This window comes from Camelus dromedarius, chromosome 1 (assembly GCF_036321535.1).
Source record: "Camelus dromedarius isolate mCamDro1 chromosome 1, mCamDro1.pat, whole genome shotgun sequence".
In the NCBI taxonomy this organism is placed as follows: Eukaryota; Metazoa; Chordata; class Mammalia; order Artiodactyla; family Camelidae; genus Camelus; species Camelus dromedarius.
Genome location: NC_087436.1, coordinates 37,800,310 through 38,088,667, shown reverse-complemented (window position 1 = coordinate 38,088,667; position 288,358 = coordinate 37,800,310). Strand labels below are relative to the sequence as shown.

The following is a 288,358-nucleotide window of genomic DNA, read 5'->3' as shown; positions in this document are numbered from 1 at the left end:
ATGATTTTTTAATTATTTCTTTTTTCACCAAAATCCCAGGAGATATTTGCAAGTAGAATCACGTTTGAATTGGCTTGAGTGAAATTAAATTTTGTTGTATCCGAACCTCGGCAAATGCAAAGCCACTGCGACACAAAAGTAGTTGGCCAGGAAGGGAAAGATGGACGACTGCATCTGAAAATATCCTCAGTACTTGTGCTGAATTGACAAAGTACTACACTACTATGTGAATGATGGCTGTTAAGACTATGAGGAAAAGCTTTGGAAGAAGCCTTAAGAAAGTCACACTGTCACACCGTGGGACACAGGGAGAAGAAAGGCCAAAAGTAATGAGCCTTTTTTCTAACCTCCCTTTCCCACCAATGAATACTACAAGCCTTTCCTCCCAGCTTGTTCCTCTGCTACTTAGAATGTGGCTACTTGATTTTTTTAAAAAATTAAATTTAAGCAGATACTCAGTTTTGTACTACAGTATCAAGCAAAGTATCCTGCTTAAAAACGTGTTTTGCCAACCAAAATTACTGCCTGAGTTTATCCCTTTTTAACCTACTATGCTTGAACACAGTATTAGTCTTCAAGGCACCAGCATTCGAATCTGCAGACGTGTGGTTTTTACAGCCAGGCTCTATGGAGCAGAATTTAAGCCCATTCATTTGTTCGCTGAAGTTGATTGCAAACACATTTCAAAGGAGAATCTTGGAGTTGTCTTGAGGCATTTACTTAGCCTTTTTATGCACTTTCAAAAAAATCAACACAAATATCTGCGAGGCCTGTGGGTGTGTGATTAGCTGACAGGCCCACTCCAGGCACTTGACGTTGAATACAGCCTAGTACAAAGTGCTGCTCGATGTTTGTCCAAAGCCCTGGGCTGGAGTCTCAGAAGAGTTCTTTCAAGGACTCGCTTTCAGATACTGTGAATTGTCTGCGTCTTACACAAAGTCCCAGTTGTATTTGACGTAGCAGAACACTCATTCCCCATTGAAATATCCTCCTGTCTGTGACATCATGGGCTCTTGGATTTTCTCCTGCTTCAGAGAACATTTTGCCTTAGATTTTTTTGCTAGTTCTTTTTCTTCTTCCCAACCTCTAAATGCTAGTTTTCCTCAAGGTTTACTCTTGAGCACTGTTCTCATTTCCCCTCTTGCTACTTCTCTCTCTGTCTCTCTCCCTCTGCCTCTATTTGCTGTCTGTCTCTCTTCATGTATATACGTTCCTTTCATAGGTTACCACATCCAGTCCTATGGTTTTAAATACCACTTTTATTCTCATAAATTCTAAATTTATTAATTTAGATTAATAATGTATCCATGTATAATATATAAATGTATAATAATCTAATTAATCCTAAATTAACTAATGTATTAGTTTAGAACATTTTCCCTTCAGCATTTCTAACTGCTAGCATCTTCTCGTGCTACTAAACCTTCAAATCTCAGCTTATATTGCAACATCTTCATTGTTAACAGGCCACACCGATCACAGTCACTGAATACAATTGACCTGTGGACAACATGGATTTGAACTGCATGGGTCCACTTATACTCAGATTTTTTTCAATAGTAGTTACTGCAATACTGCAGGATCAACCATTGGTTGAATCTGAATTCAGAACCATGAATATGGAGGAACAACATATATGGAGTGCAGACTATAAATTATGGATTTTGGACTGTGTAGAGGGTAAGCACCCCTTAACCCCTCTGCATTGTTCAAGGGTCAACTGTATGGCCTCTCTTTGGTTTACTCACCTTGTTTTCCCAACTCCATCACTAGTCTATAAGCTTTCCAAAGCAGTGCCATTTCTGTCTTCATTACTGGATCCTTAGCTCCTGTCACAGGCTTGACACTTAAGTAGGTCTTCTGGGAATATTTGATTAAGGGATGATAGCTATCTAACCCGGGCTCAGGAGTGTCCAACTGAGACATCTAGAGGAAGGAGCTAATCTGCTTGGAGGAAAATGAAGAATACCTAGTTGGTATGGGCATGACACAGTAAAGAGAAGATGATTCCATTATAGGCAGATGTGGCATGTGCAAACATTTGTAGCTGGGGTGTTTAGAGGGATGAAGGTACAGAAGTGTTGTGGTGGGTGGCAGGTGTGTCATTTTCAACTAGATAGTAGAATATTTCAGTGTTTCAGATTTATGTTTGGTTTAAAACATTTTAAAGGACATGCATCTGATTATTTATTATTTCTTATAATTATATGTTTGCTTAATTTTAATTTCCATTTGACAATCAGCAGCATCTTAGCCACTTCAGTTTTTAGGTTTTTCTCCTGTGAACTATTCCACGACCTGTAAACTACACCCTTAGGAACCTGCTGCTTTAAGGAATCTTGTGATCACATTGTAAAAGGAGAAAATCTTTATGAATGTGACATTTCTTATCCTTCAGATTATTATTTGAGACAAGATGTTCAGATACTTGTTTAGTTTGACTATTCTTAAATAAAGTGGAAGGCTGCTCAGTGGGGAAAATTGTACCCATCTGTAGAGATATGTTTTTCACCCTCTATCCCTGTGGTGGTTGCTGGTCTTGCTGTGACAGATCCCGGGTGCAGGGGGATAGGAAGAAGGGTGAGAGGGAGAAATGAGATACAGAGTGCTGAAAGCCACAGTAAGGATGAAGTCTTTGTATTTTTGTAACAACAGTAGCTATTAAATAATTGAAAGATATTCAAAATATATTTTTAAAATAATTATTAGCTACTATATTAGGGCTGCTCCAACAAAGTACCATGGACTGAATGGCTTTAACAACATAAATTTATTTTCCTCACAGTTCTGGAGACTAGAAGTGAAAACCAAGGTGTTGGCTGAGTTAGTTCCTTCTGGGGCTAGGGTGGGAACATCTGTTCCAGGTCTCTCTCTTTGCCTTGTAGGTGGCTGTCTTCTCCCTGTATCTCTTCATATCATCTTCCCTCTATACCATTTCCATGTCCAGTTCCCTTTTTATAAAGACACTGGTCTTACTAGATTAGGGTCCACCCTCATGACCTCATTTTAACTTGATTACTTCCATAAAGACCCCATCTCCAAATAAGGTCACACTCCGAGGCACTGGAGGTTAAGAATTCAACATATGAACTTGAGGGGACACAATTTATCCCACAGCAGGTACCATGTAGAGAGTGGATTATAGCAGAGATTTGGGTTGGAGACAAGAACAGTTACAAAAGCAGTGAGCAAAACAGGTGAGAAATGCCGTAAGTGGATCTTGGTTCTTGGACATAGCAGTATGAAAATATAAGTGGATTTGAGAGATGTTAAGGAATGCAAATTTGCAAATATTGCTTATCATTTGGGTGAATGGGTCAGGGAGAGAGTGGAGACAAGAATGTATCTATAGGCTTCCACCAGAGATCACTCTGAATGCTGATTCTAATACTGTATGAGGAATACAAGAAGAGCTGGACAATGATGACTCCTCTTTTGCATATGACGATTTTAGGTGAAGTGAGATATATCCAAGTGAAGATAACCAGGAAAATTGGGTCAGAATCTGGGCTGGAAACCACAGTGTTACATACTCAGCATGTTTATTTCCCATCTTTCTTCCCTAAAATAAGCATGTTGGCGGCATTTGGGTTGTTGAGTGTTTTCGCTGCATCTCACAAGCTGTGATATCCACCAAATCCATGCTGAACATCTGCTACGTGCCAGGCACTGTCTGGCCCATTAGAGATTTCTCAGCGCATAAACCAGAAAAAATCCCTGCCTTTGTTCCAGTGGAGGGAGACATAATTTTTTTAAATGTGTGATAAATATGTCAAATATGTAATATTTTAGCAGGTGATACATGATATTTCCAAAGATAATTAACTCAGGTTCATGGAATCAAGAGTGCCACAAGGCCTGGGAATAAGCTTGCAGTATAAAATAAGTTTGTAATGGGGTCTCAGTAAGAAGGAGAAATTTTAAGAAAGGCTTGAAAACAGTGAGGCCATCACCAAAGGTGTTTCTGAAAGAAGAGAGTTCTAGGCAAAGGGAAGACCTGGAGCATCAGTCCTAAGAGCAGTGCGTGCTGAGTGCATCCTAGGGACTAGAAAGGTGGCTGGAGAGTAGAAGGATTGGCGATTGGAGAGGTAATGGAGGGGTAGACTATGAGAGCCTCATAGACCATTGTAAGGCTTTTCTTCTGAATGAAGTGGGGGAGGCTCTGCAGGGTTTTGACAAGTGGTGACAGGATCCAGCTTGCCTCAAAAGAGATGGTGTTGGCTGCCGTGTTGAAAATAGACCACAGTGGGACAAGGGTAGATCTGTTAGAAGGTAATGTGATAGAAGATGGTGGCTTACATTAGGGCAATTGCAGTGTAGGTGATGAGAACCAGTCTTATCTGGGATATATTTTTACAAAGTAGAGTCCTTAGGATTTCCTCCCACACTGGATGTGGGGTTAAGAGAAAGGGGAGACAAGAATGATTGTAAGTCTTTTGGCCTAAGAACCTGAAGACAGGGAAACCTACGAGTGGAGTTAGTCTGGAGGGGAGATTAGGTGTTCACTTTGAGCCAGGCTGTGTATGAGATGTCTATTTGTCATTCAAGTAATTATGCTGAGGGGGCAGTTGAATAAAAGAATATATGGTATTCTGAACAGAGATCTGTTGTGGTGATTTAAAAATGGGATTTGTGAAATCCATTTGTGTTGTGATCAGAGAATGCCGTCTTTCATTTACTGACTATTTGAGATTGATTGACATTCTTGTTTTACGGTTAATATATGATTATTTTGTACATGTTGCATGTTTACGAAGAATGAATGTTCTCTAGTAGATGTTCAGCTTGATATCTTTACTAATTTTTAACCTACCTGACTTATCAAAATGTTTCATGTGTGTGTGTGTGTATTTGTGTGCATGTGTGTATGTGTGTGTATGTAGGCTAACGTAAATTTAGAATATCTAATCCTGGATAGGCCAGACCAATTGCTAGAAAAATGAGCGTACTAGTTTTCTTTTGATTTGTATTTTGTTTATCTCTTTTTACCCTTTTATTTCCCGTTCTCAGTTTTAGGCTGCTTTGAACATCTCTCATAAGCAAGATATATGAGATTTTTTTCTGTTTGGTTTCTACTCTGACTTTTACTGTATGAGTTTAATCTCTTTATAAGAGTTTTGTTTTGTGTTGGCTGTTTGTTGAATTATAACAAATATTCAGAAAACTGCACAAATCATACATATGCACTGAGTGAATTTTCACAAATTGAACACCCCTGTGAAACCACCATCAAGAAACAAAACACTATTACACCCCTAAAATTTCCCTATAGCTCTTTCCAGCCACTCTTCTCCACCCAGAATTTACGGTATCCTGAATTCTAACATGGTAGATTACCTTAGCCTGCACTTCTGAAATTATATAGTGTAGTACAGTATATATTCTTTTTTATTTGAATATTGGATACAGATGTGATAAAAACAAAACATGGCAGAATATTAGTGGTACCCCAGTGGTAAGTATTTTGGAGTTTATTGTAAAGATTTTTTAATTTTGCTGTATTCTTGAAAATTGTCATAATGATATGTTAGAAAAATACATTGTTATATTATCCTGACTTTCTAGAAAAAGGGCGGTTAAAAGTGTAGGAATTTGTCAACTTGTATAGGGACTTACTAGCTCTAGTTTCTTCAGCAGACACTAGCAGTTTGCAGTGCCCTTGGCACCTACTTCTCTATAACTGAGAAGAATAGCTCACTGGGATATTCACAGCTTGCTGAATTATTAACAAGCATCTTACATTCTTTATTCTGACTTTATATTAATTGAATCATCTTCCAATTTTTGTTTAATTTCTCAAAGAAAAGGAAATGAATTTAGTAATTTAGGCCCATGTTTGATAATTAATTATATTTTCTCATTGTAAATTAACGTTTTTCATTAGAAAACAGAGTGGTCTGAATTTGGTTTCCTGAGCAGCTCAAGACAAATTAGCCATCGAGGTGCAGGCTTCATGGCACTCAGCCAGAGGCTCGATGCCTAAGCCAGCCTCTTTGATGCCTAATAGCTAACTACGAAGTCCCAATTATGTAAACTGATGGTCTCTTTATTAATGTTGTGTACAAATAAAGAATGCTTGAAGGCCTCCATTTCCATAAAATTGCTCCAAAACTAATTGGGGTAAAAGTCTGTCTGTTAATATTTAATTTCTCTTTCAAACAGAAAGTGTAATTCCTGTATCAGCAATATAGTGCTATTACAAGCATTTTGGATACAGAAATGGCCTTGTTATAAAATGACTATTAATGGTGTTATTCATTAAAGTGGGATTCTATTATCTCTCATCCCCTCCAGTACTATACTATATTACTTTTCTTAAAAAATAATGTTCCGTTATAAAAACTTTCCCAATTTAACTTCGTACCTCAATTGGGAAAAAAAAAACAACAACAATTTTACACATTCATGGATATTGGTTGTGTGTTTCTTTGCACTTAGTAATTCCTTATTAATTAAAATATATTTTTAAAGGTTATGAATACATGATTTAGGGTACCCTGAACCTTCACCAAAAAGAAAACTTGAAAGTAAACTGCTAATTTTAAATATTTTCCCTAAAATTCTAGAGGGAGCTATTGAGATTATGTGGAGACAATGAGTATTCTTACGACTTTATTACAACTATTAAGATGCTCAACTGCAGTCAAACTGAATTAAATTGCCTTTCAATAGTCTTTTAATGGAAAAGCCACAGGGTGGCCATATCCTTGCTTTGCAAAATTATAGTTTTTTCCCTTTAGCAGAATTTAAGGATATAATGTATACCATTTTCTCTCCGGAGTACCTACATAGCAGACAGAGTGCATAATTGTAGTCTAAGAAAAACTAATACTCCTATCATTAAGGACCCGGTTTGTACTTTTGAAATTTTTCCAGTTCTGTATTCATGAAAAAGAGCAAGCAAATTAAATATACAAATAAATCAAGTAAGAATTACAGAAACGTTGTAGCAAATGAATCTGCAAGAGATAAGCAAGTGAAATGTCATAGTTAAGTGAGTGAGTGGGACAGCACAGCAGAGAAAATGAGCCCTGATCTCAAAGTCTGGGCACTACTGTGCTTCTTCAGTTTTGATAATGCACCAGTGCTTGGACGAATGTCTTAGTGTCCCTGAGCCCCATGAACTAATCATAAGATAAAATGGGGAGAGTTCATTTATGAGGATTAAATGGGCTGATATCAACAGAAATGCTGTACCCATTGAATGATGCTGTGCAAATGGCAATTCCGTTTTTTACTTAGGGATGTTTTCTCTCCTCAGCATGCCTAAGCATGTTTATCCTACGTGTGTAAGAGAAATTCTGACTGTGGCAGGGTCACAGCTTGGGTCACAGTGTGTGATGTGCATCCTCACACTCTAAATAGTGAAGACACTAGTGACTTAGGCAGTGTGATTTGAACAATGCTGCCAGGCCCCTCCTGCCCCAGAAGTATCTCGGGAAATAGCCTTACATTGCCTGGAACTGTTACTGAGTCCAGACTAGTTCTACTCGCCACACGACAGGCCAATAAATAGGGAGGCGAGGTGCTGGGGTGAGGAATAATGACTTTATTTGGAAAGCCAGCAGACCACGAAGACGGCAGACTAATGTCCTGGACAGCCATCTTCCCCAAGTCAAAATTCAGGCTCCTTTTATACTAAAAAGAGGAGGAGGTATTGTTGGCTGTTGCAAACTTCTTGGAGTCCGAATCCTTTGTTCTTGCAGCTGTCCATGTAGGTCAGGTCCTGGTGTCCCTGTAAGCCTCCAACAAGACGATTATTATTTTCTGTTCTGCAACTTTTTATCTTTATATGAATGGGAAAGTGTTATACTCTTAAAGGTCAGAGCCTGGAGAATGGGCTATCTGGTATATTTTAGGCTCTGGGCAACATTCTTTTGCAAAAGGTGCAGAACCAGCATGACTAAGCCCAGGAAACAGAGCACAGGGTTAGAGCTAAAGAAACAGATCTAAGATGGAGTCAGATTTGTTCTTTTCTACTACAATTCAAGAAGGGAATACATGCATGTGGAAGCCCGATATAGGGTGTCAAACTACAGCAAAGGTGGAGAGGGTCTCGTTTGGACCAACAGGAGTGATGGAGCCCAAGAGGGGTGAAAAGGGCATTCATGCGGAGGTGCATCCGGCATGGGGAGGCAGCAGGGTGAGAAGGGTGTCCACGTGAGCGAGGTCAGGTGGTGGCAACAGATTTGAGAGATTGTTGACATATAAGGGGATTGGTTAATAGAGCCAAGTTTCTCATTGTCTGAAAAGTCAGATATAGAAAAGGAGAAAGCTAGCACAAACCATGTAGTACTAAGTTTGGTATGATCACATGGCTTTCAATAGATAAAGATAGAGAAGTAAACATAGAGGTAAATATGTGTATGTATGAGTATGCATATCTGCCCGTCCACTGATAGAGCCTGGATATAGCAACACCCCAATGATAATGAACACAACTAGGTCCTAGATACTGACTTCTAAATCCCATTCTCCAGTAAAAGGAGCTCAAACTTTTGGAGAAAAATGCCTAATTTGAGGGCTGGAGCAGGAAACCTCAGTAAGATGAGTCTAGAAGACCTTGTTGTTTCCAGAAAGGAAATGCTCAAAGAATAATGGGGATATACCCAAAAGAAACTGGAGTCAGCATGAGTGGCCTCCCACTGACCAAATTAGGAAAAATTTAAGCATCAAAATAAGGGATAGAGTAAAACTCATTGAATAAAATAGGAAATCTTGAGTCCTTACAGATGCAAATAAATAAGTGTGTGAATAAATTGAAATTTATTCTTTTAATGTAAAGGGATATTTACACAGCTCAAAATACCTCTCCCCACAAAACACACTTTGAAAGCAGAAAAGAGTAACTTTACAGTAGAGGATCTTGGTGACACAACACAGCCTTTTTCAATTAGGACACCACATTTGAATTAAAGAACACACATTTGGGTGATTATTTTCTCAATTCTTCCAAGAATAGTTCATTCTAAAAGCATAAGAAATAAATGAATTCATTACACATGAGTGTCTTAGAGCACAGGTCAGCAAAATAGAGCCTGCAGGACCAATCCAGCCAGCTACCTTTTTTTTTTTTTTAATGTATTTATTACGAGCTAAGAATGACTTCTTACATTTTTAAATGGTTGAAAAAAGGAAAAAGAAGGTGACATTGTGATATATGAAAGTTAAGTGAAATTCAAATCTCATTGTCCATAAATAGAATTTTAATGCAACCAGAGCCATTTGTTTATGCATTATCCATGGCTTCTTTCCTGTTACAGTGGCCTAAATTATTAATACATGGCCATTGACAGAAAAAGTTTGCCAAGCCCAGCCTTAGAATATTAGGGTTTAATTCTCTCAGAGTATCTTTGGTTGAGAAAAACTGGACCAAAGTGAACATCATCAGTAATGAAACAAGTTGAACTTGTGTGTCACCAGTTAGGATCCATGAGTTAATGGATGTCAAATATTTTTTCTTCACTTACAGAGATAATCTTTTTTCAGTTTGTTCTTATGATGAATTATATTGACTGATTTTAAAATGAAACAACCTTGGTTTCCTGTGATAAACTCACTAGGGCATGATATGTTCTTTCTTTCTAATATTGTTAAAATGTATTTTCTAATATTTGATTAAGGATGATTGTGTCCGCTTAATGGGGAATATTAATCTTTAATTTTCTTGTAATTTTTTTCTGCTCTTGGTGTCTGGCTGATTTGTGACTCAGAATGTTTGGGATGTGTCTCCTCCTCTTCTGTCTTTTGGAAGTTTATACAGAATTGGTATTACCTTTTCCTTTAATATTTGGTGAATTTGCTGAGTCTTCTGAGTTGGGAGCCATCTGAACTCTGGGGCTTATCCCACCTCTTCTTTAACGTGATCTTTTCCTGTTTTGGGTAGGTTCCTCCTACATCTGTGCCTGTCAGTACTGGGTCAAACACTTGAGAGAGCCCTCTGTAAATTTTTAGAGATTCCCCTGTGGAGCTCTTTTCTTCCTGATATTTGGTTCTGCTAGTCTGATTTAGCCTCCAAAATTCAACTCTGCTTCCTCAAAGCACTGCGATCACTGGGTCTGTTTTGTTTGCCTCTCCCCACCTCTTCACATGGGCTAGAAACTCTCTCCAGGCAGTAAGCTGGAGGCAATTATAGGGCTTGTATCATTTGTTTCTCTTCTTTTGGAGATGACCGTCTGAGATGCCTAATACCCAAAGTCTGAAAAGTGTGTGTTCTTATAGTAGACTTTTCTAGCTGATTTCATGGGGGGAAAAGTGCATTGGCTTCTGCTAAATCCTCATGACCAAGAATAGAAGTCATTCAATATTGTTTTATATTTATGTACCATCTTCCAAATTACAACTGAGAAATTTACATTTACTTATATATAGTATATATTTATTTATTGAAGTATAGTCAGTTTACAATGTTGTGTCAATTTCTGGTGTACAACATAATGCTTCAGTCATGCATGAACATACATATATTCTTTTCATAGTCTTTTTCACCATAAGTTACTATAAGATACTGAATATAGTTCCCTGTGCTATACAGTATGAACTTGTTGTTTATTCTATATATATTAGTTAGTATCTGCAAATCTTGAACTCCCAATTTGTCCCATCCCACCCCATTCCCCTGCCTGTAACCATAAGTTTGTTTTCTATGTCTGTGAGTCTATTTCTGTTTTATAAATAAGTTTGTTTGTCTTCTTTTTTTTTAGATTCCACATAAAAGTGATATCATATGGTATTTTTCTTTCTCTTTCTGGCTTACTTCACTTAGAATGAATATATAAACAGCTCATACAACTTAGTAATGAAAAAACAAACAACCCAATCCAAAACTGGGCAGAACATCCAAACAAGCAATTCTCCAATGAAGACATACAAATGGCCAATAGACACATGAAAAAATGCTCAACATCGCTAATTATCAGAGAAATGCAAATGAAAACTACAATGAGGTATCACCTAACACCAGTCAGAATGGCCATCATTCAAAAGTCCACAAACGATAAATGCTGGAGAGGGTTTGGAGAAAAGGGAACTTTCCTAAACTGTTGGTGGGAATATAGTTTGGTGAAACCATCATGGAAAACAGTATGGAGATTCCTCAAAAGACTTAAAATAGACTTACCATATGATTCAGCAATCCCACTCCTGGGCATATATCCAGACGGAACTCTAATTCAAAAAGAGACATGCACTCCAATGTTCATAGCAGCATTATTTACAAACAGCCAAGACATGGAAACAACCTAAATATCCATTGACAGATGACTGGATAAAGAAGTTGTGGTATATTTATATAATGGAATACTACTCGGCCATAAAAAATAAAATAATGACATTTGCAGCAACATGGATGGGCCTGGAGAAATTTTTTAAAAATTTGTCCATAAACATTTAAAAATAACCATTGAATAAACATTTGAAGAAACCCCAAAATGTCCTACCTTTGACTGTTAGTTCAAGGTTGGACTCCAAAGAACTTCTTCCTTATTCTTTAATCAAGGAAGAGCAATTTTAAGTTTAAAAAGTTTTGAGGTTCCATGTAAAAAGGCAGATTTTGAAATTATTTAAAAGGGAAGCAACTCATTGAATTTTTTATACATTTATATGCATATATTTGTATGAAGAAAAACTATATTCCATCTTCAATGATATTCTAAAACAAAAAATAAAAATTTAATTTACCACAAATTTTGGAGTTTATAGCTTATATCACAAGAGATTAAGCAGGGGAAAAAATTAGTAGGCTCATTTCACTCATATATAAATATAATTTCTAGGTAGTGATATAATCTCTATTTCCTCTGAAAGAAACAACATTCATTTCTAAAGAAATAGACATTATATGACAAGTCCACTTTACAGTGAACTCCTTCATTGATAAGAAGTAACTTTTGTTTGAGTTTTTTCCCTCCTAACAGAAACATCTGCAATAGAACACTAAACTCACTTATATTGAAATCACTATGATCATTTCATGAATTCTTTGTTATCAGATTTATTGGATTAACAGTTGTGGTCTCATTATATAATACTCAAGGCACATACACAATCTATTGAGAGGCGTTCTATTATAATTATATTGTAGTAGTGATGCCAGGAACAACTGCTTCAGAGCATCTCCTGAATAGTGGTTTCCAATTATGTAATTTTCCCTAAATTTTGTATCATAATTAAGAGTTCAGCAATTGATAACATCATGGAAGATTTTCATTTAAAAATTAGAACAGTCTCACTCATAATGTCGTATTTGGTAACCATGCTAAGAGTGAAAAAATCTGAACTGCCTGAAAAGGAGTCACCTTTCTGTGGGCTTAACTAAGCAATATTCAGTATTAGGAAGCAGGGGCAATACTTGATATTAGGAAACATTTTTCTAAGAAAGACATATTAGGAAATAGCTACAATGTGAATGATGAAAGAGAAAATATAGAAAGACAAAAATATTTTGTTTTATTTTGATAGATGCTAATAAACAGGAACTTTCACTAAGAAAAATACCAACTTGAAAATAAATGATAAAATGCAACGGGTACTTTAGGCAAGGGAAGAAAACAAATGACTTTGCTATTAAATGCAAAGCATAAATATGAAGGTGCTGGTGGGTAATTTTTCAGGACATAGATAGTGAATATATATTATTTCATATGGTAAATCACATTTCTATTATAGCATTGAATGACATAATGAATCTCTCCTCTTCAAAATGCTAAATTTTTCAAAAACCCTTAGTGTTGCCCATCAGTCCGACCCTCAGACACAGGTAAAGAGCTTTCTGCTTTGGGCTCTAGACTTTAGAGGGTCCACATATCATAAACAAAATAAAGGAACAAACACATTTACTAAAGAACGCACGGGCACCTCTGCACTTGGGATCTGGCTCCCAGCGCCGACAAGACCTGGAACTCCAAATATCATTTCTTATTTCTGAAACTATTCAGGCCCCAGTGAAATGTCACTCATATCTTAGTCCATATGTCCTTTTAACAAAAAGTGACTACATGGGAATGCCATGAAGATTTGTGAATTGTGCATTGACTGATATCAGAAATAGGTAACACTTTTGTTTGGTTGGAGAGGATGTGGGTAATAGCAGTGCTTAGGTAAGAGGCAGGCTAATTAGTGAAAAAATTTGTTCTCCTAGACTGTATGAATACAGTCAATTCTTGAATAATGAAGTACCATTCTATAGTAATGTCAAGCATCTGTTCTTACTTTTGTGTGCATTTCAAATTGTAGTTCTGTGACTACTCATGAATTAGCAGAGAACTCACATCAGTTGCAGATGGTGGCTGAAGAACAGTTTGCAACACTCCACAAATCATATTACTCTTAAATTTAAATATTTGTGGAACTAGATGTAAAATACATGAAGCATGAAATCAATTCTTTCAGTGGCAACTAGATAAATATTGAACACTAGAATTGTGAATAGTGTGACTTTAATCAAAATATTTCATAAATTTAAATAAATTTTCAAACAAACGAATGTCAGCTTTATTTGAATCATTCTGTGTAAATTTTTTATTATTTAGATAATTTTAATTTTTAAGAGTTTAAAAGAAAAATAGTTTTTCAGAGTACATATAAATGCTTTAATATTTTACTGAAACACAATAAGTATCCAGAAAGTACACATAGTATAGTTCTGTGAATTTTAATAAACTGCATAGCCAAGTAACCAGTTTTTGGATGAAGAAAGAGAACATTGTCTGCACCTAGGAGTTGCATAATACTTTGTTCCAATCACTGCTCCCTCCTCAAGATTAACCATTGTTACATCATAACGATCCTTTCATCTTTTGCATATAATCAATAATATAATTACAGGAGTAACATTCCCTTATGTACACAAGTGCCACCAAGATTCAAGAGGGGGAGATTATATGGGACATACATGCCAGGGAGTGGAAATCATGGGGAGAATCTTAGAATTTGCCTGCTGTAGTAGACTATCCATTTTCAGATGCTATCTATCTGATAGAAATAAAGTAAGTCCCTCAAGATCACACGCATAGTGACACAAAGCTGCAGCCAGAATACAAGTATTCTAACACAAAACCCAATGATCTTTCTACTACATTAACCTAGGCTCAGCATGTTCATTGGCTTCCAAATGTCTTTCTGTTTTTCTATTTATCAGTATATTTTAAATAAGACAACTAGAACTAACAATTTTAGGAGTATGGGGATTTCCTTTAAAAAATAGTTATATAGACCTTCCACATTAGAGAACTAATATCATAACTGAAACAGAGTGTAGTTAATAACCATTATGCCTATTGAATAACAGACATTGTTAAACAAGTCTGTATTGTCAACAACTCAGAGACCCAGAAAGCCCGGGTTGGCACTTTTCTAAATGGTGTCCATCCAGTAGAGAGTAAAATAGGCTCACGTCTGCTGCTTTAGTCTGAATTCATAGGACTTTTAGTGTTTGCCCCACATTTTAAACACCAGGAGAATAAAAGCACCTCAGATGCTGTTCCTCCTCAAAAATCGTTTTCCATCAATCATGATAAATAATCCCTTTCTATTTAAACTATTATAGGACAATTATCTGGGTCATTATAGACAAGACACATGCACTGACAGGTTTGCAGTGTGGCCTGAGCAATATCTTACGCAAGGTGACATACAAAGTGCACGTCAGCTTTAAATGTATATGAAATCAGTTTTCTTTACTTTGTATTGGCACTGTCTTTGCTCCACTTAAGAAAAATAAGTGGCATATGGGAACCCAGCTCCAGCTGATGAGTACGAGGACTGGATTTTTGCTTACTGCAGAGGTTAGAATCAGAGCCTCTAAGTGGCACTTCCAGCCTCATTCTGCAAGAATCTACCCAACAGGAGACTTGAGGCATTGCCGAGACCACTGGAACCAGCTCCTGCATCCCATACGAGTTCCTGGTGTTCTACTCTGCCAGAGTAAGAAGGTAATAATTGGGGTAGGAGAGAGACAGCCAGGCCCAGAGAATTCATAACAGGTTCACTGTGCCAAGATACGAAATATGCTGAAATATCTGATGCTCTCCGAAGCAGCCTTGGAAAATCCTATTCGCTTGCCCTCATCTGGAAACCACAACTGCTTCTTATAGAATGTTCTGTGGTTGAAGCTGGCAGTGGTAAGTTTCCACACAACAGAGTAAATAAATGCAGTATTTGCTTTTTTAAAAAGTTAACGAACACTGCTGATTTCCAACTGCTGGTAGAAAAATATAATTGTCAAGATTTCCTTGGGAAAATTGTGATTCTTATATTTCATGAAGTCAGTGATACTAATCTACTAAAAGTCTTAATCAACATACCCAAAGAATCAGAGAGGGCATAAAAGGGAGAGAGAGATCTTTTTGAAAATAACTAAAGCGGAAACAGATTCACAGACATAGAAAACAAACTTATGTTTACCAGGGGTGGGAAGGGGGTTGGTGGAGGGAAAAATTAGGCGTTTCGGATTTGCAGATACAAATTACTGTATATAAAACAGATAAACAACGAAGTCCTATTGCACAGCACAGGGAACTATATTCAATACCTTGTAATAGTCTATAACGAAAAAGAATATCAAAAGGAATATATATGTGTGTGTGTGCGTGTGTGTGTGTATATCTCATTCACTGTGCTGTACAACAGAAACTGACATATTATAAACCCACTGTACTTCAATTTTTTAAAAAAAGAAAAGAAGTAAAACATTGTTGAAGCATTATGACTCTTCTTCCCATTAATTTCCAGTCTCTGCCATAACCAGAGACCTCTAGAGTTGGAAGGAATCTTAGAGATCACTTAGGCTTCCTGTGGCCCTTTATCTGAGTGGGGAAAAGAGATCCAGAGATGTACGATAATTTATTCAAATTCACAAAGCTAGGTCATGGTAAATTCAGAGCTAGGACTTGATTCTTGTGTCACCAAATCAGCATCAGGACTTAGGTACACTCTTTCTGAACCATGTCCTACCCTCAGTTCACCTGAGAACCCCACCTTCCACCCAAAATGTGTCCCTTTATGCTGAGCAGCTAAAGGACACTTGAAACTCCTTGTTTTCATCTGTGGCCCAAGCACACTTCCCTCGTAATCTGAACTCCAGTCCCCGTCTTTCACTCTCTCAGTAGATCCCAAACCCAAGGTGACATAAAATTTCTCTTTCCTTAACAAACTCTATCTTATTGAAAGCGACCATAGCCCTGCTGATTCTGAGGTCAGCAACTCCAGCATCCCAGGGAGCCTGCTAAGCATCTGCCAAGAACCCTCAAGATCTGTCAAAATTGTATCTCCTTCAGAATGAGCTCTGAGGACATCCTGGGTCATCTGAACCAATTTCTGAAAAGTTTAATTCCCTGTAAGATAACAAGTCGTCCAGATAATTTCTCTGCAGCTCTGCATTATATCTTGCCATTCATTGCTCATTGCTTCAATCACATTGTTTTTTGTTTCCATGAACTCTCTTGCTTCTTTCCCTCATTACTGTCTTATTATCTTTCTTCTTCTCTTAAAGATTCCCACCAGTTTAATATAATGAACTCCAACTTCGCTCTGCTTGGAAACCCAATTGGTCCCAGTGGAAATTCTTAACCCGAGATTTCAGGAGACCTAACAACTGTTAGAAATTTTTTGGAAAAAAAAAATGGTGTATGTGCGTATTTGCTTTTGTCTAAAGAATTAAGCCCAACTTTATATTCTCTCAAAAGACTGACAAGTAGAAAAAGATTGAGATTGATTGTTCTATGAAATTAGACCCAAACAAGGCACTCAGTTTTTGCCTCTGTGACTTTTTGTCCCTCAGAAAGTTGGTTACAGCCCTTCTGGGCCCCGCTGTCCACACACCTCCAGCACTAATCAGCCTATAGCATGGAATACATGCCTCATTTCTCTGTGGCGTGTGAAGCATCCGAAAGGAGTCTCGCTAGTTTAGCCTGAAACTATGTATTGATGATTCAGTATAGGATGATTATGACTAAAAGGGACACTCTTGACAGGACAATAAACTTTGATTGTCAAGTAAAATCAGGTGATGATCACGGACTAAACACATTCTAAAAGGAGGCACTATCTTGATTGATATGCATTATGTAAATAGTCAACACAATAGTGCTAAAATCAGAGAACAGAAATAGCTCTCAAATACACATTCACCAGAGTACAACCATAGTGCTCAATGCACAAATTTAAGATTAAGTACGGGGAAGTGGCCAGAAGGGAGGAGAGGAGACTAGGTTACTCAAAAAAGACTGAGTAGCAGCCACAGGAGTACATTGCCAAATCTAGCCAGTGAAATAAACATTTTGCTTTTCTGATCAAGTATTTCTGTTGTGTGCTGTTCTTAGGGACTGGTATGCTGGCTATATTTTATGCAGTTCTAATTAACTTTCAAAGCAATTTTCAGAAAGCAACAAACTGAGGAAAGATTGTATATAAGCTGGAAGTTTGCTTATTTATTACTTTGGTGAATGTGAAGACAGCTACTGTATTTCCCTAGTAGAAATTATTATCAGCACTGTATCATTATAATATCGAATGATACCCCAGCCAATGGGCCTCTTTTTATTTATTTCAGAGTGAAAACTAGAAAAGCATGAATAACCTGTTAATATATCCATGACTGATTAGTTACCTGATATTCAAGGAACCAGTTATGAATATCAGCCTCTGCTGTAACAAAATGTTTCTTTCAAATTTATTTCTTCCATATACAATTAGGGTCATGAATCACTTGCCTTACACAGACAAATGTCAGAAAATAAAGGTGGTTTCAATACATTATTGTTACTAGAGCAATCATTTGAACAAACACTCCAAGTTTTGAATCTTCTGGTAGGTGAGAAACTTTGTGTGTAACTTTTTAAATGAGGCTCAATGTCACCTTACAACAACGGGGGCTGTAACTGATGTCCTGGTGCTCCGGGACGCTATACCAAAGTAGCAGTTACAATGACTTTCCTCTATGTTTTCAAATGCTGAACATTGGAGACTACTATTAGAGGCAAAGTTGGGATCTCAAAGTTTTTAAGGAGACCTTGGTATTTATTTTGTGATATTTAGGGTAGAAATTTAATGTTGAGTGTTTTCATCTGACTCTCTCTGGTCAGCAAAATAAATATGCAGTTGATTTATGAAAGACTCAAAAAAAAACACCTTAAATTGGCATTACATGATTTCTTTGAACAATAAACAGATTTGAGTGCAGGCTAAATTCAGAAGGCATATTTTACACTATCTCAATGGCTACAATTCCATGGGAGGCAGAAAAAAAAAATCTATTTTGCTACTATGGACAATGTATACCCTGAGGTATTGAGTTACCAAGCAGATGAATATTTCCAGGACTTTTAGCTTTCCTGAACATCTGCTTTTCACAACCACATTTTAAGAGGGAAAATATCTAAGAGACAGAAAAAACATACAAAATCCCCAGGACAGGAAAATTTTCCTTCTCATCTCTTCCAGAAACCAGCACCAGATTCCAAATTGAAACCACTAACCACGTGAGGACATTTGCAGTGTTGTTGCTTCGCATCAGTCTTTGTGAAGTCTGGGGGTAGTGAGTGTAGTTTGGAAGACACTCTGCAGCAATCAGTTTCCAAAACAGAACAGAGGGAGGCCAAAAGGATCGGACAGATAAACTCTCCGCCTCTTCAGGAATCAAGCAGACCCTGTTCCACGTGTAAGATTTACATGGCAAGTTCTCAGTCTCTTGCTATATAAGGTGGTAAAAAGAGTTGGAGTCACCTAGGTAGAAAAATCTGCAGACACAACGCTGGCTGTTGATAGAGTGGGAGGTGCGACAGCTAGCCTGCCTTTCCATGGATGAGAAAAAAGCATGTCTTGTCTCACCGTAAAGTCAAAGGACTTGCCCCCTTTTCATAGTTACTTAACACTTTCCTGAAAAGTGAGTACATTGCCTACTTCATGTCGTGAGTGATAAGATGAAAACCCGTCCAGTGATTCCTGTAGACATGAGCTGGTCACACAGCTCTCCTCCACCGTGCAGTAAAAAAGAATCCTGCCTGAGTTAGCACTGAAAATATTTTCCCCTTGGACTTAAATACAGTTTTTAAGGCTTATTATTATTATTTTTAACATTTTTTATTGATTTATAATCATTTTACAATGTTGTGTCAAATTCCAGTGTTCAGCACAATTTTTCAGTTATTCATGGACATATACACACTCATTGTCACATTTTTTTCTCTGTGAGTTATCATAACATTTTGTGTATATGTCCCTGTGCTATACAGTGTAGTCTATTCTACAATTTTGAAATCCCAGTCTATCCCTTCCCACCCTCCACCCCCCTGGTAACCACAAGTCTGTATTCTCTGTCTGTGAGTCTATTTCTGTCCTTTATTTATGCTTTGTTTTTGTTTGTTTGTTTGTTTTTGTTTTTGTTTTTTAGATTCCACATATGAGCGATCTCATAACCCACAAACTTTTGGTCAACTCATCTTTGACAAAGGAGGCAAGAATATACGTTGGAATAAAGACAGTCTCTTCAGCAAATGGTGTTGGGAAAACTGGACAGCAGCATGTAAAACAATGAAGCTAGAACACTCCCTTACACCATATACAAAAATCAACTCAAAATGGATTAAAGACTTAAACATAAGACAAGATACAATAAACCTCCTAGAGGAAAGCATAGGCAAAACATTATCTGACATACATTTAAAAAATTTTCTCCTAGAAGAAATAAAAGCAAGAATAAACAAATGGGACCTAATGAAACTTACAAGCTTCTGCACAGCAAAGGAAACCAGAAATAAAACAAGAAGAAAACCTACAGAATGGGAGAAAATTTTTGCAAGTGAAACCGACAAAGGCTTGATCTCCAGAATATATAAGCAGCTCATATGACTCAATAAGAAAAAAATAAACAACCCAATCCAAAAATGGGCAGAAGACCTAAACAAGCAATTCTCCAAGGAAGACATACAAATGATCAAAAAGCACATGAAAAAATGCTCAATATCACTAATTATCAGAGAAATGCAAATCCAAACTACAATGAGGTATCACCTCACACCAGTCAGAATGGCCGTCATTCAAAAATCCACAAATGACAAATGCTGGAGAGGCTGTGGAGAAAGGGGAACCCTCCTACACTGCTGGTGGGAATGCAGTTTGGTGCAGCCACTATGGAAAACAGTGTGGAGATTCCTCTAAAGACTAGGAATAGACTTATCATATGACCCAGGAATCCCACTCCGGGGCTTGTATCCAGAAGGAAATCTACTTCAGGATGACACCTGCACCCCAATGTTCATAGCAGCACTATTTACAATAGCCAAAACATGGAAACAGCCTAAATGTCCATCAACAGGTGACTGGATAAAGAAGAGGTGGTATATTTATACAATGGAATACTACTCAGCCATAAAAATCGACAACATAATGCCATTTGCAGCAACATGGATGCTCCTGGAGAATGTCATTCTAAGTGAAGTAAGCCAGAAAGAGAAAGAAAAATATTATTATTATTTTTAATAGAGTCACTGGGGACTGAACCCAGGACCTCCTGCATGCTAAGCATGTGCTCTACCACTGAGCTATTTCCCTTTCCCACTTCCTTTGGATTTAAATTTCTTGAGTCACCTATTCTGAAAGATCTATCATGTTTTATATGTCCAAGAGAGTTCACTGAGCAGAAATTTAATGATTTGAGTCAATACAACCACCAATACAAAATCAGAATAACATTCCATTACATGTTGACTTCATGTTCAGTTAGGAATACAATTATTCATAAATTCTAACATTATAGTAGAAATTCAGTCATATCAGTTGTGGGATAATGACTCCCCTAAAACTCTGAAAGAATGAAGAGTCATAGAACTGCTAGAATGGTTTGGTGATCCTCAATTTTAGAGAAGAGGGAAAAGATGTTTGCCGAAAGTCTCAGGGCTTTTTCCTACATCATCAGTTTACCCTTTTCTACTGGAACATTTCCTCAGTGAATATGCAACCAAGTTCTGGGATCTTCCTATTATTTAAAAAATATAACAGCTCCCTTCCATCTCCTCTGTTTCCACTTAGCACCACCATATTCTCCTGCTACCTTCACAGCAACAACCTCTGGAGAGAGTTGTCTATCGGGGTTGTCATGACTTCATCATCTCAACATCTGTCCTCCACTCCAGCACTCACACATCACTTCCAGCCACACTGTGGAGGCTGCTCTTGTTACGTCCTCTGTGGGCTTCTTGTCATTACCCCTAGTTTTTAATACTCTTCCACGACTGATGTAAGAGCAAAATAGATATGTATTAAGAATCATTTTGTACATATTTTTCACTGCCTGCTATTTATATTATAAAAACAGTTGAAAAACACATTATCATATATCATTATATTGAACACCATTACAGACATCACAAGAATACAAAAAAATTAATTTTCTCAGTAAGTTTTCTTTCTATTTAAAAAGACAGAATAGGGAGACCTTCTGAAATATCAGGGCAATTATCGATTATATCCACAAAAGCAAAATGATAGAAACACAATTAATGTGTGTTCAGGTCAATTAGACTAAGGGACTAGAGGGAAGTACAAAGGAACTGGTACCTCAGGCAATTTTTCTGAAACAGTTTAATTTTGATCAGGACTAGAAGGAGATAGTTAAAGGGAAGAAGATAAACTCCTTTACTAAACACCTGACATTACATTCCAAACAGCATACTGTTCTCTTTCCATTCAGCTACCTCCCATATTTCCCTCAGGATTCAGCCTACACAGCTACTGCCTTGTCTGTGACCCCTTCCCTGTCTCTGAGTCTCAGACCCTCTCTAGTGCTTCACCATACGCACCGCACTGTACTCACCTCATGATGGGCCCGCCTCCCTCGCTGGACTGTGAGCTCGACTTCTCCTGTCACCCGTGGTGACACCCAAGCAGCAACTGACATCTAGCAGGTGACCAACAAATGCTCGTTGTATGACTCAACGCACACAGCAGCCCTGAGACAAAATCATTTTTGATGATCAACATCCTGATTAATGTTGCAGAGGGGAAAACCAAGAACCTTAGAAGTTAAAGAGATCCTAACTTTTAAGAAGCCGACTTTATGTCAACCCCAAGTCTTTATTTTTTATACATTTAGTTTTTGTTTTTGTTTTTTTGGTATATGTGTATGGGGGCGGTAATAAGGTTTATCTGTTTATTTCATGGAAGTGCTGGGGATTGAACTCAGGACCTCATACACGCTAAGCACACACTCTTCCACTGAGCTATACCCTTCCCTGCAAACCCAAGACTTTAAATCTGAAGCCCAAGCCTAGTTCACTCTCCCATGTTGCCTTCTCAGCAAGTATTGTTGGAAAATAGAAGATAACTAATTCCAGGGATAGAGGTGGGAATTAGTAAATGATAAGTGAGAGTCAGACATCAGATTGTTTTGTTTAAAGCACAGGGACCCTGTAGAAAAATCATGGAAACTGTTGCGTCTTATGTTTTGCCATAAGCATTCTGTTCTCTCCCTCTCTGCCCTCTTTCTGGGTGACCTTAGTAACTCCCATAAATTCTATCATCTCCTGTGTACTGATGATTCCAGACCACATCTCTCTTGTCCAGATTGCTCTTGTGAGGCACTGAACCAGACCCACCTGCCCCTAGACATCTCCCTGGATGCCCTCATAGGCCACGTAACCTGATGGGGAAGCTTAAGAGTCTCTGTGTGTTTTAAAAGATCACATTTTAAAATTAGGCCAGATCAGTGTGTTCCTGAGGAAATTATTGGGATGGATGACGCAAGTAATAGAAGTCAGTTTTGTTTGTACATAAGGAGACACTTAATATGTCACTAAAACCCCACCTTAATTTTTCCCAGCTGAATTTTCAGGAAATCTCATGTCCAGCCATGTGGTCTAATCACATCCAACTACTTGTCTTCCCTGACCATGCCCACATTTTTATGTTCCGATGTTCCTGCCATGTTGTCCACATAGATTATACACCTGCTCATTCTATCAGTCTGGGTCCACGCAGGAAAATGGAAACTACACCTGGGATTGCAGTGGAGGGATTTACTACAGAGATCAGCTCACACATGTTCTGAAGGCCTGAAAAAGCAACAGGAGGAGACTAAGGTCATCCAGAAATGAGAACTGCAGGGACAGCTCCACTAAGGCTGGGGGAACAAAAAGGTGGAGATTGAGAATATCAGCCCCAAGGAGCTTGAGGGAGAGGCTGGTAGAGCTGGTGCTCAGACCTCGGGAGGGGATCCCGCTTGCTGCTGCAGGAGCTGAGAGAAGGGGCCTGGGCTGCTGGAGCTCAGGACCCCGAGGAGCAGGTACCACGCAGCTGCTGCTAGTACCCCGACGGGACAGGACGTGATTGGTGCTCAAGTCCTTTCAGAAACAGGACGTTGGAACTCATACTTACTCAGCTTGGGTTCCAAACAGAGGTCCGTCAGAAATCAGTGCCTGATATTCAAGCTCTAAGTGGCACCGTGGTTCCCAATCCCTGGCTCTCTCCTGTGCATTCTGTTCTGTGCACCGCTGCCAAGATGCTCTCTCTAATGACACTAATCACGCAGCATACTTCCCCACATCCCTGTCACCCTTCCTTGTTGACTAACGTTTTAAATATATGCTCCTCTCTCTGGTGTGGGAGGCCCTCTACAATTGGCCCCTTTCCACTGCTTCCCTAAGGGCCTCCTATACTCTCATAGGATCTTGTTCTTGCTTAGAAAGCAGTGAATTTTCTGTCTTCAACATTTGATAGGCTGCAAGACTCAGCTTCATCTCCTCTTTGAGTTTATTTTCAAAGAGTAATATGCACGTATGCAAAAGTAACTGCAGCCTTGATTTCCAAGGGGTCACAACCAGAGTCAGTGTAGTAGCTGCTGCACGATTAAAACTTTGCATAGTTTCAATGAAAATAAGGGGCCTAATTTTAGCCAATTAAAACTTAAGTGACAAGTAAATGTGCAGCTAAGACTGAAAGAATTGAGCTCTGTCAATGCACAGGTTTACACCTTTTCTGATTTTCACCTACATGGTAGACTGGTTAGAAGGGATAATTTCTAAATTCTCAGCAATTCACTAAGATTCTGACTGAGGGCGACGTGCAGACACAGTGTAACGGGAGTTTACTGTGTGTGCCTTGTAGCATTTCCGAAAATTCTAGAGCAGCGTTTTCCTTATTTGAACTTTGAGTTGCAAAACTAGCTTTCAACAGGAAAGGAAAATTTGCTACTTACCCTTGGAAGGTGTCTCTTTTATGTGTGAAAACACTAAGGTGAAAATGTCAAATATTTCACATTTCCTTGAGCCTGTGAAATCTAAAGGGATGTGAGATTTCCTTTTATTCAGATGATTCAGATTGAAGGTACAGGACTATCTCCTGCCAATGGGTATCTGTTATCATTTTACTTTTTAAAAGGCAAATATTAAAGATCTTGTTCTTTCCTTGAAGGTATAAAATTACTGTTATTTCCCTTTATGTAGAAAAGATAAAAATTATCCTGAAACTATGAATTTGTGATTTAAAAAAAGGCAAATCTTGTATGACAGTCAATTGCTTACAGCACTTTAATTCCAATTTCTTTGTATAAGTTCAAGATCAACTTCTAAATAATGAGAACCTAGATACAAGTAATCTTTTTATTTCTTTTTTGTTGTTGTTGTTGCTTTTTTGGTGGGAGGAGGTAATTAGGTTTATTTATTTTATTTATTTATGTATTTATTTAATGGAGGTACTGGGGATTGAACCCAGGACCTCATGCATGCTAAGCATGCACTCTACCACCAAGATATACCCTTCCCCCAAGTAATCTTTTTATTTGCTAAGAATTTACCACATATCCAAATTATGCCAGTCTGTAACTTATTCAGCTTCCAGAGTAAGTCATACATTCATTTAACCCACTGTGGGTGCCCACCTGCCACCTGCTCTATGCATAATTCCTTATGCCATTTCTGGAACCCTCCCAACAATTATGGATCACAGTGACAAAACACCACTCTATTGGCTGAGGACTTGTTTGCAATGATGAGCTACACATGTGGATGAGCACTGCCACAATTTAATGCTTCAGTTCCTCCTATACCCTTGAGTAGATGTCATCTGGTCCGAATTCTGCACCCCTTTGAAGAATGCATGATAGATAACTGTCATCTGGAGAGCAGAGACACTTGACCAGCCAATTAAATATTCTGAAAACAAGGAAGTTTATGTAGGTGAGGGTAATTAGTCTGAAAAATAAACTCAGAATAAAAAAAAACCTCAGGAAGTGGAAACTAGCCAGGATCCCATGTAAAATAAATAAATAAATTTAGTTGAATTTTAAAATTTGGAAGTTTAAAAGTCACTTATATAAAAGTTTTCTTAAGTTTAAGATTGTTTTAATAATGTCTGTAAGAGCAGGGTTGACCTACTATTATTGTATTGAAACCCCTTCTCTTCAAGAAGACTCGGTTTGAAAGGAGCTCTTGACTTTCCAAGCCCTCTTTCCCCTCCTGCCAGCAGCCGTTTCACAGCAGAGTCCTTCTCTAAGTACAAGTGGAGCTTCGCCCTGGGAGCAGTCACCTCTCCTTGCCTGCAGTCACCCGTTGCACCATTAAATGTGCTGAAATATATGATTTCTGGGTTCTTCATGATAACAGGGCCATCACTTATTTATTATTTAAAAAGAAGGGCACATTTTAAATTCTACTTTTCCACATTTAGTCTTATTCCATATGGGATTATTTTAAACTTATCCTCTAACTATTCAAATAAAGCTAAATTACAAAAATGGGTGAGGAAATATATTTTCTTGATTTCCTAAACAAGATTTTTGTGCATGAGTTATAAGCCTGAGTGAAAGTTTCAGCTTATTATTTTTATATGTCCTACCATTGAGAAATTGTATCCCGTAAGAAAAATATTCCTAATGAGAATTCTTAAGGCTTTTCTTGAGTTGGAATTAGACGCTTCAGTCATGCTATAGACAAATTTGCTCTAAAAGAGCTTTTACTTTTTTTTTTAATAGCAGAACTAATTTGGAAACTTAGAACTTCAGTGCAAAACAATGCCTACGCAAATTATCAATAGTACTACCTTGTAAGTGATAATTCTAGATTTTTTATGGAAAAAAATCATTGTAAGTTTCATTGTGCCAGTCTTCTATAGTTAAAATCAAATGATGTCAAACACTTTAGATGTATTAAGTAAAAGGATTCCAAAATTACAGGCAGAGTGTAAAATACTTACCATACAGAGGAAACAGTACAACCTGAGAAGAAAAATAGACTAAAATTGGGACTACGAGAAGAAAACAGTCATTAGTCCAATTTGTAATAAGATGCAAAAGCTTTACACCTGGAAATTATAACTGTCATCAAACTAAGAATTAATCTCTTATCCAACTGAGTACAATTCCAACTGAGCACAAAAAGTGGAAAAAACAAGTTGAATGTGAGAAACAGAAACATGAAAGTACTATTTTGCATAACTATCAGACAATAACAAATTCAATCAAGGACCTGTATCTTCTCTTGTTTCAAAAGAAATAAATATTAGGAGCAGAAAGTCAGACTCTGAAAAAGATTTTCCTCCTGGTATTAATATATTTAAGGATTTTATAGCCTGGCCTCGTCAAAGAGTAAAAGAAGTGTACCTGATTTCATTGGCATTATGCTTGATTACAGCAGGAAACCAAAAGTCTTTATGCTTAGATTCAACAGCCATATTCTCACATTTTTTCAAAACTGTTAAGCAGATCTGTAAGGAAATAAGTTGGGAGACCATTTGAAAATGATTGACAATAATAACAATACCAAATACAGTATTAAGTTAGGCATAAGATCATCATTTTGGGTGTATTGTCACATTTAATTCTATCAGATCAATATCAAACATAGAAGTAGATATTATTATGACTATTTTTCAAGTAAGGAAACAAATATAAATAGCTCTTCAATTTGGGATATGGCATTTATAATTAAGATGACTTTCGAGCTACCATTGGACTTAGAAGAGCTTATTCTTTTTTTTAATTAAGGTATAGTCAGTTTACAATGTGTCAATTTCTGGTGTACAGCATAGTGATTCAGCTATATATATATATATATATATATATATATATATATATATATATATATATTTCTTTCCATATTCTTTTTCATTATAGGCTATTACAGGGTATTGAATATAATTCCCTATGCTATATAGTAGGACTTTGTTGTTTATTTATTTTATATATAGTAGTTTCTATCTGCAAATTCTAAACTCCTAATTTATCCCTCCACCCCTCCTTTTGCCCCTTGGTAACCATAAGTTTGTTTTCTATGTCTGTGAGTCTGTTTCTGTTTTCTAAATAAGTTCATTTGTGTCATTTTTTTAGATTCCACATATAAGTGAAATATGATGTCTGTCTTTCTCTTGTGGGCTCACTTCACACTTAGTATGACGATCTCCAGGTTCATCCATGTTGCTGCAAATGGCATTATTTTATTCTTTTCTATGGCTGAGTAGTATTTCATTGTATATATATATACACCACAGCTTTAGAAGATCTTATTCTGTTGTGGCTGTAGAAATTTGAATTTAAATATAATCATAGTAAGGTAATATAGAACTTTTTGATCATTAATGAGGAGGACACACTTCTGTGGTAATCACATGCAGCAAAATGTTTGTCTCTTCTTTACATAAAATGCATCTGAGAAACCACCATCAATAGCATGTCCTAGCTTTTCAATAATTATATTAGCTAGCATTTATTAAGTGCTTGACTGTTCCTGGCTCTCTTCCAAGTGCTTTACATATATTAACTCTTTTAATATACTACCACCTTATGAGGTAAATATTTATTATCTCCATTGTACTGATGGGGAAACAGAGATAAAGCCACTTGGTCACATGACTCATCAGTGGCAGAGCTGAGATTCAAATCTAGGCCTTTTGATTCCTGAGTCTGCGTTCTTAACCATCATGTAAAGCCTCTTTTTCCACTGGCACTAATTTAACCTAAAAAAATATTTCCAGAGATCCCACTACTAAAAGGGATCTGTGGTTGGCAATGGAGAACACACACACACACACAATTACGGGACTAACACTTATTCAGGCCCTTCTCTCTATGCCAGGCCCAATGCTATATTACATAGACTCACATCAGAATTTCCAAGTCACAGAGTAAGGCTATCCCTTCCAAAACTCAAATGATTCTAACAGCATCGTAGTCACAGGCTGTCACACAGCATGCTTTACATAAGCACAGTGCCTTGATCACGTCAACATCTGCTGCAGGTGGATGGGATGCCAGGTCTCCCCAACTCCACAGCTGATGATTTTTTTCCTATTTAAATTATTTGAGGAAACAAAATATAAACAAATAGAATAACAAAATATTTGAATACAGATTCAAGGCAACAGTGAAAGTTAAAAGCCATTACCTACTCTGAAAGCAAAATGGTTAACTCCCTGTACATCTGCAAAAGAAAAAAGTTATATATGTACATATACATACATACATATTTATATTGAAAAGAAGAGAAACTTGCTATTTCTTTGTTCTTCTAGACTCTAGTCCTACATTTTTCATATTTACCCTTAAACTACTTACTATTTCCTAAATATTCCATATCCTTGAAATTTATTTGGAATGCCAATACCTTCTTTGGAATATTTTCCCATCATGAAATCCTATTTATCCTTCAAGACAGTTTACCCGTCACCTCCTCAGAGAGTGCTACACCAATTTCGCTACTGTGTTAAGCTGACAGTATCATGTGGCAGTGATCATACTGTGTCGTATGCATTGCTTTCTATACTTGTCTCTTACTAGACAGGTTGTTTCTTAAAGAACAAACCACGTTCTCGCTTATTTAAAAAATTATTTATGTCAAACATATTATCTTTGGTTTATCTTCTCCTAGAATTAAGGGGTCTGTATCATATTTTAATTACTGTAGGTGTAATTTTAAGTGTTTTAAGAACATTTTTATATATACTTTAGAGAATTTTGTTCATTTGCCTATTTTTAGGTCTCTTACTGTCTGTCAATAACTATTTCAGTTCTCTGTCTTATTGATGATTTTACTGCTGTTATCTCTACGTTTAGTTCTTGAGAAAGATTTCTTTCATCCATCTGCCTTTTTATCTTATTCATCATTCAGCAATATTGATTGAGCAAGATTATGAAAACAACAGTAATGAATCAATGATCCTTGCCTTCATAAAGCTTCTATTTACATTCTCTGATTTCATGCATGGCTTTCTCCTCCAGTACCTTCTTTTATTCTATTAAGAGTACTAAATAGTTTTGTAACATTTTCTCTTGGTTCTCATATTGAAATGTTTACAGAGATAGGGGTTTGTTCTGAGTGATCAGAGAAACACTCTATTTCCTTTCTGCAAGTGAATGTGCTCAGCTCCTAGTTAGATCTGTAATGTCTACCATTTTTTCAACTGCCGTGGCTCTTCTGCCCTGATCAAAATCTGCTCCTTCCCCTTCTGCTTGACTGTCAGCCAGTAAAAAGACCAGTATCCGATGACATCAGATTCCTAGTCTAAAATCTTACAAGGCCTCTTCTTAGATCTGCTTTGTTTTAAGCACATAAAGCATTACCACCAGTCCTCCCTCTGCCTCAATTCTCATCCCCACCTCTGACCCCCACCCAAGCCTCCTGTCCAGAGTCTTGTTGCATGTAGGAAGAAAAACACGACTGTGGACCAGTGTGCGTCGAATGAAGGAAGAAGCACTCCGACTGTCTCAAGAAAGCAGAACGCACACATTCAAGGGATGCTTTTCACTCTCCCAGTTGGTATAATCTTTGTATTTCTGAGCCCGCAGGTAAACATTGAGAGAATGACAGGGTTCCTAAAGTCTTTAAGTCAAATTCTCAGTTTTCTGGAAGCATGTGCTCCTTATGGGATACACGTTACCCTGTGCAATCTACTTCCAATAAATGTGTTATTAATGAGCATTTTCAGATTCTGCCAAATGGTGGATTACTACTTCTCGGGTTTATGATGAGCATTTTGATCATTACCTATGCCTTCATATTTATTTTAATGAGAAGTTAGGAGAGACAGAACCAGAGCCTGCATGAGATATACCATTTTAAAACTGAACTCTAGCTTTTATATTTAAAGCTGAAACATTCAAATTCTCTGATTCCCAGGGTAACAGTTAAGCTTGAAAATCAAATAAGGAAGTAGCTTAAATTATGAAGCTAGACTTCGCTGTATCTGACATAGAGAACCTGTGAGGTCGAGACGTGTAGGCGTCAAGAGCTGTGAGTGATCTGTGAAGGGATATTACCTTAGTTGGAAGCCAGCCAATTAGCCTTCCACAGTTACATGAATGTGGCAGAAGACATGAGAATCCTGAGTCAAACGCAAAGGAAAGTTTATTATTCACAACAATCGTGGTAGCTAGAGTACCATCACTTCAACACCAGTTTCCTGAGCCTCCAGTCCCACAAAGCCATGTAACAAGGGCCAGATGCTTGCATCAAGGGTACATGCAGTAGATCATGCTACAGAAGAGGAACCCCAAGTTTAGGAAAACCTAATATTTTATAACAGGCTAAAAGCAAGCCTGCCCAGCCTTTTCTCCAGAAAGAGACATTACTTTTATTATACTGGATAGTAAGTATGCTTCCCATTCGCTCTGGAAGGAAATACTATAACTTCCAAGACTGCATTATACCATCATCCTTGAAAAGATAATCCAAAAAAAAAAAAAAAAGACTGTCATTGGCTGCGCTTCTAAGATCTGCAGAAATATGAGAGATCCATGGAGAATTGTCTCAACAGTAGAGAGGAAGAAAAAAATCTCACATTTCAAAGCAACTATTATGGCCCCAGTGCAGCAAGAGGTACTTTACACATATTACTTTATTAAATCTTCACATCCTATGAGGTGTGTAGAATTTCAGCTATATTAAGTCATCTGCCGAAGTCACCTATGTATAAATGATACAGTCAGAATTTGAACCTAGGTTTATCTCACACTAAATGTCTTCTACTTTAAGTTAAACCTTAATTTCAGAAAGTAGAACCTTTTAGAGAATAATACATTATCACATTTTCAATGATCAAAGTTTAAAGAAAAAAAGATTACCCAATAAGAGTTTTTTGTTCAAGATTGTAAGTTAAAAAATAAAGTTTGTAAAAAAAAAATTTGGTCATGTTTCTAGAGAGAGGATGTAGTTTGGCAGTGACTTGGCAGTCTCTCTGTCTGACTGACAAGGAGCAGCTGGAGGCGGCCTTCTCTGGAAATTACCATGAGCTCAGTACCTTGGACATCTCCACAACACGTTGTCTGTAGCTTATGCTGCTGGTGCACATTCGCATTGTTCTAGGGAATGAGTAGTTCTATTCCTTTCCATCCTTTAACCAAAAAGCAGGATATTATCACTATCATCTGAAATTATCGTTTCTATATCCTAAAGGAGGCATTTGACAATATTTCTTAAATAACTATACAACTTGAGTACAGGTAACTGTCTAGAAATATAATTAGCTTTATTTAAAATAAACAGCACTCCCTTCCCAGCAACACTTCTTAACTCATATCACTTATTTTTCTCCACAGCACTTATCACCAACATGGTACGTATTTTACTTGATAGCTTGTCTGCCTCCCACAATTAGAACATAAGCTACACAAAGGTAGACATTTCCACCCTTTTTCATCGTGCCTAGAATATCTTCTATGCCTAGAACAGGCATGTCACTGGCCACAGTGACTAGAATTTAGGTGAATGAATATGACTTAGTGGTTCCAGGGCAGTTCTTTAGATGCTATATAGAATATTTCTTATTTAATCTGCAATCACTTTCCAAATGTTATTACCCTTACCAGCTTTGGCTGGTGTACGAAGTCATGTTTCATATTTACAAGATGTTTATATTTCTGTTTTGTGGATTTCCACTAATTACAAGTGTACTGAAGCCATGAATATATCATTTAAAAATCTGATAGGATTAAAGTGGAAACACAATAAATGAGGTGGTTGTTATTTTTTAAAAAAATAATGGCATTGGGTTTTTTTGTTGTTATTGTTCTTTTATTTTTTAACATTTTTTTATTAAGTTATAGTCACTCCACAATACTGTGTCAGATTCCAGTGTAGAGCACAATCTTCCAGTCACACATGAACATACGTACATTCATTGTCACATTCTCCTTCACTGTGAGCCACCACAAGACCCAGCACATATTTCCCTGTGCTATACAGTACAATCTTGTCTATCTATTCTACATTTTGAAATCCCAGTCTGTCCCTTCCCACCCCCAATCCTGCTGGCAACCACAAGTTTGTATTCCATGTCTATGGGTCTGCCCACTTGAACAAACCGATCACTAGAAATCGAATTGAATTAGCAATAAAAAACCTCCCTACAAATAAAAGTCCAGGACCAGACGGCTCCACCAGGGAATTCTACCAAACATACAAAGAAGAACTCATTCCAGTCCTTCTCCAACTCTTCCAGAAGACTGAAAAGGAGGGAATACTCCCAAACTCATTCTATGAAGCCACCATCACCCTAATACCAAAACCAGGCAAAGACACCACCAAAAAAGAGAGTTAGAGACCAGTATCACTGATGAACATAGATGCAAAAATCCTTACCAAAATACTAGCAAATAGAATCCAACAGCACATACAAAAGATTATACATCATGACCAAATGGGGTTCATCCCAGGGACGCAAGGGTGGTTCAACATATGCAAGTCAATCAATGTAATACATCACATCAACAAGAGAAAGGACAAAAACCACATGATCATCTTAATAGATGCAGAAAAAGCTTTTGATAAAATTCAACACCCATTTATGATAAAAACTCTCACCAAAGTGGGTATAGAGGGAACATATCTCAACATCATAAAAGCTATATATGACAGACCTACAGCCAGCATAGTACTCAACGGTGGAAAACTCAAAAGCTTCCCACTAAAATCTGGGACAAGACAAGGCTGCCCACTATCACCACTCCTATTCAACATAGACTTGGAAGTCCTAGCCACAGCAATCAGGCAAGAGAGTGAAATAAAAGGGATCTAAATTGGAAAAGAAGAGGTGGTTATTGTTCTTGAATCTGTTTCAGATTCTTAAAAAATACAAATGTGAAAAAAAAAACAATTTTATAGTGCCCATCTTGTAAAACAAAACAAAACAAAACAAAACTCACAGGTAGAATAGAAGTGGGAGCCCTTGGGCTGTGTTCACATTGATTATCTGCACCCAGCTGCACTTCTCGCAGCTCCTCGTGGGACTGACCTATTTCTCTCAAGGTGCTGCTCTGCTGGTGAGAGAGGACACAGCTCTTAGACCAGGTAGCTCCGTAATGGAAATAATCACCAACAGATGGTGATAATCTGTTACCAGCCTAATGGAGATCCCTGAAGATAGGCTGGGAAGTGAAGTTTTCACTAAAGGACACTTGCTACTCAAGTACAAGGTGAATAAACAGAATATCCGGTACAGCTGGAAGGGAGGCTGCTTCTGATTAGAGAGGAGGACTGCACGGCCGCTCTAAGCTCCAGTGGCAGAAGTCACTCTACATCAATTTCTGTGTCTACTCTTGACTTTTAGCCTTGTTGACGATTCAACCACTTACCCCTCTGTTTCCTGAGCGCTGGATGTGCTTAGTGACAGCTGTTGGGTCAAAAGCACCTAACACATGTGGACACACACACCTTGGCCTGTCTGGGAGAATTCATGTTCTTCACTTATGGCTTTTAGACAGGGAGCAAGGGTCAAGACTGCTGAGGACTGATTTCCTTGCTCATCCTCATGGTGGGATGTATATAACCTGGATCTTATTAAGATATGGGAGTTTTTAAAGGGGCTTTTTATTTATGTGGTTTCATAGTTAGCCGGCTACTGCCTGTTATGGACAATAGTAAATGTCACTTAATTAGAAACACCATGAATTAAGAATGCTGGATATAAGCATGCTAGTTAAAAAGCAGGCCATGGATAAGCATCATCTGGGAACTCACTAAAAATGCAGAATTTCAGCCCCAACCCAGAAAAACTCAATTGGAACCTGCATTTTCCCCCCAAGATCTCCAGGTCACAGGTAGGCACGTTAAAATATAAGAAGTACTACCCTGATTGTGTGATATCTTCACATGGGCATTCCACATTACACAGAGAATCCTAAAAAATAAGCTGTGTACAGTACAAGGGTGAAATGAAATACGTGCCGTGATGTCGGAGTGGGTATCACTCTCACAATGAGACTGGAGGAACTTACCAGGGGTCAGTTCTGGGGAACAGAAGGCTGTGAAGGAACAACCGCAACACAGCTGTACATCTCTCATAGAGAAATGAGTCCAGCTCTTCAGCTTAGCTCTGGTCCTCATTAGCAGTTGATAATAAGTTCACAGATGAGGCCCCCTTGTAATGACCAGTGGGTGAAGAGAGTGATATTTTGACAGTGTTTGGGAAACTTTACCACGTAAGGCCAGGTGATCGAAGGATAATGCCGGTGTCTGAAGACCCCCATTAGCTCACTCTGTCTGCAGGTCACCGGTCCATCCCTTCAGGCAGCAAATTCACTCAAACCTTTAAATGAAGTCATGGAAACTCTGATAGATTTTTCTAACCACTCTGCCATTTCCTTCAGCAGCAACATGACTGTAAAGACTGGTGAGTCATACGCTGACCCAAAGCGAACAAATGGAGGTTGTGTGTGAGTGTGTGGGGGTCTGGATAGAGGGCCAGACAGCAGAGAGCCCAGTCCCAGGCCGGCAGGTTTCTACCTTCAGCCAGCTCAAGTCTTACCTACAGAAAGCATGTGAATAATTAGGTAGTTAGGCTCACCTCTGTGGTCTCTGAAAACAGTAAGAGTACAGTGCTAACCTCCACTGTAGAAAAGGTTACATAACCTTTGGTATTTAGAAATAACTTAAAACCAGACAGCAAAAAATGACATAACATGCTTCCTTCCATCCCTAATCATGGCTTTAATACTGTGGGGAAAAAAGTGCTCTGCATTCTCTATTTTCTGTACCAGAAGCACTAGAGTTCTGGGTTGATGCCTAGCCCAAATTAGATACTGGGTTTGTAAATTAAAATAGATGGAGTCATGGAAGGATCAATTGTTAATTCATTTTTTAAAAGATACTATAGAGTTGGTAGGGGCTGAGTGTTTGTGTTCTCCCAAAATTCATATGTTGCAGCCTTAACCCTGTGTGGTAGTATTTGGAGGTGGGGTCATTGGGGGGTAATCAGATTTATATGAGGTCGTGGGGGTGGGGACCCCCTGATGGCGTCAGTGTCTTTATAAGAAGAAACAGAGACCAGGGCTCTCACTCTCTCCACCATGTGAGGACACAGCATAAAGGTGGCTATTTGCGAGAGAGTTCTCACCAGGACCTACCATGCAGACACCCTGACCTCAGACTTCCAGCATCCAGTACTGTGAGAAATAGATGTTTGTTTTTCAATCCACCCAGTCCATGGTATTTCATTATGGCAGCCCAAGCTGACTAAAACAATAGTGTAAGTTAAAAAATATGTGCATTGGTGTGTACGTAATTAATCTGTTATTTATTTGCTAATTAAAGACATTGTCTTAATTGGAAAGCCAGCTTACTATTATTAGGTAGCCACTTCAGCATATTATTTCTTGAAAATACACTTTCCTTTCATTCTCTAACAAGAAGCATTATATTTAGCCAAGAGAAAGACTATATCCAAAACATCCAGACGTTTTCCACTGTTTGCCACTAGTGTTGGTGATCTCCTGGTACCTGCATTTCTGGCAATGAGGACATCGGTTGGTGTTTCTTTTGTGAAGATTCTAAAGCCCCTGTCCCCTCTCTTTTCATCACTGATAAGAGTGAATTTGTTTAAAATTTGTTTGAAATACTGAAAAAGTATAATATGTTATTGTGGCTTAGGGAGTGATGACAAAGTAAAATATTTATATATTTATAAAATGTTATGACAATACTTGATTTCTTTGCTGACTAATACTATATTTTTTTACTGATTTTCTGACTTGAATTTTCTATATTACTCTTGTACCTACACCCAGTGTGGATTTTAAGTACACAAAGGCATTACCCAAGACAAATGAGATTTGATTATCCTGATTAACACTAGGGGGCACATAATCTTGCATACATCTAGAATGATTATATCACAAGAATAATAATGACAGCCTTAGCATACACTTTACAAGTGCATCTAGGTGCGCTGTATGATGTAATCCCAACACCATTTGTGTCAGTGTGTATTTGTGTTATTGCCGTGGTGTTTTTCCTAAGTCTGGGAGAAGCTAATCTCTGCTACAAATGCTCTTATCTATTATATAATATTTTTGATATATTAATGCTATTGATATCAATAACGTTAATATATGCTACCAAGAAAGTGATTTCGTGACACTATTTGGAGATTTTTTAGAAGTGGTCTGAGCAATCCAAAAGAAGAAACCATCAAGAATAGACCATTAGGTTTTTTGTTTCCCCTCCCCAAGTTCAAAAGGAAACCTGGTAATGTATCTTTTCAAACTAATATTAAGGGAAACAAGTTTTAGAGCTTGCGTTTCTAAAGAGGAGGGGAAAATGTAACATTGACACTGCTCTACCTCTACCTAACCTTTCTTAATTTTTAAAAATTTCAACAGTGATGTGAACAAGTAGTGCAACTTCTATTTGAGATAAATGTGACTCTAGTCTGTGTGAAACATAACAGAGAAAGGGAAACAAATAAGTTCTATGTTCCTATGGTGTTCAGACTGACGCCATAAATCTAGTTGACATAATTGGTCTTGCATACTAATAGAGACCACAAAGTATTTACTGCAAAGTCATTATGTACACTTACAATTTTTACAATATTCGATATTTAATGCTGTATACTTTGAATATTATAACATTCAATGGCAAAATAAATGAGTATTTTATTTATACAGATATCCAGCAACATCTTATTTTATTTCCCTATTGTTTTTAATTATTCTCTTACGTGGGTTGGGAAAGAGTTGATTGGGAAAAAATGCTTTGGTTTAATTTCCTGAGCTTGTTTTCCATATAGTAGTAACCAGTGTATTGTGAAAAAAATAAAATAAAAAGCAAACAAACAAGCAAAACCCCTCCAAATTTAGTAGCTCATGGATTCTTTGGGGCAGCAATTTAGACGAACACATTGAGGCTGGCTTGTCTCTGCATCATGATATCTGGGGCTCAGCTGGGAAGATGTAAAGGTTGGGTGTGACTTGATGGCTAGATTCATGTGGAAGTGTCTTCACTCCCATGTCATGTGGTTAATGCTGACTGTCAACTGGGGCTCCAGTTGGACTGTGAGTCGAACATCCACACACGACCTCTCCATGTGGACTGATTTGGGTTTTGTCACAGTATGGCAGGAGAGAGAGTCCAAAGAGAACCAGGTAGCAGTTGTGTCATCTTTTACGAACTGGCCTTAAAAGTCGTGTATCATTCAAAGCACTTCACTTGTGTTAACTCATTTCATCCTAAGAACACACAGTGGCAGTGAGATGTTGCCCGGGAATGCAGCCATCTGAAAGTTTACCTGGGCAGAACACCCTAGATGGCGTCCTCACCTAGCTGGCAGTGAGTACCAGTAGTCGGCCTTGAGCTTTGCTAGGCTGAGGTCTGGAGAACCCAGCAGTGACTTTTCAAGCTTTATGGTCTTACCTCTTATATGAAAGTGTCAAGAAGACCCTGTGGGATCTTCATTCCTTTTTACAGCTGAATAATGACCCCAGAAGGATGTTCACGTCCTAATCCCTGTAAGTTGTGAATACATTATCTTATTGTGGAAAAAGGAAATTTGCAAATGTGATTAGTTAAGAATTTTGTTATAAGGAGATTACCCTGGATTATGGATGGGTGCTAAATGTAATCACAAAGGTTTTTACAAGGGAGGCAAGGGATCAAAGGTGGATAAAGAGGATGAGATGATGGAGGTTAGAGTGATGTGCTTTGAACATGGGAAAAGAGACCATGAGCCAGGGAATATGGATGACTCTAGAAGCTAGAAAAGGTGAGGAAACAGATTCTCCCCTAGAAATTACAGAGAATGCTGACCTCAGCCCAATGAAATTAGTTTTGGATATCTGACCTCCTGTGTTGTCTTAAGCCTCCAAGTTTACAGTGATTTGTCCCAGCAGTAATAGAAAATGAACACATCAATATAACTTCCAAAGTCACACAGTGTCATTTTTGCTGGATTCTATTGGTTCTGAATGAATCAGAAGCTTCCAGATTCAAGGGAAACAAACACAGACCCCACCTAGAAATGGAAGTAATGCCTTAGAATTTGCAGCTATGTTTTACACTGGAATAATTACAAATAATAATAACATTGACCATGAATGACATAGACTGTAGACTATCAATCCGATTATCATCATACCAGTAACAATTAGAAATATTAATAACATCATGAATAGCATGGACCTTAGTCCAGCAACTGATTATTCTTGAATTTAGTCTGAACATCATTTTTCTCACAGCACCTATACTTTCTGGATTAGTGGTTTTCAACTGTTTTGGAAAGAGAACACCTGTAAGTCTGGATAACCTTTATAGAAAATAAAACAGCAAGTTCCTTAACTTTCTCTAAAGCTCAGTTTTCTCAATTGTAAAATATGTATAATAATTAGTAACTCAGAGTTTTGTTGTGCAAAATGAAGACAACATTCCTAGGAGAGCCTTTGTACATACGTGATCAGATTAAAATTTCCAGAGTAGAAATTGGGGCCACCAGTGATGCATGGAAAGGAAAGATGATGTCTTCGTCTCACCTGGGGCAAACATGGCTGGGGGTTGTCATGAAATTTGTACTGATAACAGGGAGGAGTGTAGTCAGTCAGTCGAAGGAGTCAAGGTCTGAGGTTCCCATTCATTTTGCAGTCTGGTAGCCTCTAGGACACTGCTCCTCCCATCTGCATGAGGCAGCGTAGAAGTGAGCCCAGATGAAACACTCTAGCCCCTGGGTCCTTTCGTCACCTTAGCTGTGTCCTCTCAGTTTCTAGATCCATCTGGGTGGCTTTTCATCCATTTATTGTTAATACCCAGTGTTCCTTCTGGATCACATAGTATCATCTCCACTTCGTTCATCTTTTTTGCGTTTACCAGTCAGTTTTTGTCATTGTTGCTGTGGTTTTACTTCTAAAACTATGTGAGATACCTAAACATGGCCATTTAAGTTTCATCCTGATTTTTGCTCTTGTAGTTTCAGCCGATTCAACTGAACTAAACTTCTCTCACAGAAAACCAAGCTATCATTTTCTGAAAACCATTCAATGTGCCTGGAATTTAATTTAAGAAGAGAAATAATGCTCTGTAACCTTCAACAGTAGAACAGAAGAGTGTATCTGTTTCTCATCTATTGATTGTCTTCAGTTAAGCATATTAACATGTTATTCTTGGTGCTCGAGATTGCTGTAACAGCAAGATGTTACTCATTTTCTCACATAACTTGTTAGACCATTTAGGCATCCTTAATCGCACTACTCCGTCAACTTAAATCACATCAAGGAGTTGTCAGTTGAAACTTTAGGCTCAAGAGTTTACATCGGTTTCTAAACTAGCCCCAGGATCAGTGTTAGAAAATGAACTACAATTGAGAAGAAAGAGAACAGAAAATAAGTTGCTCTCAATTTTAAAACACTTAATTAAAAAATACCTAACTTGTTAAATTAAAATATTTTCTTTTGCAGGACTTCTACGTGTTAACCATTTTTGTTCGTACTTGCACTGATAACTGAAGTCACTAACACATAGTAAGTGCTTACTCTATGCCACTCATTAGCACTTTACATATAATATTGTTTATTCCTCAAAGAAATTCGTTATAAGTGACCTTCCTCAAGTCACATAGCTGAGTGGCAAAGCCTGGATTACACCCTGGATGACCATAGTCTGAGCTATAAAGCACTAGACTGTGAAGCCCATTGCCTCTGGATATAATTTCAAAAACATTTAAAATAGACTCTTACTAGTAAATAAGAACTTACTTGAGCAGAAGAGTGTTTATGTCTTAGCTATTCATTTTGAATTGAGGTCCTTAAGAAAATAGGTATAAACTTGCAGGTCACAGGCTGTGTCCAACCTGTGGATGTATTTTGTTTGGCCCAAGAAGCGCTGTAAAATCTTTAAATTGGTAGATAGTGTTTGAAAATAAGAAGAATATATATAAAATCTGGATTTCTATCTTCCTTTGAAAAATCAGAAGGTTTATCCTTAAATCTGGGAAATTATCTTTTAGAAGAATATATTGGTGTTTTATAACTACATCCAGGGAAGAGAAGGGAAAAAATGTAGAATATTTAATAATATGTTTACTCTTTTGAGATTGAAGGATGCTTATGATTGTGCCACTCTGAATTCTCCACCCCCCCAACACCCATTGATCAGAAGGCTTGATATAAATTTTTGAAGTGACCCTGTGAACTGGGATACCTAGATTCCAAATGATTAGTAACATTTGCTTTGAATCTTTTAAAAACTTTATTCATCTAATAGTTGGGCTTTTGAAAAGTACCTCTGAAAAATTAAGTACTTTTGCTTCACTTTCTGTAAATAAAAACAGTTCCATCAGGTAGCCATCTGCTACATCAGAAATCAATACATTCTGTCTAATTTGTCTTTGTTATTTCCAGGGTCAGCTTCCTTCACCTTCAATTATTGAGTCTTAGTGTGATAGACAACAGAGTCAAGTGTTACAGCCATTACCCAGAAAGTCTGTTTCTTAAGGAGGAATACAAGGCACATAATATCCTTAAATATGCCCAGCCTTCTCTAACTAAGCTAAATAGTTTAAAGTTTCTATAACATTTGAGGTTCAGGATAGCAGATTTCAACCTTTTCAAAATACAATGTATTAAATCTTAGAGCACATGTGCTATAACATCACTTTTATGACACAAAGTAAAATACTTCATATGCTTGGCAGAAGAACTGGGAATAAAATGGTACATTGAAATATTTTAATGGATTAAAAACTACCTATCTCAGCAACTCACCATACACACAGGTACATAAACAGGTACAAAAGCTCACTGTATTTTACACACACATACATGCACAACCTGGTTGTCTAAAAGATTTGCAAAGTTCAGAAGAGTACCAAGATATAAAAGGGATGGCAGGACAGGGGGGGACATTCTGAGTCAACAGGGCAGATAAGAAATCACAGAAAACTGTGTGCTTAATGATTACAGCCCAAATGGTAAATACTTTAATATATTCAGTATTATCATAACATAATTCTGCTTACATCCCAGCCCCACTGTATGAGCCTTCAGGCTATCATTCAGAACATATTGATTTCTAGTTTATACTTAATTCACACAATATTGGAAACTTGATTCCTCAAATCATAGCAAATTAGAAGCAGTGGATCACAAGTCCCTGGCTACCTTAAGAGTCAAACTGTTAGCAGAAGATTGACCCTGGGAATAAACAGAATTATTTTACATTTGAATTTAGAATAATTCTGACTGATTTTAGTATGTAATACTTAAGAATCAAAGAAAAAAATCAAAAGTTACAATTTTTCAACTGATTACTTCAAAAATATACATACTAATCCTAGAAAATTCACTAATATAATTTTTCCCAAAATGCTGAACATGTGAGACATTGGTGCATTTGATTTCATTTGTTTCTCTATGTAGTGTATTTTAGTATTCATTTATGTGGTCCAAATTGTAAAGAGCTATTTGCAACCCACATTCCAAAATATTCTGTTAAAGACAAGACATCCACTACTAGACTTTTAGAAAACAGTGATTCAGTTAGCAGTCGTCGTTTTAACATTCACACTGCTCTGTGGTGAATACTGTGAGATATGTTTCTGAGATATCTTGTTGTTATTATACAGAAATGATTACAGTTTTTAGTTGAATTGCTCTACCTCACCAAGAAGTAAAAGATAAATTAAGGACATTATTTCATTTTAAGACATGTACTGTTAATATTAACAATATTAATATTTCAAGAAAGTACTTGATAGTTAAAATGGATACTTGTACTTTTAGTAGCTAAAATTATTTGTGTTTTTTTTTTTTTGCAAGTTCTTGATTGTAGAAAATTAATAATATTTGTTAGGGAGGATGAGAGTAACAACAGCGCGTATGATGTGTTATTAGTGGTGATCAGCAGCAAATCAAAGCTAGAAGAACCTTATAAACAAGAAACAAAAAGGAGGGGGGCTCTATTCCTTAAGCTGAAAGTAAGAGCCTCTTTGCTGAATGCTTATCTTAGACCTATCATCCTCAGGCTTTTGTTTTTATAAATGTAATTATAATAAATTGGTTCTGAATATACTTATTTGACCATGATTACATTAAATGATTAATATTATTTTAAGAAAAATTGGTGACAATTAGTGAAAGTTAATATGAGGAGGAAATTTAAACAGAATACAACAGTTTTATATGCCATATATTTATTTTATAAAATATTATAAAATATGAACTTTAGCTTATATTGTTTTACTTCCATGCCTCTTTGATTTTGCCATATTTTGTTAAATCAGTGTGTGAATCACAAAATACGTCAACTCTCATTTCTCTTTATGTTTTTAAGTTGACATAATGTATGCTGATTATATGGAAAATAACTAGTAATAAAGTCTGAGATTTTTTCAATGCTATTGATTGCTGAGATTAATCCTGAACATGATCTGAAGCAGTAATTTTCACTTCCTTATCAGCAATCCTGTAAGATTCTTGGGAAGACTCTTAAATCTGCTGCCATAGTCCTAACATGAAATTAAGATACAAATAGTTATCAGTCACCATGAGGTTAATGATCACCGTGAGGATATATTGAGTAGAGATGGAATGGAGCATGATCCCACCGATGGTAAGAGACTCTGTCCTCATACTTCACAGGATGTCCTCTGTCAAGGTCTTACCAGACCCTATTTTCTTAATACATTTCTTTTATTGGGAGGAGTGCCTTTCAACACCCGCCATGGCTACTGTTTGTTTAATACCCACACCGTGCTTGGTGCTGTAGGTTTCATCTCTCACTTACACCACAGTTCTGCCAGGTAAGTGTTATTAGCTCCATTTTACAGATGAAAGGTTGTTTGCTTAATTAACTGACATCACCTCACAATTCCTAGACCTAGGAAAAAATAATGATTTATTTATTTAATAAGTCGCTGACTCAGTGTCATACATTTTATAACCCCAAGTCCCTATCCATTCATCAAAACCTATCGCCTCACAAGGTTCTTGGGAGAGAAGTCCTTCCACACGGTCTGCCGGTGATTGCCACGAACAGAGGTGTTTCCTAGAACTGAAGCAGCCATGCACTTTGTGTATAGCACTCATATGCCTCTTACATTCTTCTGCCTCATATTTTAACAGTTGGTGGTTTTCATTTTCTCCTGATCTTAAAGGGCCGTGACAGTGTATGTAATAGTCGGGGGCTGGTCAGGGAAACCGGACCACTCTAGACGGTTCAACAGGAAGTGCTTAAATAAAAGGAGATAGAGGCTTGTGAGCGCAGAGGTTGAGTGAGTGTCAGAGGGGCCACTTTTACCAAGTTCGAAACTGCTGAGACCACAGGAAAACCACCACCAATTGCCAGTAGTATCAAAGCGAACAATTCTCAGGAAGACTCCCGAACTCCAAGCACCCACCCAGGCCGCAGGACGAAGCCCACACCCTGACCGCAGCAGCCGCTTGCAGGGTCATGCCACGTCCCCTCAGCTGCTCCGCAGGCCCCCGCCAGTGCTGCTCGACGTCAGAGGCCTCCGGAGCCTGCTGGCCAGCGGGTCTGGGAATGCACTTCCTAGACTTTCACCCTTCAGTGTGAGGAGGGTTTAAAAAGATGAGGATATTAGTACCAAGGCATGATACGTGGCCCAGTGTCACTTTTTAAAAAAATTGAACAACAGAGATTTATTGCTGCAGTTCTGGAGACTAGAAGTCTGAAATCAAGGTGTTGACTGAGCTGCCTCTTTCTGAGGACTGTGACAGGGAATCCGCTCCAGGCCTCTCACCCAGCTCCTCATGGCTCGCTGGCAGTCTTTGGTGCTTGTTGGCTCGAAGCAGTACCCTAACCTCTGTCTTCATCTTCACATAGCTTTCTCCCTGTGTGCATGTTTGTGTCCAAATTTCCCCTTTTTCTAGGAGGTCAGTTTTATTGGGCTCACCCTAATGACCTCATTTTAACTTGACCACCTCTGTAAAGACCTGTCTCCAAATAAAGTCTCATTTTAGAGGGTTAGGACTTCCAAGATATGAATTTTAGGGAGGATACAGGTCAACCCATAGCAGTTATCTACTATTCTGTAACAAATTACTCTAAAATTTAGTGTCTTAAATAAATAATGTATTATCTCCCATGGTTTCTGTGAGTCAGGGGTTTGGGAGCAACGTGGCTAGACAGTTTTGGCTTGAGATCCCTCATGAGTTTGCTGTCAGATATCAGTCAGGGCTGCAGTCATCTTAAGGCTTGGCTGGGGTTGGGGGATCCACTTTCAAGGTGACTCACTCACATGGCTACTGGCAGGACGTCTCAGTTCCACTCCACCTAGACCTGTCCACAGGTTTGCTTGAGCATCTGGACAGCATGGAGTCTGACTTCCCCCAGAGCTAAGGATCCAAGAGACCAAGATGGAAGTTACAGTGCCACTTCACTGGATGTTACGTTGGCCTGGGTAGTATGGCTTCTCAGCTGGTCTCTAGAGTTCTTACAAGCATATTTGGCTCCTTGTATTGATGTGATCTCAGTGTCTTTGTCGGGGAACAAGGGCCTGAAACTTCCTAGTCTGTCATCTTGTTTCCAGTGTCACTTTTATAACCCAACTACAAAAATATTTTCAGTAAGTACTTACTAAATTGAATTTAATTTCCTTGGCAGTCCTTGCCTTAAAAACACTTAAAAAGAACTAGGGAAGAAAAATTCAGACTGGAATTAGAATATTGTAGCCAAATGAACTATATAAAATTGAATGTAAAAGAATATGTGTGGTCTGGTGGTGGTGGTAGGGGGAAACCTACCATTCTTTATATAGATGATTTCAACTTGGTGTTATTACCACTGAACACTTCCTGATGGAGCTCACGGGTAAGGGTTAAGAAACTAGAGATAATGTATTTTTTACTCAATAAAAAGAAAATTACATCAATATTATCACCTCATTAAGTCTGATTCCATGTTCAAATGTCACAGGTAACCAAAGCAAGCTCTCCCCTCGATGGCATAAATGCAGACAGTGTTCAACATTCATCTTAAATAGTAAAACTTAAGCCCAAGGATATTCCTTTATGACTTTGGACTTTGGAGAGATTCATATTTCAGCCCAAAGCAGGGCATTATTGATTGATTTACTACTGCAAAGAGATTTCCTTATTTCTCAAATCCACTAATAGAATGTTAGAATTAAAAAGCCTAACTTTTCAACTTATTATCATAAATTGTCCTAGGCAAGATTTAAGTCCATAGTCAGGTGAGTCAACTTTTTATTCCTTAGCATAATGGAATTAACAGACATGGATAATGATCATCGCTTGTAATGTCTCTAATTAAAATACAGGCGTGTGGTCTTGGATACTTTTCAGCTGTGATTCCTTGCCTTGAAAGAATTCATCAAGAAGAGGAGAAGTGAGAGAGAGAAGAAATGAGTGAAGACAGAGAAGGAGGGAGAAAGAGAGTAAAAGAGGGTGTGAAGCTAGGGAGGGATGGGACAGTAAATGAAAAAGCAAATAAGGGGGTAACGAGGAGGAAAGGAAGACGAGGCAAGATGGTGTAGGACTATCATAAAGAGTTAGTTACTCCACCAACAAAAACTGCAGGAAGTTCCAGGGAAATGTTCCCTATTATGATGTGTTGTATGTCACGTACGTCAGTAGATAGATAACTAGATAGTGGTAGAATATTAACCATTATTCTGGATCTCTCGCTCAGTGAGTCATCATTTGACATAGTGGAAGGCATTGAAACATGTTTGACTATAGGAAAAAAATACATAGAAAAATATTACCCATTTTGCTTCAGCTGTACCAGTTTTAGGTGAATGTTTCAATAAATTTGACAATAGGTCTTTTAGATACAGCTTCAGAAGTGATTATTGAAGACATATCAATATTGTAAAATAGAAGATGTTTATCATTCATGTCTTTAAATATTTTACTTCCTATCTACCTTCATAATTTGACAGAAATGAGTCAAATGTCATAACATTCGGAATAAAATGATGGAAGACATTTTCCTACCACATAACACATGTGGGATATTGTACTTACGTTAATCGGATCCATCTTCCAAATAAGCCAAATAAGTGCGTTGACACATTTGACTCACATTTGTCTTGTTAATGCATCTTTAGAAAACATGTCCAATAAGCTGTATCTAAGCATATTTTTTCCACAAGGGGATTTAGACTAAAATACAAACAACAGTAATTGTGCCAACAAGGCAAAAATTCTTAAAGTGGAAGGCGGCATGGGACCGTCCAAGAGGAGTTTACAAACCCCACTCACCCAGATAAGGGCTGGAAGTGGGTCTGTGTTCAGAGAGGAGAGAGGGGCCTGTGCTGATGAAATAAACCACAGCACTTAACGCTGTTTCGTTTAGACTGTAAATGTGGGCAGATAATGTGGGCTAGAAACATTATTTCATCTGTGGGGCATGTGGTAATTATATCCACATTAAAGCACTTCTGCTAATCACACACACACGCGCTCGGCTTTGCCGTGGATGGGGTAGAGCTGACACCCAGGGACGCCGCACAGATTTGGGTACATCAGCACATCTCTCGCTGCGTGTGTCGCCTACCTGGGGGCTGCCGCAGCTCCTCTCAAATGGCTTCTCCTTCCCCCTACTCCCTGCACAGCAGATTACAACATAAACACAGCACGAGAACAGAAGTTTATAGTTTCAGGAGAGGAAGCCAGTCTGGCCGTTTTTATCAAGGATTGTTTCCCCTGAACTTAGTCTAAATTGGGCAATCTGAGTAGTTAGCTGGCACGGCCATTGACATAAAAGCCTATGGCAGAGCAGGATTAGTGACTCAAACTCAAACAAAGGCAGGCCCTGGGTATTGGGCCACCCCACAAGGTTGTCTTAAGTAGCTACCATGTGTTACACCCATACTAAGTGTTTTAAATGTACTTTTTCTTTAAATCTTCACAATCCCCCTATGTGAATAAATAATTATCTGTACTTATACCAGCGAGAAAACTGAGACTCAAAGGATAAGTAACTTGCCTAGAATCAGGATTCAAATCCTGTACAATTCAGAACCTCGGCTGCCTCCACTGCACTCTGGGCCATATTAGGAGCCATAAGAATTGAAAAAGTAATTATGCCCCACTGTCTCTAACCACCACCATAACATGTAGCTCAGAATAAAATAATATTTTTAAAAATATCACAAGATTACAACGTAAGCCTAAATTGAAAATACTTCAATTCTAGATCTGTTTGTAAATCCTGGATAAATTCATTGACTGTGGGCTTTTCAGAGTGTTTCCACTCAGTTCCCCTGTTTGCTGGTGCCCTGAGGGAGTACCGGGCAGCCAGGTGGGGAATCTGGCATTGACTCTCCCCTGTCGCTGTCTTCAGGGAAGATGTCTTCATGTACCACTGAGAAGACAGACACTCCTGAGCCTTGTGTGTTCTCACTGGTGTTTTCGCCTTTTCTGCCTCGAGAGTCAGTGGAAGTCACATTTGGTGTGCTTATTTGAAGCTCGCCCAGATCCCTGTGGGGCTTAAAGAGATTAAGCCCTTGTGATAGCCAGATTGTTGGTATTTAATGCTCCATTACTCACCCTTCTGCGGGGGCCCAGAAAGCAGGTTGGCAGACAGCGATGCGGACGCAAGTCCAGTTGTGAGGCTCTTCAGTGCCAGATGTGTCAGAGTGACCCCTGAATGGGAAGCATGTGCTTTCCAGGAACGTGATGGGGAGAAGTCCATACGTTTGCCTTGTCTTAATGTTCTGTTTGGCCATTACAGGATCAAAGGCCAGATGATTTTCACAGGCACTGTGCCATGTGCCCTTTCTCAAACCAAATGCTGGTGAGAGATATTTTTGGTGGTACTGGGAGACACTTCTCCATGTGTCCCCTGCATTTCCACATGTCTTATAAACAGAGGCATGGGCTCCCTTTGTTCTGGAATATCTTTTCAAAGACGTTAGTTTAGCAAACAGCCCAGAAGAGAGAGATCATGCTCCCTCCTAAGGAAAGGGCAGGTTTGATTACTGTCCAGTATGTCCAGTGTAATAAAAGCAGTGTCTCCCTCTGGAGCTAAGCAGGCAGACTTCCTGCCCGTTATAAAAGATTTGGTTTCCCTAAACTCAGGATTTCTCTTTCCTAACACAACTTTGTGCACATGCAGGTGTCACCTGGCCTTCTTCACATTGTCCATCTGACACGGGGGTCAGGAACTGAGGCAAAATACTCTGGCTATTGCTATTGTTATGAGTAATAAACAATCTTTTGTTTCTGACCCAGGAGTCTTGGATCTTCTGCCAGCATCCATGAACCTGGTAGGGTAATTTGTTACCTTGTAGGTAAAGGGTAAAATTTCAGACCCTTCAGAGTTCTTGACAGATCATTTTCAGGTCTTACCATTTTATAAAGGCATATGTGTTATATGTTTGAATATGTGTATATAAGTATTTATTTACCTACCTGTATGTTTGTACGTGTAATAAAACTATATTGTTATATATAAATGTCTACCCAAAAATCTCATTTTGTAATTTTTAATGTAACAACTACATCTTCATCACTTGAAAAAAAGTGCCTTCTTTTTTAGACCTATTTATAAAGACAGAACTCAGAATCATTTTCAGTCCTTTAAAAGCTATTCTCCAGGTGCATTTATTACCGATTAGCATGGCAATAACTAGTCCCTGAGCTTCAAAGAGAAGGAAACAATGGACTTTTTTTGGTCAAAACTGCATAGCAAATAAATGCTCTTTTAAATTGTGCATTAGCAAGTCCATTATAATTTTGTCATAGGCTATTTTTGTTTATCTTAGAAAAGATGTGGTGTATTGGTGCGAGTGGTGATGATAATGAATGTGTTATAATAGTGAACATGCTGTCTCTTAGCTCCAGAAAACTCTGAAACCTCAAAAAAGGTTTTGTGGGATACAATTACGCCGTCATAGAGTGAAGACAGTGAAGGACGACGTCTACTCCCAAGCCCTAGACAGCATCTGAAGCCCCCTTAGAAGATCACTGAATACAAATTATCCATCACATTCAGCTCCAGAAAGAGAAAAGTCGTTCTCTGGAAGCACCCTCATTCAAATATTTGATAGACAAAATTTTTTGAATTCTTTATCATATTGAAGGAATATTTGTTCCCTGAATTTCACATCTGCTTCTGCTTATTTTTGTTTGTTTTTTGTTCGTTATGTTTGTTTTTTGGGTGGTGTTATTATGTTTGTTTGTTTGTTTGTTTTTAGAGGAGGTACCAGGATTGAACCTAGGACCTCATGCATGCTAAGCATGCACTCTGTCATTTGAGCTATACCTACCCCTGACATCTGCTTCTGCTTCTGCTTCTGATAAAACCAAATTTCTACTAATGGATTCCAACGTCATTGCTGACATTCACCAGTTTGTGAAATCTATCTAACACCTAAAACATCAGTTTCCTCATCTGTATAACAGGCACAAATACTGGCCATTTCCTTGCCTAAGTTGAAGGTAAAATGAGCTTTAACACATAGAAAGTGCCCAGGAGGTAGAGGTTACAGCTATTACTCACCTTCATTTTTTAACCTTTTTTAAATTGAAGTATACAGTTTACAATGTTGTGTTAGCTTCAGGTGTACAGCAGTGATTCAGTTTTATATATATATATATATATTATATATATATATATATAATATACATATATATACATGCTTTTTCAGGATACTGTCATTCCCTGTGCTGTACAGGAGGTCCTCGTTGCTCACCTTCACTTTATGGCATGCTTGCAGGTGACAGCATTGTCGTTTCTTAGTGGCGATGTTGGGGTGATGGTTTGGTCCAGTGTGTACCACATTACAATGTATCTCACTCCGTTCCTAGATCACATCCACCCGCTTTCACATTAAAACAGTCTTGGTTTTAATATTCTGTGGGTAATAGTTTTTGGTTTAGTTTTGGTTTAAAGATAGTATGAGGTTTCCCTATGGAAATGGGTTTTTCTCTCTATTTTTAGACAAATTATTAAGTTAATATGAGGACCCTCCACTAGTGAATACCTTTGTTCAGTCTGTCACTCTTGTATGGCTCCTTATAAAGCGTCTTAGGTTTCTAAGCTTTAAAAAAAGGAAAAAACATTTAATTATTGTAGTTAGGTTTACATTTTTACTGAAAAAATAGAACTTCAGAGCTATACACCTCAGGTAATTAGAATCTCACTAATCTTTATGCTTGACTACACATTTATTTTGAATATGAAAAGAGTTTATATTTGAATGTGCCCTCAGTCTCTTAAATATTTTGAATATGGGTACCAATACACCTCCATTCATTCCGAAGACACATACATATCCTACCATACTAACATATACATTATAAAATACATGAAACTATGAATCTTAGAGGAGTTTGAAATTTAAGTCTATAACTTTAATTTATTAACTATAGTTAATGACAGTGGATGTAAATCCTTATTTCAAATAATCTTGATAATTTCAAACTGCTGTGGCTGTTATCTCAGAAGATCTGATTAGATAAGGATTGTTCTTATCTATTGTTATGTGGTTGACAACGAGACAATAGAAATAGGTGTCAGCATTACTATTTCTTTGTTGGTTGTTTTTACTTGCATTGTTGGTATTATTATTAATCCGTGATTTATTTATAGAGTTTTTTAAGGCATGTGTTCATTTTGTGAGGTACAGTAATCAAAACTGGAATAACAATCCATCAATCTGGTTAAGTACATGCCTGGCAACAGGCTGAAAGCAAACGTGTGCGTGAGAACCTGAGATGAATCTCTCCACGATGTGGAAATCTCACTTCACCTGCTTTATGTGACATGTGACCTTCCCATGTATGGACTGAGTAAGGAGACTCGTGCAGTCTCTGTGTTGAAAATGAATTAGGCTTTTTCTTTTTTTTACAGTTGAGTCGTCTATCAATAGAAATTGTAATACTGTCTTGCAACTCCAGGGAGTCATGTTTCTTACGTTCGTGCATGCTCCGGAGATCTTCTATTGCATTACACAGGGATCTCTGCCTTATTAAGGTGTAGAACTTGGAAGTGTACTGTCTATGTACAAACTCCCACCTTTTTGTTTGTTTTTGGAGGAGGAGTAATTAGGTTTATTTATTTGCTCGTTTGTTTGTTTTTAATGGAGGCACTGGGGATTGAACCCAGGGCTTCATGCATGCTAGGCACACACTACCACTGACGCGCCCACCTTCTATAGAAAGAACATGCCTGAGCAATAGTTACATCATCGTTTGGGAGGAGGCTGGTCACCCTGAGGCTACAGCTTAGACTGGGAGCTGCAAGACCTACAGCTGCCGAGCCAGTGAGAGGAATGTGTACAGCATGGAATCCGACTGACACAGGCAACTCGCTTAGGCGTTTCAAGCTAACAAACAGACCTCCTAGCGATCTGGTTGACTTATGAAGTCCACCTACACTGGCAAAATGCACTGCAGATAAATTGTCATGCTCACCTTTTATCTGGGGACCGTACTGGTTACAGGAGGTGACACAACACTGCATGATGAGAAACCAGAAAAATGGATGATTTGGGGGATGTCTCGTGGTGTGGGATTTGTCCCAGAAACTCACTTTCTGAAGTGGCCCCTGAGTAGCAATTTAGAACATACATTAATTCAGTAGTAGCTGAGCAAAAGTAATCAAGATTTCCCAGGGGAATTAAGGTTCCAGATTGTTTCTCAAAGGGTTGCTTCAATTAAAGTCATCTTTTTGGTCAGCTGTGACCCATGATTAATTGGAGTGATCCAAATTCCTGCAAGCCTTGTGTCACACACTTCTTTGCTTCCCCGTCTGTTTTGTCCAAAGTGTTGACCAACAAGCCCCACTTGCTGTAGCTCATCAGAGTTAGAGTAAATGTCTCACTATGGGTTGGAAAGAAACACTGAAGACGTCAGAAATAATGACACATAAGCCAGTGGCAAACACAGTGATTTAGTAAAGAGACAAGCTGTGGAGCAGACAAAAGGGAGACCTAATTAAGTTCCATTCTCTTCAGTAGTGTGTGAAATGCAAAGATCTACTAGCTCGAACCAATTTACATGTAAATGTTGAATCTTATACCCACCAGAATCCGAAGCAGGTAGACTGCTTTACCTTTAAAAGAAACTGACAACTGATCAACCAAATAAGATTTAAAAACATTAGGGGAAATTAAAAATGGATGTATGGAGGAGAATGATGGGAATTTATTCACTGATGTGGAGCCTCTTAGAATGAAACTTCTTATTTTCATCTTTTTAAAAAAGAAAATCCCACATTATCCAGCAGATGATGCATAGAGAATTATTGTCCATCTCAGGCTTTTTGAGGTTTTCAGTCACTTAATACTCTTAACTAACTTCCATCAAACATTTCCACAGATAAAATCCTTTCTAAGCCACCTAAATCCTTGTTGGAATATATGGAAGATTTATAAAAAATGAAGATGTTATACTTTGCAGCCCTATATCAATGCTGCCAACGTGTATATCCACAGCCCCCCGGCCATCCCCACGTCCCGGGTGTGGATGACTTCATGCTATAGGGAACCTTTGCATTTTGCTAGGTGTTTGTGGTATTTTCAGAATTGGTGCTGCCCCCTTAAGATGCAGCAAATGTACTGCTCAACAATAAAACTTATTTCTCAGGAGTTCTGTGGGTTTTGTTTGAATCTGCTAGTTGTACTGAACTGGCAAAGAAATAGTGAAAATAGTTCTCAAAGACTTTTCAGTATGGGAAATAAGATAATCAAAATAATTATAGTTAATGTGCAAGTTGATAATAGTTGCTATTCTAGGGGAAATTTTATCTGGAACCACTGAGGTGTGTTAATGATTCAGACTTTCTGCAGCAGGCAGCTGGACAGATTGCAACTGACCACGGGCTTGTAGCAGGAAGACTCGGGACAAACATGTAAGTAGGTTAATTACAATGAAAAAACCAATAAATCAAATTGAATAAGGCTTTCCATCTTACTCTTCAGAAGGTTTCCCGTTATTTCGAAATGCACTGTCTTAAGTGGAAGAGAGAAATACTGTCTCCCTGCAGAGTTTTCCTGCAGGGAGATTAACCAGAGCTACTGCTCAGGACCAGCAGTAATTTCTCCTACAGCATATATTTTATAGGAAAAATAAATCTGGAAAGTCGTGGATATTTAGTTGAATTTCCCAAAATAAACCCCTGATAAATGAGTGAGATTTGAAGCATCTCACTCTCTCTTTTTACAGCCTTTGAGAAAGTTTAAAATTAAAACTGGAAGGAGTGTGCCAAGAGGTTGAGTCAGAAAGCAGCTCTTATTCAGTCCATTCAATATTTCTTTATCGAATATACATTATGGACCAGTTATTATTCTAATTGTCTGAGCCTAATTTTATCTTATATACAAATATAAATCATTTTGCATCATTTTTTTAAATTGAAGCATAGTCAGTTCCCGTGTGTCCATTTCTGGTGTGTACAGCACAATGTCCCAGTCGTGCATATACATACATATATTTGTTTTCATATTCTTTTTCTTTAAAGGTTATTACAAGATGCTGAGTACAGTTCCCTGTGCTATACAGAAATTTGTTTATCTATTTTTATGTATAGTAGTTAATATTTGCAAATCTTGGACTCCTAACTTTAGCATAGTTTTAATATATACTGAATTTTCCTGGAACACAGCTACCATTTGAAATATGATTGCATGTTTTGTTCTTTGTCCTGAAGTTTTCCAAAAGCTGCTCACCATTTCTAAAAATCAGATTGAAGATGGCAGTGCTGCTCACGGCCTTTCACTCACCCGCACAGCACCCCTGGCTCAGTCTGCATCTGTGCACCTACTCACCTGATTCCGCCTGGATATCCAATTATTCCAGCAGCATTTGGTGAAAAGACAGCCCTCTCTCCACTGAATTTCCTTTGCACCTTTATGGGAAAGCAGTTGTCCCTGTATTTGTGGGACTATTTCTGGGCTTTCTATTTTTTTTCTGTTGATCTATTTATCTAATACTTCTGTCAATACTGTCTATTTTAACTATTATAGCTTGAAATTAGATAGTGGAAGTCTACCAATTTTTAATTCTTTTTCAAGATTGTCTCAGCTATTCTTGATCATTTGCATTTCTATATGACTTTTAGAATCACCTAATTGGTTTCTCAAAAAAAATTTTTTTGTCTGGATCGTGTTGAATCTGTAGATCAATTTAGGAAAAAGTAACATTTTGACAATATTTAGTCTTATGACCCATGAGCAAAGCATATTTCTTCGTTTATTCAGGTATTTAAGCTTTTTCACAGCAATGTTTTGTAGTTTACATATCTTGCCAATTTTTATTTGGTTTATCTCAAAGTATTTTGTATTTTTGATCCTGTTTTAAATGCATTTGTTTTATTTTAATTTCTTGTTGTTCATTCCTAGTGTATGGAAATAGAATTGGTCTTTGTATAATGATCACAACCTCGCTAATCACACTTGTTAGTGAGTTGCTTTTTGTAGGTTCTGTCAGGTTTTCGACATAGATAACCATGCTATCTGTGAACAACGCTGACCAGAACCTCCAGTACAATGTCCAGTAGAAGTGATAAGAGGAGACATCAGTCTTATTGCTAACCTCAGGGGAAAGCATCTGTCTTTCACCATGAAGTATGATGCTAGCTATTGATCTTTGCTTATGAGCTATATTTGGTTGAGGAAAGTCCCCTTCTATTCTTAGTTTGCCAAGAATTTTTATCAGTTGTTGATATTGAATTTTGTCAAATGCTTTTTCTGTGTCTACTGAAACGATCATTTTTCTTTTTTACTTTGTTAACGTCGTGAATTACCTTGATTTTCAAATGTTAAGCCAACCTTGCATCCCTTGGCACCAGTCCCACCTACTGACTCAGGTTGATGCAACTTGAGAGAAGAAGCATCCACCATTTGAGGTGTGTCAGCCAAGTTGGAAGGTGAAGCAAACATTCAGAAAAAAAGTAGAAGCTATAGGAAACAGAGATGCAGTTTCAGCAGACATAGGAGAAGGGTTAGGGCAGTAGATGGGAGGGCCCTGGGGTTGGCCAAGGGTGAGTGATGTAGTCTGTATTAGGAACAAGAATGTTCAGAGCATTATAAGGATGAAAGTATGGTAGAGTATTTAGTTGTTTGGAAAGCTTACATCATGGAAATTGACTGAAAATGCATGACTTGGATGCTCTGAGAGTCCAGGAGCCCAGAGAATCATCCTTTGGAAGGTGTCAGTTGTAGCAACTGCATTCTCTGCAACACTTGACTGCTGCACATTCTACACAACCATTGATACCATGGTCTGTGTGTGTGTAGGTTCTTGGGGTGAAGCAGGTCCCAGGGACTGTGATATCTGGCACTGCCTAGGCTGGAGAGGACCACAGAGACTCAAGCCTGATATATGTGTAGAATCTGAAGTACAGAACTCCTGTTCCTGTCTCGTTTTAGCAGGACATTGTCTACATAACCTCCCACCAGTCGTTGCTAGCTTCGCTGCTGATATTCCATCCTTGAAACTCACTCAGCATCTGGGCATCCGCTCCTTGCCAGCACAATTCCATGAAGCCAAGTGTCTTGCAGTCAGTTCCTGGACTTCTGTCACTGGGCACTACCTATCTGCAATAATATTGGTGCCACTTAGGCTTCCAACTTGCACGACACGAGCAGACTAAGCATCTATTTCTAGACACTTCAACTGGTATGTTATGCCTACGGGAATCTTCTTTGTATCATACCTCTGTCCACCTCCCCTATTACAGTGGGTTGTTCTAGCCCCTTCCGTTACCACTGAAGTTAATTTTCTATATCCAATTGCATCCCAAGATAGAAATAACATTGCAAAGCATAAAGGTCTTTTGAATGATTGTATTTTGGAAATGTCTGCCACTGCTCTCTTCCATTGCTGAGTTAACACTGCATAGTTCTCTGATCAATAATAGTATTATACTCACACTTACTCATTGTTATCTCTGAATAGATGTATTTAAGTCACACTTGAAGGGTTACTATGCTAGACCAGAGTAAAATGGATCGAGTTTAACTTCCATTTTGGTCACTGCCTGGTCTTTGGTACATAAAGGTAAGCAGAGAAACAGAAGTATGATAAGCACTCATGAGTATGATCCATTTCACAATTAAATGTCCTGTCCAGGTGGGACACAATTGGTCGCTACCTGCCATAGCCCTGTAATAGGCAAACCTCCAGGGCTGACAGACCATTCTGGATTTCTTGACTTCTTCAAAGTGCAGGTTATCCCCCAAACTACCAATCACATCTGCAAACATATTTTAAAAAGTCGTGGATGAGTCTGCTGAAAGCTGTCCTTGGACGTGGGACTACAGATGCCTGTAATGGCTCCACTCCCAGGCAAGATGCGGTCCATCGTGCGAGTTGCTGTGGAACACAGTACGTTCTGTTCTCTGTGGAATCTCAGTGTTAGAAGCCAGTGACTCCTTGAGCAGCTCTTTCTCTTTACTAATTAAATGCTAAATTAAGTAAAAAAAAAATTTGACTTTAGAAATTGGAGTTTTCTGAGTGAGAAATAATTAAGGGCTTCCCCTTTTAAACCTTGCAAGGTAAATTCCCCATACCCAAATTCTCACAAGCTGTAAAATCTACTGTCACATAGCACATGGAAAGGACATTAAAAACAACTTGAGCCAACCTCCTTAGGCTGGGTCTCATGAGTTGTTTTAAAAGATAACCTTTAAATCCTTTGGTTCTCTGAAATACAGAAAGTGAAATTCATTTTGAGACTATTGTAATTTTTCCAGGTTTGAGAACCTAAGAAAATAGTTAGTTACTTAAAACTCTCTTAGGACATTTCTGTATAAAGCTTTCCAAGTGCAGGCACACGCACGCGCGCACACACACACACACACACACACACAGAGGATACACCTCCAGAGTGTAGTCTAGCTGTGGAGTCACCTTCGTAAATTTTAAATAAAATGAAAGTCTTAAACATTCACCTGAGGATACAAATTTTGGAAGACGCAGAATATATTGGTTCTTATTTTATTTTTGTGGTTCTTCTCAGCATTGTCAAGGGGACAGTATTGGTTATCTACGGCTGGATAACTTAATATCTTAAAATAGTACCAACTGTTTATATTTCTCACAATTTTGTGGTTAGTCTGAGATGGTTTCTGCTGCAGGGCTTGTGTGGGCTCAACCATGTGACCGCGGTTCGCTGATGGGCTGGCTGGGGGTTGGATTCAGCTGGGACAGTTGAGTCTCTCAGTATGTTATCTTCAACCTTCAAGAAGCCTAGACTGCTTTAATGATGGTGGTTGTGCTGCATCTGAGAGGGCAAACTCTCACGTGTAGGCAATTCCCACATGTCTGTCGCTGACCCGTGGCCAAAGCAAGCCTCACAGCCAAGCCCGGGCAGTGTTTGTGTGACGGGGTTTCATCTGTCAGCCTGGTTGGGCTGTCATACTCAGTGATTTAACCAAACGCTAACCCAGGTGTTGCTGTGAAGGTATTTGATAGATGTGATTAATGTCTATAATCAACTGACTTTAAGTAGAGGAAGTTACCCTTAATACTGTGCGTGGCTCTTACCGGCCATTTGGAGGCCTGAAGAGCAAAAACTGAGATTTCCCAGAGAATAAGAAATTCTGCCTCAAGATTGCAGCATCAGCCCCTGCCTAAGTTTCCGGCCTTGCCAGTCCCCATACCTTCAGACCCAATTCCTTAAAATAAATCCCTTAATTTGTATCCTTGTGATCTGTTTCTCTGAAGAGCGCTGACTGATCCAGTAGGGACTACACACAGGAGCAGATGCTGAGAAGCCTGATACAGCTGGGTCATTACTGTCACAATCTACTGCAGTTTGTCCTTGGCTCTGGTGTTATTTTGTGTCCTCCAATAAGCAGTTTACAAGATGGAATTAGAAAGGTGTTAGATTTTTTAGAGGAAGGATCTGCGAAAGATAGAGGTGGGGGTAGCCAGAGAAGGAAAGAAGCACCTTAAGGCTGTGATCTGGATCTGACACCTGTGAATGAGGAAGAAAGAGGGCTGAGCAGGAGGTGTCTCGGACTGCAAGGTGGTTCTAAGAAGGCTTCGTCTGGGCTCATGGGGCCGAAGTTGCCCATCAGGGGTGTCCTGGGGCTCAGGGAATGGGCCTCCATTAGCACTCATGCAGTTTGCGTGAGAAGCACCGCCCCACCGTGAAAGCAGGTGGGGACCCAAAGGGGTGGTAGCTCTCCCCACAGCAGAAGCTCTGAGTAGTGCTTTTTCATGGCTGCCACAGCCCCCCGTGATTCATGGTCCTTCCACAGTCAAAATACACTTAACTCTCTTCAAGACTCCAAAGTCCCATTCAGTCATGGCATCAGGCTTACGGTCCACCACTTCATGATCTGCATCAGGTCCAGGCACAGCTGAGGATCCCCAGATGCAGCTCTTCTTTATCCAGAGATCGGAGCAGAAGGTCGAATTATCTGTTCCCAGTCACTTAATACAGAGCAGTGAGATGGGGATGGATAACTGCGATAGATGCACCCCTTCAAAAAGATGAATGGGGTTCCGTTTCTGGGAAAAATGGAATGGGAGTGTCTCTCCAGGAAATACAGCTATCAAACCTGAAGAGAATGCATGGAGCTCAAGAAATCTGAAAAGTAAATACCAGCAAGTAGCTTGGGGAAGGTCAGAATTCAAGTCCAAACCACTCCATGGGGAGTATGCCATGTCTCCCCTCCTGGTATCCCCCAGCTAACTAAAAGTGGGCATGAGAGGGCAAATAGAGGGACTCCTGTGGGCTTGGTGCCAAAAAAGCAGGAAAAGAAACACATTAGACTCAGAGAGAGTATGGAAATGCCCCTCTTTCCCTTTCCTTCATCTTGTTCTCTCACACTCCAACCTCTAAGTTATCCCATGGTGATGGGACACAGCCAGAAACACGAGGCTGCAGGAACCGAAACCCTGAGAGAGTAGAAATGTGCCCCCTGCCCAGTGGTGCTGCCATAACAAGAGGGCGGTCCAAGCCCAACTGCTTTCTCCGCATGTCCTGCTCACTGACTGGGGATGTTGATGAAACTGCAGAAGTACACAGCAGAGCAGGGTAATATTGAGCTGGAGGACCAAAATGAGGCGCTCTAGGGAACTGGAAAGAACCAGAAGGATTATAGAGAGGGAGGGATCAGAAAAGCAACCTCATAACATTGTTTATGAACCCGTGGGCCCATCTCTAAACTGCGTGTGTAGATCTGATCCTCCTTAGCATGCCAAAGATTCTAAGAACTGAAATGAGGATATGCTGCTATCCAGGTCCAAGTCTGACCACTGCGTGGTACATGTGTGGATAGACCCGAATAGCACTGCAAAACACACTGCCAAGGATTTGAAAACTGAGTGGGAACTGGCATTGGAACTGTAGACTACAGAAGGAAGACTGGAACTTGTGAGCTAACCCCAACCAACGTGCCTCCCTGCTAAAACAGAAATATCAACATCCTCCAAAGGATTTAAACGAGACCCAAAGTCTCGTAATATTTGAAACGTCCAGGGTACAGTCCAAAATCACAAAACAAAGAACCAGGAAAATCTCAAGTCACATGGGAAAAGAAAATGAACTGATGACGAACACATACCAGCGCCAACATGACACAGATGCTGAAATCATCTTACATCAAGCAATCGAGAGCGCTCCTGGAGCCAACTGAAAAACAAGTTCGCAGCAAAGAAACAGAATATTGTATTAATTGGGGTTCTCCAGAGAAAATTATGCCCATTCTTCCCTTTCAACAAATGGGAAAACAATTGTTTTCATCTCTGGATTTGTTCCATGTCTAAAATATAATTCCTTTCTTTCTACCCTTTCTCTCTCCCCTTCTTCTTTCCTCTTTCCTTCCTTCCAAGTATGAGAGAAATGTAGACTTATTTAACTTTGATTTCAGGTAAAATATATTTTGTAACAAAATTCTCACAGATTTGTTATAGTATACCTTTGTTAAAATGTTTCCTCACTCAAAAGTATAGGATATTTTGTGGTTCTAACTGATTGTCTTATGTCTGATTAAAACATGAAATTTGGTTATGTACTGTTCGTTTCAATTTTGTATGTATATTTTAAATTCCCATATGATATGTGTGTGCATTTGCAACAGACCATCTAGGAAACAAGCTAAAAACGTTATTTATAAAAGGTGAAATAGACAAGGAATGTGGAAATAAGCTATTAGTATGTCTCTGATCATTAACTTTCTGTAACACTCATCTCAAATTCAGTGACTTGGTCCCCTCCCCAAAATATGTTTTACTTACTTCTCTGACTCTGTAAATTTTGCTCTAACTGAACACTAGTTTTAATGTACTCATTGAATATTAATATGAATATGCACCATCATATGTATGTTACATGAGTTATAAATCACTCCTTTAAAGGAGTACTGAATGCGTGAAACATTTAGAAGGTCCTATCCTTTTCCAGGTATGGATAAAATTCAGACTCAGAATTGGTGTTGTATAAGTGTAATGTGACTGACTGATTTCCAGTAAGAGGAGAAGAAGTCAGGAGATGGGGGCTTAATCTCAAGTCCGTCTGTAATATAAAAGCCTTAGGAAAGACATTTGAGATCTTAAATTGCAATAGTCTCATCTGAAATTTTAACTCCAACCTATCCATTTTCAGAAGGGCATCGTTGTACTCCTGCCTGTAGGGCATCCATTTGGAATTCCTCTCTTAATCGCTCTCTCAGGACCTGTAGTACGCAGTAAGTCACACTCCCTTCACAGAGTCAGCACCATCAGGGGTGAGCTCTGTAACTCGGAAGACTATGGAATAGTTCCTCTCAGTATGAAGCCAACTGGCTCGGCTCACATACTTAGTCTAATAACACCCCAATCAACTAAATTCATCTGCCCCAATTTCATATTTTACAGTGAGAACAGAAAGGATACAACATAATATCCTAAATATCATAATTTGGGTCTGGGAACAATACCAACTTGTCACTCTCAAAACCCAGCTGAGCGGGAAACGGGAGACTACACAAAGCAGTGCAGCAGCTGAAATAGCACGAGAAATGGACTCCACGGGGGAGGAGCAGGGAGGCTGGAAGTGACGCTTAGGAGTGTTGTCCTCGACACTGCTGTTTCTATGTTGTGTTCTGGAGAAAGCAGTGCATTTGCCAGTTCAAAGGCAAGCTACGAACAGTTATTTTACTTATGTGGTAAACCTGATTACCAAAAGTAAGGTTGGGAGAAGATTTCCTACATTTCTGTAGTAAAACTCGACTTATGAGAGTCAAAAGTAGTGGTTGGTTAATTTCCACAAAACTTAATTTTTTGGAATTTCTATTACTCTATGTAATATTGCATACAAGACGCATCAGTCTGCCAACTTAAATAAAAGTTGTAGAATCAATTAAACGTGGTACTGCTCCTCATCTCCATATTTTATACTCCTGCTTAGCATAGGAACTATACAGTTTGCTTTGATTTCATAAAAGCTAATTTCAGACCTTCTTTTGTTCATCAAAGGCAATTTCAGCTCTCCAGATGCTAATACTTTAGAAAGGGAAAAAATAAGAGTCGGAGGCCAATGCACTTCCCTTTTTACAGGTTGCTTTATCAAATATTAAAGAATGAACAAAGGAGGGATTGTTTCAACAGTTAAATCCCAATAATGGTGGTGCACTCATTCAGATTTCAGCAGTCATACCTGTGTGCATGGTATTGAAGCCCCTGGAATACTTTTTAAGGAATCCCTTTTGTTTCCAGTTGCATTATCAGCAGCTACCTTGGATCAGCAAGAACCATACAAAGGAGGGTCTTGGATTATGTCTACAACGTCAGGCTTTTACCAGATTTACACATTGGTGATGATGAATTTCACATGCTAGGTGCAAAGAGCAAATTTTTCCCTCAGACTCTGATAAAAGCCCAGTAAGCCGCCATATGAAGGCTGCCTGAGACTGGGAAAGGCAGGACAAATCCAGCATCACAGACGGAAAAGCACACAGCATTGTCAGACAGGATAAGAAAAATGTGAACTCTTACCATAGGTCGTTTATTAGAAACACATCTAAAATTTACATATAAATTTACATATACTCACAGAAAAGTCTTCAGTAGAAGAATGAGGGGAAGAAAGGTATGCCAGTCAGACAAGATGTAAAAGATATCAGACAAAATTAACTTTCAATAAAAGAGAATTATTTGATGTTCCCCAAGAAGACAAAATTTTAAAATAAGGTGTCCACTATGAGCTGGCGTTCTTTTCATTTTTATACTATTTTGCAGAGGCATATGGATTTTGTGCATGTGTGTGCTCTCTAAATGTAATTTATTCCTGGTAAGTGTACAGTGCTCCTTGTCAAAAACAGTGATATTTTATATAAGCTCCTTTACATTAGTCTAGATGATCAAGTTTCAGTGATCTCACGTCCCTTCTCAATTTTCAGCATTTGAATTATCAACATTACCCAAATTCTTAGTTTCCTTCTGCTATGTAATAGGCCAAGGTGGCACAGGAACTTGTTCTAATTGCTTAAATGTTTGCAGGATTAGGAAGTTAAATATGCCATCAAGCACGTCGGTAGCTTATTCTGTAACAAAAGCAAACATTTATGTATATGCTGTTTTACACTACCGTGCTACACATTTTTAATAAAAGGTAGAAAATAAACTTGAACGCTGGATCAGCAGCACCATTTTGTACTAGTTGTGTACTAGTTCACAGGTCTAGGAAATCTAGAATATTCTGACCTGGCCCAGACTGAAGGCTCCAGAGTTAATTTTTTATTCTGTTATGCAATAAATTAACCTGCGATGATAACATGGTTTTGAGCCCAAGGTAGTTAAGCCTATGAAAGTTCCAAACTACTAGTGCCTCAGCTGGTTAAATCATGTATCATTTCTAAATCTACTATTTGGAGACACAATGATGGTAATTTTTTTTTTTTTTGTATCAGGGAAACCTCACAGGATTGAGGCAACACCAAAGTGATGAAATGCCACTTTTAAAAAGGTAATACCTAAAACATTCACCATAACTTTTAGCATCCTTCCATTACATTTGTGAAAATCAGGATTTTTCACAAATATTTTGAATGTTTAATATACAAAGAGAGTCATTATAAACCCATATCTGAGCCTACCCGTATTATTGAATACCTTTCAAAATTCCTTAGCCCTGACTTCAAGGTAAAAGAGTGTGGCCTTTTCCCAAGATAGTACCAGAACCGTAGCCTTTCACAGCAGGAAAGAAGAGAAAGACTTCAAAGTGGGTACGTGCTCTCCAGCTTTCCTATGAGACTTTTCCTCTAGGACTGTATTTATGCTCTTAATTTCTCAAACCTAAAAAAATCAATTCTCATATTTTTGTTATTGCTAAGTGGTCCAAAAGTTGCAGGACAGAAATACTAATATATCTGAGATGCTTATAAGTAGTGGTCTTTTGGATAAAAGGTGACAGCATACAAACAGTCTTCTAAGGACCTGTTTTGGTTTCAGTGCTTTGAAAAGAAAGGGTGGTGCCCCAAGAGGTCTTTACACAGGATTTTGAAAAGTTCTGCTTGACTACTGACCTTCAGCCTGGTCAGACCCAGCGCCTCATCCTCATCAGTTTACTCCACCACATGGCCGTAGCATGGTTCCCAGGGTGATTTCCTCAGCAGCCCTGTCAGTTGTGAGCCACTGAGATTAAACAAAATGGGCATTTGGCTTCCTTTCAAGTTTCACATTCATCACATAATCGGGCCATGGAGCATCCATTTCAGAGAAGGCAGCATCCGAAGGAATGAGCAGAACGTGATTAAATATACACACTACAAAATTTTACAGCTGTCCTTTGTATTCAAATGATATTAAACACACAGTCACGTTAAACTGAAAACACTTGAGTTCTAAAAATATACTGTTGAAACAAATGACATAGTGAGAAACAAGACCAAAATCTATTGGTATGAAATACAGTCTATAACGTCAGATACAAATGCTACATTACATATAGCCATACTGAGATACCTTCTAAATTAGAATCTGGGCATTTATATATTTTAAAGTTAGCTCTAGAGTCTCAAATCTAGTATTTTTACTGAGTTTAAATATCTTTAATGAATCTTTGTTTCTTTTTAAAATAAACTGAGCATAAATATAATTCTAAATCAAGTTTTCTAATTTCAAAGAATTGTGTCATCAGATAACCTTTCTCCGTAAACCATTAGAACTAAATAACTTCCTTGAAATTACATCTTTTTTTTTTAATTTGTTTTATGAGGCGGGGGGGGGGAATTAGGTTTATTTATTTATTTATATTTGGAGGAGGTACTGGTGTTGAACCCAGGACCTCGTGCCCGCTAACCACACGCTCTACCACTTGAGCTATACCCTCCCTTGCTCCTTTCTTTTGAGTGGTCTCCAAATAAAAAAGTTCATGAATTGGGCTTCATTTTAATTTTTTTTCCTGGTTTTTGGATTCTTCTATGGTGTTTTGACAACACTGTTACATTTTATCACATCTTCTCCCCAAATAAGCTGTTCATTGTGTGTTGCTCTCCAGTATTTAATTGAAATACAGCCTTAAAAGAAGAAATGCTTCTTGCTTCAGATTCCCTTATGCATCAGTGATTATTTCAGTCACTGTTTCGATTGTTAAATTGCCAGGTTTGTTTGGATTTTTTATTCTGGATTCCTGATTATACAGGATGGGGGGTAATTCAGAAGTGTTTCAGAATCACCTACTGCCAAGATTCTGGAAAATATCTTTTGCAAAACAGAGTGTAAGTGCTCTGAGGACTCTTATCTGTACTAACATGTTCTGCGCACTCCTGTGGAATGAGAGGGTACAGGGCCAGGCTCATCATGACTAATACTGTAACACGCCTGTCGTGCTGGCACTCTGTCAGTCAACAGATACTGAGAGCTGTGCTGTTTCAAGTTTTAGTTATGTATATTTGTATATTGTTAATTTCTAAAGATAGCTAGCACAAACTCAGGAGGATCAGCTTGATAAATATTTAAGTGTATTTAATATTTTTGTGTAGATCCTATAAAAGCATTCCAGACCATGAATGTCCATATCTGTATGATGAGAGGAAATGTTTCCTAAGAATTGTCTGGAATAAGCAATATTTCAATAGATGTTTTAGTTCCTAAATACCTCTTTATTTTAAACTGACCTGTTATAGGGAGCTATTAAATAAGATCAACTTTTGGTCTGTTTCACAGAATAGCAGATTTTATCCTATTAGAGACTTTGAATACTCTTGCCTCTTATCCTTATCTGCAATGAAATAGCTTGGAAATCTTCATTTCTTTCTGGCTAAACTGGTAATAACCAGTTGCAATAACCAGCATGTACAAACACACACACACACGCAGATGCACACACACGCAGATACCCACAAGCACACACAGGGATAACGAAATAAAGGAGCCTCATAAGGGGTATGTTAATAAACTTCATTATAGAGAGATGGCCAAGAAGAAGAGCCATAGCAACTTTTTCCATTTTTATAAGACATAACACAGTAGTCTTTTGAAAGGCTACAAAGTTTTTTTTTTCCATTTGTACTGTTTCTTGATAAAAGTAGTTTTTTGGGTTTTTTTTTTTTTTTTTTTTTGGCATATTATCTACAGACTCTAAAGTTCGGCAAATAAGAACTCTGAGACCAGTGAATTACTTTTGCCTAGTTCTGCTATGCTAATCAGGTGAGAGAAATCTGGGTTTCATATCAGGAGCCCTTCTGAATGGCTTAATTCCTGTGCAGCTACCACTAGCTGTCAGCTTCGCCGTGGATATTGTCCATGTGCACCTTGAGGTAGTCATTCCTTGTAAACTTCTTATGGCAAAACTGGCATTCGGCCAGCGGGCGATTGGGATTATGGGTCATCTTGTGTCGGATCAGCATTTTCTTCAGGCTAAAAGCCAAGTCACAGACCTAGAAAAGACCCAAAGACACCAATCATATTATATTGAAAAATCCAGAGGTACACCAATTTATCATTTACACAATATACATTATGCAAATTCCTATTATCAAGTAGGTACTGACAGGCATAAGAACAAAAAGTGCTCTTGAGAGAAATGGAATCTAGCATCCAAAGTAAGAAGTAAAGAAAATACATTTATACTTCCAAGAGTTGTTTGCATTTAATGGGCGTCCTCTGCATCCCAACTGCCCTCCCTCCCCCAGCTACTGTATTTAAACATCTCTGGAGAGACAACTCCCCAGGAACAACAGCTTTCTCCCCGTAATGGGGCGTACTGACAATTTCACATTAAACCTCGTAAGCAAAATACCTTACGGTCTAGGGGGCACCTCCAGTTTTGGGCACAAGGCACGTCTTACCAGCGATCTCTTCAATTCAGTCCCATTTGTGAAGTAAAAGGTTAGCACTGCTTTGAGCATCCTACCCGGAAGTTTATTACCCACTGTTCCAATTCTTTCTTTCTGACTTAAAGATATGCCATTTAACATATTCACTTCCTGTAAATTCCTCCAGATTGCCACCTGGCTCAACAGACAGTAAACATCCCAATAATTTAAAATATTAAATTAACAAGGAAGATGTAAGGCATGAATTTTCAGTCATACAAGAAAATAAAATGAGATTCTTTTAATACCAAATTTTCAGTCAAAGTCTGGTGTTATTCACAAAAATTCCCTTCACATGAAATTCTTCAAAAGCACACCCACTATAAAATAAGGCGTACTTAAATAATGTGAAAATTCCATGAAAAGCATAACGACGACGATGGGAGAGGTAAAGGCTTGTAAAAATACTGGGAAAAAAGCTGAAGTTCTGACTGAGGGGAAGCTTGTGAAAATATAAAGGCAAATAAAAAATTCTCTCTCTCTCTTTACGAGAGGAGGGGGATTTTACATCCACAGCAACAAGAAACTCGGGAGGGCAAGGCTGGCAATTTGGTAAGGAGAGGCAGTAATCCAATAATAATGTATTCTGAGTCATCCATAGGCAGCAGCATAGTGTGATATAAAGAAAACTAGGTTTAGAGTCTGCTATGGACTGAATGCTTGTGAACGCTCAAAATTCATAAGTTAAAGCTCTACCCCTCAGTGTGATGGTATCTGAGGCGGAGCCATTGGGAGATAACTAGGGTTAGATGAGGTCAGAGGATGGAGTCCCATTCTGGGATTAACACTCTTACAGACAGGGAGACACCCAGATCTCGCTCTCTCTCCTCTGCATGCACCCACCCAGGAAGGCCAGGAGAGGACACAGCTAGTAAGAGGATCCTCCCTAAAAACCCAACTACACTGCCACCCGCGAAGGCAGAGAATCTTTGTAAGTTTTATTCACTCGTATGTCCTAAGGGGTCAGTTGGTCCCCACAGAGTAAGCACTAAATAAGTGTTTGTTGAATTAACCTACTGGGTTTGAATTGGAGTCTGTCACTTACTAAGGAAGCATAAATGAACAGATGAGGCTTTTTAGCTTTAGTTCCCTCACCTGTAAAGGGACCATAATGATAAGTACCTCCCAGAATACATACGAAGATGAAATGAGGCAATTTATGCAAATGGGTGTTATCCTGCAGACACTCAATAAATGTAAGACTCCGAAATTAGGGTAAACAGGAAAATGAAAGCACATGCTATTTAAAAAAAAAAACACACTTTAAACAAAATAACACACACCCCCAAACATTTTAAAAGGGGATCAGAATGTGCCTAAGTGTGTAAAATGCTGATGGATGTGTAATGGTGCTCAGTAGCCCTTCCTCAAAAGCGCCTTGGAGAGACAGAGATTATTAGCATTCGTATTTTCATAGCCTTTAAAAGAAACAGGAGTACCACCAGTCTGAAGTGCTCCTAGTCAAAATGTCTACATGAGATGTTCGTCCCAGAATTATTCATAAAGGTGAAGTGCTGCAAATGACTTACTTGCCCAAAGTTAATGAGTACATTCATTTTGCTATAACCAGATGAGAAAATACTTTTCAGCTGTTAGAAAAGATAATACTTCAAAAAATATTTAAAGGCAAGGGACAATGTAAAGAGAAGAAAACAGAATAAAAAGATCAATGCATAATTTAATCTACAATATTGAAATAAAGAGCACAACTGTATCTGTAGAAGTAAGTGTTTGAGGAAAACATCAAGAGATTAACATTAATATTAGCTGGTATCAGTTGAGAAATTTGAGATCGTTTTATTTCTGTCTTTATTTCCTCTGTACTTCCTATTTTTTTTCTGAAACAACAAAGAAGAAACTTTTATCATTAGAAAGCAAATGTTATTTTGCTATGAAAAAATATAGCTGGCCGAGTGAAGGTTCCACACCCTCATCTTCCATCCAGGCCTCAGTGCGCCCCCATCAGACTTTACCTTGAGGGACTTAACTCTCTCAGCTGCTGTGACAGGTCACCAGCATGGTTAGGTCACATGGCTAAATGTGATGGGGCCCCGTGAACCCTCATTTTACATGAATTTTCAGCATCGTCTGACATACCTGACCACTTCCTCCCGCCCTGCACTTAGTTTTTTCCAGAATGACTTAACGCTCCTTGTTTTTCTACTTTTCTGGCCACGTCCCCCTCCTTTCTCCTGTTCAGGCTCCTCCTCCACCCTAACCTTGAAGTTGGGATCTCAGAGCCTGTTCCTCAGCCCACTTCTCCATTCACCAGGCGTTTTCTCTCCTCTGATCTTTTTGTTACGGTTTTTATGGAGATCACGTGCAAATATCTGTCTCTGATCCAGTCATCTCCCCTGAACTGCACAGTGGAGGATCTCAGTGCCCTGTTGGACAGCTCACTGGCACCTCAAACTTAGTAAGTCTAAAACTGCGCTGGAATCTAACAAGTACAACAAGCTAGTGAATATAACAAAAAAGAAATAGACTCACAGATACAGAGAACACACCAGTGGTTACCAGTGGGGAGAGGGAAGGGGGCAGGAGCAATTTAGGGGTAGGGAAATAAAAGGTACAAATTAAGCTACAAGAATATATTGTATAGCACAGGGAATATGACCAATATTCTATAATAACTATAAATGGAATGTAACCTTTAAAAATTGTGAATCACTATATTGTACACCTGTAACTTACATGGTATTGTGTGTCAACTATAGTTCAACAACAACAAAGAAGACTTTGTTTCCCAAATCTAACTCTCAAAAAAAAAAAAAAATAGTGTCATCCTTCTGACACTTGCTCACTTGCTGCAAATTGGGCAGTCATCGATCCGAAGTCTCCCTTATCGCCACTTCACTTAATCAATCACCACTCCTTCCCCGTACATGTTTCTAGAAGACATTTAATTGCCTCTGTCTCCACTGCTGCAACCTGAGTGAAAATCACTACCTGCCTAGGCTAGATTCAATGTAAATTCCTTAATGTGGTTGAGAGACCACCAGCTTGCTCTCCAGCCTTTGCTTGCACGCCCCCCAACCCCACCAATCACTGGCTTCAGCTCCACTTGCCTTCTTTCTTCCCTAACACGCCATGCTCTTCCCCACCCACAGCCCTTGATTTGCTCAGTTCCCTGAGCCCAGAATGCTCCTTCCCCCATGGCTGACTCCTTGTAGAGTCACTTGCTCAGGGCATTCATTCTTCCCTATTTTCTCACAGTCCACTCCCCGTTTTCTCCTTTCCCAAGCAGTTAGACATTTACTCAGGTTTATTTGTTTAATTTAATTTATTTTCTTCCACCAGAACGTGAGTTCTCTGAAACAGGGGACGTGGCGTCCTGTACACTGTTTCATTGCAGTGTCTGGCACCGGGACTAGGTTTTTAAGCACTGACATCAGCTTTCACTGTGTGCCGCCAACCGCTCTTCTAAACATTAGCTTGTTCCATCCTCACCACCACCCTTTTAGGTAGATACCAGCGTGACTATCCCCATTTTACAGAAGGAAATTGACACATACACTTCCGTCTCAAGCAGGCGGCCCAGGGTCACAGAACTAGGAAGTGGTTTCCAGGATTTAGAGCCAGACAGTCTGGGTTCAGAGTCTATGCCAACCTCAAAGGGCCAACAATTATCAAAGGCTCCAACTTCAAACAGAGATATGGGAGCCGGCTACACTTTTTCCCATTTGCCTGGCTGACACCATTTTTAGGAAGTAAAAATCTCTGAAAAAATAAAGGAGGTTCTCAGACAGTTCAGCTCACCAGCGTGTTGTGGGGGAGACAGAGTGCAAGTCCGTTTACACAGTCACCGTGGGGAGTTACTGGACAAATGGAAAGGAACTGAGCAAGAGGATGAAGTCATTGCTGATGGCTCAGAATTAAGGAGTTCTAGCAGCTCCAATCGGAGATGGGAGGGGAACAACCCAACAGATTGTTGAACAAGGGCCAGAGTAGAGGATTAAATGTCAGCAGAGGGTAGCTGATGTCACGGTTGTGAAAATGACTACCTAGACATTAAAAGCTATGTTTTCATAAGCTTAAATGCAGTCATTAAGGGACTTCAAATTGATGCTTTGCATAAATCAGTCAAATGTAAGGACGTTTACAGTCATTTTAAAAACAAGGGAGAGCAAGGAGTTCTAAATAGTATCAGGAATGCTTCCTTTTCTTTCTTCCCACCCGTGATTCTTACACAAGCCTTCAACTTACTCCAACTTAGTATTAATTTACATGCCAAAAATGGGAAAATATTTTGTTCTTTCCCTAGACGGGAGGTAAAGTGATTTTGTTTTAAAATAAAGTGAAACAACATATTTAACAGAAAGTACTTGAGAGATAATGTAGAATTCAATGCAAACATCTTCAGTTAACAAATATTTATCACAGACAGTGTGTCTACCTCTTCAGTAAGGGACATGGTGACAAAGAGCATTCTGCCCGGCCCCTGGGGAGTCCACAGTCTTCAGGGCAATACTTGTAACATCATGGACATAATGCAGAGAGAGGCACAGAGGAGGGTGCAATGAGCTCTTCCTGGATGCACAGGGGCTATCACATCCTCGGGGACCGGCATTCCAGGGAGAGGGAAGACAGCGACCGAAGGTTCAGAGCAGTGAAGAGCAAGACTCAGGTGGGGAGTGAAAACAGCTCACTAGGCTGAAGACAAGACCTCATTAGAAGAATCGCTTGAACAGGAAGTTCGAAGGCTGGAGCCAAATCCTGCAGATCCTGGTAATTATAATTAGAAACTGGAAGCATGTATATTCTGCCAGTGGTAGGAATTGAAGAAGAGATGGAAGCTAATGTCTAATTTATTCAGCAAGCTAGAGAGGACCAAACTGGAGTCAGGGAGGCCAACTACTATTCCACTCCAAGCCAGAAATGATTTGTACATAAACTCAGACAGTGGCGCTTAATTCATTTATTCATTCTTTTAAAACTATTCCTTGAATGCTTCTTATATGCTAGGCAGTATTCTGGGGCCGGAAACATAGCAATAAGCAATAATGGGAACCTCTGTTGTCATGAAACTTACAGAACATGGTAAACAGCTACACAAAGCAATATGTAGTATTTCAGGTGGATGTAAGCGCCATGAAGGAGAAGACGACTACGGGGTGAGGGTTAAGGAAGTAGTGGAAATAAGAGGGGAAGGAATTTGAGCCGAGACCTGAAAGCAGCACAGGAACAGATCATAGAGATCCCTGAGCAGGGCGTTCCAGGCTGGAAACACCAATACGAAGACCTGTTCCCAGGAGTGCACTTGGGGTGTCTGAAAGAACAGTGAGGAGCCGTGTGGCCGGCGTGAGGTGGTGGTGAAGTCAGCGTGGGGCGGGCAGGAGGGTGGGTGCAGCTCATGTGCGGATTGTGCTGAAACTATGGTTTTCACTCTAAATGAAATAGTCGTCAATGGCTTGAGCAAATGAGACTAATATAATCCATATACAAGCCACACACATACATATAAGCTGACTCAGGTTCTAGACAGTGGATCACGGTGGGTGGCAAGTTTGGGACAGATTGTCAGGGTCAAAGACAGAAAGAGAGAGATCAATTACTAAGCTATTGCATTATTCCAGGAGACTAGGCCGGTGGCTGTGGAGGTGTAAGAAGTGTTCCGATTCTCAGCTTATTTATAGAACGATTCTGATTTGCTACCACACTGGATGTCAGGGGTGAGAGAAAAAGAGAAGTGAAGGTGGCAGTGGAAACTTAGAGAAGGTGATAGGTTTGAAAATTTATAGAAGCAACGAGGGTGCAGGGTTACTGGGTGATATCGCCCAGCCATAAAAAGGATTGACGTACTAATACATAAGCTACAATGCAGATTATCCTTGAAAACATGCCAAGTGACAGAAGCCGGTCACAAAATGTCACCTATGGTGTGATTCATTTATAGGAAAGATCCAGAATAGGTAAATCTGTAGAAATGAAAGCAGATCGGTGCTTGCCGGGGAGAGTGAGGAATACCAGTTTAATGGGTATGGAACTTTATTCTGGGATGATAGCAGTGTTTTTGGAATCAGAGATGATGGCTGGACAACACTGTTAATGTACTAAAGGCTACTGAATTGTTCACTTTAAAATGGGTAATTTTATGTTACATGAATTTCATTTCAATTTTTAAAAAAAATCACCCTGGCAGGGTAGAGAGCACATATATTGGAGACTGAGTGTAATAAGAAACAGTGAGGTGAGGGTCCAGGCTATGTGTGCACTGTTGGTGGGAATGGAAACCAAGAGGGAGTGATGGATTTGAGAACCATTTAGGAAGGAGACTGGAGTTGGGGTGAGAAAGGACGACTTTTATCTGGAATGAGTAGGTCAGGAGGACAAGACTTTGGAACAGACAGTTTTCAGCTGAGCAGGCTGCATTTTTGGGAAGTTTTGGAAGCATTAGACTTGGATCTTTACTCAGTAGACCAGTATAGACTGCAAATAAAGGCTGAGTTTTTTAAACATATGATAGAAGTAAGTGGGATAGAAGTAGAAAAATCATGCCTGTCATACAATTTAAAGAAAATAACATCATGACCCAGTTCATCTAAGGATAGTAATCAACAAACATATCCAGCACAAATAAAAGCTGGGAGGAGAGGATGGTAGGACAATGTCCACACACAGTTAATATTTAATTTCCATCTGTCTCCCGTCACTTATTTATGTTGTGCAATTAAATAATCCAAGTAAGTTTTGCTTCTAGGAAACACTTCCAATAAAAGTGCCAATGGATTAAATTATCAATCCATCAAATTATTAATCTGGGCTGTACCTCCATCCAGGATAGAGCTCTACATGTGTACATTTCTTACTCTACAAGTAGTTCTTTCCATAAAGAAGTTCTCTGTTGATAAAGGTATTTTTATGAGTAGACCCACTGGGAGTACATTGTTGCCTTAACCTTACCACCAAAGCTTCCTGGAAAGACAAGGAAAACATTTCATGATGGTGAGTTTCCTTTTATATGTACTGCTTACTCCATCCTTTATCCTCTGGGAAACGCCAGTGGGGCTGAGTACTCGAGTTTCCCTCAGCATTCAAAGAGAACTGTGTGCTGTGCAATCTCACACATTACAACTTCAATGTTTCTTCCTACATTGAGCTACATTAATACTTTTTAAAAACTGTTTTTATTTTAGAAAGAAGCCAAGTGTTTTTCCTAACACCTCTGCCCATTTTCTGTCAACTGGCAATCTCACACAGGAGAATGGTGACACTGTTCACTGATAAACCACTTTTCTCTAAAGCCATCAATGATCCAATTAATTTTACTGACAATGGTAGTATTTTTGTCCTTTCATAAATAAACGTGAACAACTATGTCGATAATTTCTTTTCAATTCAAATGTCATAAGCAGAAAATCTAGACAATTACTAGTCGTGCTTTTTAAACCAAGGAGTTCATGCATGTTTTAGAATTCATTATTTGGCTTTAACAAAATAAATGATATCTATGACCAGTTAAATCTCTGGTTTAACTATCATTAACCTGTCAAAGACTTGGACAGACACATGAAAGCTGCCTTGAATCACCATGCATTTATACCTGGGAAGAACAACTCAACTGCAATAAAACAGGGTACAAGCACGTCTTAAAGAAAAATTTGTCTGCTGCCAGTAAACCAGGATAAAAAACATTGCTACAACGTGGTTACATGGATTATGCAATCAAAGGGCATAAAGCGCACAAGACATTAATAGACACCAGCATGCACACGCACACACACACACACGCACTCACACATGCACACATAGATGCACAGCTACACACACACCCTACATGTACACGTGGATGCACAGACACACACGCACACAAACACACATCTCCTGTTACTGGCGGTTCCCGGAGGACACTAGGGAAAGAAAAGAGCAGCTGAACTCACATCACACTGGAAAGGCTTCTCCCCGGTATGCGTCCTCTTGTGCTCATCCAGGCCTCGCTTCTGGCTGAAGGCCTTGCTGCACTCTGAGCACTTGTACGGCTTCTCCTGCCGGCAGTGAAAAGAAACCACCATGAATTCGAGTGAATTCTGTATGTGGGAGGGTGTTTTACCTAGTTCTGCAAGGAGCCATAGTACAGTCACAGGGGTACCAGGAATTACCTGAAATTCCCAGGGGAAAACAGCAATACTCAAAATCTGTTGGACAGTCTTAAAACCACTAGGGAGTTCACAGTTCCAACAACAGGCGGCACTGCGTGTCTTTCGCTGCGTCCTGTGTGTGCCAAGTGAGATTCTGATCGCCGTGATCTGACTACTTACTGAACTGAACGGTTAGGTCTGCTTTTAGTCTCCGATGTCGTGAGGGTGTCTTGGAGCAAGACAGTGTGGGAACCCTGGTCTAGGTGATGCAAACTGTTTCCTGTCTCAACAGGATTCCTGGGAACGAAAACTTCAGAACCAAATTTTCAACAGATTTTGGTGGTAAGTTTAAGAAGTTAGAGCCCAAATGCAATATAAGTATTTTCATTTCCATTATCCAATCTTTTTTTCCTATGTAGGCTGTTCTTTTATAAAATCTAAATTACTTTTTAAAATGAGGCATTTTTTATTGTTGGTCACAGACTCTCAAGGAAAAGAAATTATCTCCATAGGAAAAGGAAAAACTGTCCAAATTCCTTAGCCATCTTTGATATCAGGAACTTACATCACCATCTTTTTAGCTTGGAATGAATTACAGACTAAATTAATTAATATTTTTCCAGTAAAACAGCTGGCCACTTACTAAATAGTGCACTGATAAAAAGATCTGTTCAAAGTAAAATTGCAATGAGATTTTTTTTTCAAGTACAGCTTCAAAAATATGTTATAGACACTTTTTTTTGATTGAGGTAGTAGGTATATGCTTTAAATTTCATGTTATATGGACAAGTTTCGTTTATACATTCTCCTTAGTATTTAAAAGACTATTATAAAAATTTCCAGACTTACTAAACGGTATGTAAATAATCAGACAGACTTACCCGTACTCACTGGCTAGCTTGAGAAACGGGACATGACCAGCCCAGGTGTCCCTCTCGATGGCCCCACCATGTCCCGACTGCAGCCCCACCCTCCCCCCCCCGGAGATGACCAGTCTCTGGACACAGGGCTTATCACTCCCTGGCTTTCTCAACATTTTTACTGTAAGAAATGGATGGATCTCTATGCAAGACATAGTGTTATTTTGCCTTTTAAAATTATGTAGGTAGTAACATACTGAATGTATTGTCAGTTCTTTTGAAACTCAGTACTTATTTCTGCTCAACATGGGCCCCCTGTCCCCACTCCCACTCTGTGAACCCCTGCAGCTCCTGCTGACTCATTCTCAGTGAGGGCAGTTTTATGTTCAATGGCCACACCACAATTTGCTTACATATATCCTCCAGGGATGGATAGCCACATTTTTCCCTGTTTTTCACTCTTACAAATAATGTTGTTCTAAACATTCCTTTACATGTAGACTTGAACACAGATGAGCATAATTCCCTACGATATTTATATGTAGAAGTGGAATTGCATCGTCAACTTTTCTGGGAATGGCCAAACACCTCTACGAAGTGAATAAAGTTTTACATGCCAATATCTAGCATATTGTTATAATTCTATCACTGTATTTTACAAATTTTGAGAGTCTCATTAGGTACACAGTGAATATGTAAGTTTGCAATTATTATTCTCCTGGCAAACAGGTCCTTTTATCAATTTGAAGTGACCTACTTTATCTGTAATAATCCATTTTACCTTAAAATTAATTTGGTACTAATGCAGCAATAAAAGCTTTTTAAAGTGAGTATTTGCTGTGGGGTGAGGAACTTGGTGAGATGTTGGTCAAAGGGTACAAATTCGCAATTGGACGATGAGTAAGTCCTGAAGATCTAATGCACAGCTTTGTGATTATCACTAACAATACTGTAGTGTATACTGAATAGTTGCTAAGACTAGATCCTAAATGTTCTCACCACAAAAAAGAATGATAGTTATATGACCTGATGGAGGTGTGGTGTTAGCTAACACTCCAGTGGTAATCATACTGCGATATATAAATGTGTCAAATCAATGCTTTGCAAACCTTCAACTTATACAATGTTATATGTCAATTATATCTGTTAAAAATAAAATAAGTGAAATAAATAAAATAAAATTAGTATTTGCCTGGTATGACCCCTCTTTCACTTTCAAACCGTCTATATCCTTAGGTATGACGAGCATCTCTTGTAAACAAATATACAACTGAATTTTTTAAACCAAACTTATATCACTATTTTTAAGATACTGCACTTTAGTTTTTAATATTTATTATCATTTAATAATTATATTGTTATAATAGAATAGAATCACCATTATAATAAATATATAATGCAATTGATACATCTATTTATTAATATGTTATTAATTGATAACATGTTTGAATATATTTCTAACATTTTATTGTGTGCATTCTTTTATCTTGCTTGTTTTCTAAGATTTTTTTCCCCTGTATTTTCTTGCATGTTTTGGATTGATCCTTTCGCCTCATATTATTATAGAAGTTAGGAAGTCTACTTCTATCCTTTCAGTGGTTTTCCTTAGGATTTTTTTTACCATGTACATCTGACACAATTTAAAGTTTGTTTTCCCTCTTTCTGATTAACATGTCCTGTAGAATGCTCCTGTCTTACATGTGATGTGTAGCAGTATTTTATTTGTATCTTGATTTCTCATGCCCAGTATGGACTCAGTATTTTATACAGTCAGTGTGGTTTAGCTTTACAGACTTCAACAATTTCTTTAATTTTCATGCTTTTTAAAATACTTGACCTTTTAAGGATCTGCTAATAGTAAATTCTGTTTTTATTTGATAGAAAATAACTGTTTCTCATTTGTTGTTGAATCAAAGTCTACAATCCCAACTAGATGTATAATAGACTTTTTCTATTTTTCATGTCTCTTAACCTTTCTTTCTCATTTCCATCTATTTGTATTGCACTGTATGTAATTTCTTTAGAATCAGTTGATCAGTTCTCTTCAGATATGAATAACTTGCTACCTAATAGGAACATCTGAGTTTTTAATTTCCATTATTGTATTTCTAATTTCTAGAACTTTCTATGTGGCTCTTTTCAATTATGCTTAATTTTTGATAAAGTCTTACTTTTTATTCATGCTGCTTTTGCACATTTAAAAATATTCTAGGCATTTATATCACTTTCTTTATCTGATAAATCATTATCTCTGTGCTTTGGAAGTCTAGTTCTCCTGTTTGTGGTTTCTCCTGTCTGCTGCGCATGCCTCTCATTTCCTTGTGTATTTCTGGAATTTGAAATCACGAGCTCCTGTTTGGTGGTCTTTATCTGTTAAAATCCTGTGACCCCCGGGTTGAGGGTAAGTCCCTCCAGACAGCATTTGTGTTTGCCTCTGCCAGGCACTCTGGGATGCTATCAATCAAAGACTATTTAAAGTTTATTTCTTGCCTGAGGGTTTTCTGGTCAGGCAAGCATTTTAAGTCTGAACTCCAAACACACTTGAAGGAAGGATTGTGGTTACAAACTCTAAGTATAACTCTTTCTCTACCCAGCAATTACTCCAAGACAGTCAAATGTCCTGAGCATCTCTGCTTGCCAAAAGTGGACTATTCTCTGATTTCATTTTGAGTATAGCCTTTCTGGGGTCCCAGAACTATGGCAGGATGTGGCTCCATCTCACCGTATAACCTGAGCCCGGAGCTTGTCTCCTTTCCCCTCACCATTAAAAATCAAGTCCTGAGTTTATGGAAACCAGCAAACACCCTACAAGGTGCTGTATCCTCAACTTGACTTCCTCACTCTGGAGTCAAGCTCCAGCTTTTTTCAATGGCTCCTGTAGACTACTGTTACTTTTTTTTTTTTTTTAAACGCATTCAGATCTTTGCTGTTTGCTTTATTTTACCATTGACAGGTGTACAAGGTCTCTTTTCTAGGATATGGAGTCTACCATATTGCCAGAAACAGAAGCAACTGTACATATTATTTTCAAGACATGAAAAATTATTTTAATTGGCTGTTCACAGTTAACAGAAAAAAAGTAACTGCATTTTCTTGGCAGTCTAAGAAATATGATGTTTATAACTTTTCCCTTCCAATCTGAATAAACATAATCTCTTTTCACATGCTGCATTATTTTTAGGATGTATTGTTTCTTCAAATATTGCCTCATTAAAAAAAAAAACTTGAAAAGGAAAATGTAGTTCTAAGTATTTAGATCAGATATTTTCTGGGAATTCCTGGGACTGTGTATTAGGCTTTTATTATATCAAAAAATTTTACTTAAACTTAAATTTTAAAAACATATAAAATATATCAATAAGATGTATAATGAGAAGGGGAAAAAAAAGAAAGCTCTTCTCTCTGCAATTTATCTTTAAAACCAGATCTTGTAAAGAAGTGAGAGGCACATCACTGTGGCAGCTGCCAGTGGCAGGTAAATGTCAGGCAGAGAACAATCTAAGACAGAACATCTTAAGAGAGTGAGAGGAAGTTTCAGGGAAGAGGAGGCAGTGAAAAGCAAGATCTGAGCATCTCTGGTTAAGAACATCCCTCTCACTCATTCCTCGGTTTCCTCTCAGGAGGTACCGTCTAGGTCAGCATCCTAGAGACGGCCCTGTGGAGACCTAGAGGTTCCCAGACAGTCTCCAGAGATGCCGGTGGGGCACGGGGCTCTGCAATTATCACCAGAGGTTGAAAAGCCCACATCTGTATCATGCATTGGCTCAGACTGAATGAATAATGTCTTACACACACACATTCACTCACTCACATATTGATATTTTTCAAATGTTCACAGATACTATCGGTGATTAATTTAATATATTCATTTATAAATGTCACTGAATTATATTACTTCCATGTACTTTCTCCTACAAAACACTAAAAGCCATCATGTGTTTATATGTGTGTGTTGGTAAGAAAGTGGGGGGTGAAATTTATAATATTAGAAAGGCTCCTTCACTTCAGAAAGCCTGAGAATCACAACTGGAAGAGGGACCCATTTGATTAAGTAGTTCTGTATTTGCCTGGACTCCCTCTTCTCTACCAAGAACCATTTGCAGCCAGGGATTCCCTGGGGCTTTTCTCCCAAGAGAAGCTCACAAAGGACCCTACAACCATTCTGCTCCGGTAAACAGCTTTTATACCGGAGAGAGAGCCAAGACGTCACAGGTCACTCATTTCAAATGGAAGAACTTCAAATGAACTGAAACAGGAAGAAATAAATGCATTTTTTTTCCTCAGAAAGGAATCTCTCATGCCCCTTGCTTACTGATTTCTTCCATTACTCCTATTTAGCCATGTTAAAGAAAGATCGCCCTTCTCATGGTAAGCACAGTCGGGCATAAGGAGTCAGCTGGGTGGTGCAGAGCATCCTTCCACAAAGACACGTGCACCTGTTCCTGTCTCTGAAAACTGAAAAAATCTTTGCTGCCTCTAGAACATTCCTGAGTAAACTTAGCCCTAACCTCATGGTCCAGAAGAATCCATGCTTGTGTGCAAGGGTGCAAGAGAACTTCAATTTCTAATCTCCACTGCCTACTCTGGCCATAAGGTTCACTGAGGATGATGGTGGTCAGGGAATTAGTGGTTGATACGGCAAGGGACCATGTGACAGAGGGCGCTTAGGAAGCCACAGCAGACTTTAACTTCTGTCAGGTGAGGCAGCGGGGTTGAGGCTGAGCCACCTACTACCCCCCCAAGAACACACTGGAAGACAGTCCACAGGCTGGCGGGCTGCAGTGTGTGAGCGTGTTTGGACACTGTTGGACTTTCAAAGGCCCCACCGCTCTCCCCTACAAAGAACACAAACACGATCATCGTTAAACTGAATCACATCTTAACCTCATTACTTCTCTTCCTCTATCTTTCCCTCCATTATGAAGTCTTTAATCGGGGCACAAAATCTGATTCAGTGAAGGATTATGGAAATTGCTTAAAACACTGTTTCAGAGTGGAATGCGTAGTATAAATGACACATTTTAACTCATTAGCTGGATTTAACTAGAGACAAAATGATTAGGTCCTTGATTAATTCTGTTTCTGAATGATTATACAGTCTAACTGACAAAGAGCCTGTCCTTTGTCATCATAACTGGGGAATCATTACGACATGGAGCCGATCTGCTTGTCAGCTACACTGCCTCATCTGTCAAAGGCAGAATTCATCAACAGTCAAGCTTTAATCAAACGGTATTTGGCAGAACTCTTTCAGAAGGTAAGATTTATAGAGCTCTATGCACTGCATCTTGTGATGTAGCTAATAAACAGTCGTATTTTTGTGCTATTAAAAGAACAGAAACTTCATATGTTATATTTTTTGCCAATATAAACTGAATTAATGAATTTCAACATCATTTGAGAGGGCTTGGTAGAAAAAAAAGTCACACTGTTTATAAATCTTGGAAGGATCTGAATGTTGAAGTTCTTTGAAACAGAAATTCATTGGAAGCCTGGTAGTTTAGTTAAGAACTGCTTTAAGGGCGGATATTTAAAAAAAAGAGAGAACTGCTTGCCAGGAGGTGAAGGAGCAGGCTCCCCACTACATAGACCACCAAAGACAAAGATGGACCATGGGCAGATTAGCTACATGATGTAAACACATACCAAGAAGATTCTCTATGATTGTTTTCACGTTAGTCCACAATCAAATAGAAACAGAAAATTTAACAAATGAGTGTGTTTCCCCTGTAGTCAGAGGTCAGTGTAAATGGTGTCAGGAAGTCATGGATGATGGTTAATAACGTCTTTCATGGCACTGGTAGCCTGACCCCGATACAATTAAGAAAGGAAGATTAGTAAGCGATTAAAAGCACACAGGCAAACCAGTGTGTATGGTGAGGACTGACTGAGCCTGCGGCACTCTGAATACACATACACAGTCTGCTTGTGTTCAACTTGTGAGTGAAACAGTGGCGCCTCAGTTATTACATCTTACATGAATATACTTGATGGACAAACCTTTCTTCAACTTGTCTTGCTCAAAGCTGTAACAAGGCCAGAGTGTCTGTGCTGTTAATGAAATAACTTCCATGTGAACAACTGGGATATCAAACACAATCTGAGAGAAGAAACTCACTAAAGAGGACACAGATGTAGAAATAAGTTCTCTCTCTCTCTTACACATACAAAATTGTGTTAGAATTAAAAGTTATTTTTTGTTACAAATTAATTTCACTTGATTATTTTTTCTAGATCCAGGCATTTTATAGCTATTAATATTTAGCCTATAGCTTTTGCCAGGTGATCATTTCCTATTTCTAAATTTAAAAGAAAATCTTAAAAACCTCATGAAGCAGAGGTTCATTAATTTCTTAAGTATGAATCATGAATTTCTTAAATGCATGGATTCCATTTTCTTAAGTTATAAATCTCTCCACTGTGAAATTTCTAAATAAACAAAAATTTTGTAAGTTTTGAGTTTCCCATTTTCTCACCTGCTACAGCAGTGGCTGACTTTCTCCTGTTGGATGTACTACAAACAGGCAGAGGTGAAATGGGCAACTTGTAACTAAAAAGGCTGCATTATACTTTTAAAGGATTTCAGGCAATGTCATTTAACCCTCAATTTTTTCCATCTGCAAAATGTCTCACTAATTTCCAAAGTGGAATATGGCGCCTTAAGTGAAAGGAAAGATCATCTGCAGTCAGCCTCCCTCCAGCCTGAACCCTGGCAAGACCCATCTGCCAAACCTTCCCCGACAAGGCACAGAGCTCCACCGCGGTGGAGCAGGGCTTCTCAGCCTCAGCATTCCTGATATTTAGGAACAAGTTATTCTTTGTTTTGGGGTGCTGCCCTGTGCACCCACTAGAAGTCAAGAGCACCCCCACCCAAGTTGGGACTACTCAAAGTACCTCTGGATGTTGCCAGATGCACCCTGAGTGGCAAAAGCGCAGAAGCACTGCACACAAGGTGGCTTCTCCAACTGTCTGCAGCGACAGGTTGTGTTTTTCCCAGTGTACTGCTGACTGAGACTTTTGTAAAATATATTTTAAGTGAATTACTAAAACCACGATCGTGCACTTACAGGGGCAGCAATGTCAAAACGCTGTAAAAGTTCTAACACTTCCTCACAATTTCTGTGCTTATCACAGACCAGAAGCAGAGAGTTGGCGGGCCAGAACTGTGTTTTTGAGCCATATTTTGAACAGCACTGGTCTAGGAAAAAAATGTCTTTGATCAAAGGATGTCCATGATTCAATTTTGTCATCATGCAAGTGAACAAATTCTGTAATATAATTATACTTAAACCTAGAATTAAATATTATTTTGATATTACACATAAAAACCCCAAGCTTTCTGGTTGGAGGTAGTGGGGAGGTTATAAATGGGGAAAGAAAAAGTGGGTGAACCTGGGTGAGGGTACATGGAGATTTATTATCCTAGCCTCTCTACTTCTGTAAGTTTGAAATTTTCCTTATAAAATGTTAAAAAAAAATTTAAATTGCTTTCACGTTATTTTAAGACTTAAAATACCACTATTCTCCTTCTGCTTCAGAGATCCTGCCTTTTTTTAAAAGGACCATTTCTGACCTCAGGAAGACGGATGGTGTAGAAATTGAGCCATCTCAGAAGTCAGAAGCACTGTCTCAGAAGTGGCTTCTCAGAGACGACCCAGTGCTCCCTTGACGGGCCCAGCTGTCGGCCACAGAAATGCAGCCAGGTGAGCAGCACACTCCAGAGGGCCAGCTCCTGGGACGCCGAGGTCCTTTACACAGAGATGTGTCCCGACTGGAGGGTTTCTTGTGCTCCTAAAGGGCGGGGCTGCCTGTGGGAGCGGGTTGGCGTCTGTACCTCGCTAGGTACCTCCCCTGACAGATGCTCCAAGAATGAAGGACAGCTGCAGGCAGCGGCCCGCAGTGGCTCTGACCACCGACCAGAGGTCAGCCTCGACGTGTGCTCCTCAGGGTGGCATAAACTGTGAAGCCCATATGGAAATTGCCCGATTTTCCCTAGGAGCCAACTAATTCTTTTAGTCACACTGGCTTTGTGACCCTAAGAGGAGAGCCTGGTCCTAGGAAACATCCAAGTCTCAGCAGAACTGCAGGCGGAATTTAGAGGAGGGTTTGCCAGGGTGGCCCCATGGGCTGCTATTACACACAGCTAAGGGGACAGCCCCACGGCCTGCAGGACAGCCCGCCTTATATCTTAACAGCCCCGTTCCTGCAAGTTCAAGTGCCACCAGCTGCACACAATCAAAATGCACCGAGTTTCCCTCTAACGAGCAGCCTCCCCTAGAAAACGTCTTTTACAGATGTTTATAGCTTTTGTGACTTTTTATTCACCGTCTTATTTTTATAGCTGGTGTGATCTTTCAACATATGACAAAACATACCTATGGCCTAGTAAACAACGCACCTAAAACTTATAACTCTTAGGGAAGCCTACAGAAAGCTGGGAGAATATTTAAAGTAGGTTTCTACACAACACATCCATAATTGGTTCTGCATTGTAGCTAATGGAAAACACACTTTCTGCAAACTAGGATAATGAACTCCACGATTCACACATAGAAAACTAAAAATAAGCGCAGTAAATGGAATATAATTTTTATATCAAAGTGTTGTATTTGCACTTTAAATAGAAACAAAGAAGCACTCAGTCTCTTTTTAATTAATCCACTCCTGAGGCCCACAGAATACTCTGCGTGAGTGTCCCGGCTGGAAGAAAGTCCTATCACTGAAGGCCTGGAGGTAACAGAAGACCTTCTCTGGCATAAAGCAAGCAAAGAATTGCCCAAAGTAGTTCAAAAACCTTGTTTTCTCGCGGCCACAGGGGTGACACAAACTGGTCCATTTGGAAGAGTAAGATAAACGGACTGAACTAAAGTTTCCCTCATATTTTCACTCTCGTGATCTCTAGCCCCGGGGATTTTATAGCTGCCTGCACATTCAAACCACCTGAGAATCTTTTGTGAAATATTGCTGCCTGGTCCCCACCCCCAGAAACTGATTTAACAGGTCTGGGCATGGCTAGATATTGGTGTTTTTTAAAAGCTCCCAAGGTGCTGCTTCTTTACCGTTTTTTTTTTTGGTTTTTTTTTTGAGGGGGTGGGGATCATGTTTATTTATTTATTTATCTTAATGGAGGTACTGGGGATGGAACCCAGGACCTTGTGCCTGCTAAGCACACTCTGCCACTGAGCTGTACACCCCCACCCCTGCCCCGCCCCAAGGCACTTCTTCTGATGTGCAACCAGGAGCGAGAACTTCTCTCAAGTACTAACTGTAATGGAAATAACCACTAGGCAGCAACAATCCCTTGGATTGCCCCTTCTCTTACCACTCCTCCTCCTTTACCCCCAGGGCACTACTGCGCACGTCAACAGACCGCTTGCTTCATGGCTGACAAAGTGCTACGAACTTTTAAGGATTTATTTCCCCATTCAGTTGTTAAGCAAGGCTGCAAATTTGGTATGGTTGTTCTCACTTAGCAGATGAAGAAATACTCACTTTAAAACATGACCAAGGTTACACAGTCGGGCAGAGAGGCCAGAACTCAAAAACAAGGCAGCCTTCCTCCAGGGCTGGAGGCGCCCGCCCCGCCCCGCCCCGCGGTCAGGTGCTCTGGAAGAGGTGCCTCCCGGGCCCAGCCAAGACTGGGCATCTTGACCAGGCTAAACTTCGGCCTGAAACCTCCCTGCACATGGAATCACCTGGGAGCTTCAAAAACTGCTCCTGCCAGTGACCCTTTCCTCCGGAGGGTGCAACTTCACTGCTCTGGGGTGTGGCTTGGGCTTCCCCATGTTTAAAGGACCCCCAGGTGATTTTAAATATGAAGACCCTTTGGGAAGCACTGGGCTAAAGCCAATGATGGCAATTCCATGTCCTCTGCAGTAATGGGTTTAGACTGGAGCATGTGACATGACTGTGGTTGCTGAAGAGAGTATGTCTGCCGGGGATTCGGGGAAAGACCTCTTCTGTCTGCTGAGGCCGACCGTGTCCCGAGGTGATGCCTGAGCGGCTGCTCAGGACCTGGCTGACGACGGAGAGACGGAGGACCTGGGCCACTGCAGGCCTTGTTGAACCACTGCATGGACCAACCTCTGAAATTCTTGTCATGGGACTATAGTTAAAGACCTTTTAAGTTACACTTTTCGTTACTTATCATGAAAGCCTTCCCTGTCTTCCACGTCTTCCCAATCGCATCATATTCCAACAGTCCTAGCCCAGGGACAGAGTGCTTCTAGCTCAGATTGAAGCATGACACTATATATCAATGAACAAGAAACTGAAAGTCAGTGGGTGGCTATTAAAAGTGATAACATACAACACAGTCTAAGAACCCCAGTCTGAAAATGGAGGCGAGGGTTCTTTTGGACAGCAGCATTTTTCTTATACACATAAAGGGAGTTCAAAAGGAGCTGAAAGTACATTTGCTGATAAGAATTCTGAGAATATGAGATCTGTGCATTGTAAAAAATGTTCTTTGTAATCTTTGGAAGAAAATGAATGCTGGTCAAGTGAAAGTATTATTATTTATCTAAAGGGAAACTATTTTACTTCCCCTGCATAATGTTTGTTTAGATTTATTTTTTTTCTTAAAAATCCTATAAAAATAAGACTAACCATATGAACAGGAAAATTTTATAGTAAGGAAAAATTATGCTCACTATCTTAAAAATCACAAATCAAACTTTGAAATATAAATGCAAATTATATAAAAATAGAAGGAAAAGAAAAGAGAAGGGAAATACATATGGTCAAAAATATAGAAGAAATACACATACACAGACAGACATTTATACAGTGTCCAAGGCAAAAATGCTGAGTTTCAAGTAACAATCCAAATGGAAGCCAATTATGAAAACAGCTCGTCAGAGCTGTGAGAGCACAGGCTGGTAATACAACTGCCTTATTCTCTCATCACATATTGTCTTCAACATTTTTGGTTGTTGTATCCCCAAAATGTACTACTAAAAATCAAAGTATGTCTCACAAGTTGAACACAGTCTATCTTGTTTTTGCATGTTCCATGGAGCTTCATTTACTAGTGGGATGTTCCTAAAAAAAATCTGTAGTCTCAGACACAGGGATTCACCACCAAAGGCAAATTTAGGAAGAAAAAATATTAACCACTTCCTCTAAAAAGGTTCTTTCCTACATTTGAACTAGAATTTTAAGCTTACAAACCCATTAACTTAAATGTTTCAAGCTCTACTGACAAGTGAGCTGACAGCAATCAAGATAATTCCCATGATTAGATGATGATGTAATCGAGGGTAAATTTATCAGCAAAAGTTCCCCACTCGTATTGAGCAAGACATTGTGTTAGGACCTGTGGGAAACACAAGGAGGTTTGAAATGCGCTCCTTGTCTTCAGGGAGAGTCCACAGATCTGCAGAGCAAAGACAAGGCAGGTGGAGTGGATGGAGTTGAGGTGTACTTGTCCATCAACCTTAAGCTTCTGTGGCTACACAACTTGAAACACAGTATTGAGCCCATACCAAATGTCCCTGTCCACTGAGGGGGCATACTATAGGGGTACAGAGGAGGAGGTGAAATGAGAACTCAGTACAGTCACAGACTCTACATTTAAGAGGCAGATCCAATCAGTCCACAGAGACTTGATTTAATTCAACTTGCCTACTTCCAAAAATAACAAGCACACTTTCTGACATATGTGATGGTGGCAAGTGTAATCCATCTTGAATAAAACCGTAACGTTTACTCAGAGGTCTGTAGGAGAAAGGAATTATGTAAATGCACAGCCTTAGAAAAGGGATATCTAATTCTAAAGGAATAACATACTTATCCCATTACACAATTTTGAAAATAATAAGAACACAGCAGAAAGGTGCTATCACACATGCAACTAATTCAACCATGGCCAACAGAGCAGTCATTTCCGCCAAGTTCATGTCAACAGGTGAAACAAAACCATCAAGGAGTGGGCAGAAGTCAGAGGAAATCATATCATCAATATAAATTACATCTCTGAATCAACACACTGCACAGATGGCAGGGAGCTAGTAGCAGAAACCTGCCCCTTTCAAGCCTCGAAAACACTGAGAAAAACAGCCTGTCTATTTGCACAGGTGAGGATTCCATAGCTGTCCTGGCAGAGATCTTGTTATATTTGAATGTACTCGAGTCATAAAATGTTTTGACAAAAAGTAAGTCATCCTAAAATGTTAAAAAAAAAAAAAAAGACACAACAGGATTACTGTAATAGTGGGATCATTTTTGTGTGCCAAATTTGAATATCATGAACATTTTTTAATCCCAAAGGTAACTGCAGAACATTATTCCTATTCATAAAATGAGCATCTTCACTCTTTAGCATTTTTATCTGATACAGTTTTGTTCAGTAAGTAAATCTGAGCTCAATCTTCTTTCACAAATGGGTGAGTTTTTGTGAAAACTTCTGGGAATCTCTGGTGGTACTACACAGACTCTAGCAGGCTGATGTGACTTCATACCTTCCCTCGAACACCAGTCCCTTCAGAGCATGCTAACGGGTAAGAGTTGCCAGTACAATCCCTAGTTTGTTCTCTCTCTTTTTGTAAGTGCAGTGGCAACGGTTTTTCTACTAGTAGCCAGATATTGTCTGAGTCAAACCAACATAAATAATATGCTTGGCGGAAGATGCAGTTACCATAATTCTTATTTTGCACGTAAAGGAACCAGGCCATGATGAGGCCCACATGCTCAGAGAGCGTTCAGTGGAGGCATGTGTTTCCTTCCTATCAGATAAAGTACAGAACCAATCTCCAAAGACCCCCCTGCAGACAGGGACGAAAACATACACCAGGCTTCCCAAGACACAACAATGAGGCTGGGGAGGGGAGCAGTCTTGCCTAAGAAGGAACAGCCATGGAGCACGCAGAGCCGCAGCACTGGCAACGGCTCCTGACAGGACAGATGTCGGAGAGAGCACTCATGTCCTGCCAATGGGGGAATGGAAACAGAATTTAATACTTAAAAAATTCAAAATTCAGGCACTCAGTCATATACTACTTGGTGATAAACTGTCCTGCATGTTAAAGACTATATTGTAGATGGAATGTCATTTTTTGGGCAATGATTTGGTACACTGCTTACATGTCTAAAAACACATGTTAATTTTAGTTCCTTCACTTCTGTTGCCTCTACAAAGCCAAATGTATGTAATAGATCAGTCAGGCACATCCATTTCAGCAAAACGTTCACTGTAACTTACACGGGCAGAGTGAACCGAATATGTTCATTCACTGAATGGAAAGTTGCTGCAACAGCAAACTCTGTGCATAAGAAAGGTGCTTGTGTCTACATGTGTGTACACAATACATGCACATACAGGTATGATGTGCACGGTAATGACACAGGTTTGAGTTAACGTAATTCAGATTAAGTCAGTGTAATGCACATGGAGACTAGTCTGAGAAGCCTCTCGAACTGCCCCACTGATGTGCTGGCTTTGGGGGCTGGGATCCAGCTCGCCTCTGGTATGAATACTCTGGGTAGGTTGAGACCTGGGTCAAGCCCAGTGCCACAGGCTTTAGAGGTCTGCAGCCACGCACTCAGGGAGCCCTCCAGAGAGGTCCTAAAGCTTGCGGCGGTTCTCAAATGTCTTCACTTTTTGCTGAGGCAGAAAATACTTTATACTCTGAAAGTACCACGGAGGAGCTTCAGACCATCGGTTTTCCATCATTATAAGGATCGGTTCTCGGACGAGTGGTTTATGTCACTCACAGCTTGCCCGAGCTCGACCACTGACCCTGAAGTGAGGGGCTTCAGATCTGATTACCAGGCCCCAAAGCCTCTTGCCCGTTCGCCCTGCCTCACACTTTCCAGAACACCAAGTCTCAAATCAGTAATCTCTCCTATGCAAGTTACAGTCCGGCGTCAAGGCCACAGGCAACCAGCGCCATCATAATCACTGTAAATCAGGGTTTACAAAGGCAAAGAAAAACCTTAGGAACACAATCATCTCTCTGATACGTCTTTAAAATCTTATACTATAAACATTAACATATAAGTAACATTTAGTGACAAAAATGTATTTGAGAAACTGCTCTCAATTCTAGTTCCTGTTATTTCTATTTACAACCTCAAGCATACAGTTATAGAGGAAACTAAACTGAAAAAAATATAAACATTATATATGTTTATAATTTTATTTATAACATTATAAATATCATATATTTATTTTTATATATTTATAAAATTACACAATTATATATAATTTTATATTTCTATCACATATAAATTATTTATCACATAATAATATATATTATATATATTACATAATATAAATATTCTTTCTGATTCTGTTTCTACACAATTATGATTTCAGAGAACAGTTACATTTAATAGTATCCAAAAATTCATAAAAACAAAAAACTCCATTTTTTTTTTTCCTTTAAGTGAATGCCTGCTTTCATTTTATGAGCACATGACATCATAGAACTAAGTAAAGTCATTTTTTTTTGTACAAATTCATCTTACCCTTTCCACCAAGCAATATCCACCCCCACGTATGTACTCTGCCCAGTGTTGCATCACAAGCATGGCATCAACCTTTTAATATTCGTACTTAGATACCTTCCAGAAGAACTGAAGTCACAAGAAAGGGCAGCACCCACATTATACAGACTTCCCATAACGAGGAGAGAAACCAAGTAGAACATATATATGAGAAATACACTTTGACTGGAAAACAGCCATATCTGTGACAAAAAATAATTCACAATTGAGAACAGAACTGAAAATGAGATGAGACCTGAAAGAAAAGAATGGAATTTTACATGTTTAAGTCAATGTTAAAATGTTAAATAAAGACATGTTAAAGCAGCACGTTGAAACATTCCTCAAAAGCAGCAGAGCTAATGCCCACTAGAAGCTATGCATTGAGGACCCCAGAAGGATGCAATTTTCTCTCTAATGACCCATAAGTGCTACAGAGAATAAGGACTTAGTCTTGGATAAAGTAAGAAAGAGATAACCAGAGCCTCCATTTTTCTCAGGGGAAGCAGGTTTTTACTTAAATCTAAATATGGTTTGGGTCAGCCAAACTGTAAACGATACTCATGTTCTTAGAACCACTAACTGCCTCTTCCAGAATGAAAAAGAAATCAAAGAATAAAGCTTCTTTTACGGAGAAAAAGGGACCATCCACTATGATAATTTAAATTGAAACCAAAACAAATACCTTGTATCCTAAAAGCCCTGTTTCCTTCATGAATTTAAGAATAAATTTCACTGTCAGACAGAGAAATACTGAAATCAAAGCATTTAAAAAGTACTGACAACCTCCTGGCGATGAAGGCAGCAGGACTGAGGCCTGACAGGTCCTCCAAAGCCACGCCCACAAGGCCTGACCACTGATCCTGTTACCAACTTGCTGCGTGACCTTGGAAGTCATTCTTGGCCTAAATGGATCTTCCTGGAAAAATACTATACGCAAAATAGCTAACTTCAAAGATCTGAAAGGTTCTTAACATTGAAAATGCTGTTTTAATTTCCAATGATGCAGAGAATCTGCAACATGAGGGATTTAGGTAAAATGTGAGGAGTAAATCTCCTACATGGAAATTTCACTTATTAAAATGGATTGCAAGGGACATGAAATATCTCTCCCTGGTGGCTTTCAAAATATTAACAATATTTTCCTTAAAATAGTTTAAAAAGTACAAGTGAAGGAAAAAAGCCTGTAGAGGTCATAGTGGTACTGTTGGATAATTTTCTATGAAGGGTGCCTTTGTGACAGTCATGTTGGGGCATTTCTCCAGCCAGACAGGACAGCATGACTCCTGGGGACCTTGCAAAGGGCGGCTGGCAGGGAGCAGTCCAGTGGGCCTAATGAGCTTCTGTAGCAGTATTCTTAGAATTTTTTCAAAAGACTGGTTCTTGCACTGTGGTACATAATCCTTAGAACATCCGGGCAGCTATACACACGGTAATAAAGAATGAGGTCTTCAGTGAGGAGGAGATCTCATTTCCAGTCTTTGTGCTGCTCAGTACTAGTCATACAACTCTGGACAAACTACTTATTCTCTCAAGCCTCACTTCCCTTGTTTGTAACATAAGATATTATATCTATTTCATAGGATTTTGCTTATCAAAATGCTTGGCCCATAGTAAGAATTCAATAAGGGTACTTAATATATTAACCTGCTTTCTTCTATGTATTATCAAAATATGTATATGAATAATGGAATTAAAAATTGAAAAAGGCACACAAATTATGAAATATAACTGAGGTGATTTTATAAAGAAAGGAAATTACATACGAACCTCAATACAGCATTGTTCTTGAAATCTATTAATGGGACCCTAGATAGTCGTTTATTTCAGATTCTTACGATACTTTAGTAATTTAAATTCTCTGAATAGAGCCCAAGATGAATATTAAACTCTGTTTCAGAGAGAAAATCGTATAGAAGTGTATTACTTTCCTAAAACTAACAGCATCATTGTTTTTAAAAATTAATTGCATATTGTCTATCTTAAAAACAAAGAAAAATTCTCTTTATGCATTTCAGACAATATCTACTTTCCTTTAAATTTTGAAGTATGTTATTAATGTCTAAAGATAACATAGTGGTGGCGAAGCAGCAATCAGCTTAAATGCTAAATATTTATAGAGTTTGATTTTAGCTAAATCTGCAAACTGTTCTCCATATCCTCTTTGCCGATACACCAAGTTCACAAAGGAGTTCAGCAGACAGCCCTGAAACACCTACATTATTACTACAAACGGGCCTACCCCCGCCAAAGAGATGATGTTCTCTGACAGCACTCTGCCCCCACCCCGGCCCCACCAGGCACAGTTCAGTCAGATCCTGGTTCTGCTTCGACAACGTGTCAGGTTTCCACTGCGGGTACCGGGGAAAGGAAGACGGCTGGACTAAAGCATCACTGACTTAGCCCCATGATAACTGACACTTGATGGCCAGTTCAGCAAATACCTAATGATTTCTTACTATTTAGAAAGTCTCCCTTTTTATGGAAAAGATACGTAAATATCAATAAGGATAAGTATAAAATTCTAAGACATACAGCTACATTGCTGAATGATCAAATGAATAAATGAACTGAGCTCTAAGGGGATAAAATAAAGGAAAGAAAAACTATGACACAGAAGTGAAAACGACTGAGCTAATACAGTACAATGAATGTGTCAGTAAAAGATGTCCACGGCAGAGGTGACAGGAAGAGCTGCAGAGAAACTGATGTCTGACCAGGAGTTTTAAGGAGAGCTAAGATCTCTGCAGGGAGAAGGATGGGGGGTTGGGGGGAAGATGACAAAGAAAGAGGCCAGAAAACAAGGGCATTTTATGTGTACCCTCAAGAAATATCGAAGCAGATGCAGAAAAATGTGGTGAGCTGTGGATGAAGGGCCTGCAATCAATACTGGCCGAAGCCCAGAGTTTGTCTGTGCGCTCGGGGAGGGAGGGGCTGGATGGGGATCACGGCAGGTGGCGTGGCTGGGAGGGCGAGGGCACCTCGGGCCAGTCTGGGTGCCAGTCTGCAGGCAACGAGGAGCCACTATGGGTTCGGTTTTGTCGTCTTTAGTAACTGAGACACTTCGAAGTTGACCTTTGTAAGTACTGTCCCGGCAGCCATCCGTGGGACGGGTTAGACCCAGATTTCTTAAGTTGTGTTTTGTAGAACACAACCCTCGGTGAGATGTGGTATAAAACACACACACACAGACTCTCACTCGCTCACTCTGCTCAAATGATGTTGGCAAATGCTAGGTTAAACAAACTACATGAAGTATCTTTGCTGCTGGACTTCCCAGAATCTGCCATACGTGTCCAGATCATGGAACTCCAGGAGGAAGACAGCACGTGTGATTGAAACGCTGAACCCCTTCCTCTCCCTCAGTGGTGGTGTCCCTCTTTCCCCCTGGCTCTCCTTCAGCCTCTTTGGCTGCTCCTTTTTGGTTTCCTCTGGGAGGATCTTCTGCTGCTCCATCTTTTCTTCCCCCCATTCTGTGGAGACTTCAAGAGTGAGTTTCTACTCCTGCAGACTAAACTTCCATCCATGCTTCTCCTGACACCTTGCCTCCACCCTTCTTCAGGATGAAGGAGGTACCCCTCCTCTGAGTGTTTATACCCCCCTGGGACTACTTCTCTCAATGCCCCTGCCATGCTCTATCTGATCATCTCCCCTGACCACCAGAATACTCAAGGGCTCAACCTTTTGCTTAAGCCTTCCTTGAATACACAGCACATACCACAGAAGCTGACGCAGAATTTAATTAGGCAACTGAGACCAAATGTATGCTCTCCTCAACCTTAAGTTACAATTAGAAACATACCACATCTGTCAAAATTTTTTTCTTTAATCAGGAGTTCTCTGTATATGCAAAAACTGTTTGAAGTCATTGTTACCAAAAGTTGAATAGAAACTGTCACAGAGTGCTCTAAGATAAATTCCTTTCTTTTTAATTTTTAAGACATTATGTGAGGTAATCAAGAAAGGCCACATGTCATCGTTAAGTATTTGCAACTTATAACACAGGGGTCTGATTTGATTCCTATTGTTCAGGATAACAGCAGCATAAATCAGTTAACCAAATATTCCACAAACAATCCTTTCAAATGAAGTTCTGTCTGAATTTTACACTGCTCATAAGCTCAAATAATAATGAACTCAAAGCTTCATCAATATCTCATGTTGATGCCAGCTGTGGTAACAGTCCCTCAGGGTAATATGACAGATGGGGGAGAAAAGGCACTCCTATGATATATGTATTTGTGTCACCGTACCTTTCTGGAGCAGAAAAGAGTGGATCAGTTCAAATGCTGAAAAGAGCTTTCCCGGCAGGTTTGGAAGGTGGGTAGGAGGCAGAGCCATCTGACTTTACGTAGCTGTTTTACTCCTTAGTCTAAAGCAGTGGGGAAAACGGGAGACCGAGTGTCGACTAGGAAAAGGCCACCGGAAAAGGCTTTTGCCGTTTCTCCAGGGATGGTTTGCCTGTTGAGTATTTGCCTGAAACACTTCTTGTCCCTGTCCCAAACTATCTGGGGAAAATAGTGAGAAGTTACTAGCAGACTGAGGAGAGTCCACAGGGTCACCGAGCGCTGAGGATGACCACAGAACAAAAAACTCTCCAAGGTCTGAGAACAAAGCCACTTGACAGCGTGAGGCTAGTACTGGCCAGCAACCAGCTAGAAACAAAGCACTTAGCAGGGCCTGAAAGAGCCAAAACTCTGAAGCCACTGACCTTTACGGCTTCTCAACAGCCCTCAGGGTGAAGTCCAAACACTTCCATCCAGCACCCAGAGAGCCTTCATCACCCGTCCTCTGCTCACCCTGGAAGCCTCCTTTTTTAATTACACCCTCTCTAACCTTATCCTTCACACGAAATGACCTGAAACTCCCAGGCACCTTGCACCCTATGTTCAACCATGCATCCCTGGCACCCAGTACAGTCCTGGCACAGAGTAGTCTTAAATAAATGCTTGCAGAAGAAATGAATTATCCTGTATCCTGGGATCCAAGAGGGACAATCTTCAGATCAATGGGCACAACCTCAAAGCCTTGGTGCGGTGATATACTGTGACTGGTTGTCAAGTGGTTTCTTGTTAATAAGTTTGCACATGATCTACTTGCTTTTCGACAAATGAGATGAATTTTAATGTTATCCCCTAATAACATGATCATTTGGTTTCCATCCCGAATGCTGTCTTCAGTGAGCAAGTAAGCAGCAGGGGTTCGGCTGAAGCTCGAAGAACTGTACGCAGTCCATGCTGTGGCCTGAGGCACACAACCCACCTGAGCCTCCTCTGCCAGGTGTGCCAAGGCAGGTAAAGGGGTGGGAATGGCTCCATCATAGGACCACATGCCCCTGCCTTCCCTCCTGGGCAAACAGACCTCTCAGAGCAAAGTCTTTAAAGCCAGATGACAAAAACAGTCCAAGATGGGGCAGGGAAAAGCAGGCCCAGTGTATATGAACACAGTGCATCGAGCACTGAGGTGTACAGGCACCCACCCCTCCCTAGTCAGAGAGAACTGGCTCTCACCCACTGTCACATGAGGGAACGCAGAGATGCAGATGTAACAGATGACAACCAACACAAGGAAGGAGACCACCGTGAGCCAGGAGCGCGCCACGCCAAAGCACGGGGACCTCAGGACTAGGCTTGGTGCCTGGTTACACACTTGGGACCCAGGGTTTTCCTGCTCCATCACTTTGCACACTTGTTACTATTTATTACTTAAAATAACCTTTCCTGGTGGACACAAGGCAGGGCCTGTGACCCTGCAGTTTCTAGCACATAATGGGCATGTTGCAAATAAATGTCCACTGAGTAGACACACTCTTGTCTTCTCAGACCTTCAGAGTATGAGCAGGAATTGCTGATTAAGCAAGAATTACACTTATTATGATTAACAGACTCCAAGCTCCACTGAGGGTAGGGACAATTTGTTGATTGTTATATTCTCAGTTCATAGCATGCTGTAGTCATTTACTAAATGTTTGTTGAATAAATGAATGAATGAATTCATATACTGTATTTAGCTATATGTTTGCAGAGTTAATTTGGTAAATTAATATAGTTTACTACTGATATAATTTAACTTCATTCATCCAAAAATTTTGATAACCCACTAAGCGCCAGGCATACAGATACAGAGGGAAAAGAGGTGTAAAATTCCTGTCCACGTGAAAGTCGAGGTCTAAAAGGAGAAACACATAAACAAATTATACCAGTAAGTGCATTAAATTCAAAAACTGAGGTTTGTGTATTTTAAAGAGCTGTGATCGGAAAGTATCCTAATCTGAAAGGAAGCTCTAAACAGGCAGTGACCCAACTGTCTGTCTATTCATGATCGTTATGTTTGAGTAGAGACCACACCCCGACTGAGTTGGCCAGACCACCAGCCCCAAAGGCAAGAATTACACACCCAAGGCCCCCAGACAGGTGTTATTCGTGATTGTAATACTGATGATAACCCAGTTTTAGATTCTTTGGTCGTCACCTAACTTTCTAGAAAGTATGGATGAGAAAACATTATGATGGCAGTAAGCCTAGTCACCTCAGCCGTCTTAGTGCCACACCGATTAGAAGGCCTATTTTTTTTAAAAGGAAGTTCTTAATTTAACTCACTTACACAAATTTCAGGGTTACATAAGCAAATTTGCCATCAGACTTTGGATCTATGCTATGAATTAAATAGTACATAAGTATCAAGAGAGCCTTAAAGTTCACTTGTTTCTGGGTCTCTGAAATCTTTTTCAGAACAGTGTATGCCTTTCTGAACAATCGTATTGTTTTTTAAACTGAATTTTAAGAATTCTGTTTTTCCAATTACAAAATACAGCTCCCATCGCTAAAGGATGACGTTGTGATTCCAACAGCTAACTTCTGTCTAGGAATGTGTGTTAAGTGCTCACTGTAACACTTTGTCCAGAAGTGTCAATGACTTTAAAATATAGAAGCATACGTCAAAATTAAATACCTACTCAGCATTATGTGATATTTAGCCCCTGTTCCTGTATCTATTGCTGCATCATAAGCCACCTCAAAACTTTAGTGACTAAAAGAAGTTAGCATTTCTCACGGTTTTATGGATTACTGGGGTGCGGTGGGGTGGGGGGATTGACTGGGTTTATGGATTGGCTGTTACAGAGGCAATGTTCTCTCTTAAGAGTCTCTCTTGTAGCTGAAGTCAGTTGGCTGCAGCTGAAGTCACCTAAAGGCTCCCCTGGGCTAGGTGTCCAAAACAGCTTACTCACTTGGCTGGCAGTTCGTGTAGGCTGGCAGTGGGTGTGGGGCACCTCCCTGTGTCCTCTCCACATGACCTAGGGTCCTCGCAGCATGGTGGTTGGTTCCAAGAGACGCAGGCAGAACCTGCAAGGTTTCTTACTACCTAGTCTCTGAGGTCCCAGACTGTCCCCTCTGCTGCATTTTGTGGATCAAGCAAGTCATTGTGGCCAACCCAGATTCAAAGGAAAGGATGTTGAGCTCTGCCTGCTGATGTAAAGAGCAGCATGTGATTATCGGGAGGGAAGAAACTGAGGGCAACCATCTCGGAGGCGATCTTACCACACCATTATTCCAACGAATGCACTTTATGTTTCAGGTGGACAGTACTAGTTTTTTTTTTTCTTCCAAAAATCAAGTTAGGTGCAAAAATACTCAATGAAAATATAAGCACCAATCTAAAAAAACTGCAGAAAAATCACATTTGACACCTAGGTCCAGTTTAATCCCTTACATCAATGGAACTCTACTCTTAGAACCCTAAATATAGTGAAACAGAATTTAACTCCACTAAAGACGTTTGTCTGTTTTCCTATAGGGTAATTTACTGACACAGTAAATTCGTCTAGAGTATGAAATTCAATCTATTTAAAAATTTTATCTCTTACTTTCAAAGCCTAGGGAAATTCAGGGAACCACTCCTCACATTCTAGAATGCCTGGACCAAAAGTCCTAATTTTAGGAGTATCACCTGGTGTGCCTAAAAAATATTCCTTACCAAGAAACTGAAAACGTCCTTTGCTGGTGATTTTAGAGAGCTGACTAGCTCATGAGCATAGCTGCCCAGAGCATAAGGAAAGAGGACACTCTGCTAAATGGGTTAATGACTATCAAAAAGACTTTTCACACAGGAAAAGGGGGAAAGAAAGGGAGAAAATGATGCTGTCAGTCCCCAAGAGAAAGTTATTTTTCAAATGGTCTGATTCTCTCTTTTACAGAGAAAAGGCAGCTTATTGTGATCAAATAAGAATGTTCAATTTCATGCAGGTATATTTTCTGAGTCAAATAAAATACAATGGTATCTTAAAGCCACTTATCTTGAACAATTCATTTGCGAACCATATAAAATTCCCCCAAGAAATACGGGGGTTCTAGAAACAATAAAAAGATTTATTAATGCCAAACCCAAATTAAATATGTTTCAAATAATTGAAATGAACCACATCCTCTTGTCCTACTCACAAAAGCTGATGAATTTAAGAAAAATTAAAAATTAAAAAAAATTCAGAGTTTTGTCTAACATCATAATAAACTTGAAAACATTATTAAAAATTTAAAACTCTCTTCCTTTTATCTAGATATGAAAACAAATAGCTGAGCATGCTCCCCCAGTACTTAGCCTACACAGGTGTGTGCCCAGCACCTCCCCCTCCCCCGCTCTTCTCCCTCTAAAGCCACTGCCTACTCTTCCTGCCTCTGAGGAACATCACTGTCCCGCAAGGTGCCCAGCTTGGCATCTCAGGCTCAGCTGTGCTTCCTCCCTACTCTTCGCCACCCACATGCACTACCTGTACAAACCTCGTCAAGACTATTTCAGAAGTATCTCATACACGTTCCTTACTTTTTTTTTTTTAATTTTTGTTGAGGGGAGGTAATTAGGGTTACTTATTTATTTATTTTTAGAGCAGGTACTGAGTATTGAACGCAGGACCTCATGCATGCTAAGCACACGCTCCACAACTGAGCTATGTCCTTCCCCATCATGCTCCCTACTTTCAAACCCCATGACTGCCTGGTGTGGGTGCTGTGTCTAGTTCAGCTGGGCCCAGAATGCTTGCCTCAGGGCCTCCCTGCCTCCAGCCCTGCCACTTTCAGTTCTGCCTAGAGGACGACCTCAGGGCAACCATTCCGGAAAGAGAGCTGAGAACGTCAGCTCCCTACTCAAAATACAGCACACAAAACAACTCTTCAGCCCTAGCCTGTCTCAGCTGTAGTCAGACTTCAACATGCACCCTTGGACTCTGTCCCAGTGGACAGGGCATCCTAACTGGATCTGTAAGGACCTTTCTCACTCTGCTCATGTGGTCACACCTGCTGGGCATACTCCCCTCCATAGTCCTCAGAGCTCGGCTCAGACACCACCCTCTCTCTCTAGCATTTCCTGCGACCCACTCGCCCACCGCCTACCTGATTCAACAGACTTCCTTCTGCATCTCTCTCCTATGATTTTTATGCATGCCTCATAATGTGTTCATGAGGATTCCAAGCTGATTCTCATCCTTAAGAGACCACCTACTGTTCCTAACCAAGGCGAACAGAAATCCTATAGCATACTCCTGTAGCCGTGGGAATCCTTCTCGCCTCTTCCCCTTTGCATCCACTTCTCACTCCTCCAACAACCTCTTCACCCATAATAAATTCACCTTTTTTCTTTTGCCTTCAACATCAAGCTTACATTGCTGCCACGTGATTCAGCAGCTGGACGCTCTGGTCAGGCTGTTTGGCATAGTTTTCAAGCTGCTACGTCGGATTACACCCCAAAGCGCCCAGGTCAATCCAGCAGCGCCGGATGCCTGGGGACTCCGAGACACCCGCTCCGGTCTGGGCTTGGAGACCCAGCGTCTCACCACATGGTGTCTGAAGAAAATGCAAAGTGCACACATTTGTAAACTCACCAAAAATCTGACCGCCTGAAGATCAGGGATAGACGGCTTCATGAAAGAAAATTAACAAAATATAGAATGACATAGTTTTAATCACTGGCAATTAATTCCATTTTAATATTTTTAATAACTAATCTGGCTGTTCCTACACACCAGGCTGGAGACACAGCTGTGATCTTAGAACGCTGAGACCTGTGCAGGCTAATTGGGTGTTTTAACTAGTGTTCAAAAGGCTGGGTTTCTGAAATAACTTTCTAATAGGTCCAGGTGTTTTCCATGTTGAAAATTAAAAGTGACTTAATAAGACATGAGCTTTCTGCAGTACTTGGTTACAAAATACAATTTCTTTTGAACCTAATGTTTACAAAATGGGAATTATCAGCATGTACAGTAACACTGACAGTGAGTGTTTTGGCTCAATGTGTCTAAGACAACACAAACCTAAGGCCCATAGTTTCCAGATGATCTATAAGTATAATGTACTAAAATGGACTTGAGACCTTACATGTAAGAATTAAGCAACTGGCATTTATACCTCAGACACAGTTCAGGGTGGCCAAGAAGGCCTTTTAAACAAAACACAACAGAGATGGGGGCCCTGGCATTGTGCCTGGGGCATTTCCAAGTCTAAAAGTCCTGGGAAAATTAATATTATCACTGACACTGTTCTTTAAGTCTTGGTTGAAGCCACCGTGTCCAGTGTCCCCCACTCAAAAAAGATCCTACTCCCTCCCAAAAGGTGTTTCCTACGTCACCCAAGTAAAGAAAAAAGCACATGAAGGAGAGAAGGTGGAAGACCTCTTCTGCGGCAAAGGCATGCGGGGTCTGCTAGAACCTGATGATGGAGCAGGCTTTCTGTGGATCCTCTGGCCCTCCAGGCCACCCACAAAGCACATGCAGACAGCAGAGCACCATGGAAGGAGACTAAAACTACGGTGAGCAGAGCAACAAGGAGACCCAGAGCCAGCATCACGACTGACTAGACCAGCTCAGCCTTTCCTGTGAAGGGCCTGGTAAGAGAAGAGGCGTGCCTACTTCAGGTGTAAATAGTATTCACCTCAGTCTCTACTGTTCCTTCACACGTCATAATAATTCAAGCAGAATTTTGTGTGACACACAAAAAGCAAACCCTCTCCAACCCATTATCAGAGAGAGCAGAGAACACAGCAAGATTGAAAGATGGCCCAGATGGTGGAACTACCTGAGAATTTAAATAACTGTAATTAATACTGTCAAAGAACCCAGTGAAAAGGTGGACAATGTGCATGAACAAATGGGCGTTTGCAATAGAGACATGTAAACTATTGTTAAAAAGCCAAATGGAAATATTATTAAAAAAATGATATCAAAGATAAAATCCTTCAATGTGCAGACTGAGCACAATAGAAAAAGAATCAGTGAAACTGAAAACACGCCAATAGAAATTAGAAACCAAAAACGCAAAGATACAGAGACAAACAAAAACAGAATAGAACTACCAAGAGCTACGGAACAATGTCAAACATTTTACCATATGTACTTGGCATCTCATTAGAAAAAGAGAAAGAAAGGGACCAAAGAAATATTTGGGGGGAAAAGCTGAGATTTTTCCAAAATTTAACTAATAATAACAAACCACAGATATAAATAGTAAGAGTAAAGAAAAACATATCTAGTGCATTATAGTCCCAAGTGGTGAAAACCAAAAGTAAACAGGATATATTGTAGGAAATGAATAAATTACCTGTCCTGGCCTCTCCACAAAAGACCAATGGCTGTTTAGCCTTTTAGCAAAATTTGGATTTTAGCAAAATTATCTCCCACATTTGGGGCCCTTACTGGATCCCATGAACAATACTCTGAGTAAAAGACTTTGTGTTCCTTCCCTAAGGCATCTGTGCAGGTCCACAGGATGCAGATCGCGGGGCACTGACGTGGCATGGTATTTTGTGTTGTCTCACCAAAACTTCTTAACGATGGAGCCTTCTGAATGATACAGTTGTTGTAATGGAATTAAACGTTTTGGAAATAGGACCCAAAAAATGTCTGGAGTTAGAGCTATCTAAATACTAAATGTAATGTGAATACAAGATTGAAACTGAAAAGGGTTATGGTCCAAACAAAATGGTATCTTTTGAACGGAGTTGTATAAAACCCAAATAATAGTGGGAAAATGTGAGCTTGCACAGATCGTTCCCCTGGAACATGTTTTAAAAAGTCTCTTTTGGTTCTTGATATTAACTTGATTGCATTAGCTAATGATCCTAATTAGCTTTTGAAAAGTTGCAGTGAGATGCAAAGAATATCTGTATCTACCCAATGCTTAGGAAACAGGATTTTAAAATGAAGCAAGTCTGTGATAAACTATCAATGAGGCACGGGAAAGAAAAATTAAAGCATTGGAAGCAAAACCTAAAGGCTTGTAACTATTCCTTTTCTGGCACTCTCTACTAATTGTACTGAATTCTGTCTAAAATCCTGGGGCTTCCAGTTGAGGCCCTCACCGTGTTCCCCTTGGTCAAAGGCTGGGATTTGTTCTCTTTTTGTGAAGTTAGTACCTGAGAGCTGCACCTGGACACCCTGAGGCAGTTTCAAGGCCCAAATATTCAAGTGAATACAAGACTATTAAATTTGGGTTCCTTACTGCAGTTTGTTTAGTTTGAAAATAAACAGGAAAGTGTATCAGAGTCAGTGGAATGAGAAAATATTTAACTGAATAAAAGGCATGTAATGTGTGTGCAGGAGGTAAGGGGGTGGTCTCTGAAGCCAGCCTACCTGCGTTCCAATCTCAGCTCTGCTACTCACTTGCTTGTGCCTCGATTTCTCATTTTTCAAAAAGAGATGACAATAATACCTACCTCGTAGGGGCTTACATGCATTGTTAATTGCACCGGCGAACTGCTGTGAGGCTTACGTGAATGAATACGTGTGAATGTCTAGAACATCGTACCTGGCATGTGATTAGTGGTCTTTGTATTTATGTTAATTATTACTATTACTCTCATTAATAAAGTTTATATTAAAACAAAGTAAAAAAGCAAATTAGTTGAATTCGACATATTACCCATTCTTGAGAAAACTCAAAAGGTATTTTTTTCCCTGTGGCAATTTAAAGATCCTCTTCTGTAGTACAATCATGTGAGACAATAGAATGTGCACCCATAGTGCCCAGGTTTTGGTTAACGTTGTTAATTTTGATAAGAGGAACCAGGGCCTATAGGTTGACATCTTTAAAATACATTATTGGCACCACTGTGACAACTGCACACACACAAGATAACCTACACTACACCGAAACTAACTTAAACCTCTTTAATAATGCTCATTGTGAAATGAGTATTTTGAGTATGCACATTTACGTCATATTATGAGTAGTAATATTTGTCTAATCCTTTACTGTCTCTGAAGACATTTTATATTTAGCAATTACTCCAGCTCCTAATATCAATATAATGTGAATATTATATTTTGAATTAGAATGAGAAACCCAGTGTGGATCTGCTCTAATGAGCACAGAAGTTGCCCCTCTCCTCCTCCACAAAGACAAGACGAGCATTTTAACAGGACCTCAGAGGGTCCCTTTTATTGCTTACAGAACTGAAGTGGAAAGCTAGAATATTATTATACTGGAAAGGATATTATGATTTTGTGTTTTCTCTAAAGTTTTGTTTTACAGCTAAGGTAAAAAGTGAAATCCAGGAGAAGCCTAAATTAGAATTGCTCTTAAGGGGGTTAGACATGTCTCTTAAAATTTGAAAAAATATGGCATTTATACACAGACCACAAGCACTTTCAAAAGGCCGAACTGAGAAGGAATTGTGTGAAAGGCAGAGCAGTGAAAAGATGGATAGAACAAAATCAAGAAGAAATATTTTAAAACAACACCCAATTTCCAAGTGGAAAGTTCACATAAAGTATCTAATTGTGTCTTAAACTGAATAGTGAGCTAAGAAATGTCGCTGGATGGAGGGGGAGCTGCTCACATTTTTTATAGCATGCAGGGCAGATGCTTGAGCCTGAAAAAGCCACATATAACACAGTGACAATAGTCCAGTGAGAGGTGCCGACAGCAGAGGCACACAGGGCATCCTCAGAAAGAGAACGAAAGACAGCACCGCGCATGCCCTGTGGAGCATTGAGCCGCCCTTCCTTGTTTTCCCCCTCTCCCGATAACTTACATTATTTTCAACATCTTTTTTTGCAAATATACTTGCTAGCATGCATTAATTAGTGGTCACACGCTGACAGGCACACCTCTGCTCAAGAAATGCTGGCATTTGCAATACTGGCAAATGCTCTGCCAGACGGCATCCTTCTCTTTTTTATCATTAAAATGTTTCATTCGCTTTACTTGGCAGTTTGTCGTTGATCACTCCTATTACTCCTAAAAAGTGGTTCACATTTCAAAGAATCGGGATGCTTGGGGAGTTTGGATTTTTGTTTCTTTCATCGCTGTCTTTAAAAAAAAAAGTTATCCCCAAACCTCCATCATAAATATGAACATATAATTTTGGACACACCACCTTTATTTTCTCAGGTAAGTATTTTTTAAATAGGTACAGTTTTTATAATTAACACTAAAGAGGTAGAGTATCATCTTACCCTGGTGTGAGTACGAATGTGCATCTTCAGCCCGTCATTTTTACTGAATCCTTTTTCGCAGTAAGGGCATTGATAGGGACGTTCACCTACAAGATAAAGGAAGGCTTCCTGTCAGAGAAATTGCAGCAGCAAAGCAAGCCCTGTGCCACCCCTCCTCCTGCACTCAGAGCCTGGGTTCCGACCACAAACGCTCCGCGCATAGGAAGAGGCTCCAGGCGCCGCAGGGCTGACCCCCAGGAGGGCTGACCCCCAGGAGGGCTGACCCCCAAGGGCAGCTTAGGGCAGGGGAGGTCCACTCTCCCCGCTGAGGAGGGGGTCTGAGCCTGGAGCACTTTCAGATCAGAAACATACAACATCCGTCAGCAGCAGACTTGCTCCATTTTCTTTTTCATATTCGAGCCCAAATGAAATCTCCTAATCTTAAGAATTTGCTAATAAGATTTTATAACAGTCCATTTGCTCTGTCACTGTTCGGCACACTATAGGGATCTTTGTTTCATTGATACTTTGCTTTTTAAAAAAAGAGTTAAATTAATATGTAATAACATATAATGGAAAAGAACCTGAAAACAAAAAAATATGCATGTGTATGTATAACTGAAGCACTTTTCTGTACACTTGAAACTAACATTGTAAATCAGCTACACTTCAATACAAATTTTTAAAAAAATAAAAAAGATTTCACAGTCTTTCTCGGTTAAGGTGATGAGTTTTAAAAGAAATTCATAAAATTAGTATATGTTAAACAGAACCACTGGTAGTTAAACTAAATAATAATTGATCCATACTTTCTGTTATAACCAAGGAGAGGTTATATCTAGAGGTGATTATTTAGAAAACAGACAAACCATTTTTTTAAATAAGCAAGCATACGCATACACGTCACATTTTTTTTTAAAAATTCTATGGTAGAATGACAAAAATATGACAAAAATTTAATCTCTAGGAGGAATGTGTAGCTGCCCACGGGTCAAAGCCTAATTATTCAGAATGGACAGTAACTCATAACCACTCACTTATTGACTCTTTCACGGAACAATGTACTTACATGACAGGATGCTAGACTCCAACTACAATCAAAGATCAACACAAAATATATGAGCCTTCAGTAGGTGTAAAACTTCTGTCTTCCCTGCCCCTGGAGACAGGCCTTCTGACAAGTTGTGTGCTCATCCCCTCCTCTCTCACGTCCCATTTGGTTCTCACTCTCCTTCAATCAAGTATCATGCTCATTATTCCAGTGAACTCCCCATCAGGTCCACAATGAGCTCCTTGTAGCTCCATCCAACGGCCACTTTCCATCACGGCCTCTCTGACCTCTCCCCACTTGCTTCACAAAATGGACAGCTACATTCCTGGGTCCGGTGGCCTCGAGGCACAAGGGGCCTTGCTCTGTTCTATGAACATTATGTTTTCACCAGTAACATCACGTGGAAGCAGCTGGAGCCCAGCCCCCAGCACAGAGGCACTGTCCCAGCCTCTCCCTGAGGAACTCTCCCTTTGGGCACTGTAAAATGGTGACAACCATCCAAAATGGAAAAAAACAGAAACAAAAACCTAAAAATAACAATGGCAGCACAAACAGGAACTGAACTCTTTAATGAACTAGTCAGACTGGCCAACTTCTTCCCTGAGACAAAAATCAGCCTCTGTATTAAGTACATCGACCTGGAATTCTTGACCTTATTATACCGTGAACCTGGGAAGGTGTGACTTTTCATTCACACACAAAAAAATAAAGACTTAAGAGTCCAATTTATTTGGACAACTAAGAAAATATAATCTTATTTTAACTCTAAATTGATAGAATGAAGTTATCTTCATTCCAGATCTCTCTGTTGAGCAGTCTGGGGATACCCACCTGTCTACCAGGTACCTTCATTTGGGTATCTCATGAACAACTCAAATTCGGCATTCATGAGCTTTATCCTCTGATCCTGTGTGTCCTGTATGTCCTGTCCTGATTGGCTACACCACATTCATCCCGTTACCAAATAAGAAACTTAGAGGGCCATTCAAGGTACCCCTTTTTCACTCACGTCTCCCTATATCTAATCTAAGTCATATTAATGTCACTTCTCTGATATTTCTAGAATTTTATTCCCTGAGGGTGATGACAAGAATGAAAATAACATTCACAGCAGCAGTGCTAGTAGTAAGAGCAGCAGCAGCAGCAGGCGTCGTACCAGGAAGTACCATACGTTCGTAACCATTTAACCTTTAGCCATGCACACACAAAGCAAAACGCCTGGGAGAAAACAGCAAAATGTAAATGCTAGTGGCGGTGACTCCTGCATCACAGAAGCCCAGATCATCTTTTATTTTCTTCTTCATAGAGTACGAAAAGCAAAGTAATTTTTTTAGACTTTCAAAATAAGTTTGTTTTACACTGTTGATAAAGAAGAATGTTAAAATAGTTCCTTCTTATTTATCTATTAAAATCAAATCAGTCTAGCTTACAGCTAAAGTATGATAAAGAGTAAAGTGGTTGATACTTACAAAAAGTTGTTTCAGAACTTTTTAGCCATCCTAAAATAATTTAATATTCATAGCTATTCTCATTGTATCACACAGCTTCATGTGTGGTATTGCTCTCCAGACAGCAATAGAAGAGCCAGCAAAAAAAGACAATCAAAGACTTATAGTCATCAGATAAGTTATATGTTAATCAAGCCTAACATAATATACCAGGTTGCTATTCTCTTTCGTGATAGCCAAAACTGATTAAGCAAAGAAAGAGATATAGTTATGAATACTAAGAAATTTTACAGAATGCAGCATAATAAATTCATTCCCTAATTTCCCTGGTGTCATAATATAGAAATTTCCACCACAGACCTGAGCTTTTTCTCCTCTTTTGGAATCTGATTGTCCTGAGTTTGAATACTGCTCATCCTCTTCTAGTTGCAAATTCTGGGAAGTTATGCAACCTCACTGAACCTCTGAAAAACGGGATAAATTGTACCTATCTCTGAGGTACCCTGGCCATATATATCAGGCTTGTTTAAGGCCGTCTCTAGGTCAGTTACCATGGAACAATGATTAACAGCACTCCCTTTCACTTACACAAGTGACCCGATTGGGACAATGCAAATAACTGGTCACCTATTATGGACAGCACTGTGCCTTCACCCCAAAATCATACGTTGAAGTCCTAACCCCAGCACCTCGGAATATGACCTGATTTGGAAGTCAGGCTGTTGTAAATGTTAGTAGAGTAGCGTGGGTCCCTAATCTTACATGACTGGTGTCCTTATAAGAAGATGGCTGTGTAGAGACAGAGCCGGGACAATGCCATGTGAAGAGTGGAGTTACACTGCCACAGGCAAGCAACTGCCAGAAGCCAGAAGAAGAGCCTGGAAAAAGCCTTCCCTGGTGCCTTCAAAGGGAGTGTTGTCCTGCCAACACCTTGATCTCAGATGTCTAGCCTCCCGAACAGCCAGACAATAATTTTCTCTTGTTTACACTACTCAGCCTGTGGTTCTTTGTTTCAGCAGTCCTAGCAAGCTAACTCAATCACCCTGCTCATAATGGTGGCCATTGTTATCATCACTGATGTCTGCCCGCTGTCTGGGAGGCCTCTGCAGACTGCTCAGAAGAGAAACTGGTACCTCGAGGTGATAGGTGTTTCCACCCCATTGCCATCCCAACGCTAAGATCCAGCGATACTGAGTTGATAGGCTTGGGAAACTTAGGTAAGTTCAACTCCACTCATTCATTTACTATTCAGAATAGAATACCCATTTTAAAGGATGTCACTGGGTAAACAGCTCTGATAAACAAAATTTATTTGAAAACTAGTGTGCGGTTTGTAAATCAACCACGACTACATTAAACTACCTCTCGACCCTTCTGGCTGCAGCATGATTAGGGCAATCCTACCTTTCTTAGACTATGAGGACAACACTATCTGCTGTCCCACACAATCTGAAGCTGAAGGTTACCTGTACAAGTCAACATGCTGATAAATATTAAAGTCATTTTCATTTGCCTAATTTGCATATTAAAGACAAGCTGTTATGCTTAGAGTTTTTTCTACATTATGGATGTGATATTTTCCCTCATTATTGCAAATTATTGTGATGAGTATGTTTCCAAGAAATATTTCTGTCTACACATAAAATTTTCCTGGTATGAACAGGAATTATCATTTAATTTGAGTCAACTCAAAGAATACAGATCTTTCTTACTTGAACACGGCCATTACATAGGTCTTGATATAAAATAGGATGCAAATCCAAATAACTATTATTTTTAAGTATCTCTGATAGATTTAGATACTATATTTTGCATAGGCTAATAGCAATGTTCAAATTCTAACATGAAAATTAGTTAATCTGAAAATTAGCTGAAAAATAGAGCTAAAAACCCACCTAAATGGAAGTAACAATAGCAACAGCTGAAACATACAGGCCCATGAACAGCAGGCTCTGTTCTACTGTTCAGAACACTTAAGGTGTATTAGTAATTTTACTTCTCGTAACAAAGTTATAATCTAGGAATTCATACCTCTAGTTTACAAATAAGGAAAGTATGGCCCGGAAAAGATAAGTAATTTGCTCAAGATGGCACAGCTATTAAATGGCAGAATCAGAATTTTAACCCTTCATCTTTAACCTTTATGCCATTACATAAATTAATAATATGGCTAGTATTTTGTATAAATTAGGTTAGACTTTCCAAAGTTACTGACAAAAACTCTGCTTCTTGCAATTACAGCTGACATTAACCAGATCTTTCTGACTGGTTGATTGAGGCACTCTTTTAGTTATCAAAGCTCATCAGGAAAAAGTCGGGGGCAGGTTAGGAATGTGTGTTATATCTCAAAGCAGATCCCAAGTGGCTGTGAACACTGACATAATATTAAAGTGTGTCTTGAGAACTACATAGAGGTAATCATCTTCAACATTTAGAAGGGCAAAACAGTACTGACAAATATCCCATACTACACTGTGAGATTTAGCTACCAATAGTTAGATTTAATGAGCATAGGAGTATAAATAATATTGAAGTGTACTTAACAGCAAAATATTTTCCACTTAACTAAGGAAAATAGATGTGTTCTTTGCATCTGCTTCTTTAAATTATGTTCTGACACTGAATAACATTAAAATCCACTTCTGTTTTCTTCAAACATATCAAGGACCAAACGGAAGCATGATGGCAACTGTAAAAGGGTGATTTTAAGCTGACTTTAAAAGGTGCCACAAAGTAGATACTTCATGAAGCAAATTTATTCATTCATGAAATATCTATTTTTTGAGCACATATCATCTGCTAATTACTGTCCTGGGCTTTGGGAATGCAGCTGCTAACAGATGCACAAAATCACTGCCTCTTCAAAACCTCTGTAGAAGTGGACAGGAAAAAGACTCAGTTAAAATCCTTAGGAAAGGCAAAAGAACTGAATGAATGTAGTTCCTTGATGCCAATTTAACATTATTCAGGCACACTTTTTATAACTCTTAATATCTGTATTAGGAGCATTTTAGCTTACTGGACTTGAAATAAGTGACTCCACATCCTCACTGCTGGCACACCTTGAGATGGAAGTACCTTAAAAGTATTTGAAATATTAAGAAAAGAGCTCCAGAAAATTGCAGATGGCCTTCCAACGGTAGCTGGTGGTAATGAAGGGGGACATCTGGATGCCACATGGAAGACCTTACCCAGAGTCAACCCTGGTCCCCAAACAAGTTACCTTGAGTCTTTCACTAAGAAAATGCATTATGACCAAACCACTCATTGGCAAGTATGGCTGGAAACAGTAGGAAAAATCTGATTCTACTTTAACATATGCCATTAGGATTACAATTTATTGACTTTACCATTATTTTCTGTAATATAATTAGAGACATCAGAAGAACTCTAGGCCTCAATAAAGGATTAACATACTACTATTAAAATATACCACTATTATAAAATCCTTTATGAAATTTGTGAAGGGATTTTGGGTTAGCGTGAACCTTCATGATTAAAAGAAGGACAATAAAGTCATCTTGAACAGATCCTTTCTAAAGATCTATGTTTACATAACATGAAATTAATAAAGAAAAATCTTGCAAAGCTTGACATACTTACATCAGATATCTTGATAGTCTTAAATTAGACCATAGATTTAATTTTAGATATGAACTTGACTACTCTAGCAGAGGGCTCAAAGATCAAGTTTCATTTCATACTACTAAACGCATTGAATGAAAAAGACTTACGAATGTTAACCACGATCAACCTTGAAGATTAAAAAATGTACAACAAAGTGGTTAAAATGATGAAGTTTATGTTTTGTATATTTTACCACAATTTAAAAAAAAAAAGTGTATAGCCAATGAGCCCTATACTTTGAGAGATTTTTAAACAAGCAGAAAAATTTAACTACATATAATCCACATTTTAAGAGATTCTGATTAAAATAAACATAGGCTATTTCTAGAAAGGACTTTAATAATTTTAATTTCCATTTTGTCAGTATATTTTTAAAAACCTACATGGATTTCTGGGAACTCCAATAATTCTCTGAAAAGATGAAAAGATGTATATACAGAGAAAATGTAATTTAAGATGTAGTAAAGTCAAACTTTTATTTTTGATGAATCCAAATTAAATAATGTTTAGATAATTAAATTAAATACCGTTTAAAGATCTGGAGCCATAGTTTTTATTTTTACTTTGAGTTTTTTAACAAAAATTAGCTTTGGAGATGGCAACTTTCAAGTGAAAAAGCACACCTCAGAACTGTATGTTTCATGAAAAAATACTCTTAAGATGGTTTCACATGGTTGAACTTTAAAATGTATATATCATATGGGAATTCTTTAGAAGAGCTTTTTATTTGTTTTTCACAAATATCACAGGACTGGCTTATTTTGCTGTTGTGGACTAAAGAAATTGTTACAAAACCTCAAAGTGACTCATTCTAAATGAAAATTAAACCAAAAAATATAATGTGCAAGCACTTTCCTATCACTTTTCCAATTCTGTCGTTCTAATTCCCTCAACTTAGGGAGGCTCTAATAAATTAGAAGTGCACCACAGAGAGAAGTGAAATGGTACACTGACAAATGGGAGTAGCTCAAGTTCATTCTTGGCAATTTTCTATGAATTAAAACACTTTTTTTTTTTCCTGCAGCAAAAGAGTCATGAAACCCCACTGACCTCACCAAACCCCACACGGTTGCTCTTAGAATGCTCCTATTAATCAAATCCTGCATAATTTCACTTGCCATCTTCGAAAGAAAGACAACAAAAATCTGAACTTGACATTTACTCCTTGAATATCTACAGAAGTTTTAGAAATTTAAAGAGTTTACTATTACAAGAAAGTGGGCAATAAAATGTAAGAACTGAAAGGTGACTGAATGAGGGAACCTTTGCTTCTCAAAATACAATGGCCAACTGAATCAAAACAAATTGAGTCTGCTTTTAAATTCAAGTTTCTGTGGAGCTCCAAAAAAGTAAAAGAGCCATCCTTTTCCTTAAGAATCTTCAGTTATGGGATCCCTTCCTCATTTCTGAAAAAATGCCAAATCAAGTGAGGTGTGGTCCACTGGGAAGAATTAAAAACAGGAGAGCCATGTGCTCACGAACTTTCTAGTCTGAAATAGTAAAAAACCTGACCTATTTTATGGGTTGAGGGCAAAACAAAAACTGAGTTTTACTGATGCAAATAAAATAGGATGTGAGATGCAGAATAAAAGAGGACAAGAGGTACTGAATATTTTTAAACTATAACAAGCTAGGAAGAGAAAGGTAGAGGTTTCCTATCCAGGATGCCCTGGCTCTGGCCAACCAGGTGTATAAATGACCCCCCCTCCCCATTAAATGTGATTTGTCTGAAGAGAGGAAGGCACCTTCCTGAGGTCCTTGATGTGAGCACTGACAGAGCAAAGTGGATTGTTTCACAAGCAGGAGAAACACTGGAACAATCTAGACACCGAGAAAGTTTTAAAGGTTCTGACCAAGAAAGAAAATCTCCTACCTGAGTTCTCCACACTGCAATGGGAAGAGACACTTTGCAGTAAGGTCGGTAAGTTGAAGTCAGGTCATTAATGATTCGGTTTTGTTGTTAGGGAGTCAGACTTTGGTGGGAATATCATTAATCTTTTCCACCAGCAGTTTTCCATGTTTAGGAATTTCTACCAGAAGTTTTATTTAGCCCAGTATTTACGAGCATAGTCTGTGAACAGTCGGCGGGGAATGATGAAGCAGTTAAACCTTAGGTGCCGGAGCACAGAGGGGTTTTCCTGACCACGGTGCTGGCAAGGAAGAATCAAGAGTATATAACTTTGAGCAGCAAGAAACCCAGAAAATTATTCTCTTGATTCAAAACCTAGAGAGGCTATTGAAACCTTCCCCAGCCCTGAGGCACGATTCAGAGTTCCAGGAAAGTAGCTCAGAGAGAAGCTGTTCTTGCCAGGGGATGGGGAATGGTAGCGACGGTCGGAGAGAGCACGTATCAGAGGAAGTCAGATCTCCTTTAGTTTTCTAAACTAAAGGAAAATGCTGTGTTCTAGATTTAATAGAGGTAGCAACTGATACCATCAGCTGATAATTTATAGAAATAGAAATAGTTTCAACAGTGAAAACTGTTGCATAGGCCACTTCTGTTTCTGAGGATCCCCACAGATCAAAAACTAAAGAAGTAATAGAAATAGTTACATAAAGGATGGTACACTTTAAATGATCCATCTTATCAGAGTCTCTGTGACTATATTATTAATTCACTTGATATCATTCATCACACTAGATTCCAAGACAGATGTCACTCCCTCACTCTTTCCTCTGCCTCATACCCCAGCTTGTGACTAATCTTGACATAAACATTTTACTTTTTGCATTAAAAAACTAAGGCTTTTGATATTTTTGAAAAAAAGTAAAAAACAGACAATCATATTGCCAATGAAAGTCAAAATGAGTGTTTCTCTAAGTTGCTACATATGCTCATTACTAGCCAAAATCAACTGGGGGGGACTGGATGCAGGAATAAAGAGGAAAAATGGCATATTCCACTGATGTGGTTGATCAGAAATTATCTGAAGTGTGAAAATCACACTGAGAAAATAAGAATTATACAGTTCAAGACCTAACCTATGATTAATAAGCTCTCAATCTCAATCTCTGAAGTGTGTTGGGGGTAAAATCTTTTATTTCTGTGCAGATTCTACACTCAACTATTCTGTTAACTCTTAGATTACTTGTAGGTAAAAGAATATTTGATTTGACTTAATGTTAGTAAATAACCACTTAGAAAACAAACATAGCAAAATAAATTCCCTCTCAATATACAGAGGTAATCTAATTATGAAATATGAAAAGACATGTTTACATTTTCATGTGTGTTGGTAATAACTTTGACTATTTATTTTTGTTTATGAGTAATTGTCATTATTATCTTATTCACAGCTGCTGTTTTTATAACTATGGACAAATATTCTACAAAGAATGAAAAAATTCTTTTAGAAAAACTAGTAGAGAAGAAAAAAAAACAGAGGCTAAAATCCAAGTTTCATCAAATCATAATATACCAATTCTTTATTTCTAAGATGATCACAGGTAGTTACCAAAAAATTAAATATTTCCCAAGACAGTGATTTATGACTACACTCAAATAACAGTGTGCAAGCAAGCCCAGAACAGAAGGGCCAACACAGCCGGTATCTATTAGCACGGAAAGTTGGTTGGGACTGTAGGCAAGTAATTAACCTTCTGGCCCAGAGCTTTAAAGCCCCAAAAGCTGTTCCTAGAATTTCTCTTATAATTTATGAACAACTGATGGAATTCCTGTCACAGTCCGTGGATTCCCTTGCGGAATTAACCCCAGCTTTTGCTGACCCTAAGAAGCTATAAACCAACAGGAGAATGTGCTCTACTATTTCAGCTGACCCACAGAGTGCCATCTCTGTCATTCTAGCATAGGAAACAGGATGATAAATTACAGAACTGCCCGCCCGGCAGACCTAAACATTCACCTTCACTAACGATGCTGGCAACACACAGTCCATGCATCCTGGCTCACCCCAAACCAGCTGTCTTTGACAGCAAATCCTCATCTATGTTCCAGAGACGATCTAACGCTGCTGCTAAAGGTGATAAAAAGATGATGATGACGACACTGGGGATAGAGGATTAGACCATATATCAAGGGAGTATGAGTACCTGTATTAAATACATGTAGGAAAAACAAAAACAAGACACACAGCAATGTTGGCAGCAACGGGTCACTTTACAGCATGTTTGCACCATGCTAGGCTAAAGCCTTAGTTTAGTTCTAGATGAACCACATATAAATTATGTAACCTTAGCAAATCATTGTATTTTGCTGGGCATTAGTTCAATTAAAGGCTTGAACTAGAAATCTCCTGAAATTATTTTCTAGCCTAAAAATGAAGACTATTATGTTTTAATAATCTACCCAATGTGCACACCTGCCGTGCATGCCCTTATTCTAATCGCCTAATTATGAAGAATGAGTGGACTCTAGAAGGTGGATACAAGGTTTGTGAAAAATAACATTTTCAAAGTTAATGGAAAAGTTCTGTCATGCTTCACCCTAGCAGTACAAAATGGTGACAGTGGGAATGGAGGAAATGGAGAAGGGAGAGGCAGCAGACAGAGAACAAAGATTGTGAAGCAAAGATACAACTGGTTGGTTATGTAAAATAGTAAAGGAAAAAGTCAATTAAAACGTGAAAGAATTGGAGAGATTTTTAAAATGTAGTTTTTAAACACTCTTAACAACAACAACAAAAGAAACAGAGATATAAATACTAAGATACCTCCCAGAACTAAAAGACAAGAGCAAGGTGATCATTGTCTTATAGAATGACCATTAGTCATGAGTCAATAAAATAAAACCTGTTCTAAGAAAACTAATATAAAGGAAACTGCCTTTAATGTTACTGTATCAGATAGGAAATGATGAAAGATACCAATTGGCAAACTGGCAGAAACATAAACTGAAGTCATATTTCCTCCTCATAAAACTTAGTGCGTTTTGATGTCACAAAAAAGAGGATTGGTTTCCCCAAATACTGATGGACAGTTTGAATACTATAAAAACAAAGAGAACTTGACTCCTTCAACGTAGTGGGAAAACAATGAAAAGACCGTTACCTCTATAAAAATCTCATCACATTGCAATGCATTCAAGTGTCCATACACCTCACTGAAAGGCTCCACTATCAATTAATAATCATTTCCAAGAAATGAAAGAAGTTATCTGCCCAGCTATATGACATTCTGGACAACAAAAACTTATGGAGACAGTAAAATTATCAGCAGTCACCAGGAGCTGAGAATTGGGGGATGAATAGACAAAGCACAGTGGATATTTAGGGCAGTGAAAATACTGTGGATGATATCATAATGGTGGATACATGTCCTTACACATGTGTCCAGACCCACAGAATGTCCACACCAACAGCGAATCATAATGCAAACTATGGACTTTGGGTGATTATAATGTGTCAGTGCAGGTTCATCAATTGTAACAAACATACCACTCTGGTTGGGAATACTGATAGTAGGGGATGCTACACTTGTGTAGGGGGCAGAAGTGGGTGGGGAAATCTCTTTACATCTTCTTTTATAAAGAATACATATGCTTTCCAATGTATTGTGGGAAAAAACTTTTGAATAATTCATGAGAATTGGAAATTTCATGGAATTCCTTTTTCAAAATTACTAAGCATGAAGTAATGATATTCTGCTTCTTCAGAAGAATCTGAGCTTTTTTCTGAGCAGTGTAATTGTAAGCAAAGACAAAACAAGACAACACGAGTCTGTTTATATTTAAAGAACATAAGTCTTCCTATTGAAAGAACCGGCTCTGAGGGAGATGTGAACAAGATGTGAGCTGTGATGCTGGATGTTCAGGAAACAGGTCTCAGCTGCACTGAGTTGGCATCTGTGTCCACTCCATTGTTCTCACTGGAATAAAACACTCCCACTTTTACTTATAAAAATTATGAAAATTTTCAAACAGGAAGGAAAATTAGAAAAACAGTACAATGAACCTGATATACTCTCACTAAGGTTTAATATTACCATATTTGCTTTCTCATTCTCATTTCTCTCTTTTTAACATATATTTTTATAGGTACTTCTTTTTGCTGGCCCATTTGAGAATAAGATGCAGAGACACGTCACACCTAAATAATTTTTAGCATGAATGTTCTAATTATAACAGTTACCTGCGTAATCATAAGATGAATATACTTTAAATATCTTTTTTCAAGAAAATATTATTATAGAAAAATTAGAAAACACAGAAAATCATGAAGAAAATTCAAACTATCCAAATATAAAATACAAAGGAATAACCATAGTTAATAATTTAGCATTTAACCTTTAAGATGTTAAAATAACAATATTTTATCCTTAACAAAAATATGCCATTTTGTTTTGTAAATAATCTTTCTCATTTTATGTTAACTAGTATATATTTATACAATCATTTTTATTGTCCATATAATATCCCAATTTATAGATATATCATAATTTATTGAACCATGCTCCTCAATGTTGGATATGCACACTCTATTTCCAATTTTTTGCTATTTATAAACAGTTCTTCAAGAAATAGGTCAATATTTTAAAAACAAACTTGATTGCTTATAATCTCTTATTTGACTTAGAAATTAAGCATCTTTTATGTTTATGCTTAATAAAGAGGGTAGTAATAATTTAAAAAGCTGAGGACAAGTTTTGATGTGACAAGATCAATTAAATTTACGAAAGATTATTTTGGAGGTCATTATGGCTTAATTTCAAGAAAGAAATTAGTGAGGCAAACATAAATAAAATACCACCAAACAATTTTCCCAGCTGAATTCTCCTTTAAATAGTTATTAAAAACAAAGGCTCAGTTAATTAGGAACATACCCATCTAAAGCATGTATTTCCAAAGATGATAATCATTAAGAAAATCCCATGATTATGTCAGACACCATGATATTAAATTAGCTCTTTAGCAATAGTCAATCCAGATCATTTTTATACACTAAGTTATTAAAGTTCTAGCATACTCAATAGTTTAAGATCTTGATGAAAGAGAGAAAAGGAAGGATACTGAACATAAAATTCCCAGTATGATATCCCATAAGAAAGGAAACTAAAGAAAAGGAGAAAAAGACAGTATCAGAAATCAAATCATTCAATAAAGCCTTGCCACCCAACGTTAATGAACACAATTCATTTGACTTTGGAAAAGTAGTCTTCAGTGGCAATATTACAGAAGACTTTCAGAGATCATACTTAAGAAAATTAACTGACCATCTGCTACAAACCAGCACTAAGTACTTTACAGACATTATTCAATTTATTCTTCACAAAAAGGACCTATGAGATAAAATGGGTTCTGAGAGGTTAGGCAGTTTGTGCAAAAGTGCACAGCTAGTAAGTGGTAGAGGCCAGGATTTGAATTCAAGTCAGTTGTCTCTGAAGCGCCACTCTTTCCAGGATGCAAAACAGACTCCCACAGCAGAGGAAGGTAGTGCTGGAAACACACTGGGACTTGCTTCTACTAAGCAGGGCAACTCTCTAGGTGGGGAAAGGGATGCAATCTCATTATAACTCAGACTTCTCTGAATCCTAACTAAAAAAATTTCAAATATCAGTAAATATCTTACTGATAGGATAATCTTTGAGGTTCTACCTTTTGGAATCTGCAGGCAAATTTAAAAGGTAAAGAAAGTCTACAATCTACCTACAAATATGCCCAAGTTTAGAAAGCCTTAAATGTTTCTCTGTTTACAATCGCAAACGTATCAAGCCAAAAGCAAACAGTACCTATAGAGGTGCAGCTTTGGCACACCTCCTACTTTTAAAATCCAGAGTCGGGCACAGGCAATGACAATGGGCACTAGCATGTTTCAGGAGCAACAGCAGCAGAAACATAAGAATTTATCAAGACAAAGTAACAGCACGAAACCAGTCTGAGCAATCAGATGACAGCAATGGTGCCAGTTAAACAGGATGGCCTCTGTCAGCTGGGTCCTTACCTTCATGGGCAACACACTCTTCTCTGCCTCGTCTACCTCACCTGGCCCCAAGACACACATACACACACATAAACACCCACCCCCAATCACCGCCCAACACACAGATATACACACACACCTACTCACACTCCTATCCCTTTGGGCATTTATCATTGGCTAGGGGTCCATCTAGAGCATTACCTCCCAAAACATTGTCTGTGTGTACTCCTGGGGATCCCCAAGATTCTTACACAAGCTCTTCAAGGTCAAAACTAGTTTTGCCATAATACTATTATGCTATTTACCTTTTTCACCACGTTGACTTTGCACTAATGGTACAAAAGTAACAATGGGTAAAACTGCTGGGCCTTCGTACAGATCAGGACAGTGGCCTCTGATGGTGCTAGTAGTCACTGTATCTTCACTGCCACACTCACAATAGAAATAATGCCAGTTTTGTAAAAATTATTAATTTTATAAAACCCTAATTTTTGAGTACCATAGTTTTAATATTCCCTGTGATAAAATGGGAACTAAGTACTTGCCATAAATATTGATATATGAAAGTTGCCTCAAGGAAAAGCACTTGTGTGACTGAGTTGTGAGCTGAACTAGGAGCTTATTTCATGGAACACCATTTTGACTTGAAATGTAACGACGGACAAATTATGGTTATTCACACTTGGGTCTTTGGTGAACAATTGTTTTTTGAAAATTAGAGAAGCCTGTCATTTCAAAAGAAAGAAAGGAAAGAAGGAAAGTACTTCTTACCAAACACGAGAATTAGAGCAGTCAATGCAAAATTTAGAATTTAGGAAAATCTGTATGTGCTACCATGTGCTCGAAGGCTTCTTAAAACTCAGAGTTGCCCAGTGAGACCAGTGATGACATTAACACACGTGGAGGAAGTGTGTAACTCAGTGAGCCAGTATTTTCCAAGTGATCTGTGCATCATGTTACAGAATCACGCATGGGTAAAAGATCATTCAAAGTGCAAGACACACCAGTGGATTTTAATGTAACAGAATAGCGGAAGTTCACTGAGATGATCTAGGTTCCACACAACAGCCTTTAAAAAAACCTACCACTTTTTGAGTTTTACCGTAGTGACAAGTAATACCCAGAATTATTTGTAAAGGCTATTTAAGAATTCTTTTCTAACTACATATCTGCTTAGGGCCAGATTTTCTGCAAATCCTGCAACCAAAAGAACATACTGCAGCAAAATGAATGAAGGAACAGATAGGAGAACCCAGCCGTCCCTCTTAACTCAAACATTAGAGAGAGTTTCAGAAATGTAAAAACAGTGTCTCCCTTCTCACTAAATTATTTCTGATTAGGAAGTGGAGTTATTTTCTGTAAAAATACAGTGTCCATGTTAACATGTAATGGGTTTATTATTGTTATTTTAAACAAATTAACACATTGTTAAATGTTCTCAGCTTTAATCTCTAATATAGTAAACAGCTACAGATATAACCCACATAAACCAAAGCTTCTAAGGGTTGTCAATTATTTGTAAGATGAAATGGAGTGTTGAGGCCAAAATGTGAGCACCGATGATCCAGACATCCCTGTTCCTCGGAGGCTGTCTGTTCTGACCGTCCCACCCCACCGTCGCTCACGGTCCTCATTTCATTACGGGCTCCCTGAGACTATGTGACTAAACGCTTTCTCAGAGCAGGCTGTGAACACCTTACCTATGTTATGTTATAGCACAAACATAAATAGCTAAACCTAGTGTGGGGAATCTGAGCTGAATAAAATCACATGATTTCATAAGAAAACATAATAAAGAGAGAGAAAAAAATAAATTGATAGAACTCAAAATAAGGAGAACTCTACCATCATAGTAGAAAAAAACCTACATAAACCCATGTGGTCACTGAGCCAAGTTCCAGCTTGGAAGGGTAAATGGATGTGCATGATTTGGAGGACAGGACAAAGCAAATAAAAGAAAGCAAATGCAACATCTGCCCATGCTGGAAAAGAAATCCATGCCAGGAAGCCCAGATGCCAGCAAGCAGCCGGGTCTCTGCTGTCACTGACATTGGCTGGCACCCACCACTCCAAATACAACCACAGCTATGTTTCCAGGCAATCGTCACAAAGAAACATAGGCTTCACATCAAAATAACTTAAAGAAGAATTGTAAAATGTGAAAATGAGTCTGATTTTAAACAGAAAAATCTAGTTATAAGCAAATAACAATTATAATTAATTATACAATTACTTGTGTGGGCATACACATACACATAGGCCACCTTTATATTTTTATTTTATTTAAATGTATGTGTTGGCCGCCTAGGCCTCAGCCATGTTTGAATTTAGGTGGTAAGTTTCCTTGATCAGAAACCAATAGGCCAGAATCTGTATGACATTTTGTGCAGATTCATGCACACAGTGAATAGCCAGATCATACATAAAATGACTCAAATTTTAAAATATTGTTTAGATTACACATAATATAGAACATAATATATGACAACAATAAACACTACATATATTTAATATTTTTGTCAGAGAATTCTTGGAGGTCAAAAATCTTATTGTAACTTTGTAGAGGATAATCTTAATAAAAAATTTAAGAGAAATTACTAGTTTAAGTACATTATTCTCTACTGCCCATCCTTCTGACAAGTAAAATAAAATGTAGGCACACAATTCGCAAGGATAGAATTATTTTGAATACTCAAGGGTTCTATGATCGATTCATCTTTTCTATGCTGAAATACATATTTTAATACATTCTGAACAATAATCACTGCCTTTTAAAAACACACTCTAACAACCATAATTCAATTACATGATGATGTCACAGGGCATTATTATAAATGTACTGCTACGATATATAGAAATAATACATTTTCCCCATTTCCCGCTTGCCCTCCTTCCATACACAGATTACATGCACAAGCACACACATGCAGACCTAAAATCTACCGAGCAAATCGTAAGTGATGCTTTCAGGGTGGCACAAAGACATCTCCTGATCCAGAACGGAAGGCTGCTGATTTCACTCTCGCCCGTGCCCGTGCCCATCACAAGTCCACACGACCCCGGTACATAGAAGAGGGTGGTGCCCGATGACGCCAAAGCCTATGCTGTCGGGTTGCAGGGGCTGGCCCCGGGCTTGGGAGCGCTCTCTCCTCTCTCTTCATCATTTACCTGCTTCTTCTGTACACCCGGGACAGGGTGCGAGCAGCCCCAGCACTCCTTTAAGTCCACCTGTCCTCCCTCCACACGGCTCTCTGCTGCCCTTTTCCTTCTGCTTCTACTTTTCTTTTTGTTGTTCTCTGCTTCTGCTGCACATATTGGACTTTGTCCTGAAAACCTCACTTTCTCTAGATACTTCTAAGTAAGAAGACCTCCTTTCTTTCTTTAGGGCGCCCATTATTCCACAGCCATCACATACAATGCTTGATCTTTTTGATTATCTGTTTCCTATGAAAGTATGAAAGAGGCTATTCTAAGATGATAAATACTAAGCTGACCTATGTCTTTTAGCTTTTGCCAGAAAATTTCCAAAATGAGAAATTATGCTGCATGGCTGTCCTTCTTCTCCACTTATGTGTAATAATTACAGTATTGATTCTCTGACCTGCTTAAACTAACATTTTTTCAGTCACAAAACAGTTCCTGTACTAGACGCTGTCCTAGATGCTGGTGGCACCATGGTAAGGAAAGTTAAATACCATGGCTCTTGAATAAAAAGCTTCAGCAGTGTTACCAGTTACACAGGGTACCACACACAGGCCAGCCACTGAGAACCGCTTTAGATACATATAAACTAACCTGGCCACCAAAATGAAAGAGTATTCTCTCCAGTCTTTGCAAGTACTTCTCTACATGACAGATAACACCCAGACAAGGTTCTTAAGGAGAATGTTTAGTTGTTCATTCACCCTTCACTAGGGCACAGCCCTCTTTCATGGGAGAAATTACACAGGAAGTCGTAAGAAATGAAAAAAACCCTTTGGGAAGCAATCTGTGGCATAAAACATTATTATGGCCACAGCACACTTACAGCCAATAAAATCTTATAGCATCCAAGCCACATTCCAAAGACTTTTTAAAATTTGTAAAGGCTACACTTGATGCGAGATAAGGGAGGGGCAAGCCCATAGCCTTCTATAAAACTGTTACTCCCTGTTCCACCCACTGAAACAGTATGTAAAGTAAAGCACACATATCACAACCAGACATTAATCAGTTTCCACCTCAGATATTTCATTTTGGGAAAGTATCCTTATTCAAGATTTTTCTAGAATAAAGAACTGGATTCTGTAAATTGTTTAAGGAGAGAAAAGAGCCAGGATGAATTCTTAACCTGGGAGTCATTTTGTAAAACTGCAATATTCATTATCCTGGAGGAATCTGTTTTCTCTATAATGTTTTTATCACCAATTACAATCTACATACCTGTATGGCTGCGGATATGAACTCGCAGTGTACCACTGCTGGCAAACTTCTGGCCACAATATGGGCAGATTTTCTCCTTTTCTCCTGTGTGTGTCTAAATGGAAAGGAAAAAAAAAAAAGGGTTGAGGATAAATATAAAGAATTAGGTACAAATGATTAAGTGCCTCTGACAACAGTAAATCCTTTTTTTTCCAGGATTACATTTGTTTAAAATGATTTAATATCACAATGAGATTTTAAACAATTTATTGTGGGTATTCCCACTGGCTCAAAAAAACCTCTTAGAATCATGCATTAGTGTTAATCTGAAAATAATTCTGCAGTTTACTTTTTAAGCGTTTATGGAGTCCCCATCTAAAAATGATTAAGTTATACCAAACCGGTATATGCTAGCAAAACCACATAATCAAAATGGGGCTGCAGCTGCCCTTGACTGCTACCAAGAAACAATTTCTTGGGAGCTTTTTTCACATTCTTTGTGTGTATTTAACGCTTGAGGACAGAATTAATCTCAATAAAGTAATCTGTTACTTGCATTATGTTTGTCTGACTGGATTGAGTTTACTGCAAAGTACAAAGGAATAGAAATCTGACTTGATCTTTGAAATCAGCAGGTGCTAATTGAACAGTCAATTTGAAAGAACATTCCTGCCCTCAACATACCTTTAATCTGGGCATCAAACAACCACACGAGGAAAGGTGAATGAGTATCATCACAAGCCAGTTTCGACAAAATGTTCGAGTTCAAAGAAAAAAGAGTGACCTCTCCAAAAAGAGGAGGCAGATGGAGGGTTTTAAACTTGTCTCACAATCTCATCAGGAGGCCAGTGTTTCTACCAACATCAAAATGGGTCATTCCAATAAACGCGAGGTCAGAGCTATTTTTCAAGTCCCATTGTTTTTCAAACTCAGGAGAAGGGAAAAGTTGGGAGAAGGAGGCAATGACTTCAGACATCTGCACATTCTCTCTCACTGTTTTTAGAATTTATTTTATTTTAACTTTAACTTAAATATTAATAAAAGCATATAGTGAATCATCTGGGTTACCATCTTCACCACAAACCAGAGCTTCCAGGGCCTGTGTTTGCATTTGCTTTTAAGAAAATTACTGGCAAGTAATATCATTTGAATTTCCATGAGCTACTGTAAAAAGAATAGGAAAGGTTTTTAAAAAATTATGGGTTCCAGAAGGAGAAGACACACTGGCTGGGACAGAGAAAAAGGGATGGGACAACGATGTCCCCACCTGACAACCTCAAAGAACCACAAACTCAGCAAAACATTCTCAGCCTCCATATTAAACTAATTGTTAACTTTAATATAATTGGCTTCATGGTCTTATTGGTTGATACTTAACTTGTAAATTTCCATATTTGAATGATCATCTGTATTTGGATATTCACTATCACATTTGTAATTTTTAAAAGAGTTACAAACGAAATACCTTACCCAACATCAGTGTCCTTTAGATTGTTTTCCCCTTGGAAATGATTTATATTAACTCAAGTGTGAGGAATACAGTCTAATCAGTGTCCACCTTAGCCAATGACACTGTCTACAACAGACATTTCCTTGATTCTACATTTGGCAGGCACTTAACTTTCCATTTTCACTACAAGTCCTTACACAAAACAGCTATACATTCTTTATACCTCAGCAAGAGCTGCTACTCCCATGGTCCACATTATGGTTCAATTTAAAGGAAATGGTGTAACATTTTTAACGTATAACAGACCTGTGTTCTTCTTCCCTGACAGAAGGGACAAAATATGGCAATTCTTTCTTGATTAATGTAAGGTTGTTTAGAAATTGTACACATCTATTATTACAACACTGGATTATTCCAAACAGCCAACTTCCAATTTATTTGTAATATCTTTATAAAACCCACAGCATTTCTTGCTGCTACATAAATATTTCATCGTTTGCTTACAAGACCTCCGTTGCTTACCCTTCAGTGGTATAAGGTTCAAAATAAAAGGCATTAAGGCAACATTAATGAAAAAAATAAAAGTGTTCCTTTTGGCTTAACTCAAAAACATATCTTATTATTAGGTACAGAATTTGATTAGTTGATATTAAAAAACACTGAAAGTATAATACTAAAATTTCTTAAATTTGGATAAGAAAGCATGGAAACAGATCACTGTGAAAATGATATTGGGTAAATGAATGAGACAAAAATGAACAATATACTCCAGAATGTAGTCTATGACAATCTGTTATTGCAGACAAATAAATGTATCTCTCTTGAAAACACACTATACTTTTCACTCAGTGATTAAAATGCAACAAAAGCGTACTAAATTCATGCAAAAAAGTAATCCAAGAAAAGAAAGTTGAAAGACTAAACTATTCAGAGATTTGAAAAGAGAAGACCATATCACTATTACTGAGCATTAAAGATACAGGAAAAGAAATTTACTCTACTCAGTCCCTTTGAAACAGCTGTATTAAGGACAGGTACCAAAATTAAAATCATGACATGGGAGTCACTTCACATTGAATACTTACGGGGCACACCGAGCAGCAGAAAACTACCACACTTCACACTCATTTCTAAGGTCAATGTTAAAACTTTAAATTGCTTTTCTTATAATATCAATTTTGCTATTTTAAAGATACACTTAAAATGTATTTAATCAACAAATAAAAATAAACTGTTGATTTGCTTGAGCCAATTAGCATAACATAAATAAGATAATCTCCAAATCACCATCAGTAAGAACATCATTGTATTTGAGCTGGGCAGGAACTTCCCTAGGTTCTAGGTTCTAGGTTTCCCTAGGTTCATGCAAGATGAAGAAGGACCACTCGGCTCCTACAAGAGCTCAGTCTAACAACCTGTCAATAAATATCAGAACTAGCTTTGAAAAATAAAACTATTCAAGCTCTACTCAATATCTTTCAAAAGAAACCTATGTTAACAAAAAAATGTGTAAAAATCGAGAAGCTCCCATCAGGTACTTTGTATGACCCATCTATAGGCATAGCTTCGGACCATGTGGAGTCCAGACCCAGATCTAGGTCTGCTTTTATATGATAAATATGACTCTTCTGGTAAAATGAAGAAAACAGACATTTGCTGAATGTATCAATCATGCGTTCCTTATTTGTCATTTTGAGTAAATATTTTGATAAAATTGATTATCACATGCTAATTAACATACATGCCTGTTGACATTAAATATGTAATCCAGTCAAATTCGAGGAAGGTTTCTACTTACCTTCTTGTGACTTCTAAGCACTGAAGGTGTAACAAACGCTTTATTACACAGCTCACATCTGTACTTCTTGTGTCTTTCATGGACCACCTGGACATGAACATTTAAGGTATCCTTCCTTTTAAAGGTAGCATCACAGTGATGACACTTGAAAGTCCTCTCACCTTAGAAATGAAAAAGTCAAATAAGAGAAACACAGACACACAGCAGGGTGCTATTAAACCCCCTCATGAGTACCAGATTCAGTGTTGTTTTCTCCAAAAAGTAGTTAGCGTGTTCACAGCTCAATTTATCATAACCATTAAAGGTCATTTTTCCAACACATTTTCAGTTCCATATTTGCTAATTCTCTGTGTGAAGGCAAGGAGGTGGGGGAGTCTTCTAACCATCTTAGACCCTCAGTGTCCTTAGCTGGAAAATGTGAGGATTGAATTAGCTACTTTTCTAAAGGTACCATGAACTTTCTTTAAAAGTATGTATTTCTAGGGCAGGGGTTTGGATTTGTGGTAAGTAGATACTTGTGACAAAAGGCTTCTGTCCAGCAGAGTGAGCTGCCTTTGGGGTCTCTCCTGAACTCCCTTCAAACCCCCTACTCTCTCCCCGGCCTTCAGGGACACAAGCAGAACTGGGTCACAGGCAGCAAGCTGGAGGGATGCCCCTGAAGGCATATGTCAGAGTGGGCCCTTCATCCCGGGACAGGAGCAGCCTACAATACGCCTTCCTTCCTCAGCACTATCTCAGGACCTCGGACTGGAGGCTCTCCAATCAGTCCTTGGTCTGCTGTGAAATGGCTGGAGAAGGGGTTCAACTTCCAGGCTCTCAGACAGTGTGGGAGTTGCCTTTCAGAGAGGAATCTGGATTGGGGCAGAGGGATCCAGAGTGCTATTACCCTTTTCTACCCTAGATCCCCTGGGGACCTGGGAAAGTTTTCCTCTTCTTGTTCAACAGCTTATGCTTGCAGGAAAGGAACTCCAGAAGCTGTGTTTAAGGAGTTTATGATATTTTTAAAACTTTCATATCGTGCTATGTCTAAAGTTTAGTGGTCCATTTTAAATACATTTTAAGCTAACAATGTGCACAATTAGAAAATAGTGATTATCTCCTAGGAAGTTGTAACACACATGTAGTCTGTATAAAGATAGACTAGTATTTGCAGATATTTCCTCTTTCTAGAGAAAAATTGCAATAGCACAGATTCACATATTATACCCACTATGAGACAAAATCTGCAGATAACTTCCTACGTCTGAATAAGAGAACACCTCAATTTCAACCAAGCTCTTCTAACTTCCCTCAGTTTTCACTAGTATGAATTTAAAAATGTGAAGATCTTATTATTTCTCCATACCAATTTTAAGGAAGGAAGGACAACGAGAAAGAACAAAAAAGGCAAAGGCAAATTACCCTCCCTTTGTCTTTTCAAACAGAAGTATAGCTTTTAATTTAAAGTCTCTTAAAGTCTCTAAGGAAGTTGTTGAGTTGTTGAAATTTGACGCTTGAAACAAAGTCACCCCCAAACCAGGCAGGAACTGTGTCGATTCTGAGAGCTGTGTTTACGTGCAGCCTTTGTGCATGTTTGTTGCAGGGTGTTACTGTTGTCACCTGGTTTGCTTTATGTATCTTTTCAGATTTATTTAAAATTTTATTTGTATAAAATATATACCCAGTGAGAGTAAAAGGACAATTGATAAAAGATTGTAAATGCTAGTAATACCAAATCTATTCAAGCACTGGAAAAAAAAATACTCTAAGACTGCTCCTATCAATGTATTTCCATTAAATCATCAGGTGAATCAAAATATTGGTTCTTGTACAGAAATCTCATCAAGCTATACCAAGGGAGTCCATGCCGTTCTTCTTCCATATTTTAATTTCCAGATTTCTTTGTTTTAACTTTTATCAGAATTTTAAAATTCTGATACTAGATTTTACCTGATTTTTATCAGATTTCTTTACCTTAAATTTACCAGGATTTTCCCCTTTCTTAAAGCCAAGAAGCTAGCTACTAACTTACCTTTTGGTTTTCAGTGGATTAGATAATAAAAATGATTTCCAAAATAATTATGACATCTTATTCTTCATATTTTGAGCGAGAATGCTGATGTTAAGTCTCTAAAACAAACTTCATGTTTTGAAATTAAAAGGGTTTTTGTTTCTATATTGTATAAGACAAGACCTACTCTCTGTCCTTTCCATTTGCACCACTTTGGTTTTGCCATCCTTTTAGCTCACTAGCCTTAACTGATGTTTACCTTAAGTAAGGCATTTACTTACTCCATTACCAAGGTGACTTTCCTAGCTAAATATCTTGATGCAGCTTTATAAAGTCTCTGACTGATGTGGTGATCAGCATTATATTAAACACAGAACGCACAAGCACAGTCTACACCTGGTCACTTCAATCCTACGTCTCAAGTTGATGACAAACAATAAGCTGAAATCAAAAGTATTCAATTCTTTCTATTAAAAACTCCTTGCTGCTATTAAAAATAAAATTTCATCTGTGCAAAAAAAAAAAAAAAAAAAATTCCCTGAGCATCAGATCAAGTTTAGCCACGTAAGTCTTAATGGTATGAATGAGGTTCCCTTGTCTAAATCCCTGTTCTAAAATCCCTTCATCTCATAATAGTTATTTTTATCAATCAAATGATAGTGAAATGGGATGGAAATTCCTGCTGTTACATGACATATTTTATTTCTTAAATACACAGATGTTCTTTATAAGGAAAATGTAAAGTAGTGCTAACAACTTCTCCAGAGCTGTAAGGCGAGCAGAGAATGGCTGAGATCACAGCACTGTCTTTCTTCTAAGCAAAGAGGCATTTTATCACAATCATTACCACTCGATAAACAGAGAGACTTCAACATCTTTATTATGTTGTATTTCAAATACTTTGACTTGACCAGAGAAAATCTCTTCCAAGATGCTAGCCTATCTGTACAATCAAATGTCAAGACTGATTAATTGCTCTGTGCTCCTCAGAAATATTAAAAATTTAATCAGCAGTAGAAACTTCATGTTAGAGGATGTTCCACTGAAAAAACAACTCGAATTAAAAGCAAGCATATAAATATTATCTATGTTATACCATTTTAATTTAATTTTAGATACAGTAATGTAGTAAATCTCTGGTAACTTCAACATCTGAACACAGAACCCACTTTAAAACCCCACTTGGCCATAACACTTTCTTCTCTGAAATAAAGTGACCTCCTTCAGCAATACAGCTATAAATTGTAGTATTCTAAAAGGAGCTCTGAGTGTAACCACTAGACAGACTTTCATTGTATTTATGTGAATAACTTATTCCCCCTGCCCAAAAAAAAAAAAAAAAAAAAATGCCCTTGCCAGACGACGTAAGAACTCAGAGGCAGTGTAGTAAGCAGGAGAAGCACCTGACCATTAGAGGCATGGGGGCTAGCCCTAGTGCTGTGCAACCCTGAGTGTGTCACTATGCTTCTCTGAGTCTCAGTTTTCTCAATTCCCCTCAAATTAAGAGGTTAAATTACACAGTAACTCTGATCCTTCCCAGTTTTAAAAGTCTGTGAGCTAATAAAGTCATGCCAGATATCTGCATGTTTTAAAGAGTCAGATTTGTTTCCTTAATCATTACATTTAAAAGGAAACAAAAATGTCTGTTTCAGAACAAATTTCAAGGATACTTTATTGACATGACATGTTTTCATACACAATCTTGAAATAGTGGGAAAAAAATTATATAAAATGATGAATCTTACTGTGGGAAAATAAAGCAAGGATAAAGGAAGAAAAGGTGAAAGGCAGTTATCAGTCCTTTTTAAGTTTAAAAGCAGATGACATAACTACTTACAGGTCTGCTTCTATGACGGCTACATTCACAAAGGTTCTAAGAACGCAGTGTGAGGTAACTCCTTTGGTCCTCAACTGCCCAGACTGTGACTTACTGTTATGGATGAGCAGGTGTCTCTGCAAAGAAAATGGGGTCCGGAACAAAGCTTTACACTCCTCACACTGGAAGGGCCTCTCTTCAGAGTGGGTCTGCAGATGAAAGACACGGTCGGAGTCAGGAGGCTGTAGAATCAACTGGTCATTACAACTGGAGCCTGATGTGAACGAGGAAAGACAGGAAGGTGGACACTATCCCATTTCTTCTGGTGACATTCTTCCCCATAAACTTGGAAACACAAATATGCTGTGTTCACCGGAGAAAAACAACTGTCTTTTTAACATCTCACATGAATAATTAACTTGATACATAGTAAAGAAAATCGTTCCTATAATCTCAAATGCTCATCTCAATACACACTAAGATGTCTCAGGATCTACTTTGCCGAGTGAAATGATACGTAATTGCTCTAAAGATTAAACCTTCTTTATCACTGGACAGACTTTAATGATGCTGGTACAACATTCTCCACACAGATAAAGGACACTGGTATAAGGGAGATTGTTTCCATCCTTTCTGTTTCAACTTGACTGAATAATTTCAAGTCATTTTTAATCCTAGGTGCTGCTCTTCCCCTAAATCAAACTAGAGTATTTACTCGTGTTATATTAATTCTGGATAACATTCATTAAATATTTATTGTATGTCAAATGCTAGGTTAAACACTTTACATGAATTATTTCACTTCATTCTAACAGCAATTTGATAAATAAAATACTACAGTTGTCCCCATTTTATGGATAAGAAAACTAAGGCTCAAAAAGTTTCAGTAACTTGCCAAATGTCAAACAGCATAGATGCAGCAAGCATGATTAATCACATGACAGACAAAAATAAATGCGTAAACCAGCAACAACAGAAAACCACCTGCTAGATCTGAAAGTCAAAAACAAAAACAACAAAACAACAACAACAACAACAAAACCCCAGCTTATTCACTTCACCTATTTTCCATTACACATCAGTATTAACCCATTTTGCCTAAATAAGAAAATAAAATTCGATTCTACCCAATGGTAAGAAAATAATGCTCACAAATGCTAAAATATAGAAAACGGAACTATGTTTTCTTATTGCAATAAAGCAAATCACATAATTGATGGCTTTTTATGATATCTGTGATATAAAAATAAGGGAATAATTTAAGGAAAGGTCACTTTATTCACAGCATATAGATTTATACCTGATTAATGAACATTATAATATTAAAGGTACAAACATTACCTGTTAACATAATGTTAGTGAAAAGGGATTATCATGCCTGTTTTCAACTGTAAAAACATATTAAAAGGATGGGAGGAACAAATATTTAAAACTCAGGATAAACTACAGATATTCAAATTGCTATTTAGCTGGGAATAAATATATCCATGAAATAGAACAAAAAGCAGGTTTCTTTCATTACATAAGATATATGAACATTTAATATAGGAAAATATGGCATTTCAAATTGGGAGCGGAACAGTGGATTATTTAGTAAATGGTTGTGAAGCAACTGTATAGACATTCAGAAAAAATGAAGTTGTGTCTATTCTTCACCCCTTAACATCAATAAAATTTTTTGAAATTTAAATTTTTTTTTAAATTTTTGAAAATCATTTCTATTCAGATGTTTTTTCAAATGTGAAGAGTAAGACACTAAATATAGTAGAAGAAAATACGAGTGAATATTTAAATAATTTTTACTGTTATTTACTAAAAGGCTTCTAAGGATTCCAGAAACCCAGGAATTCAGGTAAGGGAAAGGATTAAATTTAAAACTGCAAGACAAAAACGTTTGGTGTCAAAGACAATAGTTACAACATCAACCAAAAGTTTAAAATTGTTAATATAAAGAGTTATAGCAAATTAATAAGAAAATGTAAAAACTCCAAAAAGGGGGCAAAAGGACTCTCCTCCAAATAGCTCTCTTAAAATTTCATTCATTATTTGTTTTGTGCCAAGTCTATGATATGCACTTCATGCCACTGCATGCCAGTCCTATTTTACATGCTGAGTATATAGCAGTTAAAAAAAAAAAAAAAAAGAAAAAGACAAAAGTCCCCACTATCATGGAGCTCTTATACTGGTGGAGAAAGGACAAATTAACAAACAGTAAGTAGGAGATACATGCTACAGAGAAAAATAAAGTAGGGAAAGGGGACAGCAAATGTTTCAGAGAACAGGGCAGCAATTTTAAAAGGTGTCAAGGAAATTCTGGGTGAGAAGTGACACTTGAGGGAAGATCTGACATAAGCAGGGGAGCAGGTGCGCGTCTCTGAGGAAAGAAACTCAGAGACGTCCCCACAGCCTTAGGCACACTCTTCCCTCCATATCCATGGACCAAAATCCAAGGACGCCCAAGTCCCTTATATAAAATGGCATAGTACCTGCATACAACCTATGCACATCCTCCCATATACTTTAAATCATCTCTAAATTGTTACAGTACCTAAAACAACGTAAATGGTTGCCAGTGCACAGCAATTCAAGTTTTGCTTTTTGCCACTCCCTGGAATTTTTTTCCAAATACTTTACATTCAGTTGGTTGAGTCTGTGGATATGGCACCTGCAGACACAAAGGGCCAACTGTATACCGTGATCAAAGCAAAGGGAATTTGCTAAGAGAAGAGATGAAGTCTTCCTTGGAAGGTGGCAATTTAGATTCCCAACGCAGGGATATTTCCCCTCTACAATACTGCTGAGAGACAGCATCTTATATTTCTAACCAAGGGTGCCCCTAGCAAACATTGTTTGGAACACATCAGCTGATTCAACCAGTAATTTGAAAGTTCTGCTTCCACATGGCCAATATTTATTACAGCTAGTCTAGAGCCATAGAGAACAAGTTTATTCTCTCTTCCATAATGAAGCTGTTTGAATATCTGGAAACAGCAACCATGTCCCTTCACAAACTGCCAGATAACAGACACCTGTGGCTTCACTCATGAAGATACAGTTTTCAGGCACATCACAATAATAGTAAAGCAGAATTTTCTGCATAAAAGAAGGCATCCTGATTTTTATCATTCATATGGAACAAATCATAGCAGCTATACCTACTCCTCTAGTGGATAACTTGTTTGCTAGGCAAGATAGCTAAATAAATTGGTAATCTTGTACTGAACTTTATGGGTCATCCAAAGAGAAATGAGTGCAGATTCTTATAGTACAAACAGACAAATAAGCAAGAACGGACCAATCCTAGTCCTATCAAAAATTACTCTCTCTAAAAATTAATACCAGTCCTTCAACAGGAAATTGTTTTCTTATAGTATAAATCCTCAGAAATTAACAGATAATAAGAAACAGGATGCGGGTAAGATTCCAAATATTTGGTCATGAAAGATAGATAGGTAGATGATACAAAGATAGAAAGTAAAATGTATATGCACGTTGTGTGTGTATTTAAAACCACCAACCACATATTCTCAGTTGAAACCCTCATAAAAACTAAACTAGCCTATTTTCAACATAATACAGATGCAAACCAAAGTCAAAAGATCTGAGTTTAGAATCACTTTCTAATTTTAAATATACAACACCCAATATGGATATTAGGTTCAAACCCTGTTTTTTACTGAAAATACTGCACTTCAGCGTACTTTAATTATCACATACAGTTCTCATTTGTACATCTCTAATTCTCACTGGTTCAGGTTTGCAGCATTTTCTAGTACGATACAAATTGTTATATGAGAGAGAAGGATGTCTCTTTTTCAAAAACATAATACTTTTCCATTCAATTAACTTAGCTGCCACAAACTAACACTGTTGACATCACTTAAAATTCATTACCCCGTAATATTGAGGGTTCACATAAGTATTCTTCCTGCCCTCACACTAAATTGCCCCCGTTTGCTATGTTCTATGAATTTCAGAGTTTACTTTTCAAAGTTTTTTGCCTTCTCTGAGTGTAACAAGCCATCACCATATTTTCTGGCTATGGCTAACCTAACTGAGCTTGGTTTTTTTTCAACCCTCTTACTTAATCTTCTCATAGATCCTATGGGCTGAGTCAATCAAGCTTGGCAGAACTTCAGGTAGAATAAAAATGAAAGGGTTAAGGGCCGAAGCTCCATGTTATACTAAATAACATGTTTTAATACATGAAAAAGTAACATACTGGTAGTGGAGAATTAATTTAATGATTATGGAGGAAAATGAGCTGTTTTTATTTCCTGCCTTGTCTACCCAAAAGGGGAAAGAACAAAACATTTCTGAACCAAATCACTCACAGGAGCAAGTGCTTATCAGAAGAATTTTTGTGAAGAGGAGCTGCTTTTTAATATATGACACTGATTTCCAAGAAGACAAAAAGGAAGCAGTGATAAGCATCTGCTTATTAATGTTACTCTTCCTAAAACACCACATAAAAGAATTTTGAAGAAGGAAAACTACAAAGGAGCCCTTGTCTAACAGATATTGAAACACGTTAAACTGCAATTATTAAAATAGTATGATATTGCAAAAGAACAGAGATTAAAAGGAACAAAATGGAGTCCAAAAATAGATTTATATGAGAGGTTTTTAACAATGTGATAGCAGTGGTTATGAATCAATATTTCATTCCATACCTAAAAATAAATTATTGATGGATTAAAATACCAATAAAAAGGAAACAAATATAACTTTTAAAAGAATTGATGAGGATTTCCACAATCTTGGAATAAGAAAGTTTTCTAAGTAAGGCATAAAGCTCAGAAGCTGTAAATACTCAGAAGTCATACAACACATAATCCATGTCATACTTAAAAACGTAAAAATGTAAAACTTCTTTATTCCAAAGATGAAAGTTGATAGATGAGAACAAATATTAGAAACTAAAACAAATTAATATTCATAATATTTATAGAACACCTAGAAATCAATGAGAAGCCATAAAGAGGCCAGTGGAGAAAGGACACAGAGCACCTACAGGCATTTCTCATAAGAAATGTAAATGAAAAATAAACATGAGAAGAGTAGAAGTTCACCCGCGATTGCTAAAATGCAATGAAATATCAATTCTCAGACTGAAAAAAAAAAAAGGCTGATAGAATCAAATGATAGTGAGGGCACAGATAAAGAGGCACTTCCATCACTGCTAAGTGAAAATTGAGCTTTTTCAGAAAGCAGTCGGGTAGGAGTAATCAAAACTTAAAATAAATTAATATCTGACCCATGAATTCCATACAAGATCTGTTTGCATAAATACTCCTGGCAAAGTCAGTTTTATGTAAAAAGATGTTCACTGATGTTATCACAATAATGATGGTTATGAAAAGTGAGTAACTGTATGAATCTACCTGAAAAAGCTCTCCAAGTTATGATGTTAAGGCAAAGAAGTAAGTTCCTGAATGACATCTATGTCATAAAACCATTTACATTTAATTAGACTTATTGCCCCAATGGGCAGCTAAAACCTTTTATCGATGCTCCACCCAAAAGAACTTCCCCTTACACAAAAACCTTAGTGTGGAGTGTGAAAGTTTCCGAGGATTCACAGGTGATGACGGGGGTGCCTCGTACAGTGCAGGCTTCCTGTGCACACTCCCATCCAACCTGACACTTGGGAGTCTCTTCTCACATTGTCTCTTTCCCATTCCAATGGTCACCTTCCCAACTCTGCCACCCAACCACCTCCAACTCTTGCCTTATCAATCTTCCCTACTCCAACCTGTTACAGCGACTTAAAGTATGTCAAAGGCATTATACGGAGGATAAAAAGTAAATTCTACTCAGTCTACAAACTATCCTCCAGTTTTTAGGGTCCCTGGCCTTTGAATATAGCAGTAGATGTAGCAATAATTAACAAATTATTTGTACAAATATCTGTACAGTTTTTAATAGATCTGGGGACACCCAGAAAGCTACCCACTGGGGAGGGGACTGGAAATATGGTGGGTCAGAGAAGGGAAGGCGGCTGGGGCCAGGGGATGCTAACCGAAGCTGCGTAATTGATTACCCACGGATTCATGTATGATTTTAGGGATTTATTTAATAAGATGTCTACTACACAGAAAAAAAGGCAAAAAAATTTTTTTAATTAAATTAAGAAATAAAGAAATGTCACCTTCCTCTCTTCCAACATGTTCCTTTGTGGTTTTAAGAAGGTTATGGGTGTGCAGGCAGGTCAAGCGAGGTGAGCTCAAACCCCTGTGCTGGGCGGGGGGCGAGGGGGGGCTGGGAAAGAGCAGAGTGGAGAACAAAGGCAATACTCCACACAAAGGCGAACTCTGGAGGTAAGAGCCAGTCTGCAGCTTTAAGGCACAGGCAAGAATCAGAGGCTAGGGATTTGGGAGACAAGGCCCTGTGCCCACAGGAACCTGGAAGAAGAAAACTCTGAAGAGCAACAAGCAATGTGCATGCAGCTCAGGCAAACACCAGGGTACAGTCTTTAGCTGGCCACTCTTCGATGACTATTTGGGGGTTGGGGGAGTGGAGGACATGGAATAAAGCTGGGAGGGAGGTTCCTATATTAAAGTCAGAGAATAAAGGGGGATCACCGATTTGGCAGTCAGTGGGCTACACGTCAGTTACTTATCTCAGAGCCAGGAAAGGGTTCTGAAAATTACAACAGTGCAGTATCTTCAAATTAAAGTTTAAAGAGTTCTTAAATATCTCGAGTTGATAAGCTCAGGGCAGAAGGAATACGACAATGATTTTTCAGTGTATCACCAGATCAACTAATATGCTCATAAAGTCAAGAGAGAGGGTGCACAGAAAGGTCAGAGCACTACAATGCATACTGCAAACAGAGATCTAAAGAAATCACTTCTCACGCTACAACTACTTCTTAACTGAGAATATTGTATCTTCTTTATTTGGGATAATCTTCTCGTGGATTTGTATTCACTCAGGAAACATCTGCCACATTCAAAGCACAATGTCAATAGGTGCTATGAATAAAAGTCCAGCATCTATCTTCAAATCTCACTGTCTATCTCGTACAGGAAATAAGGGGCTTATGTTGGAAAATGTATAGTGCCGTCTCAACTTCCGTCTGAGGAAAGTAATTTAAATAAGGTAAGTAATTTGCCATTAGCAACATAAGCTTCAGAGAAACGTCTGTACCTGTTGTTTCCTTCTGTCAGGTTCGATTCCTGCATGTCTCTCTTAGTGTTGTGAATGAAAAATATTGCCAGCCTTATCAGTACACAAAGGATGCTGTGGCGATCAAGTCACCAGCCATTACCATTACCACCACCCTCGGCAGAGGGAACTCAGGATGCAGACAAGCAGACAGCCTGGCCTCTGCTGCCACCCACACTGTGCACCCTGAGGGAACTCAGGAGGGGAATGAACAGGACACTGGGGACACTGGCCTTAGATAGCTCAGTGCGTATCAAAGGAATGATTTCAATGAGCCTAGACTTTTGCACCTTCCCATACATAGAAAAGTGCTAAATTCTTCAACTGGAGATATCTGTTTTTCTTTAATTAACTGTAATCTTTTGACGTTCTGACTACCTGGTCTTTGTGGCAAAACTCCTATATATCCTGGCTCCTCCCCTGCCTCTTCAGAGCAGTCCCTCAGAGTGATCTGAGCGGACACCCCGGGTTACGTCTTCAGAAAATGTCTGCTGAATAAAAGTTAACTCTCAACTTTTAGGTTGTGCACTTCTTTTCAGTCAACAATGTGAGGATCTCATCATGGTGAATGTGCTTCTAGGACACAAAAGTAGGTAATTCCGGATAATACACCACCTTAAATGAACCACCCGCTACTTCACCCATGGCACACCTGAGGAAGAAAACTCTGACGCAAAGCTGAAGGAAAACGTGGCTGTGATGGAATTACTGAGCTTCTGTCTTTCAGTCTACAATTTGGCACCTTCCTTAGAATCTGTCAAAAAATTTTTTATTATGTAAAATTTATGCCATATATTATGGTTTTAGAACCTAATCTCTGATGTTTTTATGGAGAGATTTGTCCTTTTCTTTAAGGTCTAATAAAATTTCACCTGGGCGGGCAAAGTCTGATTTGCAGTCTCTTTCAAACTAATCACTACCAAAAAAATAATTTTTATATCTAAATCTAACACACACACACACACAGATTTACATACACACAGGTGTATTATTTCATTAAATGACCGTTTATTCTTATTTTTTCCATTCTAATTTTTAATGGCTCTTCATGACCCAGTAAATTACTTCAAGACCCACAAAATAGCCATGGCCCAGATTAAAACTCACTGGATGGGATGTTAGTAGTATAGGAGATCCAATTGAAATATTTTAGGAACAATTGTGACCAGAGTTCCTCACAGGCCTCTAATGTTCATCCCTGGAAGGGGCCAGGAGAAAATTTGAACAGACACAGCTCTGTCCTCCAGGGGCTTGTTTATGACCTAATCAGGACAAAACCTCTCTGTCTTCATTTCCATCTTCAAGTAGGCAGTGCCGGCTCCAGGATCTAAGACTTCAGTCCATCCAGACACCCTGCCTAGAGCAGGAGGAGGTCACCGTACACTATCTCAGTTTTGCTCTGCATTACATTTGAGAGGGAACAAAACGAGGGGGTGAAGACTAATTAAGTAGTTTCTCTTTCCTGCAGTTCTCTAATGTCTGTCTAATTGTGATTTAAAGAATCAAAGCATATAGCTGGATCCAGGTAAACAATCTTTGTTTTAGCTAGATCCTAAAAAATACAACTACAAAGGATTAGGGAAAAGGAAAACTTACTTGGACCTATTGAGCCTGTAAAACTGGCAAGATGACGAAAAACTAATTAAGTTTCAGAAACAGAAATCACTCCTTCAAAATGTCATGCCATGTTGTCATGATCACAATAAAATAGTCCCTTTTCAAGCAAATCCAAATGTTAAAAGAATTGATCCCAAAATAAATCAAATACATATAATAAAAATGCACAAGCTACATAATCAAAACCCCCAAAAGAATAATTAATTTACTTAAAATAACAAACATTGGTCATGCTACAGGGGGAAATCAGTCCGACTCTTAGTGGTTTTTCTCTGCTTTACTTGCATCTCGTTACTTTTTAGTTTTGTAACATGTCATTAATGAATAATGACAGAAGAAAAAATCGATTCGCTTTTTCCGCCATAACTCTTAAGAGAACATTTTAGACATTTTCACGTAACCATACCAAACCCACGCCAGGCTCGTAACACAGTGAGAAGCACAGTGGTCCCCAGCAGAAGGATTGAATGTGCTTTCCACCCTGGAAATTACAGGCATCGTTGTTTCTGTCCTTCCCAAGACATCATTATTACTTTCATATGATTTATGGCTGAAAGTATGAGAGATGGTGCAAAGATCCTGTGCCAAATTCCCATATGGCATATAATATAAGCCAAACTGTGAAACACTCGTAAATGTGGGTAGATCAGTTTCATCAAAGAAAGGAGCAAGAGGGTTCCAGAGACTGAGCAGGAAACTGGCCAGATAATTTTTTATAGGCATGTAATTCCAAAGCAGCAGTAATGAATGTGGTCCAGCCTCTGAACATAGAATGCTTGAGTTAAACATAAGGGCGGTCAGCAAGAAATTAGGCAGAAGCGGTCTGGTACACTGTCAACCAACCCTGTTTATTCTTTCATAAAATCCGCCTCTTTTTCTTTTTAGACTGCAGCTGAAATTGATATCATAGCTTCTTAAATGATTTCAAAAAAGATAAAATGATGTGTTTGGAAAGTCCAAATAAATACAGAAATAAATATAGTTCCAATGGAATATTGCAAACAAAAAGTAACAAGTTATTTGAAAAGACATTTTATATACACATACACACATATATATTGTTTAACAGCATCCTAAAATTGTCAACCAAAATCAATACGCAAATATTTATTATATCACAAATTTAAACATACATTTCTAAGAATTTGAACATCTTTGCAGATTTTCTGAATTGAATTCAAACATTAATTATAATATATATTATATTACATATCTTATACACAAAGTAGATAAGATAAAACTGACACATTTGGTAACAAGAACTTGAGTAAAGTGTAGGAAATGCACACAAAAATCAATAGAGGAAATGAAGAGTTTGTAACTTGAAGAAAGTCCCATTAGAAAGGAGGGAAGGGAAGTTGGAAGTCACGCTGAGTTGTCTTCAATACGGTTCACACAGAAAATAGAGCGATACAAAGCTGGAAAAGGAAGCTGAGGTCACGGTGTAGAGAACTCTGAATGACAGGGTAAGGCATATATATACTGTAACTTACGTAGGCACTGGAAATCTACTTATAATAGTACAAGAGTACAAGAGTGATAGAGCTGTGCTTTGGGATGATTATCTAGTCAGCCGGATAAGTGGGAAGTGATAAGTAACAAGAAGCTGAATTAGATGGGTATTAACGTGATGGAAGATGAGCGATAATCGGATGTTGGAATGGTAAATGATCAGATAACTGTGCAGGTGATGAGACAGCATAGAAGGTAGAATCTTCAATAATTAGCTTCTAATTCTAAAAAGGGGCTAAGACTAAAGAAAGAGACAGGGATAACTAGATGCTTTTTGTCATTAACAGAAATTAACAAAAACTTCCAAAAGTGACACATTATCTGGAGCATGTTAAGTTCATTATGTCAAAAAGATGCCTAGTTATGTATCAAATAAGCAGTAACAAATGTGAGTCTGAAGCTTGGGATTAACAAAACAAATCATTTCGAATTCATCAGTACAGAGTTTGTAGCCAAAGTCATGGATGTAGCTGGCATAGAAGACCCAGACGAGGCCTACAGCCAGAGCATCCAGGATGACCAAAGAAGTGTCCAGAGAAATCGGCAGAAGACCTAGCAGAGTCGCTAAAATGGCATCACAGATGAAGAGAATGCCCAAAAGGTAACGTGAGCAAGGATAGTTTCAATAGAGAATAAAGGCAGAAACAAGGCCCCAGGGGTTATGGGCTGAGTGAGTGACCAGAAAGCAGAAGTAAGATCTTCTCCAATTATTTCACATGTACAGCATGCCTCAGATATACGAAAACTTCTTTAAAGGATAAGCAGCTGGTAATTACATCAGCAAATCAGCAATATATATATGTATATAACAATATTAATAGGCTTTTACCTTCTTGTGATTCTTGTAAACATTTCTGTGAGCAAATCCCTTTCCACAAAGCTTGCATTTGTAAGGCTTATCTTCACTGTGTATTACTTTGTGGGCACCCACTTGATCAAGCCTCTTGAAAGATTTGTTACAAATCTCACAATTATAGGGTCGTTTTTCTGTGAAAAATGAGTGGAGACAATCTCATATCTATATAAAGGCAAAGGATAAAAAGGGAAACAGCCTTACCTTGTATTACTTCTTATGGATAAGTCAACTAAAACATGATCGAAACAACTGAAAAAAACTACTACCCAATCCACCCCTTAGACGTGTAAGCCTCTTCACCAGAGAAGCATGAGCTTTTCTTTATTCACCTACTTTGCAAACTAAATATATAAAGTAGCTTAGACATAAAGATGAAGTTTAAATTCAAGGAAGAACTCTTAATCCCAGATGAAAAATCTGCTGATCAGTGTGAGTTTAAGTCAGGGCCACACCTCTGAATGCTAAGGGTGAGCGACCTAACAGCGGTGGAGGTGAAGGACAGGCCTGCCCCCTGCCCGGCCAGTGGACCACACCCAGGCTGAGCTTCCGGTCCTCAGCAGAAACTAGACACTTGGGTGGCTGTGCAAAATCCACAGTTATGCAATATTCATGTAATGTTGACAACAAGATGTTTCAAATAAAGCGTATCTGAAGGCTACCAGTTTTCAATCTTTTCTTTTCATTTACCAGAATATCTCTACCTGCCTCCAAATGAAGTAGCCATTCAGAAACATTCTGACTTCAACAGCCTCAAGTTATAGACATTCTAAATTCTGTAAAGAGACCTCATAAAGCAAGAGTTATTTTCAGAGCTGAATTTTTTAAAGTATGTATAGCAGACCTATTATTCAAACTTGCTTAAAATCAAACTATGGCTTTAAAAACTTATATTCTCAAAATGTATTTATAAATTTCTCACTAACATTTATTAGTAGCTTAGTTAGAATGTGAAAGTATCTAGAAATAGCAGAACTGTAACTGTAATTGCTGAATCCCTCCTAAATGTCAGACACTCTGCTCGCATGCTATGTAAATGACCTCATTTAATCATCGCAGCAATTTTGAAAGGCAGGATATCTTTTCACAGATGAAGTATACAGAAACTGAGGCTCAAAGAGGAGTAGGTAACAAATTAAACGGTGAATTTGAAGATCTTCAGTTTCATTTAGTCCCATCACTTTTGCATCAGAAATAACCTGAGGTCTAGAAAGGTTAAGTAACTTGCTGACTATCACGTGGCCAGTCAATGGCCAAGCTAGAATTATTAACCAGTCTACTGATTACCACTCTAAGAGCTTCTGAAATGACAATGTGATTTCAACATAAATGGAAAAATAGGTATTTTTACCTGAGTGGGTAATCATATGACGTTTTAGCTGATTAGCTGAAATGAATTTCTTCATACATTCTTGACAATCAAATATCTCATGAATCTGCAAAAGGGTAAATTGACAGTTAAGTCAACTGTAAAAGCCAAAAAAATGTACAGAGCTCAAGCAAAAGAACAAACATTTGGACAGTTGCTATTGTAATACCCAAACTATAGGTCATAATTCAGCCCTAAGTTTTGTTCATAGTATCCTATGTAAATTGAAGATGCGATGATCATGAGTTACCTAGTAGAATCATATCACTGAAAGAAACTATAAGATTGCACACTATTTAAATATGTAATACAGCTGATCTATTCAGTGCATAATGAATTTAAACTCTGTAAAAAATTATACCCAGTATATATTGTCTCTACTATGCACAAATTTTGACTTGGAAATACGTAACTTGATGTTAAAAAAATTCCTTTATAGTAGTCAATGCTACTTCAAACTTAAATATATGTATTATAGAACAAAACATTAATTACCATGAAAGACAAGAAGGTATATGATTTTGAAAAGTATTTAGTTCACAGCAAAACTCTCACATAATAGGAGGACCACAATAAAAAATACTGTAAGTTTTATTAGTTTTATAAGTTTTATTTAAAAAAAATAAGGGAGCAGAGCATAACTTCAGCAAACAACTGGCTAAAGAAATATTACAATTGAATATTCAATTTAGTTCTTTCCCTCCAAGACTCTAAATCAGAGAAATCAGATAGGCAATACTAAAAGCAGGTGCTTAGTTTATTATCAGAAACAATGTACAAAGCTCTAAGAGGAATAGACTGCCAGAGAGTCATATTAGAACTGTTGATCATCCCAGTGAACAAGAGCATCACACTGTTTTACTGAAGATTCAGAAATGGTTTGGTGAGGTCATGTTTTTGTTCTAACCTCATTAAAGGCAGAGCTCACAAAACTAAACTTCAGACAAGCAAAGGCCCTTCTGCAGGAAGCCAAGATACTATGTAATTAATTAATTAATTAATTAAGGCCACTTCAGCATCAAAGTCAAAGCAGAAGACCCTGAACTGGTACAGCAGTGAGTAAAAGAACAAACATGTGGATAGTTGCTACTGCAATACCCAAACTACAGATTATAATTCAGTGAGTAAAGAGAGGAGGACTGGTAAATGGCTCCCCTGATCTCAGTGACCATGGAAGAACTCAAGGCGGGGACAGTGAAAAGAGGGCACAGCCAGGGAAACAGAAGCTGCAACAAGGCTAACAGACCCCTGCTCTGCAGCCGGGGCCTCAGTTCTATGCCCGGTCACATGGCAGGTCTGAGGCTGCCAACCCGCCTGCTGCTTCTGTCAATCTGATTCTTGGTGAGTCAGTAAACTCAGCCGGAAAAAGCAGAGAAAAGTAGACAAAAAAAGATAGAGCAGAAAGAAGTCATTGCACTAGAATCTGATTTATACCCTGCTTACATGCAGTGGCATCTAATCTTGATCAGGGGACATCTGGGATCCAGAGAGAGCTCTACAGTTCCTCAGAAAACAGTGCGGGGCTGCACAAGCACTCAGAACGAAAGTACCATGCAGTACAGAAGGCAAACTCTCAGCCTAAGAAATTTTAAAGCAACATCTTCAATCATCAAAGACCTTCACAGCAATGATATGAAGTGTAAGGCTTATTTAAAGGACAGTAAGAACAGATTTGTATTCTTAAACTCTGTTTCTGTAATATATATCTTTTACATTAACAAGATACACCAAAAAAGACGATACGCCTTCCAACACACATAAGTGAAAACATATTTAGTGTACTTTCATTTTTAATGTTAAATTTATATTAGTGTATAAAATTTTAAAGACTTTATCCATATAAAAATGGCAGATGTTAAATAAAATGCTGCAGAATATACTCATATTTGTTCACTTAACTCTCCTGGCTTTTAAATCATGAAACATTTTTAAAGGTTGGATCAAATTGATATTCTCAAAATTACAAAATTATTTACTGTACCTGAAAGCATTTGTGTTGACTATTTTATTTATAGTGGAAAATTCAAGCCAAAGTTATTTTCAAAACTCCTTAAAAAGTTTAATAAAACAATCATATTTAAAGTGAAAATAACACTAATTATGCCTAATGTTAAGTACAACATATTTCGTAAACTGTGCAGTTTACTAAAATGACATGAAGGATAATGACTTGCAATTTGAAGTCTCAAAATAGATAATTTTCAAGAAGGATCATAATATATCTTACTGTAATATAGGACAGCACATAATAATGTAAGATACTATTCTAGACTATACTGTAAATTTGGTATATTCATAAAGCACCATCTACTGGCAAGATGAAATACTACAACCAAACTCTATTAGACATTAGACAAACCCAACTATAGGATCAGAATCAAAGGCTCCACACAAAAACTATTAGAGCTGATAAAAGAATTAAATAAGGCAGCAGGATACAAAATTAACATACAGAAATCATATGCATTTCTTTACACTAATAATGAAATATTAGAACAGAAAAGAAAAAAGCAATCTCTTTTAAAATTGCATCCAAAAATCCAAAATATTTAGGAATAAACCTGACCAAGGAAGTGAAAGACATATGCAGAGAACTACAAAACATTGATTAAGGAAATTAAAGATGACTTCAAGAAATGGAAAGATAGCCTATGTTCTTAGACTGGAAGAATTAATATTGTTAAAATGGCCATAATACCCAAAGCAATCTACCGAATTAATGCAATGTCTATCAAATTACCCAGGACACTTTTCACAGAACTAGAACAAAGAATTCTAAAATTCATATGGAATCACCAAAGACCCAGAATTGCCAAAGTGACACTGAAGAAAAAGAACAAAGCTGGAAGAATAACTCTCCCAGACTTCAGACAATACTACAGAGCCATAGTAATCAAAACAGCACAGTATTAGCACAAAAACAGACATAGAGATCAAGGGAACAGAACAGAGAGCCCAGAAATAAACCCACAGACTTTTGGTCAATTAATCTTTGACAAGGGAGGCAAAAATATACAATGGAGTAAAGACTGTCTCTTCAGCAAGTGGAGGTGGGAAAACTGGACAGCAGCATTTAACTCCATGAAGTTAGAACACTCCCTCACACCATATAAAAAAATAAACTCAAAATGGCTTAAAGACTTAAACATAAGACAAGATACTATAAACCTCTTAGAAGCAAACATAGGCAAAACATGACCTGACATAAATCTTGGCAATGTTCTTCTAGGGCAGTCTACCCAGGCAACAGAAATAAAAGGAAAAATAAACAAATGGGACCTAATTAAACTTATAAGCTTTTGCACAGCAAAGGACACCATAAGCAAAACAAAAAGACAACATATGGAACAGGATAAAATATCTGCAAAAGATGAGACCGACAAGGACTTAATTTCCAGAATATATAAACATCTCATACAATTTAATAATGAAAAAACAAACAACCCAATCCAAAAATGGGCACAAGATCTAAACAAGCAATTCTCCAATGAAGACATACAAATGGCCAATAGGCACATGAAAAAAATGCTCAATATCACTAATTATCAGAGAAGTGCAAATCACAACTACAATGAAGTATCACCTCACACCAGTCAGAATGGCCATCATTCAAAAGTCTACAAACGACAATTGCTAGAGAGGCTGTGGAGAAAAGGACAACCTCCTACACTGCTGGTGGGAATGCAGTTTGGTGCAGCCACTATGGAAAACAGTATGGAGATTCCTCAAAAGACTAAAAATAGACTTACCATATGATCCAGCAATCCCACTCCTGGGCATATATCCAGAGGGAATGCTAATTCAAAAAGATTCATGCACCCATGTTCATAGCAGCACTATTTACAATAGCCAAGACATGGAAACAACCTAAATGCCCTTTGACAGATGACTGGATAAAGAAGTTGTGGTATATTTATACAATGAAATACTACTCAGTCATAAAAAAGAATAAAATAATGCCATTTGGAGCAACATGGATGGACCTGGAGATTGTCATTCTAAGTGAAGTAAGCCAGAAAGAAAAATACAATATGATATCACTTACATGTGTAATCTACAAAAAGAAAAAAAAGACAAATGAACTTATTTACAAAACAAAAACAGAGTCACAGACTTAGAAAATAAACTTATGGTTACCAGGGGGGAAAGGGAGTAAGAAGGGATAAATTGGGAGTTTGAGATGTGTAGATACTAACTACTGTATACAAAATAGATAAACAACAGATTTTTTCTGTATAGCACAGGCAACTAGAGTCAGTATCTTGTAATAACCTATAATGAAAAAGAATATGAAAATGAATATATATATGTATATGTATGACTGAACTATTATGCTGTACATCAGAAATTGCCACATTGTAAGCTGACTATACTATAATTATAAGAAGAAAATGGAGTCAGTAGGAGCTGCCTGTGGAGTCAGAAAGGCTACGTCAGAGGAGCTATGCTGTCATGGAGGAAGTGCTGCCTGAGCTAGTAAGCGACTAACGTTCTACAGAGACCACGTGGGTGCTGCATTCTGCTACCAGCAGGTAGGGCTGAAGTCCCCCAAGATAGCCCTTGGAGGAAAAGTTCTTAGATTATGAAGAAAATAAATGGAAAAGAAGACATTTTTTCAGAAATAGGCCCCACAGCCAACTTTGTTGAAGCATTCTATTTGGTAAAATATCTTAAATTTCAACTTCTTAAAATCAGGGAAATAAATTATAGAATTATAAAAGTAAGATGGTATTTAGAAAATGTCTATTCAATTGGATTTAATCTTTTTGTCTCAGACTCGGTTCTGCTTCAGAAGCCTTGAGGGTGATGGGAAGAGAGGAAGAGACATAGAAGCAGCAGCATCTGGATTGGGGTTCTAGGCAAAATTTCCTTTAAAAAGTCGTTTCGGTGCTTGCTTCAGCAGCACATAAATTGGAATGATACAGAAAAAATTAGCATGGCTTCTGAACAAGAATTACATGCAGATTATTGAAGTGTTCCATATTTTTAAACAATCTGATAAAACAACCATTTGAAAACTGAAAAAAAAAGTAGTTTCATGGCACATAGAGAAGAAATTTAAAAAACACTAACCAGTTCAATGTCACATGTTAAAAATGAGAGAACACAGGCACAGTGTTACATGGAGGGCTAGTGACAGATGATGACACCCAGTGGGCTCACCCTCTGTCCAGTGCTTGTTCCATTATGTCTCCCTAAGGACCAAAAGCACTCAACATGTAGGCTATAGCCTCAGACATCTTAGCAATTTAACTACCTTATATGTCATAGGCTATTTCCAAAGCACATGGCTGGGGCTACTGCATTGAATATCATACGAATTTTAAGGTCTGTCAAGTTATTTTGGAATATATCTACATACAAATAAAGAGATAAAATTCTATTTACAAACCACACCCAAGGTAAAATTTTACTTTCACTAGTACCGTCTCCTCTCATTTTGGGTATTAAATGACTAAAAGAAAATGTATGCTTCTAGATATTCTGAAAAAGCAGCATATAAAATTAGGAAATAATCATTTATATCTTTGTTATAATAATAATATAATATAATATGATATAAATTGTTTGGACTCTGCCATGATATGAACAAAAATCTAAATTCTATTTTAATTCTGTTCTACTGTAAACTCTATTAACTAGTGCTAATGTTGTCAGGGTTAATGACTCATTTATTTTTCAGGTTAACATTCACATTAAAGTAGTAGTTTAGTAAGTTTTATGCTTATTAAAAATGTATTAAATTTATTTTCTCCTAATATAGTTGACCCTTGAATAATGTGGTGATTCAGGGGTTGGACCCACCTCTTCCCCAACTCCTACCCTCCCATCTCCTGCAGTCAAAAAACCATATAACTTTACAGAGGACCCTCCACATCTGTGCCTTTAACCAAGCCCTGATCATACAGTACTGCACTATATATTCACTGACAAAAATCTGCTACCAGTGGACCTGACCCATCCAAACCTGTGCTGTTCAAGGATCAACTGTATCAACTGTTTCTGCTAGTAAAACTTCGACATACTTGTACATTATTTTTAGCTCTTTAAAATAACAGAGCTCTTGTCTTTGTTTTGCCAAACTTAACTCTAATATGCACCCATTTTAATAGCTAAATGTCAAAGCAGAACACACTATAAATACACAAAAATATACGGTTTCCTCAAATATATAGTATTTCCTGAGCAAAGAGCAACTGACAAAGCTTGAAACCAGTATCAGGTGTTGTAAGGAAGGACTCAGCGAGACTCAATACTGCATTGGAGAAATATTTCTACTAATTCTAAACAACAATTAACAATTCAAAATATTCTTTTGCAAGAGTCTACTTTTCTGCATATCAATCTTACATTTTAGTGTATGTTAGTAGTTAATGTAAGGACAAAGCCCTGTCATTACAATATAAAAAGCCACTGAAAATTTTCATGGCAGACACTATAAATGACTAAAAGATCTTATACTAAGATAAGCATTAATCTTTATCTCACTGACCTTCCTATGTTCCTGTAGGCTTGATGCTGAAGAACACTTTTTATTGCACACTGAACATATGAGCTTTTTCTTCGGATCTCCTAAACAAAAACAACAAACAAATTACCATCATGATTTATATGAGCATATTAAGAGCAACAGATACAGTGTTTCTAGGTGATATATAATTTCTAAACAGGTATTTCATCTTTTTAATTTATAACTCCAAGAGTTTTAGTGTTGTAGATATATTCATTAAATTCAGATAAAGAAGAGGTTACATTTTAACATTTAAATACATTCATATTATTATACAAATCAAAATAAAGCCCAATTTTATCTTCTTCCATAGTGATTTTATATATATAGTATATCATTTCATATTTCAAACTTCACAGTGGTTATAGAAAGACTCAATAAAATAAAATTTTCAAAATGTGATGTAATAACAGTATCATGTATTATTACCATAAATAACCACAGAATGTTTCTTCAACTTTTGATTGATTTCAAATATACAAAAAGTAAACAAATAATAGAATGAAACACCATGTATCCATTACCTGGCCCCAAAATGACTAATCCATGGCTTTCCTGCCACAACCTCAACCCCATCCACTCCCCCGCTTCTCTACTATCTTGGAAAAAATCCAGAATCGGTAAAAAACGAAATTACAAAATAATTTTATTTTATTAAAAGAGACTATGTTTATGAGAGAGAAACACTTTTAGAAAAAGGAAAATCCTAATTTTCATCTTATTACTCAAGATACTTATTTCATATAATACACGATTTTTAGCACGCTAAATATTAACAGCCAAGAAAAATCTTCTTGGTGACTGACAGGTAATATGGCTATTAAAGGAGGAAAATTCTCCCAAGCAAAATGAATATCTAACAGCATGTATTTGGTCATCAATTCTCTGTATATATCTATTATATACGAGGGGCCACTGAAGGATTATTTCCTCTTTTCCAGCTCGCACTAGCTGGGATTTCCCTCCTTCAATCCATAATCCTTTACTGCCTTAGCTTATCCCTCATATCAGCTGCTCTTTGAGACTAGACTTTATTCCTTCCCAGCAGGCAGGTCAGAGCTTGAGGGAGAGAAGAGAAGTGACTTCCACAACCACCCCTTCGACTGTATCCCAATGCTCCTGCCCCCGCTCCTCCAGCTGGAGTCACAGGCAACACACCAGCCCCCCATCTCTGCTCCTTAAGTCTTCTATCCTTCCTCCTAGAACTGGAATCCTAGCTCCTCTGAACAGAAATAAGGGAAAAGTTTATGACTGTTTGCCTGAGAATGCAGATAAACGTCATGTCCCATAAATACAAAACCTCTTGATCAGCATCCGCAGAGTCTAATCAAAAGAGAAAGATGGGTAAGGTGGTAAGACGGTTAAGGTGGGGTAAGGAAGGCACCCTCTTCACGGTTTCCTCTTGAGTGGCCATGAAGGTCACCTCCCTGTGAGCTTCCCTAGGCTCAAGGACAACAGCACCTGCAGAGCTGCAACTAGATTTCGTACCATTTTAGTTTTACTATATTCAGATAAGTCTGATATTTGACTTTCAAATTCAGCTTTAAAAAATAGTCAGGAACACACTACTTAGAAAGGTAAGAGGTGCATGAAAAAGTAATACAACTGTACTGAATACATAGTCTTTTAAGCGTTGTGAGTTTCAGCATAACGTGGGTTAGGTATGCTTCTGGGAGCTGGTCTGAGAACCTACCCACCATATGTTACAGTTTCTATGGAAAAAAGTGATCCATATTTTAAAATTCAGCTTCTCTCTTTTCAGCATCTTCAATTCGTATCACCTAACAGGGAACATTTGTCATCGTCAATAGTAAAAGCTGCAAGATCTTCTCTTTCCTTGAATACCTTTGTCTCTCTACAGTAAAGGGTTCTACAGCCATATGTGTGAACATTGCTTTTTTGTTATTCTGAATATGGAATATTCTTTCCCTCAATGCCTGCGGTGTTCACGGAGGAAAGTGAAGAAGCAAGAGAGAGGCTGTGAATGAGAGACACATTGTGTACCAATCCCAGCAAAAAGCAGCCATGGTGACCTTTGGCTGAAATATAGTACGTTTCACATTTTATATGATCTACAACATAGAAAAATAAAAAAAAAAGACTTCCTTTTATAAATTATTTTCTCCAAAATCACCATGAGTTTTCAGAATCAGTAATATTTTAATATCCATGACCAGTTACAAGAAGCCTCAAAGAAATTATGCTTATAGCACAGTCTGAGGACCACATGCCCAATAACAAGAATGCAAGTTTCCAGACTGTCAGTGTGCATCTGGTTTTTTACTTAGTTCAGCAAAATTAACTTTAAAAATGACATGAAAGATTTGTTATAATACATTGCAGACAAAGATGGAGAAAATTAAGAACAGTGTTTTAAACATAACAGCTTTTTAAAAACAAAAACTATGAAGAGACAGGTCTACTGAAAAGTTTTGCACGCATAGGAAGGGCCCAACTATAAAGAATTCAAAAAAAAAAATGCCATCTTTGATAAATCAGCCATATATTCTTCGAAAAGAAAGAAATCAGAACACTGTAAAGCCTGAGTGACGGGCACCATTCTGAAGCTGTATTTCATAAGGCTGTACTGTCTGCCACCTTGAGATTTCAAGTACAGCTTGCAGCCCAAATCGATGTAAAGTTAGGGCCAGTGGTCATGCACACACTAGCTTCTATAACTAGCATTAAAGGAGACACTTTCTGGACAATGAGCAAATAAAAGAAACAGAAGCTGACTACCAATGATCCTTTTCTCTTGAATGTGAGAATAAACAAATCAGGAGAAGAGAAATACACTTTCCTCATATCCAGAAAGACATTTCCACTCAGAAGCCAAGGACAAAAGTAAACTCATGAGAAAAACACAGGTACAGAAGGACATGAGGAATGCCAGGAACCTCAGCCTCCTTTAAGGAAAAGATGGAGGAAGTAAAAAATTAACTCTGACAATACTCATCTGTTCATTTTAGTGCAATAGATTCAATCCCTAAACCAAATACATTTATCATGTGCTAAGCAGATGAAATCTAAGTGACAAATTTTCTATTTGTCTTATTGTTTAGCTAGTCATTAGAAGGAATTCAAATAGTATCTCTTTTACAAATCCAAATATGTTCAATTCCCATGTCAAAATGTAGCCAGTCATTTTCTCCAATATAGGAGAAATATAAGGATCTTTTTAGTGGAATTTTATTGTAGAAATATTAAGGCAGAAGGGCATCACTTAATAGTTTTAAAATGTATCTAGTAAAACAGAAATTTCACATGCTAAAACATTGAAATTATTATTTAAAACATTCATTCTTAACGTACCTGGCTACCAAGCACAACTAGACCTTAGCTGAAGTTTCTGGTTATGATTAATGCAGAGATAGGAAAAATGACACATATTGCTGAAATCAACTTAAAAAGAAACAGCGTTCAATGAAAGAAAAAAAGTTCCACTGCCAGAGCTCCACATCTGTGTGAAATACACTGAAAAGGCAAGCTCTCTCCTTGACAGTGAGAATGAAAAACAGATCTCTGCAGCCTGGGGAGAGGAAGCCCCCTTTATAAACGACCCTTCGATGACTTCTTACCGGCGTGGACATTTTCCTGGTGTCTTCTCAGGGCATCCTTGCTCTTCAGCCTCTTTCCACAGCTGTCAGCCTTGCACACAAACCTGGCATCTCCCCGGCAAGTCTCCTGGTGCTGCTCAAAACTACAAGACAACCAGGAAAGGGGAACAGGGAGAAGAAATGGTGAAGTCACCTGCAATCTTGGAACATCCCGGGAGGCTTCTGTAAGGCATGCTCCCCTGTAGAGTTTCGGGGTCCTTACAAGCGTTACCTGGGCAGGTAAGAAGGACAGCACTGAAATTCTGTAGCCACATGATACTAAAGCACTAAGAAGCACGAAAGCATGCATGCCAGAAATGACCCACACTATACAACAGCCATCTGACAACTCAGACACAGAACCTCAACGCTGAGCTGAAGGAAGAATTGCAAACAGAGCACTGAAAACTTGGTGAAGAATCCTTCAGACTGCTTTTCGCTGAGCACTGAAGAACACTGAGGGGAGATAGAAGAAAAAGAAAGAAAGAAAACTGGAAGTCTAAGACAAAATCTTATGAAAATATCTCTACTTGGAATGATCTGTCTTTTCATTCTGCCTTTTGCTCTTTAAAATTTTTAGTAACACCTAATTTAGCCATAAGACTCAGCCCAGTAAAAGTATCTTTGGTGTAGAATATATAATATTATATTCAATAAAAGCTGACCAGAATGCAGTTTTAGAATCTATTCATTAACAACTATATAGCTTTTGCTTTTTTTTAAGAGTTTATAATAAAATTTCCAAATGTATCATCTGTTGCTGTTCTAAAAGTGTAAAATTTTAAAGTTTATTTTGAGCAGAAATTTCTCATCTCAAATTTTATAAGCAAAAGTAGATGCATACATGAAAACAGTCTTAATATGAAATACAGCATGGTTCAGAATTTTAATGAATAAAAAAATGAAACATTATTATGTTAAAGATTTCTTGCTTATATGCAAGGTGACATTCTGTTAAAATAAAAGTTTATAAATAGACATATCTAGTTGCTCACTTTTAATTATTCATGATACTGAAAAATATTTAAGTAAAAGGATAACTTTAATGATGTTAATATAAATAGTTAACATAATAAATGGTGCAGAGCAATGCGTGGGATTGTTTAATTCATTTAATAGCCTGCACCTAGTCGTGTTTAAATTAGTTCTCCAACATTGCTATGAAATACACAGTGCTTCACAAAATGTCTTTGCGTCCTTTATACTCTGAACTCTCTCCATTCCTTAAACTTTTTTTTTTTTTTTTACTTATTGCAGAGGGAATATCAAGTACAGACCACTGGAACTCGATCTGCCACCTCAAAGCACTAGCTAAATTATGAATGTCGGATTTCAGATTAGTAAACCAATGAGCTTAATATTTAATGGCAAGTTATTAAATGGACAAAGGCTGATTAGCATAAATAATCTTACTTGTTAAACTTCATAATCAGAATATTTCAAAAATCAACAACCTATACTCAGAAAAGGTAAGTTGATGACCATACAGAATGCTTAATTGCTCTACACACACCATCACACATACAGGTTAGAAACTATCAGACAAACCAAGTGGAATAAAGTGTTAGCTTATAATTTTAGAGACACTCTGTAATGTACGCACTGTCTTTGCAAAGCCTGCTTAACTGGGAATTTCTTCCCGCAGCTCTTGCACTTAAATTCCTTCTCCTCTGTGGGTTTCTGGTGCAATGTCTGAAGATGCTCAGCAAGAATTTCCTCACTGGTAAAACTCGATTCACACTGGGGACAGGCATAGTCCTCTTTACAGCCAAAGCGATCTGCATATTTACAAGCAAGCAGATTTATAAGACAAAAATGAAGAGCCAAGAATTGCTCAGTTTTGCCCTCATTTTTAAAATCAAAATTAATTGTCTTTAGTGGTACCAGATTAGTAAATTCTTATTATCTCTATGAGTATAAATAGGCTGTCCATGAAAAATAATAGGAAGTGTTGCTAGAGAATAATACATTATTTCAAAAATCATTTAACTTCCATTTCATCAAATTAATACAAAATCAAAATCAATTTTTAATTTACCCTGTAATGTTAACTTTTCACATCAAAGAGCTATTACAAATGTCGAATTGGAAAGCCAAAGTCTTCCCTGAAACAGGTCATGTTGAGTTCACTTTTAGCTGCAAGAGAAGAGAAAAATCCAACCAAGAGGAACTACGCTGAGTTACCAAGGGGAATCTCACATATATGTGAAAAAAGACCAAGGTCATAAAAACAGCACTCATTACAGCAGGTAGAGTGAGGCTCCACTGTCTCTCTGGCTCGTCCCATGTGGACTGTCACGGCTCTATCCAAATTTTTCAAAGCGTGCTATTTAAATTATATAGATTTGTTTCTGCTTATCAAATAAGATTAGATTTAGGAAAAATGTAGAAAATATGAAGAGAATAAAAGCCACCAGTGGTCCCATAAACAAGAGAACTAGCATCTATCTCCATGCCTGACTTTGGTGCATTCAAATTTTCAGCTCAGTCTAAGAACAGCTACCTTTCATGCCATTTCATATATTGCTGTTTTTTCCATTCAACATTTTTCTCAAGTCAAAAAGTTTTTTTTAAACTCAAGGTACCATAACTTACTTATTTAACCAAACTCTCCATTGTTTGATATTTGAGTGAATTTTTTGTTTCTTTTGCTGGTTGTTTGGTTGTTTTTGCTTTAGTTTTGGATTTTTAGTTTGTTTTTTTTGGGGGGGGGGGTTATATTTTGCTTTTATAAACAAAATTGAACTCTAAAATAAAAATATCAACAATGTAAGTACCTGATTCATATGATCTAAAAATCTGTTTAAGTTTCTGTTTATTCTTTTTACAAAAGTAATGGAAATTGACATTTTGTAAAGAAAAACTGGGATGAAAATAGTTAAGTAGGAGACTTAGTTTTAAGGGAAAATAGTGGACACTAATACCATACCTTGATATTGGTTGGAGTATTATTTTCAATGTTGGGGGCAATGTTGAAAATAAATACATTGAAAATAAATAAAGAAAAGAAAAGAAAGAAAACAGAATAATACAGAATTAATTCTCATCACCCCAAATCTGACATTCTAAACAGCATAATGCATATTTGAAAGATGGACAGACTGTCCTCATCTTCCTAAATAATCCAACTAAGATAAAGAAATAGAAACGTAATCTGGCAATACTGGGAATACTCATACTTTCTCAGCCAATGACACAGAGTTAGAACAGAAAATCCATTAAAAGACATTCCTACCACAGTGACAAAAGAAACTTCTGAAGTGGCTTTGCTAAGTAAATGGGAAAAATACTCTGTAGTTTAAGTATCAGCCTATTACAAAATGTGAACACCTATAACATCATTTACATTTCCCTCAACCTCCATCAGGAGCACCACACATAACAGAAACAAGCCCTAATAATACCAGATTATTCCCCGGGGATGACACACATGCGACATCTACCTCCTGGACTGCAGGGCTGATTTGGGCAGCTCCACCCAGGGTTATCATGCGTTTTTGGTGACCCAACTGGAACAGCCTAGCAGTGCTGTACGGCTCTACGACTGGAGCAGAGAAAGACTTCCAGAAGCTCCAGATTCTCAAAGGATCTCAAACAGGAGTGAGGTCCAGGAATAATCCCACAGGGCCCAGCAGGACCTCTGCACACCTCTGAACTCAGCTTTCCACATGTGCAGATGAGGAAGTAAAGTCTCAGAGTTAGTGACCGGCCCAGTTACAACACTGATTAATGGCAGGTTCGGGGCCAGAATACAAAAATCCTCATTACCACCACCCACCAGTGAGAGCAGTGGGAGCCGGGAGCTGCCACTGACTTTGGCAGTGCTACGGGGCACATCCATCACCCCTCACCCGGCATTCTCTTCCTGCTGAAAGACAAGCACGCTACAGGACACTCTCTGAGAGCAATCCTGACAAAAACTAACTTTATTTTGAGATCACCCCATTATAATGCAATTATAATTCAAGCACAGCTCAAACTATATTTCTCCTACAACTTTCAATCTCTCAGACTGTCAATTAGAGGTAATACCTTTTCTGCCAGCTGTTGATTGTCCTTTAGAATTTTTGACTTCTCCTTCTTTGATCATTGTCATAATTTGCTGTTCTTCATCATCAGCCTCCATGTCACTGTCCAGGTAGCCAATCAGAAGCTCTGTATCTGTTTCTATATCTTCAATTGCCAAATAGAAAATATTTTCTCCTTCCTGATATAAAATTTAAAAAAAAAACTGTTGAATGACCAATATATCTCAATAATAACAAAAGAAATGCTAAATCATTCATTTGTTTCTGACAGTATTTAAGAAATCATTTTAAGATACAGTGAGTACCATGTGTTCATGATAAGTTACCATTATTTTTTATATCTCCAATTGATCTGGACACTGGCAAAGGAAACTGACAATATTTAGTCACCTAGCAAATAAAATACAAATAGATATTAAAGATAGTGACATTTATATACATATATATATGTATATATTAAATGAAATAAGGATAATTATTATTTAAATTTCTAAAAGTAAATTTAGAATCAGTAATTGGCTTTGTGCAGTAACACTTTGTGAAGGTCCATAAATTCAGTAGAAAAGAAAACTCTTGAGCACTGGTGTCATTTCTGAAACCAAACAGAGAGCAATGAGATAGCGATGATTTAATTATGATTGGTACTAAACACAATACTGAAAGGAAAAAGACCTTTCAATTTACAACACAAATCAAAGGAACTGAAAATGAACCCGAAAGAATTTCCAAAAGCTGGACCTGAAATAGGAAAAAGACTAGGCACTTGGAAGGTTCAAAGCATTGAGTGGATCATCATGTGTACCTAAATCCCACTAAAATGACAGAAAAGAGAAGAAAACAAGTTCTACCATCAACATCCCAACACTTTTTAGAAAATTCTAGAAGATAGAAATTAGACAGAGTTGAAATGACAATGCAGAAGACATCTCAGTCCATAACAGACTGAGAAGAGGAATGCTGCAAAGAATAACCCAAGGAAACTCCAAAGCAACTCCACACTTGGAATCAACTGATACGAAAGCCCCTCTGGGCCTGGGGCCAATCACCAGGGAAGCCAGAACCGGGGCTGCTTAGCTGGCTGTCCCCAGGAGAAACACCCAGAACTGCTGTCTTTTACAGAGTCGAGAATTTGTTCTGGGAGGGCTGCTAGTTTTGGTGGCTGAGATAGAGAAGCAGAGCAAATTTACTGGACCTCTGTGGTGGGCAAGTGAGGGAAAGGACAAGGACTATAAGGTCCATCCAGGAGTGAAATCCAATAAAGCAACGAACACAGAACAAAGCCTTCTCTCCATTGGCAATGTCACAGCACTTATATTTGGGAGGAAGAGACAGAGGAAGAGGTGGGGTAGTGGGGAGGAAGAGGAATGTGTACTGAGTGTATATATGTATGTGTGTATTATGTGTGCACAAGCAGAACCTCATGAAAGATTGTAAAAGTGTGCATCAAACCGTTACAAAGCTATCATTCTGAAGCTGGGAGAAGGAGCAGTCTATATTGAATACTGTCTTAGTTTCTTTTTACAACAAAGATTACTTCGTAATTTTAAAAACAATAAATATTAGAAAATTCCATGGGAGAGACAGAAATGATGATCATATGCATCAAATACTGTGCAAGGGAGGACTGACTCAAAAGTTCAAAGCAGGGAAGCAAATCTAGCCATTAGCTGCAGTTAATTAAATGAAGTTACTGTAATATTTAGAGCAGTGGAAGTTCATGAATTTCATTCCTCCAGAAACACAAAAAGTTATTTCTAATTAAGAACACAGTTAACTTCTATACAATTGTTAATCTTAGGGCAACAAAAACAAACAAAAAAACACAATGTGGACATTCAGCAAAAGAGAGATTTCTTTTTAAATTAATTCAGAAGCGATACTTTCCAGGGTTTGGTAAATTAATTCAGAAGCGATACTTTCCAGGGTTTGGAAACTACTTGCTAAGAGAGTCATTCAAAGCAACAAAGGACTCATCTAATGAAGATTTCAGAAAATAATCATAAATCTTAGGGCTTATCTGATCAATATCCAAGAAAGTTAATTGAAATGTCTTTCCAGCATACTAGTCATTAATTTTGTGAAGACCTTCATAGCATGAAGAGAAGATAATAATTTTTAATTTTAAAACATTATAGCATTAACTTAATCTGCAATCCTAAGACATAGCATGCCTATTTAGGGGTTCTTTAATAAAAGAAAATTTTAATATGCCAGTTAAAACTTTGATTTAATAAAACTAATGTCAGCATTACAAGCTCCAAGGATCAACTAACTACATGATCTGTCTGCACACTAAACGTGTGATAAGAAGAGGAACGTCATGACAGTTATTACTCCCATCTATTTATTTCACGGAGATACCTAGATATCTTTCTATGTGTAATTCCTACCACCGCCCAGACCAAGAGTCTCTTCCTTTTCATTTGCTACCACGCTGGTTTTAAGAAGTATCCTCTTAAATTGCTTCCTTGCCTATACTTAGCTGAGTTAACCACCCAACAGCTCTTCATTATCTTACTCTCCTGCCCGATTTCTAATCCCTGGAGCTCTTTTAAACTCTCTGGGGTGATTCTCCCCACCTGTAGGCTCATCTCAGGCCCAGTGTCCTGCCCTTTGGCAAAAAGGTTTTAAAGAGAGTTGACCCACCACTCTGAGACCCAGCATCAACCCCCCAGTTGTCATGAGCCTGGCCACGACCTCCAGCTTTGATAACTGTTTTAATATTAGCTTGAAATTTACTTCTGTTTCTCACAGCTATGGTTTCGGGTCATTGGGTTTGTGGCGTATTCCCCTGAGCACAGTTCCTCCACAAAATAGTCATTTCTTGCATTTACATTTTAGGGATCAGCCGCCTTCCTGGGACTTTGCCTGGGGGTTGGGGTCCTGCTTATGGTTTCTGTCAGGGGCTCCTGGTGATTTTGCTGAAAACCCAACTTTAACTGCAAGAAAGCTATTCAATATCACAGTCTGTTCAAAAGCATATACTCCTCAGTCACTGGTTTTCACTGTATTAGTGATCTGGATACAACCCAGAGTGAGTGATTTAATAATTGTTATGCATCTCTTGAATTACTGTTCATCATTGTGAATTTTTTGGTTTTTGTTTTTCAGTCTTGCTGCATTTTGCTTTATTTTATTTGTATATCATCTTCAGTTAATTATGTCTACCGTAAGCTGTTTGTAGTATCAAAAAATTGCAACAGTCTAAACATCTGACAAAATAAGTTGGAAAAAATAAATGTCTAGCAATTGGTTTTAAAAGATTCATCAGAGTCATTTTTATGGAAAAAAGTGTGTGTGTGTGTGTGTGTGTGTACATCATGTGCCCTCGAAAAAAAAAAACCAAAGATACCAGCAAAGGTATTAACAGAATTTGTTTCTAAGTAGAGGGAATTGTGCCTATTTTGCATAGTCTTCTGCCACTCCTTATGTTACAATTTTTCTGGAGTTAACAAGTGTTACTTTTGTAGTAAAGGAAAAATAAATAATAAACAAATCAGGTTCCTTGATACCAGGAGATGGTACTACATGGTGACTAAGAGCACGGGCTTTGGGCTGTCCAGAGTTCAAGTCCCTAGCTTTGATTAATTAGCATTGTAACTGAGCAAACAGCTTAATCTCTCACACGACCAGTTTCTTTGTCTATAAAATGGAAAAAATAATGATGCCCATCTCATAGGCTGGTTGGGAAGACTGGAGGTGAGAATATTTGTAAAATCTAGCAAGGTGCCTGGTTCAAGGTAATATTCATTAATGGTAGCTGCTGCTGCTGTTATTGTTGTTGTTGTTGTTGTTGTTGTTGTTGTTGTTGTTGTTGTTATTATACAAAACTTGAAAGTCAGTGGGTAAAATGCTCTTTTTTTTTTTTTTTTTTTCAGAATTTGTTTCAACTAGACTGTCACATAGACAAAGTTGCTTTGACAATGCTGCTTTTGAGTACATTTTATTTGGCCCAGCTGCTCTCAGCCAAAATACAATTCAGCTCCACTGCCTGCCTACCAGAGCTCTGAATGCTGTGGGCTTTTGGTTGTCATGCTCTGTTCCCTTGCTAACATGCTAATACATTACTCTGGTTTGGACCTCAGATAACAATCGCTTGTCTCAACTATACTAGACTGTAAGCGATAACCATCCACTTTGCCTGAGGGGTTTCAACCTGTGACATGGGGCTTTTAGTGCTGAAAGTGAGAGAATCCTGGGCAAACAGGACAATTGGTCACCCTTGCTACACCCAACATGCTCTCCAAAACCACATACTAAACTCCCCTCAAGATTTCCTAATAATAATATTGGCTGGGTCCATCCCCCTCTCCCCCATCTCAGGATTCTAGCAACTGGATAGGAACCAGTCTTATCCCCAAATATGGCTCCAGTGGCTTACCAAGTGGTAAGCCTGAACCCACTTCATCCTCTCATCGGCAATTATCCTTCAAGTGAAGCTACCTCCTGTTCTTCAGCCAACTGGTACATTCCTCTTAGAAAACTGAGCTCATTCTTACTCAGCACAACTGCAAAGATGCCATGTGGCCTCCTTGCTACAACTCCTCAGCATCATCTGAGACATAGCTCACTTCCATCCTTCATGAAAACTTTTCTAATCTACAAAATTCACATAGGTTCATGGAGTTCCCTATATAAAATGCCTTACTTCAGTTGGGCACTTGTAATTTATTTCTGTGGTTATTGTCACTTAATTCATATGATCAGTGAAACTCTAATATGTGATCCTCGTCTCCCCAAAGATGATCTCCTCAAGGCAGTGGACAAGAACTGCCGTGTGTTCCCCACAGCATAAGATGTACTCGTAACAGTTTGCTCAGTATTTTACAAAGAATGCTTAGGAAAAGAGAATATTAATAGCCTGTGTTTACAGAAGACAGAACTTATTAGTAAAACATTTACTAACATTTTCCTTTCTTTACTTTTGTAGGAGGCTATTTCAGTGATCTAGGTCATAGAGAGTGGTGATATGGGAGGATTGTGGCAGGGAAATAGTGGAGATGGTGAGAAGTAACCAGATTCTGAGTACGATCTGAAGAGAAAGCTGACACCATCTCCTGACAGACTAGAAGGTGAGAGGAGGAGAAGGGTCAAGGAAGAGCACAAGCTGATGAGGTTTGCCCTCAAGCATTCACAGATGTTACTCTATTTAAAAATAGTAATTCTTAAAGATTCAAACTAAAACACCAAGTACAAATCTTTGCTTTGAATCCATAGCTTCTCCGTACATATAAATGTATTTTCATCTGGTCCTTCATTCAGAAGCTCAAGAACATCAGTCAATTCGGCCATGTTTTAAGGCTAATTACTATTCCTCAACAAATCTGCAGAGTCTTCACAATCCCCAAATGGAAAAAAAAAATTATTTTACATAATAAACTATTTGCAAAGCTCTTCCTTTAAACAGCCAATGCATTCTGATAAGAAAAGCTTAACAGAATTCTGATCTGTTTCTCTGAAGGATGCTGAAGAAAAGAGTGGTGGCTTGGATTTTATTATATTCATCACTTTGGTAACATCACATTTTATGGAATTCAGATTTACAGGCAAATTCACACATGTAAAAACTTCTCTGAATATCCTGATTGTCAGGGTTTTCGAAACAAACTGAGATAACAAAGATAAACAAATTCAGAAAAAAGCAAAAATCTGGCTGAGATGATTCAGCAGGAAAGTGAGAAGTAGTGCCATGTGGTATGGCCAACTATAGAGCATTGTCTCCAGGCAGGGGCTCCACCAAGATTTGTATGCACAGAATCATTTCTGAATTCAGAAAGTATAGATGGGTTGCCATATAAACAGAGCTGTATTCAACTGTCATAAATTCTGAATGGGTTAACTTAGTGCAGATGGTCTTAAAAATACTATCATCAGTATCAATATCTCAACACAGACTAGTAACCTATTCTCAGCTTACCAGGGTATCAGAGATCACCGGCTGGGAAGTTCCATCACAGGAGCCAGTCCATGAGCAATGGAATCCCAGCCCCTACTCCAGAGCAAGAACCCAGGCCTAGAGAAGAACACAAGGCTAGCGGGCTTTAGAGCCAGACTAGGGACTGATCCTATTCTGCCACTTGCTGGCTATGTGGGCATCTTCCTTATCCCTGTGAGCCTCAACTTCCTCATCCATAAAGCAGAAAAAATAATACCCCTAGACATATTTTTGCCTTGGATCTTTCTGCTAAATTCTGATAAGCAGCTAGAAACACTTAGAAGAAATAACATTATTTCACATTGATATAGCAATTTGCAGTTTTCTAAAGTTTTCATCAGATCTTCAAAGTAACTTTGTGAGGTATGGATAGAAATGTCAAGTACACTGGACAGAGAGACTTTGGTTTGGAGTCAGACAAACTTGACTTGCCATCCAAGTACACAACTTATCAATTATATATTCTTAGGAAAGGTCATCTTAACCTTTCTCCATCTCAGCTACCCCATCTATAAAATGAGGACAGGAGTGTCTAAAGAGTTGCTTTAATGGTCAAAAAAAATACAGAGTATATAAAGTATGTCTGGTAGACAGCAGGCATTTAGGAGATGTTAGCCTCAGGGTCCGTTCATCTTCCACAAGAACTCCTCCAAGCAGCCCACATTTTACATATGGAAACATTGACGCTCAGCAATGATTGATAAACAAATTACCAAGATCATACAGAGTAAATCCTAGAATCAGTGTAGACCCTGAGGCCAGAACCAGAACCATGAGAAGAACTGGCATGACCAGGTCAGGAATGAAGCAGAATTAATCTAGGCAGCTACAATTTCAGTTTTACTGGATAAAATATTTTCCAAATGAGCCTAAAATAACCCAGTGCATTTAAGGGCTAAAGGAGATTTGTCCTCATGTAATTCTGTATTCTTTCTGTTTACTTTTCAATGACTGACAAAATAATTCTCTTTTCTTGGTCAGACACTGGGCTCAGCACCTATTCTTTACTGCGTTGCCTCAATTTCCTGTACAGGAAAAACTTACATTCCACTGACTTTCTACATCTGATTTTAATATATTCTTAAGAGTAGCTACTTATATACAGTATTCAAAGGAAGAATACTTAATCAGGAGTCAAAAGATTGCTCTTCTGGCTTTGGCTTTCCCACTCTTGGGCTCCTTCACCTTAGGCAAGTCTCCTATCAGCTCTGGAAAATGATGGAGGTTCACTTTATTACCTCATCCCCTCCCGAGATGGACTCAGTCACAAGTGAAATAAACTCATCTTTATGAGAGCCAAGTGAATGAATCTAAAGGGGAAAGTACGCATGCAGGCCAATGGGATCATTGCTTTCCCTCTTAGGCATCACCCTACTGGAAGGAAGGTTGGATGGAACTGAGAGAAACATTTAAATAGGATGTCAAGGAAAAGCTGCACTGTACAACCTTGTGAGGTTGGAGGGCCTCTCCTTGGAAATTGCATAGAATAATATAAGCATCTCTTGATAAGATTTTATCAATGTGACTGCTTCTGTACTGTGGCAATAGTTAGGACCAAACGAACTAAGCATGCCTTCCAGGCTAATTCTTTCCGATTCTGTCACTGCCTCAAAACATGCACTCCTGGATGTCTAGAAAATGTGACTAAATTCCCTATCTCCCTTCGACATCGTAACTTGTAAACCTCAACTTTCTCTGACATTTTCCCCGTGGTCCCTTCTCAGGGACCATGTCGCACCAGGACAGATTTCATCAACTCCTGCAGGTGAGGCTCAGTTCTGCTATTTCAAAACAGCAAAAGTAACTGTCTCTTGTTTTGCAGGGAAATACGAATCTTCACTGTGTGCAAATAAACACAACTCCAGAAGAGGCCATGGGTGATTTGGTATTTCAGCTGCATCTGTCTGTAACTTAACTTGGTTTTTGTTTACTTTGTTGGCAGACTGTTGTCCACATGTGGACTATGTAAGAAAAACCATGATTTGGAAATTGGCAAAAGCACAACTCATTGTATTCAAAAGGTAGTAAGCTGTGAAAATCCAGACTATCTAGCTAAGATGACTAATGGGTAATCAAAAGGAAAACAAATATTCAAAACAAATCTTGATCTTACAAATTCAAACAATCTATACCAGTGTGATGGGAAAATGTTTGGAATCCTACTCAATAATCAATAGAAGCCAGGAGGCAAGTGATCAAGGTGGAGAAAAGAAAACATAATGAAATAGTAAGAATTTCATATTTAACATCCTCTCACTTAACTCTTCCTTACTAAAATTCTGAATCAGTCTCAACATCATTTCTATAGAGCATAATACACGAAAGTAAAGAACTTCAGGAAAAAAAGTCATTTCCATAGTTAAATTTACAAACTGTATCTATTAGTATTGACCTAACAATAAAACCAAAACTCTTTAAAATGAGACATAACTATGATAGATCATAGCTTTCCACTTTATTCACCGCTCCTCTCCCAGTAGGGGGACTGTACCAGGCGGCCATGTGGTTCATAGTGCTGCCTGTGGGGGCTGTGTACTGTGTACTGTGTCAGGTTTGACCAGGTGACCTGCACTGACCCATGAAATGTGATGGGAAGCAAAGCGAGCCATGTCCAAGGGAAAGCTTTCGGAGTCATCACATGTTCGGGTCACTGCTCCTTCCCCTCTGCCAGGAAAACGCATGTCCCTGATAAGGGCTGTTCCTTCAAATACCACGTGGAATGGAGCTGTGAATAGGGTCACAGCTTCCAGGAGTCCATACTAGTGTGAACAAGAAATAAATCTTGGATGCTAGAAACCACTAAGAGTTTAGGGTTGTTGGTTAGAGCAGTCTTCTTGGCAAAAGTTGACTGACACAATAATTTAAGCAAAGTAGTATTTTTTTTTAATTATTTTCTTTGAGAGCAAGAAGAAAACATCTCACAATCAAGGAAAATAGTATTTAAAATAGTGAACATTGCAGGATAAGCTAATTTCTTGTTTGGAGTGCATTGAAAGTTCTATAAGAAAAATGAAGTTTCAGACAAATGCAAATAAATTGTCTTTTTCTCTAATCACAGCTTATAATCAGCCACACAGCAAGTTGTGAAAATACGATTTCAAAGAACAAGATACTACATTAAACAAAAAATCAAGTCTATAAACAAAGAATATTAATTACAAGTCACTAACACACATATATATCTTCCTTTGAGGGGGTTCAAGTGAAGATAACAATGTCTGAAGCATCTTAAGAAGCAAATATGACATCATAGAGAGAAAAAGAGAAAAGATGAGAACAAAAAGAAGCAACTGTGATCCTAAGAAACCAGCCTGTCACAGAAAAAAAAAAACTATACTTCAGTTATTTAATTTAAAGATAAATTATCAATACTGACTGGCCAAGAAATTTTAAATCAGATTATGCTATGGAAAATAGGGTAGCTATTTCATACATAAGCAATTAGAAGGCATATTTTGTTCCCACAGTATATTTGCTCTATTTTTATATACAATTTTTAAAGGTTACTTTCCATTTACAGTTATTACAAAACCCTGGCTATATTCCCCGTGTTGTACAGTACATCCTTGAGCACATCTTACAACCCAACAGTTTGTACCTCCCACTCCCCCATCCCTGTATTGCCCCTCCCCTCCCCCCTCTCCCCGCTGGTAACCACCAGTTTGTTCTCCTTATCTATGAGTCTGTTTCTTTTTTGTTGTATTCACCAGTTTGTTGTATTTTTTAGATTCCACATATAAGTGATATCATACAGTATTTGTCTTTCTCTGTCTGACTTATTCACTCAGTACGATATCTTCCAAGTCTACCCATGATGCTGCAAATGGCAAAATTTCATTCTTTTCTTTTTGCTCTATTTTACATCAGAAGCTCTTTTAATCGACCTTCAATTAACTGATTCTCAGATTTACCGGACACTCTACATATCCTAAAATCTGCCAAATGATGCTCAAGTCCTCTCAGTTAGCAGCCTCTTCTCTGGGTTACCTGCACACCACACACCTCTGTCCTTACCACCTGACTTGCCTGCTTGAGCCCCGAGTCAATTGTGTTTGTTCCCAGACCTGCTTATGCCACTGGTATTTATTATTCTAAATTGCATGAGAGTTAGTTAAGCCCAGGCTTCTCCTTTCCCCTGCCTCTCCCCTTCCCCAAAGACTGTTAGCTCCCCGAGGGCAGGCACTGTATCATATATCGTATTTTCCTTTGTATGAATCTTAATACTGACACAACACCTTGCTCATTAAAGGTTGTCAACAAAGGATCTGCTGAATTGGATTAAGTAACAGGGAAAAAAACACTGTCATAACCTTTTGAATCAGTAAGACAGTAGAGGCAAGTCTGTTGTTCATTTAAGTGAAACCCATTACGGAAAGAGTTGAGGAATCCATTTCCCATTCCTAACAAATTCTTAAGAATTCAAAAGCTGGCCAACAGTTGGGAGCACTGTAACCAAGCAGAACTAAGAACAGACTGGACAAGCAGATGTGCTCCTCGGAAAGAAGACCAGAGTCAGGCCAAGCATATCCCACTCAACATACTGAGAGTTAATTCAAAAATCTATTAGAGAAACTGAGTATTTATTCATTGAACACCTTTACTGTAGCACATAATGTGCACACCACTGCAGAATACCCACACTTACAAGAATACCCGTACTGGTTCCCACCTGGAAGGACTTTAAATGCTCTTGGTGGAAACAGAACTAATTGGTTAAACTATAACAAAGAGCGAAAAAGGGCCAAGACAGTTGTACAGAGAGAAGCAGCTGTAGAATTTTGGGAGGTAGTTTCACAACAGGGTTTGAAATTCACTCTAAACCTTGTCAGCTGGATAGGTTTTGAACAGGATAAGATCAGGAGGGCATGAATTTATTAAAGTAGTGAAAACATCGTCAGCAAACTCACAGCATTGCGGAGGGCACATTTGTGCTATGAAAAGAACAAACCTAGCTAGAACACTGGGTATTACAGGGAAATTGCAGAAGACTAGACAGAGAAAGCAGCTTCAACACATGGAGGCACTGACAAGTCAGGCATAGATTAAACCTGCCCCGTGAACTGCAGCACTTGAGGAAAATTACATCAGGCTGATGTGACAGGAAAAAAGACTGAAAGTAGAAACCTATAAGGTATTTGTTCATTTGATCAACCTCATGGTGTATTTTATGTGCCAACTTGATGGGACTATAGGATGCCCAGATATTTGGTCAAACATTATTCTAGGCTTGTCAGTGTGAGTGCTGCTGGATGAGATTAACATGTGAATTGGTAGCCTAAGTAAAGCAGATTGCTTTTCAAAGTGTGGTGGGCCTCATCTAATCAGTCAAGGCTTGAACAGAATAAAGGCTGACCTGCCAATCGGGAGGTTTCCTCCTGCCTGACTGCCTTCAAAGTGGAACAATGGCTTTTTCCTGCTTTTGGACTCGAGCTGAATCATCTGCTTTTCTTGTGTCTCAAGCCTGAGAGCCTTCATACTTGAACTACACTATTGGTTATCCTGGTTCTCAAACTGGAATGATACCATTAGCTCCCCTTGGACTCCATCTTGCTGACTCACCCTGCAGCTCTTGGGACCTATCAGCCTCCACAATCATGTGAGCCAATTTCTTATGATGAATCTCTCTCTCTCTCTCTGCATACACACACACACACACACACACATCCTGTTCATTCTGTTTCTCTAGAGAACCCTAACTAACACAATCAAACTTAAAATTTAAGACATTTGTTATATTGCTACAATCAAATCTATTTGAAAAAAATCTAAAGTACATTTGAAATAACTTCTAATCAAAGAAAACATATTAACCTAGACAAAATTTAACATTAAATATGATAAATATAAGCCATTTCCTTCTTTACATTCACACACACAGAAAATCTTGCCTGGCAGCAAGTGGTATGTATACTTAATTTTAGATGTCTAGATTTTAGTTTTAACACTTAAAAATAAATTTCATATATAATATATATGTAACTTATATATGATATATATATATATGTTAGAGTTTAGTTTCTTCCTCTGATAAATAGGGTATTCTTGTTGTTTGCTTCACTGTATCTATAACAAATGTCTCTTCTTTCCATTATATTTTTTAGCAACTAAAAGATTTTAAACTTTCTTCTTTAACATATATGCACCCAATATAGGAGGCTCCTAAATACATAAAGAAATACCAACAGATATAAAGGGAGAAATTGATGGGAACACAATCATAGAAGGAGACTTTAACACCCCATTAACATCATTGGACAGATTTTCCAGACAGAAAATCAGTAAGGCAACAGAGAGACTAAATGACACAATAGAACAGTTGGATTTGGTTGATATTTTTAGGATATTACATCCCCCCAAAACAGAATATACATTCTTTTCAAGTGCTCACGGAACATTCTCTAGGATAGACCATGTACTCAAGCACAAAAGAAGCCTCAAGAAATTTAAGGGGATAGAAATTATTTCAAGCATCTTTTCTGACCACAGTGCCATCAAACTAGAAGTCAACCACAGAAAAACAACCACAGCATGGAGATTAAACAGCATGCTGCTAAAAAGCCAATGGGTCAATGATGAAATCAAAGAAGAAATTTTTAAAATGTCATAAGAAAAATGACAATGAAAACACAACCACACAAAATCTATGGGAGGCAGCAAAAGTAGTCCTAAGAGGGAAGTTCATAGCAATACAGGCTTTCCTCAAAATAGAACAATCTCAAGTAAACAACCTAAACTATCACCTAAAAGAATTAGAAAAATAAGAGCAAACAAAACCTAAAGTCAGCAGAAGGAAGGAAACAATTAAGATCAGGGAGGGAACAAATAAAATAGAGATAAACTTTCATTTTTTTCTTTTCTACCATGTTTCTTCTTCGCTTCTTTTTTTTGAAATGTAGTTTATTTACAGTATTGTGTTACCTTCTGGTGTACAGCATAGTGACTACTTTATACATACATATATTATTTTCATTATAAGCCATTAGAAAGTATTGAATACAGTTCGCTGTGCTTTACAGTAGGATCTGGTTGTTTATGTTTTATATATAGTAGTAGGTATCTACAAACTCCAAACTCCCAAGTTCTCTCTCCCCACCGCCTTTCTGTTCATAAACCTTTTAATGACATAGCTTGATTTCAGTGTATTTAATGCAATGTTGATTAATTCTCAAATACCAATCCTTCATTACTGCATTTGTTAAGTATGACTTGAAAGAACACTACAATGTCACGACAAAGACCTCTTTTCCCATTAATCTTGGCCATTTCATTATTCTATATCCCAGGTTTCTGAGTCAATCCAGACTGGACTGTCTAGTTGTTAATCAGCAGTATATCTTAATTTAAGACTCTGTCTGTAGTCATATTTGTAAAAAGACTTGACATATTGATGAGGTGCTATTGGCTGCACAGTCATCTGGCGAAGAGGTAAAAATGCTCACACAGTAGACTGAAACGTGTATGCACGTACCAGTACATACTCAGCACGGAGAGAGTGAAAGTGTGACACTTTGCCAGACCACATACTCACACACACATAAACTGCAGGCCAGAGTTCAAGTGGAAGCGTTTGCTTTCTGTTATTCCAAAGGAAACAGACATAAGTGTTTTCTGAATTGACAAGGCACATGGAACTAGGTGAGCCACATCAGGAAAGAGGCAAAAGAGCAGGGGAGCCATGTCAAAAGCCCCCGTACAGGGTGGGCAGTGGGAAAACAAACAAAACACACAGATCGTTCTTGGGGAGCTCAGACTAGTGGCAGAAATACACATGTAAGTAAATCATTTCTCTCAGTGAGACCATGGATATATTATGCAGTTTGGGTTTCTGTTCTGGAGGTATGAGGAATATTTTTAATTAAATATTTTTTAAGTTTTAAATGTTAAAAGTTTTAAATTCAATATTAAAGAGAATTTAATTCTAAATGAATAATAATAATAATACATTTAAATTAAATATGAAATATAAGACTCAGCACTTTTTCCTCCCAGAAGAATAATTTCACAGAATTTCTACTTTCAATTCTATTTCATAAATTCATTATCACCAATCTTATCACCAAAGGCCCAAAATCAATTGGGAAGCAAACATCCTTCGGCCCTGTAGCTTCTTTTTGGTTAATGCTTTGCTGCATTACAAAATTATGAGAGCGTATGCGCCTTTTAAATGATTTCTAGGGGCACCTCCTACTAGTGTCCAGCAGTCTCCATTCTGAAAGACACCTGCAAGCAGGCAGAATGCCACTGTGTTCTGTAAGAAACAATCGGCCTGCACAAAACCTCCTTCTTTAGAAGAGCTGGGAAGTGGCTCAGCACAAGCCAGCAGGATCACCTTAAATCTGTCTCTAAGGTTGTCAAACCACTGTATCCAGTACCTAGTAAAGGTCTCTGCACAGCACGATAAGACACCGTCTCTTCAAGCCATTTCCTGTGTCTGTGAAGTCGTAGTTATCTTTCCAAAGAGAAGACAGGCCACACCACCACAGCCAGGACAGTGTCACAGTCAGTAAACAGCGCTCCAGTGTCCTAAACAGATGCACGCGTCCAACGACTGAGGTGCCCGGGAGCCGGCAGCCAAGCTGCTGCCGCCACGGTCAGGAGCAGGCCCCTTAGCGCTCCGTCATTCCAGCCAGCAGGTTGTCCCCTGAGCAGCGAATATTTACGGAGACGTCTTCTACGTGCTTAGCATTATACTAGGTATCTTGAGAGGGATTTAGAAGGAATAAGACAGACTGTGCTCTGATTTACAAAGAGGCAAAACTACAAAGATGAAAACTACAAGCCAAGAGAGGGCAGGGACAGTGAAAATTCTTGGTAACTTCTATCTGCACATATAGAGACCAAGTGTTTTACATCCGTTATCTGTTTAACTTAATCCCCACAAAATCCAGAGGTAGGTATTATTGCCATTCGTTCACAAAGAGGAAAGGAGTTTTAAAGATTATTTTTACCACTGTGAAGACAGGAACTAGATCATCTTTTTAACTATACTATCTCCAACGCTGAACACAGAGCAGACGCGCAGGAGCTACTGGTTGACGGAGTTAAAAACAAAAAACTGCTCAGCCAGTGACGTTAAGGGTCAGGAACCTATTGCTTAAAACTGCCTTCCTAACTAGTACCCGAATTGGGCTGGCTTCTGCATTCCGTCTGATTCTATATTCTGGCCTTGTTTTGTCATTGATTCTAACCTCACCCCACCCTTCTAAAAAGCACATTTTCCCTCACTGATCCTTGCTGTAGCCAGCCTTGAGGATGGCCTCCAATGATGGCCCACGTTCTGGTATCCACACCCTTGTGCAGTCTCCTCCTGGGCTGGACCATGGCAGTGTGGGTCTGTGTGATTAACAGCATCCTACAGAAATGATGGTATGGTATGCCATTTCCAAAACTAGGTTATAAAAGATTGCTGCTGCTCTCTCTCCCACAGCACTTTCTTCAGGAGAAGCAAGCTGCTTCTCCATGTCGTGAGGAGCCCTAGAGAGGGCTCACGTGGTTAAGAACTGAAGCCTCCTGCTAATAGATACATGAACTTGGAAGTGGGATCTCCAGCCATAATCAAGTCTTCAGAGATCAAAGAGCCCCAGCTGACAGCTTGACTGCAACCTCGTGAGAATCCCTGAGCCAGAACTCTGGAACCACTTGGCTAAGTTCCTCTGAATCCTTGACCCTCAGAAAATGTATGAAATAATAAAGGCCTGTGGTTTTAAACTGTGAGAGTGCAGGGGAAATTTGTCATACAGCAATACATAACTAATACAACCACAGGTACATACAGATAAGATAGGCTAGATGAAAATCATTCTGAAAAATAGCTCAAAAGTCATGCTCTAATGAAAGCAATTCATAGAACCCTTGTATCAATCAAAAGCTAACAACATTTCCTATTTTATTATGGTTTCTGGATTGAGAGGCACAGAAAGTCCTACCTACTCAAAAATTTCCCCTATACCCAACCTGACGTGCTCTGATTCTGAAATTTTACTATTTTTAATTTCAATTCAATGTTAACTTTAGCTCGTTTTTAACATATTAGCTAGCAGCTAAGATGAGGGGAGAGGGACCAACGGGAAAAAGAGGCCAGGACAAATATTGCCTAGACATGACCTTTATATGAAGGAGAAAAAGGTACAGTCCTTCCTTTGTAATGAATTAAGGATAGCTTGGTAACTTAAAAAAGATCAAGGAATATATGATATAAATTAAAATATATTTTTAAAAAATTAAATTGTTTTGCAAATTTTCAGCAGTTTCAAAAACATCTAAATAGCAGGTTAGGATATATGGAAGGTTTTCAAAATCTGGATTGACTCCTTTATAAAGTATCTCAACTCTAAGGTATTAGAGACAGAGGTTCACAGGGTAGACAGGGAAGACAAATCATGAGGGATCAACTCCTATCCGGCTACCCCCAGGCTGTGTGGCTCAGGCATGTTACCTAGACTCCTGTGTGGCAGTATCCTCCTGTGACAAAGGGAGATGGTAATTACAGTGTCTTTCTCATGGGGTCACAGTAAGTATTAAGGTTTTAACACATATCACTACTTACTGGCACACAGCAAGCACGCAGAAAGTGTTAGCTGCCATCATCATCATCATTATTAAGGATTAACTCATATTTCAAGGTTATCACTATAGATAACTTAAAGATATTTCTATGCATATTCATTTTCCCTGCCAATAAATGACAACCTGAATGAAAATAACAAACTGATAACTAATAAAATTCCCCTATTCCCCACAGGAACATATGGTCACAGTAGGGCTGGAATTGAAAACCTCATAGGACCAACTACTTGTAATTTTACATTAGTTTAAATTTTGACCCTAATGAAAGACAAATATGCACCTTACAGGAAGATAGCCCATTAAAAGACAGATCTGCTAGTTACTGAACCGGTATTTTTATATTACTGAAGAAAATCACTAGAGAATTGCACTTTACTATTCTGTGACAGATTCTAGAAGTTCCATTTGTATAAACCTGATGGGAAGAAACAGAAATAGAGAAGAAACAGAATTGGAGGAAACTGCTTATAATTTTGGGTGTTAGTGATAAATCCTTTTGATATTTCTTTTTGTTGGATACTTGGTTGGCACCATTGCCATCTGAATTCTGCACCAACACTATCACTATTTGATAAGCTTGTCAACCTCTTAGGCTTGATGACAGTGGGAAGTCCTATTCAGGCTTTAAAAACATTCAAGTTCAGAATCACCCAAAGCAAGATACAGATCATTATGTTTATACTTCCTGCATTATCTTTATTAAAATTTTTTACTAAAACAGAGAAATATTCCTAGTGACTTTAATCTCTTTTCTTTTTTTTTTTAGTAACTAGCAAAAAGTCTTGAAGAAAATAACAAAGACTGAGGACTTACGCTATGACAATCAAAATATATACAACTGCAGTAATAAAAACACTTGTTCTGGCATAGGTACAGAAAAATGGATCAACGGAAAAGAACCAAACACCTAGAAACAAATTCAAAATTATATAGTAACCTGATATAGCAAAGTTTATCCTGTAGTAAAATCAGAAAAGAATGGTCTTTTCACTCATGGTTATGGATCACCTGGATATACATATAAGGAAAAAAAGTCAATCTTACCTGCTACTTAACAATATATTAAACAATTAATTCCAGGTGGAAAAAATGTAAATGTGAAAGGTAGGAAAATTAATTTTCCAGGAAAAAAAAAAAAACTCCAAGTTGCTGCTGATCCACATTTGATCTCCCAACTCTGCCATCATGAAATGTCATGTGTTGCCAGAAAAGACTTCAGGATAAACTGCCTACGACTGTCCATCCTCACACAAGGCTGAGGTAGGAGAGCAAATAACATGTAATAAAATAGCTCCCCTATTTTATTCATGGGGGAATGAAACTGACATCGGAATCGGGGCAGAGCTGTGTTGCTATCACAAGCTCAGCTCAGGGCCCCGGGTCCTCCTGACTTATTTAGACCATCCCCAGATGCTGTCACTCCTTATGAAGTAGTAGATCAAGACCCAAATGTTTTTCTATAGGCTTCTTTTTCTTGGAACAACAAGCCACTTTGCAATTTCTGTTGACAATATATTGTGAAAAGTCCCAAGGAAGGTATGTCTGGAAACATGTCCTTAAGAACATAAGGTACAACCTTCTATCTCTGAAATGTCCAAAGAACTCCAAGTTTCAACTTTAAATGACATAACTCTGTGATTAAACAAATAGTTTTCTAGCAAAAGATCACAAATTTTCAAAAACCAGCAAAACACTGAGTAGATCAATTATTTTTTTTCAAATATTACATATATTTTTCCTTCAGTGTAACAAAATTAGCATTTAATAAGAATCACCCATTTCTTATGGAGCTTAAGAAATTCTTTTGGTTCATTCAAAGCCACATCTTTACCATTTAGAATTTTCTGGTTTAGCTGGAAATATTTTTCATTGGTCTAAACATACAGTTCAACTGGTTATTCTCAAATGTGTGCACATGGGAGGAATTGTTTGCTTACAAGATCCTTCTTCAATAATTCAGATACTTAAATCATCATTTCCAAAGCAAATTTTCCAAAATCAAATAAATTGCAAAATTAGAAGTATAATTGAGTCTCCAAAAAGGAGTTCCAATCCTCTGCCAGAACAGACCTCAAATTCTTAATCCCTTGTCCAAAAAAATTGGACCAAGTATTGATGTTTTCCACCAAGCAAGCCACGTAGCCACAAATGTTTCTCATTTACTCCACTCCTGGGACATACAGCTCAAATAAAAAATTTCCTGAATACCCCAAATTTCCGATGCAATTTGGAATGCAAGTGATTTCATAATGTTATGCAGGAAACATTATGATCTTCTCTTACCAATTCAATGTTTCTGGAATGCAGTCCTCAGGAGGTTATCCCAACGAATCACAAGGCTGACATCATAGTCAGCCACGTGACCCAACTATTAAGCTCTCTGCCCCTAGTTCAGAAGTGACTTTGAACCTTGGAGAAATCTGCTACTCCAGCTACTGTTCAAGTAAGAAAGACGTTACCCCCAAGGGAGCTAGCAAAGGTCCACACTGTGCTCCGTGGGAAGAAACACGGTAACAGAGCACTCGACCCACTTCTTAGGAAAAGCCAAAACAATGTTTAAAGGAATTAAAGGCACTGTCATCACTTCTGCACTGAAGACTCTCACAATGGCCTCTGTTCAGATTCTAATTCAAGTGTGAAACTTCACAGAGCCTCTAGTTAGTTTATAAATCCCATTCTAATCCCACTCCATTTCACCCCCCTTATTAAGTCAAATAATAATTTATTAGAGTGCCAAACTGCAGTCATCATCTTTTGTAGATTCCTATTTTCTTTCAAGGAAAAAAACACAGTTGATATAGAGGAAGAAAAGTACCGCACTGAATACACCGAATGAACATGAAAACTATTTTAAGTCTTAGAAATCATGGTTACTAAAAAGGAGACAAGTGTAGGTGGCTACAATATAGTGAAATAAATAAACAGGGCCTAGAGTAGCAAATGTGGGTAGTAAAAAATGGAGATAAACACTGACTGACAGTATTTCACTAACTAAAGAATTCAGTACACCAGCAAAGTGTGCAGTGAAAGGAAATCCTCAAACAAGGATTACCTGAGGGATTCTAAGACAAAACTCAAAGCCGAGCACATAACACCTTGCAAGTTTGAGCCAGTAGAGAGAGTAATTGATGCTTCAGAAATAATAGCCAATGGGAAAAAATGCTCAAAATGGAATTTGAGAAAAGCTTAAAATCATTATTTAAGCACAAGGATAAAAGAGTCTAGTTTAAATAGAATAATTTCTAAAATACAACAATGAAGAACCTCAGAAACAATGGGTTTCCTAAATTAGATTTCATGGCTCTATAGGCAATTTTGATACTGGTAACAGTTACAAAGAAAGACTTAAAGTGAGTCTGTATATTAAAATTAGGACATAACCGAAGATCCTGTGAGACACGTTGGCCTCAGAAAACTATGAAAAACATGAGATACTTGAAAAAAACTAATGTCCATACATTTAAAAAAGATCAATTTAAATGAGTGGTTGGATCAATGCACGCTATGAACAATCTAAAAAGTGGCTTGAATATAGCTGAGTGCCAAAAGATCCTATTTTCCATCCCCACTCAGCCCTTTGGTAAGAGTCCTCACTCAATTATCCACACAAAAAGAAACAGTAATCACACTGGTTATCCAATACTTACTTGTACTGAAAAAAATCTAGTTAGCCAATAATATCAGGAATGAAATATTCTGAATGACTATGTTTTCCGCTTCCTTTAGGACCTAATTCTGTTCACTTTCCCTTTTGCCCCTGTTGATTTTAGACTCAGAATTGGGTGAAATAAGCATAACCCTCAGTAAACTGTTAAATTCTCAGAGCTTTTTTAATAAGTAAATAAATGACATGATGTCCGTGAAGCTTCTAGAATAGTGCACATGGTAAATTCTCAAAGAGATGCTAGTTCCTTTATTCTTTTCCCTTCCCTCTTGCTTCTGCCAACCAGAGCTTTGCTTCCTCTTCTGCAGTTTAGGATTCAAGAGCTGAGTTTTCACATGTGATCAGTCAACTCCCCAACAGAACGTAATGTTTCTTTACTCTCTGAATGATCTGTTCAATGCATTTTAATTATAGAGCTCTCTAAAAACTTCTTGCCTTGACTTTTTCTCTTCTTCCCTTAATTCCCACTGAGAGATCACGGATCACTCACAGTTTGTAATATTGAGGCTAATATTGTGTGCAGCTCTCCACTAAGACACAGGAATACAAAATTCAATAAAACATGGTTCCCACCCTAGACAGTTAATTTTATGTGTCAAATTGACTAGGCCATAAGGGTCCCTAGGAAATTGTTCAAACATTACTTTGGGTGTTTCTGTGAGAGTGTTTTTGCATGAGAATAACATTTAACTACAGGGACTTGATTGAGTAAAGTACATTGCCCCATACAATGTGGGTAAGCCTTGTCCAATCCACTGAAGGCCTGAAAAGAACAAAAGGGTGTCTGTCGCTCCCTCGAGTAAGAGAGGATTCTCCTGCCTGATGGCCTTTACCCTGGAACATCCACTCTTCAGGCCTGACAGCCTTTCAAGTGGGGCATTGGCTCTTCCTGATCCTACAGCAGCCTTCCAGTCCTTAGACCTGAACTAATCCATCAGCTCTTTCTCGTGTTCCAGTAGCCTAGTCTGTGCCTTTGGACTCAAAGTGCGACATTGGCTCTGCAGATTTTGGACTTGCCAGCCTCCGTAACCACATAAGCCAATTCCTTATTATAAATGTCTCTCGGGAGGGACAGATGGATGGATGGATGGATAGATAGATAGACAGACAGATAGACAGGCATCATAGACACAGATATAGACATAGATATAGACATACAGATCATATTGGTTGTTTCTCTGAGAACCCTGACTAACACACTACCCTCAAGAAGCTCAAAGTACAGTTGTGGGGATATACCCAAGTAAGCTCTCTGCGTGAAGCCTTTCCTAAACAATAACAGAGAATATTGTGCTATAAGCCAAATAAACCATCAAACAGAAAAGCTACCAATAAACATTCACTGAATGAATTAAAAGTACTTGAAAGCAGAATCTGCCAAGGACAATATCAGACCATGTAATTCATTCCCTCAAGAATTCTCATAGAGTGAGTGATCTGGTGTCAGTTTACAGCCCAGCTTGCCCGAAAGGGCAATACGCTGCATACGCTGACTAGATGAGATTCCCCTGCTTTCATGAGTTAGTTACTGTTATGTGAAACAGGTCATTGGGAAATAAATTTAAAACCAGGAGTACAGTTATAAATGAGTTCATTCTCCTTGCAGTGCAGAGTACAAATAAGAAGCAAATAAGCTCACTTGAATGGCAGCCAAGTTCTTCTGTTCCTGAGATGGTGCCTCATGAACAAAGCGAAGCCAGTTGGAGTGTCGTGGGTTGGTAGCATCCAAAATGTATAGAACTTCTCCCTTACTCCCACGAACCTGAAACACAAAAGCTCCTGAATTTATACTTGAAGTCAGTATCAGCCATTCCAAATAAGATTAGCCATACTAAAAACAACATAATATTTTTTTCATTAAGTATCACCTTTCTTATTTGCAGGTGTTGAAGAGATGCATTCCTCCCCTTAGACGTACATCCAAATAGAACCTCCTCTTTCACTTGGCAGATGTCTGGATGACTCACAATTGCAATCAACTCTCAGAAACATCCTGTGTTGATAGCTCTTTTCTGGTCAAAGTTTTTATTTGTAGTTGCATTTTAATAAATGTGTTGCAATTGCAATTGTTCAGGGGATGACTACAATCACAGCCCACCCCTTTCTTCCGCAGAAGAGGGTAGTACTGCTGGGTTCCCCAAGTGGGAGGGGTGGGGCTCGAATAACCCTTTCAGTTTCTCTCTCCACCTGCTTACTGAATCATTCCCCTATGAGGAGAATGTGCTAATCTAACCAGCAGAATCTGACATCCACTGGGCCACAGTTTCATATTTTTAACTAGTGGATGAATAAGCTAAGTTCCATTTTGTCTTTTCATGGCCTGCTCACGTCTTGCTGAGAAGCACTGCGGGCTCTCTGGTTTTTGTCTCATGCCATAAGCCCTTCTGGTCAGATCTACCCGACTTTCAATTGCGGGAGGGCAGGTAACTGCAGAAGGATCAGGTCATCCATTGGACATTCTTGAATCCAAGCTGTTTCGAATCTTGTTTCTCAAATCCCCTGCATTCTAGGGTGGTGGGCACCTGCTCAGTTTAAAAAACTGTGCCAATCTCTACCTAATGCTCACTCTGTGAATGCGTTTACACTCAAGTGGGGCTGAGGAGAGGAGAGGGAGGGATAAGTGAGTAGCACTTAGATCTCCAACACCAAGTAACACAAACAGAAGGGCTCTCAACTCACTTGGGGTGGGGAAAAATTCCAGATTCCCCAAATTTTATTTTATAAAATAAGACACAACCAGCCTAATGAAGTATATATTTTCATGATACATTTGGACAATCATTCATTCACTGAACACATGCTGAGTCCGTAGGGCGGTACCAGGCACTGCTAAGGCACTGGAAATCTCTCCGTGAACAAGACAGATGAAGCCCGACCTCATAGCACTTCAGAGCAAACAAGCACAGAGAGTCACTTCAGGTAAAGGTAAGTGCTGTGAAGACACCGACAGCACAGGAGGAGCATGTAGAGTGAGGGCAGAGGCGCTCTGCCATGTGAGGGGGTCAGGCAGAGCCTGTCTGACGAGGTGACCTGTAAGGAGCTCTAAATGAAGGGAGGGCACAGGCCGGGAGTGCGGTGGGCTGGGGGCTCGGGAAAGAGCGTTCCCAGGCTAGAGGGACCAGCCGGTAAAAGGCAGATAGAAAGGGCCAGTGTTGGAAGCAAATTAGGAACAGCAAGGAGGCCATGAGGCTGGAACAGAAGGAGCAACTAGGAAAAGGGTGGGTGCTGAGATCAGGCAGACTGGCACAGGCCGGATCACGCACTGGCCTGCAGGCCGGGAAGCCATCCCTAGAGGTCAGGTTACCCAAACTCTGTTGTACAAAAACATCTGCACCATGCACTGCAAAGACTGATGTTTCAAGATTCTAACATATCTTGTCTGGGAAAAAACACAGTTAGCCTGCTCCTAAGATCTTGTATCTGCCACGTCTCTCAAACAATTCCTGAGTTCTCAAATGCCCAAGGATCCTCAGTTGATCATTTAAAAATCTCTCTAATGAAATGGCACACCCTCACTGGAACAAGGGATTTAATTTTCGATACTGTAATTGCTAAAAGGACTTAGGACTATAAATACCTCATATTTATGTCTCATCAGTTTAGGTGTGAAGCTATGGGAATTTGTTAACCCTTCTCATTAAATAACAAACTCACGTTGAAAACATCTGCTTTGGGAGGTGCCTGAAAGTTGCCCTGCCTCCCTGCTTATCTGTCAACTCGGAACCCTCACTGCCATCCAGGTAATGCCAAAGATGTCCAGCCACACTGCTAGGATAGATAGAAAGGATGCTCTATATTTTCTTCAAAGGAGACCCCAGTTCACATTCCTTTAAGCAGAGTAAAATAAGTAATTTTAAACATCCAGGTATGAAGTCTCCTTTCCAGGTTCCTCTACAGCAACAGTAACAAAATGATTTTTATAGACCAGCTGCTAAATTAAGCAGAACAGGTAGCAATGCCACTAGATACCCGAAAGGAAAATGTCTTCAGAACTGAAATTTTAAGTCCACCACTGTCATTGAAATCCACACAAACCCAACCAATTTTACACAGGGGAACACCGCTGTTGTGCCTGCCCACGGGATAGCTCAGTTTGAAAGGTTAGCACTACTTACAGAAACTAGTTATGGCCCTTCTTAGCCATACATTTGTTCCCCAGTATTAAGTACAACATACATCAGAAGTGTTTGACACTTCAAATTCCTTCTTCAAAGATGTGAAACATAACAAAGGTTTCTCCGTGACTTATTATTGTAAGCCCATTTAACCAGGGGCAGTTTTGTTCTTTATACACTTCAGCACTTTGGCTCCAACTGTGTTCAGTGACTCAGTAGCTCATTTCCATACATCCCATGGATGTATGCACATTCTGGATGTTTATTACCTTCTTACATCATATTCCACCTTACGAGGCACGCACAGTTGAATTTTATATTCAAATTCTTACAAGATTCATCACTTTCAATAATCTACATTTACATACTATTACTTATATTTTCACAACACTCGTGATATACTGCAGTGGCCCACACATTCATCTTTGAGATAACTTTTTCTGTTCATTAACAGAGCTGCTGCCCATTTATTTTATTCTAAACATCCTTACCCAAATGACTCTAAGTTCCTACGCGGTCTCCACAGGCTACCTGTTTTCTCCAGCTTTCAAGTGGCTGATTGCGTCCTCAATCCTCCATCCCAGTCTTCAACACTTCACTGACGCTGTTAGATTATCTGCTCACATGACTTTTATCTTCCTACCCTACAACCACAGCACTGCCTGCATTGAAATATCTAAAAGAGATCTCCAAAGATAATTTAATCCATCCCTCCTCTTTCCAGGGAAACCAAAGCAAAAAAACCTCCTAGACAGATGGCTGTTATTAAAGTCCCCATTTATCTATTTTAACTTGATTCTGAACCCTGAAGTAATACATTGAACATTTTTAACGTCTAATGAATAAAGAAGATTCAGAATTCCTCTTAGTATCATGTTCCATGTTCCAGTATCATCTTTGCAGCCAATTTGTATTTTTTTTCTTTCAAAACTAGTCTTCCAAATATCATCTTCTTCTATTTGAATTTTCATGGAAATGAAGTGTATTGGTTTCTGTCCCACTGAGGACTGTCTTCCAAAAACCTGGGGCCTGTAATGAAGTCAAATTCTCATCTTGCAATAAAAACCATCTCAATTCCAAACTCTGTTTGATTTGCACAGTCTTCCTAAGCCAGTTACACAGAAAAAATTAGCTAAAGTAGGAAGAGGAATGAAAATCTTCCTGCTTCAGTCTAGCCATTCATATCTCTAGGACTTTGTCACTGTATATTAAATAACAGTTATCACTGTGCAGGAACTCGGCAGTTCTAGTCTCTGTCAGATGCTACTGACGCTACTTTTCAAGTGTCCAAGACAATGTGCTACTGTGGCTCTGTCTTTTCTTTCCAGACTAAACATTATAAACAATGAACATAAGTCACCATCAATTTTTCTTCCCACCCAGCAAAGGATAGAGGAAATCACAAAAAGATTCAGCTCAACAAAGGAAAACCCTAATATGTAGATGAAAGGAAAAACTGGAAATACGTATCAAATCAAATATGCAAACAAATTTTTGCCTTAAATTTAAGTATTTTCTTTGTTAAATTGGGTCAACTATAAACAGAGAAGCTTATTTATTATTTGGATGGTTCATTTTCACAGTAGAAGGGTCTACAATGTTTCTCTATGATTTTTCTTCAATTATTTTTGAATGCCAGAGGAATTTCTCATTCACTACAGGCCACTGGGTTCCCAGGGTAAAGCTCATCAGCCAGATCTGTCTCCAGAGGTGGCAAAATGTAACCAACAGAATTTTATTTAACATATGGTAAAATGTAACGGCAGTGAAATATAGTCAGTTCCAAAAAATATAGCAATAATATCCTTAATAAGTAGTCACAATATGTCATGAAAATATATTTCCCTTTCTGACTTTCAACAAGACTTTTCAAAGAAGGTAGTTTTAAGCACTAAGATTTATAGTATGGATGCCTTTAGAGTGTAAAATTTCATCATATTTCTGTATTTAAATCACTGGCATTCTATCTGCAACTGTTTTTAACTGAAGGAAGGCCAGATGCCCTGACTTCAGAGTTTAATTACCCAGACTTCTGAATACCGAAGGACCACAGAACACTAAGTGTACTCAAATAATCAGTTCTGACAGCACACTGTTGTCAGATTTAAGCCAAAGAGAGACATACTTTAAGAAATCAGCAAAGATCATCAGTGAAAGCTGTAATGATTTATAATTTCTAAGCAAACAGTGTGAGTTTTTTCCTGTTGATTTTTCAAAGAATTCAGTCTAAAATTCTTTCTAGCTTTGGTACTTTTAAACACACACACACACACACACACACACACACACACACACACACATATCACTGTAGCATATCTGCTTAGCTCTCCGCCCCATACTATCTAATAATCCAAATCCAGAGAAACTCCCCCCCCCCCAGCGTCAGACAGGAAAGCAGATGAACACAGGCTTTTAGAGATGCCTCTCTACTGAACAGCATCCAGAACATAATATACACAAAACAACTTAAAAGGACTGATGAGAAAAATAGTCTCTTTTTCATTACAAATAATTAGTGCCCTAAATATTTCAAGCTGGAAGGCACGCAGGCATTCTGGAGTGGTAAAACTGCTGGACTAGGAATCAAAAAGCCAGATGTGAGCGAAGCTCTGATGGCACCATGTTGAGTGAGTCACTTCTCGCTGAGCTGAGCCATGCTCTCCAGCCCTCTAAAGTGGGGGTGATAGTCCCTGCTCTGTGACCCCACAGACCACCACGGGAGCATCAGATGGAATAAGATGCATGACTTCTGTATACCAATGGGTATTTTGCAATCATGAAGTACTAGCACACTGAGGAAACCGAGGCTCACAGCAACTAATGGACACTCTTAAGAGACAAATACTGCCCACAGCCGGGCACACACGTACTTTACTGCATGTCAACTTTTTTCCAGGAACAAACATGAAGGTTATCCTAATTCAAACCCAAATACACACAAATAGCCTCTGCCTGAACACCTGAAGTAAGAGCAGGTGCCATTACAAGGTAGGAGCAAACCAGACGTCATCTCGGCTGAGCCGGCACCCTTCCTTAGGCCACATTCAAACATGCTGCTCAGTGACCAACTGTCATCAGCTCCAGCTCTGTCCTCTTCAGTAGTTTTAATTCCTTTCCCATGCACAGCCCTTCAAATTTCTGAAGGCAGGAGTCCCTCCTTCTCTACACTTTCTCTTCTACAAGAAAATAACTGTCTCCTTGTCTGATGTGATGTATGTCCCTCTGCTATCCTGGTTGCCCTCTTAAAGATGCACACTAATTTGTCAAAGCTCTCCTCACGCAGCACAGAATACAGCACACAAAGGACTATTCTGACCTGGGCACTATTTCTGCTGATGCAATTTACAAATCACAAAAGCGTTTTCGGTTGCCACATCTTACGTTTAGCTGAGCTTGCCTTTCTAATCACCTAACCTGTATCAAGGAAGTTCTCCTGACACCGTGGAAGACCTGAAGGCAAGTTTAACTGAGGAACTGGGTCAGGTTTATGTAGCTAAGCAAATCCTGGACTTGGGCACCTGACCACTAAGAGATGGAAACCTTTCATTTGGTACTGTCTCAATAAATATTTTATTCACTAAAAGCTCAGCTAATGTGTCGTTTCTTAAACGACCATTGCCTTTACTTCCTTTAAAAGTTCAAAAATATTTTATGAGAGGTAATGAGAGACTTACTTTAAAAGCACTCCAAGTCTTGCCTTTCCAATACGTTTAAAATTGTGCTAATTTTTTAAAAGAAGAAGTAACTGACATGACAACGTGAAAGACGCAGTGAAAAGCGCATCATCTTTTCCAGAGTAAATTGATGAGAAAGCCTTCACAGTGCAGCCACTGTCCCTTTCCAGTTTTACAAACACGTTCAGGCAGTCAGATTTCAGCAACATTTTTGAATAGACCAGTTTTTTGTTGCATAAAGAATAAAGTAAACTTAGGTAACACTAGTTTATTATACACATAGCTTTGGGGGAGTGTAAAAAACATACAAGAGTTAGTGCTTAAATACTGTGGCATGATCCATTTTAACTACGTAGTGGCTTTTTGTTTACTTTTTCATTTTGTCAATATCACAACTTCTCTATAAGTAAAGTGCTGTTTCACCAAGGAATCAGAAAACCACATTAATAAAAGTCCGCATGTCTTTTGACAGCTTGGTAGTTTCTATCAGATTCATCAGAAATGATTCACCAAACTTTAAATCTGGCTAAAGTTTTACGAGTCTATAGTGTTGCTCAATTTTTAATATAGATCTGCGACTTACACTGACTTAAAGCCTTGAGGTCAGCTTTTGGAGGACTTCCCCCATGGCATATCGAAAGTGTACACAAAAATGTGCCAAAAATGAGAAAATTTTAGTAGCAAAATTCTATTCATCAGACACGAAAGCATTTCAAAGAGCTGGTCATGTAAAAAACAATGATAATCTCCAAGATCCAGAAATCATAGTCTTGATAGTGTTTTTAAAAGAAGATGCTTTGTATCTGACAACTTCTGGACAAAGATTATAGAAACACTGAGTAATAAAAGAACACTGTGCACCACAGGGAGAAAAAATGAAAAAGAAAAAATCCACTTTTCTTTTGATTCTGATCTGAATCAAAATTCTGGGAATTCCTAACCCAAACTCCACAGGTGCAGTCACTGTTTTCAGATTTTTCCTAAATGCAGCTTTCTACAGCAATTAAAACTGAATCTGCACAGCCCATTTAAATTAACTGTTCTCTCTTCATTCACATCTTCAATATGTATGCAACCCCATAAAGAAACAAATGAATTATTCTGGTATAAGAATACACCTAAGGCAATCAAATATTTCCTAGTCTCTAAGATTTATCGTTTCCCTTCTCATAATCATCCAACAATCGTACTTCTGTGCTGAAGAGTTCTAGAAGGTTGACGTTAGTTATCAGTAAACAACTCTTACTGAATGGCATATCCTATCCAGTTCTTTATTGGTTATTTTAAAATATGCTATGAGAAGCTACAAATGAAATTCTAGAATATAATTCCTTTATTTAACATCTTCAGTATAAATAAGGAAACAGAAAATCCAATTTGTTTTAAACTCACAAAACAATGCTTGATTATTAAAAAGTAGAGATACAGATGAACTTCATCTCAAAAGCACTTAGCACACACGGGTATACAGTAACACAGTGCCAGGTCCGGACGATGGACCAGAGTGAAAAGAAAATGTTAGAAAAGAGTGTGCTAGGAAAAGCTCTCAGTAGACAAGGTGTGCAAAAGGAGTGAGCACAGCAGGCTTCAGACTGTTACGTTGATGAGGCCTGCCTGGAAGGAAGGCTGGCGCATGGCTGGCATGCGGGAACGTGGGTTCTCAGGGTGCTCCCAGTCGACAGTTAATGGATAAGGGTAGTTCACTGTTCCCAGACAGTGCTGACAATACGGTTTATGCCAAACACCTGCTTTTCTTCTGGGAATCTGGAATTTTGGTACATACTAGCCAGAAGGTGCCTACAAGCCCCCATTAAAAGTGTTGGATACTGAATTTCTAATGGCTTCCTTGCAGGGAACATCGTGTGTGTGTGGCTGCTTTTTCATTACTGGGAGAAGAGTGTGCTCTGTGTGACCCCTCCTGGGAGGGAGAGAGCATAAGGAAATCTATACATGGTTCCTCCAGACTCTGCCTGTGCCTTGTTTCCTTTATGAGATCACTGAAATAAATCTTAGCCATGCTTACAACTACATGCTGAGTCCCATAAGTCCGTCTAGTGAATCTCTGAGTGCGAGGGTGGTCCTGGGAATCCCCAACACACAAGATGAGTTTAGTTCTAGTTGCTGAAATGAATGGCACACAAATTTGTCAACAGAAGAGGTAGAAAGCCATTTCAAGGCCAACAGAATTTTATCATACTCTTATTTACCTTACAAAAATTAAACTACATCCACTCAATGAAAGGAAAAAATAAATCAGAAAGATCAAAGAAAGAAAATAAATTTAAATAGTAAGGACCATTCTTTTTCATGGCCCATAATTTTAATGACATGAGATTGTTGCCTTATGAACTGGTTTCAGAACCTAAGCCCTGCATAAGATTCGACTCCACTGTAGAGAACATTATCCCGATGAAAGAACAGTTGAGCAGCTTGGTCATTCTGTGCAGAGGAGGCAAGATGAATGGTGTTGGTAAATCGGGTTGGGAAGACACAGTCAATAAAGGGTGATGGGACTTAAATCTGGTGGTTCAAGCAATAAAATCAGAGAAATCACAGGAAATAAATGGGAAATGCATCAATTAGGAAGCTTTGTGCTTCATCTAACAGAAACTTTAAAGGCAATCACTAATCAGGACCCAACCCGGGAGGCATCAGCTTCTCGGTAACAAGATACTGCTGCATGGAGGGAGAGTAGAAACTGGGGAAGATGATTCAACTGGGAAATAATACCCATTTCTTATCTCATAGCTCTATAGGTCAGAAATCCGGATGAGCCTGATGGAATTTTCTGCTTAGGGTTTATGGAGAAGGCTCCATGCATGAATCTGCCGCTTCCAAGTGCACTCAGGTTGTTGGACAAACTCCAGTTCCTTGAAGCTGCAGGACCAAGAGAGGCCTTTATTTTCATGCTTCTTTCACTTTAGATGAGATGATAGATGATGATTTATAATCTACAAGTAATCTTAATTTTGTAAAGAGAATGCAAATGTCTTTAAATATAACATAAACATATGTTTCGTAAGGAATTTAGTCTTATATTAAATAAAAGAAGGGAAGAGAACGGATAGGGAAGAGACCTACCACATACTCTTTTTAAATTTAATGCTAATACTTGGGTTATGGAGATAATCAGTTCCTCTTATAAAATAAAAAAGTTTCCATATTTCCCATTTTATCAGTTTTCTCCAAATCTTAAACTTCAACTTATGGGGTTTTTTACATTTATTATAGAGCTGTCTGAGTATACTTTCACTAGTGTATATAGAGATATCAAATTTGTATCAAGAATTTAACACATAAGGAAACTATTGACCATAAATATTTTTCTATTACTTTTTCACCTCATAAAGACATATTAAGCCATTAAAACTACAGATGTAGAATATACTAAAGAGAAGAAGTTGGGGAAATTGAAGCTCAAAGGGTATTATATGACATTGGTTTGAGTTTTTTAAAGTGTGCTTATAAACCTAGGGCTTTCCCCAAGGGAGTGTCTTTAATTTTGCAACAAACTACCTTTTAAGGTAAATCATCTAAAATTACAAAGTGACAAAAACACCTTCTTTATCCAGAGATACCTCATTTTACTGGCAGCTATTAGCACAAAAATGAGAAAAACTTGTCCCATGCACATACAAAAACCCTAATATTAAACTCTAATGACCAGTTCACTAGACCCAGGACTTCATCTTCCAAATGTGATCACTGGGGGAAATGGAAACAACTTTGGAAAGTTGCCTGCAATGAAATCCTGCAAGTCAGAACAACTTAGACATGTGGGTATTATCATGTTCTGTATCATGAGTTCATAAGATTTTACCTTCATTAACAAAAAGTCCCTTACTGAGTCTAAAATCAGCTACTTTTCTCATCTATTGTTACCCAGTTACAGTTACCTTTAACAGGTCTCTACTCCAGAATATCTATAGTTCTTGGGCTTTTCCCTAAACAAGAATTGGAAATTTCCTATACAATATCACAATTCTGTAACCATATGGTTTTGAAAGCTGATGTTTTAAAATTATTTTAGAAAAGTAATATGATACATACAGTATGTTTACCTACCATTTTCTACAGGGTTTGGAGCACCATCCCATAAACAAACACATCTATGTATGAATAGTCATGCTAAGTAGGATAAAGACAAAAGGCTGTAAGTGGCCTCACGTAAGTTCAAGTCAGGTTCTGCTGCTAAACAAGTTATTTGAAAAAAAAAAAAGAAATTTGGTTTTCGAAGCTTTTTATATTTCTGATTTTCAGGTAAAAGTCTATGGGTCTAGAGATTAAAATGAGTTAATCAGTCAACCCATTAGAGTCCTTTTTCTCCACAGAGATGACATAAATGTATCAGAATGATGACAGATGCTCTGGCAATGGTACAGAACCACAGAATTAAAGAAAAACGTGCTAATTTACCTGGGAACTTATCCTTACTGTGCTAAATTTGTAAAAGTTTGCATGGATAGTAGACAGTTTATAAAAGTGCTTTTTGGCACTACAAGTCCTAAGAAAACATATTTTCTTTGTGGAGAGCAACTCCCACATTCTCTTTGACCTGGAAGTGAAGCCGGTAGATAAAAACAGGGCACATTAGTAAGATCTACAGTCTCTACATCAGAATACATTCCTTGGGGGGTGGGAATAGCTCAGTGGTAGAGCACATGCTTAGCATGCATGAACCTGGGTTCAATCCCTAGTACCTCCATTTAAAAGCAATTTGTAAAAAGAATACATTTCTCTTTAGGTCACTTGCAATCTACTTATGAATATGCAAATTGGAGACAACATGCAACTGCCCTCCTTCAGGTTTTGAAAGGTCTATTTATAAAGTACAAAGTTACCATCTTTAATGTGGACGAAAGAATATGTGTTTCAACTGATCTCTAGGGCCAGACAGAAGGAAAAATGTTTTAAAAACATGATTTGTTAATCAAAAGTTAAAAAATAACAAATATGCACATCAAAACATTAATTATCTAAACTGTCCTAAAAATTCTTCAAAGAACAAAGTACTTTCAGAGTGGTCATTTATCATACAGTAAGGAAATTATGGGCCAAACCATTAAAAGGAATTTATTCAAGTCCATGAGCATTAATCTTCTTTATATAAAAAGAAAATATGGAATTTCTCAGGCAGAATTTTATGCAAACTTTCAGTAGTGTTTGGAGAGTCCCCATTGTGTGCAGAGTAGCTACACGTACGCCAGTGTTTCTAACTTGTAGACATACCATCCCTATCTTTAGAAAAAATTCATTAAACCCACTTTTTTATATTCAACATAAATTAGAGCTACAATTTGTTACTAAAACAGACCCAAAACTAAATAACCACACAGCTTATATACTCAGATGCAAATAAATCAAGCTGCTCATAAAGAGAATTCTAGCCTGCCTATTGTTCTCACATTTAATTTACTACATAATAACAGCAAAAGGTCTTGGCAAACATAAAAATGTAAACTACACTGAATACAAACAGAGCCTGTGTTGCTATAATATTAAAGAATCAACAGATGGTTGGCATCAGGAGACTGGCACAAATACAAAAAAACTAGAAAGGCAAGTAAATAAAAAGCCAAATGTATAGAAACTGAACAAGGTATGCTTGAACCTCATTTACCATACTGAGAAAAAAAAGCCCTCGTGTCAACACACAAGTGATCTGGAATCTCCGTTAGGTTCTATGATCTAAAGCCCTGGGAAATACTCAGACTCGGTTAACTGATGCATGAACTACAGAGTGAAAAAGCTTGCCAAACTCTGCATGAGAACACTGTGTAAGGAGGCTGCACAGTTTAAAAAGGGAAGGGAGAGTGGTAGAAAGAAGAAGAAAGAAGAGAAAGAAGAAGAGGAAAAGAGGAGAAGGGAGAGAGGAGGCCGAGGGAGGAAGCATCAGAGAGGAGGAAGAGGCAGGGAAGAAGAGGGAGGAGGACCAGCGGGGGCTGGGGGGTGGGGAGTAGGAGAAAGGATGGAGGAGAGGCGCCTGCAAGGCTCCCACTCTGAGATCCAGCCTGCACGTCCCAACCAGATTAAAGTTTCTAGAACTATACGAAGGTGTTATGACCTAAACTAAGCAAATACATATATTCAAGTCTTCTATTATTCAAAAAGTCATAAGCAAGTACAATGTGTCAAGCACTGCACACGAGGCACTGGGGCACACAGATAATGACTCCATCCCTTTTCATCTCATTCGAAAAACATGTTTTGTTTGCACCAAGAAATCAAAGATAAACAACATTTAATCCCTGTGAAAGAGCTCACAGCCTAGCGAGCAGGGACAGACACCCGGATGCACAGTAAATGCTGGGACAGTGACCTAATGAGAGCAGTGAGGAGAAGCCCCCACGTCAGCCTGGCAGGTACCGGGGTGGGTATAGGTGAGAAGGTAAAGGGGCTGGCAAAACAAAGGCACACATGGGAGTGAACGAAATGTGAAACTGAAGAGTTGGGTGTGAACCAGGAAATGATTGAGAACCAGGGTAGAGAGGTCAGCAGTGGGTCAGGTCTTGGGCTCCGTATGACACGTGGTAGCACTCTGGAAAAAGAGTGTAACTCTTCCTCTCCCCTGAGTGAATGGATGCTCAGCAGTCAGGACACCATAGAGTTCCAGACTCTTCTTACGGGGAGATTTATTTGCTCAGTCTAGGTAGGGTTGACCTGGGGCAGGCAAAACTAGACACCTACTAGTTTGAGGCTTTTGTGTATGGAATTGTTTTTTGTCTAGCTTCTTACACTCTCCTGCACAAAAAAGGAGGTACAGAACAGTTTTTCATAGCCAAGTTTCCGTCTAGTAGAGGAATATCCTTTACAGCAAAACTCTGACCTTCATCCAGCTTAACTCAAGCACTTCCTATAACAGGAACTCTCTACCCTCCTGGTGCCAGAAAGGTTTTCCTCATGTTGATTAGAAACATGATTCTCTTTACTTCCACATAAAGGTTTTTTTCTTTTTTTAGTTCTGTCCTCAAACAGGAAAGCTAAGCCTTCACCGTCTTCCACATAACAACACTTTAAATCATGTGATGACAACCATCTGACTCTGCTCCTGCTCTTCTTCGGATTAAGAATCCCAGTTCCCTCAAGGGACTGATTGACAGGTCACAGTTTCCAAACCCTTTCTGTGTTTGGCTGCTCTCTGTTGAATGTCAGATGTTTACCAATTTCCAGATCCACAGCTAACACCCAGAAATTGACATGCCCTTACTGCTGTGGGCTGACCAGTATGCACTATAACGGCACTCTTCTTTCCCACCAGCACAACATTTACTTCTTTATTTTGCAGTCTGTGTTTTCCATCTAGCCACCAAGAGATACTGCTAACCAAAATGTCCACATAAAGCAAGTAAACCCTTCAGATACTTGCATAGGAGTCAATATCAAGTCCGGTATCTTGAATTCTGAAAACTGACTTTACATTTATCCGTGTTTAATTTCATCATATAAGCATTAGGTCCATCACTCTAGTTACTAACAGCTTTTGAATCCTGACTACATATCTTAAAATATTATCTATCCTTCACACCCATGAGGGTGGCTACTATCAAAAAAACAGAAAACAGGATCAGACACCTTCACTGGTGAATTCTATCAAACATTCAAAGAGTACCAATCCTTCTCAAATTCTTACCAGAAAGTAAAAGGGAAGGAACTCTTCCCATCTCATTTTATGAAACCAGCATTACACTGATGCCAAAACCAAACAAGGATGCTACAAGAAAAGAAAATCTCTGGCCAATATCATAGATGAATATAGATGCAAAAATCCTCAACAAAATATTAGCAAACCAAATTCAACAGTTCATTAAAATGACTATATACCATGATCAAGTGGGATTTATCCCAGGGATGCAGGGATGGTCCAACATCCACAAAGCAGTCAATGTGACACTACATTAACAAAATGAAAGTTAAAAATCAGATGATTATCTCAATAAATGCAGAAAAAGCATTTGGCAAAACTTAACACCATTTATGATTTAAAAAACTCTCAACAAAGTGGGTGTAGATGAAACGTACCACAACACAATACAGCTCACATATGACAAGCCGACAGCTAACGTCATGCACAAAGACAAAACGCTAAGAGCTTTTTCTTCAAGGTCAGCGACAAGACAAGGATGCTCACTCTTGCTGCTTTTATTCAACACAGCATTGAAAGTGTGAGCTACAGCAATCAGACAGTTTAAAAAGGCATCCAAATTTGAAAGGAAAAAATAAAACTGTCAATATTTGTGGATGACAGGACTTTACATATAGAAAGTCCTAAAGACTCCACCAAAAAACTGTTAGAATAAATAAATTCAGTAGAGTTGCAGGGCATAAAATCAATACACAAAGATCTGTTGTGTTTTTATACAGTTAACAACAGACTATCAGAAAGACAAAGTAAGAAAAGAATCTCATTTACTTGTTCACAATTTTGTCTCCCAGAAACACTAGATGAATAAAGAAAGCTGCACTCATTTGAACTGAGCCACACAGAAATACACAAAACACTTCCACCTCAAATAGCTACCACCTGCCCCCGTTCACCAGATATGCTATGAGACATACCCATCCACTTCAGATGTTACAACCTTCCATTCATTTTCAAACAACCGCCCCACTTCCACCACTTCATAAGAACCCCCAAGGTGCAAACCTTCTGGCATATACATCCACAAGCAAATTTCAGGTCTCTGTAAAGGTTAACCAACATATTCATCCAGTTACTTACGTATTTCTTCACCACTTTACACGTGTAAAACTGTGCTACCATTTTTATTAGATTCCTGTCTTTTATTTTATGTGTCAGAGACAAAGTTTCTGTATTTTGTGTCCCTAACCCTATTTTTCCCAGAAGCCTTATGGTTCGTATTGAACAATACTGCATAGCATACTGACTTTTAAGAACAATCCTGTCACCTTATAGCAGAACTGACTGTAGAGCCCAACAGCTAAAGAGAAACAAGATCAAAAACATACAGACCTGACAGAGTAAAAGAGTTGAAAACACTTAAGACCATGAAACAAATTCCAGGTCTGATGTATATTCTAGGATAAGATTAATTTTTATAAGTTTTATTTCTTGTTGAGGCACTTGATGAAAAATCCAAGGATTCTATTTACTACAAGTCTGGAATCCCCAGGACATGAAAGAAAGCATGCAAAGTTTTAGGTAAATAAAAACCACCTTCATTCTCCATTGCTACAGCAACTAGGAGCCTAGCACTCTGCTTTATGTAACTTTAGTAAAATACTAACAGAAAACTTACAGTGCCATGTGGGAGTAGTCAAATTCAGAGGAATCCTTAAAAACAAAACAAAGCAAACTCTTATAGGACATTCTCCTGCAGAACTCAAAATAGTTGTGTCATCGAGACCTCTCCAGAGAAACCTCATCTCAGAAATACCACATATAATGTATTATAAATGGAAAAAAAATTTTTTTCCATGAGAAGGATAAAGAGTAGCTTGCTGAAAATGACTCTAGTGCTAACTTTGAGACAAGGTAAATTCAACAAGATAGAGTTCAGAATGATAAGCTTAACAAGTAAGAGAACATGAGGCAAGCTCAGCTTTGTTTTCATGTCACCAAATAAATAGAAGACTTTGTTCTTGAAACACAAGTGACCTTTACAAGTAGCAAGCATTCTCCTTCTCAGTCGCCCTCCTTCTGACCACGGCCACTATCGTGTACCACATCATTCAGGCTGGAGTTGACGGTGAAATAAGCAAGGAAACGCTCGCCCAGCCCAGCGATCATCTACGTGGCCAGCTGCTGTGAAAACCACGTTCCGTTCCTGGGATAACTTTCTAATTTACCAACTCAGTTGCTTTTCCACTCCTAGTACCAATTTTTACCTGCAGGCTGTTTGAAGAATGATTTCAATTAAAACGACCTTATCTTTAGACCAACTTCATGCTTACTACCCAGGAAATTATAAAATGTGGTATGTAAAAATCTCTGGCCACGGGACAAAGACAAAAGAAGAATAAAGTAAGGAATTAGTTTTTGATTATTAACAAAAAAAAAAAGCTGACCACCTCGTTCTCAGATTGGACAGCGATTAAGTCACCCAATTACATTTTAAATCCCTAATAAATAAATGTTATGTGTTCATATGGTAACAAAGAATTCCAGAGAGAATAATGAAATTTTTGAGCTGCTAACTTCTGTAGACTTTCATTTCTGTCCTTTACTATACTGATAATTCCCTAAGAAACAAACTCATTGAAGTCATCTCTTGATTAAAAAGCAATCTGCAAGAACTTTCATTTAAAAAAAACACTGATTAACAAAGGAGCCAAAGAAATTCAATGTAGAAAAGACAGTCTGTTCAACAAATGGTGCTGGAACAACTGGACATATATGTACAAAAACTAAACCACACATAGGCTTTCAAACTTCCAAAAATTAGCTTCTCCAAATGAATTACAGACCTAAACGTAAAATGCAAGACTATAAAACTCCTAGAATATAACATAGAATAAAACCTAAATAGACCTTAGATTTGGGGATGGTTTTTTCAGATACAATATCCAAAGCACCGATTCATAAAAGGAAAAATTGACAATTTAGCCTTCATTAAAATTTAAATTTCTGCTCAACGAAAGATAATACAAAGAGAATGAGAGGCAAACCACATACACTGGGAGAAAAATCTTTGCTTGTATCTAAAAGATAAAAAGAATTCTTAAAACTCAACAATAAGAAAACAAAATGGGCAGGAGGGGGAATTGGAGGAAGGTGGTCAAAAGGTACAAACTTCCAGTTATAAGATAAACAAGGACTAGGGACGTAATGTACAAAATGATGGCCTCAGCTAACAATGCTGTATGACACATTGGGAAGTCAGGGCAGTAAAGTCCTAGGGTTCTCATTACCAGGAGAGAAAATCCTTTAAAATCTGATTTTACACAAGATATCAATGGGTACAAAGAACATTCAAAACCAACTGCTAAAAGGTACAGGGTTTCTCTAGGGGGTGCTGAAAATATTCTAAATTAGACAGTGGTGCTGACTTCACATTCTTTGAACATAACTGAAAACTACTGATATGTATTAAATGATGAGTTTCATGGTATATAAATTATTTCTCAATAAGGCTGCTATAAGAATAATTCACAAATGCCTCCCACATTTATGCACAAATTATTAGTGCAAAGACAAGGATATCAGTGACCACATATCAGATATGCAATATCACTGTTTCTTATGTTAAGATAGACATAAAAACTCATACAATTCCTGTTGGTCTTAAATATGCACGGAGACGCACACAGAACGATCTGTAAAAGTGGATATACACAAAAAAGATAATTAAGTTCACGTATTTTGCTCTACTTTTCCCCATCATGTAGTCATATGAGACTTGTGTAATGAAAAGAGTTTCGAGAGCATAATAACTTGGTTAACACATGCATCTCCCTTTATTTACACTTCCCCCTACTTGAAATACTTGCCCAACCTATAGAAGCACTGTTAAGAGTTCTAATAACCAAAAAGACTTTCACTAAGTGTGCTTTCTATGTTCCCCAATCAAATCATTTGGAGAACATGGAAATAATGAAAGACACAAATACTGGACTCTTCACCAGATATTAAGATTTACCTTTTCTTCCAGGCACTTTTTGTATCTTTCTAGGTAAACCCAGCACCTAATACATCATCTGGGACAGAGTAAGCATTCAGGATGCAGCTGCTGAATGAACAAATAACCAGTGTGGTCATTCTCATGGGGGACACTGCCTCTGAATACACACCCTGCCCATCCTCCATCCCCAGAGAAGGCTAAACTTGTTCCAGCGCCCACCCTTCCCTAGGAAGTCTACCCCAGCTCCAGGTTGTTTCTGACTGGAGAAGAGCAATCCCATTCCTTTTGCCAGTTCAGGAATGAATATGTGACACCTAAGGGGAGATGTACTACAGGAAGGCGGTTCTTGAAAAGGTGTCCTTTCTCCTTACAGACACCATCTCGTTTGAAACATGCCAGGTGCCTGCCACCAGCTTGAGGATTAAGCCCCTACCAAGATCAGCAAAGCCAAGTGGTGCAAAGAGCTTCGGTGACACCAGTGAGCTAATTAACCAACCATCCCTAAAGCCTGTTAGATCACTAAAATTCCTCTTATTTAATGTAATGTCCTCCTTATTTAAATGAGTAGGAGTTGCTGCTGTTTGCAGCCAAATGCATCTATTTTATAAAAATCCTACGGTGCTGTAAGTTGTGATCAAAATCACGATGATGTAAGTACTCCAACAATACAAATACTGTATTTTTGTTCCTCTTTTCAACCAAACTACTCAGCCTGGATTCCCAACATTCTTCTAATCATACCTCACGTTTGGCTGAATGGCCAGAAGTTGGCTGACATACTCAGATAGGAGCCACCCTGTGACAAGCAGACAATCGACAACCACAAAACAAATGCAGAACTTCCAGAAGACATATAACATTGAATCACCCTGCTTATCCTAAACTAGAGGGCCAGCGTCAGGAGGAATGCACTACGACATTTATTTTAGGTGGTATTTTTCCACTAATGTTTACACTAAGTGGTTTCATTTGGAACCTAAAACAAAATGTTATCATCTGCAAAAGAAAAACATTTGGTTACGAGACTTCTTTGTTCCAAACACCTAAAAGGACTTCCATAAACAATAAAGAAAAATAAAGGATTTTAAACAATTGGAAACATTTTTTTTTCCAAAAACTAAAACACATTGGAAACCTGGTGCTAAATCAACTTCCCAAACAGCAGAACAGCTGTAATCACAGAGTAACTGCAGAGAAAGAGAAAAACATCTAAATAAAATGTCCAGTTTAATATCCTACCAATCAGCTTCTTTAAAACCCTTATTTCACTGAGATCACCATCCTCATGACAAAAGAAAAGGAAAATGTCTGCAAAGTAGGCAAACCCAACGTAGTAAAATAAGTTGTTTCTTGTTTTTTAACCTGTAACTATGTATTTTCTAAGAATGCTAGTGGTAAAAATAACTTACACACTCATACAATATGTTTACTGAACATGAATGATATATTAAATGTTGACTACAAAATGAATCAAACTTTTATCCAATTATATTTCTGTTCTAGATACTGTGCTAAGCCCTGAGGAGCAAAGATTAATAAGACAATGCCCTGTCTTCAAAAGTTCACAATGGAGACCACCCATCCTCCCCGCCCTTCACTCTCACCCTCCAAGTCCAACCTCAGAAATCTCACCACCTTTCCCCCATACGGCACAGGCCAAACACTAAAAAGTCATTCTGGATTGTTTTCTACACACAATCCCTCAGTAAGCCCTACACGTGTTAGTTACTCCTAACCTCCAATAAGACACAACCAGAAGCCAACCGCTTCCCACCAACTCCACTGCTGAGGCCCACGTCCAAGCCACCATCCAATCACTCCTCCACCCCAACACAGACTCCTGCCTGGCGCGCCTGCTGCCCCCAGCCTGTTCTCCGCACAGCAGACACGGCGCTCTTCTCAAGGCACAAAGAGAAGCCCATCATTCTCCAGAGGAAATCCCTTCCACGTCTTCCTCCTGGTGCTGTCATAAACCTCGTGACCTGACCTCTGACTAACCCGGCCCATCATCCTACATGTAGACACTCTCAGTGAGGAACTCTTCTTCCCTCTTCCCACGTTTCCTCATCTTTCTCCTCCATGAGAGAGATAAATTATAAATACACTCTGGCTTTCCCTCCTTCATGGTTCCTTCTCCTCGGCTGATTGTTAAGACCCTGGCAGTCACTCCTTTTCACGCCCAGCTCCCTGCCGTGCCCGAAGCAGACCTACCATCAGACCCAGGTGTGCTGTCCAGACAGGCTGCAGACCTGCCTCCCTTGCTCTCCGGTATCCTCCTTTCCGATTACACTGCAAACTGAGTCAGGCCACGATTCTCCATGTAGTTGATGGACAAACATATTCAGAATCTACCTTGCAGACCCAACTCTTGCCTGCAAAGACCAAGATTTAAGAAGCAGAGTATCAAGTGCCCACTTTGTATACTTCTGGTACAACGGGCAAGATTCCAGACGGAGAGTATAAAGTCCCCATGCTGACCTTGGGTGTCAGTCACATTCTCCAATCTGGCTTGTCTAGAGCCATGAACTTGGAGTTTTTATATGCTCATATAATACATACCTCGTTAATGAGGTAGATATTTTAATCTTCACCTGGCTCCTGTCTGTTCTTCCTTGGCTAGAACCAAGGAGAGAGAGGGGTTATTAATTAGTACACATTGGCAGTGTGTAAGTGAAGTGGAGACTGGAGGCTGGGAAGGAAGTTTCCAGAAATAATCCATATATATTTGGACTGTTTTTAAACTCAGTTACAAAAGGGGCCCCAGCTCACCTGGTATGTACATTAATGTTGAAATAATAATTTACTCTAACTGCGGGAGAGCAACGATTCCTACCAAAACACCTGCAAATATTGTAATCGTGTATTTTCGGTAGCTACATCTTTGAAAACATGTTATTTACCCAGAGGTACAAAATCTTTTCTGCTGACGAAAATAAATAAAACCCTGATAGTCTGACATTCTACATTTTGTAATATGCAGCTATCTAGTAAATTGTAATGACTAACTGCCCTGGTAATTCCACTAACCTCAGATGTAAAAAATGCAGTTTTCCTCATCAATCTTCAAGGGAACAGATTTAGAAAAATAAACAAAGGTAAAACTTGTTAAATATTAAATCAGTCTCACACAGGTAAAGCAGACTGCTCTCATCACACTCTGTGTACCCCACAGTGTGTGACCTCTGGAACCCTTACAAGACCAGAGCTTCTTAAGGCTCCTTAAGGGTAAGAGCATGGCCTTTTTTAAAAAGCAAAGTTTAGACCCCATTTTGTTTCTTTTTCCCTAATGCTTTTGTATTGAAAGAGATACTCTTCTACTAACTTATAGGTGATATAATAGCAAGAAATCAATTTGTACCCAAGTAAAAGAGATCTGATATTTTTTCCTATAAAAACACCAGCCAAAATTGGGGTATTTCACTTGAATCTCCAGTTGTTATCTGGTCCTTTGGGATTCTGCATATGAGTTCATAACCAGCTAACAGCAAGAACTGTCCATAGAGGACCACCAGTATTACTGAACTGTGGCATGATATTCTGGTTCAATATACATCAGATCACACCCCTGAACACCCACCTACATCAGCTGAACTGTTCAAAGACTAAGAAGCAGACATGAACTCAGCATGAGTGGGAGAGAAAAAAAAAGAAAGGGTTGAAACCTTTATGATCTCAGAATAAATGCAAAGTTCAGGAATAAATGACACTACTGGAAATATCAGTACAATGCAGCAGGCAATGCAAGAGGACGCCTTGGGAAAAGAAGGCAAGACGCATGGCCAACAGAGCAGAGCTGTTTGCAGGATTCCAGAAGACACCGGATTCATCGAGAGCCACTCTGGAATGCCTGAATAACAGGCTGAGCAGGTGGCAATAAAATCTCTGTTGCATTCTGTAGGTACAAAACTTAACAGTATGTGCTAGAGTAAGAGCCAGTGCCTGGAGAGGAGGCATCTGAACTGTGGTTTGAAATACCAAAGAAAATATTATTTGGGGACCTAAAAACAAAAATTATTTGAGAGTTTTAGCAACAGTACATGAATGGATTTTGGTCTTAGAGCAAGTCTGAGCTGGTAGAGCATGGAAAGAAACATATCTCAGGCTCCAAATCACCTGGGAAAAAGTAGGCAAAAAGACTTCTGATTAAGGGAGGAACAGAATACAATACAAACAACTGGGCACATGCCATCAAATTATCAACGGGAAGCATTTACAGTCGAGCACTGGTTTCCAAACTCATGCTCTGTAATTGGCCCGAGGTCTGAGAAATCCAGAATTCTTCTGCTAATGCACTTAACTTTAAAAGAAAAGCAAAACTCTGAGGTTATCAAGAAGCCTTAAGGACAGATAAGATGAGTCTTTTCAGATTCCAATCTCAATCCTGGTGGCCAACACAGAAAGAGGCCGAGGTGCTGGTCAGTGCTGCACCTCTGGGGGGAGAGGAAGGTGGCAGCAGACGATGTCAGTGCTCCCCGCCAGACCCCTCAGATGCCTTTATGCCCTGTCCCAAACTAGCAGGGACGTATGCACACCAGCGGGCTCCATCCTAACTGGTACCTCCCAGGTGTCCGGTGTGAACGGGCTACCTAGGGGCTCGTGGCCCTGTCCATCAGAACTGCAGGCACCGCAAGCCAAGTGCAAATACAAACTGAGAAAGAGCTGTGCCACGTGCTCTCTCACAGGGCACCCTTTTCCCGAAACTACCACAGGACCTGGGTCGTGTTCCATAACCACACATAGGTAACCACTGGCTTGAGGACAAGCGCTACCCGTTTGAGAGCTGCCGGTGGCTGGCTCTGGAGCTGTGGGGCATTTAGAAAGGACTTAAATAACCAGTCCTCATTTCCCCACCAGAGGAGGGAAGGCTCATTACCTCCCTCTGAGAGGGCTCGAAGGGCCCCAGAGCGGAGGCCTATGGTAGGACCAGTCACTCTCCTTTCTTTGTGCTCCTTCTGTATCCTGGCACCTCCAAGGCTAAAGTAATAAAAATGGACTTCAATAATGTAGCTCAAGGCTGGGAAGCAGCTCTCTCATCATAAGGAAGAGGACTGAAGGCGGCAGGCAGTAAACCTTTGCAGTTCAAAAAATGTTGATCGCTTTTCAAATGCTGCCCCGGCAAGCCACCCACCAGTGAGGGAGCCTCTCCCCTGCCGTGCTGAGCAGCACAACTGGACAGAGCAGAGAATGGCGGACCATCCACCCTGAAGGGCCAGACTCAGAGATGGAAGAACGACAGAGTAGGGGGAAAGGTGCGTGAACTAACGGGTTACAGGAATCTTAGGTGAAAAGAGCAGGCTTGAAGAGGACAGACAGGGAGAGTCTGCATCAGTATCCTTTGAATTGTGTCAAAAGTACAAATACTGCTTATTCAAAACACAAGCATAAAATAAGGAGTAAGATAAAATAAGAACGTCCATCGTCATGTGACTGTAACAGTACCCGAACACAGAATGCATAGAATCAATAGCTCTTTGGGTGGCAAAGCGAGAGGACTGAGAATGCTAATGTGCAACAATAATACTGTAAGCACATCAAGGAACCATGAGAATACATAGTGCAAAACGAGATGATCTGCTGCAGCTCTGTCAGCCTCCTTAAGTTTCCTAGATGCAAGTCTTTTTTTCAAAATAAAAATTATAATCATCATCTGCTCAGCAATGCATCATAACCAGCTGGGCAAGACAGTAATCTGACCACTAAAATTTTCAGAGAGAACAGAGCAAATATCAAAAGTCATTAACAACCACCTAGATAATTGCTGTTTTTATCATTTATGACTTATTTAGGTTATCTTTTTCTGTCACATAAATGTTTCATTTTTGAAAACCTTCACAGTAAAAAAAAAATTAACTGCTGAGAAAATTAAGACCTTACAGAAAAATAGTGAAAGCCATTAAAAATACTTTTAGGTTTATAAAAGTAAACAATTCAAACAGCATGTTAAATTAAGGCAAATCAATGACATTTTCTACTTCAATCATAATGAAGACTGTATTATGAATTTCTATTTCCCATCACCTGTACTGCAGAAATCTTTTAAGAATCTCTTCTTAAGCAACCCCACTCCTACGTCCAGCAGTTTCAGCAATACAACGATGCTCAAAAATGTTATCTCGCTTGCAGGTAATACATTAAGATGTGTTTTATGTGTCAATTTGGCCAGATGGTAGGCCAGTATTTAATCAAATGCTGATCTAGGTTTTGCTGTGAAGGTGTTTTGTAGATGTGGCTAACATCTACTATCAGTTGACTTTAAATAAAGGAGATTACTGCCAATCCTGTGTGTGGCTCTCATCCAATCAAGAGGCCTTAATTGCAAAAACTGAGGTTTGCCAGAGGAGATCTGCCTCAGGACTGAAACATTTATTTCTGAGTTTCCAGCCTACAGATTCCCACCCACCACCCGCACAGTCATGAGAGCCAATGCCTTGAAACACATATATACACACACACATATATATCATATGCATATATATCATCCATTGGTTCTGTTTCTCTGGAGACCCTAACTGAAAAGTACATATTCAGAGAAACATTTTATGTGTCATTCTCTGTTCCAGTATTTTATCCCTTTCTGATTTTACAATCCTACTTCTCTCAGCCCCACCTACACATATCTCACTACCACCCTCCTCATAAACCACCAAATAAAACTCTTGGGGCCAAGTTTTCTTTTGCAAGTTCTTGTTTCAACAGTATCTGTACCTCTGCTTTTCCATCTCTCAGGCCCTTTCTTCTTTTAAAGGTTAGAAAAGAAGAGTAATGAAAATGGTTGGCATAAACTAGGATGAAAATTCTCATGCTCTACAGATGCACATTTGCATATACAAATTCCTGCATTAGAGAGATTTTTAGATTATAAAAGACTACCTATGGTGTCACAGCTCTTTAAATATATTTTTTTAAAGGTAAAGTACATTTTAAGCTGGGATTTTCATTCCAACACGGAGCTCTATGCAATTAGAATTACAACTGGGAAATAAAAGTTAAAGGAAAAGTGGAATTTCATTTACAGAAATCAAATTCTAAATCCATAAAGACAATATGCTTATTTTGAAATCCAAACATCCACATGCACGAAAAACTTCTTTTCAGTGATGAACTATATAAACTGCAGGGTTTTAAAATAATTGTCTAGTAAGGTATTTCAATAGTATTTTTTTAAATGCTAAACTTTCAAGGTACTCAGATTCCTTAAAATCGGAACGTTTCAATGCCTAGTCAACTGGAATCAATATCTATTAACTTAGCCTTATAAATGCAATTAAACATATTTTAAATATTTAAAACAACAGTCACATCCTCACCTCCCACATCAACCTGTAATCCATATTTTCATCCAAGTCTTCAGGCATTTTCTTCTCTCCAGCAAATGGTCCAAACTTTTCACCCTGGGTAGTGACGATTACATTGAAAAAGGATTAGTATTATAATCAAGTTACTAAAATAAACTATTATTACTCCCTGGAAAAATTTTTTTCTTCAAATCTTCATGCCCAATGATTGAGATACATTTAAAACATTAACTAATTTACCCAACACAAAGTATTTACATATTTAAAATCCAACTTAATCAACTTCCGGTTGAACAGCCTGAATCCCCAACACAGGAGCCAACATAAAAGGGTTAAACTGCTCAACATTTAAATTCTGACAAGGTTCTGAACATCATATGTTTCAAACCTCTGCAGCCCCTGGCACATGGTGTTAAAATGACAAGCACTGAGTCCTGCCTGACTTGAGAGACAAGCCCACCAGGCAGAAAATCACCTGGTTTCCATAAAAATCATAAATTCATCCCAATTATGAACAAGAAAGAAGTAGGTCTGCCATTCTCAGAGGAAGACTGTTCATAAATAAAGTTTAAATTCTCCTGCCAGTCTTTCAAAGGGGGCACACGACAAATCGAGGTTTCTCAAAGTGCGTGCTTGGAATCACCAGCGTGAGATCCACCAGCGGCGCTTGTTTCAAATTTGGAGTCCTGTACTTATTAAAATCAGACTCTCTGGGAGTGGGATGTGGGGAGCTGCATTTGGGCAAGTTCCCAGGTGAGAACCGCTGGTGCATACCAGGAGCGGCTGGCCCCTGCAGGGAGGGGCCTATGGGTAAGCAACACTGTTTTCTCAACTAAGGCAACCAAAGCAGAGACTGGAGAGGCAGAGGGAGTGGGGCCAGGCTTGTGCAGCCAGATGTTCTGTAGAAATGTACGCAGAGAGGAGACAGGGTCGCTCATGCCTTTGAGAGCCTCCTCCAAACCTGCCTGTGACCATTCCACAGTAGAGCCCTTCCCTTCACAAGGAGGTGGAGGGAAAAAACCCAACAAAATATCCAGGGGAACTTCTGACGAACATTATTTGGGGGGAAAATAACCACCAAAACAATGTTTCAAGGAATATAAATTACTTAATGAACAACAGAAAACCCAACTCCTGGCAATAGTCAAATGTTAAAGCTTAAAGCCATTACAACTAGTTAATGCAACCTCCCATTGTACAGATAAAGAAAAGAAGTTCTGAGAAGTCACAAATAATGGCAGAGCCGAGAAGACCTGTTCTTTACTGTTACCTGGGGGACAGTAAATAGCTACAGAGATCCCTGAAATCAAGACTATAATCCTCAATCACTCAAGCACCAGTACACCAAAGAAACAGGGAGACTGCTGTTTATAACATGGAGTTACTGATACTGATAATGTTTATCGAGCACATTTCAGACAGGCTGGGGACCGCTCTGCTTCTCAGTCCTTCCATGCTGAAACTGGCACACAGCATCCCCTCTCCGGCAGACACAACAGCCCCACAGATGATTATCTTTAAAAGGTCATCACTTCTTCCTTCAACATGGGACCTCACTGGTATTAATGTCACTTAAGAAAAGCTGTATAAGAAATGAAAGAAGAGGGGAGGGAAATTAACAGGGACTCAATTACTATGTGCCACACACCAAATAACCCAATGTGGGAATCCCCCATTTAACAGTAAATAAACTGAGACTCAAGAGTTGAAACAACTTGCTTGATGATGGTCTATCACCCAGCAAAGATCAGAGAAAGGGCTGGAAACCAGTGGCTTATTGTGAGTAGAGAGCTCAGGCCGTGTCCACTTAACCACGTCACCACTCAGAACCCTGACAAGTAACAGAACGACCTGGTGCCCAGGAGGCTGGGGCCTCTCTGCCAACTTCCCACTGACCACGTTTAGCAATTACTCAGGCCGTGCCGTGCCCACAATGCACTGACTGCTGAATTGAATGAAGAAACTGATGTTAAATCCAGTCCAGAAGAAGACCAAAAAATAAAGCATGTTCTTGTTAATAAATTTGAGGATTTGGCATTAAGGCATATATAGTTCAACTTTTCACTCCACTTTCTCATGAATTTAGCCTTTGTCAACTAATGCAGAAGGTAATCATCTCAGTACACACAACCCACTGCAACTGATCTACCCATGCCAGTCAGTCCTTCTCTGCAGTACACATTTGGAGGAAATAGAAAATTGAATTGATCAATTCAGCAGTGTTCAAAGGACTGAAAAGGAAGGAATGGAAACCCAAATAAATGCACTGGGATCAGGGAAAAAAGCCTCGTTGGATGCAGGCCTAGTAAGATTATTAAAGGATATACAGCTTTGAAAATTCAAAATAAGAATCAGAACTGAGACCTTAAAGCCCTGCTATTAATAGAAAGCAATCACTCTATCATAAACGCAAACTACCAAACTGTAATAAATACGGCTTTTGATTTTTGTCCTCAGCCCATGGTAAGAAATATATATTGCATTGCAGCCTAGCATATTCACATAGATACAGTTGACCCTTAAACAACACGGGTTTGAACTATGTGGGTCCACTTATATGCAGGTATTTTAACTACACCACCCTGGTGGGTTGACTGCAGGGATGTGGAAGAATTGAAAATACTGAGAGCCAACTATAAATTATGCATGGATTAACCCCCACTATGTTCAAAGGTCAGCTGTCCTCAGAAACATACACATATAAAACTAAAATGTAAATTTCTTTAAATTATCCTACACTTACTCTGTACATGTATTCGATATTTTCTACTCTATTTTACTTTACTTTTAAAAAGATACTAGTTTTGACCCAATAAAGTTAATTTCACAACTTACCAATGGGTTGCAATTCAGTTTGAAAAACACTGACACTACAACATAGGAAGAAGGGTCTGGCTGAGTTAGGGGAGGGTATAGCTCAGTGGTAGAGCATATGCTTAGCATGCGCAAGGTCCTGGGTTCAATCCCCAGTACCTCCACCAAATAGATAAATAAATCTAATTATCTCCTCCCTCCAAAAAATAAAAACAAAGAGTACAGAGGAGGTAATTTTATAAGTATATTTAGCCCTCTGGATTTGGTAAAACTGCCTTCCTTGGCAGTACATTGGAAAGTATACTAGTGAGTGTATTAAAATGATGTGATCAAATAAACTTGGGTTTCTGTGGATGCAAGATTATAAAAATATAGTGAACTCTTAATTATCCACACAATTGTGGTAAGAAAAAGTGCAGATAATTAAAACAATTTATATGTGGTGTTTGATGAAGATTTTATATTACTAGACCCACTCCCACTTGGAAGCCTTCCTCTAAGGACCCCAGCACCTGCCACCTACTCCCTTCTACAACTCTTTATTCATTGTTGTTTCTACTACACAAACAGCACTTTCTTACAATCATAATTTTAATATATCCATTGCTTTATTCACTAACCATTTCTATGGAATGCCTAACCTAAGGAAACCTCTCCGATTTCAGCAAGCTTCAAATCTGCTTGCGTAACACACCTACGAAAGGAAGATTTAGGGCACTCACCCCACATTATGTGTTACTTTTTTCTTTTAGTTGAACCACATGAAACTGCCAATATCTGACCATTTTTGACCTACAAAAATGAAAATTTTTTCATAGGATTCATTAAAATATACATATACATGTGCACGAGCATATTAAACACTCGAGGTGAGGTTCATAATTAATGACAGGAAGGAAACCAACATTTCGAACTATCTTCTTGAAAACCCCAAATTTTCCAGCTGACTTCCTGTCGTCATCGGTTTTACTTTCTGTGCTTTGGCAGCAGGAAAGCTCTCAGGTCTACCACCTTCTTGCTGTTCACGTGTGTCTGCATCACTAATACTACCTTCAGTCTGCAACTTCATTGCAAGAAACCTTCCTAGAATTCTTCACTTTAACTAAAGAGTTACTACGTCAAATGCTTACGAGGTTAGGGAGGAAAGCAACACAACATCAGACAACAAACATGTCAAGGACACACTGACAACTCAAATTTGTATGTGAAATCACTACTATTTTATACTGACAACGAATTTCATGTTTTCAAAATTCTGTGCAGATCAAATAAAATGTGACCATAGGACAAATTCAACCTGTAGACCCCAAACTGTCCAAGTCAAACTCAACTCTCAGACTGGCTCAATCCCGAGCCTACCATGGCACTTCTTTACTGTCCCTGAACAAAGCAGAATTTGGGACCCACTGGACTAGACAATAACTTTAAATAAAAAATGTACGACTGCAAACATGTGGGCCATTGTCTCTCATTGCGATAAATACTATTAGCAAGAAGTTGAAAGCAAGATTTACTGAAGATGTCTCTCTTAACATAGTGGTAAAAGCACTAGCTGAGGCCTCCAGAGACCTGGATCCGAATCCTTGCTCTGCCACTAAGTATCTGTGACACATTAGGATGTCACCAACTTCTGAGCTTCAGTTCCCTCACCTATAAAACTTAGGGACTTGGATTAGCTGATTTCTAAGATTCCTTCCAGGTCTCAACTCCTATTAGAAAGAGCTTCCACAGACCAAATTTAGAACAATTTGAGAATCAGAGAAAATAAGAGTGTAATTGATTAAAACACTTAAACAAATTCTGAAGTCCATAGTGACTGCTGGAGAGGAAAAAAAAGAATTTTTTAAAAGCCTCATTTGCCATCATTAAAGATTACTAAAATTAATGAAGAGAGAAAACCAAGCATTTTGTCCTACTTTTTCAATAATAATGCCAGATCAGACTAAGCAGACAGTAGCAGATGATTAAGGAAACTCTTCTTTACAGAGGAATGCTAACTTATAAATAAAGGAGGAATAGTCAAGGGAATCATCATTTGGAAATCCCTAATAATATAGCTGATTCAGGCAAGGATCATCAATGGATGATCCTTAAAACCATTAGGCCAAAGGTTGATAGTAAAATAGATACTAGCTCACAGGTTACTGGTTAAGCACAAAGTACATTTACAGTGGAAAAATTACGTGAACCCAGTGTTGGCATTACTAAGGGGAAAACTAGATATTACATACCCTTTGCTCTAAAGCAGTGTGAAGTTAACCATTCCAGCCCTTCATCCTTCAGCATCCACCAGAGGGATGTGATGGGGGTGTTTGCCGAACTCTCCAGGCACCTCTAGAGGTGAACGGGCAGGTGAACATAGGGAGCCCTCTCCACGCTGTCCTGTCTCTCACCCAGCACCTGGGCAGGTCCTGCTACCAAGGAGGAGAGCACACGGATACAACACGTAAGAGAGGGAGGTGGATGCTTCCTAGGTGCCATCCTGCCTCTCGCTGCCAAAACCGCACGATGTTCTGCAATGTACAAAGTATCCTGAGGGTGGGGAGAAGTGTGTACTATGCAATGTCGGTGTGTTTTTAAAAAAGTAAAATAATCTGTATCTAACTCTCAGGTTAGAAGAAATACAGAAGATAAGAAACACATAAAATGATGTGCCTTGGGTAAACAATCAGATAAATTCAGATTGTGAGATACTCTACAATTAACCTGATGTCTTCAGAAAGTAACTACTATTTAAAAAGAGAGAATGAAGAGAGAGAGATACTGGGAAGAGGAAGACTGTTAGAAGCAATTTAATAGACACAACCAAGTGTAATAGGTGGTCCTTGAGGATCCTGGTTCAAAAATAAACAGCTATGAAAACATTTTGGAGGCAATTGGAGTAATTTGAAAGTGGGCGAGAATTAGAAGATATTAGAAAATCATTTATTTTTGTTGGATGTTACAATGATAGTATGGCTATTTAGGAGAATGTCCTTATGCTGAAATATGGAACAATAAATCATCATAATGTCTGTAATTTACTTTGAAATGGTTCAGGAAATAAAAATATATATACATAGAGATGAAATAAATTATATTAAAGTGAATCAATCTGCAGTTGAATCATTTGTATGTGAAATAATGATGTTTTTCACAGAAGGAGTGTAGAGTCCCCACTTGGAACATAATTATATTTCAGTATTAAACTACTGTGCGTGTGTGTGCCCTTGCAGTACAATAGGGCCATCAATAAAGTTCATTGCTAAAAAGTTCAATACGAAAAATATCCAATCTTCTTTCCCTTCTATGACTGCCTAGGTACAGACAAGTTGCCTCCCTATACGCATTCTCCTTAGCAGCACAACGCTGACCTTGTTGAGAGTACTCATGTATCCAGGTAGAAAAACTACATTTACCAGTCCCCCAGTTAGATAGAGAGGAGAGCTAACAACCTAGAAGCTAGAAATCATTGTAAGAACCTACCACAAAGGCTCTTAAATGAGAGCTAAGTCAGCTGCAGGTTACTTCCTCTTTCTCCACTCCTGGAATAAGAGCATGATAGATGGGGCTAAAGCAGCCATTTTGAGGCCAAGAGAATTGCAAAGACTTCCACCCTGACATTATGAGTCACTGAACTGACAGCAGCAAATGCCCACCTTGTTATAGGGAGAATACCTAGAGGTTTAGATAGCTGCAGTTGTCTCTGTTGCTCTGAGCTGATACAGCTAACATCAAGCAAAAAAAAAAAAAAAAAAAAAAAAGAAAAGAAAGAAAATGCACTAGTGCCCAGAATATATCAAAATTATTCTTTATGAATTGCATCAGTTATAAAATAAATATGAATTGTGAAATGGAGGAAAGTTGTGACAGAGAAGTGATTCTGGGATACAGTGACCTGAATGTGATACTTTTTCCTTTAACCCCAGCTCTAAGCTACTTGCTTCTCGTGAGCAAAACAACTACTGCTAGCATGTACAGGCAACTGCCTATGAGTGAAGCCTTAAGTTCTGGCACAGAACTGCTGTAAGACATTCTTTCAAGTGGGCTGAGTAACAAACTGGAAAATAGCAGAAAAGCCAGTGCTGAGGACTGGAAAGCAGGGCATCCTGAGAAGAACCTGAAAGTCAGAGAAGGCCAGGGCCACAGCTCTCAGTCCTTCCTATCCTTGCAGCCTAGGGAAGTGCAAGGAGACCAGAGAGCCAACAGGCAGGGCATTGACAGTCTATCTGCCACTGCAGGCCCAAGGCAATAGAGGCCGCTCTGCTTAAGGGCAGGGCTGGTAGCACAGAGGGTTCTCCAATAACCAACCTTGGGCTTCAATAAAGCGAACAAGGCAAACTGCCTATACAAAGAGGCCCAGTTGCCTACAGACCAAGTAGAAAAATTAAATTCCTACCCTGTAAAAAAGGACTTCTGCAGGCGATGGATTACTTTAATTAAAAGGAATATGTCAATTACATAAGGGGATTTAAGGAGATTCAAGTATAGCACTCAAAAAAATTTTTAAGAGTGAAAAAACATAATTTCCCAGTCAAATACTTTTAGAGAATAAATTGAAAGATGAATAAAACAACCTGAGAATCACTTACCCAGTCAGGAAATCCTTTACAGTCAGATGGGAAGGAGAGTCACTTGATGATATACACAGATTCAGAGAGAATATTATCCACAAGATTTAATGAGAAAAAGAGCTGCAAAAAGTCTCTAATTTAACAAATGAATCAGAACAAAGGACAAAAATTAGTGAAGAAAATGAATACCCAGTGCATACACACACAAAATTAATGTAAGACAACTAACTGGATATGTAGAATACACAAGCTAAATAACAACTCTTGAAATAACAAAGGACATACTTTCACAACAAGGGATGTAAGTAACACACCACTGCATCAAAACTCAGGATTTTGCGGGAAAGAAAGGCAGGAAGATAAAAGCATCCCCAAAGTTGCATGGCCGGTGGAGGTGGGGGGGGAGCAGTGGGCAGTGGCAGGAAGAAAGGTGAAGAGGGAAGAAATAGAGAAATGAATATATTATGGAAGAAACTGTATGTTGTTGTGGAGAAAATGGCTGAGCTCCAGCTAGCAAATTAAAAAATCATGTGCATCTGATTATGAAAGAAGGGAAGAGTAAGTAAATTATTACAGAAAAAGAGGAGTAGAACTAACAAAGTAAGAAGAGGGGGAGAGGAATGAACAGTGACTTGAACAGACAGCAAAAATAAGAAAAATTAAGAGTAAGTTACAACAATATAAACATAAAGAAAGATGACAAGAATAAAGTCAATTATATCAGCCATTACACTAACGTGAAAGAGTTAAATGTTCTCATTAAATGAGAGACTGTAATACTGTTTTATGAAATGTAACCTATCTATATATGATTACAAAAAAGACAAAAGAAAATGATAAAAATAAATTAAAATGTGTAGATGAAGATATAACGATAAAAGCAAAGAAAAGAAAGGCAATAGGGTCAATATCAGATAAGGTTAAGTTAACGGCTGAATGCACTGAACAGAATAAAGCAGAACATTATGTAATGATATAAAGTATATATATGAAGAACATAGGGCAGCGAGAAACCAGCAGCATAAAAATATCAGAAATGCAAGAACTAGAGTGAGTGACTTTAAAATATCTTTCAAAGTTGGACAGATTCAAGTAATAAAAATAGTAAGAATATACAGAAGATGCCATTAATCTTAAAACTTCCAAAGTTCAATATCTATCAAGGATTTAGAAAGACTATCACTCCTACCCTAATAATAAGAAAGGCTAATAAACTATAAAATCATAACTTTTCTTGAGGAGAGCACTAGCTTACCTAAGGCAGATCACAGAAGGAAGAGCTGCTGGCCACCATTCAACCAAGTGAGAAATCAGCTAACATTTTAATGCTTTGCTAAAGAAGGCATGTGAGGCAGCTTGACTGTACAGACTGCTGGAAGCCCCAGACCCAAGGGAGTTCACACACAGTGGCAGATTCTTTTCCAAGGCCCTCCCCATATAAGGAAGACTGGGGCACAGAAAGGAGGAGAGAGCACCTCCTGCAGTGGCGCAGGCACGCAGAAGGAGAAGAGCAGCTCTGCATGAATGCACAGCACCCCACATCTCCTGCCCGGACTTTTCTCTCATATAAGGAGAAGCCTTAAGCTACCACAAGAAACGCAGCAAACTCTGTCACGTCCAGGATGCAGATAAAGATCCACTGCTGCTGAAGGAAGGGCAGGAAGCAGTGCAGACTCAGGGACTTACACCACAGCCCTCAAAAGGCTCCTACCATTGGATAAGGGATAGGAAACGCTCTTCCACAGAACACCAACCACTAATACAAGACAAATGTTTGTCCCCTATGAGAAAGAGAGGTAGGGATGCTATAGAAACCCAACTCCCAGAGCTCAGGCTGATACACCCTAGATAAGAATGAAGCTGGACCAAGACAGAGAACAGAGAGCCTCAAATAACAACCCAGCAGTCTACTACAGGGGAAGGGCAAGAGCATGCCAGCAAGGTGAGAGAACCCCTCTCCAGAGCGGGCATTCAGGGACAGAAGAAAGCTGAGTGTAGAGTATAAACACTGAGAAAAGCCTGGAGCACCCCAGCCACCACCCTAATCACAAGGGAACTCTAGAACCTGAGGCCTGTGGTGCACTGAAAATAACAAGAACAACATAATGCAAACCCACTTCAGCCTCCTAACTAGAATGATCCAAACTCCCACACTAACAGCCGAGCAAAATAAAACATGTGCATATTCCCAAGCATAAATTCTGCTTACTGCACTCAGTTATTCCACAGATGACATTGGCATTCAATCAAAATTACAAGACATACAAAAATACAAACAAGCAAGGAAGCACGGGGAAAATTAGTCCATTGCAAAGAAACAGAGCAATCAACAAAACCAGACACAGAGATGACACAGGGACTTCAACAAAAGTTATGATTAATTTGTTAAAGAACCTACAAGAAAAGGCAGATGACATGAAAGAGGATAGGGGAGACTTCTGCTGAGACATGGAAACTGTTACAGAGAATCCAGTGGAAATGCTAGAAAAAAAAAAAAAGGTTTCAAAGATGAATTCCTTTGACACTGAAAACCCAACACAGCTAAGAAAAGAAGAAGTAAACTTGAAGACAAAGCAATAGAAATTATCTACACTGAAACATAAAATGAAGAAAAAGGGGGGAAAAAACAGAACAAAAAATATAATCACTGTGGGACAATATCACATCAATTGGCCTGACATACAGGTAACTGAAGTCCCAGAGGAGGAGAGAAAGTTTATGTCAAAAGTAATATTTGAAGAGGTAATGCTAAGAATTCTCCAAAAACGATAAAAAGACATCAAACCACATATGAAGAAGCAAGATTTTAAAAAAAAAATTTAAACACATCATATTCAAACTGCTAACATTCAAAAAAACCTAGAATAAACTTGAAAGTAGAGGGACAGGTTACATATAGAACATAAGATTTACAGCAGACTTCTTGTCAGAAACTGTTTAAGCCAAAAAACAAACAACAACAAGAAAACAAAAATCCATAAGTAAGCGATAGCTTTAATGTAATGGGGGAAAAAAAAACCCATCAGCTTGGAGAACATAAATTTCAAACATAAAAGTAAAATACTTTTCTCAGACAAACAAAAGCTGAGTAAATTCACCGCCCACAGACTTGCAATACAAAAAATGTTCAAAGAACACTGCTTAGGCATGAGGAATGTGATACCAGAAAGAAACTTAGTTCAAAACAAAGAAATAAAGAGTTCCAGAAATGGTTAATAATAAAGGCAAGTAACATAGTTTGTCTTATTTTTTAATTGCTTTAAAAGATAACTAATTGAAGTTCTAAGGAAAAAATAGTAAAAATGTACTGGAAGCTTTATAACATCAAACAGATGAAAATAAAGGATGGGAAGGAGGCGTTGCAGGTCTAACAACTGTATCTCACTGCCTTTTTGACCCCTCACCCTGTTGTCTAACAGACATCTCAAAATCAACATGCCTTAAACCCGACTCCTGATCTTTCCCCTTCAAACCTGCTGCAACCACAATCTTCCCCCTCTTAGCTGTTGGCTGACAATTCAATCCTCCCAATTTCTCAGGCTAAAATCCTTGGAATCATCCTTGATCCTTCCCTTTCTTCCACTTATCTCATCACCATATTCTGTGTTCAAACTACACTTCCAAGCTTGCCACCATCTTGGTCTAAGCCACCGTCACCTCTCACATGGACTTCTGTGAAAGCACCCTAACAAGCCTCCCAGGTCACACGCTTACCCTGTGGTCACCTGTTCTCAACACAGCAGTCAGACTGATCTTCATAAAGTCAAGTCAGATCATGTCACCCTTCTGCTCAAGACCCTGCAGTGGTTCCCCATTTCACTCAAAGTATCACCAATGGCTCTACAATGGCCTAAAAGGCCCCAAGAGATGCAGGCCTAGTGCCTTTCCCTTCACTCTCTCTCTGAGCTCTTCCCCTAGTACTTGGCCCCCTCGCCAAGTCCATTCCAGCCTCACTGATCTCCTTGTTCCTGGAACACAACAGGCCAACTCCCATCGCAGGGCCTTTGCTCTAACTGCTGCCTAGATTACTCTCCCCCTAGAAATCTCTGGCTACTTTCCTCCCATCCTTTAAGCCATTGCCCAAATTTCCTGTTTAGTGAGGATTCACTGGACCACCTATTTAGAATAACATCCCCCCATACATACCTATAGAATCTGCCAAGTCAACAATACCCAGCTCTACTTTTCCTTGTTTCTATAGCACTTGTCACCTTTTAACATAGTATAAAACATCTCATGGTTCACTATTAATCTTCTGTCTCCTCTCACTAGAATGCAACTTCCACAAAAGCCAGAATTTCTGTTTTGTTCACTATTGTATTCCAAATGGCTAATACAGATCTTGATAATACAACTGTGTAAAACAAGACCTAAAGAAATGAAAATTATGGCACACTCTCCATGTAGAATTTGTTCAGTTATTAAAAGTAACAAATTAGAGCCAAAGCAGATTACTTAGAAGGATTTCTACCAGATACTGTTGAATGAAAAGTGCTAGGTGAGAAAATGAGTTTACTCTTTTCTCATTTTTTGTAAAATAACTTGTCAAAACTGTATGAGTAAGTGTATGTCTGTCCTTGTGGAAATGAGCACAGATCCAGTATTTTATCAGTATGAAGAAAAATAATTTTTGGTCTTTTTTTAGTGAAAAGGATGTATGGAATTATCTGAGTTCAAATTAATCCCTTTGTTGGGTATATAACCTTCCTCACAATCAGTTTCCTCATATATAAGACAAGGGTAACAATGGCCACCTTGAAGGCTTGTTGTAGGGCTTAAATAATAACTGTGTAACGCATCCAGTGACTGTCACTCACCCTTCTGTAACTAGCAACTAGCCCAGTGCCTAACAACTGCAGTTACTCAATAAATATTCATTGAAAGAATTAACTGTATCTGTTAGAATCACCAAAAAGCCAAAATACGAAGCTGTGACAACACCAGGAAACACAAAGCCGCACTGAGTCGCTCTCAGAGTGCAAATGTGTGAACACAGAGAAGAGACAGCACATATGGCAGGCGTGATGGCAATTACCTTCCCTCTGACTATGTTTCCAGATTAGTTATCATCAACCACCGAGAACTACAAGCAAATATCCACTGGCAGAATTTTTGTCCTAGCATAAAGGTCCATTGTTCCTTCACCAGAGTCACCTTTAAAGCTGATCAGCAAAACAACTTCCAAAAATCTAGTCTTCTTGTATTAACATTAATGCATGATGATTTTTCCTGTGTTTTTACTTTCCTTTCTTTTTGGGTTTCCTCTTTCCCACATGTTTTTCTAACCCTATGCAACTTGCCTCCCCACCTTTTTTTTTGTTTTGTTTTTTGTTTTTTGTTTATTGTATTTTCACAAACTCAAATTTAAACCTTTCTTTCAGGTTTTTTTCACTTGGGCTTTTACCTCACCAAATGTCTTTGCTACAAATCCCTCAAAGAGAATGAAGATGCCTGCCTTGGTGGGAAGGAGAGGGCGTTGGTACTGCAGACGGAAGAGGAGCCTGAGATGCAGCTATGAGCTGTAGGACTCTGTGCAAAGCTTCTCCAGCTTCAGTCTTTATCTGTGAGAATGTGCAAATTGGATTCCCTCTGAAGTTCTGTTAAACACCATCATTTAGACCACGATCAGAACCTAGTCTTTCCCATTCTCCTTCTCACGGATATACCTTCTCTTCCAGGTTTTACTGCATGAAGGCCAACCTTGTTGGCCTCTGCTAGAATCAACCCTGAAAACAAGGCAGAACAGTCATCAATCTGGTAGATTTGTAATGGGCATATTGTACTGGGACCAATTGTGAGAAAGATTCATTGTAAAATGTTCTATGTAATGTAGGCAAGGAAAAATTATACTTTGGAGCCATGGTAGGATGTATTATGACCCACTGAAATGTTTACATCCTCACCCCTCAAATCTGTGAATATGTTACTTTCCATGGTTAAAAGGGACTTTGCAGGTGTGATTACATTACGGATCCTGAGATGGGGAGATTGTCCTGGATTATCTGGGTGGGCCCAATCTAATCACGAGGGTCCTTATAACAGGAAGCAGGAGGGTCAGGGTCAGAGGGAAAATAACTAATATCAGATGATCAGAGTCACAGATGTAATGACAAAAGCAGAGGTCAGAAGGATGTGGGGCCATGAGCCAAGGAATGTGGGCAGCCTCTCGAAAACTACAAAAGGCAAGGAAGTAAATTCTCTCCAAAAGGAATCAACTCTGCCCACTCATTTTAGATTTATACCCTCCAGAACTGTAAGATAACAAATTTGCATTGTTTTAAGGCACTAAATGTGTGGCAATTTGCTACAGCAGTAACAGGACACTAACACCCCAGTGCTGCCAAGAAGTTCTTCCCTGAAACGCAGCTGTGGGTAAGATCCTAGGCAAGTTTGAACTAGGAACCTGCACTTGCTCATGAGAAGGGCAAAGTGTGGTAGGAGACTGCCCTAGGCTTCATGGGCACAGGCTGCCACTCAGGAGACCTTAGGCAAAAAGCATAGGGACAAGAGGGAAGGAAGCCAGGAACAGAGCTACCCCCGAGAGGCCAATTCACTGTAGCTGGTGTGGGTCAAGCTAAGGAGACCTGAGCCTCATCAGTGCTCTTAACTGCTTCTACTGCAAAGAGGGGACCGGAAATCTGGGAAAGGTATAATATTTATTTCATTTATATTTAGTTATTTCTGTTTTTGCTTGTCTTCAGCTTTCCTTTCAGTCTCTAGTTCTTTTTAAAAATACAAACTCAGCTCAGCTATGCTGAGAGTATGCAAGTTATAGGGCTTCTATATATAAAGGAAAATGACTAATGTCAGATGATCAGGTAAGGTGTTAGCCCACTAATGAAGAAAAAATTGGAAAAGGGAAAAAATTTAAAGTCAATGTAAGGACAATTTTGACAAGAAGTAATCACTGAGCAAGTGTGTAATCTGTAAATTGGGGAAAATAGTAAACTTTTGACGACTGTTGCACAATAAAATGAGGTAACAATGCAAATGCGTAGTAAACAGAAAACGCAGATTTCAAAATGCGTGATTGTGTGTGACGGCCCCAGGTTGCCCACAGGCTCCGCTGTAAAAGGTGGTGCTTCACTGGAAATGTTTAAACAACTTCCTTGGTTTGAAATAAGGTGTGTTACGTGGTCTAGCCCTTAAAGGACTGCTTCAATTTTATTTCCTACAATTCTAGCTACACACCGTTCAACTCCAACCAAACTGATTAAGAGCACAAAAATCTGGTCAGACTCACTGAAATCTGTGTCATGGTGTATATCAAGCTAAGGAGACCCGAGCCCCCTCAGCGCCTGGCAAAATCAATCCATCTATACAATGCAATTTTGGACATTTAATATATTAAAAATGTATTTTTTAACCTTTGTACCGTTATTTCCTTTTTCCCAATGCTGTAAGTCCCAGAATACAGTAAAAGAAACTTTCTGTCAATACTGTTTAGTGCACTGTCCTATTTGTATTAAATGCTTAGTAAATGTTGGCTGCTTTCAATGTGCTTTCACCAACGTATGGTATAGCTGAATGTACTGGTTTCCAATCTGGTAGACTTCACATGTAAGCAAACTGTACCAAGATCTACCCAACTAGTTAAGCTAAAAACTGAATCATCATACATTCTTCTCCTTCAATGGATCTCAATCAATCCAGTGGAAGATTCGGGTGTTTCTACCTCAAACTATACCTTGAATCCAAACAATTTCCTCTGTCCTCAGTACGACTGCCTCAGTCAAGCTCACTGAACCTCTTCCCTTGATATTCTCCTGGCTGGTTCTGCTCCCGCAGGTCTCATACAGATGTCACCTCCTCCATGAGGTCTTCCCTGCCAGCACACCCAAAGCAGGGGGCCTCACTTCCATTCACTCTTTGACGCATCACCTCAGTTTACTTCTTTCACTTAACACATGACGTAATTATCTTGAGAATTTTCCCTTTTTTTTACCTGTTTACTGCCTGTCTCCCCACACAAGAAAACAAGCTCTACGTGGACAAAGACCTCGTCTGTTTTGTCCACCCGTATATCCCCAAAGCCTAGCACAGTGCCTCACACGTATGAATGATTAAATGACTGAAAGTCAGAGGGAAAGAAAAACCAACAGCCTACAACAAACCTCAAGGAAATGAGACTGGTAGCAGTATATTTCCCATCAAATCACAGAATCCCAGAGCTTGAAGAAAACCTGTGGTTTACCTTTCCACTTTTGGAGTTCAGACATAATGTCAAATACATCACCACTGATTAATCATATAAGCGAGAAATGGAAAATATGGTCATGATATAAAAAAATGTAACATAGTGAGGTGTTTACTTTTTATTGTATGTATACTTACTGTATCAGCTTTGAGGAACCAATATTAATTTTAATCTACTTAGTAATCTAGAATTCCACATCTTTTTTACAACAGTAAACCGTGCTCATGAGATAGCATACTTAGCACAGGGTCTGACATGTGGCATCCCAAAGCATTCATTTTATTATTTTTTTTTATTATTCTTGTCCTTAGCAAATTGCGAGGTGTATGAGTGAGAATGAACTCAGGCATCCTTTTCTTACCCAAGGGCTTTCCAACAGCTCTCATCCATTCTTTCTCCAAGAACAATGGCTCACACAGAAATATCTACCAGATGATCCTCTCTTCATGTAGTCTCTAATTTCCATCATGACAAGAAAAGGAAAAGGAGTCCTTTCCATTTCTTCTTCTTGTCATTTTATAAAATTTTATAGCAAAACAAGGAAAAAAGAGGAAGAAGAACCACCAGCAGCAGCAGGCCTACAAAAAAGAATATGCCAAGGAAAAACCTAGCAAGACTACGGTGGAGCCAGGGAATTAGGTGACTCTGCATCAGGGACCCTACTCTAGGAAACAACACATAAAAAGGGGTAGGTCTAAAAGGATTCCCAGGGGTAAGGGAATCCCACATCAATCTGGTGAGTGCAGAGGGTCTAGCAAGATCCCTGCAGCCTCAGGAGAGGTCTGAATTAGATTCTCTGAATTGAAATCAACCGATGACTTGAATTGCAATGATTTCTTAAAACAAAATTGTCATACAAGTATATGTGTTATAAAACTGTGCTACAATATCTGTAATTTCCAACATATATATCTAAAGTGATAGATTCCAAAATTTGTTTAGAATAGAGAACATAAAAACTTTTAAGTAAGGTCCTTAATAGAGCTACTGAAATACTTTCTATTCTCAGATCCTTTGATTAATAGCCAGAGTTAAACCTAATACAAGGTAACTTGAAAAATATTTGAGCATTGAGAAACTATATGCAAACAGGTAAGGGCTGCATTAAAAATATCATAAATAAAATAAATATAAATAATAAATAAAATAAAATAAATTTAAAAATAAAATAAATAAAAATACAGTCAGCTTCAGCCTTACAGTACAGCTAAAATCTGCTATTCAGCTTCAGCTCTGTCTTCAGCTTCTGGAAGGCAAAGGAGCCTACTTCAAGGTCATTTCTGGCATCAGTGAACCTGCCCATGATCAATGACCTTATGATTGAGTATCTTGTGATCACAACTATGTTACTAATAGTATATCATTTAAATTTATTGCAAACATCTACAGATTCACTTGAAATATAGGTAAGCATTCTAGATGTGACCTGGATGAAAATCTCCATGTGTTTTACAGGTTGAAGTTACATGAGCCAGGAAAAGATAAGTATCTCTTTAGTACTGTGATAATAAAATGTAGTAATACATGATTTTGGAAGCTGCTCATTCTATGCCCCAAAATAATTAAGAGCTTCCAAATAACTGAATTCACGGGAAAATAATTTGGAAATAATAAAAATATCAAAAGAATGTACATTGGCCAACTGTTTCTAAAAACCTAAATAATAATATAAGGCAAAATAAGGAGTATTTAATAATTCTAATATTTGTACAATTTTTAGTATATTACTATGAATAACATTAAATAAAATAACATTTAAGAACTGTTTAATTTTTAACTAATTACATTTAGTCCTGAGACCTTGGCGAAAAATCCACCTGGGAATTTTCATACCTTGTGAGAAAGAACTCAAAGCAGAACTGCAACTTCTGCTTTGAAAGAATGTTGATTTTAACATTTATCCATTTGGCAAGAACACCTATTCAGTACACCTCTAATTCAGATCAAGTGTTAACTCCTGTTTTTCACCTTTGAGCTTTCTCCCAAACTCGCAACTGAAAGAGTAAATACGGGGTTTATTTTTTTCCAGTTTTATGCGGCGAGATGCTTACAGGCCATGCTGTCAGTGAAGGCCTTCTGAAGCACTTGGCCTCCTTTCCTCACCGGCTCTTCGGGTGAGGGGGTGGGGGAAGAGTCATGCTCAGAGGAAAGACATCCTAGTGTCTCTGGGTGCATCTTGTGAACCTCTTGCCAGCACACCTTAACTGAACAAGCCTCCTCTTGCCCCAACCTCCATTTTTCAAAATATCTGCTAACAAATTGGGAGTGAGGGAGTGCTGGGAAGCTGGCCGATATAGATAGATCTGGAAAGAACAAGGGCTTTGGAGTAGGAAGCGATGGGTTTGAAGCCTAACTCATTAACTTGGCAGGAAATTTAACCTCGAAGTACTGCCTTCTTCTCTCCTGCAGGAGGATTAATACTGTTCTCAGGGCAGTGCTGTGCCAATGAAGTTACTGACAGCGGTAAAGCACCAAGTCTGGGCCCTAGCACCAAGTATCTGCTCAGTAAACGCAGGCTCTCACTACCCGGGGCACTTCACTCCGCCTCCGTGGTTTCAGATTTTACATCTCCTGCCAAAGGGCTGTAACTCACGTCTCATCAAACCCAAAGATCTGGAATTTTCCAGTAATCTCTCCTCCTAGGCCTTCGCTTTCAACATCCAACACTTCCAGGCCATTCCCAGATGGCCAGTGACAAGGGCTTGTCCTACGCACATGCCTCTAAATTTCTGTAAGGAATGACAGAGAAAAATCCAACAAAGCTGAGAAAAAAAAAGTTTGGAGATGCAAATAATATCTAGCTGGCATCTCGCAGAATTCACAGAATACATTTTGGACGGAGGGAAAGAACTGCTGGGGGTCTGAATGAGCTTCTAAGGCCTGAGCTGCGCCCTGGGCGGCTCCCCGCATCCCCACAGGGCAAGTGAGGCGGCTCTGGGCACGTTTATTCATCCTAAAGGAAGAAAGGCGGCGGCGGAGCTGCGGGCGCGCCTGGGAAGACACCCGCCCACGCGTGCCTCTGCCAACACTGAGAGGCAGCTCGCTCCCGGGGCCGAGGAAGAGGGAGGCTTCATCCCGACTCACTTCCTGCAGGGAAGGAAAGACATCTTGCCGCAGGGCGGCCGCCGGCAGTTCCGCCCCAGGACCGGCCAGCTGCGGAGCGCGCCCCGCCGACACCTACGTGGCGCTGCCCGCCCGGGAGGCACGGCGGGCAGAGGCTGCCCACGCCGCCCCGGCCTCCCCGCGGGGCTCCTGGCCCGCCCGGCGAGGGGCGACGCGAGCGGAGCCCGCGGAGCCCCTGGCCCGGCGGAGGGGCGAGTCGGGACGCGCGGGGCGCGCGGCGGGAGCAGGGGCGCGCGGGCCGCCGCCGGGTCACCCACCTTTCTCACTCTGCGGGCCGTGTAGAGCCCCATCCCGTCCTGAACTCGGGAGGACTTCAGGGAGAACCTGTCCGGCACGTACATGCCCAGCATTTTGCCAGCCGCGTTGGCCGCCGCCTCGCTCAACACCGGCGCTCTGCGCCCGGGAGGCGACACATCGAAACTTGGGGTGCCAGGGTGGAGGGGAGAGGCCGGCGGGGAAGGAGGAAATGGAGTTTTCCTCCCAGAATCCCCACCTCCCCGCCGATTCCAGGATCCCCCGCGGCTCAGCCCCTCCTCGTCCCGGGTCTGGCTCGGCCCGGAGCCGCCGAGGCCGCTGCTGCCATTGCTGCCGCGGGGGCGCGGGGGGCGCGGGCCGGGGCGCTGCGGGCGCCGGACGCCGCGCGCTGATTGGCCCGAAGTTGGCGGCTCGGACCCGCGCCCGGGCGCGGAGCCCAGAGCAGGGCTGACCCCGGAGCCTCGAACCCGGGGGCCCCGGAGCCGAACCGACCCGCCTGCACCATGCGCCCAGCGCGGCAGCGTGTGTGCCCGCCCTTGTCCAGCTCTGGGTTTCGCCCTCTAGGCTATTACTCCCAGTCGGGGAATTTTACACTCTTCAGATGCAAAACGAAATGGGCCTTGACCGAGCTGGGGCCGTTCCCCAAAACAACTTTACAAGTTCTGGGCTGAAAGCAAACTTACTGCCTAACTACTGAGAACAATCCCTGAGGTCTAGGAAATTTTGGTCCTTTTCACAACTAAGTTATGCATCTTTCGATTTTTTTTTTCATGCTTGTTTCATTGGGGACCAATAATTATGCTGATTAATGTTCAGAGAAAGGAGGGTGTACACAGCCGGCAAATAATGCATTTCAAGTTAACTCAAACTTTGTCGTGAACAACTGAAGTAATATTTTAATACAATAGCAACTAGTTTTATTATGGTGTCCTAATCCTTGGGAAATTCTTACACTTCCAAAAATAAGCTATTCCTGAGGCCTCTCTTGCTTTAAAAGTCACCAGACCAATTACAGATTTACAGATTTTTCAGACGTACAGCAGTGGATTTGGGGGGAGTTGGGGGGGGGAGGGCAAGGTTGAGATGAGAGGGAATGCCCAAACAGTGGAATCTGGTGTCATGACAATGCAATAACGCCGGAAGTCTTTTAGAGTTGTTAATTAAGTTCGTAGGTGTTGCAGTGGCCCTCAAAAGGAACTTTAAAAGGATGTTTCTTCCTTCTAGAGGAAATGGGAGTCATTTCTTTTGATAACTCTTGATAATTTTCTACTTTGAGTTCATTTCTTAGCAACTATATGATGTCCCAGTAAACATTTGATGTTTCTTATAAACTAGTACTAGTTATTTTTATTTTGATAAAATTAAATGCCACACTTAAAAAAAAAATTCAACTGAAGAAATTTGAAGATATTACTGGCTTCATTCAACAATTCATGATTCGAGAGGGGAGGGTATATAGCTCAAGTGGTAGAGAGTATGCTCAGCATGTGTAACATCCTGGGTTCAATCCCCAGTAACTCCTCTAAAAATAAATAAATAAGTAAACCTAATTACTGCCTTCTCCGCTCCCCCCACCCCCGAAAAATTCGTGATTCAGACAACATCCAATCTGGCAGATAGAAGGGAGCTCTGAGGAGCTATACAGAAGGAAAGACTTCTCTAGGCAGAAGGGAGCAGGAACTAGTAAGTTATACCGGGCAAAAAAAAGTGGATTGCAAGGTTTCTTTCTTTTAGGGAATGGCCAGGGTCTGTAGGCACATTAGCTAATTGATGCTGATCAGGCCCCTCCCAACTGGCTAGCTTAAGACTCCATTTCTAGGAGAGCAGAAATTGTAATTAAGTCTCAGTTTGGTGATGTAGGCTTAGCATAAGCGGCTCTATTTTGGGCCTGTTGCCTTGTTTTTAACAACACAATGTGGAAATGATTCTTGCTTCTTTGGGACTGAGGACAGCTTTGGAACACAAATGGTTCCTTATTTCCTAAGTAGGAGAACTTTATTAAAGTTTAGGGAAAGGTTTTTTAAAGGTATTATAAAGAAAATCATGTAATAGCCATATACAGAGATTTTAAAGCGTAAATAAATGATCCCTTTATTTTTTTGGAAAAATTGAAGGGTAGCTTTGCCAGGGGTGAGAGGAACAGTGCCTTAATTATTCTCTGAGTTTTGAGATATCTATTGAAGATATCTAACTTTCTGTAGGGGGATATGAATTAATAAATAAACAAAATTTGTTTTGGGGGAATTTGAAGTTAGATGACTTTGAAACACGTAATAGGGGTTCGATAAGTGTCTTGATTAAAAGGCAATTCTGAGGCTAATCTGAGATTTTCAAGTTAATCAGTGGTAAACCTAGAATTGACTTCTTGTTCCTCAAAGAATCTGGGTTAAGTAAGTTTTCCTGGAATCCTTTAAACCAGTGCTAACCTGAGGCCCGGCCAGGTCCACTGGGCCCAGCTGGAAGCAGACATCAATCCAGAGGGTGGCCCATGGCACTGTCCCCAGGGCGCTCCATCCTTTGTCGCACAGTCTTTCAGCTCTGGCCCTCAAGCCACACTGGCTCCTCAGTCAAACACTCTGCCATGTCTCTCTGGGCACAAAAGTTTCCACAGTTTTTCATCACTAGAGAAAAAAAGAAATGTTTTCTGGACTTAGTCTGACACAAGCCTCATTCACTGATGACCCTTGCTTTGGCATAGCTCCCTTGTGATTGCTGCTATGTTTCTGGGGAACAAAGTTGTCAGCTTGAGAATGCTCATCTTTCTGAATGTAGGCATCTTTACTAATTAGGAAACGGTAAAAAAAAAAAAAAAAAAAAAAAAAAGTTAGTTTGTAAAGATAAAACTGAGACTAATAATGAGAAACTTTCCAGATCTTTTATGAATCTTTCCCAGAGATTTTGTTACAACTAACACAAACAGTATATTTCATTAAAGCATGCAATGTTCTTTTTATCTATTTGTTAGAGTTTTCAGAAGATCTATGTAAAACATAGAAACCAGCAACAAAAAGCTCTTAATAATAATCTCTCTTAGAACACATAAAAAAGGATACATGTTTGCCAAATCAAAATGCACAATACTGACCGGAAATTTGATTTTGAAGCCTATAAGACAGTGGTGGTACAATGAGTCATTTCTTAAAACTTTTAAAGCTAGAAAGTGACCTTTCAATATTGTCTTTGAAAAACGGGAAATTAAAAGTCTGCTTTATATCAAGAGTTTAAATCCAGCCTTAAGAAAACAAGTAAGAAGATCAAAATATTGACATTTAAGTTCTACCATGCACCTGATTTACTTATTCTAGAAAATACTGCACTATCTTAACATAAGAGAAATGACTCCACATACATTTCTCCTTACTTTCAAATTTGCTTTTGGAGGAAATTTTTTACTGATGTGCCTAAAGCAAATTCTAGTTATTGAATTTAAACTTGTATACTGGTGCAGGCCTTGGTTTTTTATTACAAGGGAAGACTTGAATTATAATTCCACAATAATTAATTATTTTACCACACATACTGTAAAATTCTTTTGATTGTGTTTTTGTTATTAATGACTGTTTCCAACTGTCATGGCAGAGTAAAAGCCCGATAGGAAAAAATAGTGAGGTTTATTTATCTTTAGTTTCCTGAGAGTCAGAAGGATTTTGTAGTGAATGAATATTAAACCAAGTTTCCTGAGCAGAAAAAAAAAAAAAAAAAAAGATTTATTTGCTGTGACTCAAAAAAATAAAAAGAAATCCTTAAAAAATAAAATCTAGCGTGGGTTGTTGGATCCTTGCTCTGAAACCATCTCAGCATAGCACTGATTCTGTAGTAGCAATAGCACCATGAGAAGATGACACTGATACCTGAAAAAGCCTACATATTAAATTTTCCTTAATCTCTCAGTTTTGAACAATGACACCAAAGACTTGTATGCAATGCCAGAGGAGAATCATAAAATTCTTTAACTAGAAGAAACCTAGAAGTCGTTGCATCTAAAATGATGATGTTATAAAAAGAAAAGCCAAAGCTAAAGGATAAATAAGTGGGCATTTCACCCCAAAAGTCAGTGTTATTCATGGAGCAGGTGTAGAGGGGTAACATGAAGCTGAAGGAAAGTGAGAGGAGGAAGCCAAGAAGGTTAATTGTTACCATGTACTGAGCCTAGTATACGCCAGAAACTGGACTAGGTTCTTCCTATCCATTATCGTAAAGCTCTAACAGCCCTACGTAACAGCCCTGCAAAATAAGTGTTATTAGCCCCATTTTACATACAAGAGAGAGGTGATTGCTCTTGGTCAATTTCAGGCATCCATGAAGGGGTGGAAGTAAATCAAACTCAGGACTGGCTGATTCCAATGTCCTTGATTTGATCTCCAGCTGACTCAGGCTGGCCCACTCTCCACTTCCACTTCCCATGAGGCTTAGCAGCACTTCCAGGACAAGCAGAACTCTCCATTTTTCAATCTCTCTCTCTTTCTCTCTCTCCTTCTTTCATGTCCACTCTCAATCCCCCTCCAATTCCTCCTGTAGAACTGGGTAGAAAATTTATTGGCCAAGGTCAGTTAAATAGTTGCCCCATGGTCAGATGCTCCAGTTTGATCCAACAACTGTATCTAAGAGAAGGCAGAGTCATGTGATTCCCCAGGGATATCTGCTCTGCGGAGAGGGGCTGTTAGATAAGACCCTGCCTGTACAGAAAGTTTCTCTGAATCCAGCCAATATTTTGAGGCTTAGCCTATTTATAAACACAGCTTAGCTCATCTACAAATTTTTAAATCATGGAAATGATAATATTTAAAAGAATCAATAATTAACCAAAAAGCAATGCCAATGCTCTTATGTTTGTCAGAAGCACTCAATCTGGCCTATTAGTTTTCTTTTTGTCTTATTGAAACAAAATAGTTACTTCAGAGCTGAGCTATTATTAAAAAGAAGGGGGCACCTTCTTAATACACCATTCCAAATGAGTAAGGAGGAACTTAGTTTAAATGATCATTTTCTATAAACTCTCTGATCCTGTGTATAAAGTAAAAATTATTATATAAGTCTTACTAATTCTTTAGCACAGAGGCAAGAACCAAGTTTTCCATAGAAAATGTTATTTCAAATAAACATCACAGTTGAGTGCTGACGTCTTGGTGACCTCTCAATAAAAAGGGGCTCATACGCAACTGATGATGTAATTCCCTGCTGAATTGGGGTCTCCATAAGGCCTCCTCTCCGCCAACTGTTTCTTCTTACGTTTGGCAGATTGAAGTTTCACATAGTACTTCATCATCAGAAAGGTAAGTTTCTAACTTCATCCTGTTATATTGAGTGTGCAATCATAACAAATTAATACTGCTTGAAGATCATTAATTTTAGGATTTCTTCTGTTGTTTCCCATTGTAACCAAGTACCATATTAACATATTTTACATATGAAGAATATTATTTTTTATGTGGCCTCGTAGGTGAGTTCAAGAAAATAATGCTCATGAACATTGATTTGCTTTGTTTTAAAGTCTTTGTAATTAGGCAATAAGATATGAATGTCACATTTCTAACACAGCAAGAGAATTTTTCTATTGCTGAAATAGGTCTGTAGCTCTTAAGCGTTTATATCCAAACCTAACTTGTGAAGTATAGTATTTAAATCATATATGTGACCGAAATAAGAAACAATATATTATTCTGAAAGTTACTAATACTGCTTGCCCTGAAGGTAACTTAAATCCTTTGTTATAAGAAACTTGTCAACATATGGAAAACCAAATTGGAAGACTTCTGGCTGTGTGACAGGTGTATTCTCTGGAGAAAAGATACCAAAAAAATTTTTTTAATAATCAGATATGGCAAAAATAACAGATTCTCTTATACCATTGGGTCAAATGTTTCCTCCATGAATTATAATCCAGCCAGCCTTTGCACTGCTATTCTCTTTGCCTGAGGAATTCAGTTATTATAAGTCTCTCTTTATAAAAGGCCACTATGCAGCTGTGAAGAAAAAATTGGCATCTTGCTGGTTCCACAAGTCATCATTTCTGAACATTTCTGCAAAATTTTACTGTAAAGAACCTTAGACCAGAAGGAAGCAAAAAGACTTTTTAAAAAAATCACACAGACTATGCCAGAGTCTGTGCTGAATTATACAGGCTACCCACAAAAATAGCTTCTGGAAACCTTTTCTTCCAGACACAACCGCCAAAAGAATGTCCTGCCATTGCTCCTACCGTGGGGAACTCCCTTCTATTAGGAGAGCTTCCCAGTCTCTGTTGGAGGGGCAAGGAGCCGTGGAAACAGCAAGGATTTGGGAACTGGGGAGGCTGGAGTTTGAATCACAGATCTGAGAAGTATTAACGTGAGACCATAATAAGAAGGGTTAGTAACCACTCTAAAACTCTATTTCCTTGTCTGCACAATGAAGATGGTGATGCCTACTTTGCAGAGCCCTGGGCACAAAATAGGTTCAAAATAAATGGAAGTTATTATTATTATTACATGGTTCAGGACTAAGTTGCACAGCTATACTTCAGTGTTCCTCATCCAGCCATCTGGATTTTGCTATAACTACACAGATGTGAGTCTATTAACTTGCACTGTGGCAAATGGCAGCCCCCAGTCATCCTTCCAGGGCAAGAACAGTGTCTTTAATATCTGCATAATGCTGGCTATAAGACAATGCTGCTTCTGCAAAGAGAAGCCGTACCCTAAAAATTCCCAGTGAAAGCTTGTAGGAAATGTTTTTCTTCACTGGGCTCATCGATCACCTGTGTCTCTCAAAGGAGGAGAAAATAAACCTACCAGAAGTTAAACTGTATTAAGCACAGTTCGTCAGTTTGAAGTCCTTGATTATACTCCCAATTTATTTAAAACTTCATAAGTTCTTCCATTTTTAACTCAAATTTTGTGATATCCATTTTTTAAAAATCTTTAAGACTATCATATATTCCTGCAACAAGTATTTATAGAACTATGTGCCAAGGACCAAGAATAAGCAATACAAGTTACCAGACTTCGCAAATTCAAGACGGCATGAAAATATTACTGTAACCAACACTGCTCCCCGGCACGCTGAGGAGAAAGGAGCCTGTTTAATGTGCTACAGGGGCTGTCGCTGCAGTCCTGTTTCTGCCCTGTTGGACCAGAGTGAATTCGTGGGGCAATAAAGTCTTTCTGACAAGGAGGCTTCAGCAGCATTTCTGTCACTATCGCCTTTATTTTACCAGCAGAAAGGAGCGCAGAAACGGAGTCGTCATGTTAGAGACAGAGCACGAGCGTCTTACATGCACACAGCGAACATCCTGCAGAGCCTACAAGAAAGAGGAAGGCCTCTTCTGGGCATAACCAGTAACAACTCAGCATTACCACACCGTGTTCAAGCAAGTGCCCAAGCAAAGAGCAGGCTCAGCCGCAAAGTTCCTAAAGGTAGAAGTTGATGGGACATCTGAATGGGAAAGACAGTTGTGAGGAACATTTTCAACGTAATAGACACAGAAGCGAATTCACAAGGGCCACACCGGATTAGGAAATGGGAATTCATGGGACAAATACTAGAACCTGACACATCTTGCATCTGTAGTAAATTGTACACGTAGCCCATGATATATTGTTGTGAGGGATACACTGAGGATTGTTCTCATTGAGAGAATGAACACCGTCATCTTAAACAAATCTTTCATTAGGTACTAAAAAAAATTCCTCCATAATTCATTACATATCAACGCAGAACTGAATGACCTTCCCCCTGTGCTTTGCCATCAAAAGTCTGATGCCCGGATTAGGCAATGCACAATAAGCAGAATCCCTCGCAGAATTCTGTCTACAAAGAACCGAGTTTTTTTCTGAGTATGCTCCATTACTCTACTGTTTAGAAAAAGTGAAATAAGCCAACCCCAAAGAAATAGAACTATTGGAAATCTTTGTGATAGTTTTCACACAATGAGAATGCAGAGATGAAATAATACGAGCTAATCTTAAAACTATATGGTTCATTTATTTTGGATTCCTGGGGCCAGTATTTCACATACATTCCCCTCTTCCACCCTCTGTTTCCTTTCCCTTTTCCTGCCAGTCTCCTGGAGCTCCAGTGTTATTATATGCTATAAAAAATATTTTACTCATGCATTTGAAATGCTTTTTAACTTTCAAGCCCAGTAGGGGGAAATGTGGAGGTGTTTAATTCTCCAGGTTTATATTTTTTCATGGGAAATGAAAGTCAAAATCTGAAAAGTAGCAATCTGCAGTAAAATGTTATTTTCCTTCTTTTCCCAGTATGTCTAAATGGCATCAAGTTCAAATATTTTATTACAGATAATCTTAGCCAATTTAAATGTTCAATTTCTCAATAAAACATGAATCAGGAAAAGTCAATATCTTTGCAAATGTGATTCCAAATTTTGCCCTCATATAGTCTAACTAAATTTCCACTCACTTCAGTGGGAGTTATAAAAAGTACATCTGAGGGGAGAATTTGGCCCATGAAATTTAAAATGATTGTAGGGTAAGTAAAATATTTCTTATGCTTATGATTATATAGTAGCTGTGGAACTTTCAAAAGGAAGACATTAAAAGCCTGTAATATAGCAAAATTCAACCAAAAAGATCTTGTTAATTTAACTGGCTTTGAAGAGTTTTAACCCATTTTAAAGAAAACATCTAATAAAGAATGCTTTATTCATTCATTCAAAAATATGTGTTCGTACCAACATCACTTTTTTCAAATGAGAAATATTTCCTAGGCCAATAATATTCCATATGGCAATTAGCTCTAATGTAAAATCTGAAAAAGCTCCAAGTAGTGCCTATAATAGAGAAACCATTTTGGTCTAAGTAAGATATTTAGTTGTAATCATATGATTCTAACACTTGAATCATAGGCAGACTAGAGATAAATAGTGAATAACTAAGATAATTTAAAAACTACCAAGAAAACCCTGGCTTTAATTATTTTAAATTATTTTCTTCACTGGATTCATGAGCTTAAGTTTATTTTTGACCTTTAGTGGCACAACCTTAATATGATTAATCACTCTGATTTTCCTACTTTAGAAACAGTCTGCCAGCATCTCTGCTTAAAATACCACCTCCTTGTTTATCAGATGTCTTGGGGTTTTTCTTTGTTTGTTTGTTCTTTGTTTTGGGAGGTTTTTTGGTAGAGGTACTGGGGAAAGAACCCAGGACCTTGTGCATGCTAAGCATATGCCTTGCCACTGAGCTATACCTCATACCCCTTTATTCCCAGATGTCTTGGATTTAGATTCAGTTTATTCTTGTCTTACCTCTTCCCATGTCACTGTGCTCTCCATAGTTTAGACCCTCAAAGCCCCATATCTAACTATTACAACATCTATATAATGCCCTTACTCTGGCTTCTCCTTGCTTGAATGCACTGTATACATCACTGCTAGATTAATATTCCTTAAGTATTATCTTGACACTCCTTTTCTCTAATAACATGAATAAGTCCACATACCAACTGGATATTCCAAATCCTTTTCCTGAAATCAAAAGGCTGTCCACAATCTGCTTCCATCCTACCCTTCCAACCTCAGCTCCCACTATTCTTTTAGAATCCTCTATTCAATTCATTTCACTTATTCTCTCTTCTCTAAAATTTATGACAGCTGGCTCAATGTTGTGCTATTTTCTTCATTTCCTGAAATGCCCTCTTCATTATTTTCTTCTCATTTAACTTCTACCATCTTTCACAATTTAATCTATGTTTCATCATTTCCATGAGACTATTTCTGATCATCACAATTGGAAGTGATCTCTCCTGCTTTTATACAGCCATAGTGGTTTGTCTGTTCATTCATATAGCACTTAATCACTATCTTACTTTGTTAGGAGTGTGTGTGTATGTGTCTGTGCGTGTGTGTGTTTCTCTCTCATATTTACCTGATTAGAGTTTAAGATCTTTGATACTATGCCTTACATTTTAGATCCTTATTTATCTAGCATCTCAGTTTAAAGATACTGCCACAGTACAGAGTGAAGAGGTCACGTGTTACACATCTCTAAGGGGCCTCAGTCATATCATAGTTAATGTGAGTGGCTCCTGGCAGTGCCCCACTTGCACAGTCACAAGTGCCAACCCAGTTGCATATAATATAGCATCAACTTAATATTTATGCATGACTTCTACCTCTCTTGTGTCATTTCTCCAATGTTTTATAACAAAAATAAAAAATGTCTCAATAGTTCACAGCCCCCGTTGACTTCTGACTACTGAATATGTCAACCCAAATCATGCCTTTGGGGCATAAAGGATTACTTTGAGAAGCAGCAGACATAGGAGAAGCTCCAACAAGAGAGTAGAAGTTACCATTCTGTAAGGGAAATTTACATTTGTAAAGGAAATCTCCATTTGTAAGATGCCTCCCTCTTGGCATGTAGAAGAGAAGAGTGACTCTACATCACAAGAAACTTACTAAGGAGAAGGCAGCGACTTGAATCTACATGTAGCACATCTTACCCTCTACCGAGCATTTCCTGGTAAACTCCCATAACTGGCTTCACTGTCCCCTTCTTTCAACATCTGTCTTTGATCTTTAGCTAAAGAAAGTATTTTAAGGTGGTAGTTTCGGCCTTGTTGGGGAATTATTGAATTTTCCTTGGTATCTCCCATGTATATGTGAGGAATGTCTGTTAATAAACTTCTGTTTGTTTTTCTCTTGCTAGTCTGACTTTCATTAGTGGGGGCTCTCAGCCAAGAACTCAGAAAGGTAGAGAGAAAATTATTTTTCCTCTCTGACAATTTTGGTGACAAGGAAGGGACCCACTGTGACACCCAACTTGCTCCAGAGCCTACAGATGGTGTCAAAAGATTAAAAAAAGTAAGAGTTTATTTGGATAAAAATCAGTTCAGATTGGGCAGCGACAAACCAGTAGCGGTTAACAGCACATCACTAATAGGAGCCGGGGAGACTTTGCAGAGAGAGGTGGAAGCAAAGTAAGAGAATTACTGACTGGCTGTGACTTAAAGCCTACTCGGCTGTTTGTGGTTGCTGGTACTTAGTGTTTTGATTCTTTACCTTTGAGGTATTTACGGGCTTAGATCTTGGTTTCCTTACACAGGCTGCCATGGCATCAGAGCCGCCTCAGCCTAATGGCCTCTTTGTTTAATCAATCTAACAATGAGATCCCTGGAAAACTGGCAGAAGCCAGCGAAAGGTAAAAAATTCTTACCAAAGTCAGCTCTTCCAGATAGCTGCCTGTAGTGCCCAGTCTAGAGAAGAAAATAAAATTTCACTTTGACCTTCTTTTCCAAATTCAGATTAGGAGAGGAAAACATAAGAATTCATTCTTCGAATTGTAACTCTTAGGAATTTGGTTTGGGGCTGCCCGATGGTTATTGATCCTTTCCCTTCCTGGGACAGCTAATGCTTTCCTGGTTGTCTAGTTTATGTCCTGAGAACTTGGCTTTCTGCCTGCCCAGGGCACACAGATTGTCAGTTCTTGTGTGTACAGGTGGCTCAATGTCAGGTGGGGGACACAAAAAATATGGCTGGACAGAAATGAGGGTTGCATCCCATTTGAGGCTAGAATCCTACTGACTGTTACCAGCTCTCAGAGAACTGTCTTTCTTTCTCTGCGCTATACTTGGGAGCGGCTTAAGAGCTTGGGAGGACTGCGAATTTTGCACTTCTTTGGGGATGCCTGTTGGTAAGTCCATGGTTAAGTCATAAAGGGATTCTTGGTTTTGGTTTCGAGTCACTTCATAAGCATGCCTTTAGTTTAAAAAGAAAAAGGCTAAAAGTAATTTAAAAATAATTTTAAAAGGAGTTCAGTATCGCTAGGAACATTTACTGTTTGTCCTGGCTGAAACCTGATTGTAAGATATTTGAAAGGATTTTTTTTTTTTTTTTAAGTAGCTCTATGGTCAGGAGTTGGCGTAGTTGGAAGCTGATATTCAGAGCTGGATAGGAACTTTTTTGGGAGAGACTCCTCTCCTAAGCTGAAATGAAACTAGGTACTCAGAGAGAAGGAAAGCATTCTGAAGCTTTTGTGGAGTGATTTATTAAAAAATTCCAAAGGCACACAGCTTTACATCTAGAACACAGAGATTTTTTTTATTTCCACCTTAGCTGGAAATTTTCTCCCTGATATAAAGAGACAAATTGAAGAAAATGTACTTGGGTGGACGAATCAGCCTTTTGATATCATTAAGGCTGCAGATATTATAAAAGATCAGGCCATTGAAAAGAGTACTGTCATACCCTTAAGTAAAAGAAGGAAATTTTTACATAATACAGATTTACATAATAATTTCTTTAGACTTCTGATAATAGGAAAATTTACCCCAAGACTCCTTCTTGGAGAAAACTTACATCTTTACTCTGTGCCTTTGAGATAAAGTTTCTCCCATGCCTTCTCTAGGACCTGAGAGCCATATTTTGGAAATGCAAACTTTAGGGAGATGATTCTGACCTGAATGGAAAAAAAGGAGCTATATGGACACTAGAGAAATGAAAAATCAAAAAGTCTTCACAAATATTCATGAAAAGCTTTAGCCATCTGAGCAGGACATTTTATTTCACCTGCCGGAAACACAATTTGAATTTAATTGTTCTTTGTTTATAAGCTAGTGAGTTTTGTATTACTGTACCTGTCTCATGACTAAATGTTACATTAAAGCTACAAGATCTCCACCCCTATACTTCTATTATAAAGAGCATGAGGCTGAATCAAGAGAGTTAATTTTGTCACTAGCTAACAGGATACACTTGTGAATGCCTTAATGCCTCAGATCAAAAGGGCCCGTTGAATACTTACACATAATCATAGTTAAATTCAGAAGATAATGAATAAAGAAATAATACTGTAAGAGGAACAAAACACAAGTCTCAGAAAGGAATAAGAATCAGATTCTTGTGATTCTTTATAGTAGCAATACTGGACAGAGTAAGGCAATGGAACAAAAACTCAAAACCAGTAACCGATAAAGGAAAAGCAAAGAGAATTGAACCTAGAATTTTATATCCTATCAAACTATCATTCAAACCTAAAAGCAAATAGTGACATTTACAAATATACATGGATTCACAACATTTTTACCCCCAGCCTCTGAAAGATGAAAGATGTAATCCAGCAAGAAGAAAAATAAAACTTGGTTGAACCAATACTATAATAAAAAATAAGCAAAAATAAGTAAATTATAGGTTGTAAAACTTCAAAAGTTGTTTAAAATCAATCTGGACCTGTAATTCTAGTCACTGCTGCCACAGCAAATGGGAGGTATATGTGTATGTGGAGGATGCAGAGGGATGCAGAGGTGAGTAAAAGCATGTTCAGTTTGGAGGCTTATTTTAATTGACTGGCGCTAGAAGTTGTTAGAGAAAAAGTTATAACGTATGTTAAAAATTTTAGGATGCTCAGAAGAAATAGAAAAGGTGAAAAATTAGTTGGAGGAAGAATGAAAAGAAAACACAAAATAAAAGGAAAAAGTCAAAACACAGACATAATTACAATGAATATGAATGAGTTTAAAATAATCTATGAGAAGTGGAAGTAACTCAGATGCCCAACAGATGAATGTATAAACAAAATGTGGTATAAACATACAATGGAATGTTATGCAGCCTTAAAAAAGAAGGAAAATTTGACATATGCTACAGCATGGATGAATCTTCAGGACCTTATGGTGAAAAAAGCCAGTCACAAAAATACAAAAACCATATGATTCTACTTATATGAACTATGTAAAATAGTCAAATTCTAGGGAAAAAAAAATAGAATGGTGGTAGCGATGGGCTGGGGAGAGGAAGAAATGGGAAGTTGTTGTCTAATGGATATACAGTCTTATTCTGTAACATGAAAAAAAATCTGGAGATATGTTGCACAACAATGTAAATATACTTTACACTACTGAACTGTAGGCATATAAACAGTTAAAATGATAAATTTTGTGTTGTATGTTTATATCATAGTTAGTTTTTTTAATTATTAAAAAATCACAAAAGACAGAGTCACTGAGTGTACTCAAAAATTAAAAGACAAAGGATGGCCCTCTAAAACACACGTCCCAAAACAAAGTCCCTCTTGCAAGGGCCTAAGAGCTAAACTGATTGGGATGGATATCAATTTTAAAAAAAAAAACTGAAATTATGTCATACATAACAATGAAACAGAACAATGAAATAAAAATCAATAGTATTAAACTATTTAGAACTTAGCAACAAGAATGGAAGCACTTCAAAGCAAAACTTATAGGTGGAAACACAGTGGTACTTAATTGGAAAGATATATACCCTTGATTATTAAAAAAAGAAGAAGAAAGGTTGAAAATAAATGGACTATATCTTGTAATCAGGAAGCATTTGGATGGGAAAAGGAAAATAAACTCTAAGAAAGTGGGAGGACGAACAACAATGATAAAAGAATAAATTCAAAAAATACAAAAAAAGCATAGAATTGATTAAAATAAGAAGGACTTTTTTAAAAAAGTAATAAAAAGAAAAATTTAGAGCAATTACAATCAAGAAAAATGTAAGGATACAATTAATAACAATAAGGTCATAAAAGGGAACATTACTGATTCCAAGACTTTTATAAAGTTATGAGGTTTTGGTAACTACCATCAGTAACCAATGAATTTGAACATCCCCTACATGAACTCGATAATTTTCCTGGGAAGATATAAATTACCAAAAGTGATCCAGGAAGTCACTGAAAACCCAACAGAACAGCAATAAAATAAGTTCAACAGGTAGCTAAAGATCTACCTGTACAAAAGTCTCCTGACTGGAGACAGATTTAAGATCAGGGAGCTGATAATACCCCTTTTATGTAAACAGATCCCGAATTTAGAAAAAATATTAAATCTAATCAGCTAATCTCACAGCCTACAATATTCTGATTTAAAACTGGACAAATATACTACAAGATAAGAAACAAAGGGTTCAATTTCACTTTTGAACATGAATGCAAAACTCTTAAAAATATATCAATAAATTAGCAAATAGAATCCAACAATGTATTTAAAGAAAATATGTAATATGTCAGATTTAAAATAGGCTGCAAATATGATTCTAATATCAGAAAAATCTTATCATTTTGGTTCCCTGCATAAACAAATTAACAGAAAAAAATGTTTCTTAGTAGTTGCCCCTAATTTTTCAAATAAAAGCCAACGTTCACTAATGTTTAAAAAGAAAATTCTTAGCAAATTAGAACTCAAAAGAAATGTTCTTAATTTAAAATGGATGTAAACCAGAAATCTGGAGTAAATATCACACCTGAGAATCACACACTAGCATAGTCTTTGAGAGGTCAGTGTTGAAGTCTGACTGCCTAAATTTGACCCTGGTAACCCCACCTCCTAGCTGTTGGATTTATATTTCTGGCATCAGAAAGTGAAGAAGTGATCAGCTTTCTTAGACTTCCTTTTTCTTTCTCTAGTTGAACTGCCCTCTCTTTCCTTCACTCTAAATTCTCTTACTGGCCTCTCTCCATATAGCAAATGAGGCGAAGAGGGAGGAGAAATTTGATCCATGTGACTGTTCTCTGTATATGTCTGCTTGGAGGTCTGTTATCTTAAGGACAGAGTTAGCTTTATGTAGTCTGCCTCTATCGAATGATGTCCCTTCAAGGACAACCATACTGCCTGCAGCACTCGGATTCACCTGCCAATATGTATCTCCTTGTTGGGGATGGTTGCTTGGCTTAGGGATCACCTGGGCAGTCCCAGTGCCTTAGTCTCCCTCTACTAGTCTCAATGCTCTTCTAGGTGAAGCCATAGAAAACCACTGGAGTTTTCTTCCAGATACTCAAAGGCTTATGAAGAAATAGGGTGTTGGTGTGGCCTTTCCACAATACACCTTTGGATTCATACATACTAAACTCTGGTCTCTTCATGACCAGCAAGGGTGAGTTGCTGTGGCTGTTCCTTCTGCAGAAATCTTCAGATGTGAAGCTGGCTCTAGTCTTTATGTTTAAGCATTCCCTTAAATTTTAATAGACATACATCACTTTCACTGCCCCCAGCCTGTAGGGACAAGAACAAAATACTGTACTTCTAAGCATATAGAACATTTTGCAGCAAGTACCCTTTCTTTCCAAATTTCGTCTCCTTTCCCGCCTTGGTAAATGCTGTCAGAGCTAGTGAGCCCTTTTAGCACCCAGAGTTAGACTAGGAATCTTATACCAAGGATCAGCCCTTTTTGAACTCGAACTTGGAGAAATTAGGAACTTTTTTTTTGACATGGATCTGTCTGTACTGTTAGCCTTACAGTATTTCGTAATGTCAAAAGGCAGAAAAGATTTCAATCAATCCTTCACACCATGTTTTAACATTATGTGTAAAAATGAAAACTTTAAAATACTAAGAGAAAATATAGAAGAATATCTCTATGACTCTGAAGTGAAGAAACTCTACTTAAAGAATAATTTTTAATGCAAGAAATTAATATAGTGGAGCACATTTGTTTAAAACTTCTGAATAATTCAATAAATCACTACAATATTAAAAGATAAACTATGGGCTAAGAAAAAATATTTGCAAATACTTGAAAGAAAAATAGACACAAATGAAAAAGTAATTAATAGGAGTAAAAACATAAATGGCCATTGAAAAAATGGCTACCTTAGTAATCAGGGAAAGATAAATCGAAGCAACAGTGCAATAACACTTTTAATCTCAGAAGTTAGGCAAAAATCTGAAAGCTAAGCATGGCCCCCATCATTGGTGAGGTGTGGAGAAATGGGTGTTCTCACACGCAATTTGTACAAAGATAAACTGAGTGATCCACTTTTGGGAGAAATTGAACAGTATCTGTTAAACCTAAAAATGTACGTACTCTTATCCAGCAGTTCTACTTATAGGTTCCCACTCTTAACAGAAACACTAGCACATATGCTCAAGGAGAAATGTAAAAGAATGTTGTTACAATATTCATTGTAATTGCAATTATAAATTCAAATACGATACAGTCACAGAGCTACTAAAGTGAATAAGCTAGATTTGCGTGTCTCAAAATAAGTAGGTCTCAAATACATAATGTTGAGTGATATAGTGACTTATACCATTATTTGTACACTATTACTTATATGAAAAAGAACAAAACATACCCAACTACGCTATAGATTTTTATGGATATATAGAGGTGAGTGAAATATTTTAAAGTTTTGAAAAATATGCATTGAAGCACAAAATTGTTTATCTCAGCAGAGAAAAGAAAGAGACCAGGATTAGAGAGGGTTTTCAAAAGTGCTTAAGCTTTAACCACAATACTTTAGTTTTTTATGAAAAGGATTTTTTTTTCCATTACTTAATTAACTTTAAAAAGTAAAAACCAAGGAAAAAGAGAATAGACTTTGGAGCCAGAAAGATTATGCTTTAGTTTTCAGTTTCTAGTTCCACGTTGAAAAAATGTTTAATGTCTGAAAATCAGTTTCCTCTTTTACTAGAAAGGGAAAGTCATATATAGATGTAGATACACATATATGTAAAAATATAAATATATGTATATATAGGGAGAGAGACTATTGAATGAGTTGATTTGTGTAACACACAGAGCACTGTGTCTGCTAATATAGCAGGTGCTCAAAAAATGCCAGTTTCCTCCCCGATTCAATGAAAATAGAGCATGCACAATGGTGCTTAACCCTTTTATGAGGGTGCACCTCATTTGTGGGTTCACAGTCTATATTCAATCTATCTGAGAAACACTTGACCAAGAGGATGGAAAAGAACCCAAATCTTAAATTCAGACATGATTCATTAAACTGCATAGAGCCTGGACTTCTCTTTAAAGCCCATCTGACAGTTTTAAAACACATTTTCCAGTCAAAGGAGCTGAAACATTATTAAACTAATTACCTTAGAAAACTAAAGGAAAGAGCCAAAAAGATCTTTGAAAAACATTTTTTTTTTTGCCTCTTTGACAAATATTTCTAGGCACAGTAAAATTAAATATCCCACTGTAAAAAGATAGAGTGCCTCCAACTGGGATATTACTTTCTGAATAATCCTATGGATAGTCCTAGTTTGAACACCAAACTTTAACTCACTCTTAGAGGTTTGTTAGAATCGTAAACTGCCGGAGTACAGTTTTATGAAGGACAGGAGGACCCCAGACTGAACTCGGCCAATTAAACAGATTAAATTTTAGCTGTGAATTCAGGCCAGGACCATGCTTTATTGTTGTACTACAGAATAAACATAAACTCACCAATGCAGTGAAGCTTGCAGCTGGTGAAAGTTCTTTTCCCAGTTTTCCCAATGGAAACATTTATTTATTTAGCTCCGATTATAAAGTTAAAGAGGAATCGAATTCATCTAAGGCAGAAAAATAAAGAAAGAAAACATCTGTAGCAGAAGAGATAAACATTTGGGACTAAATTGATTCTCAGTTATTTGCAAACTATTTTAATTTGAATTAGATACAAGTATTTGAGGTGTATAAATCCACAGAGCAATAAAATATACCTTAAAAATGTAATATACCAGTGTACAAGTAGCAATGAAGATAATTTGTCTAGAAAAGCATTTAGCCTTAAGAACTCTGTATCCAAATACAATTATTGACGTAAGATGAAATTTTTTGTTTAAGTTGACCCATATATTTTTCTTTAAAAAAATAAAAACTGTCTGAAAAGAATGAGAATAAGTTCATATTTGTAAAATCTTTGACAATTTGAAGTTGGAGGCAGAGGCAGGACAGGGGTGTTACTTATAAAGATTAAGTGTTAATGCTTTACCTTGAGGTTGACTAGTTCTTGATTTAAAAACTAGTCATTTTCTAGACTCACGGACATAGAAAACTATGGTTACCAAAGGGGAAAGAGAAGGGGAGGAATAAATTAGGAGTTTGGGATTAACAGATACACATTACTATATATAAAACAGATAAAGAACAAGGACCTACTGTATAGCACAGGAACTATATTCAATTTCTTGCAACACATAAAATGAAAAAGAATCTTAAAAAAAAGTATGTATATGTGTAACTGAATCACTTTGCTGTACACCTGAAACTAATATTGTAAATCAATTACACTTCAATTAAAAATAAAATTTAAAAAAATATAAAAACAAACAAAAATTGGTCATTTTCCTCACACAGCCACTTAAGGTATCATAAAGCCATTAGCACTTCATCTTGTGATAACCTGTACACATATATGAAAAAAAAAGGCACCATCATTCTGTAGTAATTGCCATGTGATCTAAAAGGCTTGTAAGAAATGCTTTCAAGGAGAGTACACTAAATATAAAATTTGTACATTGACATGGCAGGAGCTGTTAATGCTTTATGTAATAAAAATAGCTATTATGAGTATTTGCACAATTTAAAACTTCCTTTAAGATTTCTCCCCTTAGAGATGTACAGGGATAAATAGATATAATCCCCTTCAAGACCCACTTCTGTCTCTTGGGAATATTGCCTCTTTGAGGAGTTACATTATGTGTCAAAAACCATATGGCCTTAAGAACTCTGGTCCACTTTCTCATGGCGGTTTTCATGGCATTCTAATGCCCAGAAAGGCATGGGATCAGCTAGACTAGACTGACACTTTTTGAACCAATGTGTACTAATTTGGGGCTTTGCTTGGGGCCCTCCCTCTCATGCACATACATATATAAGCACACATGCATTCACTCAAATTGCTAGGAATCAAAAGCAGGCGGAATATTATAGTAGTTCCCAGATGCTGTTATAATCAAATCTGAATTAGCCATTGGCAAGTACCTCCTGCCAGGGAGAAGAGTAATGAATCCTGACAGGTGGGACACCTGGGCCCCAAACCAGAGAAATTCCCTTGCCTAGCAAGGCCTAATGTCGCTACCCATACAACATGGCCCTCCTTCCCCATGCCCTGACTCTTAGCAACGTGGCCTCTGCCACCTTTCCTGATTTATTACTAAACCTCCAGAGGGGCCCAATCCAGCAACCAGCCTGATTCCTCACCTTTCCCAAACAGCCCCAGTGCGTTCATGCCTCCACCTAGGGTCTCCTACCGTTTTCAGCTGCAGTGTCCTCCTCTCACACTCTGCCTACCAATTCTGCTTATCCTTCAAACTGAAAAATAAAAACAAAATACAGACAAAACCACACGCACAAATACACATTCTACTTCTTTGATTTCTCCTTGATCGTCCTAGGAAAATGACCTCTGTCTGATCTGACTATCAGATACACTCATCTATATTGTCTGTTTCACTTCCTGTCATTCGGGACTTTGGTTATAGGTACTTTCTCTCCAAACATAGTAAGCAGTTGAGAAAAGAGGATCAGGAATAAGAATCTCATGGAACAGGTCTGTCTTATTCAAACGCTGCCTCACATGGGCTGCAGAGTTCTCTTTACAACTCAGTTTCCTCAGCTGCAAAACAAGGGAACTGGGTGAGTTAATCTCAAAGATACCTTTGAATTAAAAAAATTATTAACTCTAGCATGCTACTGGAATTGGTAAGGTTTTTATTTTTTAATTTCATACTTTTCACTCATTGTCTTAGTTTCCTAGGTCTGCTCTAACAAAGTACCACAATTTTCTGCTACCCTGCCTCCCATCACTTAAGTATAATTGATAGTTGGCCATAATCACCTGTCTCAAAAGAATATCATAAAAACAATATAATAAGAAAGATTTTAAAGCACATGGGAAACGATTTATCAGGCCCTACCAATAAATAGGAGCCAAGCTATTTGCATTTCAAAGACATATTAATTCTTTCAGACCATAATAATGTGACTAGTAATATGAATCCTGATATTAAGCCTAACTCTTATGATACTTAATCAAAAGATCCCTTTGAAAAGTTGATCCTCTATGAGGAACAAGTATCAATTATATTGCATTTCTTTCTCCAGTCTGATGGCCCCTTTTTAATCTCTTGGAATTTGTAAAATGCAATATCTTTGTGGAGCTAATCTGGTGATGAAAATTTGATAATGGATTTAAACCAAATATGAAGTATATTTCTCATGTAATAAATGTAACATTGATGGATTTTTAATAAACGTATTGTCAGAATACTATGGTTTCTGTCTTTAAACTCTTTTCTAAATCATTCAAGCCTATCTTTAAGCTTGTGGATTTAATATATTCACGTTAGTTCTAAACCCAGAGGCACCTAGCCAAGACTCATACTGGTGTTTGCCAGTGTTCCTCCAGCCCTCAACCTTTGTAACGACGCAGGCAAATTTTGATGTTGAATTCAGGAAGTGGTGTGAAACTCTTACTGAAGCCTGGACAGATTGTCAGTGTTTTCTTAGGAAGAAAATATGCATTCTGAATCAAACAGTCGGATTCTGAAAATAAATTTCTCCAGGAATTCTAAGGTGCCAGAGAAACCCTATGAAAGCAGTAAAAGAAATTGATGGGTTCCACAAGAATGGAGTGCGGGTGCAGAACCTCCTGATCTAACCTGTGCCTCAGGGTTACTCTTTCCTTGAATCCTACCCTCCTCCCCCAGCCACATCCTACCCCATCTCCCCACTGCTACTCTTTAACAGGGAAAACCGAGAGGTGCTTCCTTGCCAAACCCCACACAAGTAGAGTTCTGTCCTCCCCTCTGGTTGGCCAACGTGCCAGTATTCCTCAGGCTGCCTTTATTAAATCGCCCACCCTGGATTCAAAGAAATTCATAAAAAGTAAAATATATACTCTTTTATGCACAAACATACAACTCAGCATTTCAGTTTTACTAACCAGGTAAATACATCTTACTTTTACAAAATGGTATAAAAGTCACCCATTATTTGAAGAACTAAATGTGTAAAAATGCAAAAATTTTTATTCCAATAGCTTAACTTCCAATAAATGTATTTTATTACAAAATTAAATTATATAAGTCACAGTACCCATGAATTGTATCAGCTAGATCGTTAAAAATCACTGCCAATATGTATTTTCAAGTTCATAGTTAATGGAGTCCTTAAATTGCTGAAGACAATTTTGAGGCTGCTTTCTTTGCTGATTAAAACATTATAATTTGTATAATGTGTAACAATTTAAAAATTCACCTCAATTCTGTACTGATAAAGAGATGACCTAAAACTGATTGCCAATTCTAATAATTACATGTAAAGCTACTAATATTTTTTTTTGCTTTCCTTTCTACTCTTCAAACATTTTTTGTTATTAAAAGTGTTACAACATAAAATTGCAACCTCCCAAAAAGTCACAAAAGTCAACTATTTAGTACTATTCAACTAGAGAAATTGCTCATCTCTGGATAAAGTAGTGCACAGTAGAGGATAATTTTTATAGACATGTGTTGTTCTATATTTACTTCAATAAAATAAATATTGTTTGGTAAAGTAGAAAAGCAGTGGCTAAGTTTTTTTTTTTTAATGCTGGATTCTATAGTGAGCAGGTGTGAATGATCTTCTTTTAGAAGTAAGTCACTCATTAAGTTAGATGATTTAAACCAAATTCACCCAAGAATTTATCACTTTAAAATGAAATTCTCCCTCATTTTCCCTCCAAGCAGTAAGAAGCAATTTCAGTAAATACAGTATTTAACTTAATGGGTTTGCATCTAATCATCACCCAAGGGTTATTCTTATGGCTCCCATCGCAGTGTACCAATCTAGGTGATTTCTCCTGGAAAGCACAGATCTTCTAGAACAGTACATTGCTTTCACATTCAATTACATACAACAAACTTCCCAGAACCCCAGGAAAACATAGCTTCCACATGTTGGAGTGTAAGAATGTTGGGGAAAATTAACTGCAAATGTGAACTCATTTGTTATATCTACCTCTTTATTCAATAAATGATAAATACACATTTGATTCATCTTTCTTCCACTAAGCTATTACAAACAATAATTCTAAATACCAGATATAAATAATCTTTAAGAGATTCATGCATTAATACAGTTGGAGGCATAGCCCTTCTACATAATTTGTTCTAAACAACCCTTCTGCCATTTTCTTCTGTTTTCCATGGTCTTATCTTCACATAGTTAAGTGAATCGTCAGTCTTTTCTTCTTGTCTTTGGTCATCTAAATCCATCAATCTAGAACACTGTTTCTCTTTTCTAATCCAAACCTTGAAGGCTTTTTTGATTCATCAGACCCCATCACCTTCTTTATGAACAAGTGATTTCAGTATTTAAACAGCTGCTGAGATGTGAACATGGTATCACTATTCTGGTTCTACTGAAGATAATCTATTTCCATGAACAAATAATATTGTGATTATAAATGTTTTTATATCTATATGGATGTTGCACAATCTTTCAGAAATAAAGAAAATAATAAAGATCTCTGAAAAACAGCTCATCCTAACCTGAAATTTGCTTCTTTTTTTTATTGAAGTTTAGTCAGTTTACAATGTTGTGTCAATTTCTGGTGTACAGCATAATGCTTCAGTCATACATATACATACATATATTCCTTTTCATATTCCTTTTCATTATAGGTTACTATAAGATATTGAATATAGTTCCCTGTGCTATACAGTATACACTTGTTGTTTATATATTTTATATATATTAGTCAGTATCCACAAGGAACTTTCTTCTTTAATTAGTTTTTGACCCTGCTGTCTACAAAGCCAGAGACTGATTTATTGGCACAATATTATATTTGTGTATGATATTATTAACATTGAAGAAGATTATCAAAAAGAACATTTATCCGCTTTAAATACAGGCACATCTCTTTTTCTTGTGCTTCACTTTACTGTGCTGTGCAGATACTGCATTTTTTACAAACTGAAGGTCTATGGTAGCCCTGCCTCGAGCAAGTCTTACTGGTGCCACTTCTCCAACAGCGTTTGATCATCTCCTATGTCTGTGTCACATTTTGGTAATTCTCACAATACTTCAAAACTTTTTCATCATTATTGAATTTGTTATGGTGATCTGTGGTCAGTGCTCTTTGATGTTACTATTGCAAACAGATCATGACTTGCTGAAGACTCAGATGTTGGTTAGCTTTTTTAGCAATAAAATATTTTAATGAAGGTATGTACATTGTAATTTTAGACATAATGCCATTGCACACTCAGTAAACTCCAGTAAAGCATAAATATAACTTTTATATGCATTGGCAAACCAGAAAATTTGTGTAACTTGCTTTATTGTGGTGGTCTGGAACCGAACTTAGAGTATCTGTGATGTACGCTTATATTGAATTTCTGTTCAGATTAACAGACTCAAATATTTGTCACACACCTTCCACAGGAAGTTCATGGCCACATTTCTGTGTAAGTTACCGGAGTATGTATACAATTTCTCAGACGTCTCCATATATTTAAAACCCAATAACATCTTTGGCCAGAATTTAAAAAGAAGAGGAGGTTTTATTTTTTAAAAGATTCTTTCCTTTCTTTCCTCTAATCAATGGTTATTCTCATGGCTGAATTTTATACTTTTTCTTTAAACTGTTAGATTTCAAATTGAATTTTAGTGTCTTTGCAGAATGATGCATACAATTGTATCACCCTAAAAAAGGTTTAAACAGAAGAAAATTGTTCCTCCAAGAATAAAAATAGATAAAGAGCTCATTTGTCCAGGAATCTTTCTTTAATCATTTGCCCATGTGGGGACAGTCCTGTGGAGGTGGCACCCAGTGGCTATGCCCTTCACCCCCAACCACCACAATTGCCCATTACCAAGCAGGTCTGACTCTGCGCTCTCCTTCCTGTTCTAGTCCTCTGGGTAAGTCCTCCTTGCATCTAACACACCTCTTTCCCCACTTCAAGCCATAAATTTATAAGTGAAAATATTTAAGGTCAGAGTCTTTGTCTGAGTCTCTAAGATGTCTTTTCTGACCTTTACTCCTTTAGGAGATAGAGGGATGAGGTAGAAGAGGCATTACTCCATAATTCAAAAGAAGGCAGTATCACAAATTCCCCAGGGGTTCAACTTGACTTCTAACAATTCTTGGATGAACAAATATCTAATCTATGCTACTGTGCCCACACGGTAGGTGACAAGTGTGAAAAGCTGTCCCTGTGCGTCTTTGGATGTAATAGTTGGTATTAACATTGTGGCTACCTCCCCCTTATTCTTCCTTAATTTTGTGTCTATGAGTGATTTTTCTGTATCTAAAAATTATAAATGCAAAGTTTTAGCACTGTTCATACCCTTTTGGAGGGATAGCTAACTTATACTAGGTACTCTGTAAATATAGGCAAATGAATAAAAAAGAGTAAAACTTTTAAAAGGACTGGCAAATTGGCCAAAATTACAGACATCTTCTCAATAACTCTCATAATGCCCACAAGAGGAACATAGTCATAAGAAATAACACAACAAGCATTATTCAGAAGTTGCTATTCTTGTAAAACTTTGTTCCAGCTTAGTCTTATCTTGCAAAATCTCCCCCCATTATTTGTGTCCAGACAGGGATTTTTGTTCATTTTGCTCTCTGCTGTATCCTTACTGCCTGAAACAGTATTTGGTACACAGAAGGCACTCAATAAATACTACTGAACAAATGAAGGAATGAATAACAAACGACAACAGTGGAGTTTAATATTTATTGAGTACTTACTAGTGAAACACCGGTTAAATTCCCACCTAGACCTTCTCAGCTTTCTTTACAAACGCAAGGAATTTTAGATCACTTAGAAAAACAATCCAGATACAAAAACACTGAAGCAGAGCTGTACCTGGATGATTCAAGCACTCATAAATGTATGCACGTACATTTATAAAGAAAATAATTTTTTTCAGCTAGACTTACACAATTCAGTAAAGTACAAAATAGGTGTTTTGCCTGAATTACCTTGTTATTGTTTGGAGTTTCCATATTATTGTCTTACTTCATAGTAAACATTGGTTAACAAGTGGAAAGTTAAAACACTTACTCTTAATTTTACTTATTGAGGTTTTTGTGGAAATTATATGAGATGATGAATATAAAACAGAGTGAGAGCCTTGCAGATACTAAATGTTCAATAAGCATTAGTTATTCTTGTTACTTCCTAAGATACTGTTACCCCAGGTGCACTTATAACTCTAAGGCAAATCAGTGGTAGACTACTGATGGCCAAGATTCGTCTTTCAATTAAGAATATATGACTATGATAGCACTATATTCTCTTCAAAGTGATTTACACTGTTTACTTGAGAATAATCTCTAGGACTTTCATTGTGGGCAGTCCATCACTTTACTCATGGCTGCTCCAATACAAGTCACCCAGGGAAGGGAGAGAAGCGTGATTGGCTGGAACTTACGGAGATATTGGCAAGTGTCAATAATCCACAATGACCACATAAGTAAGTATGAAACTAAAATGAGAAATATTAAGTAATGTGCATATTTCCCTTGGAAAGGTCAGCTTTACTTTGGTGTGGATAAAAGTGTGATGGGCATATGGTAATCCTCCTTTCACAGAAAACAAGCAGAAGCAGCATATGGTCTCCACACTTGCGGTTAATACTTGGACAGTATGCTCCGGATAGATAAGGCACCATACCGAATATTTGGCTTTAAAAGATGTATCTCAAAGTTGAGTTAAATGAAAAGCTTCAGAATCTCAACTCTCCTGCCCTGTTAGTATCTATGGCCATGGCTTATATTTTTATGATATGAGATAATGACATTAAGTGAATTAATAAGGTGGAGGGAAGACTCCAATGATTGCATATTTAAGCCAGTGAAAGCAAGCTTTCTTCTCTTAAACTGAGAGAGCTAATGTTAAAACAGAGCTCTGAATGCCCTCTCTCTCTGGATCTCATTCAGGTTGACGAACCATTAGACTCCTTAACTTCCCAACCGAACTCTTTAAAGGAATCTATTAGTAAATGAGAGTCACTAATTAAAGAAAAAAAAAGTGTGAAGAATTTCCAGAGTTTAATTCAGCTTCAACTTTCTATTCAAATTTGTTTGCTTATGCAAAACGCATGACAAACACTCTGAAAAGGATAAGACAGAAATCTCAGAAGAGCAAGCTCTTTACTATATATAAATACCAAACTGTGAAAGATGTTAGGTTATTAAAGTACACATCATGCTGTACCTCAATGTTATCTCATAACACTTTAATCTTTTACTGTTATCAATATTCACTATATAATAATGACTCTCTTTATTGACTAACTGGCCAAAAATATATACCCCAGAGACCAAGCAATCAGTAGCAAGAACCATAAGAAATAATGGTATCAAAATTTTCTCCCATATTTAAGCTCTCCTTTCACTTTAGTGATGGGGACTTTGCTGACAGAGAAAATCAGACCAGGAGTAGCTGATACAATATTCTTGAAACAGAAGCAGAGACTCTCAGATGCATGCATTCCTTTCCTAACGTAAGGAAAGCTACAGGTCCATGACTTTTCAAAAACTGTGTTCTTTTCTGACGTATCTAAAAGAGCAATGTAAACAATACCTTCAGCAAATAGCAGAATAATACTTTCTAACCCCTGAGTTTTGTTTCCACTCAGTGTCCATTAAAACGACAAAGCAAGGAAAGTAAGGTACAGAAAATTGTAAACCTGGAAGGAACTCCTGGAAGATTTAAGCTAATGTTCAAAGGAGCAAAATTAGTGACAGAAATTGTAAGACAAACCCTCACTAAGCCTTTATAATGGGCAGCAAGTTTCTTTGGGTGCAGGTGAGAGTATATGAAATTGCTGGGCCCGTTTTTGGCTGAGTCTCAGGGCTTGGGTCTGGAAGGTGACACCCTGCTTTATAGAATTGCTTTTGACAGCTCTGTTCCTCCACAGCAATAGCTCAGCATGAGGGGAGTCCCTTTGCGACATTAGGAGTGGTGGGGATTAAGGCGAGGATGTGGTATCACTGCAGGGCATGGGCAAGGTCATATAACATCCTAAGCACTACATTCTGCTTCTGAAACGTAGAGCTTCCTCCTCTCTTCTCCTTCACAGTAGTCCGGTGTTGATGGGAAGGGGACAGTTGGAGATATAAGACCTGGAACAAATTGCACTGACATGAACTCAATGCAAACCACATGTTCACTACCGATTTCGAACTTGTGTTCCTCAGAAGAAATCAAAGGCATAATTTTCTTTCTTAAACAATTAAACAGGCCTTTTTGTCAGTATTTAAGAGGGCCCTCCTACCCTTAGGGAAAATGCTCCCTCTCCTCAATTTCATAATGTTGTTTTCTTTGCCTACCCTTTTGATGATGTGAAAACCATATGATTTTTCCTCTAATATACTTTGATTTGCTACGAGTAAATGACTTATCAAACTAAAAATTGGTAACATTTGCATCCAGAGGTGATTTCAAATCCATTTGACTTTAATCAGTATTTCGATCTAGTCCATTAATATCTTAATTATCATCACTTTCAACTAAGTTAAGTTTGGGTTGATTCAGGTTTGGAGAATTTTAATTTTGATCAGCAGAAACATGCTTATGAAAGTGACATGATGCTGTAAATTTGCTGCCTCACAAGGGAGAGGCTTTCGTGAAAATCATTTCTCACTTTGCTTGTGTTTTCCCCCATCCTATTCATATTTTAATTACTGTTGCAAAGAATATTCTTTCCTCTCATCCCAGATTCCTGGACTCCCAATAAGCCTCAAAAATGCGTACGTAACTAAAATTTTAAAAGGAGCCACTGCCTGGGTCCTGGGGAAAGGACAATCACTCTTGATGTTTTCACCTGACCTTTATTTTCAAACATGTGTGCTTTCATTCACCAAGACATTTTGCTTCCATTCTGAGCTTTTACTCTATACAGTATTAAAAAATTCTGTTTTCTTTTACCAGAGGAACACAGACACTTAAGATAATTAATTTCTCTCCTCATTATTTCTTTAATAATACCCAAAATTACAAAGCAATTTAATCCAGGGGCCCATCTTTAAAACACTTTATAAAACTAAGCTAATTTGCCATTGCAATTCCCCAAGAATGGCTATTATCCTCTCTTTACAAAGGGTGAGCTAAAAGGTTAAGTGAAGAGCTTTAGGCTACTGAATAAGTTAATACCATTTCTGGGAGTTGATCACAGGAATGCCAGGTTCCTGCCTTTAAGCTCCAATTAGAATACCACTTTCATAAGAATGACCCATTGAAAAGTCTGAATAAGGGCACATTTTTATTCAAGGCATTTTCTCCTATTTAAAAGTAACCAGATAAAGTATATCTGATCTGTGTAATTTTTAGCATTTTTTTCTGAACAAGTGTTTATTGTATAACACTTGGAATACACAGAAATACATAAAGAGTAAAATAATAATGACTTGCCAGTCAGAGATAGCCATTAGTCAAATTGTATATAGATGTGTGTTTTCTGTGTGTAATTTTACTTTTATTTTAGATGATTGACAGTACACTTGAGTTGAGATTTGTAAACTTTTTTTCATGGAAATATAAATTATATATATATATAACACATTCTCATTTTAATTTATTTTTCCTAAATAATAGCAAAGACAAAGTGTCAGAAGTGAACAGAAAACAGGCAGAATAGAACACAGGATACAACTTGAAGAAAACAGCAAATGTTTGTATAAGAGGTAGCTACAACTTGAAGAAAACAGCAAATGTTTGTATAAGAGGTAGCCTAGAGCCAGAAATATGAATGGTGTGAACATTAAACAAGGAATCTGAGTTTGATAAGTGAAATCGTTGCTCACAAACCTGAATGCCCCTATCTTTTAGTGCATGATTTCACCAAAGCTAAGAGATGTAAAACTTGATGGAGAGCAATTACCATGAACGTTGCCTGAGACCTTCATACGTGCCAAGTACTCCTCCCCAAAGTGCCAGGGCTGGAGCCAGGCTCTGTGGGGTCTAACACTTATGCAGTTGGAGGGGGAGAAGCTTCAAGAAAGAAACAACAAAATGAAGATGCAAAATTAGTTATGAAAGCTAAAATGTATTTAGATTAAAAAGAATACATTATAAATTTTAAATAGCTGAAAAAAGATAAGAGCATTCTGTGGTATAATTTATAAATTATACTTCAAAAGAAAAATGTTCAATGAAACCACAAACATCCCCAAATCCAGGTTAAAAAATACAATGTCCACATGCTTCTGTAATAACTTTGTTGTCTTACTTTTTGGTGCACTCTTTTTGATTGTTGTTTCTGATGACAAAGATTTAATGATATTGTTTTCCACAGAGAGAAGAGAAAGATAATTTAAACTTTTCTCTGGCATGATTACTTGAAATTTGTTTTAAGTACTAACAGTTTAGAAAAAATATTCTGTAGCTTCACAGATGTTTATTAGTAAATGATCATGAATTTTTTGTTGTTTGCTGAAGTCCCCTACTTTCTTTTTTAAATTTATAAACTGCAGGACTTCAGGGAACTTCAAGTTATGTCTGTGAATTTTTGTCACTGTCAGTATTAAATATCCAATCCCTAAAAAATGTAAGTTTTTTTCTAGCATGTATATAATTCACTTCTCTGTGTGAATTTGATTGTCAAAAATCCCAGGGCTTATTTATTATTATATTTAAACCTTGTCTCTTCCTTTTAATTAACTGCAACTTTTGAAATGATCTAAAGTATTTTTTATTATAATTTGCTTCTCAACATCAGAATAATTTATATTTATTTTGAGACAGGAAGGGGGCAAGGCACAGCCATTCAAGAAATGATACAGCAATTAACATCAAAATGGTGAAAGATTCAATCCCCAGAAGGCCTTGAGGCTCAAGATGGTGGAAGATTTGACTTCTAGCAGATCTTGAGCTTCATTATATGCCCATTGTAATATGTTAGCATGATGACTAACATGCCTACAGGTGCCATGGCAGTCCCAAGGCTAGCCACAAAAGGTCAAAGAGTGGGAAATGGCCAACTTCCTGGGAATCCCAGCCCCTTCCCCAGGCTAGTTAGACTGGTCCTTCCACTTATTAGCATATGAAGCCACTGAACCCATAAAAACTGGCAACATGGCGCTTCATGGCGGCCCCCTCTCTCTCTCCCCCTTCGCAGACAGCCCACACTGTCTATGGAGTGTGTACCTACTTTTACTCTAATCTGAGCACCCAACCCCCATACCTCGTGGCCTTTCTCTTGCCTTTTGATGTATCTCTCTAAATGAATCTACCTTTACTCAACCGTGGCTCGCTCTTGAATTCTTTCCTGCATGAAGCCAAGGACCCACACTTGGCAGGGCATGTCCCAGGGTCTCAACCAAAGCCTGGGACACTGCCCTTCTCACGCATCAGTTTTTCCTGCATCAATTTCATCACTCATCTTAACACTTTTGTTTCACATTTCATTAACTTTTATCTGAATTTTCACTTAGTTCTCTAATAAGTAAATTTAAAGATAATAAAAGATATGACCAAATCAGAAGTCTATAATTTTTCATTTACTTTATTGAAATATTCCAAAATGTCTTTTCAATTTCCAGCTAAAATGGTGTGTTAAGAGTTGTATTCACTTATGCATCAAATTTAAAATAAAAGGAATTAGATTATATGTATATAATTACAATTATGCATTATGGAGAATATTCCTGACAGGAGAGAAATTTCCACAGGTTGGCTGCTGGTGCCATGCGTTTCAAACCTGGTTGCTTCACAATTATCCACATACTTCAGCACTGGGTGCTACAGAACATGCTTATTCCTCTGGCCCTGCAATATTTTGTTAATCAATTCAGCTTTCAGCTTTTCCTTAGCCACATCCCCCAAATGCATGGGTTACTCCAGCCTCACCCAACCAGAGAGGAACTGTGATGGAGGGAAGTTGGAGTGCAAAGAGCCATCAGTCTTCATCAAATGTGGATAAAACATTTTATGTTTGTAAATTTTATAAAAACATATAACCATATATGTAGATTTCTAGCCACCCCCCCCACCCCGCCCACCGCCAAGGTCCTAGAAGGAGCCTAGGGGAATAAGAGTTTTAGTTTCATGGTAAATCCACCTCAGATTAGTTTATCTATTCTTCTTGGCAAGTGTATAAACTAAGTGCTCTAGTTACCTCCAGATGAGGGAACTCAGGATGGTTAAGCGACTTGCCCAAGGGCACATAGCTACCAAGGGCTAGAACCAAGATTTAACTCCAAGTAGTTGAGTGTGGAACCCAAAGTATGCAACTGAATGCTTACCGTGGGCCAGGAGCTATCTGAGCACTTTACATTCACTAGTTAATCCTCGTAACAATAGCATACTATAGGTATTGTTACTATCCCCATTTAGCAGATGGGGATAATCAAGGAACAAAGAGACTTTTATTTGCCCAAGGTCATCCAGTTGGTAAGAAGTGAGGTGGGATTCAAATGCAGCTCTGTCTATGGAGTCCAAACACCTAACCACTTCAGCGCCTCTCCTTCCCCAAACATCATGACTATTATATGGATATACTATGAAGTAAACTGAAAAGCCCACTTGAAAAGAAAGTGCAATAAGAGAATTTTTGCACTTGCAGAGAGCTCCTCGGACTAAACTCCCAGGTGTCTTGTAAGGGGTGAGGACATACTCTTTTTATCTATTTGGTCTACTTTGATAAAAGTTGACATTGATAATAAAAGTATTGAAGTTTTTACATAGGGAGTGGCATGATAAAAATTGTTTTAAGAAAGGTATAAAGAAGGTTTGGGTTAGAAGGAAAGAGGAGATTAAATTAGAATGTAGTTGAAGTGGCAGAAGAGAGTAGCACTTGGAAACAAAAGAAAAGACAAGTTTTGAAGAGAAAAGTGGGTGAAAGATAATATAAAGGACAGAAAAGAATCAAAAGTAAAGGGACAGAAACTGGAGAGGAGGATAAGAATAAGCACTTTGAAGTAGAGGGAGTTCAATTCAAGTTTGGAGATAAATTAGCATGAAGTCTTTGGAATTGCATGAAACATTTGAAACCATCTGATCCAACCTCCTCATTCTATAATGAGGGATACTGAGACCTACAAGTTGATATGACTTATTCAAAGTCATCAAGTAGTAGGAGTCAGTACTAGCTCTGGAGCTATGGTGATGTCCAGCTAATGCTGGAGCTTTTCAAGGGTGCTGTCCTGCTGGCACTCAGGAAATAGGGGCCTGGAAAGCAGGCAAAAGGCAGGGAATATGAAATTCATTTAGAAATTATCTGAAAAGATGATGGGTGAAACCTGGCAACTGGATAAGCTCAAGGTTGGGAGTTTACAGGAAAGTGAAAAGAGTCACCAGATACAAGCGTGTGCAAAACCAGCATGGGAGGCTGAGCCAGGGTTGTTGGGAAGGGAAGGAGGCAGTGATAGTAAAGCGAGAACACAAGAGTCAGAACAAAGGCCAAATTGAAGCAGTGGAGACATCTGGAAGGCAAGCCAAGACAAGAGAATACTGAAGAAAGCCTGAGTGGTCTAAAGAGGCAAATACCTAGGAAGAATCAAAGACGGACGCTGAGAAAGGACCATTTCCATTTTTCAAGAAGTGGTCAGAGAGGTTGTAATTAGATTAAGGTTTTAAGAGTTGAGAATAAAGGGATTTGAGAAATCCATTTGCCAGGAGTTACGTCAGGAATGTTTACACAAGCTTTTAAATACGTTCCTACTCTTTCAGTTGACCATCCTTTAAATATTTTTATTTGCTTCAATTGCAACAGGCACACAGAGTGTGTAGGAAATATTATCAATATGCTAAATATGAGGCTATTGGTGAGAAGAACGCAAACTTGGGTTCTTTGAAGGCAGGCAATATTTATTTTATCTTTGTACTTTCTGTTCCCAGCACAGGCTTGGTATATCCTGGGTGCCCAGTGAATGGCAAAAAAATGAAACATGAGTGATCAGTAATAGAATAGTTAGTAATCAAATCTTTGTTCTTAGTTTGTTGTCTCCTGCACTTCATTTAGTTTCTTAGGACAACCACCAAAATTGAAATTGGTATTTAAGTATTCTATATACAGAATACCAGAAAAGAATGTGAGGTCTGGGGATGAGAATAGTCTGTTAAACCATGTAAGGAAATACTTAAGACTCTCTCCCCAATATCTTTTCTATATCATAGCTCTTCAACTTGGAGGCCTGACCTCTAAACTCCAGGAGTGAACCTTAATTGATAATCAATCAATCAATCAGATTAATTCCATCCCCTTTTCCACAGGGCGGGTGACGCATGCTTAGGCCAGCTGAGGGCAAGACATTAGCCAGGCCGTAGAAATTATTTCAAGGATTATGGGGACATGCACAACTTTTGTCCTACAAACTCTCACTTTTTTCCCCAGGACTTAAATTGGAGCAGCAAAAGGTGAATATCAGAACAAAAATCAGGAAATATTTTTGGGATTCCGGTGTCTCTCTCTCCTCCTTTTGGGATTGTGATTGATGTCATAAGGCAAAAAGCACGAATTGTCTGCTTGATGCTTCCTTTTCCATTTTCATAAAGCTTGAGCTAGGGAACAGCCTCCTGGAGGAGTGGAGAGCAGGAAGTGACCCTTCTAGACTGAGGAAGAAATGGAGGTCGGTGGGTTGCAGAGGAACTGTACAGAGCCCTCGCAGGGAACGCAGCACAGGTCACTGAGAGAGGCCAGTTTGGAATGACTAAAACTTCCCCAAAATATCTATGCCAAGGGTGACAACACAGAATCAGAATGGCCAGTCCTGTTGGATGCATTTAGGTTATAACTCTTCTTGTCTTATTAGTGACCAGTGTAGAAAAATGAGCAGCAGTGACCCAAAGAATCTTTCAATGCATTGGAATATGTATAAAGCTCTAGAATCTTTCCACACCTTTGTATAGGGAAGTCTGGTAATGACTGAAGTTGAATTATCTTCCAGCTTGACAAGATGAGGGCTTTAAAGAAAATTTAAAAAGTGGGGTGCAGCTCAGTGGTAGAGTGCGTGCTTAGCTTGCCTGAGGTCCTGGGTTCAATCCCTAGTACCTCCATTAAAATAAAAAAGTAAATAAATAAACCTAATTATCCCCCCAAAACAAAAAAACAAATAAATAAAATATTTTTTAAAAGAAAGAAAGAAAATAAACACAATTTAAAAAAATTTTTCTCACTTGAGTTTGTGAACTAAGAATCATACTGTCTTTAGCCACCTTCTGTATTACAGTAAAACCGCTTAACAACCAACACATAGTGGTCTAAAGACAGGAGGTGCCCAACAAATATAGGATGGATGGATGGCATTTTAAAACTAGATTTGAAAGCTGGTCTCTAACAGATGCTGTAATAGTCCCCATAGAATAACTTTGAGAATATTGAGCAATGATCAGAGATTATCCAAATCCTTGCTAAGTCTGTAAGAGTCGAACCTCGGTGGGTGAGCCTTTCAGTTGTACTGAGTATTATGACAGTTCACGAACTTGGTGCTACCCTATAGCTGGGTCACCGAAGCCAGACAGAACTGAATAGAAAAGAAAACAGGAGAACTCCAAATTGCACGGAGCGCTTGATGCTTTGAGTTTAGAGCTGTCTGCTCTGGTATCCAAGCATAACAGAAATGCAGGTGCAGGCATGGGAAGAGAAGTCTCAAAAAGAGCGCATGTGATCTGGAAACTCACAGAATGTACTCACTGTGTAGAAGAGTTAACCTGAGCAGCTCTGGTCTGTTTTAGAAGCCTTGGCTTCCTGTCTCCTATGCAGGGGTTGCCCTTTTTGAAAACTATAAATTAGGATCTGATCTAGGGACTATTTCAATCTATTAGTGAAGTCTCTACATTAGGCAGTACAACTGTACAATAAATTCATTATAAACTCTTGAAAGAACTTGAACAGTCTGAAGTGTGTTTGTAATGAACAGGACATGGAAGGTTAGATTCCAGGTTGGGAATCTCCCCAAGAGGTGAGTCTATTGTAGAGCTGAAGCTTTCTTAATTAATAAATGCCAATTGATCTATGTTCAGTGTGAATTGTGAAGTATTCAAGTCCCTCCTTGATTTGTTAATTTATATTTAGAAGTTGATAAATAGCTACAGAGGATAGATATAATTCATAAGAGGCTGTATCCAACAACTGCCAGAGAGGTAATATTCTTACTGGCACAAGAATGGACACATTCTGAGTGTTTTCATAACTAACAGTACATTGGAAAAGAACGTTTCAAGGATGTACTTTATGTAAAAAAATGTTACTTTAAACCTTTACAGTCTCTTCTCTACATGAGGAAGAGAACCATGAAAAATTGACCCCAAGACAGATTTCTCTAGATGATGGATGAAGTGTAGAGTCACTGCACATTGACAGAAAGAAATTCTTTGAAAATACTGTATGTAACTCCATGACAGCCTTGGAGTACTTGATAATTCTAAAAAGAATAGAAATTTAAAAGCAAGCTTATCAGTTCTACAGTGATAAGGACAGCTTTCCATTGCTCTGGGTCCATGGGGACTATCTGAAGAAATTATATCTGTCTTCGATTGGGAGGGTATGTTTTTAAATCTTTGTCTATAGAATTCTATTCTACTATTTGCCTCTAAACCAACTTGTGCAGGTCTTATTCAATACTTACAGAGTTCAAATGATAGAGGTGACGGAATAAAAGCACAGTGACTGGAAATACCACATTCTAGCAGCAGAACTAGTTCTTATGGAACTTTTGGCAGGGACGCCCAGTCATTGTACTTGCCGTGTGGACTTCACAATTGTTTGTCAGTGGAAGGAGGTGTGAGGAGAAAGAAGAGACTGGACAAATAGATATATTTTCCTGTTCTAGCTTTGTTTACAAAATTGATAAATGTAACTTAAGGTCACAATTCCTCTATTTTCCTTGGTATCACTTATTCTCCCTCTTTCCAATAATGGGGGACAGTTGTAACTCACCAAGGATGCTGTGAATGTCTCAGAATAGGATAAAGTCATCTTGTTGGAATGGCAATAGGTCATATTTTTGGAGGTTCCTTCTGCTGTGACCAGACTGAGAGGTCACTGACCCTAAACATGTAGGGGTCTTTTATAAGTCACCCCAGTCCACCTTTCCTTCTACTCTTCTCTGCTAGAATCATCCTTTTCAAATCAGAGGCTGTCACTTCACTGCATGAGGAGGTAATCAAGAGGACATGACCACCAGTTGACCTTTGGGCTGGACCTAGGCAAGGTCAGAGGCTGCTCATGCCCACCCCTGTCCTTGGGATGTATGCTCTGCCTACAGTTCTCATAGTGGGAGCTGTTTCAGGGATGTAGCCTGGAGAGAGTAAGGTGTTGAGACCACAGGGATAGTACAAGTGACTGGACCCAGTTAAGGCCTCTACATAAACTTTTGTAATTAAATATTTTTTAATTTTTTAAATTAAATTAATTAATTATTTTTATTGGAGTGGGTGGTAATTAAATTTACTTATTTATTTATTTTTAGAAGAAGTACTAGGGATTGAACCCAGGACCTTGCTAAGCATGTGCTCTACCACTTGAGCTATACCGTCCCCCACTACATAAACTTTTACGATTTGGCCATCAGTGTAGAAATCCACCCATCCTGTGGCCACCCAAGACAAATCTCTTCTGTAAGTTCCCTTGCTCATTAAAATTGCCACCTACCAATCTGGAAGATTTGCTTGTTTCTTGGGTCTCTCCCTGCCCTCCAGCTGCTTTCAGATTACACAAGGGAAGCTCCTTGGTTGTGACCCAACCATCACCCTAATTATTGTCCAGTTTATTCCTGAAAGCAGTACATCACAAATAACAGTAACACAACATAGCAAAAGATGGTCCTATAGTCACTAATAGTGTCCTAGTAGAAAGAGTCTTCAAGTGTTGTGGAAAAATGTGTTACAGCTCAGTGTTACAGCTCAGTTGTGACAGCAACCTGGATCCAGGCGAGAGGCCAAGCAGCACTCCGAGAGTTGGAGAACTCAGGTTTATTACACCAGCAGGCCCAGAGGAGTTAACACTTTAAGCTCTGGCCCCTTTTGTAGGTTTACACAGGCCTTTATAGGCAGCCAGTTTTACACTTTGTAACATCATATGCAAATAAAGTATAACAGAAGTTGACCAACCAGGAACAAGCTTTGTAGAAATAGACCAATCAGGAGTGATAGAAATAATCAATCAGGAGTGAGCTCCATGCAAATGAAGTACTACAAATGGACCAATCAGAAGTTAGGGAAGTCGACCAATCAGAAGTGAGAGTAATAGCCAATCAGGAGTGAAGGAAATAACCAACCAGAAATGAGCTCAGGGAACCAACAGAAATTTAGGTGTAAGTTAGCCACTTTAGAGGCAAAAAGTGAGATAGAACCTCTGGGCCAGGGAACTGGACGGTGCTGGGAGGAGAGCAGCGGCCCTGCCTAGGGGTCCTGCTGGTCTTTTTATGGGGCTTCCTGCCTCACAAGGTCATCTCTAAGAGCCCCACTTATTATGTACCTGGGCTGGTCTCAAGTCCTAGGAAGAAATAGCTCTGCACTATAAGTGCTTTTATTCCACTGAATTCTCCTAAAGTGATTCCACTTTTTTATCCTACATTGTCTTGCCCACTGACTGTCCAGTGCTTGGCAGCTGTCTTGGGCAATTTTCTGAACCAAATTTGACAAAGATTTCTTAATTTGCATATTAAAGTGAATTCTAGTGATACAAGAAGTCAGTGGAACATGTTGAATCCTTTCAGAGGGATTTTATTCAAAGGTTTGAAGAAAAAATTCAAAGGTTTGAAGAAAAAAAATGTTTTGATATTAGGGATGCCAAAGAAATTCTACTACAAGCAGATCGGCAGTTTTCCTTTACTGGGCTCTGCAGCGTGGGCATGAAGACTTGCTTTTATAAGGGTGTAACTAGAGACAATGAACCTCAAAATTGAACATGCACAGCCTTTGTCTTTCACACTCTCAGTTTTCTTCTACTGATCTAAACTGAGGCTAATAAAAGGTGACTGTCAGCATGACTAAAACTGCAGGATGACTCTTTATTTCCAGGGACGGGAGAGGCATTAACCAGATAGACTCACATAGTGGGCAGCCTCAGGACTGTACTTCGGAGAAGCCCATACACTGTGGCCTCAAAGACCTGAACTCTTTGTTAGCTTTGTGTTGCTGTATATGATTAAGCTGTGGAAGGTGCTGATCCAAATTGTTTGAACTCATGGTGAAATTTTCAGGGGTAGAAGAAAAGAGGACAAAAATCCTAAATAAGGTGAATTAATTCATTGTTCATCTTAATGGTAATTTTTGGTTCACTAAATTGATTTAACATTAAACACATCCCTGATGGTATTTCATGAAGCAAGACTATTTCAATAAAAGTGAGGTTCAAATATCAGGTAAAGAATATTGATTGTAGGGAATATAAATTTTCTATTTTTTTCAGTCCTTTGAAATATTAGTTAATTGTAAAATAAAGGCATATGTATTATGAAATAGAATGTAAAACTAACCTATATGCTTGTAATGAAACAGAGCTTAAAGATTTTCTGTTTATGTAGTGAGCTGCTTTAGAATATGTCTACAGATCCTTCCAAAGTAGGTTCTTTGATTATCTGTGCTTATTGTGAGTGTTTTTTTTTTTTTTTTAATGTGGGCAGACCTCACAGAGACATGATGGCTAAGAGTAAATGAGGTGATGCTAGAGGCCAGCACTGTGCCTGGTACACACCAAAATCCTGGTTAAGCTTAGTCACTGCTGCTGCCACCATGACTGCTACTACTTACCATCATCACCATCATCATCATCACTATCATTGTTATTATCAAAGTAGAAAAAATTATTTCCAGGGCAGGTTTTGGCATCTTAGGTTTGGCCATTCCCTCACTTTCCATTGGGGGGACATTTTCTCTCTGATAACACCCATTCACTTTCTTCCTTAATTTCTTTCTTTCTCTTTAATTTTTGTCATTGTCTTTTATTGTAGGATTAGTTCTTTATACTCAGGGAAGTAACTAGAGTTTTACTTTTTGAAAAAAAAGTGTTAACTCTTGAAATAAAATATTCTGATAAAAGTGTGAAAAAAACCACATTTTCATGAATTCCCAGATTTCGTTACCCATACTTCCCATCCAGATAACGTCAGTGTCTCCGTTTATTCATCTTTACCCCCAACTTTCTGCAGTCCCTCCATTTGTTCCCGGAGTTCCCCAGGGGCTACCTCACAAATTTCACACTTCATTCCTCTTTCTCCTCTCTAATTTCGCCTTTCCAGCATCACCTGGGGCCAGAGAGGACCAGACATCCCCCCACCTCCCGCCCTGGATATCATAGCCTTCATCTTCCTTAGAGCTTCAAACCTGCTGCCTGGCTGTCACACATGGAATTCATTTCTTGTAATCGCTCATAATTGTCTAAAATATAGAAAGTAGGAGTAAATAGGATTTTCCTGTATCACTATAGGTGATGTAGCTTCACTCTAAACCTGGAAGGATTCAAATATGTATTCTCTTATGGCTTCAGGGAAGAAAGAGAATTTCCCCTAGTAATTATGCCCAGAAAATTAAAATTAAGTAAACATGTATGGCTGTTGCCTGAAAACGTGCATACCTTAATATTGAAATATTTAGATATGCATGCTAGATTCTTTCTAGTTATGGATATCACTGAAGAAAGTGAAGTTGCTTTTGGAGCTTTCCTCCTTAGATACGATATTGAATTCAAAAATGACCTCTATGCTTAAAAAAATCCAAGACATTAAAACAAATTGTCTTGAATAACTTTTTTTTCAGATTTGGTTTAGTCTTTTCTTATTTTTTTTTTTTAATTGATGTATAGTTGATTAGCAATCTTGTGTTAGTTTAAGGTGTACAACAAAGTGATTCAGTTATACATATACATATATATATATATTCTTTTTCAGGTTCTTTCCATTATAGGTTATTATAAAATATTGAATATTGTTCCCTGTGTCATACAGTAGGCCCTTGCTATTTATCTATATTATATATAGTAGTGTGTATCTGTTAATCCCAAACTCCTAATTTATCCTTCTCCTCACCCCTTTCCCCTTTGGTAACCACAATTTGTTTTCTGTCTGTGAGTCTATATCTGTAACAATAACTTTTATTTATTAATAATATTTTTATGTTTTAATGAGAAATTTCAATCTGTCTTAGATAATAGCAAATGCTTTTTATTCAAAACTCTACTTTTTACCTTTGAGATAGATATGAAACCACATGGATGCTTCCTCACCAGTAGAGGATTGCTGCAAGTCCCCTGGTTTCTTGAGCACTTGTAAGAAGGTACCATTTTGTTTTTCTGCATGGCCAGTGGAAAATGAGGGAGGCTTTTGACTATAATCCAATTAATCCACTTGTGAGGACAACCAATATGCGGGCCACAAGCCAAAGACTCATTTGAGCACTTGGATTATTTCTAGAATTGTCTGAATTCATCAATAAATAGTTAATTTCTTCTGCTTTTTGCATTAGTTTTACCAGGAAGAGAAAGAGAATTGGGCCATTGAGCTTACTTAGTAGTAAATGACAGACAAATCCTAGCCCTGGGAGTAATTCCATTTCCATTTCCCAAGCCTGATACTCGAGTGATATGGCTTCCTTCCCACCCTGTTGCATGAAAGCACCTTTGGGAGTTGCCTTATCCAAGTTCACAATAGAACACCTCATTAGTCATGAGCAACACCTATTAAAAAGCAAAAGATTCTTAGAATTCCTCTATAAAATAAATCTTCTCAGAATTTTTATTTTTGGCCTTCAAAATATATTTTCAGGAACCCAATTTCTAGGCCAGCACTCAATCCCCATGATTTGATTCCTTCAGCTTCTGCAGAATACATTCTGAACTTCTTTGGATTATTTAGTGGGACATCCCAGGCATAGTGTTTGCTTCTCGTAGCTCAGACTTCCCACTGGCAAGTGAGATGAATAAAAAGACAAATTACTGCCCACAAAGGTATCCTTTGAGAGAATACAAACGTTTACAACAAGCAGGGAGTATTAAAGCACTTAATTATATATGCTTCATAATCGGTTATCTTAGAGAAGATCAATCCATACGTGTGACTATTAGTGAGAAGAATGAGAGACTTCCATGCAACTGTAGACGGTGCTGTAACCTGCAATCCTGATAATCTGCTCTTCCGAAAACTCTGGTCAGCTTTTCCATTCACAGCAGGACATGTTCAAGTTATGAAGCTGCCAACTAGGCAAGCCAAGGTCGTATGAAACAACTAAGGAAAACATCCTTAAATCTTAATTTTGGCTGCAGTAGGTCATCATTAATTTTGCTCTCAGTTTTAAGAAGAGTAATTTTTCCCCACCACAAATTCAATTTTATGTATTTAAAGTTAGACTTGTGGATTTAAAACAAAATTTTAATGATTAACCAGCAATGGAAAACTTACACTTAAATCTGAAGTATTCTAACCATCATTCTACATAAAGCTCACTTTCCACCTGATACTGTATTTGTATCCAAGAATTCTTTTGCTTATCCCTCACTTGGATCCGCATATGACGGAATTAGAATAGAAACGGAATTATAAACCTGTATTATGCTGAACTGGGCAATCTCATCTATTCTGCTATGGAACACCATGATATGCCTAACAGAAAAATTACATAGAATTTGAAAATAGGCAAAAGCGGTGATTTGATGTCCCTTCAGTGTAGCGCTAGGCTTGATGTTTGACTGGGGTATATTACAACTCTGTAGGAGCAAAGGTTATAGGAGTACTTTCTGTCTGGAGGAACAGATAACCACAGAACTTAATCACCGTGTAAGATATTAACCAGTCTAGTATCTAATCTAGCAACTTTATCCTAATAATTCTTTTTAAAATTTCAGATAGATAGATACTTCTTGAATGTTCTTTGAGCCAATTAAAACATCTTTCATTTATTGAGTTAAATAATATCTTTGATACATATTCATTTATATTTGCTTGATAGTCATAATTTTAAACTTTTTAATACTTATATTTAACATGCCCTATATTGTAAGTTTAAAATAATAACAACCCTTCCTTTTTCCTATGGATGAAGTTAGAAAATCTTGCTATTGAAACAGGCTTGTTGATTTCAATGCAGATGATAGTAGCAAAAGCTGAATGGCAACTCTCAGTCACCAGAACTAAGACAGTCATGGTTATCACTGTAGGCAGCAGGGTACAAGTGATAATCAGAAAGGTTCTACCTACAGAAAACTTGAGCAATAGCTACTGGGTCAATGGGGATCTTTAAGCTGAACTAGAAAGGCAACTGACCGAAATCTCCTACAATACTCTAGACCTAACCCCACAGCAGCCTGACCTGAATTATCTCAGTACAGTGAAATGGGTTCTCATGCAATTTCCAGAGGTTCGTTTGTGAAGAGTACATTAAAAGAAGAACACTGTGGTAAAAGCCTATTGTTTGTTTTGTAGATATTTATGCTGTACTCCACAAAAGGAACCTGTGGCTGTTTATTGAAGTTGCTGTGTACCTAGACTTTTCAGAGGTTGCTGGGCTCTAGTTGGATGCTGAAGCTTGCTGGTTACATATCCCCTCTCCACAGGTGACAAAAGGAGTTTTGGCTTAAGTCTGTAGATTTTAAAATAGGAATGCTTGGCAAGTAGCAGAATATATACATAGGCTTGCTAACTTCTAAAGTAAAGGCTATTTTGATACAAGTGCCAAGAGGAAGCATTTGTAATCACCCTTCCCTATCAAAAGAGTTAACCAGATGCAATATAGATTTTCTGGGCGATTACAGATGTTAATGTCATCTTTAAACACTTGAAATCAATAGAAGCGGTGTTTCCTATCATGTTCTCTTTTAACTTAATTTTTGGTCTCAGAGAATAAAAAGGAATTTTTTGGAAATTAATAAGGCAGTGACTCAAATCATAATTGCTATTCCAGATGTACTCTATTTACAACACTGCTGCTAGCATATGGTGTGCAGCCATTCGTTTGGAAAATGCTTACAGTGAGCCAGCTGGAAAAACTTCTCATGCCCAGGGCCAATCAAAGCTGGCAGCTTTATGGCTTATCTAGTAGAGAGAAACACACACACACAAACACACACACACACACATATATATATATATATATACACACAATATATTTTATATGTATATATATATAATATATATACACACACACTCACATACATACATTGCAAATGTGATGTAGGCAGCTTTCAAAATCTGAATCTTTTAAAAAGACCTTCCAAGCCTTATGCCTCTTTTTATTAGTGGTCGTGGGGAGTGAGTGGGGCAAGATACAGCAATATGTGTTTCATATCTTCACTTTGGAGACTATATTCTGATATGTCCCTGATTCCAAAAAAGCATCATTGAGTTTGAAAGACGCTGCACATTCCCAGGTTGTATCTCTTTCTGGCACAGAACTATTTTACTAAGGTGTTTAGGAAGTTACAGCTACATCCTGCTCCTAATGGCCTATTGTAATGATATCATCAGTACGGTTGATCAGCAGGATGTCCTTTGACGTTAGTGATTCCATTAAAATGTGGTTACTCTTTTAATGTGTGGCACAGATTTTTATGTGTTTTATTTTTAATTATTTTATTGATATAAAAAACTCATGACATTAAATTTACCATCTTAATCATTTTTGTGTATATTCAATAATGTTAAATATATTCACACTGTTGGGTGACAGAAAATGTATGCCCACTAAATACTAGTTTCCCCTCAACCTCAGCTCTTGGCAAACATCTATTTATACTTTCTGTTAATACGGTTTTAATTACTTCAGATGCTTCATATGAGTGGAATCATGTAATATTTGTTCTTCTGTGACTAACTTATTTGGCTTAGCACAATGCCCTCAAGTTTTGTTCATGGTGTAGCATGTGACCAGGTTTCATTTCTTTTCAAGGCTACATAATATTCTTCTGCATGAATATATACCAAATTTTCTTCATTTATTCATCCCAATGGTTATTTGGGTTGCTTCTACCTCTTGGTTATTGTAATTAATGCTTCAATGAACATACACGTGCAAATATCTCTTCAAGATCCTGCTTTCAATTATTTTGTATGTGTACCCAGATATAGAATTGCCAGATCATATGGCAATTCTATTTTTCATTTTAAAGGAAACTCTATGCTGTTTTTCATAATGGCTGCACTATTTTACATTCTCACTGACAGTGCACAAGAGTTCCAATTTCTCTGTGTCCTCACCAACAGATGTTATTTGATGTTCTTTTGATAGTGGCCATCCTGATGTGTATCAGGTAATATCTCATTGTGGTTTTGATTTGAATTTCCTTATGATTAGTGATGATGTTCAACATCTTCTCACATGCTTGTTGGCCATTTGTGCATCTTCTTTAGAGAATTGTCTAGTCATGTTCTTTGTCCATTTTTTAATCAAGTTATTCATTGTCTTGTTGCGTTGCAGAAGGTCCTTATCTATTCTGGTTATTAACCCCTTATCAGATATATGATTTGCAAATATTTCCTCCCATTCTGTAGGTTGTCTTTTCATTCTGATGACTGCTCCCTCTGACGGACATAGGTATTAAAATTTGGTATAGTCTTATTTATTTCTTTTTGCTTTAGTTGCCTGTGCTTTGGTGTCATGGCCATGAAATCATTGCCAAATCCAATGTCTTGAAGCTTTTCCCCTATGTTTTCTTCTAGGAGTTTTATACATCTAGGTTTTATATTTAGGTATTTTAATCCACTTTGAGATAATTTTTTACATGGTATAGGGTAAGAGTTCAGCTTTATTCTTTTGCCTGTGAAATCCAGTTTTCTCGGCACCATTTGTTAAAGAGTTTCATCTTTCCTCATTATGCAGTTCTTGGCACCCTTGTCAAAAATCATTTGACCATATATTCAAGAGTTTATTTCTGAGTGCTATTCTTTTCCATTAGTCTATGTGTGCTAGAACCATACCACCTTGATTACTAGTGCTTTGTAGTATGTTTTGAAATCAGAAAGAGTGAGGCCTCTAACACTGTTCTTTTTCAAGATTGTTTTGGCTATTCAAGGTCCCTTGAGATTCCATATGAATTTTAGGATGGTTTTTCTTATTTCTACAAAAAATGTCATTAGGATTTTGATGAGTACTGCACTGATTTTGTGGATTGCTCTGGGTAGCATGGGCATTTCTTTGAGCAATATTTTTGTTGTTTTTTGTGTATGTCTTTTATCTCCATGATTAAGTTTATCCCTAAGTATGTTATCTTTCTGACTCTATAGTAAATGTGACTGTTTTCTTAATTTCCTTTTTGGATTGGTCATTATTAGTGTGTAGAAATGCAGCTGATTTTTGTGTGTTAATTGTGTATGCTACAACTTTGCTGAAATTGTTTATTAGTTGTAACTTTTCTGTGTGAGTGGAATTTTTATAGTATTCTACATATAAAATCAGTGTAATCTGCAAACAGATAGTTTTTCCAATTTAGATACCTTTTCTTGTCTAATTCCAGAATATGTTGAATAGTAGTAGTGAGATTGAACAACTTGTCCTTCTTCCTGATCTCAGAGGAAAAACTTACAGTTTTTCTTTACTGAGCATGATGTTAGCTGTGAGATTTTCATATACGGCTTTCATTATTTTGAGGTAGTTTCCTCGTAGTCCTAGTCTGATGCGTATTCTTATCAGGAAATTATCTCTTTTATCTTTGATGAGTATCCCAAGTGCTTAGAACTGTGCTGGCACAAAATAGGCACTCAATAAATATGCACGGGAAAGAATAAAGTAGAAAAAGACTAATGGTGAGAAGACCAATATAGACCATTTCAAATGTCCAGAGAGTAGACTTCGCCCTTGTGATAAGCGAGGGGAGGTGTATTGTTGCCTCTTCTGGGCAAGCAATTTCTTCTAGTGGCCTTTATTCATTTGAACAGAATAAAAGCCTGTTTTGGATCAATACTGAGAAATGGACCACAATCACAGTACCCTGCTCTAAAGGTTAGCTCAAGAAAAATAGAGGGAAAGAGAAATTCTCATAGTGATAAGAGAGAAAGGGAAAGGGCGTGTGATCTAGTCTCCAAAGTTGCACACTATCACTTCCACTTTATTCTAGTAATGAAAAGGGAAGTGATTAGGCTCCATCTCTTGAAGGAAGGTGTAACAATGAATTTGTGGATATATATTAAAGACATCATTAAGAATATGGAAATGCAAGATACTGAGAAAAATGTATCTGACAAAGAATATGTTGTATATATTATATTTTTATAGTGTAATACAAACAGGCAAACAATCCAATAAAATAGTCAATATTTTTATACAGACACTTCAGAAAAGAAGATATATGAATTGTCAATTCGAGAAAAGATGCTCAAATGAAGTGCCACTACATATTCACTAAGTGGTTAACATATAATAAATAATTTTAATGCCAAGTGTTAAGCATGTCTGAGTGTGAGTATAGTGACTAGACCTCTCATACATTGCTGTGTATGTGTAAAATGATACTCTCATTTTGGAAAACTTCTTGGCAGTTCCCTATAAAGTTAAACACATACTTATCCCATGAGCTTGCAATTCTCCTTTTCAGTCTTTACTCTAAACGAATAAAAACCTATGGCCACAAAACATCATAAATGTGAATATTCATAGCAGATTTGTTCATAATAACTGTAGACTGGAAACAACCCAAGTTTCCATCAATGGATGAATAATGTGTGGTATATTCACACAGTGGATGACTACCCAACAATAAAAAAGGAACAATGTGCTGATATGTACAATAACATGGATGGAGCTCAAAAACATGATCCTGAGCAAAAGAAGCCTGACACAAAAGAGTACATCCTGTAGGGCTTCATCTATATGAAATCCTACAAATGAGAAATTCAATCTATAGTGAAAGAGAGCTTCTAGTGCTTGCCTGGGCCTGGGGGAAATGGAAAAGGAATTTCCTGGGGTGTGATGGAAATGTTCTATATCTTGACTGTGGTGATGTTACATAGTTACATAGCTTTGCTGTAACTCATATAGTTAAATGCCTTAAATGGGTGCATTTTATTACGTGTTAATTATGCCTCAATACATTTGATCGAAAAGGGAAAAAATAGTATTTGGGAGCTGAATATAAAACAATATGAAAGATAAAATTTTAACAATTTTCAAAGTAAATAAATATCTTTATGATCTCAGAGAGAGAAAGGGTTTCTCAAAAGCCACAAACCATAAAAAGAAAGACAAACAAACAAAAAACCAGGACCTGTACACTCATTTCAGTCTCGCTCAAAGTTTGCCACTTTGGTTCTCATCCATTTTCTTTACATTTCTTGAAGTTATTGTTAGTGTGTCTTCTTATCTAAGGAAACATTTTTGAGATTTCTTGACAAACACACTGATGATTCCACATGTCTGAATATGCTTTCTCTTCCTCCTCTCATTATTATAGATGGATTTTACATTTTAAACTTCCTTATATTAAGAAGGCTCACGTGTCTTAGGGCCTTCAAAATCATTGCGGTGTAGTGGAAATATCAGGCAATGCAGGGTCACTATTCATTATGTGACCTTTGGTCACACTTAACATCTTTAAGCTCCAATTTGTTTTGCTGTGAATTAAGGTTTACTAGTGAGAATAACATGAACTAATAAATGTAAAAATATTTTGCAAATGAAACACACTATACAATTTGCTTATCCTTTCATCTCTATTCTTTATACTCACAAATTTCTTTCTTCTAATCATTGAGGAAATATCTTACTTCATGGAAATAGCTAATCCTACCACCTACATTCATTATTCCATTTCTTCTGAGTTTTTGGAGTCATTTACCCATAATTTTCTCCTATCGGGCTTGTATCTTCAATGATACGCTCTCTACGGGCTCTCTTTCTTTTGACAATATATTTCTATCTACCATGTACTACAACCCCCCCCCAAAAGCAAACAAATAAGAAAACCCTTCTTCTTACTAATCCTTAGACTTCCTCATCCTTGTACCCTATCTCTGTACCATCCTTTAATGTTACTACTTTCATAAACCCCTGTCTCTCTATTTATCCTGCTATACTCTAACTCTCACTCCTAATCCTAATCTGAAGTTGGATTTTTAAATATCCCAGCAATATCCCAATAATCACACAAGATAAATATTTTAAGAATTCTCACTATGCTCATCTTCTCTGCAGCTTTGGACTCTGTGAGCCACTCCCCTCCTTGATTATCACTTTGCTATTTCTCTGTTCTCATCCTATAAATGCCCCCCTCTGAACATCTGCCTTGATGTTTTGTACAAATACCTGTGTTTTCCTAGGGAGAGAGGTGTAATTCAGTCTAAACCTTAAATATCTGAGAATAGTTGGGATTCTTTGATCAGATGCTCTGCCATCAGGATGAATGGCAGCATGGGGTAGAGAATTTGAAGAAAAATTTTAAAAAGCAAAATTTTTTGCACAACTGAATATGTATAAGTAAAATGTCCCACGTGGTAACACACTGTAGTTCAAATGTTGGGATGCAACCCCATTAGTTAGCCAACAATTTTGTGTGTTGCATCCAGCATTTGCAAAATAAATAAAATGTAATTTAAAATAAAATAAAATAGAACATATAATGCATCATGCATAACAAGGGTAAACATTATTTTAAAGAATTTCTTTTCAGTTTTATACAGATGTATATGTATACTTGGTCACAACATAATGTATTTCTTATTGTGGCCAGAGTTTCAAAAGTATGAAAACTCTTATTATGAAAGGTAGATAATCGATGCTGAAGCATAATTTTATTTATTCCTCATAAAGGGACTGGAGATATTTATTAATCAAAAAGGGTATGGAAGGGTCTTTTGGATGTATTTCTTTCACAGAATAGGGCCATTCCTAACATTCCCTTTGATGTAGAATGGGCTCTTGAGTCAACCGATGCTACAGTGTTTGCCCAAGGGCATCTAAGAGCCAAGGTAGGTTTCATAGGCAAACTTAAGTGCAGATGATTTCCAGAACCCAAATGATTATTATTTATTACACATGACTGAGAAATCAGGAATCTAGATTACTGCATCCAAGCCATGAAAACAAGACCCCTAAAACAGCTGGGTCCTTAATTCCAGTCACAGACTTTCCCACCTAACCAGTGGTATTTATACAGGTGCAATAGGAGTGTTAGTTATAACACATATCACCCCTTGTCCAGCCAAGACAAATCAAGGGCTATATGAATATCCGTGATAATTCTTGCTAATAAATTGAAATTAGTTTGGGGGGCACCTCAAGAGCACTTGCAATGTTACTAATAACATTTTCCTGGGTTAGAAACAAATTTCTTCCATCTTTTCCAATTCAATTATACCTACTGTTGGAATGACAGTCCATGCACTACACATGGAGTGGGAACCTGACTTCCTCATGTACTTCTCCATGTAGTTCTCCTGGGAAGTCCTTGTTTTACTCACTTTGCAGGTATCTGGGTATCCTCTGAAAGTCTTTAGCTACTGTTTACACAAGAGATTTTTGTGCATATTAAGTAATTAAAGCCTGGGGTCCACATAAGAAGTAGGGCACAGGTTATCAGAAAAGGAGTGAGTCAACAATCAATCCCCTGCCCTGGCTGGCAGATTTCTTGAGTGGAATTAAATAGTTCCTACAAAGCTGGCTGGAGAATATTAAATGATAATAATAATAATAATAATAATAATAATAATAATAATAGTAGTAGTAGTAGTAGTAGTAGTAGTAGTAGTAGTAGTAATAATAATAACAGGCTACTACAGCCAAAATGATTGATCCAGTATCTATTCTCAACCTGGTGAGGTCAAGGCCACTGAAATGGCTGTACAGATTTCAGTGGAAGTATTTTGTTGATGTGTGGTCAGTGTTCAATTTTTCTAAGGCTGAAGATTTGCTTAATAATGTGAGGAAATTTCAAGTACTTGGAGAGACCGTTGAAAGGGAATGTGCTCTCTGGTAGAAATCTAAACTAAATAGCTATTTTGAAATCCCAGTCTGTCCCTTCCCACCCCCACCCCCCATAATAGATAAACAAGATTATACTGTATAGCACAGGGAAAAATATACAAGAGCTTATGGTAGCTCACAGCGAAAAAAAAATGTGGCAATGAATATATGTATGTTCATGTATAACTGAAAAATTGTGCTCTGCACTGGAATTTGACACAACATTGTAAGATGACTATAACTCAATAAAAAAAGTTTAAAAAGAAAAGAAAAACAATACAAACAAACAAAAACCTAAATAGCTATGAAATTTTTGTTAGCATTATCAGGTGGAAGAATGACAAATCCAGTAATCCATTAGATCCTCTCTTTTTTGGTGGCAGAGAAAGGCATGGGAAGCCAAACTTCTAAACATGAGTGTTATGTGTAAAAATATATCAATAAATCATTTTGGGCAAGTCTCGGGGTTACCAGAGTACAAGAGCAAGTAAGAATAACAATAAAGAAAGGCCAAACAGGATACCAGTGATATCAGAAAAATAATCTTGTTGCATCATCTAAGATAGAAGCTGACCACTTTGTCTTATCATCAGCTTGATTTAAAGATCTTGGGTTAAAGACCTTGTTCTGATTATCTTCTGCCTTCTGGATTCTTAAGAATCCTTGGTTTAATGTGTCCTGATGCGATGGATGACCAATGGTCTAGAGAAAATTACTTTTTGTTTTTTTAACGAGAAAACAGGAATCCAAGAAGTCCTAGGAGCTTACTATGGCACTATTGTTAACAGTATTTGATCAAGTCTTTTAAATCAAACTTTGAAGGCAATCTCCTGGAAGACTAAATCTCTGGGTTTTAGATCATTCAGAGTCTGTAGTGGGATGGGGAGGAGTATGGGGAGGCTGCTCATACTTGTTGCTGCTAAGAGTGGGTATGTGCAGAAGTCCATTAAAGTATTTGGCTGTATCAGCTTGCAGGATATACACAGGATTGAAACTGACATTCCTAAAGACATGCAACAGCCTCTTATTAATGTAAAAGGACAAAGTGGATGAATCCCAAATGTAGTTTTAACTGCTACTTGCAGCTGTGTGACCTGCAGGGAGTCACTTAATGTCTCTGAGCCTCAGTATCCTGACCTAAAGGTAGGCATAAAAGGCCTTTAATAGTGTGAAGAGCTTAAATTGTGTGTTTTAAGTTTTATGTGATGAAGAAACTGGACATTAATATATCCAAGATTGCTTTTGTTGCTTAAAATTGAAAGCATGAAAGAACCTTTGTGTAACACTCATAGTGGAAGATTTTACCATCCAGGAAAGATAACCGATTTTTACTGCTCCTGAAAGGCATTTCTTAAATTCTACCTAATTTGCTAAAAGTTCTGTTAAATTTAAGCTATAATGAAATCCTCTTGAGTTAAGCATTGTTAAATACATAAAATTTTGCTCTTGTGTTTCGCTTTTTCATTTTCACCAAATACTATTTTTTAGTGATCTCAGGCAAGTAAAGAGTACAGGGAGTTACTATTCTGAATCACAGAATTTTAATCCAACCCCTCATTTTATACTGAGAAAGGGAATTTCCTAAAAAAGGAAATGACTTTCACTCACAGCCAGTGAGGTTACCACCTGGGCAAAGCCCCTCAGTTGTTGACTCCCAGTTCAACACAACCAGCTGAGACCTTGTTCCCATACAGCCCAGCTTCTTGACAGTGTCTTGACAGTGTCTACCCTCTTAACAGTTTACATGGATCTCTGGGATAGAGCACCTAGTGACATAGGAAATGAAAACGTAACAGTTACAATATTAGATAACATCAGTGGTTTTTTCCCCCCATAGAATTGTTAATATTTCTACAAGTAAATTAAAAAAAAATTTTCTTAGTGGAACTTTTTCTTGTGGTCCAACTTGCATTTATTGTCACCCCAGTGCCTTTCTTCTAAGAACCCAGCTCTGGCATTCAAGAACAGAGCAATAAAACATCTCACCCTCAACTTCTTCTTTTGGGTTAGATTTATATCTTCATTTGGAAGGAAATAAAAGGATAGCTTTTGGTCTGTAAACTTTTATATTTACTTTTAAAGCAGCCCATGCCATTAACTTACTGCTAAAATTCTGGTTTGAGCCACTATTATTTGAAATCCCCCAAGCCTGTATCTTAGAGACAGAAAAAAAACCGAACAAACAAAGCAAAATGCAAAACCTTCCAGTTTCACCGCTGACTGTTTGCAATGGTGCAAGAAACTAGCACTGGCCTGTTTCATGGCTCCCACTAGTATCACTGCAGCACAGGAGGCTCAGACGTTCCCCGGAGAGCCCCGTGCTGGTGTCATCCTGCTCTTGCTCAGCCAGGGCTGGCTTCCCTGGACTCCTCTGCATTACTCCACGTGTGAGCAAGCCCATCAGCAGCATCCTCTCTGACGAGGCCACCCTTCTCCTTTTGTGTTGCTGTGGCTTGTTCTCACTTTGAAGCATGAGGGGAGTGTAGAGCCTCTGTTTCTGCACCAGCTCTGGCATTTATCAGTCCTCATTGCCTTTAGCTTTGGCAAGTGATGTTTTTAGTTTCACTCAGAGGCTTGCAAACTACGGGGGCCTTGTAAGTTTCACACAGTTGTTATTAATGATGATTGCTCCTCGGACCCTCAGTAAGTAAGAGTGGGTCGGAATTTGTTTACCAAAAGAAAACAGACTTTGATTAGACATGGAATGTCTTAAAGTGCGGCTGAAAGGAGAACTGATTTATAGGCTAATCTCTCATTTTAATGTTATTATTATAAATTGGTAAATGCTATTTCTAAAGTCATGCTCCACATATTTTTAATGATCAATGTTATTGCAAGTTGGAAATGTGTTGGGGAGTAGAAGTCTATGGTAAGTACACTCTAACCAATGAGATCTGACATTTTTATTTGCATGGAGTTTTTATCATTGAAAATTTTTTTAAGAAGTAATTACGACTATCAGCTAGCTAATTTTGCAATTGTGCCAGTGAATGGAGTAGCCAAATAAAGGAAATATTATAGAGAAGAGCCTTACTTAGCAATCAACTTATGTTTTAAGTCCTTTTCTCTGTACTCCCAAAATGTCACCACCACCCTATGAATCATACCTCTGGTAGTAAGAAACTTAACTTCTTCCTCAAACTCTGCATACTACATAGTCATTCCTCATAGAGACCAACTTTAATCCAAGACCTTTTCTAGATTACAAGTGTTTTGTTCGTATTTGTATCCTCGGCACCTAGTAAAACATAGATTTAAGTGCTCAGTGAAATTGGTTGAATCCAGTTGAAAAAATTTCCTTGGGTCTTATACTATCTTGCAGTCTAGTTAACTGGGCACACATGTTATTTTTGCAACTACATTATAAACTCTGGGAGGGAAGGCATCTTGTTTTATACATCTTTGTATCCTCTTCATTCCATAGTATTGTATTATGCACTTAGAATGCCTTAATTAACTATTTGCTGAATTAAAAACGTGAATTTAAAAAAAAAAAAGCCTTTGAATAGTAATCAAGGAACAGCCTCTGTAACTTGCTGTGCAATCCTGAGCAGCCGGCTTCATCACTCTGAGACTGTCTCTTTAGCTTGAAATTTAGGATGTTTGGATTAGCTGAGAGAGCTCTTCTAGGATTAATTATCTACAGTGGTCTCTCTCTCTCTCTCTCTCTCTGTGGTTTTATGACTTGCTAGAAGTTACTTGGTGTGGAGGGGTGAGATTGTTTCCAATCTGTTTCTGAATTGCTGACAAAGTATATTGTTCATTTCTCATCATTTGAATCCATCTGCTTCATAACACTGCAGATTTACAACTCTTGTTTCAAGGCACCCACATTATCTATATTGTAAATGTGGAGGATCACAGAATGTTTTTATTAAGTGAGGACTGAAACAGCAGGACCATTACATAAGCTTCTCAGAACAGGCATGTGTTAAAGAAACTAATCACAGAAGCTCAAGTCATGACATTAAGCAGACCCCAAAGAGGGGCATTTACCCTTTATTTGCAAACAGTCATTTTTAGTTGGCCCTTGGTAGAGTATAATGTTTGGATAATACATTTAAATGGTAAGGTTTGCCAGCTCCCAATGCCTAGGTTATTACTAATGCATACTTTTTCTTTTTTTATTGCAGTGATAAATTTTCCATGGTTATTTTGTGATATGGGCAATAGGAAGTCATTGAATTTTTACAGTTTCAAAATGCATATGCTTTCCAAGACCATGTTATAGCTATGTTTTCCAGGGACTCCATTCTGATTTGTAAGCAGGCGAAGGCAATGTAAGGGGAAACTTTACTAAAACTAATGTCAACATAAAGAAAAAAAAAATTTGAAGGCTAAGAGTTTCTTATCTGAAATCAGGTTAAGTTTCAGTGCAGTTTCCTCTTTTGATCCTGATGTCTGCAGTGGTGTCAGCAACCTTGAGTTTATTTATGGCTCCTTAGTATAATCTAACTATGTGTGAATGCCTGGTACCAGGCTTCCCTGAATGCCTTGGTGATAAAGGTCAGTCCAGAGCAGAATTATAGGGGGGAAATAGCTATCTTTACTCTGCTCTGTTTGACCTAGCAGTAACATATCTAGCCAGATTTAGAAGTGGGCTTCTACAGGAGATGAAAATTTAGAGGTCGATATATAGGCATATATTTTATTGACATATATACCTAAATAGGTATTTAAATATGGTAAGTTGAATTTGTGGAAGAGGTGATTAAGGTCAAAAATAGTAAAAATCAAAAGGATTGCAATGGCCCCAGACAGCAATTTTCAGTCATATCATTGGATCTGCAATCAAGGCTAACGCCATAATCAAGGAAAGAAAGTCAATGACCTAGAGGTAGTTTCCACATTCTTGAGTTTCTGGCACTTAGATTTTAAGAAAACTCAACTGACTCTCTTAAAATTTTGACTTAATACTTGTAAAATTTTCTTAAACAAGAGAGTCTTTACCTAAACTTGAAGATCAAATATTAAATACAGCTGAAATAACACCCTTAAAGGTTGTCTTGTTTGGTAGCTTCTTTCTTTTATCAGTTGAAAATGATGAAAAGATATTTGTTTGTGTTTCTCAATCCTATTTGCTCTGCTAAAACAACATTGCAGCCAAAAGACCCTAATGAAAATTTCCCTGTGACAAGCCTAAACAATGATCCAATAGGAATGAAAGACCAAACTAATGAGAAAATGATGTAAAAGGCCAGCTTTCTGCTCTCCCCACAAGGATTTTAATTACAGGGAAATCAACAGCTGTGCCAGGGGTAACACAGGAGTGCTGGCCATGCAAAATAACACCTTGGAGTGGAATGAATTTAAAGTAAATGGACTGGAAATATTGGCTTTCCAAGCGATCAACAACAACACATGAGGGGAAACATCGAGCCTTTAATTTGGTCAAGTGTGCTGATCCCAGACTTCTCTGGAGCATCTGACTCCCATGAATGTGCAGATTCCTGTGATCCCTGATGAGATGGGAAAATAACCTTTCACATAAACCTCCGTCACAAATCTGGGAAAGCAAGATGGCGTCCTGCCTGGGATCTCAAAAGCCCTCTGTACTCTCCCCACTGGTGGCGTGCATGTTCTCTTGACTCTCTGACTCACCATAGGAGTATGGTATTAGTCTTTGTTGTCACTGCTTTTTGTATGTCTCAGCTTATGCAGAACATTTTAAATAAAACTGTTATTCTCACTTTAAGAGGGCTTATATCCTTTTCTCTTCCTGATCCTTCTTGTATGAGGGTTATAGTTGAACTTGCATAAAGAACCTAAAGCCTGCCCTTATTAATCAGCCCCCTAATGAGAAGGCCAGATTTGCTGATGAGCATCTAAAACACTGTTGTGTCAACCGAGAGTATCATGGGTTTTCTCAAATGGGCTCAACATCATAAAATAATGCAAAATCCAAAGGAAAGAAGAAGCTTTTTTTCAGCTTTTGTGATGAAACAGAAAACCTGACCTTATTTTTTGTGTGATTATTATTTTGCCCTTGATCCACTTCTTGAATGTGCTGTTACACGTTGCAAAATGAAAGAGAATCAATCACGCTGAGGGAAGAGACTAGCACTTTAGTTCACCAGTAAGGAGCATGGCAAGGTGTAGCCCTCTGCACTCTGGGCCCTCCTGTCTTGGGGATGGACAACTGTCCATGTGTGGTGACTCTGCCCTGTCCCTCAGGGCTCTCTCTGCTGAGGAAGCAGCTTTGGGAAGTGAAAAAAAAGTCCTTTGTGTTGGAATCAGACTTGAGTTCAAGGCTCAGCTGTATGAGTTTTGTGGTTTGCTTAACCTTTCTGATCCTGGGTTTGCTTAACTAAGCACCTTGTCCCTGGTGAACTTCATAGGTGGAGGAGTTGGCACTGAAACTTAAAGCTGTCTGACTTTAAGCTTGTGCTAATTTAAGTTTTATTTGCTTGGCGAAGATGTGTGTCTCACATGTAGTCAGTATAGATGGGCTTAAACATACACAGATTTCATTAAAAATTTCCTTCCCGAATGCTTTGCAAAATTCTAGCTGCTGCTCACTTCATAACAAGATGGCCCTGAGGTGCCATAACGCTGGGCTCTGGCTGAATGTCCTGTGGCCGTGCTTGAGCTGCAGCTCCCATCTGCTCCCAAGATCCAGGTTCTGCTGTACCCTGAGCCCGAGAGGGACATGCTGAGGGGAAGGACGTCTACCTTTTAACATGTGTGCAAAAGTCAGAATCAAAGTCATGGTCCTTTTCTTATTTTACATAAATTTATATCATAATGATTGAAACTGCTTCTAAAGAATCAGATACCTTCTTCTTCCTTTCCTGACCAAGCTGAAATATCTGGGACTGAGAAAATATTTGGGCACCTCTCTGCTGGCTGTATATTGCTCCTGCTGGAGCTAGAAGTTAACCTCAGTAGGCACTTGCCTCAACTTGATTGTCAGAAAGAATAGTTTAGTGTTCAGTAGACTATTAGGGTTTCTGGAAGGGGAGTGACTATGTCCGGTTTTTCCCTCTGATATACCCAATCATAGAACCAGCCATTTCTCCAAGAAGCCCTGATTCCTTTATGGAGAATGGTAGTAGAGACTGCTGTGGCCTGAGTGTTTGTGCCCACTCCAGAATTCTCACGTCGAAAACCTAATACCCAGAGTGGGGCCTTTGGAGTATGAGTAGGTCACTAGGTCAAGATTAGGTCACGAGCCCACGTGAATGGGACTAGTGCCCTTACAAAAGCGGCCTCAGAGAGCCAGCTCATCCCTTCTGCTGAGTGAGGACACAGCAAGAAGCTGACTTCTACAACCCTTAAGAGGGCTCCAGAACTTAAGAGCTTCCAGAAGTGCAGGAAGTACATTTCTGCATTTATAAGCTCCACAGTATGGCATTTTGTTACAGCAGTGCAGGTAGACTGACAGAAACCAAGAACTGGGTGGCAGCTGTGCTTATTGCTACTGGGGCTTCGTTGCTTCGATGCCCTCTCACTGACGGAGCACAGAGATATGTGTGTACACTAATCCATGCACATACACATACGGGTAACAGTTTCTATCTGTTACCATCCATATCTGTACTATTCTAAACACATGTTTATACTGGCATCTCCAACTCAATTTCATCACCACATGGATTATTCTAGCCTCCTCTCCTTGTTCATCAGTAAACTCCCATTTCAACAATGAGAAATCTTCCTCCCCAGCTGCCATACATTTACCCAGTTGTCCAATTCCAGTATATATGTATCACGGTTCAGAATTGTTAATACTTACCCTCATGGGAAACGACTTCATCCACTGGACTGTAAGGCTCGTGTAAGTTTCTTTTGCTTAGTCTTACAAATTCCATTCATTTCCAAAGGTACTCAGGTCAGCAGCCTTTCCCATGCATCCCTCTCAGTGGGGTTGTTTCATGCATTTATAATAGTTAGATCCTCTGGCCAACACTGGTATTCTTTTCTCGGATCCCTTGACCTTCTAAGTGATTTCTTAAAATTTGCATACATTAAACTGTTCTGTTAGAAAATAAAAAAAAGTAAAAATAAATAAGCTAAATGCAAGGAAAATAGAAGGAAGGAAGCAATAGAACCACATTAGAAGTTAACAAAACATAAAACAAAGAAATTATTTAGAAGAGGAATAAAACTGTCACCCCAAAAGGGGAAGGGAAAAGACCCTACGCCTTGTCATACCCAAAAGAAAAAATTAAGGTAGGAGATGGAGTGCTGTGTAGTGAAAGATTTTAAAAGATTTATTAGCAAAGGGAAAGTACACCCCTAAGAATGGGAGGCAGGCTGATCCGAGGGGGGAAAATGGCAGTCTTTGCTTTTCCCTTTTTCTTATACCCTCGCTTAGAGGTGGTCTTTTGATTGCTTAACAAACCTCTAGAATGCTTAGTCATGCTCATCCCCATCTGTGCAAGTCCTTACCCATGAAGCACACAGGAAAACCCATGGTGGGGGATTTAAACCGCAATGCTAATTATGTTACAATGAACACTAGGTCATGTCTGGTTAGGTCCTTGTAGCTACTGCACAACTGCAATCATCAGATTCTACTTGGTTTCTTGCTGGCACTCATTTAAATGAAGTAAAGCCCCTTTTTGCTGCAGGTGGGCATAGTGCCATCTTCCAGACCATCCTCCCTCTCCTCCACCTTATCTGTCCGGTGACCCAACTCATCTAACTACCTAACAAAACCAGAAGCTGCTTTCTTTAAGAAAAATAAAACAATAGACAAGCTCTTGGGAAGATTTTTTAAAAAATGATTAGCCACAAATAATTTTAAATAATAAAGGAAAGAAAATTATAAATATGTAAAATATTTAAGGAACATAATATAATACTATGAACAAATTTGGAGCAGTGCATTTGAAAATTTAAGTGAAATGACACATTTTAAAGAAAGTATGAATTAAAATTTTGATTCAGGAAAAAATAGAAAAATCTGAGTAGAATACTATCAGTAAATAAATATAATAAAAAGTCACAAAGCTCCAAAGGATAATAGAACCAGATGGTTCACAGGTGTGTTTTATCAAATATTCAAGAAGTCAATAACTCCTAATAGGATACAAATTGTTTCTGAAGACAGAGAGAAGGAAAACACTCAAATTAATTTTGTGAAGCGAAGAAAACCTTTACAAGAAAACCAGACAAAGGCAGTCTGAGAAAGAAAAATTAGAAGACATTCTTATTCTGGGACATGAAAATATAAATCCAAGACAAATATTTTATGGTTATACTCTATGTATGGTTTTGTAAATAACTTTATATCCTCTGTGTATTTATATAAAATACACATAATTTTCTTGTAAATACGTATAAAATCAGGACTTGCACAAGAAACCAGATGTTGGCATTCACTGTACATTTTATCTTACCCAAAATGCAGATGCAATAATCATTTTTATTATCTACCCTTTAAAAATACTTTGCAATTCTTAGTTCAGTCCTCTATAGATCCCTTGAGAGTAGTTTCATTTTACTTTCAATGGTTACGGCATTGAACCAGAACTTGGAGTTGCATGAAATGGGAATTCTAAAGGAACTTGCTCAAGCTCTTGTCAGAGAAGAGTATCGTGCCGTTTAACCCCGAGAGGACCAAGATCCAGAACCAGTCTCTGCCCTCTTAAGGTGCCTGCCACTCAGTCCCCTCCCTCAACACTCCAAAGCAGCCTGTAAGGGAGAAAGCCTCAAGGTGGCTTGAAGATATTTGGAGTGCTGGGTGAACAGGTAAGAGACGCCTTCCTCACTATTCCACCCCTAACAGGAAACTGGTTAGGATTCAAGGAACATGTAGACTGAAGAACTGTTTTGAAAGAACTTGGTTCCTCGCTCTCACTGTATTAAGTGGGGGGGGGGGGAGGGTAGGAGTTTACAAGGGGGACAGTAAAAGAGAAGCCAAGGGATGACCTGCTTTTAACCCAACCTCCGTGTCACGTGGACTCAGGGACAATTTCTACGTAGAGTTTCAGCTTTACTTGCCAGTGTCAACTTGATTCATGTAGAGCAGAAACACAGAGCCTCCGAAACAGTGTTTCATGTAAATGTTAATGAAAAAATCACCTAAACTGGGCTTTAGAAACATCTCCTTTTGAACTTACATTTGAATAACCTGTTTGACTGTTGGTGTCCTGTGCGCATTGACCCCTAGGCAGTGCTCCGAATTGCAGGTGAGCACTCCCGCAAAGGTACTGCTGAGGCGCAGGATGAAGACGAGGGCTGCGAGTATTTCACTTGCGTTAAAAAAAAATTTATTCTGACACTTGTTAAAATAGTAAGGTAGACTTTATTCAGGACTGTCACCATAGGTGCAGGGACATCTGTGATGGGGTTTTGCAGTGGGAAAGACTGGGCTCAACTCCAGATACAACACAGAAAACTAGGGATTCCTACCCTAAGAGCAGGGTGGGAGGAGGGGTCAGTGGGTGAAAAATTGCTCTGGGAGTATGGTAATTCTGGCTAAACTGACCTAACAGGATTCTTGCTGAAGGCAGGCCAGGTGCTAAGATATTATCTGAGGGGTGGTGAGGGAGGAGAAGTTTGCTCAGACATCCAGCGTTATCAGAGTCCAGGGTGACGGATTCCCACTAAACTGACTTAGCAGGATTCTTGCGAAACCTGGGCTATGCCAGCCCTCCCAAGATGGATGCTGAAGGTTCAGGTCTAGGCAGCTCAGACGAGCCTGTCTAGAGGTGAAGGGGAGAGTCTGTCACTTGCCGGGAGAGGAAGTGAGTACGCAATAATGAACATGGGAGAGGTGGGTGATGATGCAACCCGGAACTTGCGGATGGTTTAATATGTAACTGATGTAGACCATCACCGTGTGTTTACGCTGATACACATTTTACACATCTGAGGAGAAGGTCTGGGAAGAACCCATGTTTAAAGAAGAATGAGATCAACGTGACACAGAATGTGGGCCAAAATATCAAATTCAAGATAAATCTGTGCAAAACAAAACCCCAAACAACCACAGACAACTCTATATGCTAAAACACAAAAGCATTAAATAAAGGTTTATTGGCATCATATTACGGATGCATTTTATCATATGTAAGCAATTACAACAAACTATATAATAAGATACATAAGCAAATACCAAGAAAGGTCTTTGTGATACAGCATAAGACACCATTAAATGGAACTAATCTACACAGTGAGAGGAACCTTGTGATACTTAGTGAATTATTCCTCTTTTGTCTCTAGCTCTTCATGTTTATCCATGTCAAAGAGGATTTGTTGAGAAATGTCTAGTCCAAGGTTTGAATATGTTTGAACTTTCCCCACTTTTATCAGTTTATTCCTCATGTATTCTATTCTGCAAGTTCACCAATAAGCACTAGAGCTCACACTGCACAAATGGAACTAGAAAGATACACACATTTGGACCAGATGTATTCATCTTTTATGCATGTTGTGACCTTGAGCACATTATGTCATGTCTCTGTTCTTTGGGTTCTCTGTCTGCTCAATGAGAATACACTCATGTCTTCATCTCAGGGTTGTTATGGGGCTTAAATAATTGTATTTCCCATGCCTGGCACTCAGTATGTGCCCAAAGGTGTTTGGTTTCCCTGTTTTTCCAAAAAGAATTTTAGAAAGCATCTCCTTCCTCATTTGACAAAAGAGAAACCTCAAGACGACGGAAGTTAAAAAAAAACAACACGTCCTAAGTCCTGTTTCCATGCTCTTTTCACTGCTGTCCTTTCTCTTACTAGCTTGTTTTTTGATTTCAATAGAGAAAACTCTGTGGAATCAAAAAATATTCCTTTCTTCTTTTTAAAATAGGTAAGCCACCAAGAGACTTTTAAAGTAGGAGTGAGTTTTATGAAAGATAGTAAGTTGTCTAAGAACTGTTTTAGATCCTCAGAGATATTAGAAACAGAAGTTCCATTCTTCCAAGATTTCCAGAGCAGAGCATAAGTATTCTGTATGCTTTGGCACCAACAATTCCAGCACCGAGTGTTTATCTGCACGTTTCAACCCAGGCCTCCCGAAGGCTTGCCCGTGGAATTGGCAAAGCGAGTGGAGTTCAGTATTAAGAGCAGTCGAGTGTGTGAAGCACACAGCTGTATTTGAAGCTCAGCTCTCTTCCATTAGTCAACAGAACATGACAAAAGGCAAGTAGTTTAAATGTGAGTGCTGGGATCTTACCCTGCTTTCGCCTCTTTGTCATCTGTTCCCATACCTGGAGAGCACCCATGGATAAGCCAAGAGAACCTGGGACTGTGTGCGTGATGGAAAAAGGCAAAGTTCGGCAGCCTGTAATTTAGAACTTGGCCCTTTTATTTGAGAAAGAGTAGCAAGCTTTATTCAGCAGGAAGGAGATATTCAATACCACCATTTAAAAATAGCTCAAAGAGTCTGTTATTTCTTTAAAATCATATTTTTAAAATGACATTTTACTATAATAAAATGGGTTGAATTTTATTTGGTTATTTAAAAAATATATGCATATTTGTCTCTCTTACTTGTTTCATTTGCCTCTTTACTGGTCTCAAGTAAGTTCTTAGTACATCCAGAAAAAGCAGGAAATGTTCAATGTCACTAAGGCTACTTGTGGCTGCTATGATACGTGGAAACTCAGTCATTGGAAACGGGCCATTTTTGTGACTACGCCAGTTGCTCCTAGCAAATTGCTCACACAGCAAACTATCTGTTGTTATAACTCTTAAATGGTCCAGCCACAATCCAGTTATTTTAGCCAGATGGATCCACAGCTCAAAACTGGTCAGACAAACATAGAGGCCTATGAGACATCTCTGTGGCTTTTGAGGGTAACATACTGTTTCCAAAAAAAATGCTCATTGATCTGGCACTGGGGACATTTTCCAGCCTGCATGGTAAAAGTAGCATTATGTTAATTTTATTTAATAGATGTGAGTTCATTTTATAGGAAAGGTTGAGACTGAACAGTCAAACCTCTAACCCTGCTCTGTATTAGTGTACTTGGTTCTGTTTATTATAAATAATTGTTCTCAGAGGATAAACTCTGTCAGAGTTATAATTAATTATGGATGTTTGGAGGTCTCATCAAGTGTATCTTAAAACAACTGTTTATACTCTTCTGCACCACCCTATTTACACAAGGGAGAAGGATTATAACAAGAGATAACTATAGACAAGAAATAGGTATTTGTTCCTTTCCAAATTATGACAATTTGATTGGACATTAATCTTGGCACTATTTACACAAGAGAAAGACTGGAAACATTTTGAAATTGCCGTTTATAAACTCAACAGTTTCTGACAATAATAGCAGGCTCACAAATAAAGCAATGCATTCATTGCTTCTCTTAGTTGTAAGACGGTTATTTTTCCTTTTGTTCTGTCTGGATCTCATCACCCATAACAAGAACCAATCTGCTCTGACTTCTCTGTTTTGCACCTTAGTCTCAATTCATGAAATTGTTTCACATTCTAAATCCTGGGACACGTCCACGTCCTGGGAAGCTGCTTGATGTGTCCTGGCTTCGAAGTTTCTAGACTCTACACTTCTAACAGTTTTCCGGAAAACTTTACACTTTTCTGAAAATTCTCCTCTGCAGCACAATGGGATGATGAGTTTCATTCATTCTTATTTCTGTTTTTTGAGGGGTCCTTTACTAGGTCTCCATGTCCCTCCCTACATTAGTCTTCTCCCCTCTAATTGATGCCACACAAGCTTCATTATTATCTGAATAATGACAACACAACAATGCAATCACGCCTAAGGTCTCACACTCTTCAATCCTGGAATTATTAAACTTCTTTTATACTTTGAAAGAATATTTTAAAGTACCTTTGCAAGAAGTATAAGGGTGGATACGAAAAGCCATTCTAAGTAACTGCATCTCTCAATTTTGATTATGAAGCTTATTTCTCAAAGGCTGAGGAAGAGGAAGGCAAATAAACAGAAAGGAAGGAAACTTTACCCTGATGCAAGATCAACCATTCCTAGCAAAGAGTGGGATGCAGTTTTAATAGGGTGGATGGTGATGTCAGTCAAGTTTTCCAGTGTCAGGTTGCGTGTAGGACGGAATCCAAAACCTTAATATAATTAAGCTGTATCAGATCTCTCACTTCCCTTGATCTCTCAGGCCACTTAAAGAAAGAAATCAGATGAAACTCCACTTTCCTCCATGCTCCACTTCCTCCCTCTACTCTCCTCTCTCCCACTTCACACCTTCAGAACAACAACAAAGCCCCAAATCCCAAGCCGCAACGTATTTTTCTGGCTACAGCTCTCTGGGGAAAACAGAATGATGAGTGTACTCTGATGCCTCCCAGGTCCCATGGACAACTACAAACAGGGGACAGCTGAAGTCTGGCAGCAGTCACTTCACTTGCGCCTGGGGGGAGGACCCAAAGGCAAGTTCCCAGCCGACGTTATCTTTCTTGCACCGCATTGAAGTGGGGAAGGAAGTGGCTGGAGGTGCTTCAGATGACCTTGTTCTTCAGGTTAGATGCTAGTTTTTGTCTTGTTTTGCTCTGAAGCCAGGCAGGGAAGAGAGACTGAGACACATACTCTGGGTGCCCTGCTGTGTGTTTTCTGGAGTGAAGAAGTGCTTCAAATGGAGTCCCAGAGGGAACATGAAACTGGGAGTACGGGTATCGGGGTTCTTGCCTCAGCTAGGCTTCGATTTCCTCAACTGTAAATGAGGTAGTAGAACTAGATGATCCCTCAGAGGGGTTAGTAAAGTGTTGGAAGAGATCCCGATTGTTTCAGGCTCAACAAATTCCTTGAATTGTGTGCAAAACTAAGCGTGTGTGTGTGTGTGTGTGTGTGTTTGTGTGTGTGTTTTCACTGAAGATGTCTACACCTCCCAAACTATTAAGAACCACTAAACTATTTTCAAACTCTAAATTTCATCTAAGTGATTTTTTATTTGAAGTCACTTCATTTGGCTTTTCAGGATACAAAAATCATGTAAGTTTTATGAATGTATTCTGAGTAACTAGAAAAAGCAATGTGTATGTCCTTTCCAGCACTAATCCTTTAAGGCATGCTTTAAAAAATTAATCTAGACATTAATTATAAAGTAATTTAACCAAGAAAATTATCTTCTGTAATTTTTATACATTCTACATGATTTTAGATTTAAAAAAATGCAGGACTTACTATTAAAGCAATTGACTAACACTATTACTGCCTCCATTTGTGTGTGCGTGCAAACCCAGATTAGAATACTTTCGGTCTCTAAAAATAATAGTAATTTTTTTTCTTACAAGTTTGAAGTTGTCAATTATAGGTTACACACACATTCTTAAGGAAATCTGAAATGGTCTTTAAGAATGAGTTGCTTTGAAATCATAAATAAGACAAAAAGTTTGTTTCCTTTTGGAAAATAATCCACAAGTGACTGTTTTCTGCCCCCAACAATTGGTGATTTATATTCTAGTAAGGATTTTGGAATCTAGTCTAAGCAATTCCACTCATTTTTTTCAACCATGAGAACTTTCTTTTTATTTCCCTGGTTCTTCAATTTCTTTTTGCACCTGAAAAATAAAGATAGTGAACTTGAATGAAGTGTCCTCAAAGATTCCTCCCCCCTCAATGACACTGTGGCTGTCCTTGGGATTCTAAATATCCTGTTCTCAACACAGCGATCCTGGAACTTAGGCGAGACAAAGTGGTACTTTCATATTAGCTACGTTCGAGGTCTTTTGTTAATTAAGAACAATTTTTCTTTCTTGTCCTCAGTTCACCTGAATACTTCTAAAATCTAAACACATTAGTAAATAAGAGCTTTATTTTTTAATAGG

The 288,358-nt window shown here is 38.4% G+C and overlaps 1 protein-coding gene and 1 pseudogene across 3 annotated transcripts; one reads left to right on the top strand and one right to left on the bottom strand.

The window, feature by feature from the left end:
- Nucleotides 1-61,955: 61,955 nt before the first annotated feature.
- Nucleotides 61,956-222,424, bottom strand: PRDM5 (PR/SET domain 5). 3 transcript variants are annotated; one of them, XM_031466691.2, is made up of 16 exons: nucleotides 222,148-222,421; nucleotides 203,216-203,299; nucleotides 178,180-178,302; nucleotides 156,380-156,554; nucleotides 153,951-154,125; nucleotides 152,711-152,803; nucleotides 152,330-152,451; nucleotides 148,734-148,813; nucleotides 142,223-142,307; nucleotides 140,848-141,005; nucleotides 129,835-129,928; nucleotides 125,914-126,074; nucleotides 122,687-122,780; nucleotides 104,286-104,371; nucleotides 74,301-74,405; nucleotides 61,956-65,982 (listed from the first exon to the last, which is right to left on the bottom strand). In XM_031466691.2, the coding sequence occupies exons 1-16, from the start codon at nucleotides 222,238-222,240 to the stop codon at nucleotides 65,818-65,820; spliced, it is 1,893 nt and encodes a 630-aa protein (XP_031322551.2). In that variant the 5' UTR covers nucleotides 222,241-222,421; the 3' UTR covers nucleotides 61,956-65,817. The 3 variants fall into 3 exon arrangements, with proteins under 3 accessions (XP_031322551.2, XP_031322559.2, XP_064333430.1); XM_031466699.2 differs by lacking the exon at nucleotides 152,711-152,803 and having other exon boundaries at nucleotides 222,148-222,419; XM_064477360.1 differs by lacking the exons at nucleotides 61,956-65,982; nucleotides 74,301-74,405; nucleotides 152,711-152,803 and adding an exon at nucleotides 98,699-99,678 and having other exon boundaries at nucleotides 222,148-222,424.
- LOC116148979 (U6 spliceosomal RNA) lies at nucleotides 147,128-147,228 on the top strand (annotated as a pseudogene).
- Nucleotides 222,425-288,358: the final 65,934 nt, after the last annotated feature.

Excerpts from the sequence above, each read along its gene's own strand:
- PRDM5 (XM_031466691.2), bottom strand. The coding sequence starts at position 222,240 with ATGCTGGGCATGTACGTGCCGGACAGGTTCTCCCTGAAGTCCTCCCGA. Across the intron at positions 152,452-152,710 it reads TCCTTCAGCTCAGCGTTGAG|TTTTGAGCAGCACCAGGAGA; the intron begins GTTCTGTGTCTG and ends GTTGTCTTGTAG. Across the intron at positions 141,006-142,222 it reads TCATATGATTACCCACTCAG|AAAAACGACCCTATAATTGT; the intron begins GTAAAAATACCT and ends CATTTTTCACAG.